At 42.8% G+C, this 263,253-nt stretch overlaps 3 protein-coding genes and 1 long non-coding RNA gene across 35 annotated transcripts; 2 read left to right on the forward strand and 2 right to left on the reverse strand.

Moving 5' to 3' along the window:
• Positions 1-33,282: 33,282 nt before the first annotated feature.
• Positions 33,283-34,381, reverse strand: LOC133235047 (uncharacterized). Its single transcript, XR_009732426.1, has 2 exons — positions 34,149-34,381; positions 33,283-33,562 (listed from the first exon to the last, which is right to left on the reverse strand). It is a non-coding gene; the product is annotated as an uncharacterized LOC133235047 (long non-coding RNA).
• Positions 34,382-34,429: 48 nt separating this feature from the next.
• On the forward strand, positions 34,430-144,027 carry LRRFIP2 (LRR binding FLII interacting protein 2). 26 transcript variants are annotated; one of them, XM_061395849.1, is made up of 28 exons: positions 34,441-34,723; positions 59,807-59,950; positions 80,205-80,291; positions 81,521-81,571; positions 87,407-87,463; positions 87,561-87,605; positions 92,755-92,796; positions 94,160-94,225; positions 96,242-96,316; positions 97,720-97,770; positions 97,852-97,896; positions 98,736-98,783; positions 99,244-99,300; positions 101,512-101,580; positions 103,857-103,946; positions 109,583-109,627; positions 110,775-110,891; positions 113,836-113,907; positions 118,457-118,627; positions 126,856-126,948; positions 129,361-129,453; positions 134,435-134,536; positions 134,787-134,919; positions 136,562-136,611; positions 141,074-141,194; positions 142,582-142,661; positions 143,239-143,343; positions 143,762-144,027. In XM_061395849.1, the coding sequence occupies exons 2-28, from the start codon at positions 59,861-59,863 to the stop codon at positions 143,870-143,872; spliced, it is 2,166 nt and encodes a 721-aa protein (XP_061251833.1). In that variant the 5' UTR covers positions 34,441-34,723; positions 59,807-59,860; the 3' UTR covers positions 143,873-144,027. The 26 variants fall into 26 exon arrangements, with proteins under 26 accessions (XP_061251857.1, XP_061251833.1, XP_061251834.1 ...); XM_061395850.1 differs by having other exon boundaries at positions 97,723-97,770; XM_061395859.1 differs by lacking the exon at positions 129,361-129,453.
• A 1,857-nt stretch (positions 144,028-145,884) lies between these two features.
• Positions 145,885-234,074, reverse strand: MLH1 (mutL homolog 1). 7 transcript variants are annotated; one of them, XM_061395841.1, is made up of 19 exons: positions 233,809-234,074; positions 231,584-231,674; positions 229,403-229,501; positions 225,949-226,022; positions 224,285-224,357; positions 223,116-223,207; positions 221,481-221,523; positions 221,268-221,356; positions 218,961-219,073; positions 216,822-216,915; positions 215,592-215,745; positions 211,316-211,692; positions 208,701-208,849; positions 153,252-153,360; positions 151,318-151,381; positions 148,190-148,354; positions 147,828-147,920; positions 147,421-147,534; positions 145,885-146,205 (listed from the first exon to the last, which is right to left on the reverse strand). In XM_061395841.1, the coding sequence occupies exons 1-19, from the start codon at positions 233,922-233,924 to the stop codon at positions 146,038-146,040; spliced, it is 2,277 nt and encodes a 758-aa protein (XP_061251825.1). In that variant the 5' UTR covers positions 233,925-234,074; the 3' UTR covers positions 145,885-146,037. The 7 variants fall into 7 exon arrangements, with proteins under 7 accessions (XP_061251825.1, XP_061251826.1, XP_061251831.1 ...); XM_061395842.1 differs by having other exon boundaries at positions 231,584-231,669; positions 233,423-233,901; XM_061395847.1 differs by having other exon boundaries at positions 231,584-231,669; positions 233,809-233,899.
• A 169-nt stretch (positions 234,075-234,243) lies between these two features.
• Positions 234,244-242,015, forward strand: EPM2AIP1 (EPM2A interacting protein 1). The gene has a single exon (XM_061395878.1). It carries the CDS (start codon positions 234,412-234,414, stop codon positions 236,236-236,238), a length of 1,827 nt encoding a protein of 608 aa, XP_061251862.1. The 5' UTR covers positions 234,244-234,411; the 3' UTR covers positions 236,239-242,015.
• Positions 242,016-263,253: the final 21,238 nt, after the last annotated feature.

Consider the following 263,253-nt stretch of genomic DNA (forward strand, 5'->3'; position numbering starts at 1 on the left):
TCTTAGCCATTGGACTACCAGGGAGGTCCCTCTTCTTCCATTTTGAAGTCTTCATCAAAGTAGCTAATTGAGCTTAGGGTCAAAAATTCTAAATTGCAACAGGAAACCAGAAGAGGAGCAAACACAGGCCTAAAACTTAAAAACTGGAAAATCACAGACAAAGGGAACCCTGGAAGCAGTGCTAGCCTTTCCACTGTCTGCTAAATGGGCTTTTAAGAAAAACCCAACTGGAAATGAAGTGATGGGATCCCAGGAAACCCGCTGCCAGCACCCAATGGAATAGGGTTCTTGGCTGGGTGACCTCACTCTCTGCAGAGCTCACCCTTGCACTGAGCCTGTGGGAAGCAAGCTCAGGTACACGGGCCTTGCTGAGAAAGGCTCCTGCGTGGGCAGGTGGGCTGATCAGTGAGCAGAGCCAGACCCTGTAGCTTTGGTCAGCCGACGTGAGCATGGCAGGGAAACGCCCCACACACAGCAGGCACTCCCGAAGCAGGGGTCTCCCACCATGGAGAGGGACCTGCTGCAGGGTTCAGTCCCCTCTGTAAGGATGAGCAGTCAGGATAATGACGAGATGTACAGAACGACTCCACAGTTTAAAAGAAGCAGCCCACAGTGATCAAAACAGGGTGATTCTGACACGTGGGTTAATACATGAATGAATTGGAATACAGGTGGTCCCTGGCTTCCGGTGGTTCATCATGGCTTCTCGACTCCACGGTGTGGCACAGAGAAGTACTTTGGGTTAGAAGGTTGGTTTTTTACTTCAGATTTTGAATTGTGATCTTTTCTGAGCTAGTCCTCTATAATAGGTCCTCTCTCGTGATGCTGGGCAGAGGAAGCTCCCATTCAGCCACATAATGAGGAGGGTAAACAAAAGATAACACTTAAAAGTATTCCATTCCGTGTTTCACTTTCAGTACAGAATTCCATAAATTACGTGAGATATTCGACACTTTATTATGAATATTTATTGACTTATTTGGCCCCGCCAGGTCTTGGTTGCAGCACGCAGGATCTTTAGTTGTGGCATGCAAACTCTTAGCTGGGGTATGTGGGATCTAGTTCCCTGAGCAGGGATTGAACCCAGGCCCCCTGCATTGGAAGTACAGGGTCTTAACCCCTGGACCACCAGGGAAGTCCTGACAGTTGTTATAAAATGGGCTGTGTATTAGATGATTTTGCCCAGCTGTAGGCTAATGTAAGTGTTTCTGAGCACATGTAAGTTAGGCTTGATTAAGCTATGATATTCGGTAAAGTAGGTGTATTAAATGCATTTTTGACTTAAGATATTTTCAACTTATAATGGCTTTATTGGGATACAACCCCGTCATAAGCTGAGGAAGATCTATATAATCTAGATACAGGCTTAAAGCATAAGGAAAGTTAGCATGTGACAAAAAAGATATTCTTTAAAATGAAACGAAAAAATGGATAAATCAAAATATGTATCAGGATAGCTGACTTTGGAAGAAATAAATCTGAATTTCCTACCTGAATCCTTGCACCAAAATTAATTCTGGATAGATGAGATAATTATTGTTTAAAAGTTTAATAAAGAAACACGCCTGCTAAGTCACCTCAGTCGTGTCCAACTCTTTGCGACCCTATGGACTGTAGCCCACCAGGCTCCATGGGATTCTCTAGGCAAGAATATTGGAGTGGGTTGCCCTGCCCTCCTCCAAGGGATCTTCCTGACCCAGGGATCGAACCCACATCTCTTATGCCTCCTGCATTGGCAGGCAGGTTTTTACCACTAGCACCACCTAAGAAGCCCATACAGGTACACATAGAAAAAAATTTTTTAACATTTAGTCAGAGTGTGGGAAAGGTCTCTCTTAGCCCTACATTAGCCTCAGAACCCAGAACAGAGGAGACCAAGGAGTCAGACCCTCGGAAGAGGATCATTTTTCCCTCCAAAGGCGAACTTCTCAGAAGTTCCACGGAGCGGTGGATAGAAAGGAAGCAGCATTTAGTGGGGCACCAGAGATACCCTGGGCTTCCCAGGCAGCTCAGCAATAAGGAATTGCACCTGCCAATGCAGGAGACACAAGAGACACGGGTTCGATCCCTGGGTGGGGAGATCCCCAGGAGGAGGAAATGGCACTCCACCCACTCCAATATTCTTGCCTGGAAAATTCCAAGGACAGAGGAGCGTGGTAGGTTACAATCCATGGGGTCATAGAGAGTTGGCCGTGACTGAGCACACACACAGATACCTAGTATTTCCTGCCCAGCCCATCTCCTCCTCTTAGAGAAACCCGGTGTCTTCCAAAAGGGGCTGCCCTGTACCCTGTGATCTCCCATCAGACCCATGCTGACTGATCAGAGGTTATTCCCAGGAACTTGGAAGTGGGTCCAGAGACAGTGGCCCTGCTGGCTCTGAGGAGAGAAGCTTCAGGGTAATGGGGACCTAAGAGCTAGCGTGGGTACCTTGACATCCACAGATGCTACAGAGGCAGGCCCAAGAAGCTGGGGTGAATCAAGGTGTGTACAGGAGCAGGTGGGGGGCCCACCAGTTCGAGGCCACTGGGCCTCAGAGAGACAGCAAGGCTGGAGTGCAGTGACTCCTGTTCTCCAGAAAACCTTTTCTATGAGCTCCCCCACCCCATGACCCAGCAATACACCCGCTTCTACCTGCTCGTCTTCCTCGCAACTTCACAACGTCGGGAAGATGCAGCTTATGCAGACACGCACACTAAGAAGAGTGCCTTAGAAAGGAAGGGACAGATAGAGATGTGCAATGTGCAGAAGGATGTGCAATGTCCCTGCAGGCTCTGACCTGTGCGAGAGTGACCGGAAGGAGAAACAGAAACACAAGCTGGGACAATAAAACGCAGGAAACCAGCACACAGTGCCTCCGAGCCCACGGAAGGGATGCTGTTGGGAAAGCGTGGCAAAAGAAACACTCAGAGGCGGCAGCCAGAGGACGACAGGTCCTGTGGTGCTGCTCTTATTTTCAGGGGAGTTCGCGACGTGGAGAAAACGGCGATGTGCAACCCTTGAGTGATGTCTGTGAGGGCTGAAAACGCCAAGCCTGGCAGCTTGAAAGCAGCTGCCTCAGGGTCACAGAGGCCAAGCCCCTCCGATTCCAGGCAGGGCAACAGCTCTTCAGACTTTTCAAGACGATCTCCATGGTGCTGATTTTCACCCCTGAGGGCAAGCGTGAAGAAAGGAGCAGGATGAAAGGACTCACCCTCAGGTCTGAAGGCTCAGCTCCCCACCTTAGTGAGAGTGCCGTGTTGATGCCATTGGGCAAAAGTAAGGCCTTTTACAAAAATAGAATCAAGCTGCACCAGTGGCATTTTGGGAAACAAAGACTCTTCAGGGAAAAAGAGATTTGGGTTTTGTTTTTTAATGAGTGCTGCAGTATAGAGCGTCCCAGGGCCACAGGTAGAAAGTCAACAGTTGAGCCTCAAAGAAATGAGGAAAAGAAAACTAAGAGGCGTCCAGCAGGTCAGAGCCAGTCATCCCTGCTGGGATGTTTCTAGCCAGTGATGCTCGGTCGACCAATCAGGAATCTGAGCTGAAAGGTAATTTTAGTTGCTGCTGACAACTGAGGTGGGTAGGGGAGTGGGCTTCTCCCTTTCTGTACGTCTATCCAGGAGCCCCCAGCTCCGTCTCATCCTCTCTGCTCCTTGGTATTAGGGCTGGAAAGAGTCTTTGAGACACAGCCCAGCCCTCTGCTCCTCTGTGGCCCGATAGTGTTCTGAGATATTAATTTATGATACATCCTCCCCACATGTCCCCTCCCTCCTTTCTTCAGTTCAAGATAGTTTCAGGGTCCATGGCAAGACAAAAAGAGACTCAGGCCACAGGATTTTCTTCTGCTTTTGTTTCTAAAATCTGTGCCCAGGATTAGGGTGAGATCAGGTGAAGCAATGTCCCCAGTCCCAAAATTTAAGGAACCACCCAAACACTTAATAATCAAGATAAAGTAATGTTCTAATGCAATAGTTTTTAAAAATCCAAATGAAAACCCTCGTAAAAGCCACAGTTTTTAACTTTGTACTCTTATATTTAATGGCTGAAGAGGATATCTCACTCCCCTCATCATAGCCCTAGCCCCACCTGAGGAAGAACTTGGAGGGTGTAGGGAGGGAAAAAGGAGTTTTCAGAGAGAGGAGGAAGGAAGCATATCCCTCAAACCAGACACAGAGATTCTTCCCAGTTGAGGAAACAGGATTCTTTTGGCCCTGGGAGCCCTAGGCCTCCCCCTGGAGACCTAGTGGGAGGTGGATGCTGTTGTTCAGTCACTCAGTCGTGTCCGACTCTTTGCGGCCCCATGGACTGTAGCACGCCAGACCTCCCTGACCTCCACTACCTCCTGGAGTTTGTTCAAACTCATGTCCACTGAGTCGGTGATGCCATCCAACCATCTCATCCTCTGTGGCCCCCTTCTCCTGCCCTCTATCTTTCCCAGCATCAGTGAGAGGTTGGGCCCCAAAGAAGAATAATTAGTTCACCACAGAGGTAAGAATATGGACATCTGTACAAAGGATTTCCAGGCCCAAGAGTGGCGAGGGGGCACCATAGACGTGGGCTGGGATGGTGGGTGTGTCCACAGTGACCCCAGGCACCTGGTCACTAAAGGATGCTCACTCCCTAGGACTTGACGTCACAAGACCCCAGAATGGTGGTCCAGTGTGGAGGATGTCTGAGATCACTGCCCACCAGCCAGCAGAGTGGAGGTAAGCACATTCAAAACACATTTCAACTGACAGCAAATAAAAAGTTGTACAACTAGCTTAGGACGAATGGTATTAATACCTGCCAGATCCAGATTGGCAATCCAAAGTCCAAAGGTTGATTAAGCAGCCTTTGCATCCAGATTGGAGTTTTTTGGTTTTGTTTTTTAAGAAAAAAGACCAGATGAATCTATATTTGATGGAGAAGCATCAATTTCAGCATGTCAATTTAAAATGACAGCCTTAGTTTTAGGAAGAATGTTTATTAAAATCATATTTTCTGTTTCCCGTTACCTCCCTGATGCTCCTGCATAAATCTTTTCTCTCTGTCAAATGCCTGGCAGCATTTGGTGACGGCTGATGAGAAATCAGAGCAATCTGAGAGCCATCTGTCTTACCGTCCCCACCATCACCTCCTACCTCCCACCAAAGTCCTTTCGGGAAGTTGGAGCCGAGAATTTATACAGCATGCTTCCTTCTGTCTGATCAGGAGAGAGCCCAAGATCTCACAACTGAAATTTACTTCCAGATCATGATGAAGTTATTGGCTTTCTGTTGACATAAATTGCATGGGTACTACAATAGACCAAGCATCATTTTCTCTGTGGTGCCTGGTTTTTGTAGTAGCAGCTGGATTTCTCAGTGTAGTTTTTCTTAAGGTCAAATTTTCTCCTCCAAGTAGAGTCAGTGATATGAAACTTGTCAGAACAAATCTAGATATATCTTTATGTTCCTGCATTATTCAATTCCCAGATTCTATCAGGAAGGTAGACAAGGAGAAAATATATCATTAGCAACAAAATAAATATCAGAGGCTACTCTGTACAGTATCTGTGTAAAACAGAAAGAATACAACCCAGGGGAAAGGGAGAAATTTCCATTATTTATTCCAAATACCATTACTTGCTGGAAACCAATAGAGTTTCCACTGCAATTTACTTCCAGATTCTAAGACACCATTACCACAAGATACACCATAGGTTTAATAAGAGTTTTCAAGGGGGAAAAGGAAACTATATTAAGTATTCATCAATTGTAAAATGAATTCCATTTGGAGGAATGCTAAAATGTGAAAAGTAGCCATCTTAGAATGGAGAAAAACAGGTAAGGACATGCTAGCTCATTGCAACTTAGCCATTAGTACTTGCCCCAGAGGGATGGCCATGGTAATCCCACACAGGAACCAAAGACAAGGTCGTAGAACTTGAGATCAAGACACAGAAGGGGAGGAATGTGTTTTTCCAGGTTCCCTAGGTAAAGTGGAGCCCTAGGGTAAGCCCTAGGTAAAGCCCTAGGTAAAGGGCTTGAAGGGAGGAGCCCTGCCTATAGGAATAACAGGGTCAGATTCTACTACCTGTGTGATACGGGTCCTCAGGCTCCTTGTCGGGGGAAATCAGGGACTTCTTTATTCATGCAACAAATATTTATAGTGCATTGAAAATTTTCCAGACACTGTTCCAGACACTGATGATACCTAAAGGAATATGACAGAGAAGATCCCTGCCCACCTGGAGCTTATATTCTAGCAGTGCAAGAGGAGGAGGCAGGACACTCAGAAGTATATATGTGTGTTCACTCACTCAGTCGTGTCCAACTCTTTGAGATCCCATGGACTGTAGCCCGCCAGTCTCCTCTGTCCATGGGACTTTCTAGGCAAGAATATTGGAGTGGGTTGCCATGCCCTCCTCCAGGGGATCTTCCCAACCTGGGGACTGAACCCATGTCTCTTGCGTCTCCTGCATTGCAGGCTAATTCTTTACACTGCACCACCAGTAGGTGAACCAAATAAGCAAGGTCGGTCTACACAGTGAGAAGTACACAGAAAGAGTTTAAACAAGGATGGGGCAGCGCCTCTGAGGACGGGTGGCTGAGCTGAGACCTGGAAGAGCTGAAGGGAAGTTGTTCCAGAGAAAGGAAACAGCCAGTCAAAGATCCCAAAAGATGCATCACTAATTATTAGAGAAATGTAAATCAAAACCACAATGAGGTATCACCTCACTCCAGTTAGAATGGCCAGCACCAAAAAGTCTACAAATAATGAGAGAGAGGAGTTTAAGTGAACCACCTTGGAGCTGCAGAGCCTAACTCTCTTGCTTGCTGGCTGCATAACAAGTTACTTAATCTCCCTAAACTTTACTTTTCTCACCTATAAAATTTACCTTCTAAAGAAGTTATGAGGGTTAGATGAGCTTCTATGTATAAAATGCTTAGAACAATACATAAGATATCTAGGTGCTCAATAAATTTAAGATTTTTTTTTTTAAGTCTACAAGTAATAAATGCTAAAGAGGGAATGGAGAAAAGAGAACTCTCCTACACTGTTGGGAATGTAAATCAGTGCTGCCACTGTGGACAATAGTATGAAGGTACCTTAAAAAACTAAAAATAGAGCTACCACGTGATCTAGCAATCCCACTCCTGGGCATATATTCGGAAAAGATGAAAACTCTAATTCACAGAGATACATGCACCCCAATGTTCATAGCAGTGCTATTTATAATAGAAACAAGACACAGAAGCAACCTAAATGTCTGTTGACAGACAAGCAGATAAAGATGGGGTACATACAGACAATGGAATATTAGTCATAAAAAAGAGAAATAATGCCTTTGCAGCAACATGGACTGACCTGAATGTGATCATATTAAGTGAAGTAAATCAGACAGAGAAAGATGAATATATGATTTGATTTATATGTGGACTCTAAAAAAAATAATACAAATGAACTAATTTACAAAACAGAAATAGGCTCACAGATTTAGAAAACAAAGTTATGTAGAAAAAGAACTTGTGGTTGCTGGAAGGGAAGGGACAGTGAGGGGCTTTGGGAAGGTTGTGTAAAGACTGCTATGTTTAAAACGGGTAACCAACCAGGACCTACCATATCGCAGGACATGGAGTATACAGTGTTGTGTGCCAGCCTTGATGGGAGGAGGGTCTGGGGAGAGTGGATCCATGTATATGGATGGCTGAGTCCCTTTGCTGCTCACCTGAAACTGCCACAACACTGTTAATTGGCTATGCCCCAACACAAAATAAAAAGTTTAAAGTTTTTAAAAAACAGCAACAGAAAAAAGTTATAGTTACCAAAGGGGCAATGTGGAGGGGAGGGATAAATTAGGAGGTTGGGATTAGTATATGCAACCTAATATATATATAATAATCAATAAGGACCTACTGTATAGGGAAATATAGTCAACATCTTATATCTATATTCAATATCTTAATAACCTATAAGGAAAAAGTATACATATATATGTATATACACACACACTTATATATGTGGGTCACTTTGCTATATGCCTGAAACAAATACTATATTATGAATCAACTATAGTTTAATTTTAAAAAAACTCTTTCTTGTTGTGGCTTCTAGGAAAGCACTCTGGTTGATCTCCTAACTCTGTTCTTCTGCTCGTTTCCTGTCTTCCTGACCTGTTCATATTAATGGGCCCAGATGCTTCCGCCCTTGCTCCCTACAATCTACTCCTAATACAGCAGCCAGAGTTACTCTTAAAATATGGGTCAGATCATGTTACTCCTTTGCCCAGGACCCTCCCATGGCATACTATTTCACTCGGAGAAAAAGTTCTTCCGGTCACCCAAGAGGCTCTTTGTGACCTGCCTCCCTTACCTCTCCGCCCGCAGCTCACTCTGTCCTCCTTGCACACATTCGGAATACTTCTGCCTCAGGGCCTTTGCACCATCTCTTCTATCTTCCTGGAATCCCCTGTGTCCAGATATCTCATGGGTCAACCTCTGAACTTCTTCAAAGCCTTTGCTCAAATTGTCATCTTCTCAGAGAGACCTTCCCTGAGCACTGCATTTAAAACTGCAGCACTTCCTCCTGTCCTGATTCCTTTTCCTTTGTTTCTTTTTAGTTGCCTCTATTACCTCTTAATAGTACTTTATCATCTGTGTGCGTGTGTTCAGTCGCTCAGTCGTGTCTGACTCTTTGCGACCCCATGGACTGTAGCCTGCCAGGCTCCTTTGGCCATGGGATTTTCCAGACCTGAATAGCGCAGCAGGTTGCCATTCCTACTCCAGGGGATCTTTTCAAACCGGGAATCAAACCCACGTCTCTTGAGTCTCCTGCATTGGCAGGTGTCTCCTTCACTGCTAGCACCGCCTGGGAAGCTCACACTATCATCCACTTGTTACACTTACGGTTTACTGGTTCTCCCTCCCAAACAGGAGGTAAATTCCCCAGAGATGGTGACCTCTGTGCTTTGTTCATAGATCTAATCCAAACGCCGCTTAGGATGATTCTAGATGTATCTTGGAGTTCGTCCTAAGGTCTCCCCTCTACCTGGAGGGGACCGTTCCCCAGACCCTGAATGCAGAAGGCCCCTCAAAGCCTACGGAACCTGGAGACAGTAAGGCTGTCCAGGGTATAACCCTGGATTTGAAGCAGAGAAGGTGGATGTGGGGCTCAGTGGCCACTCCCAGCTCTGTGATCTTGAGCAAGTCACTTCATCTCACTAAGATTCAGTTTCTTCATCTGGAACATGAATAAGTTGTTCCTCCTGTCATCCAAAAGAGTGGTGGGAAGTGTGGCTTTAGAGCTTAAATTTCTTATGCCTCCTTACCCAGGGAAGTGGCCTACTCAATAGCATTGGGTTATAACCCAAGGTCAATATCCATGTTTACCAACTGACCTTTGGGATAAAATATTGTTTCCGAGGGAGGACACATTGTAATTTTATTTATTTTTGGCCACGCTGCTCCGATTGTGGGATCTTAGTTCCCCAACTAGGGATTAAACCCAAGCCCTTGGCTGTGAATGTGCAAAGTCATAACCACTGGACCACTGGGGAATCTCACACACTGGTTTTTTTTTTTTTTAATTATTTATTTTAATTGGAAGCTAATTACTTTATAATATTGTAGTGGTTTTTGCCATACATTGACATGAATCAGCCATGGGTGTACATGTGTTCCCCATTCTGAACCCCCTCCCACCTCCCTCCCCATCCCATCCCTCCGGGTCATCCCAGTGCACCAGCCCTGAGGACCCTGCCTCATGCGTCTGGGCTGGCAATCTATTTCACATATGGTAATATACATGTTTCAGTGCCATTCTCTCAAATCATCCCCCACCCTCACCTTCTCCCACAGAGTCCAAAAGTCTGTTCTTTATATCTGTGTCTCTTTTGCTGTCTCACATATAGGGTCATCGTTACCATCTTTCTAAATTCCATATATATGCTTTCATATACTGTATTGGTGTTTTTCTTTCTGGGTTACTTCACTCTGTATAATAGGCTCCAGTTTCATCCACCTCATTAGAACTGATTGAAATGTATTCTTTTGAATGGCTGAGTAATACTCCATTGTGTTTATGTACCACAGCTTTCTTATCCATTCGTCTGCTGATGGACATCTAGGTTGCTTCCATGTCCTGGCTATTATAAACAGTGCTGCGATGAACATTGGGGTACACGTGTCTCTTTCAATTCTGGTTTCCTCAGTGTGTATGCCCAGCAGTGGGATTGCTGGGTCATAAGGCAGTTCTATTTCCAGTTTTTTAAGGAATCTCCACACTGTTCTCCATAGTGGCTGTACTAGTTTGCATTCCCACCAACAGTGTAAGAGGGTTCCCTTTTTCTCCACACCCTCTCCAGCATTTACTGCTTGTAGACTTTTTGATAGCAGCCATTCTGACCTGCATGAGATGGTACCACATTGTGGTTTTGATTTGCATTTCTCTGATAATGAGTGATGTTAAGCATCTTTTCATATGTTAGTTACCCATACATCTCCAAAGTATGTCTTCTTTGGAGAAATGTCTGTTTAGGTCTTTGGCCCATTTTTTTTATTGGGTTGTTTATTTTTCTGGAATTGAGCTGCAGGAGCTGCCTGTATATTTTTGAGATTAATTCTTTGTCAGTTGCTTCATGTGCTATTATTTTCTCCCAATCTGCCTTTTCTCCTTGCTTATAGTTTCCTCCATTGTACAAAAGCTTTTAAGTTTAATTAGGTCCCATTTGTTTATTTTTGCTTTTATTTCCATGACTCTGGGAGGTGGGTCATAGAGGATCCTGCTGTGATTTATATCAGAGAGTGTTTTGCCTATGTTTTCCTCTATGAGTTTTATAGTTTCTGATCTTATATTTAAATCTTTAATCCATTTTGAGTTTATTTTTGTGTATGGTGTTAGAAAGTGTTCTAGTTTCATTCTTTTACAGGTGTCCATATGTGTGTGGATTTATCTCTGGGCTTTCTATTTTGTTCCATTGATCTATATTTCTGTCTTTGTGCCAGTACCATACTGTCTTGATGACTGTAGCTTTGTAGTATAGTCTAAAGTCAGGCAGGTTGATTCCTCCAGTTCCATTCTTTTTTCTCAAGATTGCTTTGGCTATTTGAGGTTTTTTTGTATTTCCATACAAATTGTCACACATTGGTTTTAAAACTCAGAGATTCTGAGAGCGTCTGGCTGAGGTGGAGAAGGAGTGAGATTAAGGTGCTCCAGACAGAGTAGGCCATACTCACAAGGGTGGAGGAAAGCTGTGCATGCTGTGGTCAGGGGCTGCCAATATGGGAGAGCCAGGTTTTAAGAGAGTGAACCTCTCTCAGAAGTCCTCCATGGGCCCTCTGGGGACTTCCAAGCCAGCACTTTCTCCATTACTCCATCTTCTTAAAGATCAATACGTGGAATTATTTCAATGATACAGTTACATTTTCAGATCCAGTTCCTTGGGTTCATGAGGTCCATCACAGGCCATTGAGCTTCTGTTCAAGCAGCATGATCTCCATCTGTTTCTAGTTACAAAAATCTTATCAGAACAGAAAGCAATCCCAGGTTATTGTCCCAATTCTCCCAGTCACCTGGGTCCCTGTCTATCCCCTTGGTGTCTCAGACTGTATTTCCCTTTTAACAAAATGGTACAAGTTTACACCTGTTGGATCTTTTGTTTTATGGTATCTTACTGGCTTTGTTTCAGGTTTATAAGTCTGTAATTTCAGGCTGGGCCCCAGGGGTATTTTTTGAAATATAATTGTGTGTTTTGTATGTGTGTGGGTATGCAGGCACGGTCTGTGGCTTTGACTCTGAAGTTTAAATGGTAGTAATAAAAATTGGCAGTTAATAATTCAGGTTAATGGAATAACATTTTATTGATAAAAATAATAACACTACTCACTCTTTATTGAGTGCTTGGTTTTTGCCAGCCACTAAATTAAATTGAGGTAGGGAGTATTCAGGGCTTCCCAGATGGCGCTAGCGGTCAAGAACCTGCCTGCCAATGCAGGAGACAGTCAAGAGACACAGGTTCAATCCCTGGCTTGGGAAGATCCCCTAGAGGACGATATAGCAATCCACTTCAGTATTCTTGCCTGCAGAATCCTCTGGACAGAAGAGTCTGGCGGGCTATAGTCCATGGGGTCTCAAAGAGTCATACACGACTGAAGCAACTTAGCATGCATGCACAGGGAGAATTTAAGGGTGCAACAACTGATCACACAAAGTCAGTGATGGAACCAGGTTTCAAACACAGGCAGACTGATTCAGGAGTCCATTTTGTTCTTTTTTTTTCTTCAATTTTTGGCTGCTTGGGGTCTCTCTGGTTGTGGCAAGCAGGGGCTGCTCTCTGTTGTGGTGCGCAGGCTTCTTCCTGCTGTAGTTTCTCTTGTTGCAGAGCACGGCCTCAGTAGTTGCGACACACGGGCTTAATTGCCCTATGGCATGTGGGCTTCTCCCGGACCAGGGATCAAACCTGTATCCCCTGCATTAGCAGGCGGATTCTGTTGCACTGGACCGCCAGGGAAGTCCAGTCCATTCTGCCCTTCACAAGCAGTTTTGGCATTCTGGTATTCTCCCCTCCTCCACTGCTCTTGCTCCTCTTCGGTAATGCTTCCCAGCTCTTTGCTGCCTCAACTCACTGGGGGATGAGGCTTCCTGCAGAACCTGCTCCCTTGGCACATCCCTGGTTTCCAATGCATGATGCCCAGTTCTCTGCTGCTGACTGATTCCAGCTCAGTGGTGTCTCCAGCCACATCATGGGAAACTCCGTGCTGGGAGAAAGGCCACACTCTGCAGACAAGCAGACAAGGATTCTCCCACTCTAGCCCCTTCCCCACGTCTCCCTCCATCCCGATTCCTCACACTTCCTCTCTTAAAGTTTCCCCTTGAACCAGGCTGAGCTGAGTTCTTGAGAGGCGCTGCTGAGAACATGCTCCTCATTTGAAATAAGCCTTTTTTTTTTGGCTCCCATTCCACATCCCCCAGGAACCTTCTTGTACAAGGCAGGGTTCTCAGATTGCCAGCAACAGAAACTGACCCTTGAGAGACCTTATTGGAATAACATGGGAAAGCTCAGAGAATGTATAGAATCTGCGATGATAAGCCCCAGAAGGAACCAGGACCCCTGAGAAATCTGGGTAGTGGGAGTTAATGAGAGATTCCTTCAAGGAACCTCCATTGGGATAGATTTTCCACCCTTGTGTTCCTGTGTTCAAGGTCCAGTTTCCTGGAAGAAAGAGTGGGAATGGCCTGCTTTGGGTAACTTGACCACACATATCCCTTGGCCATGGCGCTTTGACTGACATTTGCTCCAAGATTCTGTGCCATGGGTTGGGGCAGTTTCCCAAGGATAATCAGGGAGCTCCAAGTAGAAGGGGGAGGAAGGGGTGCTGAGCAGATGAGATCCTGGACCACAGCCTCCCCTCCCTTCTCTCTTAGACCCACTTTGCTGTCTTCACTCAGGATGGCCCATCACCCATCAGTCTTGCCTGGACTTGTTATTTAAGCTGCATGCAGTGAGACCACTCCCACAGCCATCACTGGGCCTTACACTGTGACTTTCTTCTGAGAGAGAAACTTCCTCTCTTAATCCTCTTGTTGTTTTCCTTGGAAAGGAGAATGTTTGCTTCTAGGGTAGGAAACATCCTCTTTAATGGTTTTGGAGTTGGGGTCACAGATTCCAGTGTACACAGAAAGAGGCCAGATGGGAAATGTCAATGGTAGCAGACAGTAGGGAGTACTGGGGACCGTGGTAAACTGGAGAGCTGAGCCCTGTGTGGCCTAAGTGAGACTTTCAAAAAGTGCAGTGGGGGCCAAACAATGTCCAATGGGCGCTCATCTGTGAGCACTCTTAAGACCAGTGAGCCATCGGTGTGTGACCTCTACCAGTCATTAGGAACAAGTCAGAGAGACTCTTCGACTTTTTCCCCTTCACCCTGCAGCGTGGCTTCCCTGAGACCACGTGACAGCCTTGTCTGCCTCAGGGGAGGCAGGGGAGAGGAGGAGATGCCCACTGCAAAACAGAATGTAGGTTAACACGTTCAAATAGTAGCCAGCAGTAGCCCCGTTTGGCTCGGGTAGAAACTTGTCTTGGGCTAGACTACATCAAATCGCTATAGAGGCTGGCTCAAACAAAAGCTGCCTTTGACCATTGACAGAGGAGAGTCTGGGTCAGAAGGATCAATTTTCTGATGAATCAGTGAACAATCCTGAGTGGAACTAATCAGGCTTGTGCTGCGTCACCCTTTCTTTGTAACCCATGGTTGAGTGATTTGAAATCTGACCACCCTCCTGTGATTCCCCCACCTCATCTTTTTGCCTTCCTAACATGTAGGCAAACACACTGCGTATATCTGCACACACACACACACACACACACACACAGAAGAAGAAGAAGACATAGAAAAGTACATTTTAGGGATAAGAAGGCTCAGAGAGATGCTAGAGGCTTCCTGGACGGGACTGGAAACAGAGAGCTGCAAGGGGATGACGACCAGTGGAAGGAATTTAGCTCTCTGCCTCGGGGGAATCGAGGTCTCGGGGAAACAGCCCTGGGTAACAAATTAACTCCGAATTCCTGGGGGATTAATGGATAGGGAGCATTCCTAGCAACTCTCCTAGTTACTGAAGCCAAGGGAATAGGAAGGGTAATCAATTAGTTTTTCCCTCAGGATTCCAACTCATGTTCTTCCACAAAGCATTGGGTCATATCTCCATGCCATTGTAGGTCAGGCCTGGAATACCTATCAGACTAGTTAACGTTATCCTGGCTTCACTAATGGACTTTGACTGACTTGAACAGAAAGGAGGACCATCGGGAAGCTCCTGAAGGCTTTTATGAATTCAAAGGGAAGCCGAACGCCCACAGCTCAGCAACGGGAAGACAGTGGTTGTATTGACATTGATGGGACTGTCTCAGATAGGCTCTCAGCTCCTTGGAGAAAGAGCATGTTATGGGCCCTGTGACTGACCTTGAGCTCCCTAGAAGCAGAGGGGTGCTGATGCAAGTGACTTATTCAGGGGACGCTCTCAGGAGGAATCTGATAGGCAGTGAGGGAAGCAGGACAGAGCAAGAGAAAGAGATGCAAGTTTAGTCTCAGACTGATCTCACTGTGGAATCTGGAGAGCGTACAGCCCTGCAGTTACCCCATCTGAAAGCATGGAGCCCGCTTGCATACCCCCACATCCATCAGTTATGGACCGTGGGCTGCCTCCAGGAGAGGGCGTCATTTCTCAAGCGTTTTGGATCAAGGAGATTCAAGAGGAGGGGCCAGTGTGGGCTGTTAGCAGCCAGCGTGCACAGCAGCTGGGGGATGGTGCCCCACCAGGCAGGAGGACCTGGGCAGAGCACTGGCTGCATCCGTGGCACCTGGCTTGGGTGAGGTGTCCACATAAGAGCAATAAGCCATTGAGAGAGAGAGAGCGGGGCATAAATCTGAGTCTGGACATGCTTAGGGGCTGTTTCAGGGAAAAGTAAACAAAGGAGTGAGGGGCAGCCATGCCAAAGGGTGTCTGATGTGTCCACTTGAATCAGTTCTGCCGAAAATGTCCTTCTGGTCAGTAATGGATATTACTTGCCTGACCTTTCTCTGTATGCATTTGAGTTTGTGACCCCAGGTCTAAACCCCTTCAGGAAGATTTTGGCTAGGTGTCTAGGTATCTACCCAAAACTGGAATCTGTAAGTCATTGGGTGTGAATGCATTGAGATTTAGCAGACATTGCCAAAGAACTTCCCAGAATGACTGTACATTTGATACTGCTTTTAGCAGTGTATAAAAGTTCTAGTTGCCCCACATCCTTGTCAATGCTTGGTATTGTCTGTCTTTTTCATTTTAGCTCTTCAGGTAGACATGTAGTATTCTTTCATAGAGAATTTCATTTGCATCTCTCTGATGACTGGTGAAGTCAAGCACCATTTCATATGTCTTTTTATTATTGACTTATGGGAATTCTTTATATATTCTGTATATGGTTCCTTTGTCAGACACATACCTAACAAATGGTGTATATGTATATTTATGTGTGATATTCTGTATATGGTTCCTTTGTCAGATATATACCTAACAAACGGTGTGTATGTATATTTATGTGTGTATGTTTATATAAACAGATAAGATAGGTATAGATATATAGGTTTATACATATACACACATAAAAACACATATACAGAATGAGAGGAGATATATGTGATTTATATATAAAATATGTTTATTACATATTACATATAATTTTGTATTTGATATAAACATGAACATTAAATACATATTTAATACAAATATATGTATAACATATAAATATGCTTATATAATTATTAATTACATAAATTTCAGTGGCTTCCCTGGTGGCTCAGATGGTAAAGCATCTGCCTGCAGTGCCAGAGACCTGGGTTCGATCCCTGGGTTGGGAAAATCCCCTAGAGAAGGAAATGGCAACCCACTTCAGTACTCTTGCCTGGAAAATTCCATGGACTGAGGAGCCTGGTAGGCTACAGTCTACCATGGGGTCGCAAAGAGTCAGACATGACTGAGCGACTTTACTTTCTTTCATACTTTAATGTATTTTACACGCACATACACACACACACACACACACACACACATATATATATATATATATTTGGGCTTCCCCAGTATCTCAGCAGTAAAGAATCTGCCTGCCAATGCAGGGAATGTGGGTTCAGTCCCTGGGTCAGGAAGATCCCCAGGAGAAGGAAATGGCAACCCACTCCAGTATTCTTGCCCGGGAAATCCCATGGACAGAGGAGTCTGGTGGGCTATACCCATTGGGTCACAAGAGTCAGACACAACCTAGCAACTTAATAACATATATATAAAATTATATGTATCTTCCCTCACTGTGACTTGCTTGAATTTTCATTTTTAGACATATTTTTAATGAATACAAACATTTAAATTTAATCTAGTTCAATTTACCTGCTTTTTCCTTTATATTTAGCATTTTCTGTACCTTATTTACATAGAAGGCAATGGCACCCCACTCCAGTACTCCTGCCTGGGATATGCCATGGACGGAGGAGCCTGGAAGGCTGCAGTCCATGAGGTCGCTGAGGGTCGGACACGACTGAGCGACTTCACTTTCACTTTTCACTTTCATGCATTGGAGAAGGAAGTAGTAACCCACTCCAGTGTTCCTGCCTGGAGGATCCCAGGGACGGGGGAGCCTGGTAGGCTGCCATCTATGGGATCGCACAGAGTTGGACACAATTGAAGTGACTTAGCAGCAGCAGTACCTTATTTAAAAAGTCTTTGTCCATGTTGTGGTTGAACATTCTCCTATTTTTTCCCTAAAAGCTTTATCGTTTTATCTTTTATATTTAGAAACATAGTCCATCTGGAATTTATTTTTTGTGTTGAATTAGAAATTGAGGTGTCTTCCGCCACCCCCATGGATAGCCACTTACTCAGTACCAATTATGGAATAGACCACCGTTTCCCAAAAGGACTACTGTTCTGCCGTCTGTCGTAACCTGATGGTGATGTATGTATGAGTCTATTTCTGGTCTCTCTGTTCTCTCTCATTGGTTTATTTTGTTTATATGCACATGCCAATATCATGCCATCTTATTAACGATAGCTCTATGCTAAATCCTAGTTTTCCCAGTACATTGTAGTCCCCCACTCCCCACATTTTTGTTGAGGTATAATTGACATATAACACTGTATTAGTTTAAGATGTACAAAATAGTAATTTGATATATTTAACTTTCTAGGTTTTAAAACTGGAAGTATTGCATCTCAGAAAACCCCTCAGAACTTGGCAAACTAGAATAGTTGGCCATCCTAGTAGACAGAGATCCTCCAAATTTGTTTTTCTTCTTCAAAATTGCCTCAGCTATTCTTCACCTTTTGCATTTTTCTTTATAAATTTTAGAGTCAGCTGATTGATTTCCACCAAAATAAAAGCTCTTCTGAGATTTTTCACTGGAATTGAATTAATTTATAGATAATTTGAGGAAATTGGCTGCACATCTTTTGTCAGATTTATTCCTACATATTTAATGTTTTTGTGCTATTTTTGTCAATGGTACCTTTTTTAAATTTCATTTTGTTATTATTGTGTTGCTGATACAGAAATAAGATGAAATTTTGTACATTGACCCTCATTCAGTGACATTGCTGAGTTTACTTCTTATTTGAAATAGTTAATAGAGTTTTTGAGCATTGTATACATACAATCACAACTTCTGTAAAAATGATAACTTTTCTATTTCTGTACAATCTCTTTGGCTATTTCACTTTCTTAAGATGTGTACTGGCTGAAAACTAGTGCAGTGCTGAGTAGAAATGGTGATAGTGCCTACACAGTTATCTTTTAATCTGACCCTCTGGAAGGATTGTTCTTTACCTTTAAAATTTTTGTTCTGAGGGTTGGAATTTTGTGTACTGTGACCAAGGAATAGTTTTATGGCAGGTGGGTCTAATTGTGGCCCTCCTTTCATATTAACAAAAAATGTAAATACCCCTGCCACACAACGAGATGACTTATTCACATTTACTCATTTGGGGCTGATGTTGGGGCTAAAGCCTGTGTTTCCTGAGACGCTCCTGATGAGAACATCTGTTGGATTTTGTTTGCCTGGCATCCTTTTTCCCCTTTCACATCCTCTTTGTTCCTTCTTCATTCCAACGATGGGATTCCAGCAAGCTCCCACTCACATTACTCCACCCCTGGCCTCCACAGCCACAAACTGGGCCCATCAGCTTATTTCTTCCCCAAATTCAAATAGAAGCCTCCTGAAACCGTGTGGAAATGCCCTGAGAGCGGGACCAGGGTCTCTTGCTGCTGGCGACCTGGAGCTCACCGGTTTGCTGTCCTTTCTCTGGAACTGCTCCAGAATCCTCTTTCCAATAAATTTCCTCTTTCCCTAATCAGCATCAGTTTCTACTTTCTGTTAGAGGATAAATATACTCTGTCCAGTTCTCTTTACTTTGGCATCAACTTTGAGAAAAATGAGAACATATTTTTAACAATGTAATTGTATTCCATTTATCTGTATTTTACTTACTATATTATAGAATTTTTTAATTGACTCAGAACTGGTCATTGCGTATTACAACCATAACTAAGAATTTCCTTTATCGTATATACATAATTTGAGTTCATATACCCCAGATTTATTTATCCTAAGAGAGAGCTAGCATCCCAGAAAAAAAAATTTTTTTTTCACCTCTGTCCCTTTGAATCCTCTATTCTGGTGTTAGTCAAGCTGTTCTGTAAAGAGCCAAACAGTAAATATTTCAGGCTTTGTGGTCCATATGGTCTCTCTCATAACTGCTCTGTCATTTTAGCCACATACAGGACAGAAATGAGTGGGTGTGGCTGTGTTCCAGTTAATGAACACTGAAGTTTGAATTTCATATAATTTTCACGTGTCATAAAATATTCTTGTTTTGAGTTTGTTTTAAAGTTTCCAAATGTCAAATGGTTCTCGGTTTGCAGGCCATACAAAAATAGGTGATGGCCAGATTTATTCCATGCGCCATAGTTTGCCAACTCTGGTCTAGTTTCCCGGTTCATTATACATCATTGAACAGAAGAAATATTATAAAATTGAGATTGTAAAATAATAAGCGTGACTTATGGAATATATACAGCAACTTATTTGTGTCATAAACTGATGGGCATGTATTCAAGGCTCTAACTGTAAAATATGAGTAAGATTTCCTATTTACTTTTGACTGTGCCAGGTCTTTGCTATTGTCTGTGGGCTTTCTCTAGTTGTGAAGAGCAGGGGTGGTGGTTGGGGGTGGCTACTCTTCGTTGCAGTGCGTGGGTTTCTCATTGCAGTGGCTTCTGTGGTTATGGAGCATGGCCTCTAGGCTCATGGGCTCAGCATTTGTGGCACATGGGCTTAGTTGCCCCGCGGCATGTGGAATCTTCCTGGACCAGAGATCGATCCTGTGTCCCCTCCCTTGGCAGGCGGATTCTTAACCACTGGACCACCAGGGAAGTCCTAAAATTTTATTTCCAGGATCCTATGTCACATTGGAGAACACAGAAAGATCACACTATAAGCTAAATTTCTCTGTAGTTGTTTCTTGACCATCTTGTTTTATAATGTACTAATTAAACATGTATTATCAGCAGAGAATTTAAAAAAATAAGTGACTTTAAGATGTAAATCAGCTGGTCACTTAATGGCCATAATGATCCCTTGTATTTGAATACTGTTTGATAGTTCACAAAAATTATAGTTCCATATATTATCTCTTAAGTGCCTCACAACAACCCAGGAGGTAGAAAGGCAAGATATTATTATCCTAGTTTAAAGAAGGGCAACCCGCCCAAGATTGCACAACAGACAGGGAGTGGGAGGAGTATCCTGGTCACACCACCGAATCTGGTCAGAGTCATTTCCATGTAATATAATGAATGATACAATCATGCAATTCAAGAATGGGTTGATGAGTAAATCCTGCTTCACCAGCTGACAAACAGCTGGATCTCACCGTAGGGATGTCTCTGGTTGGTCAGGACAAGCCCCGCATGGCTAAGTCCGTTGGGAATCCCAGACCTCCCCTTCTCTCCTGGCTCCACCTCCTTCCCTGCATCTAGGAATCACAGCCACTGCAACCAGGGCTGACTGCTCTGAAAGGCGTTAGCCTAGTGCCGTATCAGCTAGGAGCCTGGTGGCATTGCTGACTCTGGAACATTCCAAAGGTGTGCCCTTGGAAAGCAGTGGTCTCGTCAACGTCCACTGCTGCCCGCAGGATTCAAGCACAATGTCCTTATACCTTATATGTATGCCATTCTCTTCTCCAGGGGATCTTCCCCACCCAGGGATCAAATCCGGGTTTCCCACATTGCAGGCAGATTCTTTACTGTCTGAGTCACCAGGGAAGCCCATAGATGAATACCCCAGTCTGAGATAATTATACCTGCAGCCCCAGGTGTACCGGAGGGCTTCAGCGACCATTCCTCTGGTCATCTGTGGATACACAGCCATCCAAAAGAAGTGATTTGGATTGAGGGTCTTGTCCTCACAGTGGTTGTTCCTGCTGTATTTCCCTTCAGGATTCCACAAAAAAGAAAGGGAGATGCTCCTTCCCTTGGGATTACACATTTAGATAGGTACACCCACAATGACTCAGGGATCCCAGTGTAATAGTTCTTTGGATTCATTCACTCAGTCTCTTCCCCAGGTAACAAGTCAGGTGCAGAAACAAGCTGCCCTGAAGCCTGTGTGTATACATTATTGATTTAAATTTTCACATCCTATTATGGCAAATATAAAACATACACATAATATAGAGAATGTAATATTAAACCCCATCTCCAGCATAAACCCATCACTCCACCTTTTTTAAAACATTTTACCTTTATTTACTTATTTATGTGGCTGCACCAGGTCTTAGCTGTGACATGCGGAATCTTTGATCTTTGTTGCAGCATGCAGGATCTTTTAGCTGTGGCTTGCGAACTCAGTTGCAGCATGTGGGATCTAGTTCCCAGACCATGGACCAAAGCCCAGCCCCTGCATTGGGAGCACAGAGTCTTAGCAACTGGACCACCGAGGAATTCCCCATTGCCGAGTCTGAACCCTTCTCAACCCTCACCTAAACATCTTTCATCTGTCCTGCTGTTTCTCCCTCCCCTCTGGAGTATCTTAATATCAGTCCTAGAGATGGTAGGATTTCACCCTTATTCATTTTATGTCCATAATAGACAACAGATTGTTTTAGAAAACATCGCCACTGTGTGCTTGTCACACAACACCATTACGACACTGACAACGTGACTCACCTTGAAATTAATAATTCCTTAATATTAACATCATCTAACATCCAGCCTTTGGTCACATTTCCCCACTGGCTCAAAAACGTCTGAGACATCTGTTTATAATTGATGGGTCAAATCAGGATTCACATAGTCTGTTTGGTTGTTTGGTGTCTAAATCTCCTATTAAGGTAAATTTCTTTATTGAGGAAATCCTCTCATTTGTCCTATAGAACTCTCCACATTCTTGGGTTGGTTGATTACATCTTCTTGGTGTTGTTTGACACTTTACTAAATTGTTCATTCTCCCTTCTCCCCATAAACTGATAGCTATGTTTGTAGGACTGATTGGATTCAAACTCAAAGTATTTGGGGGAATGGCAAAAATACTTCATAGGTGACACAGTATATTTTTGATTGCACCACCTTAGGACGTGTATGATGTATGGTTACTCAACTCTTAGTGATGTTACAGCTGATCAGTGGGTCCAGGTGTTGTCCACTCAATCCATCCGTTAAAACTCTATCCATCAATCTTTCAATGGTTTTAGCAGCCATTGATGATTGTTATTTAAATATGATATATTTTTAGTTTCTGAAATGATTTTTTAAATCATTTCTTTTACATTTATTAGTAGGAAATATTTCATACAGAAGGACTTTTCCTTAACAACTCTTTGGCTACCCTAAAATACAATTTGTCCAAGAAAGGCAGAATGCATGTTTTACTCTTCCTCTTCTTTTACCATCAATATATAATTTAGCCACTTACGATAGCAACTTGTAGATGGTTTGTAAGTTCTCTCTTTTCTTAATATCACTATAAACTTGTGGGTGTTAACATCACTGACGTGATAATTGATTTAGAATACAGCCAATGGTGAAAACCAAAGGCAGTTCCAACTTTCAAACATAAAGCACTCCTGCAAATGTATCTAAAATTCAAACAAACTGACTTGTTTTAGGAGGAATCCTTTCCTACGGAGCTAAGACGTGAGATCAAAATCTCTAAACATACCTAAACTCTTAGCTACAACATTTAACAATGAATATTTCCAGGATTTTCTTGCTCTCTGATTTTCTCCTTTCTTTTACTCTGTTTACAATCTTGAATGCCTGATTGTCTGGTTGAGGCTAGAGATTCACTCCTTCCGGCACACTTAACAATTTCATCTTTGTATCATTCAAATGACATTTATACAATCTACATTTTCTATAACTAGTATTTGGACTTTCATTTTTGTAAAATAAGGGCAAGTAAGCACGCGAATCTTTTTCTTTTTTAAAAATTGAAGTATAGTTGGTTTACTATGTTGTATTAGTTGCAGGTATAAAGCACAGTGACCCAGTTACACATATCAATACTCTTTTTCAGATTCTTTTCCCTTATAGGTTATTACAAAATATTGAGTATCGTTCCCTGTGCTATACAGTAGGTCCTTGTTATCTATTTTACACATAGTGGGGTATGTATGTTAATCACAGCCTCTTAACTCATCCATCCCCCTTTCTTTGTGGTAACCCTAAGTTTGTTTCCTATGTGCGTGAATACTTGAATAATTGAACAATGCCCTGATAATTGAAAACTGCCCTGTGAACAAGATAGGGATGAGGCTCACACTGAAGCACTGACCAGCAGCAGTGCTGCCACGAGACAGTTCAACATGCTTGTCATCTGATGTGCCACGTGAGTGAAAGCCAAAGTCGCTCAGTCCTGTCCAGCTCTTTGCGATCCCATGGTCTCTACAGTCCATGGAATTCTCCGGGCCAGAATACTGGAGTGGGTAGCCTTTCCCTTCTCCAGGGGATCTTCCCAATCCAGGGATGAAACCCAGGTCTCCCATATTGCAGGAGGATTCTTTACCAGCTGAGCCACGAGGGAAGCCCAAGAATACTGGAGTGGGTAGCCTATTCCTTCTCCAGCGGATCTTCCCAACCCAGGAATTGAACCAGAATCCCCTGCATTGCAGGGGAATTCTTTACCATCTGAGCTGTGACAGAAGCCCTGATGTGCCAAGGACAGAATTTATTCTGTAGAAGGAGGGTTGGGTGTTTTGGTGAGGGATGCCTAGAACTGTTATCGACTGTAACACCCTTGGTTTGCTGTCGGCTTATTTCTCCACTAGAAAGTTAGCTGGTTAGTTAGCTAGTTAATTCTAGGAAGGCAGGAGCCATACTTGTATTTTTCATTTACTCCCAAGAATCCAGGACATGGTTTGCTTTTTTTAAAGGAAAGAACAAATGATGTATGCCAAGCAAGAAAAAGATCCACAGTGGTTTTGAGCAGTGAGAAGCACAATTAGATGGATTTTTCACTTGTATTTGTTGCATATTTTGACTCTGGGATATTGGCATGATAAACTATTCTTTCTCTAAAAATTACTTTATCGGAGACAGATGTGGTACATGTCATCTAGGACTATTTTGAAAAGTAAGCAATCAAGTTAAATAATTGATAATTCCATTCCTTAAGGTAACATTTGGGTATCTCTTCTTGTAATTCTCTACATACAGCATTAACAATACTGGAATCATCTAGAACATACTGTTCACTAAGTGCATGGTTAGCACTACCCTATGTTACCTTTTCCCACATTAGAGATTTTAAAACTAACCAGACCCAAATCCCGTTTCCAAACATGAAATTCTGATCAACAGGACCACAGAGCAATGATTCTGATCAGAACTGTGCTTCTTAATTAAAGCAGCCTGTTTCATGACACACACAGCTCCAGGATATGAGAGTAACTTCAACAACCATTCATTTAGATTTGGCTTGATTTTCTGCCCATCTTATGACCAACTCGAAACAGGTCCTAGGACACAGAATGTGATGTTTGGTGTCCAGGGAAGCAGCAAAGAGGAGGAGGGACCCAAATTCCAGACTCATAGGTAGAGTCAACATTTCCTTTATACCAAAGTTATCCGTTTACTGCAGCAACATTTGAACTAAAATGTTAAAAAAAAAAAAAAAGCCAAACAAGTTAGATCATCTTGTAGCTGGGGGGTGGGCTGGGGGTGGTGGTGGTGGGAGAGTACCTGTTAGTATAGAAAGAAATGGAAATGGTGAAGCTAAAAAGACATATCTGTAGATACATTTTGCTTTCAAGATTCTACATTATGTAAATATCCTAGAAGATGAATTTAAGCTGATTCATTGTCACTTGCCTCTGCAGTGGTTTCCCAGGCACCTTAGCTAGCAGCCACCCTGCCTCCAGGGTACTGAGGGCAAATAAATATGTTTCAGGCAGGCTGACAATAGGAAAGAGCTGCAGGACAAGAAACTACCTGCATGCCTCGGTGGGAGGATCCTGGAAAGTGACGTGCTAAGATACTGACCCTTCCAGCTGGTTAACTTTGAGGTGCGTGCATTTACTTTTGGTTGAGGTTCATTCAGCAGTGACAAGTGAGTATGTGACAGCTGAATGATTCAGGGGGACATGCAGTATTGTAGACAGAATCAGAAGAGATTCAAAGTGCATGCGTGGCATTACTAACTTCTTTCAAGTGCTTAAGGAAGTAACAATGCTTAGGCCTTTGCAGTTCTAGGTGTAGCATGCATTGTTTTTTGATCCACGCTATCCATCCTGAAAAAGGCCCTGATGCTGGGAAAGACTGAAGGCAAAAGGAGAAGAGGGCGGCAGAGAATGAGATGGTTAGATAGCATCACCGACTCAATGGACAGAATCTGAGCAAACTCCAGCAGACAGTGAAGGACAGGGAAGCCTGTGCTGTAGTTCATGTGGTCACAAAGAGTCGAACATGACGTAGCAACAACAAAGTCCACTTCCTTATAGTAAAGAATCTACCTGCAATGCAGAAGACCTGGGTTTGATCCCTGGGTCAGGAATATCCCCTGGAGAAGGGAATGGCAACCCACTCCAGTATTCTTGCCTGGAGAATTCCATGGACAGAGGAGCCTGGCGGGCTACAGTCCATAAGGTCACAAGGAGTCAGACATAACTGACTAACACTTTGACTTTTTTTCATCCATTTCCTTATTTCGGTGACAGTGATCCAGTTTCTCCTGGAGAACCACTCCTCTTCTCTAGTCCATGCTCTTTGGGTGAACCAGAGGTAAAGTGTATGACTCATATTTGGCCAATCACAGCACAGAATTTTCCAAGCTCTGTAATTTGTTAAGGGATGGGCAGGTAGCCATAGTGGTTCCATTAGTGAATCCAAGACTACAGGGAAGGATCTCTTTCTTGCTGGACTTGGACAGGGTGCATGTATACTTGAACTTCTTGGGAACTGTCTTGCTATCACATGAAGTCTGAGTTTTAAGCTAACATGGAGGAGAGCTGAGCCTTTCTTTTTTCTAAGAAGGCTCTTTTTTTTTAATTAACCTTTTTATTTTGTATTGGATTATAGCCAATCAACAATGCTGTGATAGTTTCAGGTGAACAGCAAAGGGACTCAGCCATACATATACATGTATCCCTTCTCCCCTAGGTGGGCAAAGAATCCAGCTGCCAATACAAAAGCTTCAGGAGACACACTTTCGGTCCCTGGGTCAAGAAGATCCCCCTGGAGGAGGAAATGGCAAACTACTCCAGTATTCTTGTCAAGATAATCCCATGGACAGAAGATCCTGGCAGGCTACAGCTTCCACATAACATTGAGCAAAGTGAGTCCTCGTTGGTTATCCATTTTAAATATAGCAGTGTGTACATGTTGATCCCAAACTTCCTAACTATCCCTTCCCCCCATCCTTCCCCCTCAACCGTAAGTTCCTTGTCTAGGTCTGTGAGTTTGTTTCTGCTTTTAAACAAGTTGATTTGTGTCATACCTTTTCAGATTCTGCATATAAGGTATGTCATACAATGTTTCTGCTTATCTGACTTACTTGACTCAGAATGACAATCTTGGGTTCGTTCATATTGCTGCAGATGACATTATTTCATTCTTTTTAATGGCTGTATAATATGGCTGTGTTTATGTACAACGTCTTCTTTATCCACTCTTCTGTCAGTGGACATTTAGGTTGCTTCTATGTCTTGGCTATTGTAAACAGTGCTGCAGTGAACACAGAGGTGCATGGATCCTTTTCAGCCATGTTTTTCTCTGGATCTATGCCCAGGAGTAGGATTGCAGGGTCATATGATAACCCTCCCTTTAATTTTTTAAGGAACCTCCATGCTATTCTCCATAGTAGCTGTACCAATTTACATTCCCACCAACAGTGTAAGATGGTTACCTTCTTTCCACACCCTCTCCAGTATTTCTTGTTTGTAGATTTTTTGATGATAGCCATTCTGACTGGTGTGAGATGATACCTCATTGTAGTTTTGATTTGCATTTTTCAGTAATAATTAGCAATGTTCTAATAATTGGCAATGTTTAACATCTCTTCCAGAGAAGGCAATGGCAACCCACTCCAGTACTCTTGCCTGGAAAATCCCATGGACGGAGGAGCCTGGTAGGCTGCAGTCCATGGGGTTGCTAAGAGTCGGGCACGACTGAGCAACTTCACTTTCACTTTTCACTCTCAGGCATTGGAGAAGGAAATGGCAACCCACTCCAGTGTTCTTGCCTGGAGCATCCCAGGGACAGAGGAGCCTGGTGGGCTGCCGTCTGTGGGGTCGCACATTGTCGGACATGACTGGAGTGACTTAGCAGCAGCAACATCTCTTCATGTGCCCCTTGGCCATCTGTATGTCTTCTTTGGAGAAATGTCCATTTAGGTCTTCTGCCCATTTTTGGATTGGGTTGTTCATTTTGATGCTGTTAAGCATCATGAACTGCTTGTAGGTTTTTTTGTCAGTTACATCATTTGCAAATATTTTCTTCCAATCTGGGGTCTTTTTTCATTTTGTTTCCTTTGCTGTGCGAGAGCTTTTGAGTTTAAGTAGGTCACATAAGAAGGCTCTCTTTTACTTCTCTGACTTGATATGGGCTTGGAGGTGCAATAGATTGAAAATCACAATTCTACCCTTATTTTCAGAGGAGAGCTACAAGTGCCCAAATTAAATACTTGTAAGAAAATGGATGCTTTATGATAACAGCAAACTCTACATTCCAATAATTTACTATATGAGCATTATAAAATGTCTGTGATACAGCATTGTGAAGTGTGCAAGAGAAAATAGATCTTTTCTCAAGAAATGTATAATCTGTTTAAATAAGACCAAAATTAAAAAATAAAACTGTGAATAGCAGATAGTAATGCACATAAGTGAACAGAATATAGTAATGTATATAAATATTCTGAATGGTAATATGAAGTAGCTGATAACCACCTACAAACAAACTAGCCTAGAACAACAGCATGAGTCACGGGCTTTAGGCTCAACAGAGTATTTCCATTTAATTCTCAAGGCATTGATCTTTATATCTTTATCGTAATGTTTACTGTGAATTAGATTGTATATTCAATTGCTTATTTGATATCTCCACTTAGATGTCCAACAGGCATCACAAACTCACCTTGTCCCATAAGTCTTCTCCTCCAAATCTGTTTGAATAGACTGCCTTCCAGATTTCAAGAGATAGCAACCCCATCCTTCCAGTGGCTCAGATCTAAAACCTTAAGCATTATCTTTTTTTCTCACATCTGGATCCATTCTGTAAGCAAAGTTTATTGGCCCTATCTTCAAAATTTGGAATCTAACCATTTCTGTCTGTCTCCACTCCTGTGTGAATTATTGCAGTATGGGTCTTCCTGATCTCACCCTCCCTGCCCACCCCTCACCAAAGTCTGTTTACAATCCAGCAGAGGAAAGTCTTCTCATTTTATTAAGAAAAATTAAAAACACAGAAAAGTTGAAAGATTTTACAGTGATCCATCTGTATATCGGCTTCCTAAAATCTACCACGAACAGAACAGTCCTTTTAAAAATGACAGAGATGCCAGTCCAGGTTCGATGCACGATACTGGACGCTTGGGGCTAGTGCACTGGGACGACCCAGAGGGATGGTATGGGGAGGGAGGAGGGTTCAGGATGGGGAACCCATGTATACCTGTGGTGGATTCATTTCAATATATGGCAAAACTAATACAATTATGTAAAGTTTAAAAATAAAATTTAAAAAAAATAAATAAAAGCAAAAAAAAAAAAAAAAAGACAGGTCTTGCAGCTCCTCTGGTCAAAATTCCTCAACAGCTCATCTCATTCAAAGAAGAGCAAATTTCATACCATGGTCTACAAGACCCAGCACCCTCTGGCCCCTGCTACCAATCTTCCCTCTTGTCCATTACTCTTCAGCCACATTGGCCTCCTCTCTGTTCCTCAAACACTCTAAGTACATTCTCTGCATTTGCTGTCCCTTTGCTTGGGAGGCTCTCCCTGCTGTGAGTTTGCATAGCTTGCCTCTGGGTCACCTCATTAGGACTTCTCTGACTCTTCCAACTGTTAGGTTGAATGATGTAATTCTAATGTCATTCTCCTCAGCTGTGCCACATAAACTAAATATCATCCTGAGGTTAAAAGAGAAAGAAGATGCAAAGAGAGCAGTACTTTCATATGGTTCAAACTAATAAAACAACTAGACCCTAACCCTCTTATTCTTACCTGGGTTCCAATATTCTTTTGTAATATTTGGCTGCACCAGGTCTTAGTTGCAGCACATGGGACCGAGTTCCCTGACCAGGGATCGAACCTGGGCCCCTGCCCTGGAAGCATGGAGTCTTAGCCACTGGACTGCCAGCGAAGTCCCTGGGTTCCAATATTCTTGAGAGCACTTCTCACCATCTTATGTACTATTTATGTATTGTCTATGAGATCCTCAAAAACAGGGAGTCCGCATTTGTCCACTGCTGTGGACTCAGGACACAGACCAGTACTTGGCCTATAGTGTGCACCAAGGGCATACTTATTTAAGGATTGAATTCTTTACACTGAAATCAAGGTGATCATTAAAAACACAAAGTCTGATCATGTCGTTCCTCCTAAAAACTCTCCAATTTGTGTTACTTTCAAAATGAAGATAAGAATCCTTAGGAAGACTGTAGGTCCCTCCATGTGGCCCTTTAGTTCTCTAGACTCATCTCGCATCATCTCCCTCATTTCTTTTTAGTCCCTGGGACTCTGCTTGTCCCATTGTGAGGTCTTTGTGGTCTTCCTTGCTCTTCCCCAACTTCTGCACTGAGTTTACTCTGAGGAGGTTTTAAATCTTGGCTTAGAGCATCTCTTATTAGAAGTCATTTCTGATACCTCAGGTTAGACTGAATTCCACTTTAATGCCCTTGATTCTGGTGGTGAAAAGCTGGAAGAAGGACCTCAGCTCGTTTCCTTTAATGAAAGAAAACAGACCAAGACTGTGAAAACAATAAAAGCACTTATTAGAAACACAGTATGTGTGGAAGAAACAAGTATGTGTGGAAAAAACAAAATAGTATAAAGGGAGCACACAGGTGAGCTTGGAGCGAGTTGCCCCCAACAGGGTCGGCTTAGATTGTTAATATAGGGGCAGTTTTCGGGGTGTGTGGGGTGGGGGCAGGTTCTGGCCAATCATCATCTCACTTGGTCCTGGTGTTGGCACGCATTTCTCAGCCGAGATGGATTCCAGCTGGTGACTTCTGCCTCCTTTTGTCCTTCCGCTAGACTGAGGGCCTTCTCTGCACGTGCGTCAGACTAAGAAACCCAGGAGAATGCACCCAGTCAGGGCTCAGTGCTCCTGTTGGTGCCGTAACTCGAAGCATCAGCAAGAGACCAGCTGCAGCTTCTCAGTCTGGGGTCTTCTACCTCCTCCTCACCCTCAGGCACCACATACCTACCCTTAGTAACACCTATTAGGATTATAGAGTGAATTTTGTGTGATTATCTCCTTTACCAGACAGTAAGTTTCATGAGAGAAGACTTTCTTCTCACACAGCTTTCTTTTTACTCCTCCTTGAATCCCTAGCATCTGGGAAATATTTGGCACATAAGAAGAGCTTAATACACATTTTAAAAATAGACCCTGTTGTGTTCCTATGTTACCAGTGCAAAACTGGGTGCCTGGTACACAGTACGCAAGTAAGTTTGCTAAATGAGCCGTAATATGAATGATGTTTGATTACTCATTTACAGAGCATACAATACAGAAAAGCCATCACTTGATTATCGCGATGAGGCCTTTATACATAACTGATACCTACAAGAAATTCCCTGATGCTGGGAAAGATTGAAGGCAAAAGGAGAAGGGGGCAAAAGAGGATGAGATTGTTAGATAGCTTCACTGATTCAGTGCACATAAATCTGAGCAAACTCCAGGAGATACAAGGAAGCCTGGCGTGCTGCAGTCCATGGGGTCGTAAAGAGTCAAACACAGCCTAGTAACCGAACAACAACACAAAAGTCCAAATTCTTCCCTCTCATCATCCTTTCCTACATCACTGAGACTTAAGAAAGGAAATTACACTTCTCTTTCCTTTGTTTGCTGTCTGGTAGAGGAAAGGATGAGCTGCTCTCTCTAGGAGAATCCAGATGGAGTCAGAATTAGCCGTGAGATATGGCTTCCGAACCAACAGATCATAGCATTCTCATGTGAATAATTAGATGTTTACAAACTTTTTTCCCTTTTCTGTCAAATGAGAACTTTTGCTTTCCTTAATAGAAATCTTTTTGCAAATATTTCAGTGGTCAGAGGGTATATATTAAAACACACATTTGCATGTTGTATAAATTTATAGGTTTATTAGGGCAGGAAGATATGGTACAATATAAGCAGGAAAAGCAAAAATCTTACAAATAAATCACATTTAAGTGTGTTAACTCACAAAATTTTTTAGTAAACTTGTAATTCTAGACAAGCACTGTGGCAAGCTTATTAATATTATCATTTGCTAATTTAGGAAAGAGAGAAGAGCCAAATGAATTGTTGCAAAATGGTAAATTTTTAATATGATGAAACACAGAAAGAAACTACTAATCAAAAGACAGTGAAATGTCAATTTCTTAGTTTTAATAATGCTTTATAGATATATAAGATGCTGCCAATGGGGGAAACTGGATAAAGAGTAAAGAGGACTTTTCTGTATTATTTTTGTAACTTCTGGTGAGTCTGTAATTCCCCTCCTCACCAAAAAAAGGAAAGCAAGAAAAAGTAGTAAATCTAGATAAGAAAGCATTTTTGGAAACAGAACTTAAAGCAAATACACATAAACAAAGAGTTGCTTTGCTAGGTTTCCACGGGTTTGAAAGGAGTTTTTTAAATTTTTTAAATGCTTTCAAAGTGTGCTTACATACACATACTTTACTAATAAAAAGATTGAGGCCTAAAAAGTAGCATCCTATTTTTAATGTTTGAACTAATGTTTTCCAGAGAACTGCTTAGAGTGAAACATAGCATTGTCTGCGAAAGTCAATTTTGTGAAAACCGCAAAAATGAGTATCTGCTCTTGAGAAAGGAAAACTTTTATTTCTTGACATCATCAAAGAAAAATGTGAAGGATTTGATATGAAATGAACAAAAATGTACAAATCCTACCACCTCATTGCTCAAAAAATTTTTTTCCTTCATCTATTAATATGTCCCTAAAGCAGCTAGCTCACACAGACCTGGGGGCATTCACATGTCAGAATATTCCATAAAGATCTGGGAACACATATTTTTGGTGGAAAGAATGTGCAGGGAAAGACTGCTTGTGAAACAGTTCAGAGTGATGCATTTAGTAAGGATCCCCTTGCAATAACAAAATGTTAGCATCAGAACACTCTTGGGAGCCTTCAAAAGACACATGCGAAACAAGTGAAATTTTTTTGGGGGGGTAACAGATGGCAAATATCCTACTGTGGGAGAAATAAAAACAGAGAATTTCCAAAATTGCCTTATAGCACTTTACCTTAAAGTATACGTTCATAATAAAGTTACAAGAGCAACATAGACATTTGCTTGACTGGATGCTTCATTTATATTTCCCTCTTAAATATTAAAATTATAGCAACACGGCATAAAGTAAAAGGGGTATTGGGGCCAGAAAGACAAGAGTTTCAAATTCAGTTTCAAATCTCAGATTCTCTCAGCTACTAGTTTTGTTACCTTAGGCAAATCATTATTTCTCTGAATCTCAATGACTTTATTACTAAAATGGGTATAATAACTCCCATATCTCAAGGTCGGTCCTAGTCCTGAAAGGGATAATGTATTTAAGAGTTTAGTAGAATGTTGTGCAAATACTGTGTGAGCTCCCTCCCGGTTTTCCCAGAAGACACAGCAAGACCTTTCTTTCTCTGTTAGTTTGATATGAGATGAAACAAGTGACTAAGTAAAATTTTAAAAAGCAAGAGAATCTAATCCTAAACACACACACACACACATACACACACATTTATTTGTAGTTATTTATTTGGCTGCACCAGGTCTTAGCTGTGGCTGGAAGGATCTTTTTCCTTGTTATTGGTGACATGCCTGATCTTTTAGTTGTGGCATGTGGGATCTATTAATAGTTCCCCAACCATGGATCTGAACCCCAGACCCCCTGCATTGGGAGCACGGAGTCTTAACCACCGGACCACCACGGAAGTCCCTTCCAATCCTAATATCATTCCAAACAGTCTTTCCATTAATTATGCAGTCACATAAACTAATACTTAATAAACATTATTGGATTATTGGTATTATTCAGGTACCTGAATAGGTTCTCTCTTGCAAGTCTGCTTTTTAGTTTATCTTTAACTGAGCAAAACACGTCATTAATCCTTTTATTCAGATCGTAACACAGTATGATTTTGGGGGGACATTAAGCCCCTCTTGATCCCAGGTAAAAACAAGTTTCAATATTTGTTCACAGGTTTGAGAAAAACAGCGACATGGCAAGAGAAAGAGCGCGAGGTTAGAGACTTTGTCTTTCCAAGGCTGATGGTATGATCCTCCTGCCATGAAGCCACCTGTTGGTGTCTCTCTGCCTAAAGACCACAGTTCCATAATCCACGCCTCCCTCGCAGTGCCGCACTCCAGCCCTCATGAACTCTGAAAGGTGAGCAAGCCTTCTGAAATCGCAGGGGTGGGCAGCACACAAACAGCCCTTATAAGGCATTCGAGCCAGGTTCTTAACATGGAATCATGGGCTTATTCAGCGGGTCCTGGAACCTATTACTATCCCGGAGGTAAAGTTGTATCGAAGTGTTTTGTGCCTTCTTCTCAGGAGGCTGCCCAACTGCCACTTCCCTCTGGAGGTCTTCTCCTGCCAGAGGTCTCGCCTACAGGATCTCTCATCACCTTTGTGTATCACCTGCGGAGTCTCACCGCAATCTGTCAACCTTATTTGCTTAAATCCGTCCACCCCACTAGAAGATGAGCTTCCCAAAGAGCAGGACCTCTGGTCTTTCTTCAGGGCCCTGAAGCTGGTGGATCCCGACTGAGACTCTCGGACTGAATGACAGCTCAGAGTCCATCAGATATTGAGCAGACTCCCTTTCCCCCCAGCCCCGCCCCCAGCTTTCTTCACCGGAAATCATTTCAAAATCATTCATTTTGGAAATAAGGCTTCTAGGGCTTCGACCGCACCCACCCACCTACGTTCCAACGGTTAGAACTGCCGCCCCGGCCCACTCACCCAAGCCCTCTAAGCCGGACAGCTTAAGGTGACCGAGGCAGGGGTAGCCGCCAACGGGCACGCGCATCAGTTCACATTCCCGACCCCCGTCCTGGGGGCGGAGGGGCGGGGTGGGCCCTGCGGGCATGGAGGAGCCACCTCAGGAGGCCGCCCGAGCCTCCACCCTTCTCGGGGTCCCGGGTCTCTTCTCCGGCTGCACGCAGTCGGCCGCGGGGGGTCAAGCCCGTCGCGCAGCGCGCGCCGCCGCGACCACAAGTACTTCCGGGTGAGCGGGTCGCCGACCCTGTGGCCCCGCCCCTCCGCCGCCTCCGCCGCCCGCCGCCCGGGCTGCGGCTCCTCCCGGGGGCCGGTTCCCGCTGTCTCAGCCGCGGCGCCGAGGGGACACCGGCGTGACTGACTGACCGGCCGTAGGCGCCGGGAGCCGCCGCGTCCTGCCCGGCCCGCCTGGCCGGGGACCTGGCATCGAGTCTACCTTCCGCGCCCCTCGCCCTTCACTCCGGCAGGCTCCCGGTCGGCGAGCCGCGCTCCGGCCCTTCCCGGCGGCGCCCGCAGCCACAGCCCGCGCCCGGACGCAGGTAAGGGCCGCTCCTCCCGCCAGCCTTGGCGGGGAGCGGGGCCCCCGCTTCCCGGCCTCTGCAACTCGGCGAAGTCCGCGCTGCCGCCGACCCTTGCTGGGGGCCAGGCCCCCTCCGGGGGCCCCGGGGTCGAGGTCGCCCCCTGCCTGCGGCGTCCTCGGGCATCACGCCGGGTCTCGAACGCGCAGCCTCGATCGGCGGGCGGGGACAGCGATTCTTCCATTGTGGGAGAAATGAACTCGGGCCGCTGTCTCTGCTCTTTGGGTGCTAGGGCTCCTTCTCCCTCTCCCCGACGCACCACTCCCTCGGTCTGTCCCCGGCCGGCCACCCGGGGAAAGGTGTCAGGCCGGTGGAGGGCGTAGAGCTTGTATGGGATTTTTTTTTTTTTTCCCCTTCCTCCTTGACCCGAACTGAATGAAGCAGGACCAGAACAAGCGCTTGTTAGGAGTGTCAGGGTTAATGCTTGACTACGGCCAGGTGTTATTCACACCCAGATTGTTAAATTATATAGCTCCGGCCGGGCCTGCTTCTCGTGCCCGTGGGTATGTTGCTGGAAGCCAGAGGACCTAAGGAAACCCATCTCTTGTTCTTTCTTCGACGGGAAGGGGGGAAAAAAGTTCAAGTGTTTGCTTTGCTTTTTCCACCGTGGGATATACAAACATCAGGCTGTGGAGACCTGGCCAGGGAAATAATGGGATCCTAAACTTCAACTGCTTGTAACTCTTTTTCTTTGAGTTTCCATTTAATGACTCAGCACTTCTGCCCTAAAAAGAAAAAGTGTAGTATAGGTTCATTGATTAAAGGATGAGTATGAGGATAAGTGTCCATTACTTTTTCACGGCATCACAATGTGGAACCAGAGAGATGGAGGGCAGGGTGTGGATGAATCAGTTCTTAGTGTTTAAAATAAGTGTTTCAAGATTAAATGTTTATTTTGGGGATGCATCAGTTTGGAGAGGTGCAATTGTTGGAAAAGGCAAAGTGTTGCAGATAAGTTACTTGGCAGGGACTTGAGGTTCGCTGTGGTTTGAAGGTCTTACAGAATTAGTTTGACCAACTTCATGCTGTGTTCAACACATGTAGAGATGATGACTATTATACTCATTTAGAATAAGAATTTCAGAAAGTGTGATTCATTGAGGAAGTTAGGTCACTTGCAGTGTGAATGAATCATTGATAAGGTTCTTAAACTTGGAATAGAGGAAAGTTTGAGGTTTGTTACCGCCTGTTTAATTAGATACCTTCTCTCCTAGGAAGTGTTGCATTGAGGCTTTTGTTAGGTTTGTTGCTGCATAATTATTGTCATGAAGTATGGTAGAGAAACAAATAGTGGACTTTTGCAGAAGCTTTAGCATTTAGAATAGTTTGTTCCTAAGTGGATTGTTGTGATTTTACCCACTCCAGGAAGATAAATGTCTAGAAACAAAATAAATGTCAGTGAAAAGGACAGCTACCATCATTAAGGTAGGAAAAAGTTCATTCAAAGAATCTGCAGTACAGAGAACAAGCAGTCTTTTGAGGGAAAGACCTTACCCATTTGGGAAAATCTGCCCTTAAAAAGGTGGAATGAGACTTTATACATGCTCAGTTGTGTCCAGCTCTTTGTGACCCAGCGGACTTTAGTCCACCAGACTCCAGAGTCCAATCCGTGGAATTCTCTAGACAAGAGTACTGGAGTGGGTTGCCGTTTCCTCCCCCCAGGGCGTCTTCTGACCCAGGGCTCTCACCTGCCTCTGCTGCACTGGTGGGCGGATTCTTTACCACGGAGACCCCTGGGAAGACTATACAGAGCTCCTGTTTCAGTTCTGTCATAGAAGAAAGTGTATATTAAAGTAGTGATTCACTATGGGAATGAATTCATTTTAAATTAGAAGTAACTTTTTATTACTGGAATGTAACTTGATCATTTTTGGCTTTTAAAGTGTTGCTAAGCAAAATGACTTTGAATCACAGAGTTCTTGATACTCTTAGCCTTGATTTCTTCTTTTTTGGAAATCAACTTATATTGATTTATAAAGAACTTTATAGTTAATTATCAGTTATTAAGTAATGGTAAATTTGCCCTGTTGATCTTGCTTAGTAAATTCTATTAATTCTTGAACTAAATTTTGGCATTTTATTTCCTTGGATATCCATTCTTATATTCAGAGTGTTCCCTAATATTGGTTTTGGTTTTTGTCCAACTAATAGTGAGTTTCAGTTTCCAATTGAACAGATTCCCTTTTGGAAAATCCCTTGTGGAAATCACCCGAACTGACAGTCCTGATGGGTAAGAGAATCCTTCTTAGGTCAGGATTTAAGCATCTCCACAATGAAGGGAAAAACTGATTCAGAGAATATGTTTGGCAAAGTAGATTCTTTTTCTCTCAAAACAAAAACAGATCTTTACTAGAAATGAGAGGGAACAGTTTTTTGCAAAGCTCTTTGTGAATTGTTTACCCTGCTTCTATTGTGAAGAGGAGCAGAATCGAAGATACATGGGGCGTGGGGGGGGAGGGGCGGGGAATCTCCCTGCACCATGTTGGGAATGTTGATGAGGATCATTTTAGAGGAAACACATTCTGTCCTCACCATAGGCTCACTTTCCATCATACCTACAAATAGGCCGTGGCATAGGCCTTTGCCTTTGCTTTCTCTCTGGAGAATCGGAATGGAGAGATGGTCTTTTAACCGGAAATACGTACCACCTTATTCAGTTAGATACAGTAAAGAGTTTATGACCATCATTCAAAACTCAACTTTTAAAACTTCAGAAAGAAGGGTTGAGCAAAATACCCTGTGAGCAAAATAACGTTGCCCTTTGCTCCACTTTGTCTTTTTAAGATAATAGATAGGACACCACTAGAAATGATCTGTGCTGCACATTGTGCTTTCACTTTAAAACTTTGGCCTTCAATAAATTAAGGCAGACTTAAAAGGAATCCAACACTGGGCTAAAAACTGGGTTTACTGTATGCTAATGCTTTTTCATTTGTTCTGTTATATCTTTGTTTTGATTGGGGGATGGAGAAGGGATTCTGTTTCTCGTGGAAGCTCTGAGATTTGCTCCATATGTGTGCTTTTGTTTTGGTCTAGAGATGGGAAGGAGACGGCAATGGCAGCCCACTCCAGTACTCTTGCCTGGAAAATCCCATGGACGGAGGAGCCTGGTGGGCTGCAGTCCATGGGGTTTCGAAGAGTCGGACACGACTGATCGACTTCCCTTTCACTTTTCACTCTCATGCATTGGAGAAGGACATGGCAACCCACTCCAGTGTTCTTGCCTGGAGAATCCCAGGGACAGGGGAGCCTGGTGGGCTGCTGTCTATGGGGTTGCACAGAGTCAGACACGACTGAAGTGCCTTAGCAGCAGCAGCAGCAGAGATGGGAAGAGCAGTAGATAAGAAGAGTACAGGTGATTAAGAAGAGGTGGAAAATTGCATCCACAGAAGGAGAGTGCTCCCTTCTGTTTCAGTGGTTGTAGAACTTTTTAAAATTGATAAAACATTTTAAAAGAAAATGTCCCATGGTGAAAAGGAAGTTTCCTTTCCACGATAAACTTCTAGGCTTGACTCCCTCTGCCACCCAATTCCGTAATCCAAGCAGTGGTTTCCGGTTAATGGTTTCCTGTGTGTCTCTCCAAAATTTCTCTTCCATATATAATCTCCTGTGTTAAGAAAAAAAATGCCCTGTCTCTTTCTTTCTGACCTTTGATGTGTCTTAGAGATCATTCTATATTAGCACATATGTCCATCTATTTTTCAAAAAAGACTAGCTGACCTGTCTAATGTAGATGAAACAAAACTTGCTCATTTCCCACAGTTTAACATTCCCTGTTCCAGACATTTGGCTTTCCTGGTGGCTCAGCGGTAAAGAATCTGCCTGTCAATTCGGGAGATGCAGGCTTCTATCCCTGGGTCAGGAAGATCCGCTGGAGGAGGAAATGGCAACTCACTCCAGTATTCTCGCCTGGGAAATCCCATGGGCAGAGGAGCCTGATGGGCTAGAGTCCATGGGGTCGTAAGAGAGTCGGACACGACTTAGTGACTAAACTACAACGACAATGCTGTAATGAACAACTCATGTATAAGCCTTCGCTGTAGTGTGTAAGTGTGTATGTGGAATTTATTTCTGGAAGTGTGAGTGCAGGTTGGGACTTAAATTGTGAAATTTTAAAAATTTATTTCAAGCTTATATTGGGATTCATTTTATAATAGAAATTACCTTTCTTCTTAACCTTGTAGGAGAAAAGAGCTGTTAATTATTTTGTATCCTTTCTACTCCTTGCAATTTAAAAATATACTGCAAGTGTATTTTATAAGGTAATTTTAAACCCCTTAGAGTGACAGCTGGGTGATTTTATTTATACTGGGAAAGGTAGAAGCACTGTACTTTGAAGACCGTGCGATTATAGACAGACTACTTCATTTATATTAGGTGATACTAGTTAAATGAGTGCCTTTTGAAGTAGCTTGATTGTTTTAGGATTTTATGACCAATATCAATTAAAAACATACACAGTTTCACTTCTTGCCCTGCAGAAGTCTGCTGCCAAATATTAGTCACATGGGAAATAAATGGACTATTTTTTCGCTTCCTTTACCTTCCACATCCTAATCTATTTATAATAAAATAAACCTCTGTGGGATTTGAGACCCAAAAATCATTTTACAAACCAGAATGCTATTGATGGATTAATTTCTCAAGGCAGAAGGTAGGTACAGATTTAGTCTTTATTCTGCAAAGTGTTCCTGAGCAGAATAAGGAAGATTTTCATTTTTAATTTCAATGTTATACAGCATACTCAAGACTAGCAAGAGTTCAAGAATCTTTACTCTTTTAAAAGGAGAGCCTGGGCAGGGGCGGGGGCGGGTAGGAAGTGCTGGGGAGCTAATGTATGAGGACAAAGTTGGAACTTGTGAGTGGCAGTTTCCTTGGCCGGTGCCCAGGGTCTATTTTGAGGGCTTGTCAAAACTCTCCTGACAGAACCTACCACATAACCACAATGTGTCCTGGCCCCACTGCAAGTCAGGAAGGCTTGCGGTTTAGGAAGATGGCAACAGAAGAGGGAGCTTATAAAGGACCTTTGCCTTCGGAAGATTAAGGCTCAGTTTGGGGGTGAAAATGTGCTTAGCGTGCATGTCTAAGATCCAGGTTCCTTTTGTTTTCCCTCTGTGTGGGGTGAGCTTGATTAAGGAAAGCTAACGAGGGCAGCATTGTGGAAGAATGCGCAAGGAAGAGCGCAGTATTGATGTCATGTCTGGTTCTGAGTGTTTGGCAAGAATCAGTCTAATGCTCTACACCAGGGGAAAAGACGTTACTCTTACCCCAGTAGGGAGGCCATGTCCCGAGCTGAAGTAGTAGTCCAGTTCAGAGACCTTAAAAAGGATTATTGAGTTTATACAGAGGAATAAGCTTCTTCCTGAATTCTCATTCTCTTCTTCCCGTAGAACTGTGCAGCCCCATGTATAATATCAGAAAGTTCTCGCTCTAAATTTTTGGTTTATTACCAGATGCTGTGTCCCAGCATAGCTGCCTTTCTGTACCAGATGCTTTCTCATGAAACCTTGGTGTTTCTGTACTTAGTGAGTAAAGTGCTTGGGTTTGACGTTCTTTAACTGATCTCAGAGCTTCTTAGGCCAGAAAGCTGTTAAAGAGCTTAGCGTGCCACTTGTTTGATCAAGGCTCATGTCACCATATTTATCCAAATCCTTGGTTAGAGTGGAGGTGGTTGGAAGAATTTGGCACACAGCCTGCATTTAGAGATGCAAAACCTGCAGCCGTTTTCCTTTCTTTTGCTTTAGAGTAGGCTGGCACTCCAGAAAATTGAGTTTTTCCTTTCCCTCAGAAATTTGGATTGCTAGCATTTGATGATGATGATGTATTTAGTATTCAGTGTGAATAGAAAAAATAATCACTGTTTTTCTCTCTATTCCTGTTATCTGTCATGTTCCTATTATCTTGTTATATTGCTTCCCTGTCCCTGCCTTCCCCTTCTCCTCCAAAAAAAAAAGTGAGATGAGAGCAGAGCAGAGGGAGAGTGGAAAAGAGGTTGGGAAAATCTTGAAGTTCAAGGGCTTATCAGGGTGTTTTTATTTTCTCAGAAATAGATTATTAAAATCCTCCTTTAAAAATCACAGTCATCTTTTCCCATTGTTTTCAGTTTGAACCTTCTATATCTTAGTTTTCCTTCTCTAGAAACAGGAAATTTTTAACTGGTTTGGATATAAAATTACAGCTTTAGGAAACAAATTTAACTTTTAAGTTGTTTGTTCTGATCACTTTGTTATTCTTTCTATATCTCCCACTTTTCTCAATAGAAACATTTTAACAGCTAGGAGCAGTTAAACTATGCTGTGTGCAGGGAGTTAGGATGTTGAAGTGTTTATTTTTCTGTTAAATGGTTTAATCACTTACAGTAACAAAATTGTATTTATTGTGTTATTTCTTGTATAATCATAACATAATTAGTAAGCATATATGTTGTTGCTAAATGATCCAAAGATTATAGGACTAAAAATAGAAAAAAAATCCATTTAAAAACAAATTATTGACTTGTCTCTGGCCGCACTGGTCTTTGTTGCTGCACCCCGGCCTCCCCAGCTGTGGTTTGGGCTTCTCGCCGCCGAGCGTGGGCTCTAGAGCACAGGCCTCAGTGGTTGTGGCCCATAGGCCGAATTGCGCCCCCAGCATAGGGTATTTCTGAACCAGGGATCAAGCCTGTGTCCCCTGCATTGGCAGGTGGACTTTTGACCAATGGACCACCAGGGACGTCCCAAGAAATCCGATTTAGATGAGATGTTTTTCCCCACGTCCAAATGGATAGTCAAGGAAATAAGATTCTATCCTGCTGTCTTACTACACTCATCCTTTGCTCTCTATCGAAAGTGTTTTTTAATTGTGGTAAAATATATGTAACATAAAATTGACCATTTCCAGCATTTTTAAGTGTACAATTAAGGACATCCACGTTGTTGTGCAGCCGTTACCACCATCCATCTCCAGAACTTTTTCCTCTTCCCAGAGGGAAACTCTTTACCCATTCAGCAATAATCCTCGTTGCTCCCCAGCCCCTGGTAACCACATTCTACCTTCTGTCCCTATGAATTTGACTGCTCTAGACACCTCATATAAGTAGACTCATGGAGTATTTGTCTTATAAAATAGCTAGTTTATTTCCTTTAGCATAATGTCTTCAAGGTTCATCCATGTTGTGTAGCATGTATGAGAATTTCACTTGATTTCAAAGCTGAATAATATTTTTATCATATATGGATATATAAATACTTGGTTTATTCATCTGTTGGTAGACCTTTGGGTTGCTTCCGCCTTTTGGCTCCTGTGAATAATGCTGCTTTTGAACACAGGTATTTATCTATTTGGAGCCCTGCTTGCTTTTCTTCTGGATGTGTACCCATAAGTGGAATTGCTGGATCATACAATAATTTTGTGATGCCATACCATTTTCTGTAGCAACTGCACCATTTTATAGTGTACAGAAGTTCTGGCATCTCTGCATCTTTGACACTCTTGTGTCGAAGATTCTCCCTCTCTGTTTCTTTCTAAAAATAGTAGCCATTCTAGTGGGTAAGTGGTACTATCTCATTGTGGTTTTGACTTGCATTTCCGTAATGATTAATGATGTTGAGCATCTTTTCAGGTGTTTTTTGATCATTTGTGTATCTTTGGAGAAGCAGCTGTTCAAGTCCTTTGTCCATCTTTGAATGGGTTGTTGTTGAGTTTCAGGGGTTCTCTATATATTCCACATGCTAATCTCTTATCAGATATATGATTTGCAAATATTTTCTCCCATTCCATGGGTCGATTTTTTTTACTCTGTTGATAGTGTACTTTAATACACAAAAGATTTTAGTTTTGAAGTCCACTTCCTCTAACTTTTCCTATTGTTGCCTGCGATTTTGGTGTCCTCTTCAAAAAATCTGCTATATCAAACATCAGAAGCCTTTTTGTTTACAGACAGTTTCAGCTCTTATATTTATTTCTTTGACCTACTAACGGGTAATTTTTGTATACAACATACAGTAAGAGTCCAACTTTATTCTTCTGCATATGGATTTCCAGTTTTACCAGCACCTGTCGTTGGGAAGACTGTCCATTCCCCATTAACTGACCTTGACACCCCTGTTGAAAATCATTTGACTATGTATGCCAGGTTCATTTTTGTGCTGTTAAATTCTATTGGCCTCTGTGTCTCTCTATACACCCGTAACATGTTTTGGCTACTGTAGCTTTCTCGTAAGTTTTGAAATCAGAAAGTGTGATGCCTCCTTTTTCTTCTTTTTCAAGATTGTTTTGGCTATTTGGGGTCCCATGAGATTCCATAGGAGTGTTAATGTTAGGATGGGTTTTTCCATTTTTGCAGAATCTGTAATTGGGATTTGTAGAGAGTACATTGAAGCTGTAGGTTTCTCTGGGTGTTTTGACGTTTTAACAATATGAAGTTTTCCAGTCCGTAAACAGGAGGTAGCTTTCTGTTTATTCATGTGTCCTTTCATTTCTTTTAGCAATATTTTGTAGTTTTCAGTGAACAGATCTTTTGCCTTCTTGGTTAAGCTTATTCCTAGTATTTTGTTCTTTTTTTCTTATCGTAAATGGTATTTTTTTTCTTTCCTTTTTAGTTGTTCATTCAGTTATTAGTGTATAGAAATGCAGCTGATCTTTTGTGTTGATTTTGTATCCCTACAACTTTGCTGAATTAATTCATCCAGTTTTAAAAGCAGTTGCATTTGCTTTCTGTGCACAAATTTAGCAACTTAACACACATTTGTTATCCTATATTTATTATCCTACAGTTTCTTTGGGGGCAGGAGTCTGAGCAAAGTTAAACTGTCTTCTTCTTAGGGTCTCATGAAGCTGCAGTCAGCTCATGCAGTACAGTTTCATGGCTGGGCTGTATTCTCCCCTGAAGACTAAACTGGGGGAAAAAATTGCTTCTAAGCTCACTTAGGTTTTTGGCAGAATTAATTTTCTTGTGAAATTATGACTGAGGCTTCTTGCTTAATAGAAGTTGCTTGGTCATCGGTAGGCTGTCTTCAAGCTCCTAAAGGCTGCTCTCAGCTTTTAGGGCCAACCTGAAGTTCTTGACCCTTGGATGTTCTGACCACTTCATCAAAGCATCAAGGAAAGCCCAGGGCGATTCTTCAGGTTAGACAGCCCCATGTAGTGTGATATAATCATGGGAATGACATCTTGTAACCTTTGTCATAGTCTGTTGGTAGAAGCAAGTCATGAGTTCTGCCCAATTTCCAAGGGAGGTGTTCACACAAAGACGTAAACGAGAGTGGGAAGCCACCATAGCATCAGCCATAGCTGGTTACAAAATAGCACATATTGTATAAACCTATGTTTGTGTAAAAAACATATATGCACTTCAGAGTATCTTCAAATGGTGGAAAACTGCTGTTTTTTAATCGTTGTAGTATTTTTTTCATTATTTGTTCTATTTTTCCCTGCAACATTCTAGTTTTGCAATTTTAAATCCATAGTTGTGTCTTCCTTATAACTAAATACTATTTACGACTTAAGCCAAGAATTAATATCATGATTGTTTCCTGTCTTGCTTAACTTTCTTTCCCACCCCTCCCCGCCCCCACCCCCCCACCCCCCGAGATTTAAGGACCTTTTTTTTGGAGGGGGAGGGGGTTTTCTAGTCACCTTATTTTCCCCAAATGCTCCAATAGATTTTTCACATGTCTGCTCTTTCTGATTTAGTAATTTGTGGTTTATTTGTGAAATACCTATAGAGAAATAGAAAACAAAAATACAGTTTCAGGAAGAATAATAAAATAAGCACCTCTGGTCTCACTACCTAGGCCAAGAAGTTGAACATTCAGTATCCTCAAAGTTTCCTGCCAATATTCTTAAATGGCAGCTCTTTCCCCTCCCAGTAATCATAATCCCATTTTACATGGCAGTAACTCTTTTGGAACCATTCCCTGCCTTGCTCTGTAATCACATCCCGTCCTCCAAATATGTATTCCTAGTCAATTTGTGACTTAATTTTGAGAAACTGAATGGTTTGATCACCTTTTCGTGTCTGTCAGGTTAGGCTAACCTACTGTAACAAACAACACCGAAGTCTCAGTAGTTTAACACTTTAAAGCTTCTTTCTCACTCCCGCTGGCGAAGGGGTAGCTGGTTCCACACAGTCACCTGAGGACTCAGACCACTTTCATCTCGTGACTCTGCTTTTCCATGGGACTCAGAGACTTTTACACTTGACTGAACTCTCTGCCTCTGGCTGACAGATTCAAGGGCAAAGAGAGGGAGTGTGGTGGGTTCCATGGCAAGTTTGATGGGCCTGGACATACATCATTTTTGTCCATGTTCCATGAGCCAGAATTGAGTCAACTAGCTGCTCCTAATGCAAGGAAGGTCGTGAAATGTAGCGTGCATGTGTGCTCTGTTGCCCGGTCATGTCCGACTCTTAGAGACCCCGTGGACTGTAGCCCATCAGGCTCCTCTGTCCATGGCATTCTCCAGGCAAGAGTACTGGAATGGGTTGCCATTTCCTCCCCTAGAGATCTTCCTGACTCAGGGTTCGAAGCCGAGTCTTCTGCATCTCCTGCATGCAAATGGATTCTTTACCACTGTGCAACCTGGGAAGCCCCAGAAATGTAGTATAACTGGGCCAGAAAGGGAAATGACTCGATGAACAGTAGGCCAATTTCTACCATAGTACTTATCCCTAGGCAGGCTCTGTTTTGACAGTTTTGAAAAACTGAATGGCAAATCTAAACCTACTTAAGAACAGAAAGGCCCATGTTGCCACTATTAAATGAAGGCTGACAGGAGCAGATAAGCTGGACAGAGTCTTTCTTGAGTCCTTTCTGCTAAGTCCTTGGGAAAGTTTGCTAATAAGTCCTGAGAAACCCTAAGACTCATCACAGTCGGGGCACCTGGTGGAGCTGAAGTCTTTACAAGGTATTAAGTACCAAGAAGAAATATGGTTGGGGAAGTACACTGTTCTTTCAGGCTCTTCCTGCTCTATCTGTTAGCAGTAGGTAAAAGTGAAATATATCCATGGTGTGAAATATGGCCTCCCTCCCATCTAGGCAGCTGGGGGTGGAACTGTGGGAACTTCATCAACATGGGGTCAAGAGAGACTAAATTCAGATTAAAAACCAGGGCCAGCTCAGCTCATATTAAAAAGAAGTCTCAAAGGCTGTGGAGATTTGGGCGATGCTGCCCTCTGTTATGTCTCTGGAACCAGTGACTGCTTCAGTCTATAGCTTTCTTCCTGGGATGCCCGTCACCCTGGGATGGCTTGATCCCGTTCACCTCTTCGGTCTTGGATTTATTTCCTGTATGCTATGTTTCCTTCTTTTTGATTTTCTCTTTCATTAGAGAGGTACCTTTAGTAACTTATTAACATAGGGTGTAAAAGATAAGTTTTTTGAAAACATGGTAGCCTGAAGTCTTTTGTAATCAAGTTTGAGAATAGACCCTGGGAGAGAAAATGGCAACCCACTCCAGTATTCTCGCCTGGAAAAATCCCATGGACAGAGGAGCCTGGCAGGCTACAGTCCATGGGTCACAAAAAGTCGGGCATGACTGAGTGACTAACCCACACACACAGCTGAGCGTGCATGCATAAGAACAGAACGGTGTGGCTGGGCTTAAGCCACACAGAGGGTCTGTAATCTTCTTTCAGGAATGTGAAGGCATCACTCTTGTCTTCTTGTTGCCAGAATTATTTTTCTTTCCGGAAGACTGAAACCATTCTAATTGTTAATCCTTTATCTGTGACCTGATCTTTTCATCCCTGGAAAGCTTGTAAAATCATTCTTGTTCCCATGTTTGAAATTAACTATAAGAATTCCCTATGAAATACCTTGGTGTAGATTCAGGACTTGTACATTCTGTAAGCCTTTTGAATCTGGTGACCCATGGCCTTAACTTCAGGAAAGTTATTACTTTTAAAAATTAATTTGGCTGCAGTGGATCTTAGTTGCAGCCTGTGGGATCTTGGTTGTGGCATGCGGGACCTAGTTCCCTGACCAGGGATCAGACCCAGGCCCCCTGCGTCAGAGAGTGGAGTCTTAGCCACTGGACCGCCAGGGAAGTCCCAGAGAAGTTATTAATGATTTCTTTTTCTTTGTGTGTGCGAATGTCAGTGTGTGTTGGGGGGTTGGGGGTAGTGGGTGAGCAGGTATGGGAAGGTCTGTTCGTTTTTATAAAAAGGAGCCCACCCAGTGCTGGCATTGAGTCTTTTATGAGCAGAAGTACTCTGCCTGGAGTGGCCCTCGTTGCCTGTGTCTTTGGATTGGAGTGGCACATGGATCCCCGACTCTCGCAGCTGTGCTCTCTTCTCTAATCCTTCCCTCACGAACACTGTACTTATATCATATTTTACCTGTTGGCTTCTTCCTTTTATGAGCCTGATCAGTACCTTGCCTGCCATTTCAGGGAATTATTTTGTCTTTCTGAGACAAGTTTAAGCTACACAAACCTGACCAGCATGGCCCAAGAGAAGGGAAATGTTGGCATCTTCCTTTCTGCTATAAAAGTACCTGTGCCACCACTGTTTTTCCCCCAGTGGGTGAATGCATGGTGGAAGAGTCATAGGGATCTAAAGAGAAACCCAGAATTTCAAAGAATTTTGCTCTAATCATAAAAACATGTAGAGTTGAACATTGATGTCTTACCCAAGACTTGGTAACATTAATGGTTACTTCTTTGTTCTAATTTTGACTTATTGATTCCAGTCAGAGTTGTCATTTTATTACATTTTTAAGGTTAATCTAATGGTGTTCATTCTTTTTAAAATTAATAATGTGTTTTTCGTTTACTTAGAATTTCGTTGTGTCCATAAGAGTCTTGGTTGGTGTGAAATCTGTTAGAAAATTATGATTTTACCAGATATAACCAACATAAATTTTTATAGTCCTACTTTGTAGTACTCAGGTCAAATGAATCTTCCCCCTTCATCAACTTAATACAGTGTCAAAGCTGATTATTCTTTGCATGTTTTCATACTATGAGGTAGCCCCAGAATTATAGCTTTAGTAGCTTAAATCAGTTTTTGGTAAGGTGATTATCTACAATATATAAAGCTTAAGAAAAAATAATTTTTTATACAGTTTCCTTTGCCATTTATTATTCATATGTACAAAATTTTACATAATTTCAATCACACTTTACATGCCATTTTGTCACCTTTTTATACCTTGTAGGCATGATATCAAACTTGTCCCTGTCTTTATTTGCTTCCCATGAGTTTTCTAATGCCATAATTTATTGAATCATGTTGACTGGCCTTGACTTAAAGCTATTGTCAGTTTGGGTCATTTTCAGCTTAGTGTTTTGTTTTGCTATAGATTAAAAAGAAATTAAAATGATTGTCTTTATTCATGTAATTTTTTCTTTTGTTGTATTATGTTCTAAGTTTTCTTTTTTTTACTAATAGAATAGAGTTAATGTGAGTATTGTCAGTAGAATTCACTCCCAGTCAGAAGGAGAAACAAGTCTAAAGCTAATTACCCCCCTCTTTGGGACTTAATTCTGATCCCTTCTATTTTATTATCAGTGGCAGATATCCTATTCTTCTATCATATTTTGATTTTTACTTTTTTTCATGAAAGTATTTCAGTTATAATTACACATATTTCAAAAAGAAAACACACCCTTGTAAGTTTAGTAGGAGGACAGGTAGTTCTTTTTACTGTTGCTTCATACCTAGGATTAGATCTGATAGACAGAGTACCTGAAGAACTGTGGACAGAGGTCCGTGACGTTGTACAGGAGGCAGTGATCAAGACCATCCCCAAGAAAAAGCAACGCAAAAGGGCAAAGTGGCTGTCTGGGGAGGCCTCACAAATAGCTGAGAAAAGAAGAGAGGTGAAAGGCAGAGGGGAAAAGGAAAGGTATACCCATTTGAATGCAGAAGTCCAAAGAACAGCAAGGAGAGATAAGAAAGCCTTCCTCAGTGATGAGTGCAAAGAGAGAGAGGAAAATAAAATGGGAAAGACTAGAGATCTTCTTCAAGAAAATTAGAGCTACCAAGGGAACATTTCATGCAAAGATGGGCACAATAAAGGACAGAAATGGTATGGACCTAACAGAAGCAGAAGATATTAAGAAGAGGTGGCAAGAATACACAGAACTATACAAAAAAAATCTTCATGACCCAGATAACCGCAATGGTGTGATTACTCACCTAGAGCCAGACATCCTGGAATGCAAAGTCAAATGGGCCTTTGGAAGCATCACTACGAACTAGGCTAGTGGAGGTGATGGAATTCCAGTTGAGCTATTTCAAATCCTAAAAGATGGTGCTGTTGAAAGTGCTCCACTAAATATGCCAGCAAATTTGGAAAATCAGCAGTGGCCATGGGACTGGAAAAGGTCAGTTTTCATTCCACTGTCAAAGAAAGGCAATGCCAAAGAACGTTCAAACTACCGCACAATTGCACTCATCTCACACACTAGCAAAGGCTCAAAATTCTCCAAGCCAGGCTTCAACAATACATGAACTGTGAAATTCAAGATGTTCAAGGTAGATTTACAAAAGCCAGAGGAACCAGAGATCAAATTGCCAACATCCGCTGGATCATCAAAAAAGCAAGAGTTCCAGAAAAACATCTACTTCTCTTCTAGTGACTATGCCAAAGCCTTTGTTTTTGTTTTTTTTATATATATAAATTTATTTATTTTACTTGGAGGCTAATTACTTTACAATATTGTATTGGTTTTGGCATACATCAACATGAATCCGCCCCGGGCATACACATGTTCCCCATCCTGAACCCCCCTCCCACCTCCCTCCCCTGCCAAAGCCTTTGACTGTGTGGATCACAACAAACTGTGGAAAATTCTTTAAGAGATGGGAATGCTAGACCACCTGACCTGCCTCTTGAGAAATCTGTATGCAGGCCAAGAAGCAAAAGTTAGAACTGGACATGAAACAACAGACTGGTTGCAAAATCTGGAAAGGAGTACATCAAGGCTGTATATTGTCACCCTGCTTATTTAACTTATATGCAGAGTACATCATGTGAAATGCCAGGCTGGATGAAGCACAAGCTGGAATCAAGATTGCTGGCATAAATATCAATAACCTCAGATATACACATGACACTACCCTTATGGCAGAAAGTGAAGAAGAACTAAAGAGCCTCTTGATGAAAGTGAAAGAGGAGAGTGAAAAAGCTGGCTTAAAGTTCAACATTCAGGGAGAAGGCAATGGCACCCCACTCCAGTACTCTTGCCTGGGAAATCCCATGGATGGAGGAGCCTGGTAGGCTACAGTCCATGGGGTCACTAAGAGTCGGACACGACTGAGTGACTTCACTTTCATTTTTCACTTTCATGCATTGGAGGGGGAAATGGCAACCGACTCCAGTGTTCTTGCCTGGAGAATCCCAGGAACAGAGGAGCCTGGTGGGCTTCTGTCTATGGGGTTGCACAGAGTCAGATGCGACTTAGTAGCAGTAGCAGCAGCAAGCTATTTAGACAGAGAATGGAATGAGCTGAAAGCAATTGCTTAAGTAATTAGGAAAGTACATCTTTATAATATTGTTTATCACATGGAATTGAATATATATAATACTCAGGTACCCTGATTTTTATCATGGAAAAGTCACATGTTAATCCCATTAATCATGAAAAAGTAGCATTTTAAATTACAAGCTTTCTATGAGGCTCTTGAAAGTGATCCCATTGTTTTACTGTTTTAGAGTAATATTTATGTTCTTTAATTCCACTTCTGCCAATGTACTATTCCTCTTTTATTATGTTACTGAACAAACTTACTACATAAAATTCTTGGCAATTAAAAAAAAAAAAAAAGTTCAACATTCAGAAAACTAAGATCACGGCATCTGGTCCCATCACTTCATGGCAAATAGATAGGGAAACAGTGAGAGACTTTGTTTGTTTTGGTCCAGAATCACTGCAGATGGTGACTGCAGCCGTTAAATTAAAAGATGCTTGCTCCTTGGAAGAAAAGCTATGACCAACCTAGACAGCATATTAAAAAGCAGAGACATTACTTTGCCAACAAAGGTCCGTCTAGTCAAGGCTATGGTTTTTCCAGTGGTCATGTATGGATGTGAGAGTTGGACTATAAAGAAAGCTGAGTACTGAAGAATTGATGCTTTTGAACTGTGGTGTTGGAGAAGATTCTTGAGAGTCCCTTGGACAGCAAGGAGATCCAACCAGTCCATCCTAAAGGAAATCAGTCCTGAATATTCATTGGAAGGACTGATGCTGAAGCTGAAACTCCAATACTTTGGTCACCTGTTGCGAAGAACTGACTCATTGGAAAAGACCCTAATGCTGGGCAAGATTGAAGGCGTGAGGAGAAGGGGACAACAGAGGATGAGATGGTTGGATGGCATCACCAACTCGATGGACATGAGTTTGAGTAAACTCCGGGCTTTGGTGATGGACAGGGAGGCCTGGTGTGCTGCAGTAAATGGGGTCACAAACAGTCGGACACGACTGAGCAACTGAACTGAACATATCTAGTTAATTGGAAATAGAGAAAAATGCCTTCCCACAAAGTATGTAGGTCTGACGTTGGATTAGATTTAGGGTTAGATTTATGTTTGAAAATACACAGCTCCCCACCCACCTACCCACCCACTTGTGGCTCAACTGAGATTAACTTTAGCCACGGGATTTACTTCTGAGTTTTGCTTTGTCACCTCTTTTGCTATTGTGATTTCAAATTTTTTTTTTTTTGGCATCAGTTACACCTTATATTTCTGAAACATTTTACAGTTTATAAAAACGTACTCAATATATCTACTTGATCTTTAAAATGACCCCTGTGATGGGAAAAGAAATTTAAATAGTTCAAGACTTGTTCATTGAAAATCACAAAATATTGGAGAAAGAAATTAAACAAGATCTGTATAAATGGCAAGACATTCCATGTTCATGTTTTGGAATATTAATATTGTTAAGATGACACTGCTGTACAAATTGATCTTGGACAGTGCAGAATTCAATTTTTGGTGCAGAAATATAGTCATGCTCATCTTAAAATTTGTATGGCAAGATAAGGGACCCAGAACAGTCATGAACAGCAGTACAGTCTCAAAGAGGAACAAAGTTGAAGGGCTCATACTTCCTAATTTTAAAACTTACTTTAAAGCTACAGTAATCAAGACAGTGTAATACTGGCATAAGGATATACATATTAATCAATGGAATGGAATTGTGGGGCCAGAAATAAACCTTTACTTTTATATTCAGTTTATTTTTAACAAGGGTACTGAGACAGTTCAGGAGGGAAAGAACTGTCATACAAATGGTATTGGAAAGAGTAGATATCCACATGCAAAAGAATGAAGTTGGATCCCTGCATCACACCATATAAAAAAAAAAACTAACTCAGAATGGATTGTGTAAAAGCTAAAGCTACAAAACTCTTAGAAGAAAATGGAGTAAATCTTTGTCACCTTGGGGTAGACAGTGCTTTCTTAGCTATGCAGCATCAAAGTCTTACAACACAAGAAAAAAATAGGTGAATTGACTTCCTCAAAATAAAAACCTTTGTGCCTCAGAGAACACCATTCTCTGAATAGTGAGAAAGGATATGTAGACAGGACTTCCTGATATCCAGTGGTTAAGACTCTCACTTCTGCTGCACGGGGCATGGGTTTGATCTCTGGTCAGGGAACTAAGTTCCCACATGCCCTGCAGTGTGGCCAATAAATAAATTAATTATTTGATTAAAAAAAAGAAAGAATACATTAAAATGGTGTAGCTACATTCTCTCTGACCTCTTTATGATTTTAATTTTCCTATTGTACTCTTTCTTCCACTTACAAGGCAATGATTAGTATGTACGTAGTGCCTTGCAGATTTTCAGTAGATCTTCATTGAAAGGGGGAAAATTAAAGGTATATGATTTCTTTTATTAAAATTTCCTAATTTTAGAATCTCCTTCATATTACATTAGAAAATCATATCCTTATTTCACACTTCTACATTTTTCTTTTGTTTAGGGTTTTATCACTTTTGTTTGGGTTTTTTTGTCACCTGAGCTTCTGTTTTTAACCCTAGTACTTCTGCTGTTTTCTTATTTTCTGCTTTATTTCACACTTTTAAGTGGGACCTATCTTCAATTGTATATAATTTTCTCTCTCCTTCCCATTCAGTCTCTGAACATGCGACCATACATTTCTGAGATAAAGATGTGGGGAAAGGAGTCCATTCAAATGGTACTACTTGAACATGATTTACTTCTTAGGGCAAGCTGAGAATGCAGTTGTTGGTAAGAGTACATCTTCCTGATTTAGGTTCTGCACAGTTGATGATGTAGTATTATAAATCGTGTTTAACATACAGCCCATTGGTGCTGCTGCTAAGTCACTTCAGTCGTGTCCGACTCTATGCGACCCCATAGACGGCAGCCCACCAGGCTCCCCTGTCCCTGGGATTCTCCAGGCAAGAACACTGGAGTGAGTTGCCATTTTCTTCTCCAATGCATGAAAGTGAAAAGTGAAAGTGAAGTCGCTCAGTCATGTCCGACTCTTCTCGACCCCATGAACTGCAGCCCACCAGGCTCCTCTGCCCATGGGATTTTCCAGGCAAGAGTACTGCAGTGGGGTGCCATTGCCTTCTCTGTACAGCCCATTAGAGTTCATTTATTGAATAACATTGTTAGCAAGGAAGGAAGTTCACCCCTGGCATGTACTCTTATGAAAAGAGGAAATGGAAAGATTATTGGTTGTATTGGGTATATAAGAATACTATGTATTCAAAATATTGGACTTTAAAAAACATTTTTGGTAATTCTTAGGAGGACTGAATGTGGAAGTAGGAGATGTGACTATACAAGTCTTTGACCTTTTATAGGCATTGTATTTTATAAAAGATGAGTTTAAATTAACCATTATAGGTTCTGATACTTTTCCTGAGATTTAGTTTGTATTTAGTATCTATCTATCTTTGTCCTGCCAGGCCGTCCAGTTTTGCCTCATATATGTATTTTTCATTTTTTACTCTGCCTCAAGTTCTGGGTGTTCCTTTTGTTGCTTTTGTGGGTTCTGTGTAATGGTCTCATCTAGATATTTCAGAATTGATGTCTCTGCAATCCCTCCCTCCCTTCCTTGCTTGCTTTTTTCTTTTCTTCTTTCCCCCTCTCCTCCCCCTGCTCTTTGTGCCCTTCCCCCTCCTCCTCTTTTTTTTTCTCTTTTAGTCCAGGAATTCATGTTCTCTCCTTTCCCCATAATCTTCCTAATGTGTGTGTAACTACTGGTATTCTATACTGCGATTACCTCTGCCTTCCTTTTTATTTCAAATCAAGATTTTTTAATTGCAATTCCCAGTTGCCATGCCTTTTGTTCATGTAGTCATCTACCTTTGTCAACCAGTTACTTTTTTCCCAGCACTTTATTATAAAAAATCTCAAACATACAAAAAAGTTGAGGGAACTCCCTGGTGGTCTAGTAGTTAGGACTCCACACTTTCACTGCAGGGCCCAGGTTTGATTTCTGGTCAGGGAACTAAGATCTTGCAAGCTGCGTGGCACAGCTTAAAAAAAAAAGTTGACAGAGGTCTGTGAACACTCTTGTACCTACCACCTGGATTCTACGATTAATATTTTATTGTATGTTGTCACCCATGTAGTTCTTTCTCCATTCTCCTCTTATCCATATTCCTTTTTATTTTTGGATGCATTTCAAAATAAGTAGAAGGTATCAGTGTACTTCAACTCGAAATGTTTGAATATGTGCATCATTGACTAGAGTTCAGTATTTGTTTGAAGGTCCTTTTCTTTTGAGGTGGAATTTACATAGAGATATATGCACAGATCTTAAGTGTACCATTTAAAGACCTTTGTCTTTCTAAGTCAATTTGTGTTCTAATAAGGTGACTAACACGCATTATACAGTTATACCTCTGAACTTGTGTATTCATTCAGATTTTCCAAAAAAGACTTTGAATACCACAGAGTACCTTAAAATGTTTTTTTAGCATGGCCAGCGATATCACAAGAAGCATACTGGTAGAAGCAATTTTGAGGATACTTTTGTTTAGTTAAAAATAAAAAATTTTAAAGAAAGGCTAGGAATACCCTTTTGTCAGCTTCATAAGCTAAATATGTAAAAGAGCTGGTTAGTTCAAGACACTTGAAACATTTTGTCTGCTAAGTGCTTGCATTTATCTTAACTCACTTGAGCCTCACATTAGCCATGTCAGAGAGTGGGGACAGTTGTTATTTCTGCTCTTTGGGTGAAGAAAGGAAGGCGTAGGCAGCGGGAAGAGCAGAGCAGCAACTGGTCATGCAACCAGCTCAGAGCCTCTCGATTTAAATCTTATCCAGTGGCAGCAGCTCCAGTCGCTCTAATTACAGTTCAGCTGCCATTCTGGATCCTGGGATTTGCTTATAAGTAACTACCAAATGTTTTATTGTATGGACTTGGGTTACCTGTAATGGCAATGCTGACACAAAAGACTTAACACCAGTATGTTGAATTTTCTATGATGAAATATAATACTTACAATATAAGGGAACTGCACCCATCAGGATCCAGACAGAACTATCTAAGTGTGCTATATTTAGCATATGACACACTGATATTCTGTTCTCATAAAAGTGAACCGTATCATGATTGAAATGCCACTTAATGTGGCAAAATGCCTATTTTTCAGAAATGTATTGCATGAGAAGCTTATTGGAGAAGAGAAAGCCTTATTGATATATCTGTTTTGGAAGATTTATATTTCACAGCACCCTTTCTTTCCTTTAAGTAGACAAATACTTAATGACAAAACCATCTGGAGAAAATCAACTTGACATTGGATAAAGGAGTTCACAAAAATGCAGGCAGTTTTGTTCTTGTCAGGGGGTGTAAAGGTTTAGCTCTGGGTTTGGTTGATAGCACTAAGGAAAAGCTGGAAGAAATTAACATGGCTCCCAAAGAAAACTGTTCTTGAGAAAACCTCCTTGGAATAGAAATTTACTTTAGAATCCGAAACTGGAAATAATTTATTTGAGGTCACCTTCGAGTCTATCTTTAATTTTGTCATTTCATTGAAAGTAGTTTTCTATTGTCTATGCCAGAAATCTTATTTCTTTTAAGGTTTCCCCCTGTCGGTGATGTAGACTCTTCTAGAGTTATTAGAAGATGGTTACATAGGAACTGAAAACCTTACTTTTTTCTAATGTCAGTAAGGATGTCTCCTTACAGAATACAAACAATGTAATTTTTTCAAAAGCCCTCAATTGTTTTTTCAAATAGGTAATGACTGATCTGCCTCACGTGCAGGTGAAAAAGGTGGCGGGATCTGGCCAGTTATGCGTGAGAACCCCTGGGTGCCCTTGTAGATGGGTCTCAGAGGACACGGGAGACAGGAAGTCGTCTCCGCTTCCTCCCTGTGATCCTGCGCCTCCGTCCTTTTCGCTGTCATCTTTCTCTCAGGGTGGCTTAGCCTGGAGCTTGTTGAAACAGTTTTGGTTTTTAGGCATTTTTAAGAAAAGATAATTATTAAAAAAAATTTTTTGTTTATTTATTTTTGGTGGTGCTGGGTCTTCGTTGCAGTGCACTGGCTTCTCATCGCAGTGGCTTTTCTTGTTGCAGAGCACAGGCTCTAGGGTGCTCGGGCTTCAGTAGTTAGGACGTGTGGGCTTAGATACTCCATGGCATGTGGGGATCTTCCTGGATCAGGGCTCGAACCCATGTCCCCTGCATTGGCAGGTGGATTCTTTACCACTGAGCCACTAGGGAAGCCCCCTAGCAAAGATAATTATTTAAATCTGTGTGCTAAGGAATATCCTGGCAGCTCTAAGGTCTAAGGCAGTGTATTAGTTGAGAAAGAAGGAAAATGGATTATGGGAAAAGAGGAGAAAGAAATCCTCTATTCAAAAGCATGCCACTGGTGGTGGTGTCAGACAGCGTGTCTCAGCTGGGTAGCATATTGGGCCTGATTTGGGTGCAATCCACTTTGGGGCCAGTTTATTCTCTGATATGAAAGCTTTTATTTTTAAATGCATCTCTTTCCCCCCAATGCTATTGAAGTTTTAGAGAATCAAGAAGAAAAAACACTCTTCTAACAAAACTACTGTTAAACTTTGCTACAGTTCCAGCCAAATCTTTTTTTCTTCTCTAATTATTTTTGTGTATCTGGAATTGGAAAATGTCTATGTTTTGTATCCCACTTCTATGAAATGTCTTTCAGTGAGTCCTTGGAAAGTTGGCTGAAGGGCAAATATTGGATGATCCCACAGAGCATCAGCTAAATTGTCACTCCACTCTGAAAAAGAACCTTCTGTTGCATGCTGCTTTTCTCTCAGTGGGTGACTGGTGTTTATACAGCATTACTATTAAACAAGTGAATGATCTTTAAAATGGTGTTGAGGCTAAGAATGATGGCATATTTCTGGGGGAAAAAAAACCGTCTGTGCTTTCCAGAAATTGTCTTGATTGGTGGCTAGGATTTAATCATGTGCTGCCTTCCAATATACATTCTTATTTTTTTTTCTTCTGTTTCCTTTTAAATGAACCTTTTCTTGTATCAGTTCAGATGCTCAGTCATGTCAGACTCTTTGCAACTCCATGGACTGCATGGACTTTCTTGTATAGAGGTATATTTTCTATGGCAGAATCATAAAACTATCATCAGTCTTCATTCTGATTGACAAAGATAACAGGCAGCTGTGTAGGAGTAAAAAAAACGGAGTCAGCTAAGCTAGGAATGGCCTGAATTTTCATCAGAGAGAACTTTTTTGGGCAGAATGAATTGATGAGTTCTGTTTTATTTTGCTTGGATCAAGTAAGTTCATTCCAATACATTAAAGTCACTTATACTTTTAATATATTCAGTAGTGTATTCTATTAGGACAAACTTACTTGAGATTTTCTTTGTGGCTTGTCATCAAATGAAATTTTGCAGGTTTATGTATTTATTATTTATTTTGTTTGCTTGTGTCGGGTCTTAGTTGTAGCACGCAGGATCTTCTGTTGCTGTGCACAGGCTCTCTAGTCATGCCCTGTGGGCTTCAGTAGTGTGGCTCATGAGCTTAGTTGTTCCATGGCGTGTGGGATCCCAGTCCTCCAGGGCTCAAACTTGCGTTTTCTGCATTCTAGAAGGCTGATTCTTAACCACTGAACCACCAGGGAAGTCCCTCGCCAGTTTATTTTGTTAAAGCTAGGAAAAAACGAATGGATATTTCATTTAAAAAGCTACATGCCCAGGAATGTGTATAGGAGAGAAGGAGTCATGTAATTTGGGATACATTCTCTCACTAATGTCTTTAATTTCAAATACCCTGTGCTAGAAAGGTTAGATGGTCTTTATCGTCCTTGTTATTTAACCCTAGCAGATGACTTTTTTCTTCTCTCCTTTGTAAAAATGCATCTATTTTATAATAACAATAATAATAGGCCCATAGACATATTCTTAGTCATTGGCCTATCTCATCACTGTATTTTTAATACCTCCTATAGTACCTACCTGGCAATGGCAGGCATTCAGGGTTTGTTGCCCTAGACGTTGTTGGTTGTCGTACTGTTCATGGGGTTGTTCTCAAGCCAAGAACACTGGAGCGGTTTACCATTCTCTCCTCCAGTTGACCACGTTTTGTCAGAATGCTTGACTATGATCCATCCGTCTTGGGTGGCCCTACACGGCATGGCTCACAGTTTCATTTAGTTACGCAAGCGCCTTTGCCACAACAAGACCGTGATCCATGAAGGGCAAAAGTGAAAAAGCTGGCTTAAAACTCAACATTGAGAAAACTAAGATCATGGCATCTGGTCCCATCACTTCATGGCAAATAGAAGGGGAAAAATTGGAAACAGTGACAGACTTTATTTTCTTGGGCTCCAGAATCACTGCAGACAGTGGCTGCAGCCACAGAATTAAAAGATGCTTGCTCCTTGAAAGGAAAGCTATGACAAACATAGGCAATGTATTGAAAAGCAGAGACATCATCTTGCTGACAAAATGTCCGTATAGTCAAAAATACTATTTTTCCAGTAGTCATATACAGATGTGAGAGTTGGACTGTAAAGAAGGCTGAGTGCTGAAGAATTGATGCTTTTGAATTATGGTGCTGGGGAAGACTCTTGAGAGTCCCTTGGACAGCAGGGAGATCAAGCCAGTCAATCCTAAAGGAAATCAACCTTAAATATTCATTGGAAGGACTGATGCTGAAGCTCCAGTACTTTAGCCACCTGATGCGAGGAGCCAACTCATTGGAAAAGACCCTGATGCTGGGAAAGATTGAAGGCAAAAGGAGAAGGAGGCAGCAGAGGATGAGATGGTTAGATAGTTATCACTGACTCAATGGACATGAGTTTGAGCAAACTCCAGGAGAAAGTGAAGGACAGGGAAGCCTAGCATGCTACAGTCCGTGGGATCGCAAAGAGTTGGACCCGACTTAAAGACTGAACAATAGATGTTGATGTTTATTGCTAATTGCAGAATAATAAACATTTTTTTTTAATGTGGTAACTTCCGTGGTGGCTCAGTGGTAAAGAATCCACCTGCCATTGCAGGAGGCGCAGGTTCGATCCCTGGGTCAGGAGTATCTCGTGGAGAAGGAAATGGCAACCCACTCCAGTATTTCTGCCTATAAAATCCCATTGACAAAGGAACCGGGCGGGCTCTAGTCTGTGGGGTTGCAGTTGGTCACAACTTAGCCACTATACAACAACGGTGGTTTAAGTGGAATTGTTTCTTGATTTACATTAAAAGCCAACTTGCCTTTGTAGCTTTAAGGCTCTGTATTAAACTTTGTTGAATATGTGCTCTCAAAGTCTTAGGTTGAATGACTTCTGTGAAATGTTTTTTTCTTTCTAGAATGGAAATAGATTTTAGAAATAGCTCTAGTAATTTTAAACTGTTAAGTAAAATTATTACTGTTCGCAGTTTTCTGAAGCTAATATAATATGTTCTCATAGATTGCTGTGGATAATACGGTGAAAAGCATAGAAGGTTTAGTAATTAGTATAAATTTAAATATTCTAAAATATATTTGGGAAAAAACTGATAGTGGAAGACAAAGTGGTGACTAATTTCAGTAATTGATACATATAGTTTCTCGTTGTTAAAAGTATAAATGAGTATTAAAACTATATAAAGAGAAACATCCTAAATTATTCTGTTTCTTTTTTATTTCAGGGCTGAAAACAGTGAAGTCACATTTCATTGTTTAAAGACTGTTTAGAAGACAAGATGGGGACTCCTGGTTCTGGAAGGAAAAGGACACCTGTGAAAGACCGATTTTCTGCAGAAGATGAAGCTTTGAGTAACATTGCCAGAGAGGTATGTCTAGAAAACCCCTCGCACACTGAGTTGTACGAAAGAGAATGCTGTAAAGGTGCTGGGGGGAGAAATACAGAGAGTCATTCATTGAGCCAGTTTAGAATGTTTGCTGTGAATTAGATGTTAAATACAGCCTCCAAAATATTGTACTAGAATATAATGCAGTTACTATCTCTTTACTTGGGTATTTATTCAAGTTATGTAAAATTAATTTTTCATTTTATTTTTGTGGTTTAGTTGACCTCCAGGGACTTGTCCTAATGTTTTGAAATTTATAATTAATCTTCATTATTGAAGCTTAAGGTAATTAGAATGTTGAAGATACGATAGATAGCTATATTGTAGAAATGCTCATTTGGACTCTACCGTTAATATATTCCAGGAAGCACAGTATAATTGTTGACAGAAATAGACCTTATTTGGTGTCTGGTCAGATTCAGCATCTTAGCAGTTTTTTAAATAACTCCAATGGAATTTTTGTGTTTAACTTTTAGCTAGTAATAGAGCTTCTGGAGCATTTTTGTTTTGGTTTGTTGACAACTCAGAAAAAAGGACAAAAAGGAAAGGAGTGTCACCTATTAGATCTCTGGCAGCACTTCCTGTTGCATATTGGACATGTTGGATAACTCCCAGCTGTGATTTCTCAGTGAGGAGCCAACTTGATTTCAGACTCTGTCTGCAGTTGCAGACCTGATCATATACTAACCTGGTAGAAGAAGCACTTAGAGCATTTTCAGATTGTATTCTTTGGGTGCGAATTGTTCCCTCATCACTTCCTCTTCGTTATTCTTAGTAAATAACTCATGTAAAACTAGTGCTGTTTCCTTTTGACATATCACACAGACTTTTTTCGCATTTAGCTCATTGTTACGTTTTTCCTTTTGTAAGCTACTTAGCTTTTGAATTAAAAGTCAAATTTTGTAGGAGGATATTTGAGGCAGAGGGAAGTTCTCTAAAATCTGATGACAAAACTGTGATAATACCTTAACAAAATTATTTTTAAAAATTGGTGAGATAGCTTTAGATAAAAAGGAAAAAGATATTTAAAATTGAAGCATTAGCTAACACTTCACAGTGATCTTAAGAATCTACTTGAATGAAGTATTTTGGAAGCCACACAGTTTAGTTGAAAATTGAAACTACTCAGAATATTTGATCCCAAAATCCACGGGATTTACATACCCAGATTTCTATAAGGGGAGGAAATCCCAGTATGTTTTAGGCTCTTTTTGTACTGTCACTAGATATTTTAATTCTTTTTTTGGATATGATGCTTCATTTACAAAATCGGGTATCATTCAAGCATCTAACCCTTGAGTGCTTCAGATCAGATCAGATCAGTCGCTCAGTTGTGTCCAACTCTTTGCAACCCCATGAATCGCAGCACGCCAGGCCTCCCTGTCCATCACCAACTCCGGGAGTTCACTCAGACCCACGCCCATTGAGTCAGTGATGCCATCCAGCCATCTCATCCTCTGTCATACTCTTCTCCTCCTGCCCCCAATCCCTCCCAGCATCAGAGTCTTTTCCAGTGAGTCAACTCTTCGCATGAGGTGGCCAAAGTACTGGAGTTTCAGCTTTAGCATCATTCCTTCCAAAGAAATCCCAGGGCTGATCTCCTTCAGAATGGACTGGTTGGATCTCCTTGCAGTCCAAGGGACTCTCAAGAGTCTTCTCCAACACCACAGTTCAAAAGCATCAATTCTTCAGTGCTCAGCCTTCTTCACAGTCCAACTCTCACATCCATACATGACCACAGGAAAAACCATAGCCTTGACTAGACGAACCTTTGTTGGCAAAGTAATGTCTCTGCTTTTCAATATGCTATCTAGGTTGGTCGTAACTTTCCTTCCAAGGAGTAAGCGTCTTTTAATTTCATGGCTGCAGTCACCATCTGCAGTGATTTTGGAGCCCAGAAAAATAAAGTCTGACGCTGTTTCCACTGTTTCCCCATCTATTTCCCATGAAGTGGTGGGACTGGATGCCATGATCTTCATTTTCCAACGTTTTCACTCTCCACTTTCACTTTCATCAAGAGGCTTTTTAGTTCTTCTTCACTTTCTGCCATAAGGGTGGTGTCATCTGCATATCTGAGATTATTGATATTTCTCCCGGCAATCTTGATTCCAGCTTGTGTTTCTTCCAGCCCAGCGTTTCTCATGATGTACTCTGCATATAAGTTAAATAAACAGGGTGACAATATACAGCCTTGACGAACTCTTTTTCCTATTTGGAACCAGTCTGTTGTTCCATATCCAGTTCTAACTGCTGCTTCCTGACCTGCATACAAATTTCTCAAGAGGCAGATCAGGTGGTCTGGTATTCCCATCTCTTGAAGAATTTTCCACAGTTTCTTGTGATCCACACAGTCAAAGGCTTTGGCATAGTCAATAAAGCAGAAATAGATGTTTTTCTGGAACTCTCTTGCTTTTTCCATGATCCAGTGGATGTTGGCAATTTGATCACTGGTTCCTCTGCCTTTTCTAAAACCAGCTTGAACATCAGGAAGTTCACGGTTCACATATTGCTGAAGCCTGGCTTGGAGAATTTTGAGCATTACTTTACTAGCATGTGAGATGAGTGCAATTGTGCGGTAGTTTGAGCATTCTTTGGCATTGCCTTTCTTTGGGATTGGAATGCAAATGGACCTTTTCCAGTCCTGTGGCCACTGCTGAATTTTCCAAATTTTCTGGCATATTGAGTGCAGCACTTTCACAGCATCATCTTTCAGGATTTGGAATAGCTCAACTGGAATTCCATCACCTCCACTAGCTTTGTTTGTAGTGATGCTTTCTAAGGCCCACTTGACTTCATATTCCAGGATGTCTGGCTCTAGGTGAGTGATCACACCATCGTGATTATCTGGGTCATGAAGATCTTTTTTGTACAGTTCTTCTGTGTATTCTTGCCATCTCTTCTTAATATCTTCTGCTTCTGTTAGGTCCATACCATTTCTGTCCTTTATCGAGCCCATCTTTGCATGAAATGTTCCTTCGGTATCCCTGATTTTCTTAAAGAGATTCCTAGTCTTTCCCATTGAGTGCTTACTATGTGACAAATACTTTTCTAAGCATTTAAAATGAACTTTATTTTGGGGGCCTCTAAAATCACAGCAGATGGTGACTGCAGCCATGAAATTAAAAGACGCTTACTCCTTGGAAGGAAAGTTATGACCAACCTAGACACTATATTCAAAAGCAGAGACATTACTTTGTCAACAAAGATCCGTCTAGTCAAGGCTATGGTTTTTCCTGTGGTCATGTATGGATGTGAGAGTTGGACTGTGAAGAAAGCTGAGCACTGAAGAATTGATGCTTTTGAACTGTGGTGTTGGAGAAGACTCTTGAGAGTCCCTTAGACTACAAGGAGATCCAACCAGTCTATCCTAGAGGAGATCGGTCCTGAATATTCATTGGAAGGACTGAGGCTGAAGCTGAAACTCTAATACTTTGGCCACCTGATGTGAAGAACTGACTCATTTGAAAAGACCCTGATGCTGGGCAAGATTGAAGGCGTGAGGAGAAGGGGACAACAGAGGATGAGATGGTTGGATGGCATCACCAACTCGATGGACATGAGTTGGTGATGGACAGGGAGGCCTGGCATGCTGCTGTCCATGGGGTTGCAAAGAGTTGGACACGACTGAGCAACTGAATTGAACTGAATTCATTTAATCTCCACAGAATTGTGAAATTGGTTCTATTATAGTCTCCGTTTTACAGATGAAGAAATGATTGCACAGAAAAGACAAGTAACTTCCCTAAGGTCACACAGCTAGGAAATAGCAGAACTTGGATTCAAATAACAAATTTCAAATGAAGTCTGTGCCATGCTGTTTTTAGTGTTCTCTATCTTCTCCATTAATAGTTTGTTTTTCTGTAGCTTTTCATGATTTTAAATCAAATCACATCTTGATTCTCAAAATAACCCTATAAGTTAGGATAGAATTTTTTTTTAAAGGCTGCCATTTCAAGTGGACAGACACTCTTCATTTAAAAAAAATTTTTTTTTTTTAAATTTAATTTTGGCTGTGCTGGGTGTTTGTTGCTGCGAGGGCTTTTTCTCTAGCTGCAGCGAGTGAGGGCTACTCTCTAGTTGCAGTGCACGGGCTTCTCGTGGTGCCTCTTGTTGCAGAGCACAGGCTCCAGGGTGTGCAGACTTAAGTAGTTGCGGCTTGCAGGCTCTAGAGCACAGGCTTAAAAGTTGTGGCACGTGGGCTTAGTTGCTCCACAGTATGTGGGGTCTTCCCTGATCAGGGGTTGAACTCTTGTCTCCTGCATTGGCAGGTAGATTCTTTACCACTGAGCCACCAGGTAAGCCCAGGAGAGATGTTGTTATTAGCCTTAGTTACAAATGAGGAAACAGATGAAACTGATCGATTAATGTCTGAAAGGTATCAAAACTGGGACTCAAACTCAGCTTTTAAAGCTGTTGTTCATTCTTCCGAATCATACTACTTCCAGAAGAGCTGGGCTTTGGAGAGTTACAAGCATGGCTTTGAATTCTGGCTGTACTCATTGCTGGTTAAGCAATCTTGTTAAGTAACTACTGTGTACTTCAGTTTCCTCAACTGTAAAATGGGAATAATAGGGGCTTCCCAGGTGGCTCAGAGGTTAAAGCATCTGCCCACAATGCAGGAGACCTGGGTTCGATCCCTGGGTCGGGAAGATCCCCTGGAGAAGGAAATGGCAACCCACTCCAGTATTCTTGCCTGGAGAATCCCATGGACGGAGGAGCCTGGTGGGCTACAGCCCACAGGGTTGCAAAGAGTCGGACACGACTGAGCGACTTCACTTTCCTTTCCTGTATTATAGAACTGTTGTCACATTTAAATAGTACATGTAAACTTTACCATGGTGTTAGACTTGCAGTAGGCTATTTTGTTGCTTCTTAATAAGTTGAAATAGGAAGTAAGAAGTAAAATATTCTTTTGCAAAAAAGTATTTAAGATAAGTACTCTAAACATGGTCATCAGAATCTCTCAGGTTGCTTTTTCAGTATACAGATTACCAGGCCTTACCCCGTACTTGCTAAATCTGAATCTGTGAGGGTGAGCTTATAGGTTTGTATTTAAATGCACACACACACAGATAGATACACATGCATGTGCACACACGCATACAGATACACAAACATACTCCTTCCTGGGCCAGTCATGGGAACCATGAAGCAAAGTACACAGAAGAACCCATCTGGGATGATCAGTTTTTTATACTTACAGGTTGTTTCCTCCCTGTACCTTATTACTATGCTATGAAATAACTAAGTTTAATCCAGTTATTATATTTAAAGTTACAATATTATTTTTATAAAAAGTTTAAGAGGCCACTATTCCTAGTTTTCATTTCTGTCTTCCGAACTCTGAACATGAATATTCCAACTCTAATGATCTGGTCAGCTTAAACCTGAAACTTAAAAGGACTAGTTTTTACTTTTAAGTTTCAAGACTTTATTTGCAAGAATGAATGCCTAAAGTGTGATGTAGTTGTTGTGAAACTTTAGAGGAAATAGGTTTAGCAGTCTTAATAATTCTTTCATATATCCTTTGTGATTCTTTTTTCTCTTTCAAGTTTTAATAGCCAGTTCTCTATTGTCCATTCGTACGTTGAACGGTTGGCATTCATAGATAGCCCCCAATTTTTATTTTCTCTGATAGAATCATCCTTTCACACACACACACACGCAAATGCCTTGGGTTAGGAATAAAAACTAACAGAACCCTCGTAACAACTGAAAATGACAAATAGCTTAATCTTTTTTTTAAAGTTTAATCTTAAGAGTTTAATTTGTCTTTCCTCACTTCAAATTGCTTTTTGAGGCAGATAGGACATGCCATAAATAAACAAAAATAGCTTCTTTTTCCTCCTGCTTACTTTTTTTCAAGTTTCCATGCATCTCAGTTGGCACCAAATCAGACAACTAGAGGGAAGAAGAAAAGGAAAAAGGGGCATGATTGTGTTCTGCACACTGAATAATTTGCGTGCTAATATGTAGAACTGAGTGTGTTTTAAAAATTGTTATAAAATACTCGTAAGATTGACCACGGTAACCATTTTTAAGTGTGCAGTTCTGTGGGTTTAAATACAGTCACGTGTGCAACCGTCATCACCATCGATCTCCAGGATTCTTTTTATCTTGTAAAACCTGGATAGATTTTTGAAAATGTTGGAATGTTTGAAGACTTCTCTGTGAAGGAGGAGTGTGGATGGATCTAGAAGTCCTGCCGTGCTGTGGTAGGTGTGTTGCTGCTCTCTCGGGAGGGCACGTCTGTCACGGCGCTTGTGAGAGCAGGTGTTGGGGGAGGTCCCAGCAGGTTCTCCGGGGTGTCAGAAGGCCCATCGGGATGCTTATTACCTTTCCTGCTTGTGTGACTTTGATTGTCCCACAGGTTTGGGGAAAACGCAGTTGGAGAGTTGCCTGTCAGTGAAAATTACCTAAAAGCACAGAGTATGTGAAACTGGGGACCCTTAGATAGCTAGCCTCTGAAAGGGAGAAGGACGGGGAAGGATGAAAGCCAGTTATGCCGCCTTACCACAGTCAGTTTCGTGAGTGTTACAGTGAGTGTTTCTGAGAAGTAGAAGGGTCTTGAAGAGTCTGCAGGCAGTCTGATTACAGCATCACTGAAGCCTGGAATATTACTCCTTTCCTTGTTGTAGAGCTGAAATGATGAAGAAAACATGTTTTCTGCACTTCCCTTCAAATGAAAGTCATCAGAATGTTGCTTATTTTTGAACCTGATGATCTGAAAGTCTGTCCGGTTCTAAAATTCTGTGATTTCTTTTGAGATTCAGGACCCCCTCAAAATTCATACTCATTTTGCACAATTCTCTTAAATCTAAATAATCATTGACAGTGACTTACCTGGCGGTCCAGTGGCTAAGACTCTGCACTCCCAATGTAGGGGGCCTGGGTTCCATCCCTAGTCAGGGAACTAGATCCCATATGCCGCAGCTAAGTGTTCACATGTGCTGCAACTTAAAAAAAAAGATCCTACAAGCACAACAAAGATCAAAGACCCCTCATGCCACAACTGAGACCCGACACAGCCAGAAGAAAATAAATTAAAAAACAGAATCAATGACAAGCATAGAAACTGATCTTTTATAGGAGTTAGAGAGACTGTCATGTTGAGCAGAGTTTGCATGTAAACATATTCTGTGTGCAAACCTATTTGTAATACTAAGGATAAAAGGAAGCTCTATGGCTGTTTACTATTTGTCACTGCTAGAACGTTCGAATTTCATTTTTTAACACTAGCTTTATTGAGATATAATTCACATAACATGTAATTCATTTGAAGCATACCATTCAATGGTTTTTACATGACTAATTTTTAGGCTGTGGTCAGAATATGTGTAACCATCAACACTGTCTATTTCAAAAATCTTTTCATCACCCCAGACAGAAGTTCTGTAACCATTAAGCAATAACTCCTTTGCCCCCTCTTTCAGCTCCTAGTAACCTCTAATTTACTTTATGTCCCTATGAATTTGTCTAATTCTAGATATTTCATATAATTGGAATTATACAATATTTGTCCTCTTGTTTCTGGCTTAATGCCTTAGCGTAATGTCTTCAAGATTCATCCATGTTGTAGCAAGTGTCAGAACTTCATTCCTCTTTTTCTTCCATTTTAAAGAACTTAATTCCTTCTTTTATGGATAAATGATAGTCCATTGTATGTACGTATTGCATTTTCTTTATCCATTTATCTGTTGATGGACAGTTGGTTGCATTTTATTATTTTGCTGCCTAAAATGGTAGATTCCAGCCATCTAGTAATGAGAACCAGAAATTTGATTATGGATTAGCAGCCTGAGAAGAAGGATACAAAGGGAAGAACCGTGCTTAGTTTAAAAAATACTGTCCAGTATTACTGTTTTATGGAATAACAGCCACGATACCTTGATAGAGCTAATGATTTCCTCATAGTTATTTTGCTGTTTTGTTCTAGTCATCTGTTCATTTTTAGGCAGTGTTGAATTAAGGATAAAAAACTTTTGTCAAGGATAGCAGTTTTTTAAAATGCAAAGAATTTCCATAATCAATAATGATTATGGGTATTAGTACCATTTTTCATTTAAGAATAAAGTGGGTTTTTTTAGAAACATGAATTTTGAGTGTCATTCATTTAGTAAATGTTTATTGGGCATCTACTCTCATAGGTGCTGTGTTAGGTAAGGACATGGGATGGACAGGTCTAATGTGGTCATTTCCCTTGTAGAGCTTAGATGCTAGAGGAAAAAATTGACCCTAAAATTAATGTCTACATTTAATATTGTAATTTCTGTCTTGAAAGCTGTGGTTGTTGGTGTATGTTACAACCAGTGGTATTCTTAAAATTGAGCAAACGTAATAATATATTTATTTACAGCCGTGCTAAGTGCTTGGAGTGAACAGTAAATGATTTTATTGAAGAGTGTGATGGGAGACTTGACATGTTTGATGGCTTTGGGAAGGCTTCCCTGAGGAAGCGCCCTTTCAGTTGAGTTTTGAAGAAGTGGAATGATTTAGGAGGAGCTGTCAGATTCCAGGAAGAGCTTTACCATCAGTGGGAAGAACATGGGACAGGCTTCTGAGGCCGAAAGATATGGAGAATTCAAGGAATAGCACCAGCTGACTTTTGCTGAGCTCTAATTATGTACCAGGCACTGTTCTGAGCCCTTTAAACAGACTTAATCCTCTTGATAACTCTGTGGGGTGGTCTGCTGTTCTCATTTTATCCATGGTGAATCCAGGGCATGGAGAAGTGAGGTAACTTGCTCAAGGTCGCATAGCTAGAAAGGGGTCGGGCTGACAAGTGCACTTGGGCTCCTACACTCTTAATTGTTGTGCCTCCAGGATTGCACTGTTAACCCTGACATGGACAGCAAGGAGGAGAGTAGCTGGAGAGGCAGGAGCCAGATCATGTAGGCTGGTGGCCTTCAACAGCGAGTGACTTTGTCCCACAGAAGACAGTGGGCAACGTATGAGGATGTTTTTGCCTGTCACTACTGGCATTTATCGGGAGAGGTCAGGGATATTGCTGAAAATGCCACAGTGCACAGGACAGTTGCCCACCAAGAAAGAATTCTCTGGTTCAAATGTCAGTAAGGCTTAGGTTGAGAACCTAATATGATTTTGGTCTGCATTCTAAAGAGAAAGGGGAAAAATGAAGGATTTTGTGTAGGGGTATGACATGATCAGATTTGTGCCTTCAAAAGATGACTTTCCTGTGGGTTGGAGATGCTATTATTAATAATACCAGAAAGAGACCGTAGTGGTTGCAGGGAGGTGAGTCATGAGAGCCAGCGGTGGCCGAGCCTAAAGTGATGACTGTGGGATGAGGGGAGATGGTTGGAATGGAGACAGAGAAGATGCTTAGTGAGTGGCAGTGGTTGGGTAGCAGGGCGGGGGACTTGGGGTTGTGCATCCGGTCGGATGGTAGTCAACATTACTGTGTGGAGGACGTTTGCAGAGGGAAGACCATAAATTTATGTTAGGCTGTGTGGAATTTAATGTGTCTGTGGAGATTTTGAAGAAGCAGTTTGGGGGTTTGGGTCAGGAGCTCAAAGGAGGGGTCCTGGGCTCTACATACACATCTGAGACTTGTGCACTTGTAGAAAGTGATTGAAATCATGAGCTGTGGATGAGATTGTCTAGAGAGAAAGTGTAGAGTTGAGGGTAGTCACTCCTCAGGCTGAGCCCTAAAGAACTCCAGGTCATATCTCGAGTCTTCCTGATGGTGACACTTTCTTTGATCATCCTTTTGTGTTTGGTTCAGATTGTTCTGTCCCAATTGGATTTGTCTGAAAAGTTAACTCCACAGAAGGCAGAATTACTCTTCTTTAATACGCTCAGTGGTGGTACACAAAAAAGATTATGAAATATGAGTTAACTTTTCAGAGCTATGAAAAATGAATGCTTTTCTTTCCATTTCTGCCCAGTTAAGGATTTTCTTAAAAAATTCTGCCACTTTGTAGTCACTGGTTTTTTGCTTTACTTTTTGCTGTGCTGTGTCTTGGTTGCTGCCTGGGCTTTCTCTGATGGTGGGGCACACGGGCTGCTCTCGGTGGGGCGCACAGGCTGCTCACTGCAGTGGCTCCTCTCGTTGCAGAGCATGGGCTCTAGGTGCACGGGCTTCAGCAGCTGTGGCGCTCACAGGGTTAGTGGCTCTGCGGCCTGTGGGATCTTCCCAGACCAGGGATGGAACTCATTTCCTCTACATTGGCAGGCAGAATCTTTAACCACCAGGGAAGTCCTGTACTTAATGTTTTTATTCAACAGATGCTTTGACAGAGTTGTCACTTTTAGTCAATTAGGAATCTTTCCAGTGCCATTAGTGCATGAACGCACCTGTCTTCATTTTTGTCCTCATTGACCCACTGAAATGAAGGCAAAGGGAGGGGCCCATGTGATTGGGGCAGTCCTCCCTCTGCAATCCAGAGCCCTGGCTCTGTGATGGCCAACGTTCCTCTTCATGTCTCACTGTTCCTGGAGTTGTCCCTCCAACCAGAATTAAAGGAGGATTACTGGGCCTGAAGTTTTGTGCCAGTATGACTAAAATATGTTTGGTATAAAATTCATTGTCATTATCTTCACCATTCCTGTGACTTATAGGCATTTGGAGAAAAAATTCAGATAGCACAGTATCATTGTCCTAAATATAAAGTCATTACTAGCAACCCCCACCCCCAGCCCCCAAGACATACACAGAGTATTTCTGCTGGGACTGTGAATCACATTTTCCTTTGGCAAGACATGTCATTGCTGAGCCAAAGTTTCAGCTTTCCTGTGCTATCTATTTATTAGATTGTATTCAAACCTCAGTAATAAAGTTTGTAGTCTTAAATTTCTTTTCTCATTCTGAAAGAATATTTTGCCGTCAGAAGATTTCTGAATAAAAGGAAGATACAGTTGTTAGACATCAGAAGAAAATGGATTAAAATTCCTTAGATTTTATCTAATATTGTTATTTATGCCCAGGAAAGTTTATATAGTTGGTTTTCAACTACCAAACGCTTTAAAAAAAAAAGTTGATACTGTAAGATCAAATTAAGAAAAATGGTACCCAAGATTTTCTACTAAAGGGAAGTTGCTAGGAAGTTGAGTAATGGTTTTTATTTGTTAATTTGGAAACCATAGCAACACAATAAATATTATGTCTCAGCTTGTCTTTCAGTGTTCTTTTGGCATGAGTGTCATGGAAGAATAAACAAAATTAAGCACAGTAAACTCTTGAGACCTAGCTACCTGAATTAGTCATTTTCCTTGACAGTTTCACTTTGTATAATTTTGTATTTCAGATTTCTTGAAATTAAAGCATAGTCTGTAAATGCCTAAATAACTCAGATGGTAAAGAATCTACCTGCAATGCAGGAGACCCAGGTTTGATCCCTGGATCAGGAAGATCCCCTGGAGAAGGAAATGGTAGCCCACTCCAGTATTCTTGCCTGGGAAATCCCATGGACAGAGAAGCTTGGCGGGCTTCCTGGGGTCGCAAAGAGTTGGACATAGCTGAGGGACAAACACCTTATGTTTCTTTCTCATGCCAGTTGCGTGAATTTTGTATTATGGATGTACATGCAGGCTGGCAATTCCGCATTTGGTTCCATTCAGTGCATTTATGTCTAATCATGAAATTTGAATTTGCCTCCCTTTAAAACTGTCCCATATGATAGTGGGACAGAAGTTTCAAAAGCTAGCGGTTTCTGTTCTTTAAAGGCGTTTGAGTGTGTTTTCATGTTCTGTTCTTTTTGAAAAAGGTTGAATGCAGAAAGGTTTTAGTAATAGTTTAAGTATCCTTTTGGGACAGTTATTTCAGACCTTTTCCTAAAAAGGTAAGAAGGAAGGGAGAAGACATCGTAAACCAAGTTTAGGGCCTTTTTATTTCATCCCTAGTCCTAGTTCCGCTTCCCTTGCCCCAACAGGGAGCCACTATAGTAGAATCTTGAGGTGGCCTTCCTGCTCCTCTTCTAAAAGTTCTAACATGTATGATTATAAACAGTATTATTTTATGGATTTCTGTGTCACTTTCTAAGTGTTCTCAGGCATGTGGGTGTGAAACAGCTAGAACATGGGGGAAATTGCCAGAGTAACAGCTTGGTTTGGCTGAAGAAAGGTTGGGGGGAGTGGGAGCTAATGTTGGAGAGGCCAGAGGGCCTGATCAGGATGGGATTTGTGTGCTGAGGAGTTTACATTTTATTTGGGCAGCTGAGGGGAGCCACTGAAGGGTAAAACCTTTTCCAGAGTTAGCCACCATGTAGAGTGACTGGTAGGGAGAAAATGAGTTAGGAGGCTTTGTTGTCATCTTGGGAGAGGTGATGAGAGCCTGAATTCAGGCAGTGACAATGGGAAAGAAGAGGGAAATTTGGATTGGAGAAATGGTAGAGAGAGAATCTTGATGGAGTAGATAGTTGAGATATAGTAGATAGTTGATATAGAGATGTAGTAGATAGTTGAGATACAGTGACTGGGTGTGGATGGAGGCTAAAAACAGAGGAGCCTTATGGTGATCCTTTGTTTCAGTTTTGGGGGTAATGGGAGCACTGATGGGGATATAAAGAGGAAGAGGGACTTTAAGGGAAAGATGATAAATTCCGTTTGTGATGCTTTGAATCTGAGGTTCCAGTGGGACAGCCAGTTGGGTCAGGACTGAGAGAGAAAAGTCTGTTGGATGCAGAGATTTGCAGACTCTCACTATCACCCAGAGAGAGAACTTAGGGTGGACATACAGTGAAGAGAGTGAGATGAAGTCTGGAAGCTTTGATTACATTAAAGGTCGGACTCTGAAGAAGTCAGATCAGAGAGTCGAGGAAAACCAGGGGAGAGTAGCATTGCAGAAAGCCCAGAGAAGAGTGTTTCGGAAGGAGCGGAGTGGCAGTGATATGGGAAATCCAGAAAGGACAAGCAAGATAAGAAGAGAAAAATTCTACTGGGTTTGGTAGTCAGAGGTCATGAGTGACTTTGGCATGAGCAGTTTCTCTGAAATGATTTGGGCAGAACCCAGAAAGCAGACATTTGAAGAGAATGAGGAGGGAGGTGAGAGAATAGAAGAAGATGAGAGACAAGAGAAGATGAGACAGAGTCGATCCAGGATGGGACGGTTTGTCTGTTGGCCGCACAGCTTATGGGCTCTCAGTTCCCCAACCAGGGACTGAACCGGGGCCATGGCAGTGAAAGCCCTTTGTTAAAGATAGGAGAGACTTTTAACCTACTTAGAATAAGAAGGACAACAGAGGGAGAGAGTGCAGGCAGGAGAAAGATCAGATAGTTGAGGCAAGGTCCCAGGGGAGGGTGGAGTTCACATCATAGTAGGGTGGGTGTGTGTGTCTCTGTATATAGACACGTCCATCTATGTTTTATATGTATATTGTTATATAACTTTACATGTCTATACATATATTTACCTTGTTATATAGCTGTATAGTAAACTCCTGCCTTTGACTCTTAGGATGATGGATTCAAACTGTTTTTTTAAATGAACATAACTTTGTTCCCCCTAGAATAGTTTACAGTGAAATTTGACATGGGGGTTATATTCCAAGGAAGCAGGGTACTGTCCATTGGGTGGGCTAGATCCTGCTTTACTTGTAGACCCACGAGACAGATACTTAGAATAGGATTGGCCTTGGTTGAGTTTCTGATTTGGGATGCCAGTGGGAGCCACACTGAGCTTATTTTAGCCTGTTTGCCTGTGTTTATTTGACTAAGCAGTAACAGAATCCAAATTTAAAATTGTAACAGTGTAAGGATTCTTTTGGACATTGGTGAATTTAGTTACTTCAGTCTAAGTCGTGTCCGATTCTTTGTGACCCCATGGACTGCAGCACGCCAGGCTTCCTTGTCCATCTCCAACTCCCGAAGCTTGCTCAAACTCATGTCCATTGAGTCAGTGATGCCATCCAACCATCTTATCCTCTCTCGTCCCCTTCTCCTCCTGCCTTCAGTCTTTGCCAGCATCAGGGTCTTTTCCAATGAGTCAGTTCTTGGTGAATTTAACAGTGTGTAATATGGAATAGCAGGGATAGGAGGAGAGTGGAAATGGAGAAAGTGAAGTTAGAATTAGTGTCATAGATGAAAGTGGTGAGGGTCTGCTTGGAAGGAAAATTAAAGGTTGGATTCAAGGGATAGTGTAAAGAAAGTTTGATTAAGAAGTAGGAATCCCTGAGGCTGAGTTTTCAACAAGGGTTCCACTTCTGGAGATTGAAAAACAGGGAAGCATAGAGTATTCATGGGGATGAGGTTGCTTTTATCCACTCTTAGTGCATGACAAGAGATCCACCAAACAGTTAGAAATATAGGCCTTGCTTTTGGTCACAGCCCGAGATGTAAGATTTGAGTCATTCCCGTTGGTCGATAATTGAAAATAGGGAGTAAAACGAGAGGAAAGGCTGTGTGTAACAGAAGATTGACTACATTTGGTGTAAAGTCCTGGTCAAAGAAAAAAGAGAACCAGAATAGTACATTTTCACAGAAAAGAGTCTATGCTGAATTGAAAATCATAGGATAATTCATCCAAAGTAAACTTTTATTATTTGCCTAAGGATACATTCTTATACTTGGGGTATAAAGATATACATTGTGGCAACACAGTTAAGAGCATGAACTGGAATCAAATTCTTAGGATCTGGATCTCAGTTCCAGTACTTGCTGGCCAGGGGACATTAAGCCAATTACTTCATCTTTCTTTACATCAAGGGGTTACTTTGTGAGTTAAATGTAAATAACCATCTAGCTTTGCTAAGTGCCCAAATGATGGTGGTAATATTAATGTGAGGTCTCATCTTTTCTGTCATCTTGAAAGTTTGAGTTTTGATTCTATGAAGATCATTCTCAAAGCACTGTTCAGGTTTATAAATATTAAGAGCAAAGGTAAGGGTCCCCCCTTTACAGAATTAGTACATTTTGAATTGGGTCCTGATATATTGCCAGAGCTTGATCGTTATTTCTCGACTGTCTTCCTTGGAATGATCTTCATGTTTAGAAACCTGGTCCAGTGCTTACTAGATAGATTTACAAGTAATTTCTGAACCTGAATTTCCAGTTCCTGAATTTTCCTATTAACCTTAAAAGTTTGGGTCATATCAGCCTAAAGACCATACAGATACTTCAATTAGGCTCCTCAGTATTTGTGATTTCACTCATGTGTTACGCTAACTTTTAAATTAACTAACTTTTTTTGTAGTAAAATAAACATCACACGAAGTCAGTCATTTTGATCACCTTGAAGTGTACAGTTTAGTGGCGTTAAGTACATTTAAACTGCTGTGCGGTCACGACCGCTGCCCATCCTCAGGATTTTTTCAGCATCCTTAGTGAAACTCTGTACCCGTTAAAATAACAGTTCCCATTCCCTCCTTCCCACACTGGACACCACAGTTCTACTTTCTATCCCTGTGGTATTTGACTATTTTAGGAACCTGAGATAAGCAGAAGCATTTAATATTTGTCCTTTTGTGTCTGGCTTATTTGACTCAACAGTGTCTTCAAAATTCATCACAGTTGTTGCATATAGTCAGAGCTTCCTGCTGTTTAAATTTAAACGTAATATTCCATTGTATGGAAAATGTATGTACATTTTCTTTATCCATTCATCTGTCGATGGACACTTGGGTTGTTTAAACCCTTTGGCTCTTATGAGTAATATTGCTATGAACATTTGGTGTGTGAATATCTCTTTTGAGTCTTTACTTTCAGTTCCTTTGTGTATGTACCCAGAGGTGGAATTATTGGGTGAAGTGGTGATTCTGTGTTTCATTTTTATTAACCAACCTTTGTATTGAACTTAGTTCAATCCTTGTGGTCCTTTATTGTTTTATCTTTTTTATTTTGTATCTGTGAGAGTGGGTTAAAACTAAGCTGTGGTAGCTCTTTGACACAATTGTATCCTGAGGGGAAGGTGCTATGTTGCTACTTTGAAGTGTGGTTTGTGTACCTATAATTTGACTGTTTAAACATATATCAGTATATCTAGTATTACGGCTAAAAGTCTAGAAAGCTTATTATTTAGTGATTTTTTTAAAAATTTTGAATGAGACTTGAAATTTCTAATCCAGTTCTGAGAATATAAAGAAATACTGTTGTAAACAAACAAACACGAAATTAACATATGATACAGTGTTATTTTAGCTTCTCTGGTGGCTCAGACGGTAAAGCGTCTGCCTGCAGTGCTTTTTTTATCCCTGGGCCCGGTTTTATCCCTGGGCCCGGTTCGATCCCTGAGTTGGGAAGATCTCCTGGAGAAGGAAATGGCAACCCACTCCAGTACTCTTGCCTGGAAAATTCCATGGACTGAGGAGCCTGGTAGGCTACAGTCCATGGGATCGCAAAGAGTCAGACACGACTGAGTGACTTTCACTTCACTTCACAGTATTATTAACTAAAGTACAGGTTTTATTCAAATCTTACACAATTTTATGCTAGGATCTATTATTTATTTTCATACCTTATTTAAAATTTCACATTATATTTAGTTGCATTGAGCTGCATTAGCTGCATGCAGCAAATTCTGATAAATTCTCTTTTCATTTTTATTCTGTTACACATATTTTCTAACTTTATTTGTTATGACTTCTGATACACACTCATCATTTAAGTAGACATTTAATTTCCGTATACATGGGTTTTTTAAAGTATCTTTGACATTAAGCTCTCATTTGATACTAATTTCTCACTTAAATGCTTTCTTTGCAGTCATGCTCTGTGTTTTTCCAGTCTTGTAACTTTATTGAGGCTTTCAGTGGCTATAAGTCAAAGATCTCTCTTGGTAAATGTCATATTGCACTTGGAAATATGGGGGTTAATTTCAAATGTTTTTGATATTGATTTCTAACATAATTCCACAGTGTTAAGAGAACAAACTCTGTATGATTTCAATACTTTTAGACCAGGAAATTTTTGCACCTTGTTTTATGTTCCTGGATATGTTCCAGTGTCTCCTGGTTTATAATCTATGGGAATTTGAATAGAATTTGTATCCTGCTGTTGTGTGAAAATCATATAAATCCTAATTATGTTGGATTGGTTCACAGTGCTTTTCAGGTCTATTATATCTTTCTACTTTTCTATGTATTTTATTAATTTTTGAGAATTTGATTTTGAAACTCCAACAAAAAATACTAATTTATCTACTTAAAATGCTTATAAAATATAGTGGAACTATATGTAATTTTGTTCTGTGTTTTCCAAGTCTCCTATAAATGTGTTATCATACTTTCATAATTAAAAAAAAAAAGAGTTAAAATGTGTCAGTGTAAGAATAGAGTGCACCTCTTGTCTTACCAGATTGGAGTGACTGCTGGCCCCTTGCTGTTCCTGCTATCAGAAACCTGGGAGCAATGTATAAGAAAGAAACAGATAAAGTAGTTTGGAAACCTCTTTATCTCTTAAAGCTTGCTGTATTTAATACTGTCTCCAAGGGAGGTAACATCCGAGTTTCGCTTAGAGTTGCCTAAGTAGCAAAGAGAAGGGTGTGTTTGTGGCTCTGAAGCCCGTGGTCTTTCTGTTGCACAGCAGTTAGGTCCCTTCCCTTTTGTTGTGCAAGAGAATTTATTAGAGAATAAATTTCAATTACCTGTACTTCTGTTTGGTTAGAGAACTCCCATTTTAGAATAGATTGTGCAGAATTGGCCACAGATATCAGAAGGATTAAATCGGCATTCTCGATAAATTTCTAAGGGAGGCTGCAAGTGTAGATGTATTTATTATGTGCTGAAGCATAATTTAGCCTTAAAGTCTTTTTTTGTAAAATACACGTTCTGGTAAGAACGTGGTGATCATTCATAGAGGGGGAAAGAAGGTGGAGAGTGTAGGTGTATTTTAAAATTAACTACATATTTATTTGGCCACGCTGGGTCACTTCGTTGCTGTGAGTGGCCTTTCTCTAGCTGCAGTGAGCCAGTGCCCCTCTTCATTACGGTATGAGGGCTCCCACTGCAGAGGCTTCTCTTGTTGTGGAGCATCAGCTCTAGGCAGGCAGTCTTCAATAGTAGTGTTGCATGGGTTTAGTTTCCCCGCAGCTTATGGAATCTTCCCTGACCAGGGACTGAACCCGTGTCCCCTGCATTGCCAGGTGAGTTCCTATCCACTGGACCACCAGGGAAGTCTGAGTGTAGGTGTTTTAAAGATAGAAGCCATTGGAAAATTCATGTGAGAAAACTAATTGCTCTGGTGATGACGGTGTGAGAGCTTAAGGATGGTAGATTGCAATTCACTTTGCAGGGTTTTTGCTACTAAAACATGTGTAAAACTGACTAGGAAAATGCCAAAATTGAGATTGAATAAGTAGTAACTCTTACACTGTCTATGCTTCTTAGCAGCCTTCTGTGACCTTGCCTGGCAAAACCCGTTGCCCCTTCCTGCAGGTGTCCTCCTTCTAAGCAGTGTGTTTGTCTCTCTCAGCTAGACTGTGAAGTCTTTGGGCAGAAATGGCATGTCCTGCTCTGTACTTTTTGCACTCAGTGTGGTGCTTACACACAGTAGATCCTTCTAAACCTTGCCTGAGTCTCTTCTTAGTGTGAGTGTGCCTGCAGGCTTAATTGCCCAGTTGTGTCCAACTCTTTGTGACCTCATGTACGTAGCCCGCCGGGCTCCTCTGTCCGTAGGATTTCCCAGGCTAGAATACTGGAGTATTCTTGCCCCCACTCCAGGGGATCTTTCTGACCCAAGGATGGAACCCACGTCTCTTGTGTCTCCTGCATTGGCAGGTGGATTCTTTACTGTTGTGCCAGCTGGGAAGCCCTCCTACTGTGAGGCTTGGGCACAAATATCATCAGAACAAGAGAAGCAGCAGCTACTGTCCTTATCAGAGGAGGGATCTGAATCAGAGTTACAGTGCGGCCAAGAACCCAGGAAACCACTCCCAGAGAAACGACAGAGATTTTTTAGTTTCATGTGGTACATCAGGCTGTTTTGTTGCCTCATTTCCTTGATACACTGGCCCATGGCCTGGAAATGTCTTGTTTGTTTGGCAGACACCGAGGCATAGGGGCGACAGAGCATGTAATTTTAATACCACATAATACGTTTAACACAGTGTCATAAGTCACAGTAGGGGCATGTGCGTAGAGCATTACTCTGTGACAGAGGGGCTGGAGGAGCTCTTAATAGAAAGTAGTGTGGTCGCTGAATGAGAGAGAAGGGAGAATACCTCCTGCCAGCAAACAGTCTGTGAAGAGAGGCTGAACCTCCCAGCCCAGGAGATGAGGTCCAGGGATGGAGAGGGGTGGATGCAGCTGGTGAAGCTGGGGCCAACTGGGGGAAAAAAGGCAGAGAACTGACTGGGAGAAACTATCTCTGTTTTTGCTCTTCGTCTCCTGTCTTCTCTTTGTGCTGGTCTATGGAATTTTTGCTTTAACAGTGAGTGAGGGGGAGCCCCTGGAGTGTTTTACAGAGCAAAATGATTGATTTGATCAGAAATGTGTTTTGTAAGGCAGATGGGCAGTCATGTAACCACATAGACGATGAATTGTCGAGTCGAGTCTAAAGTCAGGTAGATGGATTTGGAGGCAGTTGCAGTGTCCAGGAGATAAAGAGTTATTATATGATTTCATTTATATGCTGTGTCCAGAAGAGGCAGATTCAGAGAGACAGAAAGTAGACTGATGGTTGCCCGGGGCTGGAGTTGGGTAATGGGAAGTGACAACTAATGGGTACAGGTTTTCCTTTTGGGGTGACAAAAGTATCATTAGATGGTGATGATAATTGTGCAACTTTGTGAATATACTTAAAAACCCATTGAATTGTATGTTTTTAAGTGGTGAATCTGATGGCATGTGAAGCATATCTCGGAGAGAGAGAGAGGAAGAGTTCCTGAAATAAGCAGGGATCGTGAGCATAAAGAAAGAGAGATGGGTTGGAGGGAAACTCAACCCAAGAGTTGGTCAAGAATTGACAGCACTTGGAGAGTGAATATTGGTGATGCCCACAGTGAAATAGGGGCCAGCCCTGCCATTTCCAATTTGTATGATTAAACTGATGGGGAAAGAAATACTGGAAAAAGCAAGTTTGGAGAAACCTACAATGAACAGTGTAAACTGTTTTGAATATGTCATCAAGTCAGACAGTTGTGCATGAAGGCCCAGATTTCAGGAGACTCTGAGACTAGAAAAAGAAGTGAGTTGTGGAGGGGGTGTAGACTGAAGAGGTCACCAGGCTGCTGGTGGGCAACCCTGTGTCCCCACTCTTTGGCTCTCTCTCCTCCAGGCTGGTCTAGAGGGATGGTGCTGGAGGCACTGGTTTTTAAATAAAGCTGAATCTTTCTGTTACTTTTCAGGCAGAGGCAAGGCTGGCAGCAAAACGGGCTGCCCGGGCAGAAGCAAGAGATATCCGCATGAGAGAACTGGAACGGCAGCAAAAAGAGGTAACTGGGGAAAATAACCCTGTTTTGTGTCGTTACTTCAGAAGGCTAGTTTCCTTCTGAAGTAAACCTGGTTCCTTTTGAAATACTGGGAATAGAGTAACCTGATGTATGTGTTTTGATGAGCCATTCTGTGTCAGCAAGTTAGTGCAGTATTTGTTTGAAATTAACAACAGACACCTGTATACCTCTTGTCATAAGTTACTGTTGGGTTATAAAGTCCTTGTAATAACCAAAGAAGGCTTAGAGGTGACAGAATTATTTACTATAGTCCTAAATGTCCTAGAATTTTGACTATATCGTGATAAATACATGATACGTGATAAATACATAGTTAAGCTCTGTGAAATCATACAGCCATATAGTTTGTAAGCATACTTAATAATGGAGGAAAATCTTCGTATAAGAAAATGGAAAAAAAAATCCCACAATTGTAGCACTTTTAGGACTCCAGTCTTGTGTTACAAAAACTAGTATCCATATATAGATCAAAAACTACTGGAAAGAAGTGATTACTCTCAGTACTTTGGTTTATCTATGGTGGAATTACGATTGATTTTATGTTACACTTTTGTATAGCTAATACATTTCCGTCTGTTTTAATTATCAGTGAGAAAAGCAAAAAAGAAAAAAAAATTTATAACTAGACATATATAGAAGTTGGGCTGCTTTAAAAAAAAAACAAATACTCTTTTTTACTCTTTCCTTCTGACATTGACCTGACTTTGAAAATTCCCATAAAAACCATTTCTGATGTTTTAGTTTAAAGGGGGAAAAAAGCTGCAGGGCAATGTTAAACACTTTGTTTTGAGGTTTGTGGTGAATTTTCTGTTAATGAGTTAGAGAGATGTGTATAGAGTCCATATTGTCACAGCTCAAAAACAAAGCCAAAAACAGTTAATATATTGCTTTTTTTTTTTTTTTTACCTCATAGCTTCAAATATTGAATGCAGTTCTTGGCTTGAGATGAAATGTTACAATACAATGCATTGTCTTTTATATTCCTAAAATTGTAGTGAACTACAAGAATAGAGTTATTAAGTTTAAGTTTTATTTGTAGTTCTCTGAGCTGCAGACTGAACATATTTAGCTTCGTATGTTGTGTATTTTGAATGTGTAACTTTGAATTAACAATCATTGCCTTTCAGGACAAATGTATGTGATTAGTTTAAGACTTTCCATAGCAGGCAGTCTGTCGGAAACTTGAGTTTGTGAAACTTTTGCATTTGTAGCACTCTCATCATTCCTTTGACCGGAAATGGGGACAGATTCAGAAGTGGCTGGTAGGCCAGAATTGCCTGCCCTGCATGTTGTGATCAGTTGCTGAAATATGCAATCTCAAAGTAAAACCTTGACTAATCATTTGCCAAGTAGGGGTGTTTGTCATGTTTGAACCTAAAGGTCAGCGAGTGTCTCTTCTGCCTGTAGTGGACCAAATGTGTGCTTGGAGTCCGGCCATTTTCGTGTAGTTAGAGCCTCACGCTCATCTCATAAATGCTCCTGACCAAGAAAGATTGAGTAGATGAATGTGTTTTCTCTCTGTGGATTTGTTCTTCTGTCCCTAAAATTTGCCCACCCCTCTCCGTCCCGCCTTCTCCTCCCCTGCCCCTTTCTTCTTTTCTCTCTTTTTTAAAAAGCTATATCAGGTTCTTCATAGAAAGATGAACCAAATCATTCTTTCATCCCCTCTGAAAATTACTTTTATGTTGTTAGTTCTCTCAGTTTCCTTTCAAGTCTTACGCTGTCACTCCCAAATTTGTTAGCTGCAGGAGCAAATTGCAACCAGTAATGTATGACTTACTGTCAGTCCTAAATTTGAGCTTTTTTCAGTGTTGATAAGTGCCCTTGCTGCCTCTGATTGCGGGGGTTCTTAGCTTGGTGTGTGAATAGGCTTGGGGGATGGGGTGAGGACATCCCATGCCAGGTTTTGAGTATGTGTATATTTTCATGTGAAATGGCCACAGGAATTTTTATCATCAGATTCTCAAAAGGAGTCTGTGATCCCTAAGAGGTTAAGAACCACTGTTTAATTGCTGCATAACAAGCAACTTTCATAAGCAAATCCCTTCTAGAATAGCATTTTAAGGTATAACCAGAATTTAAATATTTATGATTGTATTTACCTACAAATTTTAAAACTTCATCATACTTCTCATTGTGATATTTTAAAAAAGAGAGAAAAAAGGTGTTTGGTTACTTAAAATTAAGCCACTCCTCATGTATGTGTTTGTTATTTTGGAGTAGAATCTGTCCTTTCTTGTTATTAAAGATAGCTTATTTTATAATTCAAGTGTCTTCTGCATGTAACTGGCTTAATATTACTGATGATGTCTTAAGAATATTTTTGCATGAGTTAAGAGAAATAATTCTTAATTGCAAAAGTGGAAATATTAATTTCCTTTTATAATTATGTATTATAGTTCTCAAATTAAATTGCCTAGGATTTTAATATCTTAGGGCAGATCAAAGCATTAAATTAAAAAAGCCTATGTTAAAAGTCTAATATTTAATTCTTATGTTGAAAGGAGCAGTTTGGGTTAGGGTTTAAAACGCAGGTGTGCAAGTCTTAACTAATAGGTAGGATTTGGACAGGCAGAGAAGGTGGGGTTTTGTTTCAGATAGAATAATTAACATTCCGACCCCTTCTGGCACTTCGTTCAAACTGATTTTTCCTCTAACTTCTTATCCTATCCTTGTCTTTCTGGCTGCTTTCTGTCTATGAACTTATCATAGAAGTTGGCATGTGAGCATCACAGTGTAAAATATAAATTACTAATAAATTTATAATAAATAATGCATAGACAAACAGTTGGGTTATCGATGACTAGAAGGAAGAATCTTCCTATACTAAAAATTTCTCCTAATTTAGCACTTTTTTCGCCCGTGAGTGGGCTGTTGGATGTGAATAGGGAACACCGGAGCATGAGGCTCAGGAATGAAGCTAATGTTGAGTACATGTCTGTGTGCCAGCATTGTGCTCATGGAGAAGGCAATGGCACCCAACTCCAGTACTCTTGCCTGGAGAATCCCATGGATGGAGGAGCCTGGAGGGCTACAGTCCATGGGGTCGCTGAGAGTCAGACATGACTGAGCGACTTCACTTTCACTTTTTACTTTCATGCATTGGAGAAGGAAATGGCAACCCACTCCAGTGTTCTTGCCTGGAGAATCCCAGGGACGGGGGAGCCTGGTGGCTGCCGTCTATGGGGTCACACAGAGTCGGACACGACTGAAGTGACTTAGCATAGCATAGCATTGTGCTCATACCTTTTACATACGTGTTCAGTCCCCATTGTAAGACAGGTCCACTCTCTCCATTTTATAGGTAGGTGAGAAAGGGTTGGCAAAGTGAACAGCTTTAGTTGTTGGCAGAGCCGGAATTCAAAGGGATGCAAGGGTGCCCCATATGCTGATGGTGGAGTGGGAGGTGGACGGACCAAGAAGAAAAGGGCCTGTGTCTTTCTGGGCCCCCAGGTAGTCTTAGGTTAGCCAGTACCGCTGCCTGTAAGCCGGGTGTCTGAAGCAGTGACGTGTTGGGAATCTGAAAGAGCAAATGCAGTTTGTGAGGTTTCCTAATTTAAAACTGAGGGGGCCATACGACCCAGGAATCCCACTGCTGGGCATACACACCGAGGAAACCAGAATTGAAAGAGACATGTGTACCCCAATGTTCATCGCAGCACTGTTTACAATAGCCAGGACATGGAAGCAACCTAGATGTCCATCAGCAGATGAATGGATAAGAAAGCTGTGGTACATAAACACAATGGAGTATTATTACTCGGCTATTAAAAAGAACACATTTGAATCCGTTCTAATGAGGTAGATGAAACTGGAGCCTATTATACAGAGTGAAGTCAATCAGAAAAACACCAATACAGTATATTAACACATATATATGGAATTTAGAAAGATGGTAACAATGACCCTATATGCGAGACAGCAAAAGAGACACAGATAATAAAGAACAAACTTTTTGAACTCTGGGTGAAGGCGAGGGTGGGATGATTTGAGAGAATAGCATAGAAACATGTATATTACCATATGTGAAATAGATCGCCAGTCCAAGTTTGATGCATGAAACTGGGCACTCAAAGCTGGTGCAGTGGGGCAACCCTGAGGGATGGGGTGGGGAGGGAGATGGGAAGGGGGTTCAGGATGGGGGACACATGTACACCCATGGCTGATTCATGTCAATGTATGACAAAAACCACCAGAATATTGTAAAGTAATTAGCCTCCAATTAAAATAAGTGAATTTAAAAAAAAAAAAAAAAACTGAGGGGGATAGCTCCCCCCTTGAATCCAATATTTATTGTCAGAGATGTCCAGGTATATGCAGAGGGCTGTCAGCTTTAAAAAAAAAAAAAAAAACTTAAAGAGAACTTTTAAAAACAGGGTATATTTCATTTCCATTTATCTAACTTAAATGTATCAAACATAATTTTCCAGGAAGCCTTAAAAGATAGAAAACTCTCTTTGAAGGCATTGTCCTGTTCATTCATCCTTCATATTTATAAGGCTTCCCAAGACAGTGAAAATATTTTGTCTTCTGAACTGTGGAAGGAGAGGGATAGTCTGCCTTGTAATTGGTACCTAAAAACGTTGCTGAAATCTTTTTCTATTGACTTTCTGGTGATTAATTTTTAAAAAAGCCTTTTGGCAGTTTTAATAGTCCTTTAGAAATACCTGGGAAATGAAGCTTTTTTTGTATTCCAGAGTAGAAAACTAGGATACCTTGCCCCTTTCTTCATGTTCTTTGTATGTAGTTAAATCTGGATTTGGCCAGTATAGGATAGTATCTTGATTGGTTCAGTGGTATGGTGAGTCAGAAGGTCTGAATGCTGGTCCAGCTTTCTAGCTTTGTTGACCCCTAACCTTTTTGTGATGCAGCTTTTTGTTTATTGTACTATAAAATGAAAGGATCAGACTAGATGATCTCTAAGGATCCTCTAGCTCTTAAAAATAATTCTAGATTTGGTGCTAGGGTCTTTGGTTTATACAGGGTTTCCTTCTGTATCTCCCTGTCTGCCACTGTGCGGTAGCATTCCAGGTAAAGGCAGTAGTTAAAGACCACGTGGAATGCCCGCCTTTCTGTGGAAGAGTAGTGTTCCACGGCAGACTCTTAGTGAAGTATGTGCTTGGAGTCTTTTTGGTGTAATAAAAATTTGCTCTGAGCTTGCCTCACTGTACATATGGTAGCCACTAGCCTTATGTGGGTAATTAGGTTTCGACTTGAATTGATAAAAATTAAACTTTGGTTCCTCAGTTGCACTTGTGACAGTTTAAATGCTTAGTGGCCACCTGTGGCTGGTGGCTGCCATACCAGATAGCACAAACACAGAGCATCTCCACTGTCGATGAAAGGCCTGCTGAACAGTGCTGGCTTCAGGTGTAGGTTATGACTGTGGAATAAACTGTATCCTGTCACTTTAAATTAGCCAGCCTCTATGGGCTTATATTTTATTCTGTAGTTTTCTGAACTCATTAGATCATTTTTTCCAAATGGTGCTAAAAAGAAAGCTGTGTAAATCTAGAGATATTCCAATACTTACTGTGGTGTTATTTAGAGTTATTTTTATAATAGGCATAATTAAGGATAACTATGAATGCATCTGTCTTTGCTGCATGTTTAATGGGATGTGCTCTTTAGAGGCAGGTTTTTAAAAGTGCGCCTGTGTGGTAGGTGGAATGAAAAGAAAGGATAGAATAAAGAGAAAACTGAACGTTAAACCTTGTATTGATATGTCACCCTGGTACCCCAAATAACACTAGGAGGGGGCACATAGAATTAACCTCAACTAACAAAGCTAACTAGCCTAGAACTTGTTACCATTAGTAAACTGTACCTACCCTGCTGGGCTAACACTCATGCCCCCCAAAGTTTTGTGATACGTCACCTGATAGTCAAAGAGAGGAAAGAAACTTGCTTGGTTTCTTACAGCTTACATGTGTCTATTACATAACAAAACTGTGAATCAGTGATGATTTCCTAAAGATCAGAGCACCATGTTGAACATTGAATTATTGAATCATCCTGGTACATATAAACAGACTTCTGAACAGATTTGATCAAATGCATCAATGTACACGACATATGACAAGCAGGCGTTTTTGGGAATTGTATTCAAAGATCATGACCAAAACAAAGCATTAAATTGTGGTGTTTCAGTTGAATTACTGTTGCTGGATTCACAATGAATGATCAGGCGTAGCCACATCCAATTATTCCATCTGCATGATGCTTGTGCTGTATTGTCATGGGGTGTTGAAGTTTTGGTGTGTTTTGGGAAAAGCAGTGTTGATTACCTGTGAACCCAGTTGGCCAGTTGTGTGTAGATTCTTAGTCAGTGCAAATTGACACTCCAAACTTTGAAATTCTGAAAGATCAGAAGTTTCTTACAGTTGATTAGGTTCTAGGGACTAGTCATTTAATTTCACATGACTCAGTACTTAATGCCACAGTGCTAATAGATGAATATGGAAAAAATTAGAATTACATTTATTTAGTCAATTGGGTTTTTTTGTGTGTTTTGTTTTTACAGTCTTCATAAGGCACAACTTTTGAAGCAACTTTATCAACTCTAAAGTATTTAGTTTCTCATAATTATAAGTAGTTTTTCATATTAACAATACACAGTCAGGGGCTATTTCATTTAGTTGTTCTTTGCTTTCCCAGTTATAGTGGTAAAAGAAAAAAATTTTTGGCAACGAGCGCAAAATTACAACCCAAACCTTTTTAAAAGAATACATTTTCACTGTAAACTACATCTGTAATAAACATTTCTTCCTGCTTTGCATAAACTAACATCATAAAAAATAGATCAAAGTCTGCTTTTAATGCTGACCTCAATTTCTGTTGGTTAAGTATACTTACTGATTTTTATCTTGGTATATTGAGCTCTCTTGGTCATATATCGAGTACATTCTACAAATGGCCAGACATACATACACTTGTTCAAATGAAAACATTGCTGAGATGATTTCTACTTCCCTTCCAACTGAGGGAGGGATGTGACTGCCCAAACTCAGCTTTGAGGAAACTCCCCTCTGTGCTCAGTTCTGATAGGCAGCCCTCTGCTCAGTGATTAACTGTCCACGTACTTTCTCCCTTCCCAGGAAGAGTCGGAAAGAGCCAGGTCTTCCCACAGATCCAGTCATCGTCGTCCTTCTCTGGTTTGTAATAACCTACAAACTTGCCTCTGATACTTTTCCTCATCAGCTTGCTGCAGCCACTCACACACCTTTACTGTGTTTGTTTTTATCTTATCAGGGAGTTGAGGATGCATTGTCCATTCGAAGTCTTGGCAGTCACAGGGTTGGTATTTTAAGTTGTTTACACCCTAATAGCAAAGCTATCCTTTTGTCTTTTCTAAAAAAAGAGAAAATATTGGTAAAGTTCTTTTCATTGGAAAGTGGTATTTTCTCTCAAATTATTGCTATAAGTAAATCAATTCTAAAATCGTAAATATTTTCATCTATTAACATGTATATTTACTTTTTTTCTGTAAAAGGACTTTTGATTTTGTAAAATCATTACAAAATAATAAGATTGATTTTATAAAATAACACCTGCATGGTTCTAACTTTCAGATTTTTCCTACTTTCAGATTTTTTTTAATGATAATTTTTTTAATGAAATTTATTATTTGGTGGCATGGGTGACTAATAGTTTTATTCAGTGGTAAATTGAACTGATTTTTAAAACGCCTGTCTTACCATATTTATAGAAATGATCATGCTTCAATATTTTGATTAATATTTTGTAGTTTGTCTCAAGTTTTTAGTGTATATCATCGTAAATCAAAATAAATGAGAAATTGTTCATTAAAGGCTTGCATATTGTGCCAAAAAAGCTGATCTCTGTTCTTAATGAGTTGTGCTTAAAGCACATTGCCTTAGAGCAATGCTTTTAATTTGTACATTATTAATATAGTATATGTGCTTATATCTAGATTTTTTTTCATCAGTAAAATTCTGTTCTTGTTAAGATCTATATTTGTTAATATCCCCAGGTCTAGTTTTCTTCCTATCTTGTATAATGTTCCTATCTTGTATTTTTTCCTATCTTGAAAATACACTGTATTAAACTGAGTGTGTTCTGGTATACTAGTTATTGACATGTTTGCATTCTTAAATAGTCTTTTACTCTGGTTATATTTCTTTTTTTTTTTTTATTCACTTATGTTCTTAAGACCATGTTTTATTTTTTAGATACTTTTCCTTTTGTTACAGTCTGTTGCGTATTGGCTGAGTGCAGCTTTGGCCATAAATTTTGCACATGCGTATGCGCTAAATTGAATGGCAGGCGAGATGATGTTTTCCGAATGTACAGTTGTTGCCAGGAGTGGTTATATTTCTTATTGTGAATATAATCTACTGGCTTTTTGGAATAAATTAGTAAGCTAGTACTTGAATCATAAACATTTTGGTTGATTATAAAAATTTAGATTTATAAGAATATTAAAAAGCCTTTATAGAAATCTAACTAGTGGTTTAAGAATGATTTTAAAGGAAAAGAGCTTTAAGATAATAAATTTGTCTTGCTTCTCCTTAGAGAAATTTTGGTGCCTTTTTTTTTTTTTTCTCACAGGGAGTTAACAAAAGCTTAAAAGTTGAGCTTGGAGGGCTTTGAAAATAATCCCATCTCACCTTTTTTTTTTTAATATATGACTTATTGTAATGTTCATAGTGTGAAGTTCACAGTCTTCAAGCTGGTTATTTGTAAATTTGCATGGGAAACTTACGTATTAGTTTAACCTAATGGTAAAGCCATCCAAGTTCAACCTAATTTGTTTTTAAAACAAATCTGTAAACAAACAAAAAATAAATCTGCAATTAAATAAGGAATTGTTTACTCAGTGTCTATAAAGTGAGATTGATTTTCATTTCATGGAAATTACATCGTTAAATTTAAGATATAACTAGAACTCAAATAGTATTTTATTTCATTATGGTAGTTATGAAAATTTGCTATTATGTAGCAAAAAGTAAAACTCCTAATATTTTTAAAAAGCAGTCTGTGAACTTCAAGATTAGTAAAATTTTTACGTTGTAGAGACTTCAGTACTACTGTTAGTGTGCATTTACAAAAAATTTTTAGACTTTCTTAGAAATGTCTGATTTGAAATGAAAGCTTACTAATAACACAGTATAAAAGAAATATAGTTGAGATAAGTTTTTTTCTTTTTTCTAACTTGATAATATTGGGAGTTTTAAATTTTCATCAGATTATTGCCTTTTAGAATAACTTTACCATCTATATTATACCGAAAATGTAGACAACTTGTGTTCTCTGTAAAAATACATGTGATGGCTTAAAACCCTGACCTAAATTTTATTCGGGTTTGCTATATTATTTGGGGTTTTGGTATTTCTTTTCTGGTTATTTTTTTAAACATATGAGCTGTATATTAAAAAGTCTAAGACTTTTGGACCTTGTATTTGATACATGAACATTAGCAGTACTTGGATATGAGGAAGATGTGTTTATGGTTTCATGCCACATTCTTCGGACTTTGATCTCTCCTTTTGTCCAGTTAACTGCTTTCTTTGAAAAGTGTCCTGCCTGAAGCTATGTGGGGCTAGAGATGGTATCAATGCTATAGACTTTCTGTATAAAAATAAGGCAGAGATAGTTCAAGATGGTTGAAGATGGTAGGTTTGGGGAAGGAAGATTAAATCAAAGCCCTGAGTTTAGAATTGAAACAGTGCTTCTTTAAAAAGCAATCTACCTTTAAAAAAAAAAAAAATCTGACTGACTGCTTGGTCACTGCTTTTATGTATTGAAATACAAGAAGACTATAAGGAAGAGATCCGAAATTAGAAAATGAGGTAATCTTGAATCAGAGTGGTAGGGATGCATCACAGTTTTCACTGGTGGAGAGCTTTACTGTTGTTTTTTATTAGTTCCTATTTATATATCAGTGGCTTTAGTACAATTTTAATGAATTTAATTCTAATATGCTTGGAATTTATTATTCTGTCATTTACTCCTACACTGTTTAATTCCGTGGAAGAGCCCATCGAAGGACGTTACGGGGACACATTGGAGCAGAGCCCGCACACCCAGCAGTGACGACCTCGTGGCGTGTAGCCCAGAGAAATGTGCAGCGTTAGTACTGTGCACTCACTGTTGACTCACGCCGCCCGGGGGCTTGAGCAATAGGTCCATTCCCACAGAAACAAACACTTGCCGAACTTTTGTTTCTGTAGCCTGCTTTTTAATACTTTTTATAATAGGAAGTTTGGAAATATTTTCAGTTCTCTCTTCTTTGATGAATCGTTTGCTTTTAAACAACATAAATGCCAACTGTCACATACTGGAGGATTCTTTTTGTTCACCAGGTGTACAACCAGTAGTAGCAATTGGGATGTCCAAGTTGTGGATTTTCCTACCAGATTCACCAGTTTTTAAAACTGAGGGAATTCCCTAGTGGTCCAGTGGTTAGAACTCCACTCTTCCAATGCTGGGGCCCAGATTGCATCCCTGGTCAAGGAACTAAGATCCTGCAAGCTTCACAGCACAGCTGAATAAATAGATAAATAAAATAAAACTATCTGAGCTCTGCATTATATTTTAGAAAAAGAAAATCAAAGTAGATCATTTTCAGTTCAACTTGTTAAATCTTATGCTTTTGCAGAAGACCAGGTGTTACAGAGAGGATGAGAACTAAGACTGATTCCTTCAATGAACTTACCTGTTTGGGAGGATGGAATAGCTTATATGCAAGAGTGTGTGATTTGAGTAATACGTGTTTTGGTCATGGGTTTTTTTTTTTTTTTTTTTTTTAAAAAAAACAAAAGTATTTTGTTAACTGAAAGAAGTCACAGGTAAAACTTTCATAGAGAAGGAACTTTATTTTCAGTGAAATGTCATTCACCACAGTGACTTTACCACGCACATCATTTACCACCAAATGCACACCATTAGGCATTTTAGAAAATTTTGGATAAACAAGATTTTTTTTTACACATGTAGTAACACTTTATATTCTGTTTTCATAATATAAGAAAAGTATGCAAATGCAGATATTTTGCTTCAGTACCTCTTAGTATTTATTGCAATATCATTTTCTCTGAATTTAATTTTGCCAGTGGTAAAATTATACCACTTAGCCTTATACTTATGAAATACATTTGGGGGAGTTTCTGCATTATTTTTTGTGAATGATCATCTCATTAAGTATGAATTGAAACCTTTGTTCTGTCTGAACTATTATTTTCATGCTTTATTAGAACTACACTTTTAAATTTTACCTTTTGGTGTATTTTAGGCTTTTTAAAATTGCAGCCTCTATGACAGGAATACATTTTACACTGTAATCCAGTATTCATATGCAGAGATGTGCCTGTTTTTGTATGTATATAAGTATATAAAAAATACAGAAACAAATTTAAAAAAATAATATTTACTGTATGTGATCCACTCTAGTATTTTGTATTTTTTTAATGTTGGTTGAACCCATAAATTGATTTTATGAACTACTAATGAGTTGCAGTCCACATTTAGAAAAACATTACTTTAGATCAGGTTTCTGAATAGTGTTCCCTAAGATCCTAAATGGGTATAAGAGTTGCAAAAGAAAGATATTTTTACCAAACTACCTGAGGAACTTGTTCATTGCTTTTGTTTTATACATTGCTCTTCTGGGCAAGATTGCTTAAAAAATCTGACTAGAATGCTTAAAAAAATTAGGAAAACACAAATCTGAGTAGTTACTATTTAATTTGGTTTCTTGGATTTGACATGTGGTGCTAAACGTATTATTTTCTTAAAGACCCGACAGGAAATATGGTTTTCTGGTCTTGTCATAAATTTTATATCTATTTTCTTTGATTTATATTTCATGCCACTTTTATATGTATACTATCCATTCCACACTTTGCTCTGACCAGGTTTCTAGCTTTGTTCGCTATTTTTCATAGCGAAAGCTCTTGAGAAGGGGTGCTTTCCAGGTGTGTGCACAAGCAGATCCGAGGGAGCTCTCCCCATTTTAGTGCTGCAGTTGTTTGTCTTTTAGTTTCGTTTTTTGGTAAGTTTCATCATAGCTATGTGTTCCTGCTTCATTGCTTCTCCATGACTTGCTTTTGCCACATTTCACATGATGGACAACGATGTTCACAGACCGTTAGGATGCTTAATTCGTGTGTTTAAAGGCTTCCTTGGGTGTTTTGTGCTGCACTGTGCTGGGGTGAATCATCTGAACATTACTGATTATACATTCTGGATCTGAATGAGAACATGAAGTTTTTCCTGTACATGTAGTTTAACAATAACCTATACTAGGAAAGAGTGAGTGGGGGAGAGTATTCTTTAATTCAGGTGTCACAGCTATTATGTTGAATAATTTGGGGATTTTAAAGTAGTGCTGGATTTTTCATAATTTTATGAATGTTGCTTCCCCCCGCCTTTATATTTCTGATTTTGGAAATACAACCAACTTCCACCTTTTCCTGAAATCCAGTATGATGCTCTTAAGGATAGATCATCAAGACTTTCATCATTAGTATGTATTGCATGACTTTGTGTTAAGTATAGTTTCACTTTATAAACAATTGGTGATGCTAATCCTAGATTATGTCTAACTTTGTCACAGGTCTGTTGTGATGTTTGGGGGAAATATATGACTAACGGCAAATTCTAGTGTGTAGTTGTGGCATGGTTTAGCACTTGAATAGCTTTGCCTTTTAAGATCTCAGGATCATATAAAAATTTTTTGCTTTCCCATTCAGGACTCATCTTAAAATGATGAGTCACCCAGCTGACACATACTCAGTGCCCTGGAAGACCTGTTTCCAGCGGTGTTGTGAGATGTACTGAACTACAGCAGCATGTTTTACAGCTATACCTGCTATGTCTTATGTTCCGTGTCACAAGCCAGCAGGTGTGAGAGGATTCAGGTGACAACTGAAACGTCAGTTCCTCCACTCCTTTTTGCTTGATTTGGTTTATTTTTGATGGCATGTCATTTTGGCCAAGGAAGTTTACCTGTAGTGTGTTTTTCTTGGGTTAATGTATCCATACGTTGCCACAGCTCTTATGTTCAGAGTAGTAATGTCTAAAAGAAAGATATGGACTTTAAAAAAAAGGAGAATGAATTTGTAATCACTGATTCAGGATCTAGCTGTGCATGTTTCAGGTGGTGTGTGTAGAGCAGGCTGTTGACGGCTAGGCCCCTTCTAGCTGCATCTCCTCCTTTCAGACCAAAGGTGCATATTCACATTGCACTTCTTCTCTGCCAGTTGTCCTGTTTAGTAGTATTGCTGTCGTCTATCCCCTCACATGCACTTGGCTCTGACTCCTAGAAGTTACATCCAAGGATGTCAGGTTATTATCTAATGATGCTGCTCTAATGAGACAGACCACGCTGTGTAGGTTGCTCTCCGCTGAGCAGCACCTGCTGTGGGACCCGTAACTCGGGTTAAGAGGACTGTCTCAGGCAGTGCCGTGTTAACGTTTTCTGTTCTCATCATGCTTTGGTGGATACACAGGATTGCTCTTTGGCCTTTAGGTAAGGAGGACTGCAAAAGGAAGTGGCCTCTCTTGTCACTCATACCTTTTTAAAGAAGCGGAGACTCAAATGAGGTGTGGCATGAAGGCCCCCACTTAGAGCCTGCTGGTTCTGAGTCCTAATTCAGTCTTCAGCTGGCTCAGCACCGAGCTGGATGGCACAGCAGGGATGAGGGGGATGCTGGTATGCGGGCAGGCTGTGTGTCTGAGCCCGTTTCCCACTAACAGGTGCGTGCATGTAGACTACTCGATGTCTCATGTGGGCCTTTTTCTATGTATGATTTTAAGATGCACTTTATTAAATTATCTTAAAACTGCACTATGTGATCTTTAAAGTTAACATCAATATTTACTTCCAGAATCATTCTTACAGTCACTCTTATGGAATGAAGAAGAGATCTTCTGGTTCTCATAAAGACCCACTGGTTAGTTCTGTTGTGTCTCATATCACAGTATTTTGTGTGGTTGTAAAATTCACTGATCCTTTCAGGGAAATTAAGAATTATGACTGCATTAGTGTGCTCTTCAGGCATTATTGAAACCTGATAATATACTGAAACATGACTTACCAGAACCTTATTTAAAAATAATTTTGTTTTCATTTACAAGATTTAATATCAAGTTAACATATGATGGGCTTCCCTGGTAGCTCAGCTGGTAAAGAATCCACCTGCAATGCAGCAGACTCTGGTTCGATCCCTCGATCGGGAAGATCCCCTGGAGAAAGGATAGGATACCCACACCAGTATTCTTGCCTGGAGAATTCCATGCACAGAGGAGCCTGGCAGGCCCCAGTCCATGGGGTCGCAAAGAGTCGGAAATGACTAAGCGACTTGCACTTCACTAACGTATGCTAACCCTGGTGGCTAGAGTTAGGAAAGTGTCACACTAAGTTCATTAATACTGTATTTTCATCTATGAATTGCCCTTTGGAGGACTGTACCTTAATAGGTTTAGTGAGATTCTTGTAACTTATTTTGGATATTTGAATTGATTTAGTTGTGATATTGGGCTTCCCTGGTGGCTCAGACGGAATCTGCCTGCAATGCGGGAGACCTAGATTCGATCCCTGGGTTGGGAAGATCCCCTAGAGGAGGGGATGGCAACCCATTCCAGTATTCTTGTCTGGAGAATCCCTATGAACAGAGGAGCCTGGTGTGTTACAGTCCATGGGGTTGCAAAGAATCGAACACGACTGAACAACTAAGCACAGTTGTGGTATTATAGGCAGTACGAAACTCACATGTAGCTGTCATTCTGAATGATTGTTTTATACATTTGAGATTTGGGGAACTTGAAATTAATTTTCTGGTAGAAACAACAAAGTTTATGATGGCAGAATTCCCATGCTGTCTTGCAGAAAATTCTTCAACCTATAGTGGAATTAAACTGTAGGACTAATAGTGTTCTCCATTCCAGCCAACCTGCTAAATGGCGTTGCTGTGGGGAAAAAAAAATGTCTACAGTGCCCATTTGGGGTGTTGGGAACACCTCTTCCCTGTCGAGTTGCAACAGCACTGGCAGAGGAAGTGCAGCCCAAGCTCCTTGCTAACTCAGGGCTCCCTTGGGTAGGGCTCTGGCCATTGGTGAGGTGGAGAGCGGGGTGGGAACCTTTGACTGGTAGAAATGAGGAAGGAGGCGAGGATGAAATGGGAGGACATTAGTGAGACCTGGCAGGTGGAGTATTGGGAGCTCTGGGGAGAAGTGAGTCATGGAGCCTCTCAGAGGGTGTGGTGCAGGCGGGTCGGCAGGGCAGGGTTGCGATGGGAGGAGGGCTGTCCCCTATTGCAGTGTCAACAGTGGAGGAGCCGTCTTTCAGTCAGAGGTTGCCTGGGCTTCCTTAACCTTGAGCAAAAAAGATGGCTGAAATTGTTTAGATGATTTCTTTCCCCCCTCAAGCAATCACAGTAATGTAATTGCTTCCCTTAGTATATTGAAGATGAACCTGCCGTAGACCAAACCATGTTTACTGCTCACACTCTTTCTTTGGTAATTTAATTTGATCAGTTTATTTGAACAAATAATGGAAATAGGAGGAGTTTTGAAAAAAAAAAATAGCTTTAATGATTTCTGTGATGTTTCCAAATAGATTATAAAAGTAGTAATTATCCATTCATCCTGGGTTTTTCAAGGACATTCCTAAGTGTGACATGAGAATAATTCACTTCCTATTTCCTTTCTATTTTATCTGAGGGTTTATATTCTTTTTAAAGTAAAAAAAAATAATAAAATAGCAATGATTTGGTTTGAAAAGTTAACCTTTAATATTAGTCTTCTTTGAGAGACTTGAAATCGCTGTTATTTTGACTTTGACTTAATATAATTCAAATCTTTAAAATCATTGTTTTGGAGAAGGGGTTTGGCAATATCCAATTTTGTCATTGTTGTTAGGTTAACAGCATTTAACCTAAGAAAAATGTGTTTGATTTTGCCTTTTGCAGAGTGGCCTCTACTTTGACCAAAGAAACTATAGCAGTCTTAGACATAGCAAACCCACCTCTGCCTACTATTCTCGGGTTTGTCACAAGATTTTTTGGCTTTATTTGTTTTATCCAACTTTAACACATTTCTAATCCCCTGTTTTGCATTTTGACTAGTTAGGACTAATCTGTGAATGGCTGTGTTTGTACAGGTTTGTGATAACTGAATTCACATTGTCTGTGTGAGTGTATCTTTAAATGATGGTAACTGTTGAATCACCACATTTATTAATGAGTACCATTTTTTCCAATTTTTTAAGTGAAAAATATTTACATTTACAAAAAAGTTCAAAGAATTGTATAGTAACCACCCGCATACCTATACTCAGATTCGACAATGAACATTTTTACTATATTTCCTTTATCGTGTAATTATCTGTCTGACTGTCCCACTGTGTTTCCATCAGTCCATCTTTTTGGGAAGGGCACATTTCAAAATAAGTTGTAGGCATCAATACATATCACGGTGTATGTCCTTTTACTAAAAGTGTACATGTGGAAATATGAACTATAAGTGTGATGAGAGGGAATGCCCTGGTGGTCCAGTGGTTAGGGCTCAGCGCTTCCACTGCCAGGGCCTGAGTTCAGTCCTGGTTGGGGAACTAAGATCCCACAAGCTGAGCACCACGACCAAGAAAATATGTGATGAGAAGAATGTAATTATGTAATGTGAGAATCTCTTGTTCTTTCAAGGCATTTGGCACACCGTACGTTTAGAACATATTAAATATATGGCACGCAGTATATTTAAAATAATTTAGTTGTCAAAACCTGCATACATGATTTAGTCTTATTTTCCATGTCTGATTGGGCTTAGTGAAAAAGAACTGAAAATGTATTGAGATGACATCAGGAAAAAAGATTTAATTCCTTTTTAAATAATGCTGTCTTGTTTAATGCATGGATTCACTGTGACCAGTATAATTTATCTAATTAAACTAAAGTACTTTGCCCATGGCTTGTTCTGAAATATAGGTTTTCTAATCCACTTGGAAAAGAGTGTTTATAGCAATAACTCAGAGCTCATTACCTGGCTCCCCAGTAATCAGGATAAGCCCATTCGATGTCAAGGAGCTGCTGGTAACTGCTGCGATGTGGCCACAGTTTGCACACTCCCTGTGCCATGGCCCTTGTTCCCAGAACATTTCCTTAGGTGGCCCTCTCATCTCCTAACGTTAATGTTCAAAGACCAATGGGACTTAAAACACATTTATAGAAAACTGTTCCAAGTGTTTTTCTTTCTGATCCCTTAAAATTGATAGTTAAAGAGACTTCTAATGGTTAAGTTTTTCTCACTGTGTGTGTACTTAGCTGCCTTAAACACTTATGAATTACTGGTGAATTATGGAATATAGAATAAACATAAGCTTTCTGCTTTCATGATTGTGAGACCAGTTCTCCCTTTCTTTTCTTGCTTGTGTTTTGTTTTTGTTTCTTAGCAGTCTTCCTCCCTGTACAGCGACCCTCTGGCGACATCCAAGAGCTACAGGGTTAGTACTTCCTGAGGAGTGTGGGGCCTTCAGAGCTGCCGGTTCCTTTCCTTTGGGTTAAATCATGCACTTTCTCCATAGGCCTCCTCCACTGTAAATTCTGGTCTGCTGAGAAGTGCCAGTCTGGTTTGTATTTTCCACTTCCAATGTGTGTACTCTTGGCAAAGCCATTGTCATGGTGCTGACTCTAGCTTGACATCTTTCCTCCAGAATAGCCAAGGACACGTGGCTTTAGCGCTGTGTGTACTGCAAAATGTGCTGCCTGTGCTTATAGTACAGAACTTTCGGGGAGTAAAAATGAGTGTATTCTCCTCACAGTGGTAGATACTGCTGGCTGTTGGTGGGCCCTTGCCTAGAATTGGCTTCCTATAGAGGAGGTGGATTTGCATGGGTTCCACTCCACTTGCATACTTGTGTGAGATGGCTGCCTAGGCATGGGATGTCGTATTTTTGGAGGGGAACAGCTGTGGCCTTGGCCACATCAATACTCGGCTCTAATGAAGCCAGCTGACTCGAAAGCCAAAACAATCGCTCTGTGTAATGTGCAATTTTGAGTTGGTTGCTTTCAGGCTGTTTGTTTTGTTGTGGCCTCTTCTAGTGACTGGGAACCTGAGGCTTTATGCTTAGTTTTATCATGACAGTGGGCAAAGCTTTCTGTACCTCACTTTCTTACCTGTTTTCTTCCCTCTTTTGAGAGAATAAATTGGTAAATGTTCTCCTAATTTCATAACATGATGAAAGGCAATGCTGTAACCAGTGGTGTTGAAATGAAGTGTGAGCCTGAAGCTTTACTGAGGCTGATGCAGGAATTTATGCAGACATAAATGAGTCTTATCACCTCGGGAGGCTGTGCACTTAAACACTGTTCTTCAGCTTTTTTGGAACTGAGTACTTTGAAGAAGTTATATGACTTTGAAAATAACTTTGACGCTGAATGGCTAAATGGCATTTCCTTTGTTCTTCAGGTGTCATTGTATAATGGTGGATTATATAACCCTTACGGTTCTCGAACTGTAAGTCCAAGCAGGGGGAGGTGGCGAGGAGGGTGAGGTGTAGGTGGGCACAGTTTACTTACAAAGAAAAAGCCAGTTAATTGGACCTGTAATAACTCTCCAAGCTGTGACCCATCAGCTTGTCAACTGTGACTCTCCCCCAAGCTGTGAGGAAGCGCCTGCTGCAAAATGAGGCTTCAAGTGTGAAGACAGTACAAGCAGAGAAACCTCTTTTCTGGCTCATTAGTTCCTCAGGGAGAGGATGAGAATAGCGCTTCTCGGGGCACCCCCTTCTTCTCTCCTTGCTCTTGCCGTGGGCTCCTGGGTCATGAGGGTAGGAGCAGTAGGGCTCCAGCCGGGGGAGTAACAGTTACCTTAACCTGGGAGCCAGGGTGAGTCAGGTCCAGGGGCACTGATGTATTCCCAGCGGGAAAAGGAGCTGATCATTATTGTAAAACCTGTCTTCTTGGAAACTTTATAGCCATCTGAATACAGTTTTCACTCATCAAGAGGGAGTTCATCCCGAAGCAGTCCTGTGGTGAGCTGCCTGGTCTCTTTGCATGTTCTGTAGACACTTCTGATTGGTTCATTAATCTGTACTCACAGTTCAGAATATTGAGGGTGTGGTGTGTTTCACCCTTTTCTGCATGGGTTGCCATTTTCCTTCAGTACACAAACTCAAGAACTAATTTGTCTGAATTGGTGGTTGCTGTATGAATGTGACGTAGCACATAATTCTTAAATGAGTCTGAATCTACTGCCATTAGAATTTTTTTTTTAATTTATTTGTAACTGTCATTTGGAAATTCTTTTTTTTCCCCCCAGTGATGGTAATTCAGGGTGTGAGTTAGCTGCCCTGCCCTTTTTCTTTCTCCTTTTCGTCTCTACTTTATACATTGAACCATTCCACTTGCTTCCTAGCCCTTCAATCAGTGGAGTGAGAGAAGAAATGAAATACATCAACTTTTTAAAAATTGCTACATAGAACACAAAACTGGGATGATTCTAATTACCCAGTCTTTCTAGAGTATTAAAACTTGTTTTAAATTTATAAACGTAATATTAGCTTAAGGAAAGTACAAAGTAAAAGTCCTCTGCCCCTATTCTCCTGTTTCTGTCCCCCAAATGCAGCCTCTGTTTGTGTATGACGTTTGAACAGTATGCAAGTGATTCATGTATATAATGCTGCTTAACTTGTTTCTTCACTCACAGTATCTTTTCAAATCAGTATATAAAGATTTATTTTATTCTTTTTTGCGGGGGGACATTTAAAAGATTTTAAAAAATAAGTTATGTCCCTTTCTATTTCCACTGAGTGCCTCTTGGGGATTAGTTTTATGTCAGCACATTTTTTTTTAATGGCAGTGTATCATCATTCTGTTAGTGCGTGGGCTGTCCATTTGAAAAACTGCTCCCATTTTGATGAGCTTTTAGGTTGTCAGATTTTTGTTTCAACAGATACTTGTACAATGAACATGCTTATACAAGTATATTTTTGTGTACTTATATGAGTAGATAGATCTGCATGTTAAATTGCTAATCATGAAATGATGGGAACCAAAGAGTATGTACATTTATATATTACCATATTACCCACCATAAAGACTGTGCTAATTACTGTTTTTAATAGAAAATAATGACTTTTTTAGGAAACACCTTGTTATTCTTGATGATGTTAAAATTGGAGAAATTATTAAGCGGTGTCTTAAAGGTCAGCATAGGTTACTTTGTGGAGTAGAATAGGCAAGTTATATGGGCTTTCCTCTGTGTATATGTTTGACTCATTTTTCCTGCCATTTCCAAGTGACATTTATCAAGGATTCCACTCTTACAGTTAACAAAAAGTTATTAAAGGGATGTTTAAGGAGATAAAAGCTTTTTCACAGGAGGAAGTTTAGTTTTAACCCACCTGGTAATAAAATTCCATTTGGCAATTCTTGAGCCTGATGTCATTTTTAGTGTCCCCACTGTGATGGTCCCTTGCCAAAAAAAAAAAAAAACTTACGGTAATGTTTTTAGTCGAGTATAGAATCTTGTCCTTGTGTGCTGGCTAAATGTGATTTCATTTGCAAGCTGGGCCTCAGAGTTAGTACCCCAGTGATGCCAGAATGGCTCCTTAGTGACGTCAGAATGGAGGCAGCCTGCACACACTGAAGGTGCGTCTTCCACTGCTGCTGAAAGAGCAAGGGGGCTGCGCAGTGATGTTAGAATACCTCCATGTGCTGCACAGGAGTGAGTAAAGGGCAACAGGAATCATCATCTCAGTGTCCTTGGTGGTAGGAAATTCTGTGTTTGACATAAATTATTTCATTTGAGAAGATTATTTTTCTCTCCCAAACTAAAAGACAGTGTATTTATTGACAATGAATTATAAGATTATAATGCATTGTAATCAGTGGCTCCCAGAGGGCCTAGAGGTTTAAAAAGCATGAGGTCCCTAGTGGGTTTTGGCTAGTAGAGACATGCTTCACCCCCCTTTTCCTTTCATTTAACTTAAAAGGTAAAGTAAATACTATTTTAATCTTTGTGCTCTTTGGAACTATCTTTTGGTTTGGGGTGATTATTCCTTATGCCTCAAAACAGCCTTTTGGTTTAATGGTGCTCAGTAGTGGTGCTAATTACAATCGATACTCATAGGGAGCATTTGCGTGTTTCCCAAAGCCTGCCTTCCTGTGCGTATGGTCACGGGAAGACCATGTACCTATGGTGAAACTGCATCTTTGTCATTATCTGCTTTTAATATCCGTAGTTTCTCGACGATGACACCGCAAGCATTGCGTCTTCTGGTTGTGCCAGCCGTGGGCGAAGGGACAGCGTGGTGAGCGTGTTCTGCATGCAAACACATCGAATAAGTTTTAAAATTGCAACACTGTGTGATCACATGAAATCTATTGCAAACTGAAATTTGCACTTGACAAAATGAGCATTCTCTTCAAATTTAGTTTATATGAATAATTTACCTTCAGAAATGTATTCCTGAGAATACATTTTCTCAGTGGGCTGTGTAAGCTTTCCTAATGACACCTCTTATGTGCTAGTCATTATGTACTTGACAGATTTTCACTTTTTATTCTTTGTTGCTGTTTTATGCACATGCATGTATATGCACAGTTCACCAAAAACAAAAAATCCTCAAACAAGATTAATGTTTCCACATTCTTTAAAACTCATTACTATGGATTACAAATCATGCTGCCATTAATTAGTAGTTTTCTTTGCTATGTATTTAACTATTGTTTATATGTCTTTTAAGACCTGTGAATTTTTTGAGTTGCTGATGGCAAAATTTAAAAATATTGTCTTAGAATTCAACTAGAGTTACAGTTGTAAAGGTAAGAAATAGCTACATTAGAATATAAATTATATGATTTCAGGTTATTTTTTTTTTGATGAAGCAAGGAATTTTACAGAGAGCTGATGACATTTTTTCTATATTAAGAATTGATTTGAAAATTACATTGAGGAGAATGGTGTGTCAGCTTAGAGCTAAAAGAAAAAAAGAGAGCCCAATAACTGAGAGGCTGTAGAGGCTATAATTCCGTTAAGAAATTAGAAGGCCATTTACTTTGAGTCATGTTTTGTGAAAGATTGTGAACCCAAGTTTTTCTTGGAAAAGGGTAACAGCAAGAGTCTGTGAGCTTTGTTGCCAGAAATACAGTGATTGAACTAAGACAGTTTTGGTTCCTTGGCAAGCCAGGTAGTGCTCATAATCACGGCTGAAGAGGAAAGAACAGTCCCCGCCACCCACAAACACCCTGGAAAGTGATGGAGTGGAAGGGGCAGCGGCTTGGACCATTGCTCCAACCTATTAGTTGCGTTAATAGTGATTTCTTTATTTATTATTTTTATTTATTTATTTATTTCTTTAATGAGCATGTAGTAACTATCTTTGTAGGTAGGCTTAATATATCACGTAAATGAACTATCAAAATTCTGAGATGGTGGGTACCTTTATAGTATTATATGTAAATTTAAGTTGCATTACTATTACTGCAAACAAGAATACTATTGTGTGATCATCTCAGCTCTTCATAAAACTTTGTATTTGTAAGCCTTAAAGAAGGCATCTTTGTGGATGGGCTTCCAGATTCCTTTCTGGAAGAGAAGAGTTTTTGAGCGAGGTAATCAGACAGAGCCGAGGTAAGCAGTAGCTGATGAGTGAGGTAACAAATGTTCATTGATTAAAGCAATTATCCTTCAATAAAAAGAAAAAAATGTTCATTGTCTTTTAATTCAACAAATGCTTATGGAGTGAGTACCAGTTATATATGAGGCACTGTGTTAATTGCTGGGAATAATGTGGTATGCTACACAGGCCAGATTACTGACTTCATGGAGCTTACATCCTAATGAAAGAAATAGGGGAAAAAAACTGGTAAAGGAAGGAACAAAAGGAGAAAGTAAACCTAGAGACTGTGAAGAGAAAAAGCAGGTGATATGATAGAGGACATTGAGTGGAGTGTGTGTCCCTTCGGGATGGGGTCATCAGAGAAGGCGTCTCCAAGGGAGGTGAGCTTTGAGCTGAGAGTTCTTAGGCCAGTGCCAACGGCTAAGGTGGGAAGAGACTGTTGTGTTTAGGAAACCAGAAAGACGCCAGTGTAGTTCCTTCGTTGTTTTGTTCTACAGTTCCTGGTCCTGAGAAGTATGAAAAAGAGGAAACTGTGGAAACTGGGTAAAAGGCACAATAAATACTCTGCAGGTAGTTCTGCATTCAGCATATATGTGCTTAACAGAGTCGACAGCTACAATGCATTAGACATTTGTGGAAAATAGTAGAGGCTTTAGGTAAATGCTGTCCTAGAATCCCTCGTGGTGAGGGTGATGCTCCTCTTCAGGCAGAAGATGATGATCTCTGTAGCATAGAACTCTGACTAAAATTAATAAGAGTTTATTTTAGGGAGCTGTGATGTCATTTTGGAACGCTTTACATTTCTTTCTTACCTTCTTGAGCAGGTAATCACAGCACTTCCCTCATTTCATTTCTTGATACTTTATCACACAACAAAAAAGGTTTCCCCTCATATAACAATGTTCTTATCGTTTTCTTCTCTCTCTCCTTAATGTTAAAGCATCTCATTTTCTTCTAACTGAAAGGTTTCTGCCGCTGATTATTTTAGCCGCTCCAATCGTAGGGGGAGCGTCGTCTCCGACGTGGATGACGTGAGCATCCCAGATCTGACCAGCGTGAGTGCAGCGCATGGGACCCACTGTCTCAGGCTTGTGACTAACAGCTAATACAGTAGCTATTTTAAAATCAGAATTTAATTTATTTGAGTACACTAGCATTGAATAGTTTTTTGTTTTGTTTCAAAATGTATACATTGATATGTTCTTATTTTTTTAACAATTTTTCCTATGGAAATTTTCCAGAAGCAGCCCGAACAATTACCGGTATTTTGCTAATTTTGTTTCATCTGTTTCTTCCTCTTTCCCTCCTTTTTTGCCCTGAATTATTTTAAAGCAAATCTCGTACATCATGCCATTTCCCAATAAATAGTTCAGTATGCCTCTCTAGTTAAGAACTTTTTTCTTATTTATTGTATCAGACCTAACAAAAGGATAAAAAACTCCTTAAAACCATCTAATACCTTTCCCATATTTAGATATTCCTGATCGGTCTTAAAATTTTTCTTCTCTTTTCATTTGGTGAATCTATAAATTTTTAGGTGGACTTTGAAGGTTGAATAATAAAATGCACTACTTAGTAAAATGTCACTAATTAACCATAACTGGGAAGAATCCGAATAGATGTAAACATTTGGATTGTGGCGTTGTCTTTGAAGAAGTGCCTGCCCGTTGCTTTCACTTCATTCTGTGTGCTCTGTGCTCAGTCATGTCCAACTCTTTGCGACCCCATGGACTGTAGCCTGTCAGACTCCTCTGTCCATGGAGTTCTCCAGCAAGAATACTAGATTGGATTACCGTTTCCTCCTCCAGGGGATCTTCCCAATCAGGGATCAAACTGTGTTTCCTGGACCCCCTGCATTGGCAGGCAGATTCTTTTACCACTGGGCCACCTGGGAAGCCCTCACATTCATTGGGAGCTGCATTTAGGAAAGAGTGTCCAGTAGAAACGCCTGGAGGCATTTACCTTAATGAAGGAACCCACAGCAACAGATGTCTGCCTGCCTGGTATTTCTAACAGCCTGATTTTCTGTCTGTAACACCTCTCTGTTGCTGACATTAGTGTTGTTTTTGTGTTGTTTTGCCCTTGAACCAACAACTGCTCTAGTTATCAACTCTTTGAAGCAGATGAGGCAGAGTTTCTTAACAAAAAATTAGACCCTTTTTTTAATGAAGAGATAGTTCTTTACATTTAGCACATCACAGATTGTGTTTAAATAGCTACTTCTGAATGGCTGATCCTAGAAAACAATTCCAAGTGTGGCCCTCAAGTGTTCCAGATTGTTGGCTCTCAGAGCTGGCTGAGCAGCAGCCTCTGTCTTGGCTTTCATCAGATCGAAGAATCTCTTTGCACCCAATAGAAGACTGGCTCCCAGGTCCTTCACCTGAAATATTGCCTATTTTATTAATTTGCTTATTAACCTGTTTTTTCATAGATATAATCAGTTTAATTTATTATGTACACCCTTTCTCTTAAAAACTTTGACTCTGTTTAGCACCTAATGTGATGTCTGAGTTACTGGTTAGGTCCTTTTTTAGGTTTATTTCTTCGCAGTTTATTTTAGTAATTTATACAGAAGTGAAAAGATTGACTTTATTTTTAAAGTCTTCCACTGCTGCTTCTAATCAAATAAAACTCTTCTCCCAGTAATTATCTACACATTTTAATAAAAATTATACATATTTAAGATACATAACTAATGATTTGGATTTGATACACATGTATATAGGCTTCTTGTTGTTAATTTAGTCGCTAAGTCGTGCCCAGCTCTTTTGCAACCGCATGGACTATAACCTGCCAGGCTCCTCTGTCCATGGGATTTCCCAGGCAAGAATACTGGAGTGGGTTGCCATTTCCTTCTTTAGGGGGTCTTGCCGATCCAGGGACAAACCCTGCATCTCCTGCATTGGCAAGTGGATTCTTTACCACTGAGCCACCAGGGAAGCCCCCATGTAGGCTATGCATATGTATATCAAGTCATGCTGTGCACCTTATAACATAAGCACAAGATTCTCCAGAGCGTTAGTTGGTAGACTTGGCCAGCACCCTGTTTTATAGCCTATGAGCCGCAGTGATTTTTTTTTTTTCCTGAACGGTTGTCTAAGTACCTATGTAATATCCTTAATTTTGCCTCTTGGCACAGCCTAAAATAATAAAGTTTGTTCAAATGCCTTAATATAATAGTCTTATCTCTTGATCACACAGTATATTGGATTTATGATATGGGTGACAGAAGGGTTGCTGCTTGCTGAAAGTGGCTCCCCATATCAGATATGCATAGCTCAGTTATATCAAATCTCCAGTGTTCTTTTTAAAAAGAAATATAATTTAGAACAAAATGCATCTTTATTTCTAAACAACTCTTTCTGTTTCTAAACAACACTTTCAAATGACGGTATTAAAATGTTTTCACAACTAAAATTGTTTCCATTCAAAAAAATTCCGTTATGTTTTACCATTTTAGTAGGACAAAATTATCGGTCACAGTAGTCATATGCTGAGACAAGGCCAATGGGCCTCTTCATCTGAGAATAAGAAATACCTTTCTTTGAAACAGAGGGTTTCAAAGATTTGACAAGATATGTATTCTAAGAATGGAGAAGGAAATGGCAACCCACTCCAGTGTCTTGCCTGGAGAACCCCAGGGACAGCAGAGCCTGGTGGGCTGCCTGCCGTCTGTGGGGTCGCACAGAGTCGGACACATATTTTTCATGTGCTAATTTCAACAAATAATCATGGAGTTTGGACTTAAAGAGAAACGATCTGTGTTCTATGATGTTAAGAGCAAAGCATTTTCAGATTTCCCAGACATAGATAAGATAAAAGCATTTATCACCGAAATATAGAAAAGATGACAGTTGACACTTTGTTTACTGGTTGATAATTTGAAATTCTTGAAAGCAGCGGTGAAGTTTGCCATCATGTGCTCTTCTTTGCAGATTAACACGAATGTAAAATATTAGAATCCTGTTAGCTAGCTTTCCGTTTCCAACTATCAAGGAAACCCTTTTCTCGATTGGAAAAATACGTATTTAATTATTTAGGAATGTAATGACATAACATGTACTTGAAAGTTTTTGAGAATAGTAAGCTGTCGTCAGTACTCATAAGCAAGTTCTGAGGTCTTTACTAATGATTTATTTTCAGTCTTCTTTTCTATCTCAGTTTAATTTGCTTGTTTTACAAAATTGTGACCATATAGTATTATATAGAGAGCCTTTGTTTTCTGACTTTTCATATTACTACATTATTCATTTTTTCTGTGTTATTCATAAACAACAATTTTCGAAAAATCAGCCATAGTCACCATGTTTTACATTAGATCCTCAGACTTTATTTATCTTACAGCTGCAAGTTTGTACCCTTTTACCAGCAGCATTTCCTTCTTTTATACCTTAGCATATTAAAAATGACTCCATTTTATTCTGTTTAAGACCCTTGCCAGGGTCTGGTGGAGTCTGGGTCATCATTTTGAACACGAGCTTCTTGTTGCAGTGCAGCTCTGTGGACTTCCTGGGCATTTAGAATACCAGGTTTCAGCTCGCTTTTTGTCTAAATGGAAGGCTGGCATAATGCAGCACGAGGAGGAGAATTGGGGAGTCTCTGGCCAAGTCGCTGCAGCCAAAACAACCGGGCTGCAGTGGGGCTGCTCTCAGCGCTTCTGCTGCTCCGCAGTCTGAAGCTTGGCGCGTGGTCAGCCTGGGTTGCGGCAGTCCTGTCAGAGGAGAGTGACAGCAGGAGAATCAGCCCTGTGGTCGACTGGGTCACTCATGCCCCCTCTGAACTGTAAGATTTCGCTCAGGTGTCTGCCTGTTAAGAAATGGATGGGTTGGGGGTCATTTGTTTGAGAGCGATTTAAGGGGACAGAATTTCAGATGGACCTGGAAGATTGTTTCTGAATGCTGCCTGTTTTTCTCTTTAACTCATTAGAAGAGAGTTGGAAGGTACTCTAAGGAGAATAAGGCAGTCTATTTAGATGTAGTATTTCTTTTGTTCTGAGGAATAACACGTTAAATATTAAGCAATATATTTTTACTAGTATAGACATGAGGAAGTTAATTCCTTCTTATGGCAGTATTTGCCAACATGAAAAACTATTGTTACTGCTTGTTTAAGACCCTTCATATGTGACTTTAAGAAGTCAAAATGAAGTAATGTCCATTCTTTTTTAAGGGTATTGTAGTAAGAAGCAGCAAAAATAATTCAAAGGCTAAGACAGGATTTATGTTCTGATTTAGTACTTATAGAAAAAGGTGTTTACTGAGACAGAAAATGAACATGATAAATGTAATTTTTAAAAAAAGAAAACTTTCAAATATGAGGAAGTTAGAGTGAAGTGATCTGAACTGAGCCAGAAATAATGATGTTTTGTGTTTTAATAATTAACTGAGGACAGTTTTCAAATCTCTTCTCTAGATTGGGCTGGAAGGATTATTGGTCTATAAGTTGGGGTCTGGGTATGTTTTCATTTAGTTAAATTTCTCTGTGATTTTTTTTCTCCCTAGTGGTAATTGGGACAGTATATACAGGTAAATAATGGGAAAAAATTGACAAAACTCAGATCTGGATCCAGCTCTGGGATTTAATTGTTCATCCTTCAGCAAGATCTAAAATTTCTCTTTCCTCAGCTGTACAGTCAGAGTTTTAGGCGAGACCTTTAAGGTCCTTCTCTTCTCGAAACACTGACGGAAACGACCATAAGGCCTGTCTGTGAGAGAGGATAGCTAGTTATGCCATCTCCAGACAGTAGGATACTACACAACTGTTAAATGAGGTCAGCCTGTAGGCGCAGAAGAAGTGTAGTTCATTTATTCACTCATCTGACAAGTTCTCAGTCCTTCTGTATGCCAGGTGCTATTCTTGGTGTTAGGAATACAGAAAAGAACATACAGACATGAAGTTTACATTAAAGAGAGAGATCAGATACTAAATTGATTAATAAGTATCATGGGGTCAGGGAGTGATAAATGCCATGAAGAAAAATACTTTCTCTAATCTCTGAAACATGGTGAGGGAAAAGAGAATATATGGGATGTGCTTGGGACACCACCGTTAGAGTTTTGTAAAGACTTGGGAGTAGATTGCCCTTGAGGGAAGCACATGCCCTTTGTGCTGTCTGATTTTCTTTTTTTAGATACTTGTGCATATATTAGTTAAAAAGCAAAAACAAGAAGCATACAACCAAATCCTCGGACTGTGGAGAATGTTTTTGAGGATACATTTAACATGCTGTAGTCCAGTCTGAGCTTTTTTGGCTAAGTGTGCTAGCCTTATCTGTGTGTCCTGTGTACTAATAATGTAATAAAGTTTATTGGCTTTTGGTTTTATCAGACTTTTTCTTCTGACATGTATGAGTATTTTTGTGTGTGTGTAACTTTTGCAATGCTAGAGTTTACATTTATATGTAGTTTTCTTTTAATTGTTTCAAATACCATGAAAAGAAAAATCTATGCAAAAGTTCTAACTTTTTTCATAAGGATAGCTTGCTTACGCTGTCTTCCTTGAATAAGAATTGAAGTTAACATCTTGTCTTCTGTGTCCCAACTTTTATTTCAGTTTTAGTATGTTTACTTTTAGGATCCAAATATCAGTTGAACTTGGAGAACTCAAATGGTGTCACTTCTTTTTTTCTTCCCCCTTAAAAAAATCAAAAGGCTCAACATCTTTTCTGATTTTTATCTCTGTTCTTTTCTAGTTGGATGAAAAATCTGATAAACAGTATGCTGAAAATTACACAAGGGTGAGTATATAAATTCCTAAAGAAATTAAGTTCTCGAGGTCACTAGCTTACTTTCTACTACTATTTTATTCTTGATTTTACAACAGTTTAACTCATGGAGTTACTGTTCCTTTCTTCATCTACTTCCTGTCCTTGACCCCCAAATTCCTCTGCACTTGAATCATGTGAAGCCTTGGGAAGAGAGGAGACACTGCATTTTATTTCCTTGCATGTCACCTCTTAAACTTGTGGCTGCTCTTTTGATTTTCGGTCCTCTAGAATTTCATCCTGAGAAGAAACCATTACAATGGTTTGCCAGTTCTGTCCAGTAGAAATATAATGCAAGCCACAAATGTAAGCCACATGTGAATCTTCTAGCAGCCACACTAAAATAGTAAAAGGAAACAGATAAAATTAATTCAAATGATATATTTTATTTAACCCCTATGTCCAAAATATTTTAAGCATAATCAACATGAAAACTTATCAGTGAGATATTTTACATTCTTTTTTCCACATTAAGACTTCAAAACCTGGTGTGTATTTCACACCTGAGAAAGAACTCTGTGTTTGGAGCAGTCACATTCCAAGTGCTCAGTCACCGCATGTGGCTAGTTGTCTGCTGAACTGTCTGCCCAAATCTCTGCCGTTTATTAATTCAGGAGCATCATCCACAGCTGAGGGCAAAATGCTGTTGCTCTCAGCTGCAGACAGTGTCTCCAGCTTTTATCAAAAAGTGTTAGGAAAAGAAAAGGTTCTAAAGAAGCAGCTTCAGGAACTTGATAATTAGCATACCAACAGAGCATTCTGGAACTGTTCAAAATCAAGCTGATGTCCTCACCCCAGCGCTGTTTACAGTACAGTAAAGATAAACTTAGAAAACAGACAACTCTTCACACGAACTGTTTCCTTCTTAGTGATTATGAATCCTAGATTCCAAAAGAGTGAGCAAACGCAGTTGTGCTGAGTATGTCTGGGCCCATCTCTGGGTAACCCCCGTTTCCCCCGCCCACCAAGGCCAGTCTGAACTGCTTGTGGACTGCATTCGGTAACTTCTTATCCACACTGTGTTAGAGCTCTTCCTGTCACCCTGCCCCACTTTTAGCTTCCACAGCAATTTATTTTTAAAGAACTAAGACTTAAAAGTGTCATCTGTCTTTTTCTCTAGCCTTCATCTCGAAATTCTGCCTCAGCAACGACCCCTCTAAGTGGAAACTCATCCAGGCGAGGAAGCGGGGATACCAGCAGCTTAATAGACCCAGACACCTCATTAAGTGAATTGCGGGTAAACCGCCATTTTGGTTTGCTTTTTATAAACATTTTTTATTTTTGGCTTCTTTGTAGTATACTAGAACCATTTAACATTTAATGTGACTTGGTAGGAAGGAAAGAAGTATGAGTCCTTTAAAAAAAAATTGTTAATACAGTTCAAGAATGTGACTAGGGTCTGAAAGGAAGGAGATTAGTTAATTCTCTTCTATTCTCTTTCCTGAAGATTTGATGGTATTTGGAATGAGCTCTGCTAGTTTACAAATGCCAAAAAAACTTTCTAATGTATATAAAAGTCATCCTTTCAAATAATTGGCCACATTTTAGATGGAAAATATGTGGATGTACAGGAAACCAGACTTTGGGGGTTATTAGTCTTTTGAGCCATTATAGTATTATTTGGCTGCTTGAATACAGTTATCGCTCAGTTTCATGATAAGACAAGTATGATAATATTTGGGATGACAGAAATACCTGAGTAATGAAAGCTCATTTAACCCATTAGTTGAGCCTCCAGTCTCATTAATAACCCTTTCAAGATATCTATGAATGTCTATTTGCTGAGCAAGCTGTTTGTAAGGAACGGGGCAAGGATGGTAATAAAAACTGCATTTATTCATTCATTCAGCGTATATCGAGCACTTGGCCCCATAGGTTCAGGCAGTAAAACATACTTTGGAAACCTGAGGAATTCACTGTTTCACATGGAAGACAAGTGGATATAAACCAGTAAAGCCAGGTGGTGTGGTACTACCATAGTAGCAAGAGTAAGGCTGTTAAGGGAATTCAGAGAAGCATCGTCTAAATTGGAAGAGATAATGAAAGGCTTTTCAGAGGAGACAAGGAGTGAAGGAACAGTAAAAACTAACCAGGCAAAGAAGCCGAAGCGTGAAGGTGTTCTCTGATAAATTCAGAGAACCAGAAGGTTATCTGTGTAGCAGAGTTGCCAGAGGATAGGATGGAAAGTGGGGATTCGTAATGGATGAGAGAGAAGGCTGGAGGAGTACTGATGGGCCACATCTCAAAACACTTTGTGTGGCCGCCTGAAAGGAATTCAGGTTCACCCTGACAACAGTGGGATAAGAAGCAGGGAAGCGCTGCTATCGGATTTGCATTCCTAAAGGTTGACCACAGGCTGGAAGAAACCTTGGAGGCAAGAACTGTTCCTCTGTGGTTGAACAGTGGGGAGGAGATGAGCAAGTCAAAACTGTAATGGGAGGAAATGCAGGCAGCTTCCTCTGAAGAGAGTGTTGGAGACTGGAAGTTGATTGACCAATAGTGTTAAGAGAGGGTTTTTGATTTCTTTTAAAGGCAGCCTTAGTAGTTACTTTCATTGGTTGGATTGAGCCAGTAGAGAGAGACCCTGAAGTTAAGAAAGGAGAGGAATAACTGAACATAAAGTGCTTGAGTAGGTGAGAGGAATGTCCAGATAAGGTTGGGGGGAGGTGGGCGCCCCTTCCCCCGACACAGTAGAGGAGGAGGGAGGGACCGTCGGTGACCCAGTCAAATTGCAGGCCGTGAGGAGCAGGAGTCTGCTGTGTGATACGGGCAGCTTGTACAGTGGGCTGAGGATTAGCAGAGGCTAGGGGATTGCTGCAGTGGCAGTGGCTGTGCAGGAGGCGGCCCAGGTCACGCTGGCTCTGACTCTGAAGGGGCCCTTGTTGTTGAGCTCTTAGTACCAGGCAGAAGCATGGGGGGCACAAAGTAAATAAGCTCAGCTCTTGCCTTTAAGTGCTGTTTTCTAGTCCAGCGAAAGACAGGAGAATGGGGCCTTCCAGCGTCAGACTCAGCTTGTGCTGCCATTTACAACCTCTTGGAAGGAAATGAGCTTGTATGTCCTAGTATCTGGCTCCTAGTAGGCCCTCTCTGGTGGCTCAGACAATAAAGAATCCGCTTGCAGTGCAGGAGACCTGGGTTCTATCCATGGGTTGGGAAGATCCCCTGGAGAAGGAAATAGCAACCCACTCCAGTATTCTTGCCTGGGAAATCCCCATGGACAGAGGAACTGAGCGGGCTACAGTCCATGGGGTCACGAAGAGTCAGACACAACTGAGCGACTAAGAACAGCACAGCATAGGCACTTGATAAGTGTCTGTTGAGGGAACTGAGGAGTAAAAGACAAGCCCACCGGGGAGGGAATGAAGAGGCAGGGGAAATGTTTATGTGATATAACTCTGTGCAGCGGGCCATTGTTCCTGCCTGTAATTGTAGTTAGGTTCAAGGGCCTGTAGCTGTTATTTCCAACCTAAATCAACCATCCAGAATAGATCTTACATAGCAAGATTGGGTACAAGGGAGACAATATTTTCCATTTAAAATTTGACCTGCTTTACTTTTTTTATAAGGATTATGGTAACATTTGGAGCAAAGACTTTTGTCATCATTTAAATGGTGTCCTCAGGATAGACTGTCTCATTTGACATTGTATTTAAAAAGGTTTGTGTTTAATTTCCCTCCCTTTACTTCTCTTCCTCCCAAATGAATTGTGGGCAGTAACCAAGTCATTGGAAGACAACTTGGTTCATACCTGGTTTTACATTTTTTAAAAACTTCTGCATAACTCAGTAAAATTTTCAGCTTGTAATTAATTTGCTACATATTTTACTAGTTCTCAGTGAAGTGTTATACTCAAAATTATTTAAATGATTTATTCAATTTTCAAAATTGTGTTTTAAAAACTGTTATAAGCGATAGCTTTTGTCCATACACAGCCCTGCCCCCATTTGCTAATATTGCTTCAACAGGAGTCAATGCCAAGAAAATTTTTACTCTGTTGAATTGGTTACTCTAGGGCCTTCCCAGCCCCAGCATCACCTGTGCTGTTTGGAGTGGAAGCCACGTTTGTGTACTGTGACTTCTCTTCTTTTGGTCTGGTCTATTCAGAAGTAATTCACATTTTCATGAATCCTTTGAGACTTTGCGTGTGGTTTTATGCAATGGTTCATTCCTATGTCCTGCAGGATATCTATGACCTTAAGGACCAGATTCAGGATGTAGAAGGGAGATACATGCAGGGGCTTAAAGAACTAAAGGTATCAGGGCCCTCTCTGCAGCCCAAGCATGCTGTCTGTGCGCAGAAGTGTCAGTAACGGTGGTTTCACGGGTTCTCTTAACCCCACTGCACATGGCTTTACTAACAGTGTTTGTCTTTCAAGCATGTGCTTAACCTGCAGTGAAAGGCAAACTTCCAGTCTCTGCTGATATTTACGTGTGTGGTGTAGTTTGTGGAATATTCAGCAAAAGGTAGCTGGACTCAGTTTTTAAACCTTGTAAAATGCTTACATATCCCTTGTGTCTTAGCCTTATGAAATTGAGTTAGGCAAAAACCTAAGAAATGTTCTAAGAATATTTTTTTTATTGAGAATTAAACCTTAAAATTCTTCCAAGCTAAATAAAAGAGCATTGCCTATTTCTGTCACCAAATGCAGTCAGTGTTAGAAACAGGAGGAAGAAGCATCTGAGAGAGAGAGCATTACCGTAAATAACCCCTGTGGTGGAAAGACCCTGAAGCACGAGGACTGTGTTTTGGTGTTGTTTTTACATATAGGTCAAAAAGGGTTACACACATTCAGTGCCTTAAAGAATTTGGAGGCAAATTTAAATAGGGATCTTCCCTGGTGGCTCAGACGGTAAAGAATCTCCCTGCAATGCAGGAAACCCAGGTTCAATCCCTGGGTTGGGAAGATCCCCTGGAGAAGGGAATGGCTACCCACTCCAGTCTTCTTGCCTGGAGAATTACATGGACAGAGGCTATATTCCATGGGGTCACTAAGAGTCAGACACGATTGAGCAACTAACACATTCACTTTTTACATGGTGGCAAGAATGGCTACCAGTTTTCCAAAGAAGTGTAGGTGTGTGGCAGACCTTTTAATTATAAATGGCACTTGATTATCATGCTCTTCCCTGTGTTTCCTTAAGAAGTCCAGGTCTAATATTATGAATTACTGTAAGTTTCTCTGAACACAGGTAGTTCCTTATTTAACATAGACACCAGGCCTCTGAAAATGTGTAAACAAGGCATTCAGAAAGGTGACTTGGGCAATGCCCCAGGAGCACAGTATGAACCTAACAAGCAAAGGCTTTGCTCAGCTGCCCTGGCATGACTGGACTTGGACCAACTACCAGCCAGAACCTTCATGCGGGTGATTGTGGCCCAGAGGCACACAGTTAAGACTCAGGACCAGAAAGGGGGGTAGGCCTGTGGAGAGCATTCCTGGGGCGCCTGGACACCACGGACAGCCGTGTGTGGGCACTGGTGACCATCAGGAGAACCCCAGTTAGTGTGCCTGTGTGCTCCCGTAGCCTTATTGCTCTCCTCTCCAAGTTTTGGAGCTATGACTTGGAAATATCTTAGATCAAGGGAACAAATCCAGGACTTTTCAATCAGTACATTCATTTTAAAGTATTGAATGTAACATAATGTATCAGGAAAGCAAATGATTGAGAGGAATTCTTACTTGTTTTTCATTTTATTTTGAACATTTTCCTCTTTTTGACCTACCATTTATTGCATTCTTTGAAGGATACAGAAAACAGATTCACCTTATTTGAAACTCTGAATAGATAAGACCCCTTTTCTTAATTCATAATTAGTGTATAATTGAACTTGACTTCAGATTATGTTTATCCTTGAAATGAGTCTTTTAAACAGAAGAAAAAAGTCATTTACGAAATCATCCAGTTGGTGGTCAAAGCACAGTGGTTGTCGGTGTACCTATATCCTGTTAAAAAAGAATGCTGGGTCATTGCTTATGACATTATTCTCAAGTACGTCTGCCTGTGAGGGGTGTTTTCCCACTCCAACTTCCATCCATCATCACCTGGATCTCATTAATAGCACAGATTGCTGGATTCTACTCCCAGATTTTCTCATCCAAAAAGTCTAGGATGGGGTTATTGAAAATTTGCATTTTTAGCCAGGTCCTAGATAATGTTGTTGCTTCTAGTCTAGAACCTACACTGAAAATCAATTCCTTAGATACATTTAAGTAAACTAATTCCTTATGGGTATCACTGTGTGAACTAGATTAAAATCATTAAAACTACTTGACACTTAAACTAGTCCTCTGTGGTCTGTTGTTTAAAGAAAAGTGACTTCCATACATTTTATGTCAGTTTTACTTTATATGTTGTATCCTTGCAGCTGCTGCTTACACTGCCTCAGATTCTGGTGTTCATGCAGTCACACCCCATTTTGTGTGGGACTGAGTTGTGAGGATGACTTTTCTTTTTTTTTTTCATTTTTGCTAGTTGTCTCTAAGATGGATCAGAATCATTCCAAATTCTGTACTGTATGGAGTTGGCCTAAAAGTTTGTTCATTTTTTCTGGGAAAAAACCCCAAAACATTAATATACTCCTGATTTGCAAACAGTTAAGTGTATGTGTTTGTGTATCTTTATTAAGGTAAAATTCACATGCCATAAAATTTACCTATTTAAAGTGTACAGTATAGTGGTTTGTTTTTTTTTGCATAGTCACAGAGTTGCACAGACATCACCAGTTTTACAGTATTTTCATTACCCAGAGAGAAACCCCATACTAATCAGCAGTTGTTCTCCATTCCTTCACTCCCAGACCACTAGTCAGTGTTGTCTTTTGTGATTGACTTTTTACTTAATGTTTTCATCCATGTCATAAGATTCATCCATGCCATAACATGCATCTGTGTGTGTGTGTATGTATGTGTGTATATATGTAAAAATTGCTGGGTAACATTCCAGTGTATAGATTTACTACATTTTGTTTATCCATTTATTAGTTGATAGGCATCTGAATTGTTTATAGTTTGGATCTATTATGAATAATGCTGCTGCAAACATTTGTGTCCAGTTTTTTGTATAGATATATCTTTTCATTTCTCTTGGGCAGATTACCTAGAAATAGAAGTGTTGGGTCATATGGCAGCTCTATGTTTAATATTTTGACTTGCTGCCAGACTGTTGGCCCGAAGCAGCTGCACTCTTTTACATTCTCACTAGCAGTGTATGAGGATTCTGGCTTTTCCATTTCGTCACCAACACTTGTTATCTGTTTTTTTGATTATGTTTACTAGCCATCCTGTTAAGTCTGGAGTAGTATTTCATTATGGTTTTGGTCTTATTTCTTTAATTAATGATATTAAGAATATTTTTATATTCTTTACCATTTTATACCCTCTTTGGAGGAATATCTGTTCACATCCTTTCCCATTTTAAAATTGAATTGTCTGTCTTTTAATTCTTGATTTCTAAGTGTTCTTTATATATTCTAGATACAGGTACCTTATCAGACATAAGATTTACAAATGTTTTCTCCCATTTTTTGCATGGTCTTTTTTATTTTCTGGATGATATAGTTTGTAGCATAAAAGTTTTTAATTTTTATAAAGTCTGTTTTTTTCTTTTGGTTTCATGTCTGAGAAACCACTGCCTACTCCAGAGTCATAAAGATTTACTTCTGTGTTTTGGGGAAAGAGTTTTATAATTTTGGCTTTTAATTTAGGACTGTGATCCATTTTGAGTTAATTTTGGGGTATGGTGTGAAGTAGGAGTCCACCTTTATTTGCTTGCATGTGGATCTCAGTTGCCCCAACATAATTTATGAAAAAAACTATTTTTCCCACTGAGTTGTCTGGGCACCCTTGTCAAATATCAGTTGATCATAGATGTGTAAAGGATTCTGGACTCTCAGAACCCTCAGTTCAAATATCATTGCTCTTTTATTTGTTAACATTTGCATCAGCATTTTAAAAATACAGAAGTGATGATCTTTTTCTATGTGAAATGTTTTTCTTTTTAGCTTTAAAAAGTTGCTGGGTAATAGTAATCTACCAAAATAGAAGCAGCTATTCAAAAATAGACTGTAAGCTATTTTAGGCAGGAAACTTTGAAGTATATAAAAATTTAGGCATTTAGTGGTAGCACTTTTTTGGGGGCGGGGAGGGGGGCTCACAGCCGAGCTTATGTTATCTGAGTTCCCCAGCCAGGGATTGAACCCAGGCCCTGCAGCGAAAGCATGGAGTCCTAACCACTGGACCACCAGGGAATTGCCCTGGTAGCTCTTTTTAAAAAAAATAATTGTTTTTGTGTCGCTTATTTTAAATGGCTAATATTTGAATAATTTCCAGAGAAAATGTGGATACATTTATTAATATCATGGAGAAGAGGAAAGTACTGAAAACACAGATCCAAGAAATGGTGAAATTCAAAGGAGTATGAAATTTGCTTGTATAAAAAGAGGCTATATTCCCTGTCATTGCATTCAGAGTACCAGATAGCTTGTTGTTGAAACTGCAGGAGTACCATTTCTGAAAACGTGAAGGAGCCTTCATTTTGTGACTGTTCCCGTGACTCCTCCGTGTTGTCTGCATGTCTTCGTCTTTCAGAGGCTGCACCGCTGCTTTTGTTTCCTTGGGTAGCGGAGAGCCCAGGGAGTGCTTGCAGTGGTACTCTTGGCTTACTGCTTCATGTGCTTGTTACTAAACAGCGTTTCCAGAGCTGCTTGTATTTTGCAAAAATGCATCTTCATGTGTCTGTGCCAGGGCTATAGGTGATGCGTGTATTTGAGGTATTAGACTGATGACTCTGACTTTCATTTAGGAGTCTTTATCTGAAGTGGAAGAAAAATACAAGAAAGCCATGGTTTCCAATGCACAGTTAGACAATGAGAAGAACAATTTGATATACCAAGTAGATACCCTAAAGGATGTTATTGAAGAGCAGGAGGAACAGATGGCGGAATTTTATAGAGAAAATGAAGAAAAATCAAAGGTAATTTGCTCATTTTACATCATGCCTTTCTCTGGGGTCAGAAAATTAAAACCTGCTATTTAAAAAGTACTGTTTTCTTCTGTAAAATGGGGCCAGTAATACCTACATCATAGTTCTGTGGTGAGGGGTTAATGATTATTACTGCCTATAAAGTGTTTACTTGGCACATAGTATGTGTTCAGTGAATGGTTGTTAGTATTATCGATGAAGAATAAAGGAGAATTAACATTTTTTCTTAAGTACTGGGTTTGATGGAAGAGGCCAGGGTCCCGGGGAATGGTATTTCCCTAAAAACGGATTGGTGCAAGGAGATCGACAGAACACGAGACTGCCATTCCTGGAATATTCTTTTTTAATTTTTATAAGATTTAGTTTATTTTCATAAGGGGGAACTTATCACATCCTTTAGTTTCTGAAAATAGAATGCAGTTCAAATTTTATCTTTATTTTCTGTCTCTTAATTTGACAATTACAGTGAATTACTTCTTCCTGTTATAACTGGAACTCCACAAAGCTCCAAAGGCTTTCAGTGAGATGGCTCGTTTTTTTCTCTCTTTTTTTTTTTTCTTCTCTTCTCTCTTTTCTTCTCTCATTTTTCAAGAGAACCTGTTTTCTAAATGATTGGGGAGAAGTCTTTAACCAGTTATTTGGAAACAACAGTGTGGAGATGTGGATCAGAAATCAGCAGATGTTTTCTTTAGCGATTTGTAAGCTATATTGTTAAAATGTGCAGATGGAAAATAAAAGCCACTGCCCAAGGCCTGGTTTTGCCTTTTGACAGCCGCAGGAAACAAGTTGCATTCCCTTAAAAGTTTATTGGATTTTTAAAAAAGTGCTGAAATCAGCCCAAGCAGAGGACAGATGGATATTACTATGAAGAAATGAGTTGCAGTACATTGTATTAAAAAAAAAAAGAAAAGAATTTAGGAAATGTGCTTTGGTGAATTGTTAGAAGCAATAACAATCTGTATTTGTACATAATAAAGGGAGAAAAGGTGTTAATATAACCTCTAAGGGACCCACATTATTACTGTAGACTCTCTAGGGATTTCTTGAGGACTGAAAATGCTCATTCCAGTCTGTTTTTGTCACTTCTACAAAGTGTCACGATGTATTTGCAGCAGGGTTAGGGGAAGGTGACTGCAGCCATGAAATTAAAAGACGCTTACTCCTTGGAAGGAAAGTTATGACCAACCTAGATAGCATATTCAAAAGCAGAGACGTTACTTTGCCAACAAAGGTCCGTCTAGTCAAGGCTATGGTTTTTCCTGTGGTCATGTATGGATGTGAGAGTTGGACTGTGAAGAAAGCTGAAGAATTGATGCTTTTGGACTGTGGTGTTGGAGAAGACTCTTGAGAGTCCCTTGGACTGCAAGGAGATCCAACCAGTCCATTCTGAAGGAGATCAGCCCTGGGATTTCTTTGGAAGGAATGATGCTAAAGCTGAAACTCCAGTACTTTGGCCACCTCATGTGAAGAGTTGACTCATTGGAAAAGACTCTGATGCTGGGAGGGATTGGGGGCAGGAGGAAAAGGGGACGACAGAGGATGAGATGGCTGGATGGCATCACCGACTCGATGGACATGAGTCTGAGTGAACTCCAGGAGCTCGTGATGGACAGGGAGGCCTGGCGTGCTGTGATTCATGGGGTCGCAGAGTCAGACACGACTGAGCGACTGAACTGAACTGAACTAGAGGAAGGAAGGCTGAAGAGGCAGAGTGCAGGAGATTTTTAGGGCAGCAGTGGAAGGAAATGGCAGCCCACTCCAGTGTTCTTGCCTGGAGAATCCCAGGGGTGGGGGAGCCTGGTGGGCTGCCATCTCTGGGGTTGCACACAGTCGGACACGACTGAAGTGACTAGCAGCAGCAGCTATTCTATATCATACGTTGTACATGTATCACAACTCACAGAATGTACAACACTGAGGGTGAACTCTAATGTCAGCTATGGGCTTTCAGTGACAGTGACATGTCAGTGTAGGCTCACTGATGGCAACAAATATATCCCTCTGGTTTAGGATGTTGATAGCGGGGGAAGGCTGTTCTGGGAGTGGGGAGGGGGCTCAGGGGTATTTAGGAACTCTGTAGTTTCTGCTGGATTTTGCCTTAAACTCCTCAGAAAAATAATGTCTATAAACAAAAACAGTAGGATAAGAAGACTTGCATCTAGATAAGGTGATAGAGGTTTCTGGGTGTTTTCATATTGATGACAGCGGCTCATTGACTATGTGGTGATGTAGATGGGCTCCTCTTTGATTCTTCCTGTATCTCATCAGCCAGTTTTGGAGAGTCCAAGCCATCGTACTTTTCTTAGTCCTTGGACTCTCTTTCTACCTTGCCACACATTTTTCATGTCTGCTTCTGGCTCTTGCTTCTAACAGAAGAAAAGCTCATGCTGTGTATTGAATGGTCAGTACTAAAATGAGTTCTTATCTATCTACTCCAATGACCTTGAGCATTAAAAAAAAAAAAATCCCTATGATAAGCTGTTTTAACCAACTTCGTTTTCCCTCCTGTCATTTTCTAGGATATAGAGATGTCTTAGTATACATAGAGTTGTGGGGTTTTTTCAGTTTGTTTTTGTTTCTAAATCTTGTGTTTTTGACTTTGAAAAGTCTGTGTGTTTTTTTTAGTGCCCTGGGAATCTGCTTCAAATACAGTGATGTAGAAGACTTTGTGGGCATGTCTGTCTCTGATGCACCTTCAGCCCAGCCTCTCTTCTCCTAAACAGATACTGCCTCATACAGGAGATGTTCCTGTTTCCTTTACACAGCAATATTCATGCCACCTTTCAAAATGTCTTTCGTGTTTTCTGCTGGGATTATGGTAACTGCATCTTACGTATTGTGTCTATACTTCAGGGACAGAATGCCTGGTTAGGAATGTCTGCATTATAGTAGGGAATTCTTTTTCTTTTTTTCTTTCCTTTCCTTTTTTTTTTTTTTTTTTTTTTTACAGTTTATCTGAGATATAACAAAATGTTCTATTGCAGATTTTAAACAGACCCCCCCCCAAAAAAAGAGAGAGAGAAGCATATCATGAACTTTCCTGAACCCCATCACTGACCCCAAACAGACCATCAGTGCATAGCCAGTTTTACCATGTCAACTCCCCCCACTCAGTTTGTTTGAAGCAAGTCCCATATTTTAATATGAGTTTATTATTTTATTTATTTTTGGCCACACTGTATGGCTTGTGGGATCCTAGTTCCCTGACCGGGGATTGAACCCAGATCCTGGGCAGTATTAAGTACCAAGTCCTAACCACTGGACCGCCAGAATATTCCTGAATTTAATATGAATTTAAACATGTCCTCTCTTTTTAAAAATATAATGGCAAGACCTTCATACTATATATATCCTGTCATTGTTAAAATTTCAGTTGTTTCGAACGTGATAAATGATTTTTCTTTTTTATACTTAGAGTCCTGGTGAGTTGCACACACTGGAGTTGGCTGTCACGTCTCACAGATCTCTATTTATAGGTTTCCTTTCATCTCTTTTTCTCTCTTGTAGTTTATGGGTTCAAGAAACTGGACTGCTGTTCTTAACAGTTTCTGACAGTCTTGGGGATTTTGCTGTTTCATTAACATGGTTCTCTACCATGCTCCTTTTTCTTCTGTGTTTCCTATAAATAGTTAGGTTTAGAGGTTTAATCACACGCGAGTTCAGTCTACTTCATAGGTTCTTTTCCTTCAGGAGGCCCAGGTATAGGGCATCTCTGTGATGCAACAGGGTGTCTATATCTACTAGTTGATTAGGGGTGGCAAAATAACATTCTGTTTTTATCTTTACTGTTTTATTTTTCATCATTGTTTTAAAACAGCTTTATTGAGATATAATTCACATACTATATACTTCATCTATCTTAAGTATACAGTTCAGTGGGTTATTTTGCATCTTCACAGACAAATGCAACCACAACCAATTTTGGAATGTTTCATCACGTGAGCAAGCAGCCCCGTACCCTTCAGCAGTCCTCTCGCTCTCAGCCCCTCAGCCTCAGTAACCACTGCGGGTTCTCCTCTCTGTCTCTGTACAGTTAGTTGCCTTTCATATCAGTGGAGTCATATACTATGTAATCTTTTATAATTGGCCTCTTTCACTTTGGTTAATATTTTCAAGGTCATCTGTGTGGTACATGCATCTGTACTTCGCTCATATTTATAGCCTAATATTCCATTGTATAGATACATACCGTGTTTATCCATGCGTGTATTGATGGACATTTTTTTTCACTTTTTATCTGTGATGAATTATGCTGCTGTAAACATTTGTGTACAGGTTTTTTTGTGGGAACATTCGTCTTTCTTTTAAATATTATACCTAGAAGTGGAATTGCTGGGTCATCCGGCAGCTCTGTGTTCAAACATTTAAGGAGTAACCAGGCCCTTTTCCAGGTTGCAGCGCCATTTTCCATTCCCTCCGGCGGTGTGTGCAGATTCTGATTTCTCCAAGTCCTCACCATCACTTGTTCTTATCTGAGTTTCTTCCTCGCCATCCTAGGAGATGTGGCTTTGGAATGCATTTCCCTGATGACTAATGATTTTGAGTATATTTTGATATGTGTAATGTTTGTACATCTTCTATGGAGAAATGTCTGTTCAGATCCTTTGCCCATTTTTAAATTGGATTATTTTTGTGTTATTGCATCGTTAGAGTTTGTATATTCTAGATCCAAGTTCCTTATCAGATACGTGGTTGGCAAATATTTCCTCCCATTCCATAACTTGTCTTTTCACTTGACTCTGCTTTATTTATTAGTGTAAATTGCCCCTCATCCCTTATTACTCAGTGAAACAGTTTACAGAGGAAAGGCAAGATAAAAGCATGACTCTTTTCCTTTGTTTACAAGTTTTCAAAATAAGAAATTGTTTAGCATCCTCTCACAGTGACCAATTATTAATTATTTTTTAAAAACCATTATGAAGGGAGGAATTCGTTTGATGATTTCCATCTACTGTAGCTTTATTCTTACTGATTTTCAAGTTGTCCCACTTTGGTCTAAAGTGAACATCTTCAGGTTGATTCCCAAGTAATTTCGGCCTGAGTCTGATTGGCTCTGATAGCTTCTTTGCTGTATAGCGTAAGCAAGTTTTCAGGGCTTGTCTGGTACATTTTCTGCTCCAGACCTGAATCGGCCATGAGCCCGGGGAGCCCTGGCTCTCTCGCTGGAGCAGTGTGGGTGCTCGGTGCATATGCCAGTGTTGGTGACTGTCTCCAGGCCTTTTCAGTGCTGCATGAGGGCCATGTGTGTACGGGGTATGCTTTTGTTTTTAAAGTCAAAATATGTTATGTGTATAAGTGCTAATTTCTATTCAGATTTAGGATTTTTACTTGACCTCTCTGTTTTGCATATGCGTATCTCCTTCTTCTGAAACTACCCTTCCCAGTTCTCAGAGTCACTAGGGATGGGAGTAATTTTGTTATATTCTATTTTCATCGCTTTATCCCACAGTACCTAGAATAGCAATACCAGCATTACCACCAGCAGTATAATTACTGAAAATAGTTAAAAGCATGTTTGTTTTTTTGTGTTTGGTTGTTATTTTACTGCTAGGCTGTATATAGTACAACCATTGTTTTTAAAGTTACTTGAAATAGTTTCTCTGTGCTTATACCACTAACTGGATACATATAGCTAGGTTCACTACATTTCCTTTCAATATTTAGGAATTGCTTTTTCAACTTTTTTATTATGAAATTATTTTTACTTTTAATTGTGATAAAAAAAATAACAAAATTTACCATCCTAACTATTTTAAAGTGTGCATTTCATTAATGTTCATTCACATTGTTGTGTAACAGCTCTCGAAAACTTTTCATCTTGTAAAACTGAAACTCTGTATCCATTAAACAACCCCCCAGTTCCTCCTCCTGCTCCTGGCAGCAGTTCTACTTTCTGTCCCTATGAGGTTGACTCCCCCAGGTACCTCATATAAGTGGGATCATATTTGTCTTTTTGTTACTGGCTTATTTTACTTAGCATACTGTCCTCAGGGTTCATTCATGTTCATAGCATGTGACGAGATTTTCTTCCTGAATAATATTCCACTGTATTTATGTACCACATTTTGTTTGTCCTTCATCTGTTGATGGACACTTGGCTTGCTTCCACTATGAAATTTTTTATACAATTTGTGAATTATTTACACAGATCTGAAGTCAAATCAGTAACAAAAAAAATTCAAAGAAGTCAGTCTTTTGTCTCATTCTCTTTTATCGCTCTCTTCTCCTTCCTTAAGGGAACTTTTTAAATTAAATGGTTTATACTCCCATTTTTTTTTTAATCCTAAGAAGACCTTTTTCCCCATTCAAAAAATAAAATATATTTGTGTTTCTCCTTTCTTAGAAATGGTAGCATACTGTACTATTTTCCTGTATCTTGACTCTCTCACCTGATGAGAGCTCTTCCTCTTTCATTTTTTGTATCACTGTACTACAGTTTGTACCACCAGTTTCCTATTAATGGACATTTGAGTTGTTTGCAGTCTTTTGCTCTTCAAAATAGTCCTGCAAAACCAATGTACTGCATAGGTCTTTTTGTATTTTTGCCGGTATCTGTGCAAGTCAGAAAAATGAGTTTGCTGGATCAGACGGCCTGGTAACCCTGCTGGACATGATGAATTCTCCTTTGTCAGGGTTGTACAATTTTGTGTTCCCACACACTGTAAGAGTGGGCTTGTTTCCTTCTCCATACTACTTTCCCCTGAGTATATTGTTAAGTTTGGGGACTTTTACTGGTGTTTGGGTGAGAAACACAGTTTTATTTTGCATTTCTCTTAGTATGGGCATCTTTTCATACTCAGCAATGTACTTCTTTTTCTGTGAACTGTCCCTTTTTTTTTTTTTTTTTTAGCCTATTCTAATAATAGTGGGGTTTTCTCCCTCCTCATTTCTAATTTTCGAAGCTCTTTATATGGAAAGTTGGTATCTTTCTGTCTCTGATAAAACTTGGTAAAACAGTTTCTGTGGTCATTTGTCACTCGTCTTTCTCTTTGTTGATAGTGTCTTTGCCGTGCAAAAGTTGTTTTTTTGTTTTTTGGCGCCACTACAACTGCTTGTGGAATCTTAGTTCCCCAACCAGGGATCAAACCACTGCCCTCTGTAGTGGAAGCACGAAACCCTAACCATTGGATCTCCAGGGAATTTCCCAAAAGTTTTAAATTTTTATGTAGTCCAATTTTTTTACCCCGTTCCCTTTCTTGTTTGTGGACTTTTCAGTCATTTTTTAGTAATGTTTTATCCACTCCTTGGTTATAGCGATACACTCATCTTTTCTCTAGTGACTGTTTCTAACTTCCTTTCTTCTGTCTCTGTTTTTCTCTCCCTTTTCTTTCTGTGCATCTCTTCTGCTGTATACTGTGAAGTTTGCTTCCAGTTTTCTTTGTCCATGTTTGTATCCAGTTACGCCAACACTGCTAATTTAAAAGCCTAGCTTTTCTCATTGATTTGAACCGCTTTTTGTTTTGTTGTTGTTTAATATGTAATTGGGCTTGCTTCTGGATTTTTCTGTTCTAGTCCATTGGTCTGTATTCATGAGCCATTACAACAGTTTTAATTATATAAGCTGTATAATAATGTTTCAATATCTAGTAAGGTTAGCTTTCTTTTTCTTTTTGTGTTTTTCCAGCTATTTTTTCTTGTTTTTCTCCCAAATAAACTTTATAATCAACTTATGTTGCTCTGTGGAGAGAAAAACCTGTTGTTATTTTTATTTGGACTGCATTAAATGCATAGGTTATTTCAGGGGGAACCTATATTTTTATGATGCATCGTATGCCTTTCCATTGGTTCAGTCCTACTTTTCTGTCTTCCAGGAATGTTTTATATTATTTTCCTCGTATATATTTTGGGTATATCTTGTAAGTTTACATGTATGTATTTTATTTTTTGATAGTGTGTTTCTTGTATCTTCTCTCTTATTTTGATCTGTGGCACTTCTTGAATTTTGCATGTTAATTTTATAACCTGTTGTTTTACTAAAGTCATTTCATTATTCAAAGTAATTTTGCCATTGATTAGTTTGGGTTTTCTAGATATGTAACCATATGAGATGAAAATTGAGAATTTCCTGAGCCTTTCCATAGAATGCAGAATTTTTCTAAGTGCGTGGCGGTGCAGGTGTGTGTCTGAGGTCACACGCAGCCTCTCTGTTGTTACACTGTAGCTGCTCCAATCTGCGTGTGCCACCATCTCTGTTAACCATATCACTTCTTCAATAACAGGAGTTGGAAAGGCAGAAACATATGTGTAGCGTGCTGCAGCACAAGATGGACGAGCTTAAAGAAGGCCTCCGACAAAGAGACGAGCTCATTGAGGTACGTGCGGGAGCTGCGGAAAGACCTTTTCTGAGGAGAAAAATGCACTGAACGGAATGAGGGCGTGTGTGTTGGGAGGGAAGGGGGTTAAAATGCCACAAACCCTGTCCTGTCTCTTCACATTGGCTGCACCCTAACGTCTTACAAGTGTGAAACATGAGAGCAGGCTTAAAAATTACTACTGTGAGCCCTCTGAGTATTTTCTTTTTAATAGCAGAAGCTTTTGTTACTGTCTTTTATTCCTAAGCACATTCTCCCCTAACGATACCTTAGGAAGTGGGCAAAAGGAGACACCACAGGGTACCATGGTCCTTGGGAATGTAGTGAATGCTGTATTTGGGGACAGGATTCTTGGGGAAGAAGAAGTTTGATCTTCACTCAGGTAGGTGCACTTCTGAAATGGCTAAATGAAAAGAAGTTGTCTGGATACCTGGTGGGAGACAGAAGCGAAGCTTGGCTGAGACTGCGGCTCAGGTTCCCCCGGCAGGGAGCTCTAGGACCGCGGCAGGGTCCTAGGAGGGGAGCCCCGTGGGCCTCCAGGAGACCTTTGACAGCAGTTCTCATCCTTTTGGGCCTGCTACCTGGCATGCATCTCTGTTTTTCCTTAAATGTGGTTTTCCTCTGAGGTTGCCATTTTTTAATAAATATGGGGTTAGGTTTGCTGGGACTGGCTCCTGTTTGCTTCCTCAGCGTGGTTTCCCAGCGCGTCTCGTGCTGATGAGCAGCAGTGCCGTGGTGATGTCAGGGAGGCCCGCTCCAGCGACCTGAGATGCCTCTCCTGTGTCACACTCAACTCATCCATGTCCCTAGTGGCTCAGGACTCCCCTCCCCCCTGCCTTTTCCCCCTCCTTTTTCTCTTCCCCCACAGATCTGACTCACTTAATCTCACCCCATGCAGATGACTTTAAAAATGATTTAATGGAGGAAAAGAAGTGATTCTATTTGTGGATTTATGTTACTTTTTTGTCATTCTTGAGAATAACAACTTGGCTTGCTGAAAGCGGGTAGAATTTGTGAATTCTAAATGCAAACAGATAGCCTTTGAAAATATCAGGTTACATATGGAGTTAGTTGTCTTAGTTTTTCCATATATGGCAAGAAGTATATTATCCAAACTCTGTGTCTTGTTGGCATTTAAAAATAATGTATGACTTCTTCTCCCTTTTTGTCTTCTTGTTTTTGTGTGTCAGTATGCCAGCCACTTACTTCTTTTTCTAGTTAAAATATATATTTTTCCTCATTACAGTTTCAAAAGAATGATAAAACTGCTTTGGGAGCTGCTTCTCAAATTCAGTAACATACATTAGAACTGATTAAGTGTTCTAATTTTTAATGTGATGATTGCATTTAAGAGGAATTTTAATGCTTGACTTTTACAACTTGTCAGTATGGTCTCTAACTTAAAAGCCTACGGTGCTGGGTATACAAACTTTAGTTTTAGGTATTTTCTTATGTTTAGAATTAACATCCTTCAAATGTTAATATTGGAGAAGGAAATGGCAACCTACTCCAGTATTCTTGCCTGGGAAATCTCATGGACAGAGGAGCCTGGAGGGCTAACAGTCCGTAGAGTCCCAAGAGTCAGACACGATTTAGTGACTAAACCACCACCAGATGTTAATATGCACGTTTACTTATAACTGAAGAATCTTGGCTATGCCAAAATAACGCTTTTTGGTCTTTAGAATTGAGAACCACACGGTAAAGTACATGAGAGATGTGTGAGTAGGGAAAGTGGGAGATGATAATTCACCAGTAATGCAGAAAAGAAAACCTGCTAAATGTAAGAGGGTATAAACTGTGCACCACTGCCTACCCAAGAGTTAAGAATTGCTGAATGCCAAAATCCAAGCGTTTCTAAAACTGCTGTGACTGTTCATTTGTAACTTAGGATGTTCTTGCTGTCATAGTTGCTGCTAAAGGAAATTCAGAATGATGGAGCTGTGTCCCTCTCGTTGTTTTCAGTTCTGCTTAAAACAATAGAGTTCAGAAACTCCTGCTTGTTGTCAGTGATAAGGGTCACGTGCTCATGATAGTCTGACTTCCCCTCTCTAGAAGTGCAAGTGTCCCATGTTTGAGGAGGGGCAGTCATGAGCAGAAGAGTACACGTGTGGAGCTAGCTGGGCGTGTGCAGAAGCCCACTGGCTGGCTGCCGTGGCTGTGGCTGGGACAGCTGTTCCCAGTCCCCTCGCTGGCTGTCCCAGCACCAGGCCAGTGGGAGTCACGGCGCCGAGACGCTGCGTGTCATCCTTCCTTCCCACAAGCAGCTCTTGCTTTCCCTGTTCATCACAGACTTTCTCCTTTTGTTAAGTTTCTTTATCAGCTTTATTTCTCTTCTGCTTTCCTCCCTCTCACCCCATCCTCTTTTTCTTCCTGCTCTTTTATTTTTCCTCTTCCCCTCTTCCTCTGCAGGAGAAGCAGCGTATGCAGCAGAAAATAGACACCATGACAAAAGAGGTGTTCGAACTCCAGGAGACACTGCTTTGGAAAGATAAAAGCATTAGGGTATGAAGTGAAACTGGGCTTTGGCCTGAAGCTCATAGACAAGGAATAGACCAATGTAAATGTAATTTAGAGACTCCTAAAATTCTGTCCTTTGATTATCTTTGAGCATTTATACAGAGTGAAATAAATTAGCAGAAGGCAGAAAGTTCCCTGGGAAAACCCGATGCTATGCCTGGAAAGAACTCCTCTCTCCAGCTGACTCTGTGCTTGTAAAACGTACAAGCAGGAGCTTTCTAAGGAAGTTGTTCTTTATTTTCCCAGGATTTTTATGCAGAAACAGCTATAGGCATTTAATTCAAACTCTGTGGGTAATTTGATGCTCTTACATTGTAACAATCTGGAGAAGAAGCAGAGGATAGAGGGTGGTGGGGGAGAAGTTATTAACATCCCATAAATCTTTGGTGAATAAAATAGGAAGAGATTAGAATCATTTTAATTACGGAAGTGGATAGGAATGTAAGATTTTGCTGGCGCTGCCAAACTGTGACGTCACCTCTAATTGTATCCTCGTAACTCCCCAGAGCAGGGGCCCAGATAAGGAAGAAGTCCTCAGTGCCTTTTTGCTAAGACCTTTAAGTAGATCCCAAGTACTCTGGAAACTGAAAACATTCCTGCCAGTTCATCCCAGGTAGCCTTTTGACTGGCAACCTCCTCATGGCATAGGAGCTCTGTTCTGGAGACTCACCTTGTCAGGGGAGATGGAGGAAGAGAGAGGAGGAGACCTTTGGCCTGAGGACCTAAGGTCTTGTTCTGCTTGAAATTAGCTGGTCATGGTGGGGCTCAGTCCCTGAGTCATGTCCGACTCTTTGTGACCCCATGGACTGCAGCCCGCCAGGCTCCTCTGTCCATGGAATTCTCCAGGCAAGAACACTGGAGTGGGTTGCCATGCTTTCCACCAGGGGTCTTCCCAGCCCAGGGACTGAACCCATCTCTCTTCCATCTCCTGCATTGGCAGGCGGGTTTGTTACGACTAGCACCGCCTGGGAAGCCCAAACTTTTAAAAAATGTTGGAAATCATTGTAGACTCACGAGATCTTGTGTGCCCTTGATCCAGTTTCCCCAAAATGTAACATCTTGTAAAACTATAGTACAATCAGGGCATTGATCTTGATCTAATCTAGATGGAGCACATTTTCATCACTGTAAGAGGTCCCTCCTATCGCTCTCTTGTAGTCATATCTGCTGCCTCAGCGTCACCATCCCAGGTGCTGGCAACTGCTCTTCTCCATTTCTATAATTTGTCATCTTAAGAATGTTTTATAAAGCAATGGCACCCCACTCCAGTACTCTTGCCTGGAAAACCCTATGGACGGAAGAACCTGGTAGGCTGCAGTCCATGGGATCGCGAAGAGTCGGACACGACTGAGCGACTTCACTTTGAATTTTCACTTTCATGCATTGGAGAAGGAAATGGCAACCCACTCCAGTGTTCTTGCCTAGAGAATCCCAGGGATGGGGGAACCTGGTGGGCTGCCGTCTATGGGGTTGCACAGAGTTGGACACGACTGAAGTGACTTAGCAGCAGCAGCACAGTATGTAACCCCTTGAAATTACATTTTTTTCACTGAGAATAATTCCCCTTAAGAGTCATCCAAGGTGTTTTATGCATCAAAAATTTGTCCGTCTTTTGCTTTAAAAAATTGTTTTGTTGTTGTGGTGGTGGTAACATACAAAAAATAACATAAAATTGACCATTTAAATCATTTCTAAGTAAAGAGTTTGGTGGTATTAAGTCGATTCACATTGCAGGTTCCACAGAACCTCTTTGCATCTTGCAGAACTGAAACTGAACTTCATTAAACAACTCCTCCTCAGGGCGTCCTCCTCCGTCCCCTGGGAGCCCCCATTCTACTTTCGTTTCTGTGAATTTGACTATTCTGGGTACCTTATATGTAGAATCATACAGTATCTGTCTTTTTGTGACTGGCTTGTTTCAACTAAGCATCATGTCCTCAGGGTTCAGACGTGTCATAGCCTATGTCAGAGTCCTTCCTTTTAAGGCTGGATAATATTCCAGTGTGTGTTTGTGCCCTTTGTGTGCTCATTCATTTGCTGATGGACACTTGGCTGCTCCCATCTTTTTGCTGCTGTGAGTAACGCTGCTGTGAACATGAGTTTGCAAATCTCTTCTGGTGATTTCTTTTGGGTACATACCCAGGAGGGGAATTGCTACATTATATGGTAATTTAATTTTTTGAGGAACAGCCATACTGTGTTCCATAGCAGCTGCACCATTTTGCCTTTCCAGCAGCACTGTAGAGGGGTTCCGGTTTCTCTCCATTGTTGCCAACACTCTTTTTTTTTTCAGTAGTAGCCATCATACTGTGTGTTAGGTGGTCCTCCCTTGACTTTTAAAAGATGCATTTTAAGTATCTGTGACTACCTGATACATCACGTCTCTAGCTTCACGATCAAGATTTAAATTTAGTAGCTCCATGAAGGAACATGGCCCTTATTCTCATATAGTTTTCTTTAATTTCAGTTCAGTTTTCTTTAATTCTTCCATTGACCCTAGCACCAGAGTCGTTCTGAGCACCCAGGGGTTATGTGTCGAATCGGTGTGTGTGAGGGCTTGTATGTCCCTACAGCCTCGCACAAGGCTCACTCCCATTCTCACTAAAGATATTTGTGCCTCTATGTAATTATAACCCATTGTCCAAAAGTTCAGCCTTTCAGGTTTCTTGACCCTAGAATTTGAGGTTAGGTCAGGGGTAAAAATTATTTAAAGCTCCGCAAGCTGTACTTTTTACCCTAAAAAAATCTACTGTAGGAACAATTATGGAAGACAAGCCCAAGAGTGGTGATTATATGGTCAGGTAATACAGAGGATTTCAGATCCAGTGTGAACGCATTTGGTCCAGTTATAAGGTAGTTCAGTAGTCTTCAAACTCTGTGGTAAGATGGGAGGATTTACAGGATGTATTTTCTTTTCCCACCCCTAATTATGGGAAGGTGAAATTTGAAAGTCCAAAAGTAAAGATACAGTCTGCTGTGAGATTGGGAAAAGGAACGAACGGCGTGTACTAGCATTTGCTAGAACTCCAGTTTCAAATTGGTCCGTTCCTGAGGGGTTTTCTCGTGTTGTTAACCAAGCATGCTGTGACGGTGGCCGCCACCCCGGTGCGTGTGGCGATGCATGGCGCGACAGTGCACGTGGACACCTGTAACCAGAACAGCAGCCCAGAGGGGAGAGGCTGCCGCAGACGGGGCGGCGGTGCTGGGCTCTGCTCTCCTAATGTTACACTTGCTAGTAATGTAACAGCGATAGATAATACTGGCTTGAAGTGTTAGACTAAATGCCTTGTGTGTTAGGAATGCACATTATTAACTCACAGGCAGACTTTCGACACACAGTATGAACCTAAATTGTTGAAAGAGGAAGCTGGATGGTCACATTGCAGTTTGGGCAAAGGAGGAATAGGACTTGTCCTGTGAACTACTTCCCCGTAGCATCCGGGGTGACAGTAAGGGAAGATAATTGTGGCCTTCATGGGGTGAAGATACATATAGAGTGTGCGAGGGCTTTGAACCAAAAAACAGGATTCATCTTCTGGCTTTGCCATGTACTGTGACTTTGGATAAAAAACATAGCCTGTCGGAGCCTCAATTTTCTGATCTGTGAAATGGGGATAAGGAAAGTACAGGGTCTATAAGGGAAAAATTAAATATAAAAATATATGAGAGCCGTCGATTTTAAGACCTGGAGCTACACAAATGGCAGTTGCCATCGTTCCTTATTTACTTACTGGTTGGAAAATAGGATTCTAATGATTTAGAAAGTTGTCCAGCTTTTCAGCAGTGAGTAACTAAGCAGTTGGCCCACTTCTAGACTAAACCAAGAGGAGAGTTACCTGTTATAGTTCAGCTTCTTGCATGAACGGGAACGCTGGTCAAAACATTAAACGTGGGAACGAATGTGCAGACAAAAGCTTTTTCAAATAGCCCAGCTGCTAGATGTCTGCACACACTGCTTGACCTGGGTGGCTTTTGAAGTCTGGGCTATTTTATGACATAACAGTGCGTCAGCGTGGACCAAACGTGTTCCTGCTTCTGCTCCACTGTCCTCAGCTCTGACAGCTGTGAGCTTTAGGCAACAACAGGGAAAATACACGAGGAACCCAGGCCGGCTTTTCCTGAACCTTCCTGCATCTTCCGCACTGCAGGGTGCTGCCACTGAGTACTCCTTTCAGCCTGGGCCCGTGGGTGGTGCTGACATCATCCTTTTTTCCGGTGAGGAAACTGAGGCACGGGTCAGTTAGTAGGTGCCGGGACTCAACAGCCTGTTTGCAAACCCATATTCTGCTACCTTCCATAAGTGGGCTAGGTTTATTTCATCAGTTTTTCACATTTTGAACGTATATCAGAAAAGCAAACAACCATTAGTTGCATTTAATTAACAAAAACATATCCTTGAGAAATGGCGGGGGTGGGTAGCTATTTTTAATTGAGTGGTATATGAGGAATATTTTACCATATGATGTAGAGAACAATTACTGCAGCCAGTATTTAATTAAAATACATTGTATATATACTGGTTATTCCAGAACCCATTTTTACTTTTTAAAAAATCAAGTATATTCTTGAATATACTAGTTCAGTTTAACTTGAAATGTGGGTTTTGGACTACCTAACAAAAGCGTACTTGGGAGATTTGTCAGGAAAACTTTATTTTAGTATTATTTCTTCTTCACTTTCCTTCTCTGTTTATTTTCACTGACTAAAAAGGGCTTGTTTTCTTGCCTGATGTGCTAAGCATGCTCTGCCAGATTTACACACGATTAACCACTTTCTACAAAACTTTCTTCTGAAGCTAGATGCATAGGACTCTGTGTCCCCTCCACATCTAACTGCTTGTGTCCAAAGCTCTTAAGGCCTCCTTGTCCCTGACGCTTTATCTTTTGAAGTTGAATCAGGCGCTGCTCTGCTCCCTTTCATTTGCTCTCTCTCTGTGCCCTTTCTCCTGCTGCCCCATCCAAACCAGGCCCTTGAGAAACTGAAAGAGCACGCGGGCTGCCTCAGGAGCGAGCGGGACGCGCTCCGGGAGGAGCTGGCCAAGCTGAAGGCAGCGGTGGAGGTGGGAGAGGTACGTGAGCTCCTCGCCGCTTTGCTCCTCCTCCTGCCGCCCTGTCCCCTCTGCCTCCTAAACGCCGAGTGTCGTTGGCTCTCCCGCCCAGAGCTGGTAGGTGCGAGTCCGTCTGCAGAGCTGGACCCCGTGTGGCTGGTGCTGACCAGGGGTCCCCGCAGCAGGCGTGTGTCATCACAGGGCCACCGTGCTGCCGCCTCCTGCCTCCCTGGGGGCTCTGCTGTGACACTGGGTCTCTTCTTCCCTGCAGAAACACGGCTTAGTCATCATCCCCGACGGCACTCCCAATGGCGACGTCCACCAGGAGCCCGCAGTCGGGGCCATCACCGTCGTGTCTCAGGAAGCCGCCCAGGTCTTGGAGTCGGCAGGGGAAGGGCCGCTCGGTAAGACACTGCCGCTGTGTTGACTAGGGTTCATGTTGTCTCCCTGGACATCAACCTGGTCACATCCTCTGTTGGAAAACAAAAGCCAGGGCGGTCTGAGCCTTCTCGACATCCTTTGAGAGGAAGACACTTGGGCACGCTGTCTTAAGACGTCCTTGACTTTGGGAAAGCAGCACTTGGGCCCTTGCCAAGCAGTGAGTGTTAGGGGGGAAGGCCCCTGGTCGGAAGCATGTGGGTGTGTGTATGTGGCTTTGTCATTTAAACACTACTTTCTGGGAAGAGAGAATCCAGCACATCTGTCCCGGGGAGCCAGAGGCTGGTCGGTGGCTTCCTGAGCGTGTTCAAAGTTTCTTCTTCCGGGAGCATCTGGTTTTCTGTTCTGTGACTCACGCCAGGATTCTGTAGCTCTTTGCCGCTGCACTTCTTAAGGCACCAAACAGATGACCAAAAGTTATCAGAGGACTGTTATTCCAGAGCAGGGCTTCTGAGCCTCTTAGCAGCTTTTTGACCAGGAACTATTAATAGGTCTTTTGTTACTTGAATGTTATTGACCAGAGGCGTTTCAATATTCACTTACATAACAAATTGCCAGCCACCAGCGTTAGTTTCTACAAAAATCCCCCAGTCAGTAATGCTTTAAGGGCTAAGCCACTTGAATTCGATGTTTTGAGAGCCTAATGACACTACCCTCAGGAAAATGCCCATCTGCTGTGTCCACTCAGAATCCAGTCCTAGAGGATGGCACAGGTGGATACTGTAGCATCAGCCACTTTTATATGAAAAGTGAGCTTTCTTCCTTTTTAATTTTCATGCATATGTCAGTTTCCTAGAAGAATGTGTATATGACAGCGGCAGGCCCGCTCTCAAGGAGGGAACTCTGGAAGCGTAACCGTCAGCCCTCTGACAGCGGAGCACGCATGGAGCACGGGCGAGTGCAGCCACGGGCAGCTGCAGGGTTTCCTCTGCCTTGTGGGGTGGCTGGAGCCTTTGGCGGTGACTGGTTGACCGTGGGGAGCCCGTCCTCTGTCGGCATCCCGTCGGCCCAGGGGCTTGTTCTCCTGCGTGTTGGGAGGGAGCATCCATCCCGAGGCTAGGAGCGGCCCCGTGGTCCTGCTGCGGAGCCTCTGCTGAGCCTTGACGGCCCACGTCTCAGTGCGCGTCCCACGCCCCCCAACACACACAGGCTCTGTGGGCCTTGCCTGCGCCTGGCATTGTGTTCCTGTGCGTTCTTGGCTCCAGCACCCCCTCTCAGGCTCATTCTCAGCCCTGTCCTGTCTCCCGGAGTTTGTTTTCTTATTCTAAGGGCTTAAAAGCCTGTGTGGATACCCTTGGCTTTCAGGGGATTGTCTCCTGGTAAAACTTGCAAAGTTTTGAAACAAGGAAATGATCTTTGTACTTTCATTTGTCTTCACATGGAAAATCACTGCTCTTGGGAGCAAATGTATTCAGTGCCTGATAAACATCAACTGTGTGGAAATATGTCTTGGATCATCTAGTACTTTTCCTTTCATCATTAAAGCCTTCATGTCTTTTGATACTCAAAGTGGTAAATTGTTTATCAGATGTTTGCTATTTGTGAATTTGAAGAATTATTTTAAATTGTTTATATACTACATCATTACAAACTTTTCATTTGTTTTAGACGTAAGGCTACGAAAACTCGCTGGGGAAAAGGAAGAGCTACTATCACAGGTAAAGGCATTCTCATGGGAGGGTAATCTTAATTGTAACTGACTAAATCATGTGGCAAAACGTGAGCAAATCAAAATGTGCACCAGAAAGACATGTGCTTATTTCAGACATCATTACTCAAGTAAGAGTTGAAGGATAAAAAGTCATTTTTACCTCTGTTGTCTCCTAGTCTTTACGGGACACAGCTTAGGGAGTCAGCTCTGTATGCCTGTTAAGAAGGCAGATTCTCATGTTGGCCCCTTAGCTGACTGAGGAGGTGCGCACTGCCCTGTACGCTTCTGTGTGACGTGCCTACGCTGCTTCTCGGCTCTTCTGCTTAAGGCGGTCCTGGTGGCACCCCTCTGTGGAGCGTGGGGGCTTCACTTCCTTCATCCCCTCTCCCTGCCCGACATCTGCATTCCCGTCCCCACTCCCTCCCCACAAAGGGACAGCGTGACTCCCGTGACTCCCATCGGTCTGTGTCATCAGAAGCCTGTGAACACCGCGCACAGTGGAACCGCGGGGCGTATTCTGGGGTTCATCTCCTTCACATCTCCGTGGTTCCCCTCAGATCAGGACCGTGGTTGCCTCATCACGTGCTTGGTTTCCTGTGTCCTGGCTTCTCTTAGCTGCAGACTCCAGCAATGGTTTCGGCCCACACTCGGTGTTTCCGATGCCTCGGGTGTTCCCTCAGTTCCATTTTCTGGTTCCTGACGCGTCTGGCTCAGCCCTTCTGAACATGCTGGCTCACTCCCTGGGGACAGAGACCTTACCACCCTGCTCATCATCTGAGGTTCCCTTTGCCTGTACAGCTCCAGGCTGGACCCCATTCCGCGGCGTCTTAGGCCTCCCTCCCTCCACCTCCATTCTCTTGCTCGGGTACATCCCCCAGCAGCTTCTGGAGAACAGTTTGGGGGCAATAAATTTTTCTTAACAGGAATGAAAACCTGTGACAACCTTACCCCTTTATTCAATTAACAGTTTGATGTGGGTATGGACTTCTTTGTTGTAATCATTTGCATTCATCTTGTTTTTCAAAGAAATTGTTTCAGTGTTTTCTGGCCTCCTGTGTTTGGCTATTGAGAATTTCAAGGATATTTTGATTTTTGGTATTTTTATCTGTGACCTGTTTTTCCCCTCTGGAAGTGTGGCCCATTCTCTCCTTTCTCCCTGGTGTTATGAAAGTTCAGTGATGCGGTTTGGCATTTTGTGTGAAAGCATTTCTTGTTTCTCCAGGCACATTTAGCAGCATAGGTGTAGGCATGGAGTGAGCAGAGTGTTAGATTTCACCAAGTGAGACTCCGGCAGACATATGCCAGAGTGTTGATAAGCCTTGAGATTAAGCTGGGTAAGGAGCTTTATGGGAAATCCAGGAAGACATCAAGGCACAATGGAGAGAAGATGCAGACAATGGTCGTAGGTGCCTGTGGGGTGGAAGGATTTTTGGAGTTGGGTGCAGAGAGAATGAACTGGAAAGATCAAGAGTAGTGGTTGGAAGATGCACGGGGCTGCACTGGGTAGGGCTGGCTGGTGTGCAGTGAAAAGATCTGGTACATGACAGTGGGAGCAAGCAGCTGAGGGTGGGGTGGGGTAGATGGCAAGATCCTTGTTCCAGAAACCGAGGGATTCATTGTAAGAGATCCTCTGCTCAGATGGATTTTGAATTTGCCAACAATTGAGGCAGGAATAACCTTGCGGGTATGTTAGGAGCCACAATGGTGACGAGAGTGCGGGGTGATGGTGGTGAGTGTTTATAAAGAGGAGATGTGATTGGGAGCTGCATTAGGAGTTCAGGGAGCCAGAGGGAGGTGAGTGCGCAACAGCAAGGAGAGCAGGAGACCCTGATCCGTCCTCGGGCTCAGCAGGGGTGAGGGGCTGCCGGGCTGCAGGGGAAGCAGCCCCTCGGGGGAGCAGGCTGGGGTGATGGGCACGTGCAGAGGGGACGGAGGGGCTGCTGATGACAGAAGGTAACCAGAGGGGGCAGCGCAAGGGTGGGGCTTTGGGGAAGGTTAGGAAGTGGAGACAGAGTCGGGCTCATCCAGGGTCCTTTGGGGACGAGCACAGGGGAGGGAGGGTGAGCCTTCCTGAGATGGACACAAGGAGGAACGACAGGGAAGATGAGTTAGTCCTGGCTGCCCTGAGGCGGGTAGTGATGTCGTGGCTGAAAGGGCAAAGCTGTCGGGAAGGATGGGTTCAGTCCTGGTGCCCAGCTCACCCTTCCCCGTGGAGGGGCGGGCACACTTGGTCCAGTGCCCCCTGGGGATGGAGCTAAGGACGGTCGGCGCTCTGAGCATGCAGCCTCACCTTTGACCCGAGGAGGAAGGGCACGGGAGGCGTGGTGAGGCCTGGGCTTGGCCCCAGAGGTGGCCCCATGCGGGCGAGGATGGCGGGCTCTGCTTCCTGCGTCTCTGGGGCTAAGTGTTGTAGGCATTTGGGGAGCTCGACTTTGATTTCTGACTTGGGGGGGAAGGGGAATAGGTCTCAAGCCAGATACTCTCTCTCCTGGTTTTCCATCCCTTTCATCTCATGTGTTCTGCTTTCTAAAAGATGTTCTCAACTTTGCCTTCTTGTTTTTACGGAGTTGTAGTTCTGAAGTCATTTCAAGGACGCATTTTCACTTATCTCAGACAATATTGATAGGTTGGTTGATTTGCTCCCCTTTAATTTTTTCTGTCTGCATAGTTTGTTTCATTCCAGATGTTCTTTTATGTAGATTTATTTAGTTTTCTGTTTAAAAGTGAAATACTAAAAAGCTGGTGGGCAGCTTGTTGGTGGGGCCCATCCGAGTTTCTGTGAAGCCTGATGTGGCTGGCTGTTTGGTTGGGCACCTTCGCCGTGGGTGTGCTGGACTTGTGTTTCAGGCTCGTCGGGATTCTAGAGCGCGCCTCCCACCTTCTGCCTGAGGCTCCAGTCCCGGCCGTGCAGCGTGGAAGGAAACAGGGTGGACTAGAGGCCTCACCCTCAGCTCAGCTCTGTCCATCTAATCTTCTTTTCCATTCATGGGACTGCTGTCTCCAGCTGGACCTTTTTTCCCAATCCAAAGTCCCTCAAGTTACCTTTTATTTTATAAATTAAAAAACTTAGGTTATAATTGACATAAAATAAGCTGTTGTATGTGTGCTTAGTCGTGTCCGACTCCGTGTGACCCCACGGACTGGAGCCCGCCAGGCTCCTCTGTCCAGGGGATTCTCCAGGCAAGAACACTGGGGCGGGTTGCGATGCCCTCCTCCAGGGGATCTTCCCGACCCCAGGACTGAAAGCACATCTCTTATGTCACCTGTGTTGGCACACAAGCACCACCTGGGCACACACTTAAAATGTGCAGATGCACATCCGTAGATAGTTTCCAGGGCGCAGTGACGGAGCACCACAGGGTGGGCGGTGCAGGGCAGAGGGCTCTCCCACTGTGGAGGCGAGGGCCCAGGGTGGTGTGTCAGCAGCGCGGCCCCTCCGGAGGCCTGCGGGGGCCTCCCAGGCCTCTTCCCGACGGCCAGCCGCTGGGCCCCTGGGCTTGCTGACCACGTTCTCTGTCACACGGCTCCCCTCTGTTCGCGCGGCACTCTTCTGATTAAGGACCCCAGGCACACCAGACTCAAGGCCCACCTATTCCAGTATCATTTCATCTCAACCAAGAGCCTCTGCAGTGACTTTGTTTCCAAAATAAGATCACACTGTGAGGCACTGGGCTTAGGACTGTAATATACGAACTTTGGGGGGACAGCAGCCTGTGAAACGTCACCCCAATCAGCATGGTAAAAACGTGCATAAACCCCAAGTCCCTGAGTCCCTTTGTGAACCTTCCTTCCTCTCCCACCTCCTCCCCTTCTCCAGAAACCACCGATGTACCTTTTTGTCTCTTCAGTTTGTATTTTCTGGAGTTTTCTGCACTGCATATACTTAGCTTGAAAGTCACCATTTTCCTGCATGTGTCAGCAGTATATTCGCTTCTTTGGCCAAGCAGTAATTCCTTTGTATATACATGGACCACTGTTTGCTTTACCCTTCTGTTGATGGACATTTCAACAGTTTCTTGTTTGGGGCTATTAATGAGTAAGCTGCTATAAATGGCCTCTATTTGGGGTAAAATATGGTAAATTTTGTAGCCAAACTCAAAAATATATTTCCAATTATTTCTGTATACAGCTTTCTAAATAAGAATATTTGACCTAACTCTCAAATTAGAACAAGAAACATCTAACTGCCGTGGGGTTTTCCATTTTAAACAAAAATTTAAAAATACCCTAAGATGTGCTTTTCTACAGATGAACACAAATAATGAAATATGGCTATTTTCATTAGGACCCCTGGTCCTGGAGCTCTCTCTGTTTGAACATTTGTTCACAGCTGACCTCCAGCACCTGAGCAGAGTTAGGAGGGTCTCTGAGTGAATCATCTGTGGCCTTATTCTAAGATGTGGCCACGGGGCAAAGCATCTGTTTCATTTGAGAGGCTGGGTCTCACTGATGAGCCTTTCCTTCTTCAGATTAGAAAGCTGAAGCTGCAGTTGGAGGAGGAGCGGCAGAAGTGCTCCGGGAGAGACGGCACAGCGGGCGACCTGGCAGAGCTGCAGAATGGCTCGGACCTGCAGCTCATCGAGATGCAGAGTGAGCCTGGGCCGCACGCTCCCCTGGGTGGGCTGCGCGAGCCTGTGGTTCCAAAGATCAGCCCTCAGGGGGACCAGAAAAGCTGTCCCAGTCAGTCACGGACTGAAGAGCCTGCTTCTAGCTGGTGTGCTTCCTGGTAGTGCTCTCCCCTCTGGGTGACATGATTTCTAGAACATCTTGCAGCTAGTGACATCGTGACACTGTCCTTTTTCACATTCCTGTGTCATCTGTAAGCATCCTTCCTACTGATAAGTTTTTCTGGGGAGTTTATCTTAGATGATTGGAGGGATATATTCGGAACTAACTCACACCACTGCAGAGTGGTTTCAGAATTTTCCCAGAAATAGTCTTTATTAGATGGAATTTAAAACAGGCCACAAAGTACGCCCATTCAGTTTATCTGAATTCAGTTTTCCTGCCTTTCTGGTTTTGCCCCACATTACTGAATGTTGTAAAAACACCTACTGTATTCCCAGTATTCCACAGTAGGGAGACATCTGTATATGAAAAATGTATAATCCACACAGGGGAGACTTTTTTATTTTTCCAATTTCAATAAGGCGTTTCTGATAACTTATTTTAAAATACTGGTTCCGCCATGACCTTTTTCCTCTACATATTCTGAGTAAGGCCACATAGGCCTTTTTGGACAAAAGCTTAATTAGAACTTACCATTAACATTTTTGTTAAATTTGGATTGCTGGAAGGAATTTTTCTCCCCCAGGATTTCTGAACTTCTTGTTTTAAATAGCTGTATATCTGACCTAGAAACAAACTAATGATTTCCAGCTCTATCCCTAACACATTATCACAACATACAACTGAAAAGCATTTATTTCAGTAAATATTAAGCGTACATTGTGTGCGGAGCACTTAGCTGGAAACAGAGGTGGATTCAAGAAGCTGAGACATACCGTGGACCTGTGGTGTCCTATGTTCTATATAATGTTAGGGAAACATGATAAATGTCCTACGAGTGCAAAAAAATGCAACAAAGGAAGGAGAAGCTATAGTTAACTATGGAGGGTCATGAAGAAGGTGAAAACTGAGGACCTTAATGGCTGGGCTAGACTCGGAGGTGGGGAGAAGGGGCCCTGGTGTGGAGAGCAGGGTGCCTGGGGTCAGGGGAGCCAGGGCAGGGGCCCTGCTGTGTTTACAGCAGGGCTCCTTGATTAGAGCTCTACCTGCACGCATCAGAATTTCTTCTAGGTGCTTCAGTAACAAGGCACGTCCCGGAGCACAGATGTGCCAGGACCGGTGAAGGGAGCTGCTTCGGTGGCCTGTGTGCTTTGCACTGCACGGCCCTCTCCTGGGCAGCAGGCAGGCCTCACCACCTCTCGTCACACCTGCATCTCTGCGAGACGTTCATTATTCTTTTCTCTTCTAGGAGACGCCAACAGACAAATTAGTGAATACAAGTTTAAGCTTTCAAAAGCGGAACAGGATATAACCACCTTGGAGCAAAGTGTAAGTCCTTCCTGTGTGTGGTGCCAAGTGATTTCAGGCCCCCTGACAACACATCTGCTTCCTGCATCTCAGTGGCTAACCCCGTGAGCACCTAGGTTTCTTTGAGCTGTCTCTGCAGTTGGATTTCTAGAAAAGCTCCATGTTAAAGTGGAGAAGCCAACAGAGGACTTCTGCCTTCTCTATGAAGGAAGACTGAAGCTATACTTCCATTTCTTGGAGCCAGTTCAAGAAGATGGTACTTTATGATATATTGCCTTCTTGCACATTTTAGAAAGCCTAATGACTTCTCCATTCGGGGCATCTCCTCCCGCGATGTTACTGTGGCTCTTAAACAATGTAGTCGTCATAAAACCGAACATGGGAAACTGGCCCTGTAATGACTGCACAGCTCATCCTCTCGAGGGATGACAGTTCTTGGTTTATAAATAGCAGTTGGGTTGAGAGGACCTCTGGCTCGCCCTGAGGGGCTCGTCAGTGCTTGCTTGCTTGGAGTCTGTTATGACTCGTGTTTCCATCTTGGCTGCGAAACAGCTGGTGGCTCCGTGGCAGCCCCTGAGGACTGTTCTCGTGTTCACAGATCAGCCGCCTGGAGGGGCAGGTGCTGAGATACAGAACCGCTGCTGAGAATGCGGAGAAAGTCGAGGATGAGCTGAAAGCAGAGAAGAGGAAGCTACAAAGAGAGGTACTTACTTTATTATGCTTCTTGAAATAACGTTCCTAAAAAGAAAAGCTCCTCTGGAAACACATTCTTTGCTGTGTAAGGAATTTCATCGTGGCTCCAGTCTTCAGTGACACAGCAGTGGGACCATTTACTCTGTGCTGGTTTCTCTGTGACCTGCACGGGGACTGCCATTTACTTTATGTTTTGCTCAGATAGTGAGGAAAAGGTTTCATTTTTGTTTTAGATGAGGTGTGTGTCTGTACGCCCTATCTCTCAGCACCACTGGTTCACACCTCTGGCTGGCTGAAAACATAGCGACCGCTGGGTGCCCTGTAGCCACCCTGCCTGGCAGTGATTCCATCTCCCCCAGAGTGCAGAGGAAAGCCCTGCGGGCTTTGTTTCTGACCGTGACAAGTGACCGCTCTCTTCCCGTCTGCAGCTCCGAACAGCACTGGACAAGATCGAGGAGATGGAGATGACCAACAGCCACTTGGCCAAGCGGCTGGAGAAGATGAAGGCCAACAGGACGGCGCTGCTGGCCCAGCAGTAGGGCCCCGCCCGGCCCCAGGCCCGCCCCGAGGGGCTGCCCTTTGGCCACTGACGCAGACCCCTTTCAGGACTGTTTGAGCTTTGGCATTCAGATAGCCACCTTTGTATTTTCTAATTTATGAGAGAATGAAACAGGTTTGAATCTTCATGAATGAACACTTTGTGTGTAGTTTGATTCTAGACTAAGAACTAGTCCATGCCGTTATTTTTTATTTCCGTAATTTTAGAATCAAGTTTACTCACCATTTTCCCCAGCCGCCTCAGTGACTGGGCCCGGCTCTGGAGGACAGCGGCTCAGCGCCCGCTGAGATACTTCCTGGAGACCTCAGAAACACAAGTGCCTTCTCCACGGTGCAATTCAGACTACAGTGATCTCCAGGGGCCAAGAGACACTTACCCTTAATATCAGGTAGTGTTTATATTTAGTGAAGAAACAAGTTCACTGGTGGGGAATATATGTTTCACTCAAATTTGTATGTTTGGAGGAAAAAGCCTTTTTTGTAAGATATTTAAATTTATATAAGAAAATGTTAGAAAAGGATATGGGAAGTGTATATAAAACTTGTTTTATTGCATGGGGCAGGGGCGCCCAGGGCCTGTTGCTCTTAAAGTAAGAGTAGGGGCCTTAGTCTTCACATCAGCTGTGCTGTATCTTGTAAAGTATTTCATCTGCTGCTTATTTGTGGAATGAAACCTCAGACCAGCCCGATGGAGGAGGAGGGAGGGCAGGCCAGGCAGGCGGAGGTCGGCCTCAAGAGTCTGTTAAACACACCCTTCTGCCTACAGTAGGCTACTGACACATTCGTTAAGAGGAGCCTTTAAAACAAATCATGGCAGTCACGCCCCTCCTAGCTCACACCCCTCTTCTCTCCTTAAGGAAAAATAATCTGAAATACAGAATTTCTTTTAAGAACCTTGGTTTCATCTTTAAAGGTACCCAGTTCGAGAGGATTTTGCCGTGGAGTGTGTAGCCATGTTGCAGTATTTGTGATTCTCTGTCGTTCTCAGAATCGAAGTGGTTTTATGGAAATGATTATTGTATCTTCAACGTGTTTACACAAAAAATACGGGGGAAGTCTAATGAATTAAGGCCACATAAGATAAAATTAGACATGAAACTAGGTAATAAAGTTAACTTAAATATGAATAAGATCTCTAATAATTATTCTCTTCTTTAGAATAATTATCATCTATCTCTGTTTTTAAAACATGGAAACCAATGTCCTGAACTGAGGTGATTTCATGTGGGAGTGGGCAGTGGCGAGGCATGTTCTGGGATGCAGATTCATCCTAGACTCCCATGCCTGGAACCGACATCCTGTGTGGTCCAGGAGGAGGCCTTGGAGTCCCTCTTCCTCTCCGTCCGTGCTCGCTCAGCCTCTGCTCCTCCCAGAGCGGCCTGTCCTTGTCCATGTCTTTTCCAAATGGAATGGCTCCACTTCTCATAAGATTCTTCTGTTCTTTTCTGCTGGACTTTACCTCCATACTACAGGCATTCTTCCTCCCAGTGCTGACTGCACATTTCTTAAATGCAGGCTGATATTAATTCAAGTTTGTATTTTTATAACACCCTTCAAAGAAAAATGCCTAGAAATGCCTTTATCATATGCTGGTATTATTGATAGCCGTTAACAAAGTAGGCTAACTTAAAAACTCATGCCTGTTATGCACTGCATAAGGACTGTTCAATTTTTTTTTACACTAGTTATTAAAGGTACTAATAGACTGACCATGTAGAAAGCTGAACTGACAATACCATCAGAGCCTCTCAGGTTCAGGTGCCTTTTAAAAGCATAAAAAACATAATGTCTATCACCTGATATTAGAAATTCATCAGAATATAAAAAGAATCAATCAAATCAATGCATGATCTATATAAAATTTTTAAGGCCATTTAGACTTCTTATCAGATGTCCAGGAGGCTTTCAAACTACTTTTGGAAGTCTTCAACACAATCAGGTATACACTAGGTGAAAATGGATTTCATTTGCAATGAAATTAAATAAATCACGCTCAGGACAAATGTAGCTATTTATTTATAGTCAATCTGCCACACATGAAGCAGTGCTCCTAGTGAGAAGGCGTGCGTGAGGTCAGAGTTCCACCTACCGACATCAAGACACAAAAGGAAGAACAGACCATCCCAGAGTCCCCAGACGACCACAGTCAGCACCTCTCGAAGACTTTGTAGAGATCAGGCAGGTTAGCAAGCTGCAGGATGTTCCCATCTTCTGTGAAGTGTTTTGGAGGCAGCAGGTGGGAGCGGAAGGCTTTATAAATGACGTGCTCCACAGTCCACTTCCAGGGGTTTGCAGTGGAGCCAGGCACTTCACTCTGGAAGAGACAAGGTAGAGTCCACATCCCCGTGTACGCCGGGCCTGGGGAGTTGTGGTGGCTTATAGAGGGGCTGTGTGACCTCATGCCTGAGACGTCTCTCTTCTAGGCCAGCCTCTCAGGGATCCCGCAGGCCTGAGCACAGCAATGAGGGGGAGAGAAGCAGCCACGGCTCTTGTGATGCTTCCCGCCATGGAAGCTGTTTCCATTCAGGGACAGTGCTCACTGTAGCAGCATCTAAAAAGCCATGTCTCCTCCTGACTGTGGTGCCTGAACGGCAGCAGTAGGAAGTACACTCCACAGTCACTTTGAACACACCCCACAATGGTCCCTCAGCGTCCTCACCCATGGAATGGAGCACAGCCCGTCACCTCAGAGGACGAGTGCCGTCACCAAGACGGTTATGTGGCTACAGTGACTACATGTCCGTCTGACACCACAGGCAGACCTTGTGTTACTGCACTTTGCAGACTGTTGTGGTTTTGTTTATAAACACAAATTGAAGGTTTCTGGCAACCTTGCACCACATCTATGGGTGGCATCTCTGCAACAGCATTTTTAAATGTGGGTATATATACTGGCTTTAAGACACAATGCTATATATTGCACTTAACAGACTACAGGAGGGTGTAAACATAACATTTTATATGCACTGGGAAACCCCAAAATTTGTGCAACTCGCTTTATTGCAGTGGTCTGAAACGGAACTTGCAAAATGTCTAAGGTGTGCCTGTGTTTCAGTCACCTCTCCTCACCCAAACAAACCCCCCGAAATAGTTGTGGATTGAAAAGCACTGTCATCTGACGTGGAAACATGAAGAGCCCAGGGACCTCCCTTCCGAAGAGCTGGGGACCTGGCCCACTACAGCCAGGCCCGCCTGGCACAGCAGTGGCAGAGGCAGAGTGGGGCACACGCGAGAGAGGCGGGGGACTGACCGGGACGTGACGGCTGTGGCTGCACACTCCAGGCTCACAGTGGGGACACGGGCCCCCGAGCCCTGGAGCCCACCTTTTCTTACTACAATGGCTTGTTTGTACATCTGACAGATCACTCTAGAGGTACCTTCCAGCAGTATTTCAGAAGGAGATAAAATTCGTAAGAGCTGACCACTGTGCTAAAGCTGGTGTGCCTTGGATCACAGGAGTTCAGAGAGGGGCGGGCTTGTGTGAGGGCCCATCCCAGTTCTGGAGCACCAGCGTGTATCGCCCTCGTACCTGCTGGCCTGAAAGGGTTGACTCTGCAGACACATACTGCTTCCGGATGGAGTAAAACATCGCACATTCTTTACTGAGGCTTTCAAAACATTCCTTTTCTTCATCCCAGTTCACCTGATCCAAAGAGAGAATTCAATATGTCAGCATACGCACATGCTTTAAACACGTTCCATTTCTAAATGGAGATAACAGACAACTTAAAAGTACGCATGATTTTTAGGCGATAAAGTTGTAGACTGGAACTGCTGAGTACTGCTGGGGTGGGTGGGCACAAGAAGGGCCTTAGCCTCATTACCCTTTTCCTCCTCATCGTCACAGATGACGGTGGAGCTGCAAGCCCGCACCCCCCTACCCCCCGACACTCATCGCCCCACAGGACTGTCATCAGGATGTGCTCCATCACTTGCCTCTGTGGCCAGTCGGAGGATGAAGATAGGCAAACCCTCCAGCGGGGGCACATAGTTGTCGATCAGAAGGGGTAATCCAACCAGGTTCCCTTCCTGGACAAGGGGGATAAGAAATCATGCTGTTACAGTTTAAACCAATCCCATCTCCCTGGTGCTTGCTCCAGGTCCTGTCCTCAGACTTGCTATTCTGGGCGACCACGTTGGGCCCTGGGGGGCAGCAGAGGCAAATGCTTAGAGGGCTTCTCTGCTGGCACATAGCAGAGCCACCTGCTCTTTAGGTCTGCTCACCAACTGAACACAGCAAACCAAGTCCCAGAGATCAAGGGGGACTTACAAGGGAGACAAAAACGGCCCTCACCCACCTCATCAATCTCCAGAGAGAAGTAGTCTGCAAGCATCTCAGCCTTCTTTTTCAGAAACTCAACAATGTACTCAGCAAGTCCTTCCTTGGGACCATCCTCCTCTGTCCAGCCACTCTCGGGACTGTCTAAGGCGAGCATGGCCAGGTCAAAGAGTGGTGCTGGCTCCTAGGAAGGGGCAGGAACATTAGGAGCGAGTGTTAACAGGGCTTCCAAACACTGCCTGAACTCCCACAAGACCACTGTCACCTCAGCAGGTGAGAAGCCACAAATCTAGCACTCATTCCTCAATTCCCCCAAAGACACTTGAAAATCTACAAAAGAAGGTTCTCCTCCTCACCAATGGCCATTTCAACAGAGAAGGTCACCGACAAAGACCTGCTGAAAATCTGGGAAAGGCAAAGCCACGGAAGGCACTTCCTTTTGTGTAGCTTTAAAGACCTCGCTTTCATATTTCCAGAAACTCACGAGGCCGAACCTTCATTTCTTCCTACCGCCTTACTAAAGCAAGGGGGAGGGAAAGCACGTTAAAGCAAATGACATTCAGGTAAATCATCTGTTAGGAAGGAGACTGAAATCTATCGTGAAAAACAAGATGCCTCAGTTTTCATCCATTTCTCCCCTCTGAACACTGTTACTGTTGTCACATTTTACATGTTACAGACCCACAGTGCACTGCTCTTACTTTTCTGTAACAGAAGAGTCAATTAACAAACAGACCGAGCTATCCTAGATATTTATGCACTCGGTAACAGAGCTTTAAACTACATGAAGAATGAAACAGAACCGTGAAGAGAAACATGCAGTTACATGGAGGCTTCCACATCCTTTCCCCAGTAACTGACAGACCCAGTGGACAGAAAATCAGCATACACAAGGCGTCAGTGTCACCAACAATGTGAGACACCTGCCATCTGGGGAGCATTCTACTCAACAAGACCGGAACACAAATTCTTTGCAAATGCGCGTGGAATATTACCAACACTGAATATACTCTGAGCCATAAAACAAGTCTCAGTAAGTGTAAAAGGATTCAAATACGTTCTCTGCAAAAATGGAATTAAATTAGAAATCAATACTTGATCTCTGAGAAAATTCCAAATAATTAAGAGACTAAGTAATATATTTCTAAATAATGTGAGGGTCAAAAAAAATCAAAAGGAAATTTAGAAGTATTCTGAACTGGATGAAAATGAAAACTTATCCGAATGTGTGGGACGCTGCTAAAGCAGCACTTGGGAAATTTTCACAGCACTTTAAGTAGAAGTAAGGAAATAAGAAAATGAGAGCAGGTGTCGATGAAACTGAAATCAGAAAAACAACAAAAGAATCACTGAAACCAAAGTCAGTTCTTTGGGTCCAGATTGACAAACCTTAGACTGACCAAGTTAAAAAGAAGACATAAATGACCAACGTTGGGATGAGAGGTTACATCACTACAGATGCACAGACGTTAGAAGAATACAAAAGATTAGGAACAACTTTACGCCAATAAATTTGAAAACTTAAATGGACAAGTAATTTTAAACTTAATACAAAGGCCCCTCAGAGCTAACATGAATAGCTCTATACCACTAAAAATTTTACTTAAAAATCTTCCTGTGAGGAAATCTCCAGGCCCAGATGGCTTCAACTGATGAATTTTACCAAACATTTCAAGCATTAACAATTATAAACAAACTCTTTCTGAAGATGGAATAACTATTTCCCAACTCATTCCATGAAGCCAGTATTTGATACCAAAACCAGACACACACAAGAAAACTGCAAACCAGGAGGGCGTCCCAGGCGCCACTAGTGGTGAAGAGCCCACCTGCCAATGCAGGAGGCGCAAGAGACGGGGGCTCGATCCCTGGACCAGGAAGGTCCCCTGGAGAAGGAAATGGCACCCAACTCCAGTATTCTTGTCTGGAGAAGCCCATGGACAGAGGAGCCTGGTGGGCTGCAGTCCGTGGGGTCACAATCGGACGCGACTGAGCACTAGAGCACAAACTAGCATCGTGCAGGAATACAGATGCCAAGAGTTGTGAACAAACTATGACAAGTCAAGCCCAGTAAACTATAAAAAGGGTAATAGATCATGTACAAGCAGGGCTTATCCCAGGAATGCAAGACTGGTTTAAAATATGAAAACCAATCAATGTAATTCACTATATTAACAAACTAAAAAAAGGAAAACCATACAATTATCTGAACAGATACAGAAGAAGCATCTGAAAAAAATTCAGCCTCCCTTCCTGAATAAAAGCCTGAAGCACACAAGGAATAGAAAGGAATTTCCTCAACCACCCTAAGGGCCGTCTGCAAAAAACCTACACACTTCACAGTCAAAGACTGAATGCTTCCCCCAAGATTAAAAAGAGGAGTATTTCCATTCTCACCACTTCTGGTTAGACTGTACTTAGGTTCTTGCCGGTACAACCAAGCAAGAGAGAGAAAAGGCATCTGGGTTGGAGAGGAAGGAATAAAACTGTCTTTATCCACAGATGCGATGGTCATATACCTAGAAAATCTGCTGGAATCAATAAAAAAGCTACAGCTAATAAGTGAGTTTAACAAGGCTGCAAGACAGAATTTCCAAAACACTTGTATGTACTTCTATATACTAGCAACAAACAATTGACAATTTGTAAAAAATGCCTTTTACAATAGTATCCAAAAAATGTGACTATTAAGAAATAAATTGATTTTTCTCCCCAAATTGATCTATAGAATACGCTCAACACAATCCCAGTAAAAATTCCAGAGGGCTTTTCTGTATATCAAATGTAAAAAGAAGATACAAAACTACATGGATGGTATGATTTTTAATTCTAAATTAAAATGTTAGTTGGGGTTGTGTCTGGGTCATGGGCTTTAGAGAATGTTTATATCTGCTTCTATCTCTTTAAGTTTTAAGTAGATATGTATTAGTTTCTATAATAATAAACATTTTAAGTTGGCTACCAAATGACTGTTCTGCTTTGTATAAAACTATTGTAAGGATACTTCCATATGCAACTCATACATAAACTCTTCTAATCACATTTAGAAACACTTAATATACAATAAGTAAGATAACGGGGTAGGGCTCTTTTCAGAAATGACCAGCTGTTGAACTCTCAGAAATGAGAAGCAGGAAATAAACTTACCGATAACCTCAGAACACCAAAATTGGCAAAATCATAAACGAGAATCTGGTAGAACAGTTCTTCACTGAAAATAAAAATGAAGTGACTTTAAGGAAAAGCAGAATCTGTGCTTGAGAGCCAAGGGGCAGGGACAAAATGGGAGTGAGAACCCGAGACGCGGTGGGGTGAAGGCATGCGGCCTCGCGGAGGCCTTTCCAGCAGTCCTGGGACCTGCACTGGTCACAGCGCTGAGACTGCCTGCCCTGCCAACACCCGCACTCTGTCCCCACCTTCCTGGTGTGGTAAAAGGTTCTGACACCCAGTGGTGACAAAGTTAAGCAGTTTTTGCTCACTATTCCCCACTGGCAAAGAATCGTATAAACCATTTCTTTTACAACCCACCATCTAGAAATATGGGCTGTACGGGGAGGGCAAGGGACTTCCCGTGTGGTCAACAGTGGACAGACTCGGGCTGCATGGGGGATGGTTTAGGCAGCTGTGAAGTGTACAATATACTGACCTACCTGCAGAAACACAGAATTGAAATGACTGTACTCCATAGTTAATGAAAGAAACCTGCACCACACAGGTCTTGTTTAAAGACTTGGTTATTAAAGTAGACAAAGCACGGCAGCAGGGACACCGAGGTACCCAGAGAGCCGCTGGCTGGTCCTGGCTCAGAGGCTGTCAGTGGGGAGGGAAGAAGCCAAGTCTAAACCCCCGCTTTCAGCCAGTTCATATGCTCGCTGGGAAACTGTTCCCATTTATTAGCAGCTAGGATTCTAGGACTGGCCTAGGTTTGTAATCATGAAATCAAAGAACCGAAACGATTGTGATTTGGGATCTTGGAAATCATGCAGTTAGATTTCCTGGCAAAGAAAAAGGGAGTAGGATCCCAATAACCAGTAAGAGCTCACTGGGCGAGCTCACGGCTTCTCAGGAAAGACAGTGGCCCTGAGCTGACCTCACTAAGGGTTTCCGAGCCTAGGAGGAAGGAGTCACCAGCACCCAAGGCCGGGTGTGCCCGCAGTAAGCTCCTCGGTGGGGCAGTTCTAGCTCAGGGAGGTCACATGGGATCTCAGCAGGACAGAGTCCCACGATGGCCAAGTGATGGTGTCTGGCGATGGAGGGTGGCACCACGCCCCCCCGAACTACCGATTCGAGACCATATTTAATAGAGGTTCTAGACTCAACAGGAGCTCATCCTCCAAGATGCCTGGAGACAACCATAAATGTCACCAGCTGCGTGCTGGGCAAAGGGCGCTGCCGAGCTGGCCCACCCCATGCTCCTGGACCCCACTGGCTCTTCAGGGCTCGAACAGGCCCTGGCTCCATCCCAAAGCTGAAAGGAGAGGAGGTGTCAGGCCCTCTCACCCCTCCCCTGCCTCCCTTCCCTGCCCTGGAGGCCCTCGTCGGCAGAGGCCCAAGTGATCTCCCTCCTCACTGTGTCAGCGGGGGGCCCTGATACAGAGGGGGGTTTCTCCCTCAAAGTCTCCCAGGCGCTCAGCCCTCCCTCCCCCACCACTTGAATTCAGTCAGCCCCTGCATCACGGGACCTGATCCCAGCTTTAAATCCAATCAGTTGGATTTGAGCAGCTGAGAGCTGGTGTTGCAGAGCAGCCCGCAGCCCCTGCTGTACACCACACAGGCTGGAATACCCCATCAGCTCCAAGCTCTCAACATCCGGCTCAGAGCACGTCATCTTACCTTCACAAAACCCTGTGAATTAATAGTGATACCCCACTTTTACAGAAGAGAAATCCGAGACTCAGTTATCAAAGTGACTTGTCCATGGTCACATAAATGGTAAATGTTGAGCCTGGGTGAGAAACCACACATGTCTGCCTCTGAAGCTGGGCCCTTTCCGACTGTCACCCTGCTCTCCCCAGCTTCTCCTGCCTCTGTCTCCAGGACCACCGTCCTAGCAGCTCTGCATTTCGTTTGCACCGATTTACCTAAGTCTGGTGGTGTTGAGAAGGTATAACTTGGTCTGATGCTGTGCCAAGGCCCACTGAGGATTCACGCAGCCCACAAAGGAGTGGTTATGCAGCATCTCCCGGAGAGCTGGAAAACAAGACACAGGTCAGGAGTGGCCCCCCAACACCTCCCTGCACCTCAGAGCACCAAGCACCAGAGCTAGAAACATGGAAAACTGCTGAAAACACACGCAAAAAAGGAACAAGATAGAATTAATCTTTCAAAATCCAACAAGAAATTGCCAAAAGATTAAAGCAGGAAGCCAGAGAAGTAACAAGCGCTCTGAAACCCTTTATAAACTAAGACAGCAGAGGAACTGCAGGATTCATGAACTTCAGTTTGTGCAGACTCTGAAAAGCCTAGGAATGGGGTGAAATGGGGACTGTGACAGGAGTCACGTGCCCGCTTCTGCAGCCAGGATTCATGCTAAGCAGGCTGCCTGAGAAGTCTGTGGAAGTTTTAATTTAAACTGATTCCAGGGCTGACTGTTCCTCCAGGTCCCTCCTAGAATCAAATGCAAATTCTCTCTGGAGAAATTCATCTTCAATTCAGACTTCAAATAATTCCTCACAGGTAAAGAACCAGGACCTCTGTGGTCAAAACTAGGCACCAAGAATTAGAATCCAGAAGAAATCACAAAGTCAGTATCTGCCAAGTTTTAAAGATTGAAAATTCCAGTAAAGATAAAACAGTAAGCATGCACAGTGTGCTTAAGAGGTATTAAAACACAAAGTCGCAGACTATCACAATGATCAAGGAAAGACAAAATTCATTTCACCTATATGTGGAATCTAGAAAATAATACAAATGAACTTCGACAAAACAGAAGGACTCAGGCATAGAAAAAAAATTTATGGTTACCCGCTTTATGGAAAGCGGGTAGGGAGGGATTAATTAGGAGTATGGGGTTAACAGATATAAACAAGGACCTAATCTATAGCTCAGGGAGCTATCTTCAATATCTTGTAATAACCTAGAACAGAAAACAATCTGAAGAAGAATGTGTGTGTGTAACAATCACTTTGCTGTACACCTGAAACTAACAATACTGTAAATCAACTACAGTTCAACTTAAAAAATAGGAAGAAAAACGGAAACAACATTCTACATAAACTTTCAAAAAATAAAGGAAGACAGTAATTCCTACTTTACAAGGCTAGCATAACCCTATCCTAACCCTAATATGAGAAAACATTAAAAAAAGAAAAATTTAGACCAATATCCTTGTGGGTCACAGATACAAAAATTCTTAACAAAAAATTAGCAAATTAAGTTCAGCAATATGAAAAAAGGAATAATATAATCAAGAAGAGATTAGGCCAGGAATGTAGGGTGATTTAGCATTTGGAAAATCTCACCATATAGAATAAATGAGAAAAAATAATCATCTTAACAGACACAGAAAGAGTATTTGACAACAACAATTTTTAAATAAAAACTCTCAGAGACTGTCTTAACACTGGGAATTCAGTGGTTAAGACTCCACACTTCCAACACAGGGGGTGCAGGTTCAATCCCTGGTTGGGGAATTTAGATCCCACATGCTGTGCAGCACAGACCAAAAAAAAAAAAAAAATCCCTCAGCAAACTAGGAATAGAAAATAACTTCCTTAATCTGAAAAATCTATCAATGTAAAACCTCCAACTAGCATCACGTTTAATGGTGAAACAGTAAATGCATTCTTTCCACAATACAGAAAAAGATAACAACTCCCATGCTCACTCATTCTACTTGACATTGTATAGTGGGTTCTAAACACTGTAGTGAGGCAAGGAAAGCAAACTGTAAAAATATGAAAGGAAAAAAAGTAGAACTGTCTTTATCTGCACCCTTGGCAAGGTCATGTGACACAAGGTCTTTTGTATTTTAATATACTAATGGATGAGGGTAAAAATTTCATGGTAAACAATGAGGAAAATGATTTATTTTGACTCAACCTTAACAATTAAAATCAGAACTAATTTTTAAAAGTTCATATTAAACAATGATCAAGGAGATTTCCAAAAAAAAAAATGTCTAAAAATAAAAAACACAAGAATCAAAATTAAAAATCAAGATCCAGGTTTCCTTGGTGATCCAGTAGTTGAGAATCCACCTTGCAATGCAATCAAATACGCCAGTCTGATCCCTGGTCCAGAAAGATCCCACGTGCCGCGGAGCAACCAAGCCCCTGCACGGCAACCACTGAGCTCACACGGCACAGCTACCGCCGCCTGCGCGCCCTGAGCCTGCGCCGCCTGCGCGCCCTGAGCCTGCGCCGCCTGCGCGCCCTGAGCCTGCGCCGGGCAGCAAGAGAAACCACCACGAGAATCTGCACACCGCTCACTCCCACTCCCCACAGCTACAGAAAGCGCATGTGCAGCGACAGAGATCCACCACAGTCAAAAAGCAAAAATAAATGAATCTTTAAAAATAAAAATCAAGATCACAAATTGAAAAATAAAAACCATATGATTATCTCAATAGATGCAGAGAAAGCCTTTGACAAAATTCAACATCCATTTATGATAAAAACTCTCCAGAAAGCAGGAATAGAAGGAACATACCTCAACATAATAAAAGCTATATATGACAAACCCACTGCAAACATTATCCTCAATGGTGAAAAATTGAAAGCATTTCCTCTAAAGTCAGGAACAAGACAAGGGTGCCCACTTTCACCATTACTATTCAACATAGTTTTGGAAGTTTTGGCCACAGCAATCAGAGCAGAAAAAGAAATAAAAGGAATCCAAATTGGAAAAGAAGAAGTAAAACTCTCACTATTTGCAGATGACATGATCCTCTACATAGAAAACCCTAAAGAGTCCACCAGAAAATTACTAGAACTAATCAATGACTACAGTAAAGTTGCAGGATATAAAATCAACACACAGAAATCCCTTGCATTCCTATACACTAATAATGAGAAAACAGAAAGAGAAATTAAGGAAACAATTCCATTCACCATTGCAACGGAAAGAATAAAATACTTAGGAATATATCTACCTAAAGAAACTAAAGACCTATATATAGAAAACTATAAAACACTGGTGAAAGAAATCAAAGAGGACACTAATAGATGGAGAAATATACCATGTTCATGGATTGGAAGAATCAATATAGTGAAAATGAGTATACTACCCAAAGCAATTTATAGATTCAACGCAATCCCTATCAAGCTACCAACAGTATTCTTCACAGAGCTAGAACAAATAATTTCACAATTTGTATGGAAATACAAAAAACCTCGAATAGCCAAAGCGATCTTGAGAAAGAAGAATGGAACTGGAGGAATCAACTTACCTGACTTCAGGCTCTACTACAAAGCCACAGTTATCAAGACAGTATGGTACTGGCACAAAGACAGAAATATTGATCAATGGAATAAAATAGAAAGCCCAGAGATAAATCCACGCACATATGGACACCTTATCTTTGACAAAGGAGGCAAGAATATACAATGGATTAAAGACAATCTCTTTAACAAGTGGTGCTGGGAAATCTGGTCAACCACTTGTAAAAGAATGAAACTGGACCACTTTCTAACACCATACACAAAAATAAACTCAAAATGGATTAAAGATCTAAACGTAAGACCAGAAACTATAAAACTCCTAGAGGAGAACATAGGCAAAACACTCTCCGACATACATCACAGCAGGATCCTCTATGACCCACCTCCCAGAATATTGGAAATAAAAGCAAAAATAAACAAATGGGACCTAATTAACCTTAAAAAGCTTCTGCACATCAAAGGAAACTATTAGCAAGGTGAAAAGACAGCCTTCAGAATGGGAGAAAATAATAGCAAATGAAGCAACCGACAAACAACTAATCTCAAAAATATACAAGCAACTCCTACAGCTCAACTCCAGAAAAATAAACGACCCAATCAAAAAATGGGCCAAAGAACTAAATAGACATTTCTCCAAAAAAGACATACAGATGGCTAACAAACACATGAAAAGATGCTCAACATCACTCATTATCAGAGAAATGCAAATCAAAACCACTATGAGGTACCATTTCACACCAGTCAGAATGGCTGCGATCCAAAAGTCTACAAATAATAAATGCTGGAGAGGGTGTGGAGAAAAGGGAACCCTCTTACACTGTTGGTGGGAATGCAAACTAGTACAGCCACTATGGAGAACAGTGTGGAGATTCCTTAAAAAACTGGAAATAGAACTGCCTTATGATCCAGCAACCCCACTGCTGGGCATACACACTGAGGAAACCAGAAGGGAAAGAGACACGTGTACCCCAATGTTCATCGCAGCACTGTTTATAATAGCCAAGACATGGAAGCAACCTAGATGTCCATCAGCAGATGAATGGATAAGAAAGCTGTGGTACATATACACAATGGAGTATTACTCAGCCATTAAAAAGAATACATTTGAATCAGTTCTAATGAGGTGGATGAAACTGGAGCCTATTATACAGAGTGAAGTAAGCCAGAAGGAAAAACATAAATACAGTATACTAACGCATATATATGGAATTTAGAAAGATGGTAACAATAACCCGGTGTACGAGACAGCAAAAGAGACACTGATGTATAGAACAGTCTTATGGACTCTGTGGGAGAGGGAGAGGGTGGGAAGATGTGGGAGAGTGGCATTGAAACATGTAAAATATCATGTAGGAAACGAGTTGCCAGTCCAGGTTCGATGCATGATGCTGGATGCTTGGGGCTGGTGCACTGGGACGGCCCAGAGGGATGGTATGGGGAGGGAGGAGGGAGGAGGGTTCGGGATGGGGAACACATGTATACCTGTGGTGGATTCATTTTGATATTTGGCAAAACTAATACAATTATGTAAAGTTTAAAAATAAAATAAAATTGGAAGAATAAAAAAAAAAAAAAAACGAAAAAAAAAAAAATAAATAAATAAAAATAAAAATCAAGATCAACTGAGTGGACAAAGTTGGCAAGGCCATTAAAAGGTAGAACTATCAGGAGCACAGACTGACGACATGAAAACAGGAAAGCTTATGCAATGTGGAGGAAAATAAATATGTAATTAAAATTGCAGAAGGGCTAGGAAACAGGGAGAGACAGTAACTGAAGACTCTCAAGACAAAGTATCAGAGAAGGTCCCAAAAGTGATGAATGATACCAAGCCTCAGCTCCAGGAAGCCCAACAAAATCTACACCTGAGAGAAACAGAATACCAAACAAAAGAGACCCTAAAAGCACTCAGAGACACAGAGAGATCACCACAAAGTAAGAGAACACAGGACTGACAGGGAATCCTCTGGCAGTCCAGTGGTTAGGACTCCAAACTTTCATGGCCAAGGGCACCAGTTCAATCCCTAGATCTCTGCAAGCTGCACAGCGAGGCCAAAAAAAAAAGACTGACACTTGAATTTTCACAATAGAAGGAGCCAACGAGTGGTAGACTAATACCTTCAATGCACTTAGAGAAAGTAACTGCAACTCTGAAATTTTAAACCCAGCAAAGAAACTTACCAAAATAAAGATGGATTTGACAAAACAAAAAGCTTTCCATCCACGGCCCCACTCAAAGAGGAAGTAGGTCCGTACACCATCAAAGGTCTGAGGGAAAGAATTATGAGCAAAAAATACTGGATAAATTCAAACAAACTGAGAGTTAACAATGTAATATGGAACAATCAGACACATAGAAACTATGAATATAACACCATATGCCAAAACTAAATCCCAGGTGGACAAGAGATTTACATATAAGCATTTTAGGAGCGAACAAAAGAGCAATGATTTAATTATCCCAGAGTGAGAAGGAATTCCCTACATAAAAAGGTCACTGTGTGATACAGGAGCCATTCAGAGTGGCGGAACACCAGGACACAAAGCGCACCTCCTCCCACAAGGTGGACGTGGTGGCTCCCGCGCAGCCCAGCAGCTTTGTGATGGGAGTGGAGGCAGCACATGACTGCCCCTGGAGGCTGGGAGCGGGCAGCCCGCAGCTTGAGACTGCTCCTGCAGCCTGGGGGGGCGGGGGGGGGGCAACTAGTGACTGCTCCCGGAGCTTGTCCCGCCACCCACTGCCAGTGGAGCCACCACTGCCACTGAAAAATCCAGGTACATCAAAGATACATCTAGATGTGGAAGGATTCTCACAGAGTATCTACTAAATGCTGGCACAAGACCTCAGACCTCTGAAAAGCTAAGAAAATCTCCATGTAACCGAGAGGGACAAAAAAAAAGGCAAGAAAGGAATGAGACTGGACCTGTGCCACAGGGAGGGAGCTGTGAAAGAGGAAAGGTCACGCAGGACCTGCGTGCTGGGAAGTCCCCTCACCAGCCGGGAGATCGGCCAGGACGGAGGGGGAGCCTCAGAGAGGAACATGGTCTGGTCTGTGGCGCTCAGCATGGCCAGGCCTGCTTAGACGGTCAGTGCCACGGCTCTGCACTCCCAAGAGCGGGCCTGGGGAGAGGGCGCGGGGGGGGGGGGGCGCGGGCCGTGCTGTGTAGACACAGCACAAGGGGCTGCAGTCTGGTGTGGCCACACCCAATGGGCTCTGAGGAAGAAGCCTGAGCTTCCCACAGGCACCACTGTGGGGGGCGCACGGGGAGGGGAGGCCCCACCATCACAGCCTTTCTTCCTGCTCGAGGGCTGCTGCGGGTGGCGGGACAAGGTCCGGGAGCGGGAGCTGGAGCGGTCACTAGAGGCCGCCCACCCCCCCCACCCACCACCCCCGACCCCCGGGCTGCAGGAGCAGTCTCAAGCTGCAGGCTACCCGCTCCCAGCCTCCAGAGGCAGTCATGTGCTGCCTCCACTCCCATCACAAAGCTGCTGGGCTGCGCAGGAGCCACCACTGCCACTGAAAAATCCATTACCTGGCACCGGCCACCGCATCTGCACACCCCCTGCATCAAGGGGAGAACACCAAGCACATGCTGACCAAAGGGCCAACAGGCACACACTGAGAACAGCCCTCACAGGACTTCCCTGCTGGCCCAGTAGTTAAGGCTCAGCAGTCCCAGTGCAGGGGGCCCGGTTCACTCCCTGGTCAGGGAACTAGACCCCACCTGCTACGACTGAAGATCCTGCACACCACACCTAGGACCCAGCGCAGCCAAACACGTAAAAATAAAAACAGCCCTCACATTATATTAAACCCGCACAAGCTACATGGGACACGCCCACATAGGAACAGCCCCCAAGACTCCTGCTCCAACAGAGACAACCGTTCCTCCTTAACTCAGAGCAAGAGGATGAAGAAGCAGAGAAACCACTCCCAGTTAAACGATGAAGAGAATTCCCCACAAAGAACAATGAAAAAGACCTAACAGACACAGATTTCAAAATGGAGATAATGAAAACACTCAAGGAATTAAGAAAGGTTATTGACAGAAATCTCCCTCAAGGATCACTGCCTTGTCATGGCAAAAGGGCTTGTGTAACTCAGTGAAGCTGTGAGCCGTGCCGTGTGTCACAGTGCAGACTTCTAACAGAACGTGGTCCCCTGGAGGAGGGAATGGCAATCCACTCCAACACACCAGCAGGGAGAACCACATGAAGTGTGTAAAAAGGCAAAAAGATTTGACACTGAAAGATGAGCCCCCAGGTCAGAAGGTGTCCAGTATGCTAATGGGGAGGAGCAGAGGACAATTACTAATAGCTCCAAAAAGAATGAACGGCTGGGCCAGAGAGGAAACGATGCTCAGCTGTGGGTGTGTCTGGTGACGAAAGTAAAGTCAGATGCTGTGAAGAACAGTACCACAGAGGAAACTGGAATATTAGGTCCATGAATCAAAGTAAATTGGATGTGGCTGAACAGGAGATGGCAAGAGAAAACACCGACATGTTAGAAATCAGTGAAATAAAATGGACGGGGATGGGAGAATTTAATTCAGACGACCGTTATATCTACTGCTGTGGGCTGGAATCCCTTAGAAGAAATGGAATAGCCCTCAGAGTCAACAGAAGAGTCCGAAATGCAGTACTTGGGTGCAACCTTAAAAATGACAGAATGGTCTCAGTTCATTTCCAAGGCAAACCATTCAAAATCACAGTAATCCAAGTCTGTGCCCCAACCACCAATGCTGAAGAAGTTGAAGTTGATCAGTTCTATGAAGACCTAGAAAACCTAGAATACCAAAAAAAAAAAAAAAAGATATCCTATTCAGCATAAGGGACAGGAATGCAAAAGTAGGAAGTCAAGAGATACCTGGAGGAACAGACAAGTTTGGCCTTGGAGTACAAAATGAAGCAGAGTAAAGACCAACAGAATTCTGCCAAGAGAATACACTGGTAAAAGCAAACACCCTTTTTCAACAAAACAAGAGATGACTTTACACATGGACATCACCAAATGATCAATACTGAGATCAGATTGATTACATTCTTTGTAGCCAAAGATGGAGAAGCTGTATACAGTCGGCAGAAACAAGACCTGGAGCTGACTATGGCTCAGATCATCAGCTCCTCATAGCAAAATTCAGACTTAAACTAAAAAAAGGCAGGGAAAACCACTAGGCCAGTCAGGTATGACTTAAATCCCCAATGAATATACAGGGGAGGTAATGAATACAGAATAGATTCAAGGGATTAGACCTAGTAAACAGAGCACCTGAGGAATCATGGAGCGAGGTCTGTAATACTGTACAGGAGGCAGTGAATAAAACCATCCCAAAGAGATGCAAGAAGGCAAAGTGTTATCTGAGGAGGCTTCACAAATAGCTGAGAAAAGAAAAGCAAAAAGCGAGAGAGAAAGGGAAAGGTGCCCCCAACTAAATGCAGATCCAGAGAATAGCGGGGAGAGACAAGAAGGCCTTCCTCAGTGAACAGTGCAAAGGAAGAGAGGAAAGCAACAGACAGGCTAAGACTAGAGATCTCTTTGAGAAAACTGGAAATATCAATGGAACATTTCATCCAAAGATGGGCACAATAAAGGAGAGAAATGGTGAAGATCTAACATAAGCAGAAGAGATCAAGAAGAGATGGAAATAATACACAGAAGAACTGTACAAAAAAGATCTTAATGACCCTGATAACCATGGTGGTGTAGTCTCTCACTCAGAGCCAGACATCCTGGAGTGTGAGATCAAGTGGGCCTTAGGAAGCATTACTACGAACAAAGCTAGTGGACGTGATGGAATTCCAGCTGAGCTATTTCAAATCCTAAAAGATGATGCTGTGAAAGTGCTGCACTCAATACGCCAGCAAATTTGGAAAACTCAGCAGTGGCCACAGGACTGGAAACGGTGAATCCTCATCCCAATTCCCAAGAAGGGCAGAACTGAAGAATGTTCACACCACCAGGCAATGGCACTCATCTCCCATGCTAGTAAGGTACTGCTCAAAATCCTCCATGCTAGCCTTCAGCAGTATGTGAACTGAGAGCATCCAGATGTTCAAGCTGAATTTGAAAAGGCAGAGGAACCAGAGATCAAACTGCCAAAATTCGCTGGATCATAGAGAAGCAAGGGAATTCCAGAAAAACATCTGCTTCAAAGACTACACTGGAGCCTTTGACTGTGTAGATCATAACGAACTGTGGAAAACTCTTAAAGAGATGGGAATACCAGACCATCTTACCTATCTCCTGAGAAACATGTATGTGGGTCAAGAAGCAACAGTTAGAACCCTGTATGGAACAACTGACTGGTTCAGGATTGAGAAAGGAGTACGACAAGGCTATTTGTTTAACTTATACACAGAGCACGTCATACAAAATGCCGGACTGGATGAGTTACAATCTGGAATCAAGACTGCCCGGAGAAATAGTAACAACCTCAGATATGCAGATGATACCACTCTAATGGAAGAAAGTGAAGAGGAACTACAGAACCACTTGATGAGGGTGAAGGAGAAGAGTGAAAGAAGCGTCTTAAAACTCAGTGTTAAAACTAAGATCATGGCATCCAGTCCCATCACTTCATGGCAAACAGAAGGGGAAAAGGAAGCACTGATAGATTTCCTCTTCCTGGGCTTTAAAATCACTGTGGATGGTGACCGCAGCCATGAAACTGGACGACAACTGCTTCCCGGCAAGAAAGCTATGACAAACCTAGACAGTGTGGTAAAAAGCAAAGATACCACTTTGCCAACAAAGGCGCATATAATCCAGGCTATGATCTTTCCAGCTGTCATGTACGAATGTGAGAGCTGGACGATGAAGAAGGCAGAGTGACTAAAAATTGATGCTTTTCAAACTGTAGTGCTGGAACAGACTCTTGAGAGTCCCTTGGACTGCAAGGACATCAAGCCAGTTAATCCTAAAAGAAATCAATCCTGAATACTCTTCTGGAAGGACTGATGCTGAAGCTCCAATACTTTGGCCACCTGATGCGAAGAGCTGACTCACTGGAAAAGACTCTGATGCTGGGAAAGACTGAAGGCAGAAGAAGAAAAGGGGACAGAGGATGAGATGGTTGGATGGCATCACTAATTCAATGGACATGAGTGTGCATGTGAAAACTCCGGGAGATGGTGAGGGACAGGGAGGCCTGGCATGCTGCGGTCCATGGGTGCGCAAAGAGGTGGACATAATGCGGCGACAGAACAACCACATCAGTCAACAGAAATGAAGAACATTATAAAAAGGAACTAGAAACTATAGAGAGGAGCTAAGAAAAAGTTAGAATGCTCATGAACTAAAGGCAACGAATAGCACAATAAATAATGCACGAGAATGAATAAGTGACCTGGAAAATTCGAATAATGGAAATTACCCACTCAGGACAGCAGACAGAAAGCCAAATTTTAAAAGAAAATGAAAGCAATAAACAGTGCTGCGATGAACATTGGGGTACACGTGTCTCTTTCCCTTCTGGTTTCCTCAGTGTGTATGCCCAGCAGTGGGATTGCTGGATCATAAGGCAGTTCTATTTCCAGTTTTTTAAGGAATCTCCACACTGTTCTCCATAGTGGCTGTACTAGTTTGCATTCCCACCAACAGTGTAAGAGGGTTCCCTTTTCTCCACACCCTCTCCAGCATTTATTACTTGTAGACTTTTGGATCGCAGCCATTCTGACTGGTGTGAAATGGTACCTCATAGTGGTTTTGATTTGCATTTCTCTGATAATGAGTGATGTTGAGCATCTTTTCATGTGTTTGTTAGCCATCTGTATGTCTTCTTTGGAGAAATGTCTATTTAGTTCTTTGGCCCATTTTTTGATTGGGTCATTTATTTTTCTGGAGTTGAGCTGTAGGAGTTGCTTAGCCAGGACATGGAAGCAACCTATATGTCCATCAGCAGATGAATGGATAAGAAAGCTGTGGTACATATACACAATGGAGTATTACTCAGCCATTAAAAAGAAAACATTTGAATCAGTTCTAATGAGGTGGATGAAACTGGAGCCTATTATACAGAGTGAAGTAAGCCAGAAGGAAAAACACCAATACAGTATAATAACGCATATATATGGAATTTAGAAAGATGGTAACAATAACCCTGTGTACGAGACAGCAAAAGAGACATTGATGTATAGAACAGTCTTATGGACTCTATGGGAGAGAGAGAGGGTGGGAAGATTTGGGAGAATGGCATTGAAACATGTAAAATATCATGTATGAAACGAGATGCCAGTCCAGGTTTGATGCACGATACTGGATGCTTGGGGCTAGTGCACTGGGACGACCCAGAGGGATGGTATGGGGAGGGAGGAGGGAGGAGGGTTCAGGATGGGGAACACATGTATACCGGTGGTGGATTCATTTTGATATTTGGCAAAACTAATACAATTATGTAAAGTTTAAAAATAAAATAAAATTTAAAAAAAAAAAAAAAGAAAAGAAAATTAAAGCAATAGAAGAAGCCTAGTAGATTCTAGTGCGTGCGCACTCAGTCGTGTCTGACTCTTTGTCACCCCATGGACTGTAGCCCGCCAGGCTCCTCTGTCCACGCAAGTTTCCTGGCAAGAATTTCCTACCTTTCCAACCCAAGGACCAGACCCACGCCTCTTGCATCTCCTGCACTGGCAGGGGGATTCTTTACCACTGGCGCCACCTAGGAAGCCCATGAGAAACCTACGGGACAATAAAAGGCGTGCCAACCTATGTATAATAGGGATTCCAGAAGGGGAAGAAAGAGAAAAGGAGATTGAAAATGTTTTTGAAGAAATTATGGCTGAAAACTTCCCAAACCTAAAGAAGGAAACAGATACTCAGGTACAGGAAGCACAGACACTCTCAAACAAGGTAAACTTAAGACACACTCTTTGAAAAATGGCAAAAGTTAAAAACGAAGATTACAAAGGCAGAAAGAGAAAACCAAAGGCAGCAAGGACCCCTAAAAAGCTAGCAGCTGATTTCTGGTAGTTGCAGCCAGAAAAGCTGCAGGCCAGAAGGGAATGGCAAGATATATTCAAATCTTGAAAGGGAAAAATCTGCAACCTAAGACACTCTACCCAACAGAATTATCATTTAGACTAGGAAAGACAATTTCTCAGACAACCAGAAACTAAAAGAATATAGCAATGTTAAATATATCCTGAAAGAAATACTGAAAGTGTTAGTCGTTTAGTCATGTCTGACTCCGTGCAACCCCATGGACTGTAGCCCGGCAGGCTCCTCTGTCTATGGGATTCTCCAGGCAGGAATACTGGAGAAGGCTGCTATTCCCTTCTCCAAGGGATCTCCCTGACCAGGGATCGAACCCAGGTATCCTGCACTGCGGGCAGACTCTTTACCATCTGAGCCACTAGGGAAGCCCAAAATATAGAAAGTTCCTTTCTAAATAGAAAAGTAAGAATCTATAGAAAATAGAAATTCACAATTGGAAAGCAAATCACCTAAATAAGCCAGTATACAGATTAAAAACAAAAAAATAAAACACCATCTGTGAAAGTCATGAGACAGGCCTGGGACCTGGGAGCTTTTGCCGCAGTGTTGCAAAGCTTGGCCCTGGACAAGCCTCTCAAGCTACAAAATAGGTGGGACTAAAAACAACCCTGTGTGTGTACAGTTGGAACAAATTTGGGACCAAAAGATACAAAAAAGGCAAAAAGAGAAAAAAAAGATGTCATTTCTGAAGAGCCAAGAACGAAACCTGGGTGTCCCAAGCCAAAGCAGGTACTGTGCACGCCCCGGCTGCACTCACCACCACCAGAGAAGGGGGCAAGACCACCTAAGCGCCCCCCCCCACTGAACACACCCCTACCCTCACCCCATATAAGGAACAAGCTTGTCCCCCACTTGGGGAGCATGTGAACATGTTATTTGTTTTCACTCACTCCTGCAGCCAGCGCAGAAGCCTGAATAAAGCCTTATACCTGAATTTCTTATCTGGCCTCCAGTCGATTTCCACTGATTAAGGCAGGCCAAGAACCCTGGTCAGTACCAATAATTACCACTGTGAAAACACCAAAAGGATGAGCACAGGGATGCAAAAAAGAACATCAAAATCATAAAATGTGAGGGAAGAAAGAAAACGTATATATATTTGTTCATTTCCTAGAATGTGCTTGACTCCCAGCCTAAGGCAAGCAGATATAGGATGCGGTTAACACTTGAAAAGCATGATAAGCACAAACCAGATTCACAAACCAAGAAGAGAACACAAGCATAATACAGAAGAAAACCATGAAACCACAACAGGAAAAACAAAGAGGACAAAGAAGAAATCCATAACCAACTGGGAAAACCAGGTTAAAATGGCAATAAATACATATCTACCAAGAATTCCCTTAAAAGCTGATAAACTAAATGCTCCAATCAGAAGACACAGAGTGGCAGACTCGATTAAAAAACCAGAGCCTACAACAGGCTGCCTACAAGAGACCCACTTTTGGGCAAAGGACACCCATAGACTGAAATGAGTGGGAGGCGCCCAAGGGAACCTGTTGGTCTGTGTCCCCCTGACCCCCGCTGCAGCAGGGGCCCCAAGAAGGCCGCGCCTGAATGTTCCATCCGGCCTCTGTCAAGGAGGCCAAGAACCCTGGGTGGTAACATATTCTGCAGTGCCCAACATGGGGCCCGTCCCCTTCTGGGTAGAGGATCTGGGCCCCTCTGGGACCATGGGATGCAGCTGCCCCGGGTGACAAGTGGCCACCTGACCGCTTGTTTCAGCATCACCTCGTTTTAAGACTGCCTTCCTGGCCCCTGGGGGCCTCAGTACCTCACTCAGGCAACGCCTCCCCGCGCCTTCGTCCTTTTCCCTCTCCTGAAATCTTCTCTCTCTGTCCTCTCCTTCAGTCTTACCCTCCCAAGAGTGGACGTCGGGCAGCTACAGCATCCCTCCTCTCAGCCTGTGAGACCTGCTCCTCTGGCAGGTGGCGAGCAGAGGTGGAGAGGCTGGCCTCACACTGCACAGACCCCGGGCCAGAGGGCTCCCCTGGAGATTCAGGAGAGTGACAGAGGTTCCGCCCTCAGGTCATGTTGTGGCTGCAAGTCTGACTGTCCCAATATTCTCACCTTTATTTCCTGCCCCCAAGAGAAGCCCTGCTGGGACAGGCTGCAGCGGCAGACTGCTATATGCTGTACACTATACATGCTATATACCGCGTGGTCAGAGCCCCACCTTTGGGTTGCAGTCCCACAGACAACGGGCTGGCTTCTGGGCTAGAGCATCGGGTGGGCAGCAGACAGGGCGCCCCCTCCTTCACTGGCCCTTTCCGGAAGTGTGCTGCTTGGTGCCTGAACAGACACCTGCAGGGGGGCGGGTAGAAACAGCACTCTCTCTGTTTTTCAGTCTTTTCTGTCCCTCCTCCCTTTACCTCTTCCTCAGTCCTCACTCCTACACTACCGGCCCCTTTATCCTGAAAGATTTTTGTGTCTTTAAGTTTTGTGATTGCTACCTTTATGATGCAGTTTTGTCTGTCCAGCTGTTCTGCAGGTCTCTGTGACACTGTAGGCCTGGTGGAGGACTTAAGCCTTGAAATACAAACACAGCCCACATGCCCTGAGACGGCAGCCCTGGGGTACTTGGTAGAACTTTAAAGAACAGAAAGAAAAGACAGGAGCCTGCATTTTCCCCTCCTGCTTGAGCTGGAGGGGCCTGCATTTCTCTCCTTGCCCTCTGCAATGTAATTGCTCTGTCTGTGCTCTCAGCAAGTACTGGATTGATCTGTAGACCCTAGACTGCGGGGGAAAAAAGGAGAGGTGCATTTTCAATTCAAGCAGGAAAACTATGAGATCTCTGGTTCTATAGAAATTGGCTTGTCTGGCTTAAACCTGTGTGCTTAATCAATACAGACCTGTCTTTAGAGACATCAGTGTTAAGTATAACACTTTCACTGTGCCAAAGCCTTTGACTGTTTGGATCACAATAAACTGTGGAAAATTCTGAAAAGAGATGGGAATACCAGACCACATGACCTGCCTCTTGAGAAACCTATATGCAGGTCAGGAAGCAACAGTTAGAACTGGACATGGAACACATTGGTTCCAAATAAGAAAAAAAGTACGTAAAGGCTGTATATTGTCACCCTGCTTATTTAACTTATACACAGAGTACATCGTGAGAAATGCTGCGCTGGAAGAAGCACAAGCTGGAATCAAGACTGCCGGGACAAATATCAATAACCTCAGATATGCAGATGACACCACCCTTATGGCAGAAAGTGAAGAGGAACTCAAAAGCCTCTTGATGAAAGTGAAAGAGGAGAGTGAGAAAGCTGGCTTAAAGCTCAACATTCAGAAAACTAAGATCATGGCATCTGGTCCCATCACTTCATGGGAAATAGATGGGCAAACAGTGGAAACAGCGTCAGACTTTATCTTTTTGGGCTCCAAAATCACTGCAGATGGTGACTGCAGCCATGAAATTAAAAGACGCTTACTCCTTGGAAGGAAAGTTATGACCAACCTAGGTAGCATATTCAAAAGCAGAGACATTACTTTGCCAACAAAGGTCCATCTAGTCAAGGCTATGGTTTTTCCTGTGGTCATGTATGGATGTGAGAGTTGGACTGTGAAGAAGGCTGAGCGCCGAAGAATTGATGCTTTTGAACTGTGGTGTTGGAGAAGACTCTTGAGAATCCCTTGGACTGCAAGGAGATCCAACCAGTCCATCCTAAAGGAGATCAGTCCTGGGTATTCACTGGAAGGACTGATGCTGAAGCTGAAACTCCAATACTTCAGCCACCTCATGTGAAGAGTTGACTCAATGGAAAAGACCCTGATGCTGGAAGGGATTGTGGGCAGGAGGAGAAGGGGACGACAGAGGATGAGATGGCTGGACAGCATCACCAATTCGATGGACATGAGTCTGGGTGAACTCTGGGAGTTGGTGATGGACAGGCAGGCCTAGCCTGCTGCAATTCATGGGGTCGCAAAGAGTCGGACATGACTGAGTGACTGAACTTAACTGAACTGAGGGTTACTAGAAATAAGCACACAGTGTTTCTGCTATAAAATCTGTCAACAGGGAAAACAACCTGATATGATTAAATTTTGAAGTAAAGGTAACTGGGATAAGAACTTTTTGGTAAACCCCATAGGACTAATCATGTTTTGAAAACTTTCATCTAAAATAGTCCCTCCAAATTTTGGTAAGTTTAAAAATAAGTTAAATGATAGGCATTAACTGAATATCCAGACAATTTCAAATAGGATAAAGTACTGGAACATTAATTGCTAAAAATTAGGTCTAAATTTATCTACTTTTGTCTTGTGAGAGAGAAACTAAAGATGTATGGTGCCACCCTGAAATGTTTTCTACCAATTTATGGACTGGCAAACCACTTCAGTATTCTTGTCTTGAGAACCCCATGAACAGTATGAAAAGGCAAAAAGATGACACTGAAAGATGAACCCCTGAGGCTGGTTGGTGTCCAATATACTACTGGGGAAGAGCAGAGAAATAGCTATAGAAAGAATGAAGAGACTGAGCCAAAGCAGCAACGATGTCCAGCTGTGGATGTGTCTGATGGTCAAAGTAAATCTGGATGCTGCAAAGAACAATACTGCATAGGGACCTGCAAGGTTAGGTCCATGAATCAAAATAAACTAGATGTGGTCAAACAGGAGATGGCAAGAGTGAGTATCGACATTTTAGGAATCAGTGAACTAAAATGGACGGGAACAGACGAATTTAATTCATATGACCATTATATCTACTACTATGGCCAAGAATCCCTTTGAAGGAATGAAAAGTGAAAGTGAAAGTCACTCAGTCTTGTCTGACTCTCTACAACCCCAAGGACTATAGAGTCCATGAAATTCTCCAGGCCAGAAGTCTGAAATGCAGTACTTGGTTGCAATCTCAAAAATGACAGAATGATCTTGGTTCATTTCTAAAGCAAACCATTCAGCATCACAACAGTCAAAGTCTATGCCCTAACCACTAATGCTGAAGAAGTTAAAGTCGAATTATTCTATGAAGACCTACAAGACATCCTAGAACTAATACCAAAAGATGTCCTTTTAGTCATATGCAACTGGAATGTAAAGGTAGGACGTCAAAAGATACCTGGAGTAACAGGCAAGTTCAGCCTTTGAGTACAAAATGAAGCAGGGCAAAGGCTAACAGTTTTGCCAAGAGAACACACTGGTCATATCAAAGACCCTCTTCCAACAACACAAGAGACGACTCTATACATGGACCAGATGGCCAATACTGAAATCAGATTGATTATATTCTTTGCATCTGAAGATGAAGCTCTCTCTATACAGTCAGCAAAAACAAGACCTGGTGCAGACTGTGGCTCAGACCATCAGCTCCTTATTGCAAAATTCCGGCTAAAATTGAAGGAAGTTGGGAAAATCACTAGGCCATTCAGGTATGGCCAAATCAAATCCCTTATGATTATTAAGGGGAGGTGATGAATAGATTCAAGGGACTAGATCTGGTAGACAGAGTGCCTGAAGAACTATGGACAGAGGTTCATTAACATTGTACAGGAGGTGGTGACCAAAACCATTCAAAGAAAAAGAAATGCAGGAAGGCTAAGTGGTTGTCGGAGGAGGCCTTACAAAAAGCTGAGAAAAGAAGAAAAATGAAGGGGAAAGGAGAAAGGGAAAGATAATACCCAACTGAATGCAGAGTAGCAGAGAATAGCAAGGAAAGAAAAGAAAGCCTTCTTAAGTAAACAATGCAAAGAAACAGGAAAACAACAGAATGGGAAAGACTAGAGATCTCTTTAAGACGACTGGAGATATTAAGAGAACATTTCATGCAAAGATAGGCACAGTAAAGGATAAAAAAAGCAAGGACCTAACAGAAGCAGAAGAGATTAAGAAAAGGTGGCAAGAATACACAGAAGAACTGTACAAAAAAGATCTTCATGACCCAGATAACCACGATGGTGTGATCACTCACCTAGAGCCAGACATCCTGGAGTGTGAAGTCAAGTGGGCCTTAGGAAGCATCACTACAAACAAAGCTAGTGAAGCTGGTGGAATTCCAGCTGAACTATTTCAAATCTTAAAAGATGCTGCTGCTAAAGTGCTGCACTCGGTATGCCAGCAAATTTGGAAAACAGCAGTGGCTGCTGCTGCTAAGTCGCTTCAGTCGTGTCTGACTCTGTGCGACCCCATAGACGGCAGCCCACCAGGCTCCCCCGTCCCTGGGATTCTCCAGGCAAGAACACTGGAGTGGGTACAGGACTGGAAAAGGTCAGTCTTTATTCCAATCCCAAAGAAAGGCAATGCCAAAGAATTCTTAAATTACCATACAATTACACTCATTTCACATGCCAGCAAGATTATGCTCAAAATCCTTCAAGCTAGGCTTCAACAGTAGGTGAACCGCAAACTTCCAGATGTACAAGCTGGGTTCAAAAAAGGCAGAAGACCCAGAGATAAAATTACCAACAACCACTGGATCACAGAAAAAGCAAGAGAATTCCAGAAAAAGATCTGCTTCACTGACTATGCTAAAGCCTTTGACTATGTGGATCACAACCAACTGTGGAATATTCTTCAAGAGATGGGAATACCAGACCACATTTCCTGCCTCCTGAGAAACCTGTATCCAAGTAAAGAAGCATCAGTTAGAACCGCACATGGACCAACAGACTAGTTCAAAATTGGGAAAGGAGTACATCAAGGCTGTATACTGTCACTCTGCTTATTTAACTTATACGCAAAGTACATCATTTGAAATGCCAGGCTGGATAAATCACAAGGTGCAGTCAAAATTGCCGGAAGAAATATCAGCAACCTCAGATATGCATATGATACCACTTTAATGGAAGAAAGTGAAGAGAAGTCTCTTGATGAAGGTTCAAAGAGGAGAGTGAAAAAGCTGGATTAAAACTCAATATTCAAAAAACAAAGATCATGGCATCCAGTCCTATCACTTCATGACATATAGATGGGGAAAATGTGAAAACAATGTCATATTTCATTTTCTTGGGCTCCAAAAATCAATGCAGACAGTGACTGCAGCCACGAAATTAAAAGACACTTGCTCCTTGGAAGAACAGTTATGACAAACCTAGACAGTATATTAGAAAGCAGAGACATCACCTTGCTAACAAAGATCCATATAGTTAAAGCTATGGTTTTTCCAATAGTCATGTATTCATGTATGGATGTGAGAGTTGTACCATAAAGAAAGCTGAGTGCCAAAGAACTGATGCTTTCAAATCGTGGTGCTGGAAAAGACTCTTGAAAGTCCCTTGAATAGCATGAAGATCAAACTAGTCAATCGTAAAGGAAATCAACCCCAAATATTCATTGGAAGGACTGATGCTGAAGCTCCAATACTTGGGCCACCTGATGCAAAGAGCTGACTCTCTGGGAAAGACCACTTGATGCTAGGAAAGATTGAGGGCAGGAGGAGAAGGGGACGACAGAAGTTGAGATGGTTGGATGCCATCACTGACTGAATGGACGGGAGTCTGAGCAAATTCTGGGAGATAGTGAAGGACAGGGAAGGTGGAGTGCTGCAGTTCACGGGATCACAGAGAGTCCTCTGAATGGGGAGAGAACACGACACAACGTATAGCTACAGAAAGTGGCAGACGATTTGCAGAGGAGGGGCAATGAAAAAGAATTCTGTATGTGGTCGGGATTTTCTAAGGTTGGATTACATGTAACTAGGTACATGGATTTTATTAAGAGCAGACTGGTATAGGACTGGATTGGCCTCTCTCATAGGAGAACAAAAGCTGTCCTGGACGCTCTTTTGATAAAAGATTGTGTGAGTCCCTGTGCCTTTAAGTGATCTACATCGACTTTTTATTTTTTCCCACCTTAGCTCAAGGAGTAAGGATTGTTTCACAGAAACCTATGATCCTATCTGCCTGGGTGTTTTAAAACTTTTTGACAGAATTTTCAAATAGCAAATTCTAAATGAAACTTTCCTGACTTCCAGTTAACTTTGGGGTGCTTTAAGGGGCCCCTGGAGGACATCCCAAAGAGAGATCTTAAAGTAACTGGGTTAATCTGCAAGGAGAGGTTTGCCAGGTTCTCAGAGAACCCTGACAAGTTTAGGGGTAAATTTCCCAGGCTGGGGTTGGCTTTCTCTCACACATAGCAGGACATCAGGGTTATTCTGGCCCACTGCTGCACCCCGCATGAAAAGGAGCATATACTGGAAAAGGCCAGGGAAATAGCAGATGGCCTATTGGCCACCAATCCACACCACCAACTTCATCAGGTGGAGGAGGGGTGCAGAGGGGGGCGCGGGTATGTAACCCCAGAACATGACCCGCAATCCAATTATGACAATCGTGTAGGCCAGGCTAGGATGAGACATTACATTACTTGTCTATCAGAAGGAATGAAAAGGTGTGCCAAAGCCTGTGAGTTATTATAAGGCCTGAGAGGTTACACAGGAAAAAGATGAAACCCCAGCAGTCTTCCTGAGCCAGTGACGGAGACACTCAGAAAGGACACCAATACAGACCCTGAGTCTTAAGCGAGACACTACTGGCTGTGCATTTTATCACTCAGGCTACTCCAGATATCCAGAGAAAATGACAAAAACTTGAGGCTGGGCCCAAACCCCACTGTAAAGGTCTATAACAACTTAGACTTAATGGAGGAGGCCAATCAAGATAAGAGGCTAATACAGAAAACACAGCTTTTGGCAGCTCCGACTCACCCAGCACCTCAAGGGGACCGTGGAGGGCTGAGAAGGCTGGACGCACCACCAAGAAACCACCTGGGCCTGAACCAGTCACGCCTTTTGTCAGAAAGGGGGGCACTGGGAGGGGGGCTGTCCTGAGCACCTTCCTGTGGGATGCCAGAGGGGTGACCCTGACTGGCCCCAGTTCCCTGTGAGCAATTTCCACACCCCAACTGACAGGCTCAGGTGCCTGGCCAATTCCACGTCCCACCTGATCCACCCTCTTTACTCCAGAGAGCCTTCTTCGATGTGGCAGGTAAGAAAACAGAGTTTCCTGTGGACACTGGAGATACCTGCTCTGTTCTGGCTTGGCCAGCTAAAGGTAAGGTGATTTACATCTCCCCCTTGCCTGCAACGTCGGGTCTATTGTTATTACTCACTCCTTTCTGTACATGCCAGAATGCCCAGTCCTCCTCCTCGGGTGAGATCTGCTACATAATCTTAGGACAAGATGAAGTCCAAGGAGGTAAAGAATCCAAACAGAGAATGCATATGTGAGCAATCCCAGATGACCCACCTGGTAGGCATCAAAATATCCCCCACAACATCCTTTAGGAAATTTGACAAGTAGATCCTGTAGTTTGGGATACCTCAATGCCAAGAAGGGCAAAATGTGCTCCCCCAATAAAACATAAGATTTAAAGCCTGAGGAAAACACCCCTGGAAGACACAATATCCTCGGAAGCCTGAGGCCCTGAGGGGACTCCAACTACTGCTCAGCAAATTCCTAAAACATGACTCATCAGATCCTGCCAGTCCCCCTGCACCACCCCAATCCTTCCTGTCCAGATGCCTAGCGGGCAATATCAGTTGGTGTAAGACTCAGCAGTAGTGAATGAGGCCGTCATCCCTATTTACCCACTGGCGCCAAACCCACACACCCTCCTCACCCAACTGCAAGGGGACACTCAGTATTTCTGTTTTGGACCTCAAAGATGAATTTTTCTGGATTCCCCAACATCCAGATTCTCAACACCTTTTTGCCTTTGAATGGAGGGACCCTGACACCTTGGGGGCTAACCAATATGCCTGGACAGTGCTTCCCCAGGGTTTCCAGGAAGGCCTCCATCTTTTTGGAAATGCATTAGCAAGGGAATTAAGGGAACTGAGCCTTGAGAAGAGAACTCTGCTACAATCTGTTGATGACATTGATAAGTAGTGATTCAGATCAAAATACTGATAGGGTCCTAAGTTTTCTGGCAAAAAGTGGATAAAAGTCTCTCCAAGAAGGCTCAGATTTCACAGCGAGGAGTTCAATATTTAGGATTTGTCTTGATCCCAGGGGCAAACAAACCCTGGCCATAGATCAAACAGCAATTAGTGCATACCATCTCCAACCACCAAGAAACAACTCCAAGGCGTTCTTAGGACAGCTGGGTTCTGTCATATCTGGATTCTAAATGACAGCCCTATAGCTAAACCCCGATATGAGGCTCTAAAGGGAGGAGAAAGGAACCCCTTCAAAAGAATAAGGACCATCAGGAAACTAAAGGGCCTCTGAGACTCTAAAGACTTAGTTTAGCAGAGCACCAGCAGTGGGGCTTGCAAACATGGAAAAGCCCTTTACCCTATATGTGCATGAAGAGGTCGGGATTAGCCACTAGGAATCCTAACCCAAAAGCTGGGAATGGATCAGAGACCTGTGGCTCACTTTCCAAAACAAATGGACTCTGCGGCCCTGGGATGGCCAAGCTGGCTGTGGGCAGTAGCAGCCCTGCTTGTTAATGAGGTATCCAAGCTCACCCTGTGACAACGCTTAGATGTATTAACCCCTCATCAGGTACAATCTATGCTGGAAGTCAAAGGACATCATTGGCTGACCAGCAGAAAGTTAACAAGATATCAGACTCTTCTAACAAAACATCCTGGACCTTACCTTCAAGGTGTGCCAAACCCCGAACCCAGCAACTCTGCTTCCAGTGGTCAAGAGTGGAGACTTATTGCATCAGTGTATGCATACATGCTCAGTCATGTCCGACTCTCTACAACCCCATGGACTGCAGCCCAAGAGGCTTCTCTGTCCATGGAATTCTCCAGGCAAGAATAGTGGAGTGGGGAGCCATTTCCTTCTCCAGGGGATCTTCCCCACCCAGGGATCGAACCCAGGTCTCCTGAATTGCAGGCAGATTTCTTACCATCTGAGCCACCAGGGAAGCTAAATCCACACAAAACTCTAATCCAGAAAGATACATGGCACCCTTTTGTTCACAGCAGCGCAATTTCCAATAGCCAAGACATGGAAACAAATATCTATCAACAAATGAATGGACAGAGAAGACACACAAAATGGAACACTACTCAGCCATACACAAGAATGAAGTAATGCCACGTGCAGCAGCGTGGATGCAACCAGAAATTATCATACTCGGTGAAGTCAGCGGCAAGAGAAAACTAACTCACGGTATTACTTACGTGTGGGATCTGAAACATGACACACATGAACCTACCCGTGAAGCAGTCATGAATACAGAGAACAGGCTTGTGATCGCCAAGACGGAGGGGGCTGGGGAGAGGTGCAGTGATAGGCTGGGGTGAGTAAACATGAGCTATTACATACAGAATGGGTAAGCAGCAAAGTCCTCCTGTACGGAACAGAGAACTATATTCAGTATTTTATGATAAACCACAATGGAAAAGAATATTAAAAAAGAATAAACATATATATATATATATATAGCCAAATCACTTTGCTGTACAGCAGAAATTAGCACAACACTGTAAATCAACTATGCTTCATTAAAAAAAAAAAAATCCAACATGTAATAAACTCATAAAATCTGCCAACATTAAATCTACGAATTTCTGTTCATGAAAAGCCTTCACGATCTAGAGCGCCCCCTCGCTGCCTAGGTAGCAGTGCAGCTGGTCCACTAGCGTCTTGTAAGGGCGAGGTGTTGGAGACAGAGCCTGGAGCCCTTGTCAGAGAACCGAACACACACAGCTGCCCAGGAACTGGAGAAGCTGAAGGAGACTCCAAAGGAAGGTGGAGTGATTGCAGACTCAGCCATTCCTTACACCAAGGAGTAACTGAAGTACAAGGAATCAAGGAGATGAGATGGCAGAGAAGAACATGAGCTCACCTCTTCTTAATGAAACATCCAAACCACAACTATTGAACAACCACTGACAAAAACCACTGGAACCTATCAAAAAAGATACCCTACATCCAAAGAAAAAGCCAAAACAAGACAGTGAGAGAGGCGCAACAGTGATGAAATCAAATCAGGCAGCAACCCACAGACTGGAAAATAATTATACCACAGAAGTTCTCCCAGAGGACTGAAAGTTCTGAACCCCACATCAGGCTTCCCAACCTGTGGGTCTAGCAATGGGAGTAGGAATCCCCAGAAAATCTGGTTTTGAAGTTCATGAGAGTTTGATCACAGGAATTCCACAGGACTGGGGGAAACAGAAACCCCACTCTTGGAGGGTGCACACAGGATCTCAAGTATATAAAGATCCAGGGGAAAAAAGTAATGACCTCATAAGAGACTGGCCCCAAAGTACCTGCCAGTATTGGAGGGTCTCCGGGAGAGGTAGGGGCAGTTGTGGTTCACTGTGGGGACAAGGACACAGGAGGCGCCAGTGTGAGCCCTCTTGGAAGGGGGCCATTTTCTCACTAAGACCTGGTCCCACCCAACAGCCTGTTGGCTCCAGTGCTGGGATGCCTCAGGCTAAGCAACCAACAGGTTGAGATAAACTGCTTAAAATCCTCCTGAGCACATAGCTGCTCAATAAACGCAGCCCCTGACGTGGTCCTGCCTACCAGAGGAACAACTTCCAGTTCCACTCACTAGCGGGCAAGAACCAGCTCCTCCCATCAGGAAGCCTGACAAGCCTCTTAGACAGCTTCATCCACCAGGGGGTGGACAGAAGCAAAAAGAATTATAACCCTGCAGCTTGCAAAATGGAAACCAAAATCACAGGAAGGTAGACAAAATTACAGTAGACCAATGTGTCCCAGATGAATTAACAAGATAAAAACCCAGAAGAACAAGTAAGTGAAGTGGAGGCAGGCAATCTACTGGAGGAAAAAGAGTAAAGATAGCAAAGACGATCTGGGGAAAAAATGAAGGCACAGGTCAAGACACAAGAAATGTTTAACAAAGACCTAGAAGAACTAAAGAACAGAGATGAACAACAGAATAACTGAAATGCTGGAGAGGATGTGGAGAAAAGGGAACCCTCTTACACTGTTGGTGGGAATGCAAACTGGTACAGCCACTGTGGAGAACAGTGTGGAGATTCCTTAAAAAACTGGAAATAGAATTGCCATATGATCCAGCAATCCCACTGCTGGGCATACACACCGAGGAAACCAGAACTGAAAGAGACACATGTACCCCAATGTTCATTGCAGCACTGTTTATAATAGCCAGGACATGGAAGCAACCTAGATGTCCATCAGTAGATGAATGGATAAGAAAGCTGTGGTACATATACACAATGGAGTATTACTAAGCTATTAAAAAGAATACATTTGAATCAGTTCTAATGAGGTGGATGAAACCAGAGCCTATTATACAGAATGAAATAAGCCAGAAAGAAAAACACCAATACAGTATACTAATGCATATATATGGAATTTAGAAAGATGGTAACAATAACCCTGTATGTGAGACAGCAAAAGAGACACAGATGTATAGAACAGTCTTTTGGACTCTGTGGGAGAGGGTGAGGGTGCGATGATTTGGGAGAATGGCATTGAAACATGCAAATTATCATATCTGAAATGCATCGCCAGACCAGGCTTAATGCATGATACAGGATGCTTGGGGCTGATGTACTGGGATGACCCAGAGGGATGGTATGGGGAGGGAAGTGGGAGGGGGGTTCAGGATGGGAAACACCCATGGCAGATTCATGCTGATGTATGGCAAAACCAATACAATATTGTAAAGTAATTACCTTCCAATTAAACAATGTATATTAAAAAAAAAACAAAGTCCCGTGCGGCCCACCCCCCCACCCCCCACCCCACCCCCGCCGCAAAAGAAAAATACTGAGCTCCGAAAAAAAGGAATAAGACTCCTCTCAGCCAGTTATGACTTTCTCAGGAGACTGAAAAGTTTACAGGAATGGTGGAGACAGCATCCTCATACCATGCAGGGTCCCACAGGGAAAACTAATCATTAACTGAAATATTTGCTCACCAGGAGTCATGAATAAAAATTGGCCATTCAGCGATCCAAGCACCTACGGTGGTCTTAGACTGTCCAAGGGAGAAAAACCAAGATAAAGAAAAGGGTTGAAACGACTCTTGCCTGGAAAATCCCATGGATGGAGGAGCCTGGTAAGCTGCAGTCCATGGGGTTGCTCAGAGTCGGACAGGACCGAGCGACTTCACTGTCACTTTTCACCTTCATGCATTGGAGAAGGAAATGGCAACCCACTCCAGGCTTCTTGCCTGAAGAATCCCAGGGACGGGGCAGCCTGGTGGGCTGCCATCTATGGGGTCGCACAGAGTCGGACCCGACTGAAGTGACTTAGCAGCAGTAGAGGAGTTAAGCTCACAAACAGCACACTGACCCACCACACAACTTCATTAGTAAATTTTACCCCTGACAAATTCAACTTAAAATGAGAAATAGACTCAAACACAGAAACGAGGGGCATCAAAAAACAAACCTCCAACGAACACCCAAGCCAGATTCATGTACAACACATACAAAGCTCATATTTGAAAGTACTTAGTGAAATGGGCAGACTATATCTAAAGGAGATCTCAACCTAAAATGGCCAAATTTGGGTTCTTTTGATAGTCCAAAACTGATATTTTTGCATGCACAATTAGAAAAGCCAGCTGTAAGATCAGACAGACTGAACGGAATGCTCACTCTGATTGGTTATTTAGAAGCTTCTAAAAGAAGAAATGAAACAATAACTTCTTTGTAGGAAACAAACAGAAAAGTGCTTGAAATTATATCAGAACTAAAAAAAGCCACTAGTGCTCTCTCTCTCTCCCTCTGTTCTTCTTCTATCTGAAGAGCCTGGCCCAGACACTCACTCTTTTTCTCTTCCAACTCTTCTGCCTCCTGCTGCTCCCCTTTCCTCAGAAAAGGAGGATAAAAAAATCAGAAGTGATTACAGCTCCCTTTAAGGAGAAACCTATTAGAGAGGTGACCCATCTCGGTGCTCACATACATACCCTGGACCCAAATAGAACCTTAGAGCCTTAGCTAAGGAATTTCCTGATCCAAGTCAGGATCCACTGGGATTTGCTAAGGAATCTAAGGGCTTCCCTGGCAGCTCAGTGGTTAAGAATCAACGTGCCAATGCATGAGACTCAGGTTCAATCCCTGGGTGGAGAAGATACCCTGGAGAAGGAAATGGCAACTCATTCCAGTATTTTTGCCTGGGAAATCCCATGGACAGAGAAGCCTGGGAGCTACAGTCCATGGGAGAGCAAAGAGTCAGACACAGTTTAGTGACTCCAACAACAACGAATCTGAGTTAACCATCCAGACCTACGAGCTCGGGTTTTCACATCTAAATTAATACAGTTTATTAGTTTCTCAAAGCAAAGCAGAGAATGAATGGACAGAGAAACACTCCTTAATGGATTTTGAATCACACAGTTCACAAGCTCGCAATAAATGCAAGGATTTAGCTCAGAAACCCCTCGAACTTATCCCAGAGCTTTTTTCAAAAACTGTAGACTGGATAAAGATTCAACAGTGCAAGCAAAGACCAGATGAATGAATTCCAGATTATTATGAGAGATTTAAAAAACTTTTAAGCAATATTCTGACTTGACACCTGAATCATTCTCTAACCACTAAAATGATCCTTTGCTTAGATGAGGATTTGGCTACTCTGGGCAAAAGACACAATCTAAGTTGGCCCACATTACATACAAATGCCCTTGTTACACTGGCTGATCAACTTTTCAAAACCACTAAAAACAAAGGGGGATATCTACAAAAATCATGAAACTTCAATTGCACTATTAAGTTCCCAACAGCAGTTGAAGGTTAACCAACCTCCATGTAATTTCCAACTGAGAAACAAAAAGTTTGCTGTTACTGCAGAAAACCAAAATATCAGAAAAGGAACTGTAAGTTAAGTAAAAGAAGCCTAGAAGGAAAATTGGATTTTAGGCCAGAATTTCAAGTTAAACTAGAATAGGGCTGCTCCAAGGGAATGTGGTGAGTCTTTCCCCTTCTCCTAACAACCTGGGAAAAGTAGAAATGATTATACAAAGAGAAACAAAGCTTTAAGAGATACTAGGGCCATCTTTTCACTTTTGAACCCCATGAAAATTAAAGGCTCTGTCCCTCAAGAGTAATACCTCAATACAGATGGTAGGCATTTCTAATGCGCTGCTGCTGCTGCTAAGTCACTTCAGTCGTGTCTGACTCTGTGTGACCCCACAGACGGCAGCCCACCAGGCACCCCTGTCCCTGGGATTCTCCAGGCAAGAACACTGGAGTGGGTTGCCATTTCCTTCTCCAATGCATGAAAGTGAAAAGTGAAAGTGAAGTCACTCAGTCGCTATTAAGACTTAAATCACTACCTTTAGAATTCTACTTAGGGGAACTTAAAGGAAGACACTCCTTTTTTCTAGTATAAAGTGCTCCTGTTCACCTGACAGGCAGAGACCTATTAGAAGCTTACGAAGCCCATATTTCCTTTACTCCTAAGGGAGAAATGTATCTAGATCTGAAGGACCAATCAGATATGTCTGTGACTCCTGATGAGGATGACACCGAACAAGACAAACTGCTCGGCTTAGTACCTTAAGAATTACGGGCACTTCATTTTACCGACACTGGAAGAATACATTCTGCATCTGCCATCAAAATTACTATAGAAAAGGAAAAGCCCCTGCCCAGTATTTGCCAATATCCATTAAGGCAGGAAGCCACAGAAGGAACAAAACCCTTACTATGAGACCACACTGAGAAAGGCCTTATTGTGCCTTGCACCAGTCCTTGTTGGTGTTCAGTCACTCAGTCGTGTCTGACTCTTTACAACCCCATGGACTGCAGCACACCAGGCTTCCCTGTCCTTCACCATCTCCCGGAGTTTGCTCAAACTCTTGTCCATTGAGTCAGAGATGCCATCCAACCATCTCGTCCTCTGTCATCCCCTTCTCCTCCTGCCTCCAGCCCCTGTAATAACTCCCATTTTGCCAATTAAGAAAACCAAATGGCAAAGGCTAGAGATTTGTACAGGACTTGAATCTATCAATGCTATTATCAATATTATCCCTCAACATTCTGTAGTGCCAAATTCCTATACCTTCCTGTAAACAGTGATTTCTTTTGGTGATAGATCTCTGTGGTGCATTTTTTAGAATCCCTATACATCCTGATGATCAGTATTTTTTTTTTTTTTTGCCTTCACTTCAAATGAATGGCAATACCCATGGACTGTACACCACAGGGCTATACTGAAAGCCTCATCTACCTCTCTCAGATAATAAAAGCTGATCTAGATGATCTGGATTGTCCTCAGAAGTCAGGTTTGATACAGTATGTAGACTATTTGCTGCTGTGTTCAAATCTTCGATAAACAGCCAACAAAACACCCTGTATTTTCTCCAGAAGCTAGCCTTAAAGAGACATAAAATGTCCGAAGAAAAACTGCAATACTGTAAGACTAGTATAAAATATTTAGAACACAGGGTATCTAAAGAAGGACTTTTAATTGATCTGGGTAGACTGAAAGACATCCTCACCTTAACTGTCCCAAAGACAAAAAGACAATTAAGGGATTTTTAGGACTTTTAAGCTACTGTAGGAATTGAATTCCAACTTTTTCCTTCATCTTTTCAGTCAGTTCAGTTCAGTCGCTCAGTCATGTCTGACTGTTTGCGACCCCATGAAGTGCAGCACGCCAGGCCTCCCTGTCCATCACCAACTCCCGGAGTTCACTCAGACTCACGTCCATCAAGTCAGTGATGCCATCCAGCCATCTCATCCAGCCATCTCATCCTCTGTCGTCCCCTTCTCCTCCTGCCCCCAATCCCTCCCAGCATCAGAGTCTTTTCCAATGAGTCAACTCTTCGCATGAGGTGGCCAAAGTATTGGAGTTTCAGCTTTAGCATCAGTCCTTCCAATGAACACCCAGGGCTGATCTCCTTCAGAATGGACTGGTTGGATTTCCTTGCAGTCCAAGGGACTCTCAAGAGTCTTCTCCAACACCACAGTTCAAAAGCATCCATTCTTTGGTGCTCAGCTTTCTTCACAGTCCAACTCTCACATCCATACATGACCACTGGAAAAACCATAGCCTTGACTAGACGGACCTCTGTTGGCAAAGTAATGTCTCTGCTTTTGAATATGCTATCTAGGTTAGTCATAACTTTCCTTCCAAGGAGTAAGCGTCTTTTAATTTCATGGCTGCAATCACCATCTGCAGTGATTTTGGAGCTCAAAAAAATAAAGTCTGACACTGTTTCCACTGTTTGCCCATCTATTTGCCATGAAGTGATGGGACCAGATGCCATGATCTTCGTTTTCTGAATGTTGAGCTTTAAGCCAACTTTTTCACTTTCCTCTTTCACTTTCATCAAGAGGCTTTTTTAGGACTGGAAGAGGTCAGTTTTCATTCCAATCCCAAAGAAAGGCAATGCCAAAGAATGCTCAAACTACCGCACAATTGCACTCATCTCACATGCTAGTAAAGTAATGCTCACAATTCTCCAAGCCAGGCTTCAGCAATACGTGAACTGTGAACTTCCAAATGTTCAAGCTGGTTTTAAAAAGGCAGAGGAACCAGAGATCAAATTGCCAACATCCACTGGATCATGGAAAAAGCAAGAGAGTTCCAGAAAAACATCTATTTCTGCTTTATTGACTAAGCCAAAGCCTTTGACTGTGTGGCTCACAATAAACTGTGGAAAATTCTGAAAGAGATGGGAATACCAGACCACCTGATCTGCCTCTTGAGAAACCTGTATGCAGGTCAGGAAGCAACAGTCAGAACTGGACATGGAACAACAGACTGGTTCCAAATCGAGAAAGGAGTATGTCAAGGCTGTATATTGTCACCCTGCTTATTTAACTTATATGCAGCGTATATCATGAGAAACGCGGGGCTGGAAGAAGCACAAGCTGGAATCAAGATTGCTGGGATAAATATCAATAACGTCAGATACGCAGATGACACCACCCTTCATTTCTTAACCAGTATATAATGTATTCAAACAAGACCAACCTGAACCTCTTTGCTGAAATGCAGAACATTTTGAAGCCATGAAGATCTTAAAAAAAAAATAATCAACTTCTGACCAAGGCCCCGCCCTGGGGCACTGAAATTATGACCTACCCTTCCTCCTCTTTGTTCACGAAAACAAGGGGACTGCACTGGGAGCACTAGCCCAGCACCACAGCCTCACTGCCAGCCAGTAGGCTATTATAGCCAAGCTAGGTTCAGTAGCCAGGGGCCTCTCCCCTCTCCTCCAGGCTGTCACAGGGACAGCTGTGCTGTGTCCGACCACAGTGGAGATAATCATGAGTCACTCTCAGACCATCTTTGCTCCTCGCCCTGTGGAAGTCTTCTTAAACTTTCATCACAAACAATGTTATTCAGCAAGCCGATTAACTTCCCATGAGACTATCTTGCTCTCACCAAATATAATTCTTCACAGACGCAACAAGCTTCATCTAGCCACCTTGCTCCAGAGGAATTAGATGTTAATGATGAAAAACATAATTGTATTGTTTTACCTGACAACCTGTTATCTCCCAGGATCAATCTCCAAGAAAGCCCTATGGATAATCCTGATTTTATATCATTCACTGATGGTTCATATCTGTGAGGACCTCATGGAAAGTACCAGTTATGTACTGGTACTAGTTATGTTGCTGTTTCTCCAGTACCAATCCTTAAGAATGGTCCCTTACCTAATATCTCTTCTGCCTAAGAAGCTGAATTAATAGCACTAACAAGAGCCTGCCACTTGGCAAGGGAAATCCTGTAATATTTACACCAACAGCCACAAAGCTTTTGGGGTAGCACATGATTTTGGCATGCTTTGGAAACAGGATTTTTAATTTCCTCAGGGCAGCCTCAGGGGACAAGATGCAGAATTACTGGATGCAATTCTTCTACCAAGTGCATTAGCTATCATTAAGGTATCAGGTCATTCAGAGCCGGACACCACAGAAGCCAAAGGGAACTCCATAGCTGATCACGTTGCCAAGACAGCAGCTCTGCAAAATGGTAAGTCAACTAACAGTGGGTTTCTCTTTTCAGCCTCCCAGTAACCTTGCTGACACCCTGCTAAATTTTTAACAACAGCACCAAAAGGAGAAGAAACATGAAAACAAAAAGGAGTGAGTTTTGGCTCCAACAAAGGGCTCCGGATAGGCCCAAATGGAAAGCTGTATTTTTCTAATACCCCATTTTACAATAAATTCATAAGCTAACTCACTGGAACTCAGATAAGACAGTAGGGTGGGGTAAAACAGTATTTTTGGAAGCGCTCCTTCACTATAACTTGGAAAATTTATTCTAGGTGCACCAAATGTCCAAAATACAACTTAGGAAAGCCATTACATAGTTCTCAGGGAAGTTTTCCATTACCTTCTGGCTCTTCTGAAATTTGGCAGATTGAATTTATCCAAATGGCCCCTCTCAAGGTTACCAGCGTGTACTTATTATAATTTGCATGCTTTCACATTGGGTTGAGGCATTTCCATGCAGAAGAGCCACTGCACAGTTGGTAAGCAAATGAATACTAGGGTGATTCCCATTTGGGGAGTCCCTGTAGAAATATATAGTGATGGGGAACCCATTTTATTGGACAACTTGTCAAGAAAATTTGCAAAACTGGGCTAATTATGAAGCATTTCCACTGTACTTACCACCCCCAGGCCTCTAGGCTAGTAGAAAGTACAAATGGAACAATTAAAAATCAGTTGGAAAAAATAAATAAGTAAATACTAATCGGCTAAAATCGTAGAAACTTATTCCTTACCTTGGCCAAAGGCCCTTTGACTGGTCTTCCTCAACCTAAGATCAATTCCCTTTGGGAAACAGCCTTTGTATCCTTTTGAAATGATCACTGGGAGACCAATGAGACTAGATGAAGGATTTTATGAACATATATTATTAAAAGGGAACATGTTATATTATTGTAAACGCTTAACTGAACTCCTAAAAGAGCATTTTAAGCTTGTTTCTGAAGTTTATCATAGTCATCTATTTTTGGATGAAGATCAGATATTCCATGATGTGCAACCAGATTATGTATATTGGAAAAGATGTCATTTAAAGGACTCACTACAACCCAGATGGAGAGGCCCTCACCAGGCACTCTTAACTAGCTCATGTGCAGCAAAACCAAAGGAAACTGATTGTTGGATTTACATTTCCACTTAAAAAGTGGCCCTGAGACACACTGGTCTGTAGAGAGGACTGCTGACCTCAAATTCACCTTAAAACAATGCTCAAATAAAGGAGAAAATGTACTCACACCAGGATGAGAAGGCGACATGCGAAGCAGACAGTTTACCCAAGATGATGTAACTGACACATACGATCATTTATAGTTTTCCTGACTTCCTGGACCTTTGCATATGAATCAAATGTTTTCCTATCATGGGCACGATACTTTGCTAATTTTAAAAATCAATCTACTTACTGGGTTTGTGGCGAATTACCTGTGTCTACTACTTCTGGCTTACCCTAGTAGATTTCTCCCTTCCAAGGCTCTGATTGGATAGCCCTAAGGAAATTTATTTTAGAAGCAAGACCAGTCCTGTTCAGGCTACTCATGAAATAAATAATACCCACTCTGACCCTGGCCACAGATACAAATTTTCCTTTAGCATCAAACTCAATCAGAACAACGAGCTAAGTCTCAATCAAAAGCTATAACTTGTCATCTATTAAGAGGAAACCTTCCACAATTATGGGATGGGTTTATATTGTCATTTAAGTTTAAAAGTTTCTCTATGTTGGGAACAATTAAATCATACTAAGTGTGAATCAAGCTAAGCCTAGAAACAGTAGGAAATTTGGCTGGGTGCCTTATGAACAATGCCTACATATAATTACCCTTAGAGACAATGATTGGTATGGAACTGAGTCAGACCACCAGAGAGTCACTGGGTTGCAAGTAATGGAACTCAGTGGATTTGTGGTACTGATTTATGGCCTAGGCTTCCACTGGGATGGATAGGAAAATGTACCGTATGAGTGCCATGGCCATAAGTCATATACATAACAATTCAGAGATGACCCCAAGCAATCTAGAGATCTGTATGCCACTCGTATGACCACTTAACAACTATTTTTGTGCCTTCAATAGGACTGCAGAATGTAATCGGTCATATCAAAGCCTTAACAACATTTACTCAACAGGCTTTAAATGACAGTAACTGGGGTATAAGCCTGTTGAACCCCGAGGTCTGTATGATGAGAAAAGCAAAAATTTACATGACCTGTAATGTCCTTACAGCATCTCAGGGACACACCTGTACCATAATTCAAACTGAATGCTGTGTTTCATACCTGATGAATCCTCTCATACAACACATTTAAGGAACCATATGAAAAATCAGAATTGTGCTTTAAGTTGACCCACACCCTAGTCTTGACAAGCTCTTCAAAAATCAGTTTGGTGTGGGAAGCTCTTGGCTTAAATATTTACTTACAACTCTATTAAAGTTATTAGCTATATTATTGGCATTTTGCCTGTTTTACAAGATTAGTATTTTTTGTATTACCAAATGTGCAACTGAGCCTCCAAAAAAATAATGATGGCTTCCCTGGTGGCTTGGTGGCTCAGATGATAAAGAATCCACTTTTAACGCAGGAGACCAGAGTTTGATCCCCAGGTTGGGAAGACCTCCCTGGAGAAAGAAATGGCAACCCACTCCAGTATTCTTGCCTGGGAAATCCCATGGACAGAGGAGGCTGGCCAGCTACAGTCCACGGGGTCACAAAAAGTCAAACACGACTTAATGACTAACATACTGAGGCAACTTGAAGCAGTTTATCAAATATATAATTCTGTATGCGATCAATGACTGTAATAGTGTAATTCTAGATATGGGAAGATGCAATAAGAGGGAATTTTTTTCTTGGACCAAAAAAAACTAGAAGATGAGATGAGTGGTCCAGAGATCTTTAATTACCGTTCATAAGACCACACTGAGTAGTCTATCATCAAAATCTTCACCATCTAGGAGTGCACCTTCCTAGCACCATGGAATGAATTTATTACCATGAAGGGGCCTGTCAACTACAAAACAGCACTTGCCATGGGCACTTGCCATCTGCCTCTACAAAGATTAAATCATGTGCTGCTGACCTTCAACACCCCTGGAAGGGAGTTCAGGATGGAGCATCAGGAATGAGACACTCTGTTCTCTAGAAAAACAGGCAGAACAGGCCTTCAGATAATTAGGTATTTTCAGGAGCTGATTTTATGAGTCCAGTTCTTGCATCTCCTCATATCTAGAAAAGCACTAAATTCCTTCATGGTGACATCTGCTCCTCGTGACTATCAGTAACCCTCACAAGACCTTCTGCAAAAATATGTGACTGACTGCATGTAATCCCCATTCACCAAAATCACATACATACTGACCTTCCCCCTCTACCTATTTGGAGCAGTTTCTCATAACTACCTGAAATGCCGTCTCCGAGGCTATAGTTTTCATTTGGCCCCCACAAAACTTAACTCACAACTCTCATGTTGTGCATTTTTTTAAGTTGACAATGCTATTAAATTAGAAATCAACCACAAGAGAAAAAAAACTGTAAAAAACACAAGTACATGAAGGCTAAATAATATGCTACTAAACAATCAATGGATCACTGAAGAAATCAAAGAGGAAATCAAAACACATCTAGAGACAAATGACAATGAAAGCATGGTGATTCCAAACTGATGGGACACAGCAAAAGCAGTTCAAAGACAGAAGGTTATAGCAATACAATCTTACTTCAGGAAAGAAGGAAAATATCAAATAAATAACATAAAGTTAAACCTAAAGCAACTAGAGAAAGAGCAAACAAAATCCATAGTTAGTAGAAGAAAAGAAATCATAAAAACGAGAGCAGAAATAAACGAAATAGAGAAGAACTGGAAAGGATCAATGAAGCTAAAAGCTGATTCTTTGAAAAAATTTTAAAAACTGATAAACCTTTAGCCAGACTCATCCAGAAAAAGAGGGAGCAGGTTTAAATCAATAAAATTAGAAACAAAAAAGGAAAAGATACAACAGAGGGACTTCTCTGGTGGTCCAGTGGTTAAGAATCCACCCACCAATGCAGGGCACAGGGGATCAACATGTGGTCTGGGAAGATCCCACAAGCCTTGGGGCAAATGAGCCTGCGCACCACAACCACTGCGCCTGTGTGCAGCATCTACTGAGCCCGCGCACTGCAGCTGCTGAAGCCTGCACGCCTAGAGCCTGTGCTCTGCAACGAGAGAAGCCACCACAACTAGAGAAAGCCTGCACACAGCAGCAAAAACCCATGTCGTGAAAAATAAATAAATAATTTTTTAAAAGTTAGAAAGTTACAGACATCACAGAAATACAAAGGATCATGGGAGACTACTTGTAGCAACTATATGCAAATAAAATGGACAACCTAGAAGAAATGGACAAATTCTGAGAAAAGTACAATCTCCCAAGACTGAGCCAAGACGAAACAGAAAATATGAATAGACCAATCACAAGTACTGAAAATGAAACTGTGATAAAAAAGCTCCCAACAAACAAAGGTCCAGGATCACATGAATGGTGAATTCTTCACTGGTGAATTCTATCAAACACGTATCCTTCTGAGAAGAGTTAACACGTATCCTTCTGAAACTCTTCTCAAAAATTTGCAGAGGAAGAAACAGCCCCAAACACCATCATTATGATACCAAAACCAGACATACCACAAAAATAGAAAAGTACTGGCCAGTATCATTGGTGAACATAAATGCAGAAGTCATCCAGAAAATACTAGCAAACAGAATCCAACAGTACATTAAAAGAACCATCTCTCTCTCTCTAGTCACTCAGTCCTGTCCAACTCTTCACAACCCCATGGACTGTAGCCCACCAGGCTCCTCTCTGTCCACTAAATTCTCCAGGCAAGAATACCTTAGTGGGTAGTCATTCCCTTTTCCAGGAGATATTCCTGACCCAGGGATCAAACCCCAGTCTCCTGCATTGTCAGCAGATTCTTTCCTGTTTGAGCTGCCAAGTGGCAGCTTGATCCCACCATGATTAAGTGGGATTTATCCCAGGGAAACAAGGATTTTTCAATATTTGCAAATCAATCACTGTGATACACATTGACAAATAGGAGAATAAAAACCATATAATCAGGACTTCCCTGGTGGTCCAGTGGTTTAGAATCCGCCTGCCAATGCAGGGTACACAGGTTCAATCCCTTGTCCGGGAAGATCCCACGTGCTGAGAAGCAACTAAGCCTGTGTGCCACAAGAGCCCAAGAGCTGCAGTGACTGAGCCCACGAACCGCAGCTACTGAAGCCAGTGTGCCAACAGCCTATGCTCTGCAACAAGAGAAGCCACCGCAGTGAGAGGCCCACGCACCACAATGAAGGGCAGCTGCCACTTGCTGCAACTAGAGAAAGCCCACAGCAACGAAGACACATTACAGCCAGAAATGCATCATTTAAAAAAAAAACACAATCATCTAAACAGACGTAGAAACGGTTCTGACAAAACAAAACATTTATAATAAAAACTCTCCAGAAAGTAGGCCTAGAGGGAATGTACCTCAACATAAAAGGCCATATATGACAAAACTACGAACACTGTACTCAACGGTGAAAAGCTAAAGCGTTTCCTCTAAGGTCAGGAACAAGACAAGGATTACTCTCCCCACTTTTATTCAACATGGTTTTGGAAGTCATAGCCACAGCAATAAGAAAAAATATATATAAAAGGACTCCAAATTGGAAAAGAAATAGTAAAACGGCCATTGTTTACAGGTGACATGATACTATACACAGAAAATCCTAAAGATGCTACCAGAGAACTACTAGAGCTCATCAATGAATTCAGTAAAGTTGCAGAGCACAAAATAAACACCCAAAACCTGCTGTACTTCTTTACATTAACAACAAAAAAATCAGAAAGAGAAATTAAAGCAACAATCGCATTTACCACTGCATCAAAAAAACAGAAACAAAAACCGAGGAATAAACCTAAGGAGGCAAAAGACCTGTACTCCACAAACTGTAAGATGCTGATGAAAGAAACCAAAGATGACAAACAGGAAGATACACCATATTCTTGGATTGGAAGAATAAGTACTGTAAAAACGACTATCCTACCCAAGGTAATCTACAGAATCAATGTAATCCCTCCCAAATTACCAATGGCGTTTTCACAGAACTAGAACAACAACAACAAAAAATCTTAAAATTTGTATGAAGACACAAAAGATCTCAAATAGCCAAAGCAACCTTGAAAAAGAAAAATGGAGCTGCTCCAGACTATACTATAAAACTAGTCATCAAAACAATATAGTATCGGCACAAAAATATAGATCAATGGAACAGGAGAGAAAGCCCAGAAATAAACCCATGTACCTACGGTCAATTAATCTGAGACAAAAGAGGCAAGACTACACAACAGAGAAAAAAGACAGTCTCTTCAATAAACAGTCCTGGGAAAACTAGAGAGTTACATGTAAAAAACTGAAGTTAGAACATTCTTTAACATCATATGCTAAAATAAATTTAAAATGGATTAAAAACCTTAAAGTAAGACTGGATACTATATAATATACTCTTAAAGGAAAACATACGCAAAACACTCTGACATAAATCAGAGCAATGTATATTTCGACCCATCTCCTAGAGTAATAGAAATAAAAACAAACAAATGGGACTTAATCAAACTCAAAAGTCTTTGCAAAGCAAAGGAAACCATAAGCAAAAGAGACAAATTACAGAACAGGAGGAAATATTTGCAAATGATGTAACCAACAACGGATTAATCTCCAAAATTAACAGCTCATGCGAGTCAGTATCAAAAACCCAAATCCCCAATCAAAAAGTGGGCAGAAGACCTAAATAGATATTTCTCCAAAGAACACATACAGATGGCCAAGAGGCACATGAAAAGACACTCAACATCACTATTAGAAATACAAATCAAAACTATAATGAGCCATTGCCTCACACCAGTCAAAATGGTCATCATCAAGTCTACAAACCATAAATGATGGAGAGGGTGTGGACAAAAAGGACCCTCCCACACTTTGGTGGGAATGCAAAGTGGCATAACCACTATGGAGAACAGTATGCAGGTTCCTTGAAAGTTAAAGTTGCTCAGTCGTGTCCAACTCTTTGCAATCCCATGGACTATACAGTCCATGGGATTCTCCAGGCCAGAATACTGGAGTGGGCAGCCATCCCCTTCTCCAGGGGATCTTCCCAACCCAGGGATCAAACCCAGGTCTCCTGCATTGCAGGTGGATTCTGTACCAGCTGAGCCACCAGGGAAGCCCAAGAATACTGGAGTGGGTAGCCTGTCCCTTCTCCAGATCTTCTCGACCCAGGGATTGCACCAGGGTCTCCTGCATTGAAGATGGATTCTTTACCAGTTGAGCTATCAGGGAAGCCCTTAAGAAACAAAAAGAGGTTCCTTAAGAAATTAAAAACAGAGCTACCATATGAGCCAGTAATCCCACTCCTGGGCATATATCCAGAGAAAAACATGGTTCAAAAGGATGCATGCATCATAATGCTTACTACAGCGCTGTTTACAACAGACAAGACATGGAAGCAACCTAAACATCAACAAATGAATGGATACAGATGTGATGTATACACACACACACACACACACACACAACAGAATACTCAGTTCAGTTCAGTCGTTCAGTCGTGTCTGACTCTCTGCGACCCCATGAATCACAGCACGCCAGGCCTCCCTGTCCATCACCAACTCCCGGAGTTCACCCAAACTCATGTCCATTGAGTTGGTGATGCTATCCAGCCATCTCATCCTCTGTCGTCCCCTTCTCCTCCTGCCCCCAATCCCTCCCAGCATCAGAGTCTTTTCCAATGAGTCAACTCTTCGCATGAGGTGGCCGAAGTACTGGAGTTTCAGCTTTAGCATCAGTCCTTCCAAAGAACACCCAGGGCTGATCTCCTTCAGAATGGACTGGATGGATCTCCTTGCAGTCCAAGGGACTCTCAAGAGTCTTCTCCAACACCACAGTTCAAAAGCATCAATTCTTCGGCGCTCAGCCTTCTTCACAGTCCAACTCTCACATCCATACATGACCACAGGAAAAACCATAGCCTTGACTAGACGGACCTTTGTTGGCAAAGTAATGTCTCTGCTTTTGAATATGCCATCTAGGTTGGTCATAACTTTTCTTTCAAGGAGTATGCGTCTTTTAATTTCATGGCTGCAGTCACCATCTGCAGTGATTTTGGAGCCTCAAAAAACTACTCAGCCATTAAAATGAATGAAATAATGCCATTTTCAGGGACAAGAATGGACCTGGAAATGAGCATACTAAGTCAGATGGAGAAAAACAAATATGGTATGATATCATTTATATTCAGAATGTTTAAAAAAATGATATAAACTTATTTACAAAACAGAAACAGACTTACCAACTGAGGAAACAAACTTACAGGTGCCAAGGGGAAGGACTGGGGGGAGGACAGGCTGAGAGTTTGGGAATGACGTGTACATACTGCTGTATATAAAACAACCAACAAGGACCTACTGTATAGCACAAAGAACTCTGCTCCATACGCTGTAATAACCTAAATTGGGAAAGAATTTGAAAAAGGAGATATATATATCCATATATATACAAATACACAAGAAGATATATATATATATCTCCATATATATAGATATGTATTGCTTAGAAATACAAATCAAAGCTATAATGAGCTATTGTCTCACACCAGTCAAAACAGCCATCAAAAAATGTACCAACAATAAATACTGGTGAGGGTATAGAGAAAAAGGAACCTCCTACACTTTAGTGGGAATGTAAACGGCTTTGCTGTACACCTGAAACTAACACAACATTGTTAACTAGACTCCAATATAAAAATTTTTTAATTAAAAAAAAATATATATATATATATGGGGGGGAGCATTCATTACTGGAGAAGGAAATGGCAACCCACTCCAGTATTCTTGCCAGGAGAATTCCATAGACAGAGGAGCCTGGTGGGCTACAGTCCACGAGGTCACAAAGAGTTGGACCGACAGAGCAACTAACAGACGCACTTGCACGTGCGCGCACACGCACACACACACACAAACATTCATTAAAAAACATATACCACATGAACCCTAAACTGAAGGAAGATGTTCTCATATAACTGATTAATGTTTACATTATATAAAACACTCATAAAATCAGAAAAGACCAAAAACCCAACAGAAACGTGGGCAGAAAGCTAGAAACAGGCACTTACCAAGAGGAAATACTTAGTCAACTTTATCAATGGCTGAGGAAGTGCAAATGAAAACTACCATCAGACCCCATTTCACCACCAAGAAACTGGTAAAAAGCCTGACAATATCAAACACTGGAGAAAACCTGAAGCAAAGCAGCTGTCTACACTGCTGGAGGGACAACACACTTGGCGACCCGTCTGGAAGACAAACTGTCACTTTTAGGAGCCAGCTGGTTTGTGTGTCGACCCTACACAGAGCTTGCCAGCCAGTGTGCCAAGCGCATGATCTGCCCAAGCCTAGGAAAGGGGATGGGGGCTGAGAGGCAGAGGTGGGGGCCCTGAAGTCCCCTGCATGTTCTTCCACTGCAGAATGAACGATTAAACACAGGGCAGAATCAGAAAGTGGAATCTATCACAAACAGAAAAAGCAAACCAGAGTGTAGCAAGATGGATGCGTTTTAGCAACGTGTGTGCATATTTTTATACACTGCGAAAAATACAGTGTATTTCCCTTTATATAAAGTTTAAAACTCTGTACAACAATAAGTTTTGTAGGGCTACAAACCATGGGTGGTAAAATTCTAATAAAAGAAAGGAAATAATAATCACAAACTGTAAGGTCATAGCTACCCTAAGAGAGGAGGGGGAGGCTGGGACGGGGAAGCAGCACATTGCTGTTGCTCCTTTATGCAGTGTTAAACACCACTGTTTCTTTAAACACCGGTGTTGTTCATGTTTTCCCCTGTAGCTCCTACCTATGTTTTATAAGCACAATTTTGCATCTACTAATTTATCTGAGTGCCTGTGCACCTGAGTACATAAATATACATTTAATGAAAGAAGTAAAAGCCCTACCACTACCAAGGGGAACAGAGTGGTTGGAGACAACAGGGCAAGGGTCTAGGGACGGCAATAAGCCTCTATATCATTTTTTTTTTTTTAACTCAGGCACCACATGTGAGTTCCTGCACTGTTATATAAGTTCTGCAACACTCTCTGCTCCCCCTCCCCAAAAGAGGCTTATTTTCCTAATTTTAAAATAAGTATTCCCCTCTGTTCCCACTGGAAACTCAATGTCTCTACAGGATGTTCTGCGTAGGTGGAAAATGATTATTTTAAAAGCTGGAGAACATCAAATAATCTTGAATAATGAGGCACTGGAGACAAGCGAAGCAGCGTAATCCACTAAAAAAGGATCAGAGGTTTTTCCATACACATTTTTCATGGGAGCTGTGACGCATCCACAGCTACCGAAGCGCAGCCTGCCCGGGGGCAGGGCTCTACTCAGGCAGGAGGTCGGCAAGGAAGACACGCAGGGCTCCTCCCTAGTTATGCCCACAGCACTGGGGGCCTGCGGGCATCTCCCTATCACTCTAGCAGCACCAAGATGGGACCAAATCCTCCGTGCTTCAAAGCCAAACCACACATCCACGTTCACAAGGGCACCCTACATCTTAAGCACGTGTCTCTGAGCACCAGCGAGTGAAGGTGCCCAGAGGAAGGGCGAGCAGTCCTCCGGTTCCGTAGGGCCCCTCCGGGAGCAAGCTCTCACCTGCCCGCAGCCCCTGGGGGCCAGGGCCTCTGGCCCTGCCTCAGCAAATCCAGCAGCCCTCCCAGGCAAATGTCACCCTGGCTGACGTGGCCTTCTGTCTCTGTCCCAGACAGCCGGCAATTTACCAAACACCCCCCACAACAGCATGGACTCCTTTAAGTCAGGGCTTTGAGCTTATTCAGTGGGTTTTTTGCCTCAGGGATCAGCACAGCATACTTTGTACCTGTCATCTGGTGACAAACACAGAAGAGTGTCTACATTAAGACCCAGGACTGTGCACCGAAGACCAAGAAAATAAAGCTGCGGATAAACGGTAAGCACGTTTTCTGATTTAAGTGTTAGCAAGTAACTTACGACATTCCTCATCCTCCTTAATTAATGGATCAAAATTACATGACTGGCAATAAGTAACTTGGTTGTTACTAATCCAGGATGAGCCTAATTCCACGAACAGGTGACTGGATGTTGGGCCAGAAATTAACCTCACTTGTTGCTTGAAAGTGTATTCACGAGGAATGGATACATCCAGACTCAAGAGGGTTGTTTGATGGAGCGTTCAACCCTGACATCCCTCCAGATTACAGATTCCAGGGTTCCGCCTCTGAAGTGGCTCTTCCCAATCACTCCTTCAGAAAGATCTCTTGAGTCCCTAAGCCAGGCACTCTGCCTGGCACCATAATGAAATAATTACACAAATAAATGCAACTAAAAATGTCGCTAAAGGAAAGTGAGGCAGGAAGTAGATGGGCTCCCGCAGGGTAAAGCGATAGGAGACTCATTCCCTGGGGACTGAAACTTCAAAATAAGCATAGCAGGAAAGCTCAGAGAGGAGGCAGGGCCCTGCCCAGATAGAAGATAAGACACCACATATTTCTCATTCTTGAACCCAAGAGACCTCCCCAATTATACATGCACAGAAAGGCTCCTTGGAGGTAAAAAGGGGAGAGAAGGCAACTGATGCTCGCTACCCCAAGTCCTCTTTGGTGGAGTCCATCTTGGCTAAGAGGTGCATGTGGCTAAGACCCACATATGGGAGGATCCTGAGATATAAACTAAATTTGGACTCTAAACCAGGTAAATCAACATGACTGGCCAAGGAAACGAGAAGAAATGCCCCATAAAAGTAATTCCACTGCCACAAGAGCATGCCCCGGCAACTCTGAGTCTGCCCAAGTGTCTATCCACATGGACTGTACTTTTCCTTTCTAGTAAATACTTCACTTGCTTCACCACTTTCCATCTTTGTGGGAATTCCTCATCTGCAAAGCTGGAGTGCCAGTACTGACCACTGGTCTAGTGGCGAGCACCTGGTGCTCTCCCTGCTGTGACCCAACCTCAATCTCTGGCCAGGGAACCGAAGCCTGGCTCTAAGTAGCCACAGGCCGAGGCCACCCAAGATCGTATTTGGTGCCGAAACTCGGGAATTCGAGAAGTCAAGGTAAACCATGGAGTTTGCCCAGCTGTGGCTTTAACTCTTGCTTTCTTTCTCTCATTATCCCCTTCACTTTCAAGACCCACAGGCCACGTCTGCCCATTCACAGCATTACGGCTCCCTGCAACACTGGGGATGGCAGGGCAATTTCCCAGGTTGCACAGATTCAAATGTCTGGGTGACAGCTGATGCTGTCCTTCGGGACATGGCAGAAACACAATTTCCGACCATGCAGGAGCCCAAGGGGTCTCACTCTCACTAACTTCTCCATACAGAAACCTCCACTAAGGTTTTCTTTCCCACTTTACTTGAACAACAAGATCTATTTCTTACTTTTTTTCTCTGCATCCTTTTATGGAAAGATTTCCTATATATCATTCCTAAACTGCATCCCTGCCACTGCCTAATTCAGTGCCATCTGTGTCAGACAAAACCAGGTGATTTCCAATTCTTTTTTTTTTCTTTACTATAAACATTTATTTATCTATTTGGCTGCTTAGTTATGGCATGTGAGAACTCTTAGTTATGGCATGTTAGATCTAGTTCCCTGACCAGGGATCGAACCCAGGCCCCCTTGCACCGTAGGCGCAGAGTCTTCACCACTGGACCACCAGCAAGTCCCCCCAATTCTATCTTAGCTGCCAGGAAGATAGGACAAAGGATTTGGGATTCTTCAGCAGTCTAGTCTCTCACCTCAAAGTCAGAAATTTACTATTGAGAATTTCTCCACTTCCTGGCCCTCAAGCCTTGAACCCCATGCCATCTTCCATAGCACCCAGCTCCAATTTCTCCAAGGATTCCTCTTTACATCTACTAGACCCCCTTCACTCCAGGCATGGCAGCCTCCACACTGCTACAGACAGCCTATCAGGCCAGCCACTACCAGAAGCCCGAATTATAAACTTTGTAGATGCTCAGTCTCAGGGAATACACTCCAGCATAGGAAGGCTTATCACAGGACATAAGCTCTATAAACAACAGATCCCTGAGGGAAGTCCTTGGCAACCTGTCTACACTGGTTCAAAAGCCCTTCTCCAGCTGTGCTGGGTTGGGTGCCCTGCGAAGCGTATCTTGGGCGCCAGAAACCAACCAGAGAATGAAGAGGATATATGAAATCCCATCAGATTTGAAGAGAATTTCAGGGATGCCCCAAACCCCTTCAGGTTAATGTCTCCTGGTCAACATTTCCAGGACGCCACACTCCATTCCAGGAGCGCTCTCTTGTTTCTGGTTGCAGGTTATTCAACGTGGGAGGATCCCCCTCCAAGCCAGGAGAAACACTCTGGAGTGTATCGTTAAGAAGTGGACTTTTTAATTGAAGGGCTAATAAAGGAGAGAGCTTCCCTGAGGACAAAATGGTGGGATGCCATCACCGACTCAACAGACACGAGTTTCAGCAAACTCCAGGAGATGGTGAAGGACAGGGAAACCTGTGTGCTGCAGTCCTTGGGGCTGCAAAAAGTCAGACACAACTGAGCGACTGAACAACAAAAAAAGGAGAAACAAATTCTACTGTCACAGTGCCTGGTCTTTGTATAAATTGGGGAATGGAGAAAAATACCTTGAAAATGGGTTTCTAAATTATAACACCATTCTGCAATTGGATCTTTACTGCCGCAAGATGGGAAAGTGGAGTGAGAGTCCCTGTGTTCAGGCTTCCATGGTCCTTTACCAACATCTCGCCCTATATGGGTCTCATAATTCAAACCCTGGGGAAAGCGCTCGCTTAGGCAGCACATACAGTAAAAACCTGGGGAACCAGAAGACTCTCCTGACATTTTAGATGATCCCCTTGTAAGTTCCCATCTCTCGGGGGGAATCTAGCTCCCCCCACTCCTAATAACAGCATCTGTACTTTTTCAGAGTCATCTACTTCTCCCACTCCCTCTGACGAATCGCAAACTCCACCTCCCTATGTCCCTTCATACCCTCTGTTACCCCAAAGGAGAGAGACTAGTCCCTCTGGGGTAACTCACAGTGGAGCTTCCCATCACGCAGGCTTAGGAAAATTATGCCCTGTCAGAGAAGTGGCAAATGGAAAAGGGACAGAGTACGTATCCTTCTCTTTAACTGATATAGCCCGGTATAAACAGAAACTGGGCCAATTTTCTGAAGACCCTAGTAAGTTTGTTGAATGGTCTTAGGTTCTCACTCTGGTCTATGATTTAACTGGAAGGATGTCCAAGCAGTCCTATCCACTTGTTGTACTTGTGATGAAAAACAAAGAATCTGGACAGCAGGCAAGAGGGAACTGACCAGTTTGCCAGAGACCAACCCAAACATTATGCTCTGAATGGAGACACAGTCCCAGGTCAGGAACCCTCTTGGAATTATAATTCCCGGGAAGGAACAGAAGCTAAGAAGCATTTATCCAATGTCTATTAGAAGGGATGAGAAAGTGTATCACAAAGTCAGTTAACTATGAAATGGTCAAAGAAATGACCAAGAAGAAAAAGAAAATCCATCCTTCTTTCACATGTGGCGTGTGGAGGCTTTTAGGAAATACACCAACATAGATCCCTCCACTTGTGAAGGTCAGTCCCTACTGGGACAGCACTTTATCAGCCAGGCTGCCCCTCATATTAGGTGGAAACTCCAGAAGCTACAATTTGGCCCACAAACACTCATGCCCCAACTCTTAGGGGGTGGCCTTTGGGATACTAAATAATGGAGACCAAGCTGAGGAGGAAGAAGGAGCCCAACATGAGGAAAGACAGGCAGGGCTCAGGCAAAACTGACAGCCATTGCTCTCGCCCGTGGCTTTTAACCTCAGGACAACCCAATGGCACCAAGAAAGTCCAACTATCTATCTGTCCGAAGGTAACACCAATAGGGGAAATGCTACAATTACAATTCAACTGGCCACTGGGCCCGAGATTGCCAGAAAGATCCCCCTGGGCCATGCCCAGACTACAAACAAACAAGTCACTGGAAGAGAGACTTCACTCCTTCCTGAAGGGAAGTAGGGCTCCCACTCCTGAGATGGCCATGCTGGACGTCTGAGGTGGCCCAGGGATTCCCGTGGCTCCCCACAACGAGACATCTACCTCCATCAAGGAGCCCCAGGTAGTCCTGGACATGACAGATAGAAAATCAATTTTTTAATTGATAAGGGAGCCACTTACCCTGTCCTGATCCTCACGCTGAACTTCTTTCCTTCAAAAGCTGTACTGTGATGGGTGTCAAGGGAAAGTCTCGCACCCATTATTTTACTGGGCCTCTCACTGCCAACTTGAGCAGCAGCTGATTTCCCATGCCTTTTCAATTGTACCGAGTGTCCTACCCCTCTCCTTGGGAGAGACCTTCTGAGTTTCCTCAGGGCCATACTCCGGATAGGAGGACGTGGGCAGCCCCTTATTTTACCTCTAACATCAGCCACAAGAGCAAAGTCCTATTCCCAGGCATATTCTACAAACAGCAGACCCTTCGGTATGAGACAAAGGAATCCCTGGAAGGGCCGCAAATGCCCAACATGTAAGAATCAGCTTTAGGCCAGAAACTGCCTATCCCAACAGGAGACAATATTCTACGAAGCTGGAAGCAAAGAAGGGTTTACAACCCTGTGCAGCTAAATTCTTAAGACACGGCCTCTTGGCACCCTCCAGGCTCCATGCACTGCTTCTTTTCTGCCAGCTGTTAAGCCAAATGGGGAACACAATACAGCGCAAGACCTTAAGGCAGTGAAAGATTCAGTGGCCCCTACATATCCCCTTATGGCCAAGCCTTGCAACGTATCAGCCCAGATTCCTGGAGATGTCAAATAGTTCACTGTGCTAGACTCAAAGATGGCTTTTTTTTTTTTTTTGGCATACCAGTTTATCCCTCATCTCAGTGTCTGTTTGCCTTCAGGTGGACTAACCCTGACTCAGGCCAAATGCAACAGTACACACAGACAGTACTGCCTCGGAGTACAACCCACACCCGTTGGCCCGGGCCCTAGGAAAGGAACCAGGAAAGACGCACCTAAACGAAGGGATCATTCCACAGCATTTGGACAATATTTTAACATGGAGGCCCTCCATGGAGGCTTCAAATCAAATAGCATCGAAGTCCCTAATTTCCTTGGGGCCCGGGGTTAGAGTCTCTCAGAAAAAGGCACGAGGCAACAAGTTAAATATCTGGGATGTATTATAAACTCCAGAAATAGACAATTATCTCCAGATAGAAAACAAACTATATTAGGCCTCAGCACTCCAAAGACAAAGAAACATCTCCATCTTTTTTGGAGCATGGCAGGGTTTTGTAGAATTTGGATTCCAGGATTTGGACTAATGGCTAAGCCCCTATATGAAGCCATTAAAGGCCCAGATACAGAACTGTTACTTTGGAATGGAGAACAGGAGAAGTCTTTTAATAATATCAAGCAGGCCCTCACCAGAGCCCCTGCTCTGGGTCTCCTCAGTTTGAAAAAGCCATTCATCTTGTACATGGCTGAAAGGCGGGGGACAGCCTTGGGGGGTCGTTATACAGAAGCCAGGGGAAGTTCCTCAGCCTACAGGCTACTTTTTCAAGCAACTAGACTCTGTGGCCCAAGTTGGCCTGACTGCCTCCAGGCTATAGCAGCCACTGGTTTACTGGTCGAAAAACCTAACAACGTTGTCTTTGGACAGCCACTTGAAATCCAGACCCCTCACAAGTACCAGCAACTTCAGAGATAACAGGCAAATTAGAAGGGTGCCTTATCAAGTACCAGGCTTTGCCCCTTGACTCTCCAGAACCAACCCTCAAAATCTGCCACACACTCAACCCCACTACCTTAATGCCCACCAAAAGCCCAGAGCTAACACATTCTTGCCTCAAAACCCTTGACCAGGTCTGTGCCCGCTGATCTGACCTGTAGACCAGGCCATAGAAAACTGAGGAAGTGCTAACACCAGTTTCGTTAAAGATGGAGTCAGGAGGGTAGGGTATGCTATTGTGAGCAATTATAGTATTAAAGCAGCGCAATCTTTGCCACCCAACACCTCAGCCCAAAAGGCTGAGCTAAAAGCCCTAATGTGAGCCTTCATCCTAAGGGAAGGAAAAATTATAGACATATACACAGACTCAAAATATGCCTTCGTTTTACATGCCACACAGCTATCTGGAAATAGAGAAGACTTCTAAATGCAAGAAATTTCCCTGTAAAATGTGGGGCTGAGATTGTACATCTCATAGAAGCGGTTCAAAAACCAAAACATGTAGCAGGCATTCATTGCCATGGGCACCAAAAGGGAACTTCTCAAATTTTCTGAGGAAATGACAGGGCTGACTGAGAAGCGAGCAAAGTAGCCCTGATGTCCATAACAAAAATGGCTTTAACTCTATCCCTTACCCCTTCTAATGTTATACCCAGGTACTCAATTTCTGAAGAGACCTAGGCAGGAAACAGAGGGGGAAATTAAGGGAGCAGATGGCTGGTGACACACAGATCAGAAACTGCTCACTCCTTTCTCTGACCACTGGAAAAATACTAAAGGGCTACATGATTCTCTCCATCTGGGAGAGATGCGATGCCTGTAGTTGTTTTCTAAGTTTTTACAGGGAAAGGGCTCCTGGAGACAATTAAAAGAGTAACTTGAGGCTGTGCCCTTTGCACCACCCATAATCCAGGAGGCAAAGTCAAGCCTCCCCCTCGTCAGCCCAGTCCAGCAATGTGGGATTTATCCAGGAGAGGACTGCAAATAGGTTTCACTCAGATGCCTTCTTTCCAGGGCTTCAAATACTTACTAGTCTTTACAGGTACTCTAACTGTAAGATGGAGGCCTTCCCTAATAGAACAGAGAAGGTAACTGAGGTGGCTAAGGTGCGCCTAAAGGAAATTATTCCTAGATTCAGATTGCCCCATCACCTTCAGAGTGACAATGAACCTTCGTTTATAGCAAAAATCACACAATAGATTTCACAGACTTTGGGAATTAAGTGCTACCTCCATTCGTCCTAAAGACCTCAGTCCTTAGGAAAAGTGGAACAGGATAATCGTACTCGAAACAAAACCTTGGGCAAACTGTCAGGAAACGTTAGAGTCGTGGTATCCTGCTGCCAACAGCCTGCCTAAGGGTCAGGGCAGCTCCTGAAACTACCACTAAGTTAAGCCCTTGCAAAATGACACACAGAGAGCCACTCCTTACTCTGGACACGCTAACTGACCCAGAAACCCAGGCTCATCTCAGTTACATTATAAGCCTAGGCCAGGTCCAGGGCAAGAGAGTGCAGTCCTCTCCAGATGACAGTCCCAGTTACCCTGGAGACTAGGTACTTTTAAAGACCTAGAAAAATGAACCCCTGAAGACTAGCTACTCGCAAAATGGAAAGGTCCTTACTAAATCTCGCTGAGTACTCCTACAGCAAACTCCAGGGGGTCACCAGCTGGGTTCATCTGTCCAGGATTAAACCTATCTCCACTGATATGTTACAGGAACCTGAAGACCCACATTCCAATCATCCCTGTGAATCCACCCCTTTCTCCAAGTCTGTACAGCAGAGGTCCCCAAGCCCTGGGCCGTGGAGCAGTAGTGGTCTGAGGCCTGTTAAGAACTGAGTCACAGAGCAGGAGGTGGTAGGCAAGCAAGTGAAGCTTTATCTGCTGCTCCCCATCACTCGCATTACCGCCTGAACCATCCCCTGCCCCTCAACCCCGGTCCATGGAAAAACTGTCTTCCTCGAAACTGGTCCCTGGTGCCAAAAAGGTTGGGAAGCACGGCTCTACAGGACCCAGAGAACCCAAGACAGCCTGAAAATTCCAGGTGGATGAATAAGCCACTCCAAGACCTAAACCTCTTATTCAAAAAGGACAGAAAGACATCTTAGACACTAGGCTAAGTAATAGCTACTATCTTCCTTTTGCCTTCTGGTACACCAATCCACTTACAGAGTAACTGATGTGTTCTGGTAGGTTTGGATAACTATTGTCTTCTCTGCTCTCACTCTTGCTCTTGGAATTTACCAAATTTCTCTGCCCACGCTGGGTGACTCAATTATGGCCTGACTGGTGCTACGATGAAGCTACTAATTGACTCAGCTTTTCTATACCTCTTTCCCTTATCCACAGGATGAACAGACAACTCTCTGGCTTGCACTGCACAAATTCATGCTTCTTCCACTGAGTTGATGGAAAGCTGGATTTGCTTACCCCAAGCAATGTCCATCCCATAAGGAATTTTAACCAAGTTTCTGAAGGAAAATGGTCTTCCACCAGAGACCCTAGACTCAGAACAGTAATGTACAGGGTCAGAATTGTTCATTTTCCAATTGAAGAAAATGCTAATGTCTCTTGCCTAACCCTTTCCTTAGCAACATTTTCTTACAAACTTCCTCTTCTCAGCCATACTGATTCATATTTTGCCCAGTGCTCTGTTGGTGGGTTTCCCTGGTGGCTCAGCCGGTTAAGAATCCGCCTGCAATGCAGCAGACCTGGGTTCGATCCCTGGATTGGGAAGATGCCCTGGAGAAGGGAAAGGCTACCCACTCCAGTATTCTGGCCTGGAGAATTCCATGGACTGTATAGTCCATAGGGTTGCAAAGAGTTGGACACGACTGAGCAACTTTCCCCATTGTTTTCCATACTGTTGCAAATCTGCAACTAAGACCTTTCAGTCCAAGGAGGCGGCCTGGGACCAACAGGTTCAGATCTTTCATTTTAGAAATAGAGAAAGATACTAAATTTTAAGCCTGAGATTAACAAAGATATGCTGACCTTGTATAACCAGATCCTACCCTTGCTTGAGTCTGATTATAACAGTCTTTTACTGGTCTTTAGTCTTTGCTTATCTAAGTAGTTCGCTTTCTCTGGGGCATCACAGAACAGGGGTGATGAGGGACTCCAGTCACTCCCCACAGCAGACCCTGCTGAAAGACCAACCTAGAGCCCTTTAAGGAGATAGGGAGAGAGCTCCATGAACCTGATTACATAGGGTCTACGAAGCCCTGGCCAGCTTAAGAAGCTACCAAAGTTTTACCCTTTATCTTCCTGATAAAAATTTCTTGGGGTCTGTGTCTCTCAGGGAGGATTTGAGGCAGGTGGTAGACGTGCCCCCCAAACCAGGGTGACCAACTGAAGTTCGTTCCCTGAGGACAGAAACTCCTAAATATCAATAGCAGGACAATCCAGAGAGGAGGCTGGACCCTCCCCAGATAAGAGACCACACATTTTCTCAATCTCAAGGGAGACCTTCCTGAATAGAAAGCTCCTTGGAGGGCAAAAGGGGAGCGATGCCAAGTTACACCTCTTCTCTGGAGTCCATCTTGGCTGACAGATGAGTGTGCACACATGAGATATACCAAATATGGGCTCTGAACCAGGAAGATCAAACTAACTGGCCAAAGAAAAACCAGAAAAAATGCCCCACAACAGTAATTCAAACTGCCTCAAGGGCGAGACTCAGCGACAGTCTGCGTCCCCTCAGTGTCAGTACAGCTGTGTTTATCCACCTGTACTTAACTTTTTCCTCTTAATAAATACTTTACTTGTTTCACTGCTTTCTGTCTTTGTGAGAATTCTTTACCCGCAAAGCCAAAGGGCCAGGGCTTTGTCAATGACCACTGGTCTAGTGGTTAGGATCTGACTATCACTGCTGTGACCCAACATCAACCTCTGGCTGGGAATCCAAGCCCCGCTTCAAGCTGGCCCAGGCCACCCAAGATCAAAAGCATCTGACTTCTTTCCTGGGCCAGGGCATAGCTCTGTGGGAGTGCAGCCAGGTTCTAGCCTACTTTCCCAAATCCAAGCTTTAGAGAGATCCCCGTAGGCATTCAACTCAACCAGCTTCCCTGCTTGGGGCTGTATAAACAGATGCCACAGGCAGGACCTGAGTCAGAGGTCCCCACCCTCCCTTTGCTCGGATGTCTCAGGTGTTCATCACAACAGCCAAGTAAGGGCTGTAACAGGAGCACCGGTTCACAGAACATACAAAAGATGCCCCACAAAGGTGAATAGATTTCTGACTGGCTACAGAATGGTGTAGGTGGTAGGAGCTTCAACGGAATTCTCTTGGCTCCAAAGGGCAGCCCTACTCTCCACACCAAGACCAGGACTCCTCTGGAAAATCCGGCCCTGGCTCATCTGAAAACAGCCTCAGTCTGAGGGATCAGGGATCACGTGGCATGCTTATCCTATCAAGTGATCTAAAGCAGCTGATCTAGTTTTGCAAGTAAGCCCTGGACCAGGCCCCCTGCTGCAGGCTGGGCTAGCAACAACCGCCCCCTCCACGAGGCAGGCACCCAGGCCAGCTTTGCACTGTGGGGATGTTCCAACTAATCTCTCCACCTTCCATTTCTTTATCTTTAAAACAGAGATAACAGCATCTACTCTGCCTCCCTCACAAGACTATTCTAGAATTAAATGAGGTAATATGCATGAACATACAATTTTAGAATATTTCGATTCATCGTCACCTTAGCAATGGACTCTAAACCTAACCAAACTTGGTAGAGATTAGATTTATACCTTACCGAAAATAGTTAGCAACTATTCAGAAATTCACTGAAATTATAACTTTTAAATAGCCTGCTTTGCATGAGGAATACAAACTCTTAGAGAAAACTCAGTAAATTCCAAATCTGAGGGAGTCTGTCAATTAAAACAATTGTGAGGGAGACTGCTAAATAAATCAAGTCTTAGCCCACCTTCCTTTCATTATTTAAAAATGATTTTAAAAGATCCCAGCTTGAAAGCCAGTAACAGAAGGAAAAGAAGCAAGGGGAACAAATCTCCACGGAAACAGAAATTAGAAGCCAGTTGGCAGCGCCATCTACAACTGGCAAGGCCTTAATCACAGGAAATGGGCAGCCTTCCCGAGGGAGCAGACCCCACGCCTTTCCCCATATGCAGACAGACAAGGGCCCAAAGTGAGAAGATGGGAAAGAATTAGCAAGGAAAGGGCAAACTGAGGCTTCTCTTGAGTTCATTCCAACAAGTGGGAACTGAGAGAAGAGGGAAGGGGCGTCTGAGCCAGAACAGCTGTTTAGAAGGCTAAGGATCAGTGGGAAAGGCCCTCAAGTGTTCCTCGGCCATTCATTTCATTTAAAAGTTAGTCCAGGTTGTCATATTTTAAGATAAATTCCAACACTGCTATAAAATGTAACTTGCTTAATCAAAAATGTGCAGTAGGTGAAAAATGGCAAGGACAGGGCTGACCTGCACAGACTCAGGTGCAACACCGCCCAGCAACGACAGACCCACCCAGAGCATGCCTGTGACCCACTGAGTGGGGTCCGGACTTCTGTTAGGGACAAGCCACTGTCACACACCTCAGTCCCTGCATCAATTTATCCCCGGGAGATGATGAGCCCTCTTTTCATTCCTAAAACCATAAACATCATTTCAGAGCAACAGGGACTCAAATGGAGCTCTATACTTGGGTGTTCTGAAAGCTATTTCTGAGGAAAATAATAATGATTTTTCACTTTATCTTCAGGATACAAAAATAGCTATGACTCCTTACTCTGTACCAAGTGTTTCACTTACATTTTACCTCTAATCAGCACCAGTAATCTTCAGTGGTAAAATTAACCTCATTTTACAGACAAGGAACAACTGAGGCACAGAAAGGCTAAGGTCACAGAGCAGACGTGGTAGCTGCCTGGATACAGACCAGGGCCCTCCAGACCTGTGTACTCTCAGCCAGAGCATACCCCAAGCAGGGCACGCTGCCTTTAGCTAAGATAGAAACAAACTCAAGATTCTTTAAAGCGGGGGTCCCCAACCTTTGGAATCTAATGCCTGATCATCTGAGGTGGAGCTGATGTAATAATAATAAAAATTAAGTGCACAGTAAACGTACCGCACTTGAATCATCCTCAAACGATCCCCCCTTCCCCACTCCCCCCGCCCCCCCAGCCCATGCAAATCCTGTCTTCCATGAAACCAGTCCCAGGTGCCAAAAAGGATGGGGACCACCACTTTAAATGACCATCTACTGACTTCCCTGATTTAACCCGAGTACTGATTCGCTCTGGCTGAAACCAGAGACTCACTTTTTCTCTTCTCTCCCAGTATCTTGAAGCTGATGCCGCCGTGGATTAGTAAAGAAAGCAAGCTTTGCTCAGTGCACTGCAGAGACCATAAGGACATGCATGCTTCCTGCATTTCCCAAACCTTCACCAGAGCAGTTCCGGCTGCAGGAGACACAGGCAGCCTTGGCACTTACGTACTCTCATGGCCCCGCTCGTTGATCTCCTCCTGGAGACTCAGAACACTGGTAAGGTTGATGATCCTTCTCCGGGGGGTACAAGCGGCTGTCATCTCCTTTCGGGATGCATCCTCCACCATTTCCACATCAGAGTCTTCCCGAGGTCTCTTTCTGCAAAGGAGATGAAGAACTGGCAGGTCAACACTATCTTTAAAGTTTTTAAAGTCAGTCAAATTTGGCTCGCATTTTGGAGAAGGAAGTAGCTTCTATGTGCCAAATCTGCACATTTTGGGGAGGCAGGGGGGCACCTCCCCATGAGGGAGCCAGTCAGATCAGTCTGTTCTCCTGCATACTGCTTCTCAGACACCTCTGGGGCCCAAGCAAGGGGCCACTGGACATGGCTCAGCCCAGAGACCTGCAGGGCCTCAAGCAAGTGTGCTGATCTCGCCACGTCTCATTCATTCAGCCCTCCATCCTCTACCTGGCCCTCCATCCATCACTGTTATATAATACCGACCTCATACAGCCATGACAAGGTGCCTGCCCTCACCATGCTGGCTTTCCAGTGGGACAAACAGCAACAGGAGAAAGATCATTTTAAGTAGCAACAAATGCTATGACGAAAATAAAACAAGGTAATAGAATGAGGGGAGAAGGAAAGAACTTTAGATGAAATGGACAAAGACAGTCTCTGGTGAGAGGTGACATCTGAGTTGAGACCTCGGTGACAAGAGGTCGGAGAGTTCCTGGGCCGAGGGACTAGTTCAGCCAAAGCGCCACGAAGGGGAGGAGAGTGATGGGCTGGGGCAGCCAGGCTGGTTTCACCCCAAGTGGTTTTCAGCAAGGAGTGATGCACTCTGGTTCCTGGTTTAAAAAGATTTCTTTGCTGTGCAGTCAATGGCTCGAGGCGTTACCTTCCCAAGTGATAAACAGAAACGTCACACTTCCCGGCAGGGCTGTTAAGATCATGAACTGAGCTAATGCATGCAAAGTATCTGGCACACAGCGGATGCTCAGTAAGTGTTAGCATCCTTTATTATTCTCTGGAAACAAATCCTTAGAAGTCGTCTTGCTAGACTGACTTGGAAATGAGCAAACGGGGTGAAGTAACAGGCCCAAGTTCCAGTGGGCATTTAGAGCCAGGGTTTTGGTGGTCAGCCACCAGATGGACACGTGGCCTTGGGCAAAGGACTTCACCCAGAGTTCCAGGGACACTGCCTGCACACACTGAGAAAGGAACACATACCTTACAGATTCCAGTGAGATGTCCTTAAAGCACCCACAGAGCGTACACTGAACACCAAAGAAAATATACAGATGGCCAAGCAGCACATGAAAACATGCTCATCATTAATGATTAGGAAAATGCACATCAAAACTACAGTGAGGTATCATCTCACATCAGTCAGAATGGCAATCATTAAACGTCTACGCACAATAAATGCTGGAGAGGGTGTGAAGAAAAGGGAACCCTCTTCAACTGTTGATGAGAATGTAAATTGGCACAGCCACTGTGGACAACAGTGTGGAAGTTTCTTAAAACACTAAAAGCAGAACTACCATATGACCCAGCATTCCTACTACACTCAGAAAATCCAAGTCAAAAAGACACCTGCACCCCAGTGTTTGCTGCAGCACTACTCGCAGCAGCTGAAACACAGAAACCACCCAAATGGCCGTCAACAGAGAAATGGACAAAGATGTGGCACGTGTTTACATATAGGGAGTATTACTCAGCCGTAGGAAGAAGTGAAATTGGGTCATTTGTAGAGATATGGATGGCCACAGAGTCTATCATACAGACTCAAGTCAGAGAAAAACAAATATTGTACAGTAATGCATATAGGTGGAATCTAGAAAAATAGTAAAGATGAGCCTATTTACAGGGCAAGAATAGAGACACAGACATAGAGAACAGATGTGTGGACACAGGAGGAAGGGGAGGGTAGGTCTGACATAAATACATCACCATGAGTAAACTAGATAGCTGGTGGGAGGCTGCTATATGGAACAAGGAGCTCAGCTCAGTGCTGTCATGACCTAGATGGGTGTAGAGGCTCAAGAGGGAGGGGGTATACATATACAATTAGCTGATTCACCTTGTTGTACAGCAGAAACTAACACAAGATTATAAAGCAAATATATTCCAATTTAAACAATTAAACTGACAGTCATTGGTCCAGCTGTTCCTGTCCCCCTCTCTCTAGCTCCCCACCACTAGCCCATGTGCTTCAGGAAGTTTCATAATTTAAACTGAGAAACTCTGCTTCTTCTGAAAGAAGTGACAACAGCTTGGAGAAGGATGAAGAATCCTCCAGGTATTTTGGGTCCCCGTTCCCAGCCACCTCTACTGTTGAGGCTTTACTAGAATTCACTATTAAATCAAATGATAAATATGATTTTTTTTCTGAAATGTTTTCAAATAATGTTTGGAATCATGAACGTTTAAGGTATTTCAAAGACCACTGTGATGGGTGACTCTCAAGCCGTGGTCAAAGGCAGACAGTGGACCATCCCTCTGGAGGGAGATGGTGAACAGGCAGAGAGAAGGTTGCAAGGAGTTTGTGACAGTTCAAGTTAGAAGGCAGTTTCAGCAAAGAACAAAGAAGGCCAGGTGCCTTTCGCCCAAGATCATACCTGGGGTTCTCGGGGCTGGAAGAGGGCCCTCTCTTCTCGGCCAGGTCTGCAGCCCTCATTGTTGCATTGTCCTCTAAGGCCTGACTCTTCGCAGCCACTGCAGCAGGAGCTGGGAGCTCAAGCATCTCCTCGTCCTGCTGCCTGGGCCCACTGCTAGAAGCATCTGTCCTGTGCTCTGGGACGACATCCTGGGGCTGACTGGACAGGGCCTTGCTCACAGGCTGCAGGAAGGCATCGAGCTTCTGTTCCCGGCAGTCTGTGCGGACCATCTGGTGGGCATACACTCTGTCACCACTTCCAGCAGTGGATGAGGATGTCACACTCGCTGTGGATTTAACTACTTCCCCAGAGGGGCCAGGAAGACCTGGCAGTAAAGTCTGTGCCAAAAAAGAAGACGGTGGAAAGATTCAGAATAAGAAGTAGAGAAGCACAGGCCCCAAAATGGAGCAGAAGCTAGAACCAGGTATAATTATCACTACAGAATTATTATAGAAGGAATTCTGACCAAAATTTGAAGTACGAAATTAAAAATACACAAATATAGGGACTTCCTTGGTGGTCTGGTGGTTCCCAATGCCTGGGTTAGATCCCTGGTCAGGGAACTAAGATCCCGCATGCCACACAGCATGGCCAAAAAAGTAATAAAGGTGGAAATAGACAATATAAAATCAAAAATTCAGCAAAGTCCTTACAATTTAAAAAGTGGTTTGATATAAAAATACTCATGTAAAGCTCATATGTTTTTGTCCATTTTTCGTTGCCATAAGACATTTACTGTGGTAAATTATGCATAACATAAAACCTGTTTAACCATTTTCATGTGTACAGTCCTGCAACATTAAGTACACTGACAACGTTGTGCGACCATCACCTACCTCCATCCTCCCAAGGGGAAACTCTCCCCTAGCTTTTGGCAACCACCTTCCGACTGTCTATTTTTAAAAATACGTATTTCCTACTTCTGTGCACTGGTAAAGCCTGGAAGCAGTAACCACCCAGCAGCAATGAGGAGCCCCCCACGCCCCTCAATCCCAGACTATAGTTTCTAAATACCATCCCCCACTAAAATAAGGCAGTTCTTTGGAAAAGTGGCCAATTTCAGGACATGGGCTGGGAAACTATACAGTGAGCCTACAAAAATCCTATCTTATCAGAAACAAGGAAATTATCAAAGATTCAAGTAATTGGGTTAAAAGGACAAGAGCACCAGCCTGAAGTGGTCTCTGCTGGTCAAGGATGGAATAATTTAACTAAAACTAGTTGAATTATGATGCTTGTTAACAGCTATGACAAAATACTAGAAGAAAGAGAAAAATGGAGAGGAAGAAAGGAAAGCAGGAAGGAGAGAGATGAGATAGGCAGAAAAAAGTCATTAAACGGACATTGCTAGGACACCAACCCATTTCCCTGCAAACTGATCACCAAAGGCAAAGAACTCAGCATTTATCTTTTCTTTCTGGCATAAACTGTATTTCAGGATAACCCAATAACTAACAAACGAGCAAAAATTTTTTTCTACAGAAAAAATTGGTTTATTAATAAAGAAGAAATGATAAAATCAAGAAAATCATAATCTCACAATCTTAATGAAATAACTGGCTCAGGCAATGACCATCAAGGAATGGTGAAACTAATCACTAATGGTGACCTTCACGGTGAAGGAATCAGGCTGTCGGCAGCGGAGCCCACTGATGAACCTTACCACGGCAATACTTACTTGCGACGTACTTACTTCATCTGCCTGTGCAATCCACAGGTGGGTTTGGGGAGGCAGAAACTAACAAAACTACTTTGCAGAGTCACTTTTAAGTCCAGAAAAGTGAAACACCTCGTCCAACATGATGGAGCTGGAACAAACCACAAGCACCACCAGGCTTCCCAATTTTCACACCGAACGGCAACCCAGCAAACCAGGGCTGCTGTTGTCCTGGCCCCAGGAGGGAAGGGCAAGGCCCAAGCTGGGGAGGAGGAGGAAGGCAACTCAGGGCCAAAAAGTGAGGAGCCAGGGCAAGAAGGTGTTCTGAAGACCTCAGGGGAGCGGGGACAGTCTGAGTTTGGAGACCTTCACCCAAAACAGTGCACCGACAGACAGAGGCGGGTCCTCTGATCCAGAAACCCACCTTCCTTCCAAAGACACACATGTCAGAACCCACGCGGAGTTATCTCAGGAAAGAAAATGGAATCTAACAAATCTGCCTCATGCAGGACAGGACAAGCAGGGAAGTCGAGAGGTTCTTTTTCTGGTAGAGCCACAGACGCCTCCTGGGACTCCGGTGAACCCCTTCCTCCAGGCCTCTCCTCCCCTTCCCACCAGCCAACTAAGGCCCAGGTGCTGGCATTTCCAGATTTCAACTATTGATCAGTGATCAGAGATATGTCCTCTGTCCAGGTTCCCTCCTCACTTTGCCCAAGTCGCTGTGGGTTTCCATCCGCTTTCCATGCTGCAGCCAGAGAGCTCTTCGTAAAATGCAAACCAGATCCTGTCCGTTCCCATCACGTTGAAGTTACACTCCTTACCTTGCTGATGAAACCCCTCAAACTGACCTGAACTCTGCAGTGAGCATAGGCCTTCACACATGCCCAGTGTTGCTTAACCCCACCTACGCATGCCCATGCCTGGCCAAGCTTTTAAAAACCACCGACGCCCAGACCCACCCCCTGAGATAGATTGACTGGTTCAGGGAGGGCCCAGGTGATTCCCGTCAGGCAGCCAGCATGGAGAACGCTGACAGCACGCTCAGCATTCAGATCCTCAACACCTCTTATCTTGCAGCCCTCCCCCACCACCTGGCCAAGCCTGTATCCTCATCCTCTCCTCTGCCAGAAACATCCTGTGCACCCCTGTCCCCTTCTGCCCGTCTAATTCCTTCTCAGCCTTGGGGCCCAGGCTCCACATCCCTTCCTTCACGTCTCTGAGGCTCAAGTCTGGGACAAGAGCCCCCTCCCTTCCAAGTCTGCTTTTCTCTCATGTGGGATGTGGACTCTAGACCGTGGGTGCCTCAGTGAAGGGAGGAATCCGTCTCTGCTGCAACCTCAGCAGCCCATCAGGGGGCTTCTGTGGGTATCTGGGGAGGGAGCAGTCAAGGGCACTGAGGCTGAGTCAGCAACAATGGATGAAAACCACCGACAGTTATGGAGCCCTTCCGTATCAGCACCCGCTCTGAGGGCTCACGCACACCCCCCAACAACCTGCAGGTGTGCAGGTCCCGGGGCAGGCGCGGCTGCCCCAAGGGCACTCTGCTCACTGCTGGAGCCCACACCATCCCCCATCGAGGCTCTCTGCAGGTAACCAGGAATGCTCTTGGGGAGGCACTCACCTGCGTGGCCATTTTGAAAGTTTTCAGAGAAGGAGGGCTCACAGAAGCCCACTTCCTGCTTACAGGACCCAGTGTGATTTAAGGGGGAAAAGGCTCCATTTCTCTAGTTGTGGTGTCCACTGTGTTTCTGATGAACCCACTCTCACTACTCTGGGCAGTTACCTCAGAGCTGCAACCAGACACTGGAGATGGTACTATCACCTGCTTATTGTACAGATGGGGAAACTGAGGCCCCAGAGAAGGGGAGCAGTTTATAATCAATGCTCTTAGAACCTGGATAATTGTAGTAAGTTGAATGGTGCCAGGTCCTGGACCAGACATTTTCCACTTGCTGTTCACCAACCACTTATAACTGTCCTTGGGTGTGGGGGTGACCAGCTCCATCTTTACTGAGGGAGATGTGGCGGTCAGCGAAAGTCAGTCACACAGTGGTAACAAGGCTTGACTAAAGGCCCTGCCCAGGGCCCTGCCCCTGTGCTCTGCCCCAGATATGGGGGATCAGCCTCCTCTAAACATCTCCAGTAGGGAATGCAGGAGAGAGGTGCCCCACTCTGTTTCAGACAGCCCCTTTTCCTAGGAAGGTGGTCTAAAGACCCCAGAAAGAGGCAGAGAGAGAACTCAGTGCCTTACGACTCCAGGCTCAGGGCTAACACCGTGAACCTTCAGAGTTGGGTTCAAGAAAGGTGCTTAAAGAAAACTATCAAAGTGGGACTTCCCTGGTGGTCCTGTGGTTAAGACACTGAGTTTCCACTGCAGGGGGCATGGATTTGATCCCTGGTCAGGGAACTAAGATCCTGCATGCTGCAGGTCATGGCCAAAAAAAAAAAAAAAGAAAGAAAATTATCAAAGTAAGTAGAAAGTCTTATAAAGCAACAGTGAAATGTCTGGGCACTCCTGGGTGACAGGGCACATTTTCAGTGGCAAAGGCACCGGGGAAAGAGCTGAGGAGGCGCCACCACCTGGGTGAAGTAGGTCCTGGAGGCGTTGGAGCCCAGGAGCCTGCTCTCGATGTGCTGCTGCAGCCGTTCCAGGATGCTGTCCTCATGCAGGAAGTGAACCTCGTGCTTTGTGGGGTGCACGTTGACATCCACATTCTGGGGGCTTATTTCTAGACTGGCAGGAAAAAGGAGAAGAGCTACATAACACAGTGAGAAATGCAGGAAATTCACTCACAATCTTTGCGGTGGGCAGGAAACTTGGGGAGGCCAAATGATGCAGTAGTTAAGACTTGAAGGTCAAATCCGAGTGACCTTGGTTCAAATGCTGACTCTGCTACTTGAGAGCTGAGTGGCTGTGGGTAGGTTACAGCATGTTTCTATGCCTTGATTTCCAATTCCTGTGAATTGGACCTAATACATGTTGGGGATTAAATTCGTGTAAAGCATTTAGCATGCACCCGGCACATTTATCATCCATCAGCTGTCATTACCATCACTCCAGAGCTAGCGGAATTTCTCATTCCATAACTCACGGCCAAGGCATTTAATAATTAGCTGACCAGCAAACTATTAATATGTCTCTTGTTACCCAAACTTTATAGACCAGAGTGTTTCAATATTCATGTACATAACAACTCATCAATGACAGGTGTCAGTTTATGCAAAAATTCCCCAGTCAACAATGTGTTAATGTCTCAGGACTAGTTCCCCCATATGTAACCATGAACCTGTCCCTACTTACTGTTCAGTATTATGTGGAGGTAAAAACATATACAAAAAATAATATATGTGAGAGAACTTTCTAACATTAAAATGTTGCATAAAAGTCAGTTTAGAGGCTATGCCATCAACTTACTGCCTCAGGTCAAAGCCAGCATCTATCACTGCAAGCTCTGATAAGGGAGCGTGGCAGTGTGAAGTGTTGTCAGTAGAGGGCGCTGGACGGACCCGTAGGAGAAAAGGATTTCTCTGCCAGGTTAAGGCAGGTTCCTCTTGGTTCAGGGGCAAGGCGATGTTCACTTTTGTTTCACTAACATACTGCCTGGCACAAGGGAAGCTCTCGGTGGGATTCTATAGCAGAAGTGAATAAATAAAGGAAAACTGTGCCTTTTACCTGTGAAAAGGGCCAGTGGGATATGGGGTTCACTCTCACTGGGCTAATTAACAAGTCCATGGCTCTTTGAGAGAGGATAGCTGGACAGAATTTCTCTTCCCTATGAATCCTGGGTGAGTAATTCAGTGCTGCCTTACCTGAGGTACAGGAACGGGTGTGTGCTTTTGGGCAAATACGCTGCATACACCGTTTCTATGGCTTTTCTTAAGGAAGCTGACTCTACCAGACGATCTAGAAAATAAAAGGAATTAGCTCCTATGTGTCCTAAAGGGTGAGGTGAAGGTGCACACCAATACCATGCCAGGACATCAGCTCAGGAAGAACACAGCTGGAGCGACATCCACATCAGTCCCCCTTTACCATCGGGATCCCCCGGCATCTCACTGGGGGCGTGGGGCTCTCCTCTCCCCAGAGCAGCAGCAACAGCCAATTCTGCCTCCCTGCTCCCTTCCTCACCCCTCCCCGGCAGCCCAGGCAGACCGCGTGCCCTTGCTCAGAACCTCATTCTGCAAATATACACCCTGGGCTACAAGCAGGGAAACAAACGCTGGTGAATAAACTAGTTCCAGCTCCCCGTGGTAAGGGCCACCACTGGAGCCGGTGTGCTCAATGGTGGGGGAGGCGGCAGCCACGCTGGCTCAGGGAGCTCCAACACTGGGGCAGCTGAACAGAGACTTAAGGGCAAGTGCATTTTCCAGGCATTTCAGGGGGTACAAATCTCTGACTGCATGCGGAGAGTAATTTAGGAGATGAGGTAGGCTTGAGAGGGTAGAAAACGATAAAAGCTGGAGAGATAAGACTAAAATCAGAGGAAGATCTATTTTCAAACAACACGGCTCTCTTTTCTCCCCAGACTCTTGACCTGTTGACGATCTACTTCCTGACCTGGTGGAGCAGAGGATATGTCACATCTTTTTATTTCCAATGAAAGAGAGGCCGTGATCTTATGAGCAAGGAAACTATTATTCTGAGTGCTCACTACGTCACCCACAGCTGCCTTGGTGATGTCGCTGTGCTGCGTAACCTAACAAAAGGGGCCCTTCACTGAGGTTTCTGAACTTGAGACACGCTGGAGGAGTGTTCTTCGTCCCTGCCACCCGAGGGAGCCTGCCCAGTGCGTAGGTAAGTGAACGACACACTAAGAGTCTGACCTAACCTCTAAAAAGTCTATAAATAATAAATGCTGGAGAGGGTGTGGAGAAAAGGGAACCCTCCTCCACTGCTGGTAGGAATGTAAATTGGTTCAGCCACTACAGAGAACAGTACAGAGGTTCCTTAAAAAACTAAAAATAGAGTTACCATATAATCCAACATCTGGAGAAAATGAAAACTCCAATTCAAAAAGGAACAAATGCACCCCAAAATTCACAGCTGCAAAGACATGGAAGCAACTCGAATGTCCGTGAACAGATGCGTGGACAAAGAACACGTGGTGTGTATTTTTGTATAAGCGTTTACAGTGGGAATATTAGCCATAAAAAAGAATGAAATATTGCCATTTGCAGCAATATGGTAAGTGAAATAAATCAAAGACAAATTATTCTATTACTTTTGTGTGGAATGTAAAAAATACTACAATTGAACTTATTTACAAAACAGAAACAGACTCACAAACATAGAGAACAAACTTACGGATACCAATGGAGAAAGGCGGAAGAGGGATAAATTAGGAGCGTGGGATTAACCAATACACACCACTGTATGTTAAACAGACAACAAAGATTTACTGTATAGCACAGGGAACTATATTCAATATTTTGCAATAACCTATAATGGAAAAGAATCCGAAAATATATACGTAAGTGTGTAACTGATTCACTTTGCTGTATACCTAAAACTAATACAATACTGTATATCAACTACACTTCATTTAAAAAAAGGAAAAATCCCTGCCTGCACCTAAAATACCCCCTCCCTGTGCCCTGCGGGCAATTTCCAACAATGGGTCTTATGTAAGAAGAGAACAAAGGTCTGCCCTGGGCCTGCTGGTAAGGCCCTGAGGCCAGAAGGGAGGAAGCTGCACTGGCTCACAGGGGCTGGGATGCCCTCTCCTGGGCATCCTCTCAGAGGCAAGAACCTGACTCCGCAACCGCCAGCCAACACTGAGCACGTGTGAGAGGACTGGGGAGACTCAGGGCAGAAATAACTACTTCCTAATTAAACCACATTTCTGCATGTTTCCCTGGGTGTAATCAAACCTGTGGATAAGAAGTTCCTCCATGGCCCCTGAAAGTTCCCTGTGGAGTGATTTCTCCACATAGCTCCTTCACACTTACGGTTGATGAAGAGTAAGAAGATGCACTTCTTCACTGAATAGTTTGCATTGGATATGTAGCCATTCATTTTGAAGGCAAGGGTTTTATCCTCACATTCAACTTCTATCAATTCTCTGGTTGGAAAAATGAGAAATTTTGAGGCTTTTCAAAAAACTGGAAAATTCAAACACTCTAAAGAATCAGAGTTGGAAAAATCAGGGCTCCTTCCCATAAACTGACTCTGCCAAGTGTGGATCCCAGAGACTTGGTTCATTAAGATCGTCCAGGCCCACCCACCCATTTGTCTATCCAACCTCTCACCCACCCATCTAGCCATCCATTCACCCACCTAGCTACACTTTTCAAGCATTTATGATATGTCAGTCGTCACTGTCACTGTTGGGACATGGCAAGTCAAGTTCTGAGATGTTGTTTTGCTGAAACTTCTATGTATCTTAGTAACTCAGCCCCAAAGACGAGATTCCAACGAAATCATCTCTGCTGAAAATCTCTTACTTTGCTGATGGGGAACATAACAGGCTCCTGTGTGGTGCCCCCCAGAGTGTGTTTACGAGGAGCAGGGACATCTATTAAGATGAAACAAGGTCCCCCCATGAACCACGCTCATTTCTGCCTGAGGGCCTCTCAAGTGCTAGTCCCTCCAGCTGGAAAGTTCCCTCTGCTGGTTTGGATTCCCAGGTGGCGCTAGTGGTAAAGAACCTGCCCGACAAAGCAGGACACATAAGAGACACTGGTTCGATCCTTGGGTCAGGAAGATCCCCAGAGTAGGAATGGCAACCCACTCCAGTATTCTTGCCTGGAGAATCCTGTGGACAGAGGAGCCCGGAGGGCTACAGTCCATGGGCTCACAGAGTTGGACACGACTGGAGCGACTTGGCACACACACCGGCTAGTTAATTCCTCCTTACCCGCTGTATCTAGGGATTACCTCCTCAAAGAGCCTTCCATGACAATCTCTCTCCCTGATCTCAGGAGACGCCCCACCTTATACTTTTCCTTTAAGCCACTGAGCGCAGTCACTAATGAATGTAATAATTATTTCCTGTGTCTCTCCAGATAGAGAATGAGTCGTCTGAGGACAAGAATCCTTCCTGCTTTATTCCCTCCTCCCCATCTCTACCCCGCAGCACAGTGCCCAGCAAGGAGCAGAAGCTCATTACACGCTTCCTGGAAGGACAGCTGATGCTCCACAGGCAATGGTGTGTACTCCAAGTCTGCGTAGAGCACAGCTTCCCATGCTTCCCCATGCAGCGAACCAGCAGGCCCTCTCTCCCCAAAAGAGGCTGGTTTTCGGGAAACCTCTTTTGGGACCTGCTCCTCCGTGGGATTTCCAGTTTCTTATACTCTCTAAGAGTTTCATAACAACTAATTCTGAATCTTAGAATCTGGCCAAGGAGCTCTTAAAAGTTTCACTGGGTCTTAAAATTTGGTCAACAGAACTCTGTTTGCTCTGGGAGCAGAACTGGAAAAATAATTCTTTAATACTTGATAAGTAACAAAAGGGTAATTAAAAGCAAATTGACTGTTCTCTAGTTAGGAACCTGGTTTTGTTCAAAGGGTGAGTAACTTGTCCCCCTTTGGAGTAGAAAACTGAGTCGTTGGACTACTGCTCCTGCTTTTAAGATTGTTGGAAAAGGTAAAGTCAGGGGCGGTCTCATTCACCTGTGTACCCCCAGCTTCTGGGGCCTGCCTGGCATACAGAAGGCGCTTAGTATTGTCCCCTCTGATTATGACGCAGACACTTTGGGCTTTGCAAAGCCCTGAGATTAAGCTACGGATATGTACTGAAACAGTGGCTTTCACCCATCAAGGGGAATGCCGTGAGAAACCCAGAATACAAGCAATGTTCCTGCTGAGGCTTTGACCATGAAGATCTAGGGACACGACACTGCTTGCCACCAGACAGGGAAGTCTTCAAGCGCAGAAACATTTTACTTGTTTTTATATCTTTAACTTCTGGCACAAAGCCCAGAATAAATGTTGAGTGGTAATAAATGCAATCCCAGTGACAATTATGAAAATACAAGGACAAGCGGGAACAACGGAGGATAGAATTCTTCTACACCCGAGATGTTCTGAAGACAGAGACCTAGAGAGAAAACACAGTTTGCAGCCAGACCACCTAGGATATGACGTGCACCCAAGAAGTACTGATTATACAAAATAATCTGAAGCACGACAACAAGCCTGAAGCGTAAAAACAAGCCTGCACTTCGTTGAAGAAAACTCTTCAGGCAAGTGTAAACAGATTCCAAAATAATGTGACAGAACACAGAAGATTTTAAAAAATGCAAGTTATCAGCATACCGGCTAACAGCATTTCCAAAGATGGAGCGAATGTTGTCCACGGTGGTAGCATTTGGCAGGGTCCTGACGTCAGCTACAGTTTCACCTTGCTGATAAAGAGAACAGGGCTGACTGAAATACCATGACCTTGTCTCCATAGCCAACTATTAAAAAAAAAAAAAACCCTTCTTACTTTTATAATACATAACCATCCTTTATAAATTAAGAACTTACTTTTTTAACTGAGAAACCAATGCCCGAATTGTGTACTGCATACCTGGCAGAGAAAAAACAAAATAGTAAAAAAGAGAAGCCAAATGTACCATAGGAGAAAGAGCCCCCTTGTAGTTAAATGAGTTAACTAATCTACACAAAGATACATACAAACAAACATATCTTTAAATATCATATTTTGCCCACATGAAAATAAACCAGCAGAGACTGCATGAAGACCTCATTGCTAAATGTGGCAGAAATGAACAAAACACAGGTTTCCCTTTTGCTTCCATGCATTGCTGACTAGACTTGAGGGTATTTCAACACAATCTCCTCCTTGCCTAGTTTTATTTCCAAACTCATCTGAGTGGCCTCCAAAACTTCTTGAGAATGTAGCCTGACCACGCCCTGTACTGTTCTTCTCTCTGAGACCCTAACACAGCCCCCTCCTCACTCGTGTCTTCCTCCCCACGAGGTCCTGCTTCAGGATCTCCCAGCATTTCCTCCACTGGCTCCCATTTACTCCTCCTCCCTCCATGGGGCCCAGGAACTGAAGGATTGTGCCTAGCAAAACGCACTTATTCAGTAACAGTTCACTTACCACACCTAGAACCAAAACAGTCACCCAGAATGCCTCTATTTACAGGAGCTAATTAACATTCTGATACTGATTCATATGACTCCAGGGGAAAAAGCAAAGAAACTTGATGAGGAAGTCTATTCCACTTTATTAACAAAGTGGACTTTATCTAATGAAGTCCATTCCACCTTATTAGAAGCACATGTTTTACTGATTTTAGATTTTGTAGCAATACTGAGAAATAGTTAACACACCTCTGTTGCAACTCAAGTACTCGCAGGCTCAAGGAGCCATGCTGGGGCCACTATACTAGCAAGTTAAGTCAATCCTGAACATGATGCTGTTTTCACCTGCCCTGGGTCCCTTCTCCCTCTGTTAACAGCCCCTACTCTTTCCTTTGGGACACCACCTATCCCCCTTCCACCTGTATATCCTTTCTGAGAATGCCAATCGAGAAATCACCTCCCCACAGATGTGGGCACACAACGGGGGGGACCCAGGCTACGCCAATCAGATGCACTCTCCCAGAAGACACTCTTGAGCAGACTCAGGAGAGGAATGAAAAGCGTTGGGGTGCAGACACTACATTAAAACCCTGAAGCCACCTTCCTTCTTGACCTCTTCAAGCAGCAGCTGTCTACACTTCCTTCTACTTGCGGAGTCACTCCTAGCCTTTCAATAAATCTCTTTTGGGCCTAGGTTAGCTACAGTCTGTTCTGCCTGCCACCAAAGACCCTTCACAGATAGAGCAAACAACTGCTCTCCCCTGGGGACGTGACAGAAAGCCCAGAATTCGTTTACTCCTCCTTGTCTCTGATTTTATTTTCACAAACTCGGAAGATCTGGGCTGTCTTAAAGACATCTTGAGAATGTAGCCTGAACACCTCCTGCACGTTATTCTCTTTCAGAGAGAGAGAGAATAACCTTGACCTAACCTTTGACCAGAAACAATTTATGGGCTGGTATTGCTGCTTACCATTTAGCTCTGCAACTCTTCTCCATTTCTAAGCACCAGAACACATTTCTCTGGTGACAGAATGATTCAGAGACCGTGCCCAGATTGTGGACTGTACCTGCCAACAACTTCCAAAATTTTTCCATACTCTTCACTTGGGTTTTTTAAAGCTTTCCTCCTCGTGGATATGTTGTAAAAAAGGTCCTCCACCTGAACAGAAGGTTGTTTTTTGTAAATTCACAGAAGTATATGGAAGTACAGCATGGTCTTAAGGCAGAGAGTCCAACTGTGTTCACCACCAGCACAGTTCTAAGTGTTAGAAGACAGGGCAGGAGACAGGGCTGCCTTAACAAGAGAAAGCAAGCCTCCCATTTGACTCACTGACTTTTCAGAGAGGCACTGGGGTCCACCTCCATGTCAGGCTCTTTGCCTTGTGCTGGGAATAAGACAACAAATAAAATACACAGTCCTGCCCAAAACAGCACAGGATTCAGTGGGGCAAAGATAAACCTATAAACCGTTGTGACACCACATGGCATGAAACCTTTGCGAACTAGAAATAATTGTTAGATCTTCTGGGGGTTCTTAGAAATCATACTGTGCTCAACATGAGATGCAAAGTACACGTTCATTTCCTCATTGCTGCGCCCCCCACCTGCCTCATCACGCCCAGGGCTTGGGGCCTTCAAGCAGATGTGCCCTGGCTGGGGCAGGGGTGCAGGGGTGGCACGTGTAACGTGATAGCAGGGTGATTCATGGGCTCCTGGAAGAGAAACACACCAAACGTGGCACCACAGGAATAAGGCAGCTTAACAGCCTTTCTCCTGATTCATAACACAATTGTGTTACTCAAGTGCCCTTTGAATGAGTGGTCAGATACTCCTTGTGCCATCCTTCTTTGATAGAGGAGCAAAGTAAGATGAACGGCCATTAAATGACTTGCCTCTGGACACACTGCTGCTGAGTGGCAAGGTTAGGACTCTGGACTTGTCTTCTGGAGTCACGTTTAAGGTTCTTTCAATGGCAGCTACCCTGCCACCAATTTCTGCCATCTCAATAGAAGAATCTCCCAGCCTCTTAAAATAAAGGAGGTGGTGGGCAGGCTGCCATGTCACAAAAATCAATCATCATTTCTCTTTCTTATAGGGTGATATCTTGAGGCTTCTATTAACTGGTAAATATTCATTATATCAATCCTTTGAGAACTCAGAAACAATTCTGCCTTTTATTTCAGTATTTACACAAACCTCTTTATCAACAACGTCACCTCCTGTGTACCGTTCTTACCGTGATCTGGGTCCCTTGGTTGCCTGCACACGGTTTAGGAGGTGCTTTCAGCTTTCCATCTGAGTAATGAGCTCTATCAGAAAACATAAGAGATACTGGTAGCTAATAGAGAATAGATACTTCTCCAAAGAGTAAAAAAGTAAGTTACATCAACAACAGATTAAAATACAGCCATGTTATATGTTGTCTGAGTTACCAGCTTCCTCCCTTTTTCTACTTCCATAACCATCCTAAATGGGTACCAAAGAAGCGGGGAAAAGATCCCTATTTTTTTGTTTACCAACTACTACATTTTTAGTTTCTGAGTTCTGGGCTACAAACAAAACTTATGACACTGCCTAAGATGACAGTAACATTTTTTCAATAATTCTGCAATCATTTATTGAAAGGCTATCATGTATCAGGCCTGTAAACACCCTGAAATAGAGACAGACCTTGGGAGGTTCTTGATTTAGTGAGGGGACAGATTGTTTCCTGAAGTGTGGAACAAGACGCCAGTGGTCCAGAGAAGGAAAACATTGAGCCTGGGGTAGGGTGGGAGGAAGTGTCACAGAAGAGATGACACTTCACCTGGGCCCTTGACTGCTGTCTTCTCAAGTGGAGAGGGCAGGAAGTCCATCCAGGAAGGGAAAAGATAGACAAAAGCACAGAAGCTTTAGAATATGTAGCAGCACAGCTGTGGGGACAGGCTGGGAAGATGGACTGAGCACCTGGGGAGCGCAGGAGCTGCTATGACGAAGATTCTGGAAGATTCTGGATTTCATCCTGCCACACAGGGGAAGCTATAGAGGTCCCAAGCAGGGGCATAACATTCCAGAGGCAAAGAAATGGAGTCTGTGCCCCAGGCTATTTCAGAAGACATTCACTCACAAGCGCCTCCCCTGTTTGTGAGAAGAGATTCTAATCATATCAGCAGCCAGGTCCTAGGGCTGTTGCAATTTGCATCCAGTCAACCCCCTTCAGCACCAAGTGCTGCAGACTGAAATGCTCCATCGTCCATGACGGCACACACTCATCTGTGGAAGAGGGCTGAGAAACAGACTGAACTGCCCTCTGTTGAAGCTGTTTTCTGTATAAACTAACACTCTGTACGATAAGAAAAAAATTCTCCTTTTTGGCAGGAATTAGATTTGAATACCCATCTTTCACTAGTAATGGCCAACGGTTATGACAGCAAAGGCATGATTTTGATTCCTTGAATCCCCTTCCTGTTCTGTGCCAGCATAAGAGACAGCCAATGGACACCTGTGGGAAGGAATCCACAGCGGCACTCACGTGTGGCCGGGATCAGAGGCAGCTAAGGAGTCACAATCCTTTGGCACCCCAGCCACAGCCGCGTAATCAGGCCAAAGTCATGCCCTGCTGAAGGGCCAAGGGGCAGAGTGACATCACAGCTCCCACTGACTCAGCCCTCCTCAGCGTAACAGACACGGTCCTAGGCACTTGTAATCTGTTACAGTGGACCTTTCACAAGTTCATGAAGGAAGATTATTACTTACAACCACCCCTTTGGATTACCAACTAATCCAAAGGGAGGAAAGAAAATGTACCCAAGATCTAGGCAAAAAAAGGTAACATTCGTGTTTAGACAGGATTACATTGAGTTGCAGGACAAAGCATGTTTCGGGATGAATCTATACGCTAAGCAGAGGCCAGCACTATACCTGTATGCACACTTCCCGTCAGCCGTTTTGGTTGTAATGGTGACGTGAGCCACGTGGCTTATGCTGGCCAGAGCCTAAGGAAGCAAAGGACATGGAGTGAAAGAAACGCCCACTCCTGGGTCACCCCCATCTCGCATTAAGGGAGAAGTTCCCTAAATTGCCTCTTCTGTTTTGTATTAACAAATGGCAACAACGAGCACTCTGCTCACTCATCTGATGCCACGTTAAAAAAAAAAGGAAGCTATCAAATGGAATCTACAGCACAATTACTAGAACAAAAGGGGAAAAAATATATACATATAAAAGTCCTAAAAGAAAACACAACCAAGAATTAATGTTAACAGCAACTGTGTTCAGGTGTAGAGTTATAAGCATATTTAATATTCTCAATGACTTGTCTTCTAACAATTTTAAAGCTACCTTCAGAAATAGGATAATGGAATCACTCCAAATTGACAGTATTGTAAACTGTATTCAAAACTGTTTTCTGTAAGCAATTTTATGTTTAGAAACAAAAATTCTTAATTATGCAATTAAGACAAAACAAATTTTTTTTTAAATGACTATTTTTCCCCCTGAAAATCAAGATTGATTCACCGGCCCTTCCTTTGGAACCTGTATCTCCTTTCACAGGACATCACAGCATAAAAAAACACAACCTAAGCATTTTGATATGTGACAACATCTGCACAAACAGTAAATACAGTGGTGGCAGCTTCAGTTCATTAACAAGGACCATGGCTCAGGCTCAGAGATTACCAGGTCCTAGCTGGACTTTCCTGGTGAATTGTGATGAGCTAATTTCCACCCAGTTCAGTCTGACTCTTTGCGACTCCAAGGACTATAGCCCGCCAGGCTCCTCTGTCCACAGGATTCTCCAGGCAAGAATACTGGAGTAGGTTGCCAATCCCTTCTCCAGAATCTTCCTGACCCAGGGATCAAACCCAGGTCTCCTTCATTGCAGGCAGATTCTTTACCATCTGAGGTATAGAGAAGTCCTAATTTTCATTATTAAATATGTAAACGATTTTGAGACTTGATTTTTTTTTTTAATGATTTTGAGATTTGGATAATGAAGGACATGAAATACATCCAAAACTACAACACTACCCAACACCATGAAGAAAGCAAGCCACTGGCAGATGATCCAGCTGCTTCAGGGGCCTTTGTACAGGCACTGGGGTAAGAGGATAACCGCACAGACTCTGGAGTCAAACTGCCAGGGCTCAGTTCCCCATTCTGCCACTTTCCAGCTGTGCACTCCAGCCACACTTCTTAAAGTCTGAGTGTTAGTTTCCCAGTATGTCAAACAGGACAATAATAATAGAACCTACTCTTTCAGAGTTGTCAAGTGTGAAACGGTTAATACATACAAAGGGCTGAAAACATGGATGGCACATAGCAATCCCTCAGTAAATCTTCCCTGTTTAATCACAACCCCAAAGATACCCTACAACTGGGCTAAGGCTACAGAAGGCCCTGGGCTTAGGAACTGACTTGGGAAGTTGCAAAGTCAGAATGAAACTGCTTTGCCAGGGCTGACGTGAGACCTACTTGAAGTCAGGGGAACCTCAAGGTTCACAGTCTGATGCTACTCCTTCCTGGAACAACTTGGGGCTCACTGTGAGCTGGAGGGTGCTTCAGACCACCTGGATTTGATCTGAATTGTGGCAACTGGGTCATAAAAAGCTGCCTTTTAATTAAAAAAAAGAAAAAAATCAAAGTAAAAATACATTCACATGATAAAAAATTTAAAAACTATAAAAAGGCTTAAAATGAAAAATAATTGGCTCCATTCCCTTCCCTTCCCTTCACTCTCATCCCCGCAAATAACTACCCCCAAACAGTTTCTCTGGTACCCCAAAGCCCCCAGAATACAGCCGGAACACTGCCCGGCCAACACCTGGATTTTAGCATAGTGATACCCATGTCCCCTACGTCTAGAACCGTAAGATAACAAACATGTACTGTTTTAAACCACTAAGATTGTGGTCATTTAGGGGAGCAGCAATAGGAAGCTAATACAAGTTACTGGAAATGTATGCGTATTTTTACTCACAAACATTCTATCTATAAATTTATCCTAAAAAAATTAACTGAACAAAACACACTGTACATGTGAATGTTCACCAGAGCATTAGGCATGAAAGAAATGGCACAGAGCATAAACGTTCAACAGGAAACCTTTAAATAGACTACAGGACAAGTAAGTAATAGAACAGTATGTAGCCATTATAATTTATGTAGTCCTACATATACTGAATGATATCTTTATATTCACAGAGTATTGTCATAAAAATATAAGTTATTTTAGTCTTAAAAGTATTTTTATCCATTTTCTATATCATACGTTCCCATGATAGGCCATATAATTTCATTTATAGATACATCAGAATATAACTTAAAAGATTAGGACTCAAAAAATAAAAACCCCATGAAACTTTTTATATCATGAAAATTAACAGTAATTTCTCAATAAAATCAAATAATCAATCTGAGTTCAATTACCTGTCTCAAAACAATTTTAGTTTGTGCAAATCAGGATCCAAGTAATACCCACACGTTGGAGCTGGCTCATATGCCTCTTAAATCCCCCTAACCTCTGATTCTTGCTCCCTTCTTGGCCTTTCTTCCCCTGTGCAGTTCACTTTATAGGAAACAAGTTTTTTATCACGTGATTTCCCAGTCTCAGCCCCTGTACCATGCTCCCTCTCTCCCTGTACTTTTGGTATACTGGTACTCAGATCTAAGTATTGCCTGAGATTCACATCTGATTTGGGACAAGAAAACTTGGTAAGTGGTACAGTCTTCTTCCATCAAGAGACTTGGGTGTCTCTGGAGATACATAATATTAAAAAGCAGAGACATTCCTTTGCCAACAAACGTCCATCTAGTCAAAGCTATGGTTTTCCCAGTGGTCCTGTATGGATGTGACAGCTGGACCATAAAGAAAGCTGAGCGCCAAAGAACTGATGCTTTTGATCTGTGGTGTTGGAGAAGACTCTTGAGAGTCCCTTGGACTGCAAGGAGATCCAACCAGTCCATTCTGAAGGAGATCAGCCCTGGGTGTTCACTGGAGGGACTGATGCTGAGGCTGAAGCTCCAATACTCTGGCCACCTGATGTGAAGAGCTGACTCATAAGAAAAGACACTGATACTGAGAAAGATTGAAGGCAGGAAGAGAAGGGGATGACAGAGGATGAGATGGTTGGATGGCATCACCGACTCAATGGACACGAATTTGAGCAAACTCTGGGAGTTGGTGATGGACAGGGAAGCCTGGCGTGCTGCAGTCCATGGGGTTGCAAAGAGTCGGACATGACTGAGTGACTGAACTGAACTGAACAAGTAAAAAGTGTGATACCTTACTGACCTGTTGAGAAACACAGGCTGCCAAACGGCAGAAATGTTATCATAGGAGGATATTTACACTCTGCTTTCATCCTCAGCTTACCTCACCCCGAAAGCCATAGGTAGAAATATGAGCTAAATCCTCAAAGGACTGCAGTTTACTTGTGGTGAACCTCTCACACACAATCTCAAGATCTTCTTTCTACAAGGTGCAAAGAAACAAGTAAATAATTATGTTACTCGTTTTTCCCAGTCTTTCTGAATTTCCCTTTTCTTGACTGACTCCAGGAAGAAAATGCTCTTGGGAGAAGAGTTCTAACTCAGCAGGAGCCTCCTCTCTGGGCTCCAGAATTCCACGAGGCCCTGGCATTCCCTCCTCTTCACTCACCTGGGTCTCAGCCTGGCCTGCTGCTTCTGTCTCGGCTCCCCTGACAGCGGATAATCCACAATTCCATCCCTAGACCTCCGCTCTGTCTACACTCACTCTCTCGATGATCTCATGCAGGCTCACAGATTGTACAAAAATTATTACTGTATTAGGAAACTCCTTTATTAAAAATTTACAGATATATTTAATTGCAGTAAAAATAATTAACAAAATTTACCGCTTTAACCCTCTCTAGGTGTATGAAGTACATTCACAATATTGTGCAACCATCACCAACTTCCATGTCCAGAACTCTGAAATCTCCCCAAATGGAAACTGTACCCATTAAACAAAAGCTCTCCATTTCCCCCTCCCCCAAGTCCCTGGGAACCACCATTCTACTTTCTGATTCTAAAGATTTAACTACACTAGGTATGCCATATAAGTGGAAACAAACAGTATTTGTCCTTTTGTGACTGGCTAATTCCACTTAGCATCCTGTCTTTAGGGTTCATCCATGTACTAGCATTTGTCAAAAATTCACTCCTTTCTAAGGATGAATAACATTCCATTCTACGTATTTATCATATATTGTTTATCCACTCATCTGTTGGATATCACTTTTGGAATATCATGAATATGTTCCTATGAACATGAGTGTGCAAGTCTCTTTAAGACCTTGCTTTCAACTCTTTTGGGTATAAACCCAGAAGTGGAATTTCTGGATCATATGGCAATTGTTTAATTTTCTTCCACAGTGGCTGCACTATTTGATACTCCCACCAGCAATGTACAAGAGCTCCAAAGTATCAACATCCTTGCCAATATTTCCTTTTTGAGACATCAAAGGTTTAACGGATGAGGGAGCTTACACATCTGAAGAAAGGTCCTGGAGTGACACCCCACTGTATGAAGCACATGGCAGGCAGGATATGGTGACAATCTTTTTATTAACTAATTAATTATAACAAACATCCTAATTGATGTCAAGTGGGATCTCACTGAAGTTTTTATTTCTATTTCCCTAATGATTAATCATGTCAAGTGTCTCTTCGTGTGAGTCTCACGGCTTTTAATACCATTAAATGCACTACACCAAATTTTTATCTCCAGAGCAAACCTCTACTTTGCACTCCAAACTCACTCATGGATCCAAATGACAGACATCTTAAATTTAACATACCCCCAAATGAATTTCTGATCTTCCCAAATCCACCTGTTTCATAGCCTTCCCATCAGTAAATGGCAGCTTCTTTTTCTATTTGCACAGGCCAAAACCTTGAAGGCATTCTTGGCTCCTCTCTCTTACTCCCTACACCAGCAAATTCTGAGAGCTTTGTTGATCATCATCAACAAAGAATACCACTGCTTCTGTCCTGTCCTGCTACAGTCTATTTTCCACACTGCAGACAGAAGAGTTCTTATAAAACTTGCCAAACCATGTTACATTACCTCTTGGCTCAAAATGTTCTAATCATGTTCCTCCTCATCCAGAGTAAAAGCCAAAGATTGTACAGCATCCCACAAGTTCCTGCATGCTCAGCCTGCTTCCCCTTCAGGCCTCATCTCCTGCTACTCTTCCAGTCCCCCCACCACCCCGTCCTAGACACCCCAAGCTCCTTGCTAGTTCTTCAGCATGTCAGGCAAGCTCCCATTTTGTGGTCTTTGTGTGTATTGTTCTCTATGCTCAGAACACTCAACCTTTAAACGGCCTCATGACTCCATCCCTGACCTCCTTACTCTCCTGAACGCTGCCCGGCATGGAATAGGTATTCAATAAATATTTATTGTTGAAGTTCTCAAACAATCCCACCCATAAAAGCCTGAAGTTTCCAGAACAGGACAAAGTTCCACCACTTCCCGCAGATGCAACACAAGAAGCACACAAACATCCTGCTGCTCTGAGGTTTTACTCACCCTGATCCCAGTGCCATTGTCTTGAATCTGAATCAACTTCAGGCCTCCCTCTTTAACGACCACTTGAATACTTGTGGATTTTGCATCTAAACTGGCAAATCAAACAAAAAAATAGTAATTGATCATTCTGCAGTTATTCCAATGCACGTATTTTAAAATGAATCAAGGCATAAGAATAAACTTCAAATACAAGACTGATGAATGTGTTTTTCTTTTGTCTTAAAGACTCTGAGACCACAATGTTATCAGCTTACATGTTGTGAGAGAGGGAAGGAAAGAAGAGAGGGGCAGAGGGGGCAACCATCACTTCCAATAGGACATTCAGCAACATTTCTGCTCCTTTAGTTCTAAACTAATTCTACCATCTGTTACTCAAACTTTATTCAGCCCCAGGACCCTACATGACCCTTATAAAATGTCACTAAGGAAAAAATTCTCTAAGTTTTTCTCCACTAGCCTCTTTATGAAAATATATGTTGGGAGAAAGAAAAAAATGGTGCTGCAGAAAATTAAATACACCTTATTACCCCTTCAAAGACAAGCCTACAAGCATAGAACATCTAGAGAGAGAGAAAAGAAATCAGCCTGGGGCTGCATGAGAAAAAGAACTTACCTCCTCTTTAGGAAGATAATTATTTATTCAGAAATAAGATAATAAGTTACTTAAATAGCAAAGAACTTTCTCAGGAGTCCCTGAATTGAAGTTGCATTTAGCCATCTCGACTTGTGTATTAAAACCAGCACAGCTAGACGCCATACAAAATTTCTTGGAGAACTGTAAGCCCGTGATCTAATATGTGTAGTGTTCCTGAACGGTACCTTAACACACTTCAATTGCTCTGTTAGTTAATTCTAAAACTGGAGAAACAAAAGCCACCATTTGCCAACTATATAAGTAAAGTCATAAGGAGAGACAATGCTCAGATTCCCTGCTTCTTCTGTCCATTTTCTGATTCTCTTCCTTTGTCCTGGTGGTTCTTTCTGACCCACTGTTCTTTCATTATCCCCATGGTTGTTTATGTTTTCAGAACAATCCCTTTACAAACCTTCCAACTGGAACTTGTTTTTTCCCTTTAACGTATGGATTGTATTAACATCAATGCATTTTTTTTTTTTTTTAAATATTTGGCTGCACCAGGTCTCATTGCAGCACGCAGGATCTTTAGTTGCAGCATGTGGGATCTAGTTCCCTGGCCAGGGATTGAACCCCAGCCCCCTACATTGGGAGGACATTATCTTAGCCACTGGACCATCTGGGAAGCCCCACATCAATCAAAGCATTTCAACACAAAGGAGCCGACACATTTAGGTATACTAGGAGCCTCTGCCCTTTTTGAAGTTGACAGTTTACATCTAACCTTCTTTCCACGTTTTTAACCTCTTCCCTCCACAATGGTTGTGTGACAGTTCTAAACATCAGAATCCCCGGAATACCCCCAAGAGATAAGGGATCTTCGAAGTGACTCCGCAAAAAGGGTAGGAAAATCCTAAGTGGGTGATTCGAAAGAATAGCATTGAAACATGTATAAATCACATGTGAAACAGGTAACACCAGTCCAGGTTCGATGCATGAGACAGGGTGCTCAGGCTGGTGCACTGGGATGACCCAGAAGGATGGGATGGGGAGGGAGGTGGGAGGGGGGTTCAGGATGGGGAATACATGTACACCCGTGGCTGATTCATGTCAATGTATGGCAAAACCAATACAATATTGTAATTAGCCTACAATTAAAATAATTAAAAAAATTCTAAATGGGGACTAACCTGGCAATAATAGGAAAATCACACATTAAACTCTCCCAACAATTAATTTTGAATATAACTCAAAGTGAATTGTACCGTTGAATGTCGATGGACGACTTATGGAATAAGCAAGAAACTGATAACCCATGGTACCGTTTGAAAGAAGAAAGAAATTTAAATTATAAAACTTTTAGACATTCAAAAACTTGCACCTTCTGCATATACAGTTTAAAAGGGTTTCTTAGTTAATAGCATCATTAAAACAATGATGCTAAAATACTGGTTTACTGTCCTTGCTCCCCCAACAACCCTAAAGTCTCGCGAGACCGCTCGAAGACACGTGAGGGGAGCAGACAGTAGCCTGGGCCTCTGCAGCCGCGACCACACACACTTGGGTTCAGGGCAGGGAGGCGTGTCCGCGCCATCCATAGCGGCGGTCCGTTATGTAGTGGCCTTCGAGAAAGCCTTGACTCCCTTCGTACCAGTTCTCAATCATTTCCTTGATGGCATTAGCCGGCCGCTGGATAACTTCCCCTGCCGCGATGCGGTTCACCACTGTCTCGTCCAGCCGCCGGATAACCCCCGCTACAAGCGACATTTTGGCGCCAGACGATCCCCGGGTCACGGCGTGAAGCTCACTGGAAGTACCTCCAGCCAATCTCCATACAGTTTCTTGCCCACGTCCTTCCCTCAATCCTGTTGACGAAATCCAGCCTAACCCTCGGGCTGTAGCGTCACTTCCGGACCAGGAAGCTACTGATTGGGCAGCTCTAATGCCCGTGAAGTCCGTGATTCCGGTTTCTTAGTCCCGCCCTAACACGGCTTCCGTTCGCCTCGCAGCTAGAAAGATGTGCGCCTGCGCGCTTGCAATCGCGGCCTACTCTTTCTATTGGCTCCTGCCTGGGGCTAGGGAATACGAAATCTCCAGCCAATAGGAAAGGACGCGCGGGTGCCCCAGGTTGGTGTCCGCCGCTGGGGTGATCTGGCGCAGAGCGGAGGAGGCGCTTGGGGCCCCTCTCCTGCTCTTTCCTCCCCTTTGCTTGCGGCCTCCCAGAGGTCGGCCCATCTCCTGTGGCCTCCGTGAAATGTGGATGACGCCCAAGAGGAGCAAAATGGAAATCGACGAGTCTCGGGCGTTCCGGGCCGAGTGGACCCAGCGGTACCTGGTGGTGGAGCCTCCGGAGGGCGAGGGCGCCCTGTGTCTGGTCTGTCGCCGCCTGGTCGTAGCTACGGGCGAACTCGACGTCAAGCAGCACTACGAGGCCGAGCACGAGTACTACGAGCGGTATGTAACGGAGAACGAGCGCGCGGCGCTGGTGGAGCGTCTGCGTCGCGGCGACTTTCCGGAGGCCGCCCCGCTCACTCCGGAGCAGAGAATAGCCCGTGCAGGCCTGGGACTCGCCCGCCTCTTGGCCTTGAAGGGTTGCGGCTGGGGCGAGGGGGACTTTGTGCACCGGTGCATGGCGGTAATGCTGAGAGACGTGCTGCCCGATCACGTAGGCATTATGGATGGCATCGATTTATCTCCAGAGACCACGCGGCAGAGGGTCCTGGACATTCACCAGAATCTACGCAGTCAACTTTTTAACCGAGCCAAGGACTTTAAAGCCTATTCCCTTGCCTTGGACGACCAGGCTTTTGTGGCCTATGAGAACTACCTGCTGGTCTTTGTCCGCGGCGTCGGCCACGATTTGGAGGTGCACGAAGAGCTTCTGACCATAATCAACCTGACTCATCACTTCAGTGTTGGCGCCCTCATGGCGGCAATCCTTGAGGCCCTGCAGACGGCCGGGCTTAGCCTGCAGCGCATGGTTGGACTGACCACGACCCACACTCTGAGGATGATTGGTGAGAACTCAGGACTGGTGTCATACATGAGAGAAAAGGCTGTAAGCCCCAACTGTTGGAATGTGATCCACTATTCGGGATTTCTTCACTTGGAACTGTTGAGCTCCTACGATGTGGATGTTAATCAGATCATAAATGCCGTATCTGAATGGATAGTTTTGATTAAGACCAGAGGCGTGAGGCGGCCGGAATTTCAGGCTTTACTGACTGAATCTGAATCAGAGCACGGTGAAAGGGTTAACGGACGCTGTCTGAACAACTGGCTTCGGAAAGGGAAGACTTTGAAGCTAATATTTTCTTTAAGAAAAGAGATAGAAACATTCTTGGTCTCGATAGGAGCCACGACGGTCCATTTCACAGACAAGGAATGGCTCTGTGACTTTGGCTTCCTGGTGGATATTATGGATCACCTTCGAGAAATCAGCGAACTATTGAGAGTGAGCAAAGTCTTCGCTGCCGCCGCCTTTGACCATATCTGTGCCTTTGAAGTGAAGCTGAATTTACTTCAGAGACAAGTCGAGGAAAAAAATCTGACACATTTTGCTTCCTTGAGCCAAGTGGTTGATGAGCTTAAAGAGAATCTTCAAGAAGACGAAAAAGTACTCGATCTTGAGAGGTATCGAGCGGTGATCTGTCGCCTACAGAAAGAGTTTGAGCGACATTTCAAGGACCTCAAGTTCATTAAGAAGGACTTAGAGCTTTTTGCTAATCCATTTAGCTTTAAACCTGAATATGCACCTATTTCAGTAAGGGTGGAACTCACAAAACTTCAGGCAAGTGCTAACCTTTGGGAGGAATACAGAACCAAAGATTTAGGGCAGTTCTATGCTGGTCTGCCTGCAGAATCTTACCCGATTATCAAAGGGGTTGCCTGTAAGGTGGCATCCTTGTTTGATAGCAGCAAAATCTGTGAAAAGGCTTTTTCATATTTGACTCGAAACCAACACACTTTGAGCCAGCCTTTGACAGACGAACACCTCCACGCCCTGTTTCGGATTGCCACCACTGAAATAGAGCCGCGCTGGGATGATCTTGTGAGAGGAAGAAATGAATCCCATCCATAAACTCTTGTAGTACAACATTGAAACACTCAACAAGAATCCAGTTCTAAAAGCAAACATCTGTTTGACTTTCAAGTGTGCTAATTTGGATTGTGGGAAGGCACCATGTTCTTCATCAAAATTGATCACAATTGATACGCTTTAGACAGATTTTTTTTTTCATCTCAAGAGGCAACATGGGACTGACACCTGCAGACACCTTTTTTTTCTAAAACTGAATTTCATGGCAAAGTCATTATCTTTTGCTTTTATGATATAATTGTTTTTAAAGAAGTTTAGTACTAAAATGGGAGTTGAATCAGAAGTCTGTTTTTAAGGTGTCTTGAAGAAATTTTGCTCTTATTTTAACCAAAAATGTGTTAAAATTCTGATGCGTATAGTCTGAAGGTATCAGCTTCTTAAATATATGTTTGAGCCAGTTTGCAGAAACTCACATAGCAACTGCAGAAGCTTCTGCAAAGGAGGAACGTACATACAGTGGAGGTGTTTGTCTAATTATCAAAATGTTGGAGACTATTTTTTTTTAGACATGTTTCTGAGTCTAAAGTAAATATATTTACTTACTTTAGACATATTTCCTCTCTCTCACCTTCCCCTGCCCCATGGTAGTGATAATGATATTACTTAGGAAATTTTACTCAAGTTGAGTAAAGTTTTAGTCAGAGGAGCAAGAATTGTTTTAAATCGCTAGTTTAGGAGGCTTTTACAGTTTGGAAATCAGACTAACCGATTTTTGGCAGTTTCCCGTGAATGCTTCGCAGTTGGGTGCCGTTTTTATGAGCTTGCCTGTTAGAAGACTATGGTAAGTATAGACTCTTAGGGGCTGCCCACTAGTCATTCTTTGTACTCTAGACAGTTTAGCCCTGTCGAAAAGGATGAGAAAGAGAAGATGTTTGCATCGCAGGATCAGGAGCTGTGAGCTATTTTAGCTTATTTGTCCCATCGGCCTGGGTGCTACAGCTTTATAAAGAAATCCTGCTAAAAGGCAATCCTTTATTTTAAGGTGATGTATCAAATGTTGTTTGTGACTTTAAATGGATTTATTATCAACTTGCCATTGTCTCACACATTGTGTATTTAAGACTGCACAAGGGGAAATATTTTAACTCTCCAGAAGCAGCTTTATTTACTGATTGTAGCAGTTTCATATATTTTAGTGAGGCACCTGCTTTGGACTAAAACAGTAATTTTCAAATTTATGTCAACCATTAAAAAATCTTACAGTAAAGCCAAATATGTGAAATGATTTAAGGACAGGACCCAACTTAGAGATCTGCTCAAGTACCATTTGAAAACTTGTGCTCAAGTCCTGTCTTAACTCTTGGACTGCATTTCTCTATGGTCACTAATTCAGCAAATTCAAGGAACCAGAATAAACAAGAATTTAGAAGGAATTGAAGCCTGAGCAATCAAAATAGAACCAAAATCTTGACAGTGGTTCTCAATCAGACAGTATCTCCTCCTTTAGAATGTAGGGAAACAAAGGAGACTGTTTTTAATTGTGACATTCATTAGGAGGGAGTTCTGCTGGCATGTGAGCATGAATGACACCCTCCCCTTGTGCATAGGATAGCACAGCACAGTATAAACTTACTCCTTCCAAAGTTCCAGCAGACCGCCCCCGACCCGAGTACATCATCTGATCTTGAGGGAGAAGGCAAATTACCGCTAGAAGCAGAATTAGAAGGACAAGTTAGGCTAATTGATAACATTTGATGGCGGAAACTAATTCCAGCATTCCAGATTTGGCTGGTAAGATACAGTCAAGGCCCTGATAGGTTCTAGTAGCTCACAACAGCATTTATAAATCAGTAGTTGGCACTGAGCCAGATTAAAGGGCTCTGGTTTATTACACACAATTAGTTTAGGGCAGAAAAGAAAGTGTTCTGTATTACTAAGATACTTAGCGAGAATGGTCAAGTTAAGATTTGGGTTAACAGGGAGTAAGCTTAAACGTCTGGAGAAACAGCAGATTAAAAAAAAAAAAAAAAGAACAAAAACATCTGCCGGTAATTTTCCAGCAGTTTGGAGTATTCACTTGGCAGGTGCCTTATGGAAAGGATAATTGGAAGACCTGGAAGCTGCTTCTGCTTTCTAACTCCAGTTTCTCAAATGCTGAAGTTTTGTATATTTTGTGAATTTCCATTATATGTTTTCCTTAGGGTGATCATAAAATTAGCTCTGTAGTCACTGACTGGGGGAGATATAAGCCCAGAATTTTAAATTAACCCTGAACAATAGAGAATTTGCTATGTAAATTAGCCTTGTTTGTTAAAAAAAAAAAAGTGTGTATTTTACTGTTTTCTGTACTAAGTAATTCTGTAACTGCATGGCAGTCTTTACAAGTTATTTTTTATAATATAGCTGTTACTGGTCCTGTCATATCCGTGAATATGGTTAAAGTAAGTACTATTTTTTTTTAAAAACTTTTGTGTCCCAGTATCTCCCATTCCTACTAGTTTTCTTCAAAGATTCGTCTGTATTCCCGCTGTCCCATATTGTGCTCTGATCACTCTACCAAGTTTCCCAAGTCCTTGTCAATATGCCGAGCCTCTTCCCACCACTGACCGCCCTCCTCGAAATGCTTGCTTAGTTTGGCTCTGGGGAGAGACCACCTCCAAGAACGCGTTCTCCATCTTCTTTGCAGGCACCTCTTTCTCTTAAACATCTGTGTCCTTGGGAATTTTTAATTTGGTTTTAAGCTATCTTGTTTACATTATCTCCTTAGCTGATCTTTTTTTTTTCTTTCATCCCTTCAGTTGCCAACTGTATGCAAATGACTCCAACTTAATGTCTCCTTTCTTGACCGTCCCTGATTCCCGTATCTAATTGCTAACTCAAGTCCACTTTGCTGTCTCATAGGCATCACACATGTCCTTGACCTTGTCCCCCAAAACTGCTCCTCCTCTCCTGGTCCCTCTATCTGTAAATGGCACCACCACTGCCAACCATCCAGTTGGCACAGCCCGAGCCCCAGACTCAGGTCTCCATGACCTTTCCCTCTTCATCCATCACATCCACTCACACACACCTTTCTGTGAAGTCTGTTGCCTAAACATTCCTCAGTTCTCCAGTGTACTCTCCTGGTTCAGGCCATCAGCCTACCTAAAGTACAGCAGTGGCCTCCTCCGTCTCCCCTTGTCTGGTTGTCATCCCTTGTCACGCTGCAGCCAGATTGCTCCGAAGTCTGGTCAATCACTCCTCTGCTTCACCCACTGCTCTTAGGAAAAGGTGCAGTTTATACGCCACCTCTCCAGGAAGCCTTCATCCATTCCCTCTAGACCAAGTGCCCCTACGATGCATCTCTAAATACCCTGTTTCTCCCCAGCCACACACTTGGCACACTTCCTTGATCCTTCTTGTTGATCCTTGCTACACTGTGAGCTTTGCAAGCCTGGGGACCATGTATATGCCTGCTCACTGTTCATCTAATGCTTAGCGCAGTGCCTAGCTTTTCAGTAAATATTTGGATGAGTAAATATTTGTTGTTCTACTCTTCACAGCCCTTTCGTAGTCTTTGACCTTCTCTAGTTCTGCGATGACCTGCTTGCTGGGTAACTTATCCACCAATTGCCAATTAAGAAATGAAACTAAGTTCTTTGTGACTAGGGAATTGTATTTCTAGAATTGAGTTCAGTGCTTGGCATGTGGCTCAAATATTTACTGTGTGAATGTTGTTGAGGAGACACTGTAATTGGCCCTTGTAAACATGAAGTAGTAACATGAAGTATATTCATATATCCACCATGTAGTACTGTCTTTACCTCCTTGATAATAGAAGTCTTCGTTTTTTCTTTCTTTCTAATTGCTAAAGGCAGGCTTACAAAGGAACCTGGATGACAAAGATTGGACAACTATGTAGTGGACTAAAACAATACTTCAGTTGCATTCGGTACCAGAAAAAGATAATACCTGCTTAAGAGTTAATATCTGTTTTCCTTCTGTAAGCATCAACTCGGGGAGAAAACCACCTGCTCTTTTCCTTTACAGATGGTTTCTGGCTCTTCTGGGATTTTAAAGTAAGTAAATTTCACAAAATACTAGAAGAAGGACCCAGTCAGCCCTTATGATCACTAGATACTCCGTTCACATGCTTTCCTACTCGCAGAATGTCCTCATCACTCATCACCTCTCTGAGGAGGGTAACCCGGAAGTGCTGTGCGCTCCGTGTACGCTGCTTCGATTTGCTCTGCTCCTTCGCTTTCTTGGTCTCATGCCTCTCTGAACTTACTTTCTGGGTCACCTGGCCTTCCAGGTGTTGCGAAAGAGCCATACCCTTCGTCTCTTTTATCCCTGAGCCATTTTTTCCAGCTTAAGGAATTAACTGGTGTTACACTCTTAACTGGACTTTTAGACTGAGGCCCATTAACTAATTCAGAGATTTTAACAGTAAGTGTGATTGTCATCCAGTGATTTGATCCTTGCTGTAAAACTGGGTTTTACTCAACCTTTGACATAAAGGATTTCTCATTTTTATCTCTCTCTGTAATTGAGACGTCGCCTCTTCCTACCCAATAAGTACTTGAGTTTGTGAACTCTCTTTATCCCTTGTATTTCTGCTTGCAAACTGATGAACTCTTTACTGAGTTCATCTCTTTCCTGTCTGTTTTGTCAAATGGGACCAACAGCTACCATAAAATATTTTGTTTCCTTGTCTTAAAGAGAGATTCTCTGCCTTCCAGATTCTCTCCAGGGAATTCTTCCATTCCATAACAGGCATTACCCTGTAGAAATTACTCCTTCCGTTCTCCAGCAGCAATTTCCAGAATGCCTGCCAACTAAGTCAGTGTTCAGTACTCTAGATTTTTTGAAAACAGAACCTATTTCTGTATCAATGGGCTAGGTTGCTGTGCGGTAACAACCATGATTCCCAGCTGTTCTCTGGTGGTCTGGCGAGGGCCTGTGCTCTTAAGTCAGGGGTTGAAGGCCGTGGGTGAGGTGTGTCATATGGCCTGTTTGTCTAAATAAAATTTCCTTGGGAGACAGCCTTGCCCATTTGTTTCTGCCTTATCTATGACTGCTTTTCCTCTACCCTGGCAGAGTTGTGGAGTTACAGAAGAAAGTGTCCAGCCCACAAAACATAAAGTGTTCACTGATCCATGCTCTAAATGGTCCTCATTCTGGGGCTCGAGCTGACCAAGCGGATATCACCTAGGGTGTGGCTGCTCATTTAGGGAAATGAAAAAGTAGGACAAGTCACTTACAGGCCCTTTAAGCACTCTCACTGGCCAGGGAAGATCCCATGGCCACCCCAAGCCCAGGGAGTGTGATCCTTCCGCGTGCCTTGGAAGAGAAGCAGAGATATTTGGAAGATGATACTACCAACAAACACATAGCTGTATTTCTCTCTCTCTACAAAATTTCTTTGAAAGTATTTTTTCTTTTTAATTGCGGTGAAATTTACCTTCAGTAAAATGCAAAGACTTAGTGCACACCTTGTAGATTTTTATGTGCACCCTAGAACCCATCAACCGACACTGAACGCTTCCAGCACCCTGGTCACTGCCCGCCTATGCACACCCGCAGCCTGCCACAGATAACCACTGTTCTGACCGTTATCACCAGAGATATGTTTGTTTTAAAGCTTCATGTAAATAATTCTGTGTACTCTTGCTCAGCATTGTATCTGTGAGTTATCCATGTTGTGATTCATTTATTAATACCTCTCTGTAGTGTTCTGTCATGTGACTTAGACCACAGTTTATGAATCCATTCTACTGTTGGTGGAAATTTGGGTTGTGTCCAGTTTGTAGTTGTTATGAATAAAGTTCCTACGAACATTTTGGTGTCTTTCACTGGATGTGCGCGCCCGTGTTTCCCACTATTCTCTTTGGTATATGCCCTGCTCCATACTTCTCTCATAATGATTCACACAGCAACAAGCTAATCATATTTTAAAATGTAAATCAGAGCATGCCAGTCGTCTGCTCAGCATGCTCCAGTGGCTTACTGTCACAGAATAAGATCCAAGGTCCTCATGGTCCACCTGCGTAATCTGTACCCATACAACCCTTTTCTTTCCTACCTCATCTTGCATCGTGTCCTTTATCCTTTCCCCTCCCCCAATGCACTCTACTCTGAACTACACACTGCTGGCAAATTGAAGACTGCAGATAATTTGACCCCATCCTTGGAGCAGTGGTAATCTTCATAGATAATTTTTTTTTTCCCGTGCCACAGGTTCTATGGGACCTTAATTCCCTGACCAGGGATTAAACCCACAACTTGCAGTGAAAGCCCAGAGCCCTAATGACTGGACCACCAGGAAAGTAACTTAAACTACACAGATCATTTTAACAACCCGTGACGCTGGTTTACGTTAAGTCAATTACTGTATGTGGAATAAGAGGCAAATATGCTCTATGAGTCGGAGAAGGCAATGGCACCCCACTCCAGTACTCTTGCCTGGCAAACCCCATGGAAGGAAGAGCCTGGTGGGCTGCAGTCCATGGGGGTCGCTGGGAGTCGGACATGACTGAGCGACCTCACTTTCCCTTTTCACTTTCATGCATTGGAGAAGAAAATGGCAACCCACTCCAGTGTTCTGGCCTGGAGAATCCCAGGGACAGGGGAGCCTGGTGGGCTGCCGTCTATGGGGTTGCACAGAGTTGGACACGACTGAAGCGACTTAGCAGCAGCAGCATGCCCTATGAGTAAAATAATTACTGAAACATAAACCCCTGAAAGGGATTTAGAGATTAAAAAAGTAAAACCTACTTGATAAATTCAAGAAATCTGTAAGGTCCTGCTTATACGTCACTGATTATGAATTACTGTTCACCAATTTGATTACACTTAAAATTTACTGTTACATGCTTACATAAGGGATAGCTAGGTACTGACAGGCGAAGAGGGGTGAGAGGGCATTGGAAGAAGTGCTAATATTAAGCACAACCCAAAGGCACTTACACTTCCTAGATGGTGCTAGTGGTGAAGAACACACCTATCAATGCAGGAGACGAGATGCGCGCGTTCAATTCCTGGGTCGGGAAGATCCCCTGGAGGAGCACATGGCAACCCACTCCAGTTTGCCTGGAGAATCCCATGGAGCCTGGCGGGCTACAGTCCATAGGGTTGCAAAGAGTTAGACAAAACTGAAGCGACTTAGCATGCACGCATGCAAAAGCACTCATAACAAAGGGCTTCTTTAAATGTACCATTATTGGTACATTTTACTTTATATTAAAAATAACTGAAAGAAGTCAACTCAAACACTTAACCACTTTTTTACATAACTGCTGATGTTATAGATGATTAAGAAACACTAAACTGCAGGCTTCCTTGGTGGCTTGGACGGTAAAGAATCCTCCCCGGGTTGGGAAGATGCCCTGGAAAAGGAAAGCGGTACCCCACTCCAGGATTCCTGCCTGGAGAATCCCATGGACAGAAGAGCCTGGCAGGCTATAGTCCACAGGGTTGCAAAGAGTCAGACACGACTGAGCGACTAACACCCATTCACTCCACAACTGCATGTAAAGTTGCATGATATTTAACTTGTTCTTACAAGAAAAGGGGTGGGGGGAAGCCCTATCTACTGTATTTCACTGAGGCTTTAGTGACCTGCAGTGGTGTCACCTCCAAAACCCTGAAGGTACTGGGTTTCCAGGAAGGAGTATCCTGAGCAGAGGGAGCTGCAGAGAAGGTACCAGCACAGCACCGCCATGGAGCTCCAGGGCCTGATCCCCTCGGAGAAAACCAACATCTCGAGACAGGGTAAGAGAGTTTCTGCAGGTAAAGGAGTCTAGTGCAGCTAAAGGATGCTGGCCTTCTGGATAGATGTTTCAAAAGTCCCCTGATCGCCACACGTCCAGGTGCTGGGGTTCCCATCTCCAGCCTCCTTCCTTAGAGACGGACCTCGAACAGAGTCCTGCACTCCCATGACAGCGGCTTGGGAAGGTCTGGGATTTTCCCGGGGGTGAAAAGTAAGGGGTAAAAATACTGGAACACAAGTCTGGGTGCTGTTCAGGCACATACCACTCTCTTTTCCAACCCAGGCACAGGACTGTCTCTAGGGCTCTGCTGGCTGAGTTATCAGAGGGGTGGGCATGAGGAAGTGCTGCCGCTGTGTGGACATTCCTGGTAACAACAACTTTACAAGAGCAGCTTGCTGCTAAGCTGCTGCTAAGTCACTTCAGTCGTGTCCGACTCTGTGCGACTAGGCTCCTCTGTCCCTGGGATTCTCCAGGCAAGAATACTGGAGTGGGTTGCCATTTCCTTCTCCAATGCATGAAAGTGAAAAGTGAAAGTAAAGTCGCTCAGTCGTGCCCAACTCTTAGCGACCCCATGGACTGCAGCCCACCAGGCTCCTCCTTCCATGGGATTTTTCCAGGCAAGAGTACTGGAGTGGGTTGCCATTGCCTTCTCCAACAAGAGCCACTTAAGGGCACTTAATACAGACCGGCTGCAGGGCTGAAAAAAGACACAAAGTTAAAGTGAAGACGTGTTTGACTCTCTGCGACCCCATGGACTGTAGCCAGCTAGGTTCCTCCATCCATGGGATTCTCCAGGCAAGAATACTGGAGTGGGTTGCCATTTCCTCCTCCAGGGGATCTCCCCGACACAGGGACAGAACCCAGGTCTCCAGCACTGCAGGCAGAAAAAAGACACAGGTCTTCAAGAAATGTCCTGGGGTAGGGGATCAAAGAAAAATTCAATACAGGGTAAACTTTCCAGAATCAAATTTTAAGAGAAAAACTTCAGTCACACTCATTAAAAAAAAAAACAAACGCAAGAAAACAAGCTCCACATCCCTCATTATTAAATACATGCAAATCTAAACCGCAACAAGGTATCACCTCGCATCACTCAGAATGGCCATCAGCAAAGGGTCTATAAGCAGTCAGTGCCAGAAGGCACTGGAGAAAAGGAAACCCTACCTCCTTTGCTGTGGGTGGGAAAGTAAAGTGCTGACAGGAACCATGAAGTTTCCAAAGAAAACGGGAAATGGAGCCACCACGTGTGTTAGGCACTTAGCTGTGTCCGACTCTGCAGCCCCATGGACGGTACCCTGCCACGCACCTCTGTCCATGGGATCTGGCAATCCTACCCCGAACCTACATCTGGATAAAACCTGATTTCGAAAAGACACTTGCACCCCAGTGTTCACTGCAGTACTATTATCACCAGCAAGGACATGGAAGTGAGAAAAAGGCCCATCGACAGATGGGTGCATAAAGAGGTGGCAGGTATACATAATGCATATTACTCAGTCATAAAAAGAATGAAACAATGCCATTTGCAGCAACAAGCACGGACCTAGACATCATCATACCAAGTGAAGTAAGTCGGACAGAGAAAGGCAAGTATATTTGATCACTACAGGTGGAATGGAAAAACTGCTACAAATTGAACAATTTTACAAACCAGAAACAGACTCCCAGGCTTAGGAAACAAACTTGTGGTAACCACAGTGCCAAGATGGCGGAGGAGGAAGAAGTTAGGAGGTTAATATAAAATATATATATATACACACACACACATACATACAAGTTTGAAACAGATAATCAAACAGGATCTAAAGAACAGCACACACACACACACAAATCAAGAACAGCACAGAAAATCCTATGCAACAATTGACAATAATCTATATGGAAAAAAAATCCAAAAAAGAACAGATACATGAATAACTGAATCAGTCTGTTTTACAGTTAACATAAACACAACATTGTAAATCAACTATAATCCAATATAAAGCAAGGAGAAAATTAAAGAAAAAAAAAAAGAAACTAAATAGAAAGGAAAACAAATAAATGCCTAACGTTTCCCCTGAGGCCTTGGTGAGCTGCAATAGTGTCACCTCCATTAACCCTGAGGATCCTGTATTTCCCAGCGGAGTACCCTGGGCAGAGGGAGCTGCAGAGAATGTGCCAGCAACCAGCACCTCCGTGGACCTCTAGTGCCTGGTCCCCTCTGCACAAAACACAATCTCAAGACGGTGGAAGGGGGCTTCTGCAGGTAAAGGAGCCTAGTGCAGCTAAAGGATGCTGGCCCTCTGGGTGGAAGAGTTTTCAAAAGTCAGCTGATCTCCAGGCACCCAGGGGCGGGGGGTTCCCACCACCTCCAGCCCCCTTCCTTAGAGATATACCAGGAAGAGAGTACCACATGCTCAGTAAAGCAGCTTGGCAGGGTTTGCGGTTTTCCTGGAGTTGAAAAGTGAGGGGTGAAATAGTGGAACACAAGATCTTGGGTGCTGTTCCGGCACATTCCACGCTCATCTACAACCCAGGAAGACCACTGTCTGGAGGGCTCTGCTTGCCTGAGTTAATAGAGGGGTTGGCCTGAGGAAGTGCTGCCGCCGTGTGGCCATTTCTGGTAACAACAACGTCACAAGAAGCTTTGAAGGGCACTTTTATATACACAGAGGTTTGGGGGCTGTAAATAACACGTCTTGAGAAATGTCCTACGGTAAGGAATCAAAAAACAAACCTAGAGTAAATTTTCAAAACTCGAATTTTAAGATAAAAAGTCTTGTCACACTCTTTAACAGAAAACCACAGTAAAACAAGCTCCACAGCATTTATTATTAAATACATGTGAATCTTAACCGCAACGAGGTACAGCTCACACCACTTAGAATGGCCATCAGCAAAGGGTCTATACAACCAACACGAGAAGGGACTGGAGAAAGGGAAGCCCTCCCTCCTCTGCCATGGGTGGGAAGTAAATTGCTGACAGGAACTAGGAAAATCCAAAATCACTGCAGATGGTGACTGAAGCCATGAAATTAAAAGACCCTTGCCTCTTGGAAGAAAAGCTATGACAAATCTAGACAGCATATTAAAAAGCAGAGACATTACTTTGCCAACAAAGGTCCGTCTAGTCAAAGGTATGGTTTTTCAAGTAGTCAGGTATGGATGTGAGAGTTGGACTAAAAAGAAAGCCGAGTGCCGAAGAATTGATGTTTTTGAACTGTGTTGTTGGAGAAGACTCTTGAGAGTCCCTTGGACTGCAAGGAAATCAAACCAGTCAATTGTAAAGGAGATCAGTCCTGAATATTCACTAGAAGGATTGATGCTGAAGCTGAAACTCCAATCCTTTGGCCACCTGATGTGAAGACCTGACTCATTGGAAAAGACCCTGATGCTGAGAAAGAGCGAAGGTGGGAGGAGAAGGGAACGACAGAGGATGAGATGGTTGGATGGCATCACTGACCCGATGGACATGAGTTTGAGCAAACTCCGGGAGTTGGTGATGGACAGGGAGGCCTGGCGTGCTGCAGTCCATGGGGTTGCAAAGAGTCGGACGTGACTGAGTGACTGAACTGACTGACTAGGAAAGTCCTAGTCAGGAATGGAGCAGGAACAAGGAATGGAGCCACCATAGGATCCGGCAATCCCGCTCCCAGGCCTCTATCCAGATAAAACCTTCATTCAAAAAGACAGGTGCACCCAAAGTTCACTGAAGCACTGTTATCACCAGTGAGGACACAGAAGTGAGAAAAAGGCCCATCAGCAGATGAACATTCATCCACTTCTCTTCTTTATCCAAGGAAGAGGTGGTAGGTATGCATCATATTATAGTACTAAGTCGTGAAAGATTGAAACAATACCAACTGTGGCAACAAGCGTGGGCCTAGCTGTCATTAAACCATGTGAAGTAAGTCAGACAGAGAAAGGGAAACATCACATGTGGCCACTTAGAGGTGGAATCGCAAACCTGATACAAGTTGAATTACTTTACAAAGCACAAACAGAGTGCCAGGCTAAGAAAAAAAGCTACCGCGTTGGAAAGATTAGGGAAGAGGAATTCATTAGGGGGTTCACATTAGCAGGTACAGATAAATACATACATACATCCTGCTGCTGCTAAGTCGCTTCAGTCGTGTCCGACTCTGTGCGACCCCATAGACGGCAGCCCACCAGGTTCCCCTGTCCCTGGGATTCTCCAGGCAAGAACACTGGAGTGGGTTGCCATTTCCTTCTCCAATGCATGAAAGTGAAAAGGGAAAGTGAAGTCGCTCACTCTTCTCCGACTCTTAGCAACCCCATGGACTGCAGCCCACCAGGCTCCTCCATCCATGGGATTTTCCAGGCAAGAGTACTGGAGTGGGGTGCCATTGCCTTCTCCGAGGATCTATTAGCCCACAGGGAATTCTACAACACACTTGACCATAACCTAGACAGGAAAAGAATCCAAAAAGAGAGAGGACTTTCCTGCTGGTCCAGGGGATAAGAATCTGTCTGCCAATGCAGGGGATTCAGGTTCTATCCCTGGTCTGGGAAGATCCCGCGTGCCGTAAGGCAGCTAAGCCTCTACGCCGTAACTACTGAACCCACATGCTCCAGACTAATGAGAAACCTGTGCCCTGCAACTGGAGAGTAGCCTCCGCTCACTACAACTAGAGAAAGCCCTTGAGCAGCAGTGAAGATCCAGCACAGCCAAAAATACATAAATTAATTAACTTTTAATATATATATATATATGCATCTGTGAAAGTGCAACCGTTTTCTGTACAAATAAAACAAACACAACACTGTAAATCAACTAAACTCCAATATAAGGTATGAAATTTTAAAACAAAGAGAAAAGAAGGAAAGAAGAAAACAAAACAGAAACAGAAAAAAGGTTAGACTGCCTGCTGTATTCCACTGAGGTGAGCTGCAGTGGTGTCACCTCCATTGACCCTGAGGGCCCTGATTTCCCAGCAGGAGTATCCTGGGCAGAGGAAGCTGGCAGAGAATGTGCCTGCAATCAGCACCTCTGTGGACCTCTAGTGCCTGGTCCCCTCTGGACAAAACCACAATCTCCAGGCCAGGGACGGAATCTTCTGCAGGTAAAGGAGCCTAGTGCAGCAAAAGTATGTTTCAAAAGTCACCTATCTCCACGCATCCAGGTGGTAGGGTTCCCACCTCCAGCCTCCTTCCTTAAGAGATGCACCAGGAACAGAGTACTGCATGCCCAGTATAGGGACTTGGCAGGGTCTGGGCTTTTTCCGGGGATGAAAATTAAGGAGTAAAAACACTGGACGCGAGTCCCTGGGTGCTGTTCGGACTCTCTCCACTCTCATTTACAACCCGGGGCACAGAACTGTCTCTAGGGCTCTGCGTGCCTGAGTTATCAGAGGGGTGAGCATGAGGAAGTGCTGCCGCCTTGTGGACACTTCTGGTAACAACAGCTTTGTGAGGGGCTGAAGAGGAGGCTGGGAGCAGTAAATGCCGCAGGCCTTGATGTAATGTCCTGGAGTAAGGCATCCAACAGCAAGGCAAAGCAGGACAGACTCTCAAAAGTCCAATTTCAAGAGGGAAACGCTGGTCATCCTCCTTAACAGAAAACCACAGGGAAACATGCTCAACATCGCTCATTATTAACAATGCAAATCTAACACACAACGAGGTATCACAAAGCATTCCTCAGAATGGCCATCAGCAAAAGGTCTGCTGCTGCTGCTAAGTCGCTTCAGTCGTGTCCGACTCTGTGCGACCCCATAGACGGCAGCCCACCAGGCTCCCCTGTCCCTGGGATTCTCCAGGCAAGAACACTGGAGTGAGTTGCCATTTCCTTCTCCAATGCATGAAAGTGAAAATTGAAAGTGAAGTCGCTCAGTCATGTCCAACTCTTCGCAACCCCATGGACTGCAGCCCACCAGGCTCCTCGGTCCATGGGATTTTCCAGGCAAGAGTACTGGAGTACGGTGCCATTGCCTTCTTCTAACCTATGCTTACCACAGTGGAAAGATGCAAGCGGAGAAAAAATTAGGAAGTTTGCATTAACAAGTACACATAAATATACATATACACATATATATATACATATTTTTGAAATAATCAAGTAGGATCTACTGAACAGCACAGGCAATTCTACAACTACACAACAATAACCTATATGGAAAAATAATGTAGAAAAAATAGATATATGTATATTCATAACGGCAACAGTTTCCTGTACAACTAAAACAAAGCATTGCACACCAACTATATTCCCATATAAGGTAAGAAGTAAGTTTAAAAAAAAAAAGAGAGAAGGAAAGAAAGAAGAAAATAAAAGAGAAAGAAAGTGTAAAAAATAGACTGTATAACATATTCTGCTGAGGCCCTGGTGACTTGCAATGGTGTCACCTCCACTGACCCTGAGGGTCCTGTGTTTCCTGGAAGGAGTATCTGGGCAGCGGGAGCTGCAGAGAATGTGCCAGCAATCAGCACCTCCGTGGACCTCTGGTGCCTGGTCCGCTCTGCACAAAACCACAATCTCCAGACGGGGTGGGAGCTCAGCAGGTAAAGGGGCCTCCTGCAGCTAAGGATGCTGACCCTCTGGGTTATTGTTGGTGGAGTTCAGTTGTGTCCGACTCTTTGCGACCCCTTGGACTGCAGTACGCCATGCTTCCTTGTCTGTCCTTCACCATCTCCTGGGGCTTACTCAAACTCATGTCCATCGAGTCAGTGATGCCATCCAACCATCTCATCCTCGGTCGTCCCCTTCTCCTCCTGCCCTCAATTTTTCCCAGCATCAGGGTCTTTTCCAATGAGTCATCAGGTGGCCAAAGGATTGGGGTTTCAGCTTCAGCATCAGTCCCTCCAATGAATATTCAGGACTGATTTCCTTCAGGATGGACTGGTTTGATTTCCTTGCAGTCCAAGGGACTCTCAAGAATCTTCTCCAACACCACAGTTAAAAGCATCAATTCTTCAGTGCTCAGCTTTCTTTATAGTCCAACTCTCACATCCATACATGACCACTGGAAAAACCAAAGCTTTGACTAAATGGACCTTTGTTGACAAAGTAACGTCTCTGCTTTTTAATATGCTATCTAGGTTGGTCATAACTTTTCTTCCAAGGAGCAAGCATCTTTTGATTTCACGGCTGCAGTCACCATCCAAAGTGATTTTGGAGCCGAAGAAAAAAAGTCTGTCACTGTTTCCATTGTTTCTCCATCTATTTGCCATGAAGTGATGGGACCAGATGCCATGATCTTAGTTTTCTGAATGTTGAGTTTTAAGCCAGCTTTTTCACTCTCCTCGTTTACCTTCATCAAGAAGTTCTTTAGTTTCTCTTCACTTTCTAACATAAGGGTGATGTCATCTGCATATCTGAGGTTATTGTTATTTCTCCCGGCAATCTTGATTCCAGCTTGTGCTTCTTCCAGCCCAGCATTCCTCATGATGTATTCTGCATATAAGTCAAATAAGCAGGGTGACAATATATAGCCTTGACGTACTCCTTTTCCAATTTGGACAGTCTCTTGTTCCATGTCCAGTTCTAACTGTTGCTTCCTGACCTGCATATAGGTTTCTTAGGAGGCAGGCAAGGTTGTCTGGTACACTCATCTCTAAGAATTTTCCACAGTTTGTTGTGATCCACACACTCAAAGGCTTTAGCATAGTCAATGAAGCAGAAGTAGATGTTTTTCTGGAACTCTCTTGCTTTTTGATAATCCAACGGATGTTGGCAATTTGATCTCTGGTTCCTCTGCCTTTCCTAAATCCAGCTTGAACATCTGAAAGTTCATGGTTCATGTACTGTTGAAGCCTCACTTGGAGAATTTTGAGCATGACTTTGCTAGCGTGTGAGATGAGTGCAATTGTGTGGTAGCTTGAACATTCTTTGGCATTGCCTTTCTTTGGGATTGGAATGAAAACTGACCTTTTCCAATCCCATGGCCATTGCTGAGTTTTCCAGATTTGCTGGCATTTTCCAAAATTGCCCTCATTATTAAATACATGCAAATCTAAACAGCAACAAGGTATCACCCAACACCACTCAGAATGACCACCAGCACAGTGTCTACAGTCAATGCCAAGTGGACTGGAGACAAGCAAACAGTCCCTCCTCTGCTGTAGGTGGGAAAGTAAATTGCTGACAGGAACTATGAAGGTTCTATTAAAAAAACGAGGGATGGAGCCACCATAGGATCTGGCAATCCCACTCCTAGGTCTATATCCAGATAAAACCCTCACTCCAAAAGACACTTGCATCCCAATGTTCATTGCAGTATTATTATCACCAGCGAGGACACGGAAGTGAGAAAAAGGTCCAGCAACAGATGAGTGCATAAGGAAGAGGGGGTAGGTGTACATCATGCAACATTACCCAGTCATATGAAGAATGGAACAATGCCATTTGCAGCGACAAGCATGGGCCTAGACATCATCATACCAGGTGTATTAAGTCAGACAGAGAAAGGCAAGTATATTTGATCACTTACAGCTGGAATGGAAATACTGATACTAGTTGAACTCTTCTAACAAAACAAGATAGACTTAGAAAACAAACTTCTGGTTACCAAAGTGGAGAGAAAGGGGTAGATGAATACATTACAAGGGTCCCATTAACAAGTGGGCTTCCCAGGTCGTTCAGTGGGTGAAGAATCTGCCTGCAATGCAGGAGATGCAGGAGCTGCAGGTTCGATCCCTGGGTTGACAAGATTCCCTGGAGGAGGGCATGGCAACTCACTCTGAAGAAGGAATTCACAGGGCCTGGACTCCATCTTAGGCCTGTTCATGCTGATCATGCTCGGCCACCTTTCCAATGGACTCTGAACTCTGTGTTTAGTGCCTATGAAAACAACAGAAGGATAAGACCCCCTCCAGACAGGGGAACCTTGAAGATCGTATCTAGATTACTCATCGCCTAAGAGAAAACATACAGTAATCACCCCTTCCTCCAGACAGGCCATACATTTTTCCGTATCAATCGGAGTGTAACCTCGGGCTTATTGATTATCGGCTAACTGTTTGACTGTCTGAGCACATGAGCACATAGCACGTGAATGATGGGGTGACTGGGATTGTGTTTTCCTTGGTTTATGTAAGTCTCAAGGAATTTGGGGAGGTGGGTTCAGACACGTACACATGGGGTGTAAAAGATTTTCACACATGCTGGTCGGGGTCCTTGGCTAAGAGGAGACTCTGCCTTGGGCCCGCCGGTGTAATAGACTGCACTCCACTATCTGCATTGTCCTTCTGAGTGAGTTTGTTTCCCGGAACGCGTGACTACAACTCCAGTATTCTGGCCCAGAGAATCCCCATGGACAGAGGAGCCTGGCAGGCTACGGTCCGTAGTGTTGCTCAAAGAGTTGGACGTGACTAAAACGACTTAGCACCCAAGTGTGCATTAACAAGTACACATATATGGACACGTTTGAAACAGATAATCAAATAGGATCTAACGAACAGCACACAGAATTCTACAACACACCTGACAATAACCTATATGAAAAAGAATCCAAAAAAGAACAGATACATGTGTAACTGAATTAGTCTGCTTTAAACCTAAAACTAACACAACATTGTAAATCAACTATACTCCAGTACAAAGCAAGAAGAAAATTTTAAGAAAGAAGAAACTAAAGGAGAGAAAAAAAAATTTTTTTTAATGCCTACTGTATTCCCCTGAGGCCTTGGTGACCTGCTATGGTGTCACTTCCATTGACCCTGAGGATCCTGGGTTTCCTGGCAGGAGTATCCTGGGCAGAGGGAACTTCAGAGAATGTGCCAGCAATTAGCACCTCTGGGGTGCCTGGTCCCCTTTGGGCAAAAACACAATCTCCAGACCTGGAAAGGGGACTTCCCCAGGTAAAGGATGTTTCACAAGTCCCCTGCATGCATCCATGCATCCAACTGGTGGAGCTCCCACCTCAGCCTCCTTCCTTAGAGATGCATGAGGAACTGAGTACACCCCCAGTACATCAGCTTGGCAGGGTTTGGGGTTTTCTGGGGGTAAAAATTAAGGGGTAAAAATACGGGAACACAAATCCTTGGGTCTTGTATTCCACGCTCGTATACAACCCAGGCACAGGAGGATCGCTAGCGCTCTGCTTGCCTGAGGTGATCAGAGGTGGACATGCGGAAGTGCTGCCGCCCTGTGGACATATCTGGTAACAACAGCTGTAAATGACAGGTCTTCAAGAAATGGTCTGGAGTCAGTCAGTCAGTTCAGTCACTCAGTAGTATCCGACTCTTTGCGACCCCATGGACTCCAACACGCCAGGCCTCCCTGTCCATCACCAACTTCCGGGGTTTACTCAAACTCATGTCCATTGAGTCGGTGATGCCATCCAACCATCTCATCTCATCCTCTGTCGTCCCCTTCTCCTCCCGCCTTCAATCTTTCCCAGCATCAGGGTCTTTTCAAATGAGTCAGTTCTTCACATCAGGTGGCCAAAGTATTGGAGTTTCAGCTTCAGCATCAGTCCTTTCAATGAACACCCAGGACTGATCTCCTTTAGGATGGACTGGTTGGATCTCCTTGCAGTCCAAGGGACTCTCAAGAGTCTTCTCCAACACCACAGTTCAAAAGTATCAATTCTTCAGCACTCAGCTTTCTTTATAGTCTGACTCTCACATCCATACTTGACCACTGGAAAAACCATAGCTTTGATTAGACGGACCTTTGTTGGCAAAGTAATATCTCTGCTTTTTAATACTCTGTCTAGGTTGGTCATAACGTTTCCTCCAAGGAGCAAGCACCTTTTAATTTCATGGCTGCAATCACCATCTGCAATGATTTTGGAGTCCAAAAAAATAGTCTGACACTGTTTCCACTGTTTCCCCATCTATTTCCCATGAAGTGATGGGACCAGATGCCATGATCTTAGCTTTCTGAATGTCGAGTTTTAAGCCAACTTTTTCACTTTCCTCTTTCATTTTCATCAAGAAGCTCTTTAGTTCTTCTTCACTTTCTGCCATAAGGGTGGTGTCATCTGCATATCTGAGGTTATTGATATTTCTCCCAGCAATCTTGATTCCATCTTGTGCTTCATCCAGCCCAGCATTTCTCATGATGTACTCTGCATATAAGTTAAATAAGCAGGGTGACAATATACAGCTTTGACGTACTCCTTATCCTATTTGGAACCAGTCTGTTGTTCCATGTCCAGTTCTAATTGTTGCTTCTTGACCTGCATACAGATTTCTCAAGAGGCAGGTCAGGTGGTCTAGTATTCCCATCTCTTTAAGAATTTTCCAGAGTTTGTTGTGGTCCACACAGTCAAAGGCTTTGGCACAGGCAATAAAGCAGATGTTTTTCTGGAACTCTCTTGTTTTTTCTATGATCCAATGCATGTTGGCAATTTGATCTCTGATTCTTCTGCCTTTTCCAAATCCAGCATGAACATCTGGAAATTCACGGTTCATGTATTGCTGAAGCCTGGCTTGGAGAATTTTGAGCAGTACTTTACTAGCGTGTGAGATGAGTGCGATTGTGCAGTAGTTTGAGCATTCTTTGGCATTGCCTCTCTTTGGGATTGGAATGAAAACTGACCTTTTCCAGTCCTGTGGCCACTGCTGAGTTTTCAAAATTTGCTGGCATATTGAGTTCAGTACTTTCACAGCATCATCTTTTAGGATGTTCTGGAGTAGGGCATTGAAAAGCTATGTAAAAGAGGGCAGACTTTAGAGAATCCATTTCAAGAGGGAAATGCTACTCATACGCTTTAACAGGAAAGCACAGAAAAACATGCTCCTCATCCTTCATTATTAAAACCGCAAACGTAACCCAAAACGAGGTACGCATCGCATTACTAAGAATGGCCATCTACAAAAGGTCTACCCACAGTCAATGCCGAAAGGAACCTTCTCTCCTCTGCTGTGGGTGGGAAAGAGTATGGCTGACATGTATTGTGAAGGTTCCATAGGAAAAAAAAAAAAATAGAGCCACCATAGGATCCAGCAATCCCTCTCCTGGACCTGTAACTGGATAAAACCCTCACTGAAAAAGACAAGTTCACTGCAGTGAACTATTATCACCCGTGGGGACACGGAAGTGAGATAAGGGTCTATCTATCAGATGAGTGCGTAAAGAAGAGGTGGGAGGTATACACCATACAATATTACCCTGTCATAAAATGAATGAAATAATACCCATTGCAGCAACAAGCATGGATCTAGACATCATCATACCATGTGAAGTAAAATAGAGGAAGACAGATATCATATGTGTTCACTTACAGGTTGCTTGGAAAAACCAATATATGTTGAATTACTTAACAAAGCAGAAACAGAATCCCAGGATTAGAAAAAAGCTTATGCTTATCACAGTGGAAAGTTGGGGGAAGAGGAATACATTAGGAGACTCAGATTAACAGGTACACATAAATACATATATACATACACATGTTTGAAACAGATAATCAAGTAGGATCTACTGAACAGCACAGGGAATTCTACAACACATGTGACAATAACCTGTATGGAATAATAATAAAAACAGGACTTCCTGGTGGTCCAGTGGATAAGAATCTGCCTGTCCAATATAGGGGACACAAATTCTATCTCTGGACTGGGAAGATCCCAGGTGCTGCGAGGCAACTGAGCCTGTGACCACAACTACTCAATACAGCTGCCCTGGAGCCTCATGGGAGATGGCAATGGCACCCACTCCAGTGCTCTTGCCTGGCGAGAGAGAGATGACACAGGTCTTATAATGGATTGAAACCTGATAGTCCGGGGTTGAACGATAAGACATAAAGGAGAAAGAATAAAGAGAAGAGAAAGAGGCTTGATCTTCCTTGATTAACACAGAAAGCCAATAAAGCTCCTATGATCTAAGGAGTCATCCTGAAAAAAGAACAGAGAGAGAAAAAGAGAGAAAAGGAAAAAAAAAAAGAATGACACGGGGAGACCAAGCTTTGGTGAGCAAAGCCCCTAACTTTATTTTCAAAAGGAACTTTTATACCTTGACTTGTACATAGAGGGAAATGAAAGATGCAGTCATACAGAGTCAGCCCAAACATTACATCTGTTTGTCTTTATCAAAACCAGGATTTTTTCTGCATACCTTTCCCATAAACAATGTTCGGTATGATATCTTCTGGCCTTGGAGGCCTGTGGACATTTTATGACCCTTTTTTGATAAAGGCTGTTCAACCAGAAAACTTATTTTCCCTTGAAGTGTTTTTTCTTTATATTTTTAATCTATGTCAGCCTCAGAAAGTGCTAAACAGAGTTACATTCTCTCAGAGCAAAGGTGCAGTAAGTTACAACAAAGGAAGAACCAATTAGCTCAAAGGTCTGATGTGGTTAATTCCAAGGCTGCTGCTTGTTTTTCTCACATTCCAACTGTGTTAACCATTGCACTCCCAGCAGCACAATGGATAAGGGATATGGGCACTTGGCAGCAAGCATTGCCTCAACAATGAAATCCTTTACCAGTACTATCTATTCTAATGATTTTTCATCCCTTAAAGGACTCTATGCTCATTAGGACTTTTAGAATGTTTTGGCTTCCCGTGCCTTTCAAGGTTGGGGAGTTGTGAACAATCACGTGTGTTAATTGCAAGAGTATGGATAAACCTGTCAGGCAAGCTAGAAAGCCATCAGAGGGGTTTGAATTGAAACACTCCTATCATGCCCAGGAGACTTATAATTAGAGCCCTAAGTTGACTTTTTCCAGAGAAAAGTGGTCCGGAGAAAAGCCCTCTGCTAATGTCAGAAGAGTTGGTGAAAGGCACAAAACAGTAAGACAGACAGATTCTGGTTTGGGGGTAGATGCTCGAGCAGATTCAGGGGGTCCCTTGAGGCCTGATCCGCCTTTGCCTGTCAGATCTCTTCCGCATGACCTTTGTCACGGGTGGGATCTCCCGTGGTGGCTCCCGGCAAACAGCAAGTTTACAATCTCAAGCCAGGGGAAGGGGGCTTCTGAAGCTAAAGGAGCCTAGTGTAGCTAAAGGATGCTGGCCCTGTGGGTAGAAGAGGTTTCAAAAAGTCACCAGATCTCCATGCATCCAGGTGGTGGGGTTCCCACTTCCAGCCTCCTTCCTTAGAGATGCACCAGGAACTGAGTGCTATATCCCCAATATCTCGGCTTGGCAGGGGTTGGGATTTTTCTGGGGGTGAAAATTAAGGAGTAAAAATACTGGAACATAAGTCCTTGGGTGCTGTTCTGGCACGTGCCATTCTCATTTCCAACCCAGGCACAGGAGTCTCTGGGACTCTGGAGTCTCTGGGACTCTGCTTGACTGTTATCAGAGGGGCAGGCAGGAGGAAGTGCTGCCCCCGTGTGGACATTCCTGGTATCAACAACTGTAGTAGACGCGCTTTGGGGCATTTCACAGAGGTTAAGTGAAGTCGCTCAGCAGTGTCCGACTCTTAGCGACCCCATGGACTGTAGCCTACCAGGCTCCTCTGTCCATGGGATTTTCCAGGCAATAGTACTGGAGTAGATTGCCATTTCCTTCTCCAGGGGATCTTTCCGATCCAGGGATCGAACCCAGGGATCGAACCCAGGTCTCCAGCATTGTAGACATACACTTTACCATCTGAGCCACCAGGTTGCGGGCCTGTAAATGACATGGGCCTTCAAGAAATGACCTGGGAGAGGATATTGAAAAACAACGCAAAACAGGCCAGAGTTTCAAGAATCCAATTTCAGAGGGAAATTCTACTCACACTCAAATACAGAAAATCACAGGAAAACATGTTCCACATCACTCATTATTTAAAAAAAAGAAAATCTAACTCACAACGAGGTATCACCTCACACCACTCAGAATGGCCATCAGCAAAAAGTCTACGCACAATCAATGTTGGAGGGGACTGGAGAAAAGGAAACCCTCCCCCTCTCTGCGTGGGTGGGAAAGTAAATTGCTGACAGGCGCTATGATGGTTACATAGAAAACGAAATACAGAAACACTGTAGGAACGGGCAATCCCATTCACACGGGCATATATCTAGAGAAAACCCTCATTTGAAAAGACAAGTGCACCCCGACCTTCACTGCAGCACCATTCACAGCAGCTAGGACCTGGAAGTCACCAAAACGTCCACCTACAGATGAATGGATGAAGAAGCAGCTGTGCCTGTACACAGCGCAACGTTACTCAGTCATAAAAAGAATGGAATAATACTTCTTGCAGCAAGAAGCATGGACCTAGACATCACCATATCTTGTGAAGCAAGTCAGAAACAGAAAGGCAAATACCATATGTGATCAGTTATAGGTGCAATAAAAAAACTGACACAAACTGTATTATCTTACAAAGCAGAAACATACTCCCAGGCTTTGAAAACCAACTTACGGTTGCTGCTGCTGCTGCTGCTCAGTCACTTCAGTCGTGTCTGACTCTTAGCCTAGCGGAAATGTGATGGGGAGAGATAAATCAAGATTCGCGATTTACATACATATACTTCTGTATATAAGTATATATCTACCTTATATATTCCTATATATAATGTAGGTAACCAACAAGGACTCAGTGTATGGCACAGGGAACTCTACTCAATGTGCTGTGATCACCTACATGAGAAAAGAATCTGAAAAAAATGTACATGTATAAGTGAATCATTTTGTTGCACATGTGAAACTAATACAGCACTTTATATCAACTATACTGCAATAAAATAATATAAAATTAAGTAAAACCTTGCTCCAGCTGAAAAAATAAGAAAAACTCTAAAATCAGTACATTTTAAAGTTCCCCCATGTTTTTTACCTGAGGCTGCAGCTAATTCATTTTCATTCCCTTAATATGTTTGTCCCTTCTGCTGATAGACTGGAGAAGGAAATGGCAACCCACTCCAGTATTCTTGCCTGGGAAATGCCATGGACGAGCAGCCTGGTGGGCTACAGTCCATGGGGTCGCAGAGGAGTGGGACAGGACTCACCAAGTGAACAACAGAAACCGCTAATGGATATTAGGTTGTTCCTGGTTTTTGCTATTGTGTATAACGCTGCTGTAAAACATTTTTATACATGTCTTGGAGATATGTAGGAGAATTTTTTTCAGGTTACTTATACAGCATTGATAAAACTTCCCATCAACATGTGACTTTCTCATTGAAGAAACAGTGTGACAACGTTTGCTTTACATATGTGGAAGTAGTTATTTGGTATACACACATTTAGAATTGGGCATTCTTCTCAATGACTTGAAACGTTTGTCAGAGTGCAGTGACTCATCTAATGCTTTTTGACCTAAATTCTGTTTTATGTGATGTTAATAAAGCTAGTCTTCCTTTCTTTCATTTTTAAAGTTGTGGTAAAATAACATCATGTAAAATTTGCATTTTAGCCATGTCAAAATGTAGAAGTCAGTGGTGTAAAGTACATTCACAATCCCCTCTGTATCATTTCAGAACTTTTTCGTCATTCCAATCACAACGTCCATAAGCATTAGCCAACAACTGCTTCTCCTCCTTTCCCTTCGGTCCCTGGTAACCACTGTTCATCTTTTTCCTCGTGAATTTGAGTGTTCTAAGTATCTCACACAAGTGGAATCATACAGTCTTTGTCCTTTGGGGGCCTGGCTTATTTGACTTCTTTTTGGAGCTTTTAACAAATTTGCCTAAGACATCATCTTCATATACATACACTAAAAAGAGCTTTTTTTAAAAAAACAAACACCTACAGAGTGTAAGGCTCTGTAGGAAAGCAAAGATGAGTAAACCTCTGTCTCTAAATTGTTTACAGACTAGTTAGAAGGAAAACTGGAGACAAGCAGTCAGCCTCCAGGAAGGCATGACGGATTGGGAGACGAGTGGCACGTGGTCTTCCTTCTGCTTGTCCCCAGCTGCTGTAAGAGAAATCTGTGTTCAGTGATGCTAAAGCTGAAACTCCAGTACTTTGGCCACTTCATGCGAAGAGTTGACTCATTGGAAAAGACTCTGATGCCGGGAGGGATTGGGGGCAGGAGGAGAAGGGGACGACAGAGGATGAGATGGCTGGATGGCATCACTGACTCGATGGACGTGAGTCTGAGTGAACTCCGGGAGTTGGTGATGGACAGGGAGGCCTGGTGGGCTGCCGTCCATGGGGTTGCAAAGAGTCGGACACGACTGAGCGACTTTACTTTGACTTTTCACTTTCATGAATTGGAGAAGGAAACGGAGACCCACTGCACTGTTCCTGCCTGGAGAATCCCAGGGAAGGCGGAGCCTGGAGGGCTGCCGTCTATGGGGTTGCACAGAGTCGGACACGACTGAGCGACTGAACTGAACTGAATGCACATCCCTGAAGCGCTGAGCCAGAGTGGTTTCTGCTCGTTGTCATTGTTCAGTCGTTCAGTCAGTCGTGTTCGACTCTGTACGACGCCACGGACTGCAGCACACCAGGCTTCCCTGTCCTTCACCATCTCCCGGAATTGTTCAAACTCACATCCATTGAGCTGATGATGCCATCCAACCATCTCATCCTCTGCCGTCCCCTTCTCCTCCTCCTTTCCCAGCATCAGGGTCTTTTCCAATGAGTCTGCTGTTCACATCAGGTGGCCAAAGTATTGGAGCTTCAGCTTCAGCATCAGTCCTTCCAATGAATATTCAGGGTTGATTTCCTTTAGGATTGACTGGTTTGATCTTCTTGCTATCCAAGGGACTCTCAAGAGTTTTCTCCACTTCAAAAGCATCAATTCTTTGGCACTCAATCTTCTTTATGGTCCAACTCTCTCATTCTTACATGACTACTGGAAAAAACATAGCTTTGACTATATGGGCCTTTGTAGGGAAAGTAACACCTCTGCTTTCTTTCTTTCTTTTTTTTTTTTTTTAACCTCTGCTTTGTAATACACTGTCTAGGTTTTGTCATAGCTTTTCTTCCAAGGACCAAGAGTCTTTTAATTTCATGGCTGCAATCACCATCCGCAGTGATTTTGAAGCTCAAGAAAATAAAGTCTGTCACTGTTTCCATCTTCCCCCCATCTATTTGCCAGGACGTGATGGGACCGGTTTCTGCTGCTGCTGCTAAGTCGCTGTGCGACCCCATAGACGGCAGTCCACCAGGCTCCCCCGTCCCTGGGATTCTCCAGGCAAGAACACTGGAGTGGGTTCTGCTAGTGGAGGTAAATCCCCAGCCCGTCCCCGGGTATAGCTGTACGCTGGGCCTCACGGTGGCGCATTTCCAAAGCAGCAAGGGCGCTCCCAGCTGGGGAGGAAGTAAAGCTCTTCCCAAGTGCGGTGGCTGTCGTCAGGGTGCCGGAAGCGCTTTCCGATTCCTCTCTTGCCGCCACCTCCGTCGTCCTTACACAACCCGCACCCCTCAGTTAGCCTTTAAGAACCTTCGGTTACAGTCAGTGACTATCCACTTGCGGTCTTCCCAGCTCCCCCTTCCAACGTCACCATCGAAACCCAGCAGCGTTTTCCGTCCTTTCAAAAGCTTTCAGTTTCATTTCGGTATTGTTCTTCGTTTGCTCCTCCCTGCCCCCGACCCCTGCCCCGGGAAAATCGGTTTCAAAGTTGAAATGCAAATTTCTTGGCAAAATCCTGCTGAATATCCCTCCTCCCCCCACCCACTACCCCACCCCCCAGCTTCCAGGAGACCTGAGTTTCCTCACGGATAACGTTTTATTTGCTCATTAATTCCACAAGCATTGTGTCAGCTAAGTGCCAGGGAGCTGGGGGGTACAGAATCAACAAGGAAAGAAAATCCTAGATTTGGATGCTGTCTGGGGTAGATGACAAGTAAATTGTGGTAGGCTCTGTAACAGAATAAGGGGCACTGAGCAGGAAGTGGTGAAGAGGGGGAGGCGGGGCTGGTGGATGGTCAGCCCGAGTTTACAAGGGAGGTAAGGATGGAGATGAGTCATCCAGAGACTTTTGGAATTTACCACATGCAAGTGGGCAGCAAGGCCATTATCAGGCTGCAAAAACAGCCTGTGTAAACAACATTATTTCATCATGCTACCTGGAGTTCAGGAGGTCAGGGCAAACCAGCCTTTGAGGCGCTCCCTGCTCCCTCCCATTGCCAACTTCATCTGGCATAGACGTTTAGTTTTATCAGGGACAATAAACGTGGTTGATCTGTCTGACCCATATTGCTGCTCTCTCTCCATTATCAGTTGCCCCGGGCGTCTGCTCTAGCTCTGTGCCTGAACGACTCAGTCCTGTCAGACTCTTTGCGACCCCATGGACTGAAGCCCCCTAGGCTCCACTGTCCATCGATTTTTTTCAGGCAAGAATACTGGAGTGGGTTGCCACTTCCTTCTCCGGGGGAATCTTCTCAACCCAGGGGTTGACTCTGAGTCTCCTGTGTCTCCTGCATTGCAGGCAGGTTCTTTACCTGCTGAGCCATTGGGGAGGCCCCTACTCAACCATTTTCTCAGTTACTGTGAACTGGAGGCTAGAGTTCGTTCACATTAACTGAGAAACGGCCTG

This window comes from Bos javanicus, chromosome 22 (assembly GCF_032452875.1).
Source record: "Bos javanicus breed banteng chromosome 22, ARS-OSU_banteng_1.0, whole genome shotgun sequence".
Classification (NCBI taxonomy): domain Eukaryota; kingdom Metazoa; phylum Chordata; class Mammalia; order Artiodactyla; family Bovidae; genus Bos; species Bos javanicus.

Coding starts and splice junctions, on each gene's coding strand:
- LRRFIP2 (XM_061395849.1), top strand. CDS start 59,861: ATGGGGACTCCTGGTTCTGGAAGGAAAAGGACACCTGTGAAAGACCGA. Junction 97,771..97,851: donor CGACATCCAAGAGCTACAGG/GTTAGTACTTCC, acceptor CTTTCTCCATAG/GCCTCCTCCACTGTAAATTC. Junction 129,454..134,434: donor GGAAAGATAAAAGCATTAGG/GTATGAAGTGAA, acceptor CATCCAAACCAG/GCCCTTGAGAAACTGAAAGA.
- MLH1 (XM_061395841.1), bottom strand. CDS start 233,924: ATGTCGCTTGTAGCGGGGGTTATCCGGCGGCTGGACGAGACAGTGGTG. Junction 229,502..231,583: donor ACAATGGCACTGGGATCAGG/GTGAGTAAAACC, acceptor TGCACCTTGTAG/AAAGAAGATCTTGAGATTGT. Junction 224,358..225,948: donor GACGGGAAGTGTGCATACAG/GTATAGTGCTGG, acceptor GTTTTCTGATAG/AGCTCATTACTCAGATGGAA.
- EPM2AIP1 (XM_061395878.1), top strand. CDS start 234,412: ATGTGGATGACGCCCAAGAGGAGCAAAATGGAAATCGACGAGTCTCGG.